We start from the raw sequence: 270,691 nt of genomic DNA, 5'->3' as shown, positions 1-270,691 counted from the left end.
AATATAGGAAATAAATCTCCTGTGGCAAGATAGAAGGCGTTCAAGCCAACACATTATGTGATTTAGAAAGCATATGGTCAGTACGAAAATAATGCTAGTAACTACATATCTAAGTGACAAATATAGAAGATCATAGAAGGGAAAATAACAGAGAGAGTAAAAAAGGTATACAGAAAAAGAGCGAGAGATAAACAAGAAAATAACAGTGTGGGCCCACAACTCAGGAAGAATATAGTGTTTTATATTCGTCAGAGTGAGAAAATTCCGTTTAAGGGTGCCATAAGAGCTTGGGTTTTTCTAATCCTGAATATCCCCTTTAATTTTATTGTGGCGATAACTCAATTAAATGGGTACGCCGGTGAAAAAAATTTTTTTTTTCAACTGGTGGCAGAAAGTTAAAAAGATTTGTAAGTTACTTCTATTTAAATATCTTAATCCTTCCAGTACTTATCAGCTACTAAATGCGCCACAAGAAGTTTTTTATTTTATTTATTTTCTGTCTGACCAGAGTGCTTTCTGCTGACACCTCTGTCTGTCTCAGGAACTATCAAGAGCAGGATAGGCTTGCTATGGGGATTTGTTCTGCTCTGGACAGTTCCTGACGGTGTCAGCAGAGAGACAGAAAAGAAATGTAAAAAGAAATTAACTTCTTGTGGTGCATTTAGCAGCTGATAAGTACTGGAAGGATTATGATTTTTAAATAGAAGTAATTTACAAATCTGACAATATATAAAATAGACGTACAGCTTACTTGGATTAGTAAACTAGAATATATAAATACCCAAGGTTACTGGTGTTGCCTTCACCCCAAAAAAGGCCAAATGAATAGAAAAAAAGAGATATAATTAATGTAAAATTAATTAAATAACAGTCCTCAAAGGTAATTATATAATAGAAAGGAGTGGAAAGAGTGGATCCAGATAAAATAATGAATGAAAATGTATTCACATATAGGATCAAATATAATATAAAATCATGAAAAACGTCCTAGCAGGGCCTCTGCATCGGGCAAAGGAGCTTATCAGAATGAGATATATGAAATATAAAATATACAATTGTGCCAACTCTAAAACACTAACAATAATTATGGAAGCAGCTGGAGTTCATTAATGTAGAAAGTACATTGGTGGCATAATGGAACTTCAAAGTTCATTAATGAAAATAATGAATTGGTAGCCCACTTCAAAGGTGCAATAGGATATTAGATTGTTCCGTAGGAATGTTAGATATGGTAGTACAGTCAGATATTGCAAATAGATGACACAGGATTGCTGGTCCACGGCGCCACTCACCAACCATGCCGGTAGTAAAGGTGCATGAAGACCGGCTGGCACGGAGGCGTCCGGCACAAGGGTGGTGCCCGTCTATAGGATGTGGTCTATGTACTTTGTGGTTGGGATGGTGTCCGGCCTGAAAGGGAGGTGAGTTGATTACCGTAGTAAGTAAGGTGGAGAGAGCAGTGGTGCGGAAGTTGGAGCCGGCATCCACGTGTCGGTGATGTGCTAGGTGTGCGTGAATATGAGTGGTCCCAAAATAAGGGTCATCCAGCTGTTGCAAGTGCAGATATCAGGTTGGCAATTGGTATACTATACTGCACCTAATGTTGGAAACTACATGGCACCTAATGTGGGGGAACTATACTGAACCTAATGTGGAGAGCTATACTGCACCTAATGTGAGGGACTATACTACACCTAATGTGGGGAGAACTATACTGCACCTAATGTGGGGGAACTATACTGCACCTAATGTGGGGGAACTATACTGCACCTAATGTGGGGGAGCTATACTGCACCTAATGTGGGGAACTATACTGCACCTAATGTGGGGAAGCTATACTGCACCTAATGTGGGGGAACTATACTGCACCTAATGTGGGGGAACTATACTGCACCTAATGTGAGGGACTATACTGCACCTAGTGTGGGGGAACTATACTGCACCTAATGTGGGGAACTATACTGCATCTAATGTGGGGAACTATACGGCACCTAATGTGGGGGAACTATACTGCACCTACTGTGAGGGAACTATACTGCACCTAATGTGGGAAACTATATGGCACCTAATGTGGGGTAACTATACTGCACCTAATGTGGGGGAACTATACTGCACCTAATGTGGGGGAACTATACTACACCTAATGTGGGGAACTATATGGCACCTAATGTGGGGGAACTATACTGCACCTAATGTGGGGAAACTATACTGCACCTAATGTGGGGATGGGCCATTTATATGGATACACCTTAATAAAATGGGAATGGCTGGTGACTTCCTGTTTGTGGCACATTAGTATATGTGAGGGGGGAAACTTTTCAAGATGGGTGGTGACCATGGCGGCCATTTTGAATCCAACTTTTGTTTTTTTCAATAGGAAGATGTCATGTAACACATCAAACTTATTGGGAATTTCACAAGAAAAACAATGATGTGCTTGGTTTTAACATAACTTTATTCTTTCATGAGTTATTTACAAGTTTCTGACCACTTATAAAATGTGTTCAATCTGCTGCCCATTGTGTTGGATTGTCAATGCAACCCTCTTCTCCCACTCTTCACACACTAATGGCAACACCACAGGAGAAATGCTAGCACAGGCTTCCAGTATCTGTAGTTTCAGGTGCTGCACATCTCGTATCTTCACAGTATAGACAATTGCCTTCAGGTGACCCCAAAGATAAAAGTCTAAGGGGGTCAGATCGGGAGACCTCGGGGGCCATTCAATTGGCCCACGATGACCAATCCACTTTCAAGGAAACTGTTCACCTAGGAATGCTCGGACTTGACACATATAATGTGGTGGTGCACCATCTTGCTGGAAAAACTCAGGGAATGTGCCAGGTCCGAGCATTCCTAGATGAACAGCTTCCTGGAAAGTGGATTGGTCATAGTGGGCCAGTTGAATGGCCCCCAAGTTCTCCCGATCTGACCCCTTAGACTTTTTTCTTTGGGGTCATCTGAAGGCCATTGTCTATGCTGTGAAGATACGAGATGTGTAGCACCTGAAACTATGGATACTGGAAGCCTGTGCTAGCATTTCTCCTGCAGTGTTGCTATCAGTGTGTGAAGAGTGGGAGAAGAGGGTTGCATTGACAATCCAACACAATGGGCAGCACATTGAATACATTTTATAAGTGGTTAGAAACTTTTAAATAACTCACTTTTAAAGTTATGTTAAAACCAAGCACATGCTTGTTTTTCTTGTGAAATTCCCAATAAGTTTGATGTGTCACATGACCCTCTTCCTATTGAAAAAACAAAAGTTGGATGGCTGACTTCAAAATGGCCACCATGGTCACCACCCATCTTGAAAAGTTTCCCCCTCACATATACTAATGGGCCACAAACAGGAAGTTAATATCACCAACCATTCCCATTTTATTAGAGTGAATCCATACAAATGGCCCACCCTGTAAATGGCACCTAATGTGGGGGAACTAAACTGCACCTAATGTGGGGAACTATACTGCACCTAATGTGGGGGAACTATATGGAACCTAATGTGGGAGAACTATACTGCACCTAATGTGGGGAACTATACTGCACCTAATGTGGGGGAACTACACTGCACCTAATGTGCGGGAACTATACTGCACCCAATGTGGGGAACTATATGGCACCTAATGTGGGGGAACTATACTGCACCTAATGTGGGGGAACTATACTGCACCTAATGTGGGGGAACTGTACTACTAACCTAATGTGGGGGAACTATACTGCACATAATGTGGGGAACTTATATGGCACCTAATGAGGGGGAACTATACTGCGCATAACGTGGGGAACTATATTGCACCTAATTTGGGGGCACTATACTGCACCTAATGTGGGGGAACTATACTGCACCTAATGTGGGAGAACTATAGTGCACCTAATGTGGGGGAACTATAGTGCACCTAATGTGGGGAATAATACTGCACCTAATGTGGGGGAACTATACTGCACCTAATGTGGGGAACTATACGGCACCTAATGTGGGGGAACTATACTGCACCTAATGTGGGGGAACTATACTGCACCTAATGTGAGGGACTATACTGCACCTAGTGTGGGGGAACTATACTGCACCTAATGTGGGGAACTATACTGCATCTAATGTGGGGAACTATACGGCACCTAATGTGGGGGAACTATACTGCACCTACTGTGAGGGAACTATACTGCACCTAATGTGGGAAACTATATGGCACCTAATGTGGGGTAACTATACTGCACCTAATGTGGGGGAACTATACTGCACCTAATGTGGGGGAACTATACTACACATAATGTGGGGAACTATATGGCACCTAATGTGGGGGAACTATACTGCACCTAATGTGGGGGAACTATACTGCACCTAATGTGGGGGAACTGTACTACTAACCTAATGTGGGGGAACTATACTGCACATAATGTGGGGAACTTATATGGCACCTAATGAGGGGGAACTATACTGCGCATAACGTGGGGAACTATACTGCACCTAATTTGGGGGCACTATACTGCACCTAATGTGGGGGAACTATACTGCACCTAATGTGGGAGAACTATAGTGCACCTAATGTGGGGGAACTATAGTGCACCTAATGTGGGGAATAATACTGCACCTAATGTGGGGGAACTATACTGCACCTAATGTGGGGGAACTATACAGCACCTAATGTGGGGAACTATACTGCACCTAATGTGGGGGAACTATACTGCACCTAATGTGGGGAACTATATGGCACCTAATGTGGGGGAACTATACTGCACCTAATGTGGGGAACTATACTGCACCTAATGTGGGGAACTATATGGCATCTAATGTGGGAGAACTATACTGCACCTAATGTGGGGGAACTGTACTACTAACCTAATGTGGGGGAACTATACTGCACATAATGTGGGGAACTTATATGGCACCTAATGAGGGGGAACTATACTGCGCATAATGTGGGGAACTATAGTGCACCTAATGTGGGGGAACTATAGTGCACCTAATGTGGGGAATAATACTGCACCTAATGTGGGGGAACTATACTGCACCTAATGTGGGGAACTATACTGCACCTAATGTGGGGAACTATATGGCATCTAATGTGGGAGAACTATACTGCACCTAATGTGTGGGGAACTATACTGCACCTAATGTGGGGGAACTGTACTACTAACCTAATGTGGGGGAACTATACTGCACATAATGTGGGGAACTTATATGGCACCTAATGAGGGGGAACTATACTGCGCATAATGTGGGGAACTATACTGCACCTAATTTGGGGGCACTATACTGCACCTAATGTGGGGGAACTATACTGCACCTAATGTGGGGAACTATATTGCACCTAATGTGGGAGAACTATAGTGCACCTAATGTGGGGGAACTATAGTGCACCTAATGTGGGGAACTAAATGGCACCTAATGTGGGGGAACTATACTGCACCTAATGTGGGGAATAATAATGCACCTAATGTGGGGGAACTATACTGCACCTAATGTGGGGGAACTATACAGCACCTAATGTGGGGAACTATACTGCACCTAATGTGGGGGAACTATACTGCACCTAATGTGGGGAACTATATGGCACCTAATGTGGGGGAACTATACTGCACCTAATGTGGGGAACTATACTGCACCTAATGTGGGGAACTATATGGCATCTAATGTGGGGGAACTATACTGCACCTAATGTGGGGAACTATTTGGCACCTAATGTGGGGAAACTATAATTCACCTAATGTGGGGAACTATACTGCACCTAATGTGGGGAACTATATGGCATCTAATGTGGGAGAACTATACTGCACCTAATGTGTGGGGAACTATACTGCACCTAATGTGGGGGAACTGTACTACTAACCTAATGTGGGGGAACTATACTGCACATAATGTGGGGAACTTATATGGCACCTAATGAGGGGGAACTATACTGCGCATAATGTGGGGAACTATACTGCACCTAATTTGGGGGCACTATACTGCACCTAATGTGGGGGAACTATACTGCACCTAATGTGGGGAACTATATTGCACCTAATGTGGGAGAACTATAGTGCACCTAATGTGGGGGAACTATAGTGCACCTAATGTGGGGAACTAAATGGCACCTAATGTGGGGGAACTATACTGCACCTAATGTGGGGAATAATAATGCACCTAATGTGGGGGAACTATACTGCACCTAATGTGGGGGAACTATACAGCACCTAATGTGGGGAACTATACTGCACCTAATGTGGGGGAACTATACTGCACCTAATGTGGGGAACTATATGGCACCTAATGTGGGGGAACTATACTGCACCTAATGTGGGGAACTATACTGCACCTAATGTGGGGAACTATATGGCATCTAATGTGGGGGAACTATACTGCACCTAATGTGGGGAACTATTTGGCACCTAATGTGGGGGAACTATATGGCACCTAATGTGGGGGAACTCTACTGCACCTAATGTGGGGGAACTATACTGCACCTAATGTGGGGAACTATACGGCACCTAATGGGGGGGACTATACTGCCCCTAATGTGGGGGAACTATACTGCACCTAATGTGGGGAACTATACTGCACCTAATGTGGGGGAACTATACTGCACCTAATGTGGGGAACTATATGGCACCTAATGTGGGGGAACTATACTGTACCTAATGTGGGGAACTATACTGCACCTAATGTGGGGGAACTATACTGCACCTAATGTGGGGGAACTACACCGCCCCTAATGTGGGGAACCATATGGCACCTAATGTGGGGGAACTGTACTGCACCTAATGTGGGGGAACTATACTGCCCCTAATGTGGGGAACTATATTGCACCTAATGTGGGAGAACTATAGTGCACCTAATGTGGGGGAACTATAGTGCACCTAATGTGGGGAACTAAATGGCACCTAATGTGGGGGAACTATACTGCACCTAATGTGGGGAATAATACTGCACCTAATGTGGGGGAACTATACTGCACTTAATGTGGGGGAACTATACAGCACCTAATGTGGGGAACTATACTGCACCTAATGTGGGGGAACTATACTGCACCTAATGTGGGGAACTATACTGTACCTAATGTGGGGAACTATACTGCACCTAATGTGGGGGAACTACACTGCCCCTAATGTGGGGAACTATATGGCACCTAATGTGGGGAACTATACTGCACCTAATGTGGGAAACTATACTGCACCTAATGTGGGGGAACTATACTGCACCTAATGTAGGGAACTATATGGCACCTAATGAGGGGGAACTATACTGCACCTAATGTGGGGAACTATACTGCGCCTAATGTGGGGAACTATACTGCACCTAATGTGGGGGAACTATACTGCCCCTAATGTGGGGTAACTATACTGCACCTAATGTGGGGGAACTATACTGCACCTAATGTGGAGAGCTATACTGCACCTAATGAGGAGAGCTATACTGCACCTAATGTGGGGGAACTATACTGCAGGGGGCTGGTGAAGACGGACATGGGACTGATTAAGGGAGCAGGGGACTGATTAAATATTTAAAAATGTATATTTGTTATGGGGTAATGGGGGGTAAGGGGTGCCACAAGATTAGCTAGCACAACTAATGCCGACCCTGGGGATAGTGGAGGATTTCCAGTGACTGGTCAGAGTAATTTTTGCAATTGTGCATGTTAGGCAGAGTAAACTCCTTTGTGGAGATGGTAGAGACTTTAGACCTAAAAACAATAAAGCTAGACGGTACGGCTAAAAATGCCAGAAAAAATGCCACAGCATTTTCCTGTGTTTGGCTTTTTTTTCTTGCGTTTTTTCTGGCATTTTTTGCCCTGGAGTGGAAATTGCATTTTTGTGCCGTTTGACGTTTTTCAAAATGTGTTGGGTACCAAAAAAAAAGAAAAAAAAAAAGAATGCAGTAGTGATGGAAAAAATATATTTAACAAAATTCTAATTTTTATAACAAAATTTATATTCCTTTTTAAACAGGGATCAATTTATGTGGGCGGGCATGGCAGTAAAAATTTAGCCAACAATAATAAAAATGTAGTGTGTGTGTGTTTTTCACTTTTTTTTTTTAATTATATTTTTTAGGTAGGACTACTACTCCCAGCATGGAACACACTGTTCCATGATGGGAGTAGTAGTTCCTGTACTAATAGACATATCACCCCGGGTGTCACTCCTAACGCCCAAATGGGATTGTCCATAATATAGCAGAGATGTGGAGCTGCTCTATACAGCACATATCTCTGCACTATACTCCGGGCCGGCCAGTGATGTAAATAGAAATTCACATCACTCATTCATATTTTCCATCCAGAGTGGGGATTGGCTGGATGGTGGCAGCCAATCCCCGCTCTCATCGGGAAATATGAATGAGTGAGTGGCCGGCCGGAGTACAGAGCAGAGATGCGAGAGCAGGAGAAAGCCGCTCCGCATCTCAGGGATGAAGGATGATCGCAGAGGGTGTCACTCCTGTCCTTAACTGCAGGTACTACTGCTCCCAACATGAAGCACATTCTGCTCCATGCTGGGAGCTGTAGTACCTGCATTAATAGACAGATCGCAACGAGTTTCACTCCTGGCAGCTGCTGTGATCCTCCTGTATAATGTATAGATGCAGTCGGCCACTCTTCTATGGTCCCCTGCACTCAGTTATATATATATACACCTATTTCCCACAGAGAGTTGTGATTGGCTGGAACTATCTGGCCAATCACAGCTCTCTGCGGGAAATATGCGTAGGTGTATATATACGTCAGTGCAGGGGACCATAGAAGAGCAGCTGGCAGAATCTATAAATTAAACAGAAGGATCGCAACGGGTGTCAAAAGTGCGGGTACTACTACTCCCATCATGGAACAGGTAGTACTACCTAAAAAATGTAAAAAAAAAAGAAAAAGTGAAAAACACACACACACTACATTTTTATTATTGTAAACTACATGTTAGGTCCCTACCTACCCACATAAATTGATCCCTGTTTAAAAAAAATGTTAAAATGTTGTTATAAAAAAAGATACATTTCGTTGAAAATTCCATCACTACTTTTTTATGACAAACTGCCAAACTGAAAAATGCAAAGTGGAAAAAATTTTTGGGATTTCTTATTGATTTACAATGAATATTTTCAATGAAATAACGCCATGGGGGCCGTTTTGGCGTTTTTTGGAGGAAAACGCACACAAAAAAAAACATGTAGAAACTTAGCCTTAGACCAATTAACCACTTAAGGAACAATGGCGTACCTGTACGCCCTGAGTCCGCTCCATTTCTATAACGTGGGGCCACGCCGCATCATAGCGGGTTGTGCTCGGCCTCTAACAACGGACGGGAACCGTGGCTAATAGCTATTAACCCTTTAGACACAGCGTCCAAAGTTGATTGCCGCATCTAAAGTGAAAGTAAACTACCCCCAGCTAGCTCAGTGGGCTGTTCGAGACCGCCGCCTTGAAATTGCCGTGTCCTGAACAGCTGCAGGACAGAAGGAGGGTCCCTACCTTCCTCCTTTGTGTCCGATCGCCGAATAACTGCTATGTTCCTGAGATCCAGGCATGAGTAGTCAAGCGGCAGAATCATTGATCAATGTTATCCTACGGATAACAATGATCAGTGTTAGACTAAGCTTCTACTTGTTTTTTATTTTTGTTGGGAAAAACGCCAAGAAAAACGCAAATTCTGCCGCATGGCGTTTTTTGGCCAAAAAACGCTGTGGCCAGATGTTACCTGTAAATCAATGAGAAATCACAAAATTCTTTTTCCACTTGGCGTTTTCCAGTTTGGCGTTTTTTTAAATCCTTTTGGCGTATTTTCACTCTTTTTTGGCGTTTTTCAGCTCCTTGGCGATTTTGCAAACTCGCAGCATGTTTTTTTGTAAATATTTTTTATTGAAGGTTTTTTGTTAATAATACAGCAAGGATAACAAAGCATCTTCCGATGCTTTAGCATTTTTATGCTTAGCTGGACATAAAGAATTGGTTTGAAGAAACAAAACAATAAACTAAATAACAAACATACATCTGTCCAATTACATCAATTGGGTGCCAGTTGTGATTATGGAGTTTGTTAATTTATGCCACTGTGTCAATTAGCCGTAAAAAAAAAAAAAAAAAAAAAAAACATATGAATTAATCCAATGCCCTGTGATCATTTTATCTGCAAAGCATGTTACATTGCTAAATACACTATCGCTAACTCTCAAGAACGGACTATACATGAGTTCAGTGGATATTCTAAAAAGTCTCCATTCCACCTCTTGAAACGCACAACAAAAGACCTTTCCTTGTCCTAAATGTCCACACAATGCGGGGAACTCCTCCACAACTGCCATCTTTTTTCAAAAGTAAAATATCTATTTGAACCCATTGCAATGATCTTTTCAAACGAATAAGTTGTATTAATTTTCGCAATAAGTATCTTCACAGAGGGGATCTCCGCAGACTTCCAGAGACTTACTAAGGCAGTTTTTGCTATTATGCAAATAATACAGTATAAGGCTCTGTGTTTACTGTTTACCCCTGTAAGCGATACAAACAATAATACTGATTGGGGGGACCAGGGTACCTCCTCTCCAAATATATCTCAGATCAATACTGCGCATTGGGACCAAAAGATTCTTGCCCGTGGGCATGACCATAATATATGATACAATGTCCCCTTTCCGCCACAACCTGTCCAGCAATCACCTGATGTGTTAGGGTAAATGAGAGCAAGTCTGTCTGGAGTATAATAGTTACATAGTTAGTACGGTCGAAAAAAGACATATGTCCATCAAGTTCAACCAGGGAATTAAGGGGTAGGGGTGTGGCGCGATATTGGGGAAGGGATGGGATTTTATATTTCTTCATAAGCATTAATGTTATTTTGTTCCATGAATGTATCTAATCCTGTTTTAAAGCTGTTAATTGTTCCTGCTGTGACCAGTTCCTGAGGTAGACCGTTCCATAAATTCACAGTCCTCATGGTAAAGAAGGCGTGTCGCCCCTTGAGACTAAACTTTTTCTTCTCCAGACGGAGGGAGTGCCCCCTCGTCCTTTGGGGGGGTTTAACCTGGAACAGTTTTTCTCCACATTTTTGGTATGGGCCATTAATATACTTATATACGTTTATCATATCCCCCCTTAAACGTCTCTTCTCAAGATGAAACAATTGTAACTCCTTTAATCGCTCCTCATAGCTAAGATGTTCCATGCCCCATATTAGTTTAGTCGCGCGTCTCTGCACCCTTTCCAACTCCGCAGTGTCCCTTTTATGGACAGGTGCCCAAAACTGAACAGCATATTCCAGGTGAGGCCGTACCAATGCTTTATAAAGGGGGAGTATTATGTCCCTGTCCCTTGAGTCCATGCCTCTTTTGATACATGACAATATCCTGCCGGCTTTGGAAGCATGCATGCTATTCTGTAGTCTGTGATCTACAAGTACACCAAGATCCTTCTCTACCAGAGACTCTGACAGTTTAATCCCCCCTAAGACATACGATGCATGCAGGTTATTAGTACCCAGATGCATAACTTTACATTTATCCACATTGAACCTCATTTGCCAAGTGGATGCCCAGACACTTAGTCTATCCAAGTCATCTTGTAACTTATGCACATCCTCTAAAGACTGTACCGTTCTACAAAGCTTGGTGTCATCTGCAAAGATAGAAACAGAGCTGTTAATACCATCCTCTATATCATTGATAAATAAATTAAACAACAGCGGGCCCAGTACTGAACCTTGGGGTACACCACTAATAACCGGGGACCAATCAGAGTACGAATCATTGACCACCACTCTCTGGGTACGATCCATGAGCCAGTGTTCAATCCAGTTACAAACTAAAATTTCCAAACCCAAAGACCTTAACTTACCTGTCAGACGTCTATGAGGGACAGAATCAAACGCTTTAGCAAAATCCAGAAACACTATATCCACAGCCATTCCTCTGTCAAGGCTTCTACTCACCTCTTCATAAAAGCAAATTAGATTGGTTTGACAACTTCTATCCTTAGTAAACCCATGCTGGCTATCACTTATAATACAATTATCCCCTATGTATTCCTGTGTGTAATCCCTTATAAGTCCTTCAAACAATTTACCCACAATGCACGTTAAACTTACCGGTCTATAGTTTCCTGGGGAAGACCTAGAGCCCTTTTTGAAGATTGGCACCACATTCGCCTTGCGCCAGTCCCTTGGCACAATACCAGACACCAGAGAATCTCAAAATATCATGAACAGGGGTACAGATATTACTGAACTTACCTCTCTAAGAACTCTTGGGTGTAGTCCATCCGGCCCTGGGGATTTGCTTACATTTATATCACTTAACTTACCTTGTACCATCTCTACATTAAGCCAGTTCAGTACATTACATGATGTGTTACCAGCACTGACCTGGCCAATGTCAGCTCCTTTTTCCATAGTGTATACAGAACTAAAGAACCCATTCAGTAGCTCCTCTTTCTCTTGATCGCCTGTGACAACCTCCCCATTATCATTATTAAGGGGTCCTACATGCTCTGTCCTTGTTTTTTTTGCATTTATATATCTAAAAAAATATTTATATATTTATATATATATAGTTTTGCTTTCTTTGGCCACCTGTCTCCCGTTTTGAATTTTTGCTGTTTTTATTACATTTTTACAGATTTTATTAAGCTCTTTGTACTGTTTAAATGTTATCGCTGACCCATCAGATTTGTATTTTTTGAAGGCTATTTTTTTGTTGTTTATTGCTCTTTTAACATCATGTGTCAGCCATGTAGGATTTCGTTTTAATCGTTTATATTTGTTCCCCTTTGGTATATATTTAGATGTATAGTTATTTAGAGTTGATTTAAAGATGTCCCATTTACCTTCTGTATCAGTATTTGACAACACCTCCCCCCAGTCTATGTCCTGTAGTGCAGCCCTCAGCCCAGGGAAGTTTGCCTTTTTAAAGTTATATGTTTTTGCCTTCCCCGCCTGTCTTTGTTTTCTACATTTTAAGTCAAAAGTAACTATATTGTGGTCGCTATTACCAAGGTTTTCCCGCACAGTTACATTACCAACCAGCTCTGCGTTGTTGGAAATGATCAGATCCAACAAGGCATCACTTCTTGTTGGGTCCTCCACAAACTGGCCCATAAAATTATCCTGCAATAAATTTAGGAATTGTCGCCCCTTTGTAGTTTTAGCCAACCCCGGACCCCAATCTATATCTGGATAGTTAAAATCTCCCATTATTACCACTGTACCTGCCCGGGCGGCCCTCTCTATTTGTTTATGAAGCCGAACTTCTATCTCTTCAGTGATATTAGGGGGTCTGTAGATTACCCCAAATATTATTTTTTCTGTATTTCCCTCCTTTTGTAATTCTACCCACAGTGATTCCACCTCCTCAAAATCCTCACACACTATGGCATCGTTCACACTGACTTTCATACCACTTCTTATATACAGACAGACTCCACCACCTTTTCTGTTCATTCTATCCTTGCGAAACAATGTAAACCCCTGCAGATTGACAGCCCAGTCATGCGAGGAGTCCAGCCATGTCTCAGTGACCCCAACTATATCAATATGTTCCTCCAGTATCAAGGCCTCAAGCTCCCCCATTTTATTTGCTAGGCTTCTGGCATTTGTGAACATACACTTTACATTTCCATCCTTTATGTTATTGGGGTTAATGGGATTTAAGGGTGTAAGTTTTATTTTCCTATGAAGCCTATTCCTATTAACTATTCTAACCCCTCCCTCTGCTCCACCCCCAGGTACATTTATAATTCCCACCTCTCTATCTACACTATCTTCCCCCTCTTTGCTGTAGGTTCCCTCCCCCCAAGTCCCTAGTTTAAACACTCCTCCACCCTTGTAGCCATCTTCTCCCCAAGCAAAGCTGCACCCTCCCCATTGAGGTGCAGCCCATCCCTACGGTAGAGCCGGTAACCGACAGCGAAGTCAGCCCAGTTCTCCATGAACCCAAACCCTTCCTTCCTACACCAGCTTCTGAGCCACTTGTTTACCTCCCTGATCTCCCGCTGCCTCTCTGGTGTGGCTCTTGGTACTGATAGTATTTCAGAAAATACTACCTTGGAGGTCCTTGCCTTAAGCTTGCGGCCTAAGTCCCTGAAGTCATTTTTAAGGACACTCCACCTACCTCTTACTTTGTCATTGGTGCCAATATGTACCATGACTGCTGGGTCCTCTCCAGCCCCGCCCAGCAACCTGTCAACCCGATCCGCGATGTGCCGAACTCGTGCGCCAGGCAGACAACACACTGTTCGGCGATCCCGGTCTTTGTGACAGATTGCCCTGTCTGTCCCCCTAATAATTGAGTCCCCCACCACTAGTACCTGTCTGGCCTGCCCTGTACTCCTCCCTCCCTCCTTACTGGAGCAGACACCCCCCTGGCGGTCAGATGCGGTATCCTGCTGCAGTTCTGCTAGCTCTGTAATGGCATTCCTCTCATCTGCCAAGCGGGCAAACTTGTTGGGGTGTGCCAGTTCAGGACTAGCCTCCCTGACACTTTTTCCCCTACCCCTCTTTCTAACTGTAACCCAGCTAACTGCTTGACTGTCCTGCAACTCCGTCCCACTGTCCTCCCCCACCTCTATTCCCGAGAGTGCCTGCTCAGTGAGCAGGAGACTCCTCTCCATGTTGTTAATGCTTCTCATTGTTGCCAGTCGCCCCTCTAGATGCAGGATCTGGGCTTCCAAATGGACAACTAGCACACATCTCGCACAACAATATGCACCCTCAAACTGTTGTTCAAGGATTGCATACATTGAACAGGATGTACATTGGACTGCATTTTCCAACATGGTGGCCATCTAGTTATGGGGATTTCACAAATGTATAGGAAAAAACAGACAGTCAAAATTACACTTAAAATTTTTTGTAGACCTTGTGGGTTCAGAAATTAACACTCACAGCGATCTCAACCTCCTGCTTTCAAACTCCTGTTTTTGTAACTCCTCTTTCACGCCCCCTCTTACACAGCAACAATCAGAAGAGCAAGCTCGCAATAAGAGTCCCAAGCTAAGATTAATACACCTGTGCCCAATCTACTCCTCCTCCCCCTAGAGTCCCCTTAAGGACCAAGGACGTACCGGTACGTCCTTGGTCCTGCTCTCCTGATATAATGCGGGGTTACACAGTAACCCCGCGTCATATCACGGCGGGCCCGGCGTCATAGTGAAGCCGGGACCCGCCTCTAATAGCGCGCAGCGCCGATCGCGGCGCCGCGTGCTATTAACCCTTTAGCCGCGCGCTCAGAGCTGAGCCGCGCGGCTAAAAGTGAAAGTGAAAGTTGCCAGCTAGCTCAGTCGGGCTGTTTGGGATAGCCGCGGCTAATCGTGGCATCCCGAACAGCTGACAGAACAGCGGGAGGGCTCCTACCTGCCTCCTCGCTGTCCGATCGCCGAATGACTGCTCAGTGCCTGAGATCCAGACATGAGCAGTCATGCGGCAGAATCGTTGATCACTGGTTTCTTATGAGAAACCAGTGATCAGCATAGGAGATCAGTGTGTGCAGTGTTATAGGTCCCTATGGGACCTATAACACTGCAAAAAAAAAGTGAAAAAAAAAAAGTGAATAAAGATCATTTAACTCCTCCCCTATTAAAAGTTTGAATCACCCCCCTTTTCCAATAAAAAAAAACACAGTGTAAATAAAAATAAACATATATGGTATCACCGCGTGCGGAAATGTCCAAATTATAAAAATATATCATTAATTAAACCGCTCGGTCAATGGCGTGTGTGCAAAAAAATTCCAAAGTCCAAAATAGTGAATTTTTGGTCACTTTTTATAAGTCCTATCAATGCAAAAATGGTACCGTTAAAAACTTCAGATAACGGCGCAAAAAATGAGCCCTCATACCGCCCCATACACGGAAAAATAAAAAAGTTATAGGGGTCAGAAGATGACAATTTTAAACGTATTAATTTTCCTGCATGTAGTTATGATTTTTTCCAGAAGTCCGACAAAATCAAACCTATATAAGTAGGGTATCATTTTAATCGTATGGACCTACAGAATAAAGATAAGGTGTCATTTTTACCGAAAAATGTACTACGTAGAAACGGAAGCCCCCAAAATTACAAAATTTTTTCAAATTTGTCGCACAATGATTTTGTTTTCCGTTTCACCGTAGATTTTTGGGCAAAATGACTGACGTCATTACAAAGTAGAATTGGTGGCACAAAAAAATAAGCCATCATATGGATTTTTAGGTGCAAAATTGAAAGAGTAATGATTTTTTAAAGGCAAGGAGCAAAAAACGAAAATGCAAAAACGGAAAAACCCCCGGTCCTTAAGAGGTTAAACTCTAACAGTTATCCTACTAAGTGCAAAAGAGAAAAACTTACCCAAAATATGAATGTGGGCTATAGGCAGTCGCACCCACTCCACAGATTCACTCCGCACAACAGATAATCACAGTTTTTGTAACTCCTCTTTCACGCCCCCTCTTACACAGCAACACTCAGAAGAGCAAGCATCTTAATATAGTTTTCAAAGCTGATTCCAGGTGTGCAGCACAATGAAAAGCTTCATGGATGTGTTTGAATGCTTTCTGCCATTCTATTGTTGTGAAAGTAATTGTTAGGTCCTTCTCCCAGGTACGTAGGGGGTATGATTTGCTCAGAGTACGTTTTCGTGATAAAGCAGTATAAAAAGGTTAAAGACCCTGTCGGGGATGTGAGAATAAGCCTAACGCGGTAACATCCACCTCTCTAGGTGACGGAGTTAAATTCTGAAGGAAATGTCTAATTTGTAGGAACTTGTAAAAGTCCTGGCACAATAGGTCGTGTTTAGACCACAAAACTGAAAATGAAGATAACATAGAACCCTCCATTAACTGTTTTACATGCGTTAATCCCCTGCTGAACAATGCGGCTAGATCTAAATTAGGAATAGAGGCTTGTATGAATGTAAGGGGTATGTCTTCCATCTTGGGGAATACCGGTGAGACCCCCTGCTGAACAAAGTACTCCCATGCCCTATAAGTCGCTTTAATTATGGGATTGGCAGTGGGAAGTGATGGAGAGTTCCAAAATGGAGCGTAAAGTACATCCCTTAATTTGAAAGGTGCTACATAAACCTGCTCTATATTCATCCAGGGGAGCGATTGTGAGCTACACCACCAATGTTTTGCCTGAGAGACCATCGTAGCAATGTAGTAATCATGGATATCTGGAGATCCCAGACCACCTGAACATTTTGGTCTGGTGAGAATGCCCGGGGACAACCTGGGTTTGCCTCCAGCCCAAATGAAAAAGGTGAGCAATTTTTGCGCCTGCTGAAAGAAGGTAGAAGGAAGAAAAATAGGTAAAGTGCGGAAGAGGTAAAGAAATTTAGGGAGCAGAAACATCTTAAACGTGGCAATCCTGCCAACCCACGAAATTTCTGATTTAGATAGTCTGTCGATATATCTGTTTTAATTGTTGTTAACAATTTATCATAATTATCTGCGTATAATCTCTTGGAGGGGTAAGAGAGCTGTATAGCCAGGTATTGTAGTCCAGCAGGACGCCAATCAAAAGAGTGTTCCCTCTTGATTAGAGAGAAGAGTTGGGGTGTAAGGCCTATTGGTAATGCCTATTTTTGTTCTATTTAATAAATAGTATGAGAAAGCGCTATATTGGGATATATCGTCCATTACTGCCGGTAATGATTTTATAGGGTCAGTTAAGGTCAAGATCACATCATCGGCATACGTGGAAATGGTGTGCTCCATATGGCCGATTGTCACCCCAGAGATTCTCTTGTCTAATCTTATTGATCTAGCCAATGGCACCATTGACAGTATATAGATCAGGGGTGAAAGAGGACACCCCTGGCGTGAGCCGTTGGTTATACCAAAAGAATCGGACATGACTCCATTTGCCAACACCTTAGCCGATGGAATCGTGTACAAAGATGTAAGGGTCGACATTATACCTCCCGAGAATCCCATCTGCGAGAGGACCGAGAAGGCGAATGACCAGCGAAGCCGGTCGAACGCCTTTTCTGCATCCAATGCAAGTACCACAGCAGGGCTCCCCGTACACTCTAAATGATTCAGGATATGCAATAGTCTTCTAGTATTGTCTGATGCTTGTCTGCCTGTTACAAAGCCAGATTGATCCGCATTCACCAAAGAGGGTAGGATAGGAGCGATGCGACAGGCTAACAGTTTTGCAAAGATCTTCAGATCCTGATTCAATAAAGAAATAGGTCTGAAGTTTTGAGGTCTGTCAGGCTCTTTACCTGGTTTGGGCAAAGTCGTGATAATTGCTTGTAAATTTTCGGAAGGAAAAACCCCAGTCTGCATCGCCCCCCTGCAAAACTCTGTAAAATGTGGGGCCAGAAGATCAATAAACACCTTGTAATAAGAAGCTGCAAACCCATCTGGGCCCGGAACTTTGCCTGCCGGAAGAGATTTTACAGTGTTAACTTCTTCCTGTGTGATTTCCCTGTTTAAATCATCCAGTTGTGTCGGTGTCAGAGAGGGAAGATTCAACCTGGTCAGGTAAGTTTGTATAGAGGTTGATAAATCAGGGGGACTGGGTATGGAATCACGTAGGTTGTATAATTGGGAGTAGAATGAGCTAAAGCCGTTCGCTATGTCTTTAGGAGTGTATAGCTTATTATTGGTTACAGGGTGCAGTATGTGTGGGATGCGTGCCTTTATTTGTCGTTGTTTTAATCTGTTGGCCTGCAATTTGCCTGCTTTGTTGTTCTGAGAATAATAGCGTGCCTGCAATTTTTTGTAGGATTTTTCATAGGAAGTTAGAAGTAGGCATCTCAAGTCTCTTCGTAGAGAAGCCACCAAGTTAGCACTATTAACATCAGGGGCAGATTGATTAACCTGTTCCGCTTGGCGTAACCTAGCCAATATGTCCGTTATTGCTTTTTCTCTCTGCTTTTTAATGATAGAACTATATTTAATACAGGAGCCCCTAATCACCGCCTTGTGGCAATTCCACACCACAATTGGGTCTACTTCCTGATCTACATTATGTGAGAAATAGTCCGTGATATCAAATTTCAATTTTTCTGCAAATATAGGATGAGACCACAAGATGGGATTGTTTTGCCATGTATAAGTTGTTGGCGATGAAGTGCTGTCCCTTATTTGTAGTGTAACCGCTGCATGGTCTGACCATTTTATGGATTCTATTGTTACTTTAAGGGAACAGTCTATTAGAGATCTATCTGTCAGCAGCATATCTATACGAGAGTATAAATTGTGCACTCCAGATAAAAAGGTGTACTCTCTATTTGTGGCATTATGTATGCGCCATATGTCGTATAAATCCTCAGAAGATAGAAAGGAAGAAAGCGAGGCAGGAGTGTAGCGAGACAGGGATGTAGAGTCTATAGAAGGGTCTGAAAAAGTATTAAAATCCCCACACAATATAAGGGAACCCCAGGTTGACCTCCGGACAATCCCCATCAGACGTTTTAAAAATCTGATCTGTCCCTTGTTAGGAGCATAAACAGAGACCAATGTCAGGCGTTGTGCATTGATGGTGCAGCGTAATATCACATACCTTCCCCGTTTGTCTGCTGTAACTTCTTCTAGAGCGAAGGCCACAGTGTTTTTAACCGCAATCAGTACTCCCCTGGATTTGGAACTGTGGTGAGATTGAAAGACATGTGAGTATGCAGGGTGATGAATTCTAAAAGCATCCTTAGTCAGGAGATGAGTCTCCTGAATACATAACACATCACATTTTAAAGATTGAGCTTCCTTCCACATATAGGAGCGCCTATGTGGGGCATTAAGCCAGTTCACATTTAAACTCGCAATAGTGATAGCCATAACTTTCTAACTTGTGTAGGAAGGAAGGGTTTGGGTTCATGGAGAACTGGGCTGACTTCGCTGTCGGTTACCGGCTCTACCGTAGGGACGGGCTGCACCTCAATGGGGAGGGTGCAGCTTTGCTTGGGGAGAAGATGGCTAGAAGGGTGGAGGAGTGTTTAAACTAGGGACTTGGGGGGAGGGAACCTACAGCAAAGAGGGGGAAGATAGTGTAGATAGAGAGGTGGGAATTATAAATGTACCTGGGGGTGGAGCGGAGGGAGGGGTTAGAATAGTTAATAGGAATAGGCTTCATAGGAAAATAAAACTTACACCCTTGAATCCCATTAACCCCAATAACATAAAGGATGGAAATGTAAAGTGTATGTTCACAAATGCCAGAAGCCTAGCAAATAAAATGGGGGAGCTTGAGGCCTTGATACTGGAGGAACATATTGATATAGTTGGGGTCACTGAGACATGGCTGGACTCCTCGCATGACTGGGCTGTCAATCTGCAGGGGTTTACATTGTTTCGCAAGGATAGAATGAACAGAAAAGGTGGTGGAGTCTGTCTGTATGTAAGAAGTGGTATGAAAGTCAGTGTGAACGATGCCATAGTGTGTGATGATTCTGAGGATGTGGAATCATTGTGGGTAGAATTACAAAAGGAGGGAAATACTGAAAAAATAATATTTGGGGTAATCTACAGACCCCCTAATATCACTGAAGAGATAGAAGTTCGGCTTCATAAACAAATAGAGAGGGCCGCCCGGGCAGGTACAGTGGTAATAATGGGAGATTTTAACTATCCAGATATAGATTGGGGTCCGGGGTTGGCTAAAACTACAAAGGGGCGACAATTCCTAAATTTATTGCAGGATAATTTTATGGGCCAGTTTGTGGAGGACCCAACAAGAAGTGATGCCTTGTTGGATCTGATCATTTCCAACAACGCAGAGCTGGTTGGTAATGTAACTGTGCGGGAAAACCTTGGTAATAGCGACCACAATATAGTTACTTTTGACTTAAAATGTAGAAAACAAAGACAGGCGGGGAAGGCAAAAACATATAACTTTAAAAAGGCAAATTTCCCTGGGCTGAGGGCTGCACTACAGGACATAGACTGGGGGGAGGTGTTCTCAAATACTGATACAGAAGGTAAATGGGACATCTTTAAATCAACTCTAAATAACTATACAGCTAAATATATACCAAAGGGGAACAAATATAAACGATTGAAACTAAATCCTACATGGCTGACACATGATGTTAAAAGAGCAATAAACAACAAAAAAATAGCCTTCAAAAAATACAAATCTGATGGGTCAGCGATAACATTTAAACAGTACAAAGAGCTTAATAAAATCTGTAAAAATGTAATAAAAACAGCAAAAATTCAAAATGAGAGACAGGTGGCCAAAGAAAGCAAAACTAATCCTAAATATTTTTTTAGATATATAAATGCAAAAAAACCAAGGACAGAGCATGTAGGACCCCTTAATAATGATAATGGGGAGGTTGTCACAGGCGATCAAGAGAAGGCTGAGCTACTGAATGGGTTCTTTAGTTCTGTATACACTATGGAAGAAGGAGCTGACATTGGCCAGGTCAGTGCTGGTAACACATCATATAATGTACTGAACTGGCTTAATGTAGAGATGGTACAAGGTAAGTTAAGTGATATAAATGTAAGCAAATCCCCAGGACCGGATGGACTACACCCAAGAGTTCTTAGAGAGGTAAGTTCAGTAATATCTGTACCCCTGTTCATGATATTTAGAGATTCTCTGGTGTCTAGTATTGTGCCAAGGGACTGGCGCAAGGCGAATGTGGTGCCAATCTTCAAAAAGGGCTCTAGGTCTTCCCCAGGAAACTATAGACCGGTAAGTTTAACGTGCATTGTGGGTAAATTGTTTGAAGGACTTATAAGGGATTACATACAGGAATACATAGGGGATAATTGTATTATAAGTGATAGCCAGCATGGGTTAACTAAGGATAGAAGTTGTCAAACCAATCTAATTTGCTTTTATGAAGAGGTGAGTAGAAGCCTTGACAGAGGAATGGCTGTGGATATAGTGTTTCTGGATTTTGCTAAAGCATTTGATACTGTCCCTCATAGATGTCTGACAGGTAAGTTAAGGTCTTTGGGTTTGGAAATTTTAGTTTGTAACTGGATTGAACACTGGCTCATGGATCGTACCCAGAGAGTGGTGGTCAATGATTCGTACTCTGATTGGTCCCCGGTTATTAGTGGTGTACCCCAAGGTTCAGTACTGGGACCGCTGTTGTTTAATTTATTTATCAATGATATAGAGGATGGTATTAACAGCTCTGTTTCTATCTTTGCAGATGACACCAAGCTTTGTAGCACAGTACAGTCTATAGAGGATGTGCATAAGTTACAAGATGACTTGGATAGACTAAGTGTCTGGGCATCCACTTGGCAAATGAGGTTCAATGTGGATAAATGTAAAGTTATGCATCTGGGTACTAATAACCTGCATGCATCGTATGTCTTAGGGGGGATTAAACTGGCAGAGTCACTGGTAGAGAAGGATCTGGGTGTACTTGTAGATCACAGACTACAGAATAGCATCCAATGTCAGGCTGCTGCTTCCAAAGCCGGCAGGATATTGTCATGTATCAAAAGAGGCATGGACTCAAGGGACAGGGACATAATACTCCCCCTTTATAAAGCATTGGTACGGCCTCACCTGGAATATGCTGTTCAGTTTTGGTCACCTGTCCATAAAAGGGACACTGCGGAGTTGGAAAGGGTGCAGAGACGCGCGACTAAACTAATATGGGGCATGGAACATCTTAGCTATGAGGAGCGATTAAAGGAGTTACAATTGTTTAGTCTTGAGAAGAGACGTTTAAGGGGGGATATGATAAACGTATATAAGTATATTAATGGCCCATACAAAAAATATGGTGAAAAACTGTTCCAGGTTAAACCCCCCCAAAGGACGAGGGGGCACTCCCTCCGTCTGGAGAAAAAAAAGTTTAGTCTCAAGGGGCGACACGCCTTCTTTACCGTGAGGACTGTGAATTTATGGAACGGTCTACCTCAGGAACTGGTCACAGCAGGAACAATTAACAGCTTTAAAACAGGATTAGATACATTCCTGGAACAAAATAAGATTAATGCTTATGAAGAAATATAAAATCTCATCCCTTCCCCAATATCGCGCCACACCCCTACCCCTTAATTCCCTGGTTGAACTTGATGGACATATGTATTTTTTCGACCGTACTAACTATGTAACTATGTAACTATGTAACTATGTAACTTTGTATGAATGATAATAGAACGTAAGTAAATGGATATATACGGGGCAGGACGCACCTCCCAGCCAGCGTGCGCCTGCGACATGGAAACAGAGCTTAGGTATTGAATTTACACAGTTGAAAGCACCAGATGTATAATCAGTAAGAAAATACGAAAAACAAAAACACAAACAAAACTACAAGGACGATATGTCCAAAAGACTGCCATCCAACCACAAGTGGGGGTTAGAGTCCACTCTGTAACCGGACACCAGGCCCCAGATCCGAGGCCCGCACCAAACTAGCAGAGGCACTCCTGTTTAATGTTCAAGCAGTGGACCATTCCTTGTCTAGTGGTTCTGGACGAGAAGGTTTAGAAGAGCCAGACGGATAAGTCAGTTTAATGTTCCAAGAGTTTAGAAGACGTTCGCCATCATGCAGGTTATGGATCACATGTAAGTTGCCCTCATGTCGAATCAGCAAGTGCGTCGGGAATCCCCAACGGTACATTATGTTTGAAGCTCTCAGGGATGTTGTTATCGGGATTAGCGCCCTCCGCGCCTGTAGGGTTGCTGCCGACAAGTCCGCATAAACCGCTATCCGGTGGTAAGGAGCAGGGAGTCCCTTGTTTCTACGTGCCAGTTCCATAAGTTTCTCCTTCACATGATAAAAGTGAACACGTGCCAGCACATCTCTTTGAACTGAGTCTTCTAAGTGTTTAGGTCTTGGGACCCTATGGGCTCTGTCAATAATCAGCTCGGCAGTTGGACAGTCCGGGAGCACCGCATGAATCATGTCATATACGTAACTTGGAATATCACTTGGAGCCACAGATTCAGGAATGCCGCGCAGTTTGATATTATTTCTGCGACTCCTGTCTTCAAGATCTGCAATTTTAAGTTTAAGAGCAGACACTTCTTCCTCCAGATCATCTCTTAGATCTATTAAAGTGTTATGGGAGACAGCAAATTCCCCGAATTTATTCTCTAAGTGATCAACCCTTGTCTCAATGACTTGGACTGTGGTTTGTATAGGGTTAACAAGTCTGTTCATGTCTTGCAGGAAGGTAGATCTTAGTAGTAGTAACATGTCTTTTAGGGTAGAATCTGTTATAGGTTGGTTAGTTACAGGTAGTAATGCTAGGGGGTTACCACCATCTTCATTCTCCCCCACTGTAGTGTTTATCCCCTGTCCTACCTCAATGTCTTTAGGGTAGGTTGTGAGCTGCAGGCCCCTGTGCTCCCCGACAGAGCTGTGAGAAGTGTCCCGTGGAAAAGCCTCTCCCCAGTCTCCTGTCGCTGGTTTAACAGAGCCCCTCCGCCTCTGTGATAGCGCTGCCACTCTCGGGTCGTATGGGGTGTAATCTGCTGACGAGACGTGGAGCTCCGGTTCAGATGTGGAGCGCCTGTGTATCCTGGAGGAAGCGCTCTCCCCGCGGTCCCGCCGTTCTGGTGATTGCGCAGCATCAGGTGAGGTCCCAGGCTCCTCGTCGCCATCTTTACTGTAGGCCGCACGGGGCACAAAGTGGAATTTAGCCAGCACGCTGGTCTTTGGCTTCACTTTTCTTCTCCCCGGCATGTCTGTAGGTCCTTCGGTAGTTGTGGGTGGTGCAGGAGTGCAGAATGTAGCTGTATTTTAGTCGCTATAGCAAGCCTCAGTGCGGAGCTAGCTCAGACTGCGACCATGCGCCACGGCTGCCAGGCCACGCCCCAAACTCGCAGCATGTTGAGCCACTGGCATTTTTTTCCCTGAAAATGTGGGAGTAAAAATACAAGAAAGACACCATGTGGGTTTTAACTTTTGCGTTTTTCAGGCAGTTTTTATTTTCTTTTGGACTTTAGCGAACAAAATAAGTGATGGAGGTACCTTTTTTAATAAAATTTCATAGGGTACCATTAAAAAATAAAAATAAAAAAGATACAGTAGTTATGGAAAAAAATTTATTTAATGAAATGTATCTTTTTTATAACAACATTTTTATACATTTTTACATGTGTGCGGGCGGGGCACTAAAATTTAGCCAACAATAATAAAAATGTAGTGTGTGTGTGTGTGTGTGTGTGTTTTTCACTTTTTATTCTTTAGTTTTTGTGGGGGTACTACTACTCCCAGCATGGAACACACACTGTTCCATGATGGGAGTAGTAGTACCTGTACTAACTGACAGATCGTCCTGGGTCTATTGTGATCCTTCTGTATAATGTTTAGATGGGGGTGGCCGCTCTTCAATGGTCCCCTGCACTGCCGTACATATACACCTATTCATATTTCCTGCAGAGAGTTGTGATTGGCCAGATGGTTTCAGCAAATCACAATTCTGTGGGAAATAGGAATAGGTATATATATATATATATATATATATATATATATATATATATATATATATACATATATACGGCAGTGCAGGAGACCATAGAAGAGCGGCCGCCCACATATATACATTACACAGGAGGATCACAGCGGTTGTCAGGAGTGACATCTGCTGTGATCTTCCTGTCTATTGCAGGGATGTGGAGTGGCTCTATACAGCGCTCACATCTCTGCACTATACTCCGGCCAGTGATGTGAATAGAACATCACTCATTCATATTTCCCTCTGAGAGCGGGGATTGGCTGCCACCATCTGGCCAACCCCCACTCTGGGCGGAAAATATGAATGAGTGATGTTCTAGAGAGATGTGAGTGCTATATAGAGCCGCTCCGCATCTCTGCTATATTATGGACGATCGCATTGGGCGATATCTCTATTAGTATAGGTACTACTACTTCCATCATGGAACAGTGTGTTCCATGCTAAGAGTAGTAGTACTACCTACAAAATGTCAAAAAAGAGAGGGAAAAAAAGTGAAACACACACTTTATAAAAAATGTATTCAAATATCGTTATAAAAAATATAAATTTCGTGAAATGCATTTTTTTTCCATCACTACTGCATCTTTTTTTTTTTTTTTTGTGGTAACCAACAAATTTTGGGTACCAAAAAAAAAAAAACCACCAAAGGGGCCAAAAAATTTATTTAATTAGCCCTCATACCTCCCCATACACAGAAAAATAAAAAAGTTATAGGGGTCAGAAGATTACACATTTAAACGTATAAATTTTACTTCATATAGTTATGATTTTTTCCAGAAGTATGACAAAATCAAACCTATATAAGTAAGGTATCATTTTAATCATATGGACCTACAGAATAAAGAGTAGGTATCATTTTTACCGAACAATGTACTGCGTAGAAACAGAAGCCCCTGTTTTTCCTTAGTCTCCTCAGCAGCACAATGTGGGGTGTATCCGCCCCTGTGAGCTAAATAGGACCAGGATTTTTTAATTAAATCAAAACAAAACATAGGGACCTCCCCTCAAAATGACTATAAAACACCCTGCTCACATCTAGACAGTGAGCAAATTATGAAGTAAAAAAATAGACTAATAAGGGAGGGAAGCTTGTGCTGCTGAGGAAACTAAGGGAAAACAAATTAATATGTTAAATTTTGTCTTCCATGGCGTCCCTCCGCAGCACAATGTGGGGACCTAGTAAGAATAACCCCTAGGGAGGGTTCTCCTGCTTTGCAGAAGTTAGAATAGTATTAGCTAAAATGGTTTCACTAGACAAGAAAGTGTCCACTCTATAATGTTTAAAGAAGGTCAAAGGTAAACTCCAGGTTGCAGATTGGCAAATGTGTTCCAGAGGGACAGAATTATGTTCTGCCAAAGAGGCAGAAATAGACCTCATGGAGTGTGCTCTAGTGAACTCTGGTGCAGTCAAACCTTTAGAAGTGTAGCATTCACAAATCCATCTGGAAATGGATGGTTTAGATGCTTTAGCACCTCTCTTTGACCCATGATGTAAAACAAGAAGGTTTTAAAATTTTCTGAAGGGTTTAGTTCTTTCTAAAAAAAATCCTTAAACATCTTACCAGGTCTAGGGTAGCAAAGTAATTTTGAGCAGATCCAGGCTCCGGAGAAAACTGTGGAAGATAAATTACATGATTAATGTTTGCAAAAGAGGCAACTTTAGGCAGAAAAGATGGGAGAAATCTCAAAAGGACTTTGTCAGGCAAAAAAAATTATATAAGGTTCGACAGAAGTTAAAGCTTGGAGTTCACTAACACTCTTGGCGGTAGTAACGGACAACAATAAAACCACTTTAAGAGTGAGGAAACTAAGTTCCACCTTCTCTAAAGGTTCAAAGGGTTGAGCACAAAGTTGTTGCAGGACTAACGCCAGGTCCCATGGAGCAACAGGATTTACAGATCTGGGACAAATCCTAGTGATGGCCTTGATAAAAGACTTTATCATCGGCTCCTGAGTGAGCCATCTATGGAGAGATGCTGATAGGGCTGCTAACTGTACCTTGATGGAGTTTGGAGATAGTCCTTTGTCAAATCCATCCTGCAAGAAATCCAGAATTGATGGAATAGAAGCAGAAGGGTCAACCTTCTTGGTAGCACACCATCTGAGGAAGATTCTTCTAATTCTGGCGTAAGTCCTGTTAGTCGCCTCACTCCTAGAGTGATATAGCGTCTCAAGTATACAGTCCGAAAACCCTCTGGCTTTCAATAAGGATCAACCTCCATGCAGTCAGACTGAGCATTCTGAGGTTGTGGCAGAGCTGAGAGCCCTGAGACACCATGTTCTGCTTGGGGGGAAGTCTCCAATAAATTCCTCTGCTCATCTGGATGAGCTGGGAGAACCAGGATCTCTTGGGCCAGAATGGAATGATCGCAATCACTGAGGCTAGATCCTGTTTGATCTTCATCAATACCCTGGGTATCATAGAAGTTGGCAGAAAGATGTAAGCCAGACTGAAATTCCAAGGAATTGTCATGGCATCTAACGAAAAGGGACTGTCTGCCAGATATAGGGGGCAGAACTTATCGAGTTTGCGATTGGCTCTTGTGGTCATCAGATCTACTTCTTGAAGACCCCAAAGGTCTAAAAGCTGAAGGAATACCTCTTGATTCAAAGCCCATTCTCCAGGTATCATCCAGTCTCTGCTCAATCGGTCTGCAAGGACATTATGAACCCTCTTTTATGTGGACAGCGGATAATCTGAGTATCCGTGTCTCTGCCCAATGGAAGATCTTTGCCACTTCTTGAAGTAGCAGAACAGATCTGGTTCCCCCCTGTTTGTTTATAAAATAAACAGCTGACATGTTGTCTGTTCTCACCTTGACAGCTTCTCCCAGAAGAAGGGGGGCGAAATGAAGAAGCGCATAGTATTATTAGTTCCTTGATATTGGATGAGAGAAGTTCTTCTGGTTTCCCTTTTTCAGCCACCTTTCTTCCCAGTAGATGGGCTCCCCAACAGGACCCTGAGGCATCTGTTGTCAAGAGAAACCAGGGAGGTTCTATAAGCGACATCTCGTCCTGGGGAACAGCCCACCAACTCAGGGATCTGTGAACAGCGGGAGAGAGTTTGAGAAGAGAGTCCAGGGAGGAAATCTTTTTGTCCCAGGTGTGAAGAATTTCTACCTGTAGTGGCCTCATGTGCCCACGGGACAGATTCTGCTGAGGAGGATAGGGGACATAAGAATCTCATGAGAGTCCTCAGAGATACTTTGCGAGAAACCCAAAGAAATTGATATCCCTTGGATATTCTGTCTTTCCTTGCTGGAGATAGATAGATCCTCATATTGTGGGAGTCTAGACAGAATCCTAAGAAAGTTATTACTCTGATCGGTGTTAGATGAGATTTCTGTAGATTTATTACCCATCCTAGCCTGTGGAGTAAATCCAAAGTCAGGCTGGTGTGAAGGTAGAGTTCTTCCTGTGTCCCGGATAATATAAGCCAGTTTTCCAGATAGGGGATTATAGTGATACCCTGAACTCTGAGGACTGCCATCATGAAAGAGACTACCTTTGTAAAGACAAACGTAGCTGTTGTGATCCCGAAGGGAAGAACACGAAATTGGAGATGGTGAAGAACTCCCCTGATGAACACTGCAATATGCAGGAATTTTCTGTGGTTCTGACAGATGGGTATATGGAAGTAAGCGTCTTTGAGGTCTAAAGACGCCATGTAATCGTCCCTCTGTAGGATCGCCTTGACAGATTTTATTGTTTCCATACAAAACTTTTTCTTTACAATGAATCTGTTTAGATATCTGAAATATATAATGAGTCTCCATTCTCCTCCTCGCTTGGGTGCAAGAAACACAGGAGAATACACACCCGTGCCCATTTCGCAGCATTTGTGATAAGTTCTAGATGACTCCTCCAAGAAATCCTGCTTTGGGGATTTTAAAATGGAGGCTGTTTGGAACCTCTCTGGAGGGTGAGATATGAGGGGAAGAAAATAACCACTCGCTACAATGTTTACAACCCAAACATCTTTTATTAAATCTTTCCAGGCCGGGAGAGAATAATGGAGACGGCCGCCTACTGGCATGCTGTCTGAGTCAGAATTCTGACCTTTTTGAACTTCTGGCTCTGGAAGAACCTCTTCTTGCTGACTCAGACCCCCAGCGACACAAGGATTTCTGTTCTGTCTGGATCTCTGTGGAGAACGGTCACGTCTTGAATGGCTGTAGCGTCCACGAAAGGAACTGTCAGATAGAGGAAGATTCTTCCCGTTTTTATTGGAGAGCTCCTCCATAATAGAGTCAAATTCAGGACCAAATAACTTGCCAGGATTGAATTCCAGATTGCACAAAATATATTTAGAGTGGTTATCTCCAGGCCAGGGTCTTAGCCAGAGGGCTCTTCTAGCAGCAGAGGACAGAGACATGTTACGGGCTGACAATTTCACCTGCTGTCAGTCATTCTCCTTGACAAAGCCACAAGAGTGGCGAAACATGTTGGGGTGTGACAGTTTATAGTTTTAATCAGCATCTCCATGTAATATCATAATATAGCCTCACTCATAGTGACTCCAGATCTGTTCTGGACCCGTATCCACAGTGCACAGTGGTGTGACTTGGTCTATATATTAACATTCTGTTGATGGATTATTATTAAGGAATATCTATTCGACAAGACCAAACTCCCATGAGAGAGGGTTATACCCTGGGAGAGCTCCAATAGATATTATCTTTAATGACCGTAATTTCCCTGTTCAGGATTCAAATATGACGGTCATTTATTATCCATACTCCCATGAGAAAGGGTTAAACCCTGGGAGGGATTCAAACTAATACCATCACTGAATGATTGTTATAGGCTTATTGGGGATGGTTCATCCCAGATAAACACATATAAACTTTTTCAAAAGGGTTGGACTGCCAATGCCTCAGTGAGGAGACCAACGTTGCTGTATAATAATGTTTTACTTTAGGGAGACCAAGTCCTCCCATGCGCCTATCTCTCGCGAGTGGTGCCAGGGCCACCTGAGGGCGTTTTCCCGCCCACAAATACGAAGAAAGGATTTGTTGTGCAGCTATAAAGAAAGAGGACGGGAGAGAAATGGGTAGGATTCGGAATAGATAGAGGAAGCGGGGTAAAAGAAACATTTTAAAGGACGCCACCCTTCCCAGCCAAGAGGTTTCAGTTTGTCCCAGTCGTCCCGTTTCTCCAGCGACAGCCACAAGGAGGGGGGTGTAGTTGCAACTATAAAGGGTCTTATGTGTATACGCTAAATGTATGCCTAGATATTGCAATGTTTTATCACGCCAGTCAAAAGAATATGAGGTTTGTAGGGAGGATAGGACAGCTGTAGGGATGCTTACGGGCAGAGCCTCCGTTTTTGTACCGTTAAGGAGATAATAGGAGAGTTGCCCAAACTCCAATATTGTGTCCATGACCGCTGGTAGCGAGTGCTGAGGGTTTGTCGAGGATAAGATGACATCGTCAGCATATAAAGAGATGACATGGTGTATGCCCCATACGTCATATAATTCTGCTTCATAAGAAGTGGAAGAGAGTGGCATCGAGGGAAAGCGGATGTAGAGGAGGAGTCTAGAGTGGGGTCTGCTATAGAGTTAAAATCTCCACATAATATTAAAGAGCCCCAGGGGACTCTGTGCATCACCCGCAAGAGATGCCTGAGAAAACTACCCGCTCCTGAGTTCGGAGCATAAAGGGACACAATAGTGAATTTCTGAGCATTGATGGTGCATCTAAGAATTACATACCTCCCGTTGGGATCTGAAATAACTTCTTGTAGGGTAAAAGCCACTGTGTTTCTAACAGCGATGACCACCCCACTGGACTTCAAGCTGTAGTGGGAGTGAAAGAAATGAGAGTAAGAGTGGTGTTTCAATCGATGAGCATCTGTTTTAAGTAAATGCGTTTCTTAAACACACAAAATGTCGCAATTCAGAGACCTTGCCTCCCTCCAGAGTTGCGACCTTTTGTGTGGGGCATTAAGCCCATTCACATTCAAGCTAGCAAGAGTTAACACTATCTTGGCAGTAGATTGAAAACAAACGCATTATCAACCTGGAAATAGATATTATAGGAGCACTACGCACCTCCCAGCCAGCGTGCGCCTGCTAATTGAAAATAGACACTGTGAGAAGGACCATGAGCAGTGGGGCCTAACAGGGCCATAACAAAAACAATGAAAAAACAGACTAACAAAAACAGGTAACACAGAGAAATAGGGAGGCTTGCAGGGAAGAGTGGGGGTTAGAGTCCACTCTGTGGCCAGGCATCAAGGAGACAACGCCAGGGCCCATGTGTCAGCAGGCTAAAGGAGCACATCACCGCATCTTCAGGTGGTGGACCAGTCCTGGACGATGAAAGAGGGATGAGCATTTCCAGGGCGGGTGGAAGCAGAAGGTCCACTGGGTAAAAGGAGAATGCTCCACTTTTGCAGGAGGGTTTCACCATCTGCTAAGGATTTGATTACATGGATTGAGTTGTCTCTCTTCACAAGAAGATGTGTCGGAAAGCCCCATCTGTAGATGATTTTCGAAGCCCGTAACGAAGAGGTGATGGGCAGCAGGGCTCTGTGGGCTTGCAAAGTTGCGGCCAAGAGGTCTGTGTAGACCGAGATCCTATGGTAAGGAGCAGGTAGTCCATTGTTGCGCCTAGAATGTTCCATAAGGCTTTCTTTGACATGGAAGAAATGTCTACGGGGAAGAATGTCTCTGGGCATGGAGTCATCTAGGTGTCTCAGTCGTGGGACACGGTTTGCTCTGTCTACAATTAAATCTTCCGTGGAGCAGTCGGGTAGAGTAGTTTTAATCAAGTTGCGGACATGTCGTCAGGTGCAACAGATTCGGGTACGCCGCATAATTTGACATTGTTGCGACGGCTGCGGTCTTCTAGATCCACCACTTTAGCTTTGAGGGTAGCAATATCGTCTTCTACAGCATAGTGCAGTTCAATGAGGTCATTGTGGGAGGTAGCAAAGTCACCAAATTTTCGCTCAAAATGGTCTACCCGCTCACCCAGATCTGTGATGGATAACTGTAAGGGCTTTACCATACGCCGGATATCTAGCAAGAAAGTAGTGTGCAGTAGCAGGAGCATGTCCTTCATTTTGGTATCTGTGAGGGATTGGTCTGCTACAGGCATCATGACCGGCAGGTTAGTTGCAGGGTCTGGAGAGCGTGATGGTAAGAGATCTTGCTGTCCTACCTCAGTGGCAGGCACCTCTACTGGAGAAGGTGAAGGCAGCGGTCCCGGAGTCAAGTTGCCATTATCAGGATGGAACCGACCATGCGGGAGAAGAGCCGGCGCTACAGGGTCTGGGTGGGGCGGGGCGTATGGATATGCCTGTGGGTATTACGGTCCCCACCGCTAGCCGGTTGGGGACCGAACCGGGATGACTGCTGATATATATCAGCAGGCATCCCATGCATATGTCAATTCAGACCGACGAATTTCGTTGGATCCGGGTCATACCGGTGTCTGGTGACCCGGAAAATCAGGGGCATAGGGGGTGTCCAGGACACCCCCGGTCCCCCTGAGGGGATAGGAGTTAGGTGGCAGGGGTGCCACCCCTCCTATCCCTGCTATTAGTTGTCAAGACGTGACGACCAAAAGCAGATCGGGGGGCGGGGGGGGGTTAAAGTTCGGTTCCCCCGTCCTGCCCACCGACGGTACTCCGGGCAGAACGGGGGAACTGTAGCATGACCGGCGGTGGCGGCAGTCCCTTACCTGATCGGCTGCGGCGGGCGGCGATGACGCGCGGGTCCTTCGTGGCTCCCTGATGAAGACTACGGAAGCCGGTGAGTAGTTGCCTAGCAACATCTGGGGGGGGGCTAAACTTAGTAGACCACGATACAATGCTCTCTAAACTGTAGACCCCCCAGATGTTGCAAAACTACAACTCCCAGCATGCCCAGACAGCCGTTTGGGCATGCTGGGATTTGTAGTTTTGCAAGATTTAGAGGGCTGCAGTTTGGAGATGACTTTGCAGTGATCTATAAACTGTAGTCCTCCAGATCTTGCAAAACTACAACTCCCAGCCGGCCCACACAGCAGTTTGCTGTCTGGCATGCTGTGATTTGTAGCTTTGCAACATCTGAAGGTCCACAGTTTGGAGATCACTCTGCAGTGGTCTCTGAACTGTTGCCCTGCAAAAGTTGCAAAAGTGCAAATCCCAGCATGCCCAAGTGGGAATCACTGGCGTAGAATACCCCTATGTCCACCCTTATGCAATCCCTATTAAAATAGGGATTGCATAAGGGTGGTCCTCAAATGCGCATGGCGCTCTCTCGCTTCGGAGCCCAGTCGTATTTCATGGAAACAGTTTAAGGCCACATCGATGGTATCTCCGTACTCAGGAGAAATTGCACTACAAATTTTGGGGGGCTTTTTCTCCTTTTATCCCTTATGAAAAGGAAAAGTTGGGGTCTACATCAGCCGCTTAGTGTAAAAAAAAAGATTTTTTTTACACTAACATGCTGGTGTTGCCCCATACTTTTTACTTTTACAAGAGGTAAAAGGAAAAAAAGACCCCCAAAATTTGTAACGCAAATTCTCCTGAGTACGGAAATACCCCAACAAGGCTCAGGAGTGAGAGTGCACTATGTACATTTGAGGCCTAAATTGCTGATTTGCACAGGGGTGGCTGATTTTACAGCAGTTCTGACAAACGCAAAAAAATAAATACCCACATGTGACCCCATTTTGGAAACTACACCCCTCACGGAAGTAATAAGGGGTGCAGTGAGCATTTACTCCCCCACAGGTGTCTGACAGATTTTTGGCACAGTGATCTGTGAAAATAAAAAATTTTATTTTTCATTTGCACAGCCCACTGTTCCAAAGATCTGTCAAATGCCAGTGGGGTGTAAATACACACTACACCCCTTATTAAATTCCGAGAGGGGTGTATTTTCCAAAATGGGGTCACATGTGGGGGGGGGGGGGGGGGGTCCACTGTACTGGCACCACAAGGGGCTTTGTAAATGCACAAGGCCCCCGACTTCTATTCCAACCAAATTCTATCTCTGTAATCTCAATGGCGCTCCTTCTCTTCTGAGCATTGTAGTTGACCAGCAGAACACTTGACGTCCACACATGTGGTGTTTCCAAACTCAGAAGAGATGGGGTTACAAATTTGGGGGGGCATTTTCTCCTATTACCCCTTGCAGAAATGTAAAATTTGGGGGAAAACCAGCATTTTAGTGAAGAAGAAAATTTTTTATTTACACATCCAACTTTAACTAAAAGTCGTCAAACACCTGTGGGGTGTTAAGGCTCACTGTACCCCTTGCTACGTTCCTTGAGGGGTGTAGTTTCCAAAATAGTATGCCATGTGTTTTTTTTTTTGCTGTTCTGGCACCATAGGGGCTTCCTAAATGTGACATGCCCCCAAAAACCATTTCAGCAAAATTTGCTTTCCAAAAGCCAAATGTGACTCCTTCTCTTCTGAGCATTGTAGTGCGCCCACAGTGCACTTGACGTCCACACATGGGGTATTTCCATACTCAGAAGGGATGGGGTTACACATTTTGGGGACATTTTCTCCTATTACTTCTTGTAAAAATGTAAAATTTGTGGGGGAAAAATGCATTTTACTGAAAAAATAATAATTTACACATCCAACTTTAAAGAAAAGTCGTCAAACACCTGTGGGGTGTTAAAGCTCATTGTACCTCTTGTTATGTTCCCTGAGGAGTGAAGTTTCCAAAATAGTATGCCATGTGGGGGTTTTCTTGCTGTTCTGGCACCATAGGGGCTTCCTAAATGTGACATGCCCCCCAAAAACCATTTCAGAAAAACTCCCTCTCCAAAATTCCATTGTCCTCTCCTTCCCTTCTGAGCCCTCTAGTGCACCCACAGAACACTTGACATACACATATAAGGTATTTCCTTACTAGTGAGAAATTGGGTTCCAAATTTTAGGAAGATTTTTCTCCTTTTACCCCTTGTAAAAATTCAAAAATTGGGTGTACAAGAACATGCGAGTGTAAAAAATGAAGATTCACTTTGCTGCTATTCCTGTGAAACACCTAAAGGGTTAACACACTTACTGAATGTCATTTTGAATACTTTGAGGGGTGCAGTTTTTATAATGGGGTCATTTGTGGGGTATTTCTAATATGAAAGCCCCTCAAATCCATTTCAAAACTGAACTGGTCCCTGAAAAATTCAGATTTTGAAAATGTTTTGAAAAATTGGAAAATTGCTGCTATAATTTGAAGCCCTCTGATGTCTTCCAAAAGTAAAAACATGTCAACTTTATGATGCAATCATAAAGTAGACGTATTGTACATGTGAATCAATATAACATTTATTTGGGATGTCCATTTTCCTTATAAGCAGAGAGTTTCAAAGTAACGAAAAATAACATAAAGTAGAAAATGTCACGGAAAAACAATCTCGGAATCAGAATGAAAAGTAAAAGTATCCCAGAGTTATTAATGCTTAAAGTGACAGTGGTCAGATTTGCAAAAAAGGCCTGCGTCCTTAAGGGGTTAAGAACTGGCGCCTTTTCCGGATTGACGCACCCGGACTTCATGAGCTCCAGGACTGTATCATCCACAGAAAACACCCTCGGTCCTTTAGATGTGGAAGGAGCCTTCCTATGTTCTGCAGGCAAACTTTCCATCTGAACAGCCTTGATGAATCTAGGGAATTTTTCAGCAGGAAAATATGTCTTTCCCTGCACCCTCCTCATTTTCGGAGGTGGATGATCTAGTCTCATCCATGATCCTGAATTCTTCATCAGAATGCATAATAGTGGGAGTCTCGCCCCATCTGGGCCTCTTGCTTGAAGGAGGGGCTACAGCTAGAGAGTCTTTTAACTACTTAATAGAACCAACGACAAATTCCTTAACCCAGACAAACATGTCCTGCATGGATGGTTCCGGGTTGGGTGGTAGCCTGGGGAAACAAGAAGAGCAGATAGGGTAATCTGATCCATCAGGTAATGGAACTTTACAGGTTGTGCATTCCAGATGTTTGAGTTTATGGGTAGACTTCCCATGAGGCTCTCTACGTCCAGACGCTCCAGATTCCATAGAGGACATCTAAGGGAAAAAAAATAAAAATAAATAAATAAAAAAAAAAAAAAAAAAAAAATATATATATATATATATATATATATATATATATATATATAAAAGAATCAATACCAAGTATGAAAGTAAGTGTAAATCCCTGAGAAAAAGGACCTACAATAATAGAGACTGAAGCAAATGACAGAATACCACTCAGCAGTATAGCCTCCAAGGCTCCAAGAGACTGAGCCAAAGCCAAGGGGGGTTTAAATAGACACAACTTCCAGGTCACAGACCTAATATATGAGTAATTAACCCCTTCAGGACCAAGCCCATTTTGGCCTTAAGGACCAGAGCGTTTTTTGCACATCTGACCACTGTCACTTTAAACATTAACCAGCCTAGCGGTATTCCCGAGCGTGACTCGGGGTTAATTTTCGCTGCTAGAATCGGTAACCCCGAGTCACGCTCGGGGTAGAATTGCAGAGTTGCTGTGCGGGCTGCACAGTATATCGCAAAAGCAATCAAATCGCGATTTTTGCTTTTTGCGATGTAGTGATGCAGCCCCCGGGAAAATATGTGATTATCTGCTCGGGTCGGCTCCCGTTGCGGGGGCCGGCCAGAGCAGGTAAAGACATATACTAAAAGTCAGTGTTTCTCAACCAGGGGGCCTCCAGATGTTGCAAAACTACAACTCTCAGCATGCCCGGACAGCCAAAGGCTGTCCGGGCATGCTGGGAGCAGTAGTTTCACAACAGCTGGAGGCCCCCTGGTAGAAAACCCTGAACTAAGTGTAAAAGTAAGAAGGAAGAAAATAAAAAAACCTTTTGCTCACCTAATCCCGGTCCCTGAAGATGTCGTTCCCCTCCGTGCGCTCTGTTCACTGCTCTGTTCATCTTACAGGACCTTTCACTTTTCAGCCAATCACAGGCCGCAGTGGTGTAAAGCCTGTGATTGGCTGAAGGGGAAAGGACTTGTTCTGCAGCAAATACACTAGGTTTGAAATCTGCCGGCAAACCCAGTGTATCCTGCTGCAGAACAAGAAGATGACAAGGTGACAAGGGGGGAATGTGACACAGGGGAGAATGAAACAAGAGGGGGGAATGTGACACAGGGGAGAATGTAACAAGGGGGGAATGTGACACAGGGGAGAATGTAACAAGGGGGGGGGGGAATGTGACAAGGGGGGGGAATGTGACATAGGGGGGAATGTAACAAGGGGGGGGGAATGTGACAAGGGGGGGAGGAGAATGTGACATAGGGGGGAATGTGACAGAGGGGAGAATGTGACAAGGGGGGGATGTGACAGGGGGGGAGTGGAATGTAACATGGAGAGGGGAGAAGGTAACAAGGGGGGGGGAGAATGTAACAAGGGGGGAATGTGACAGGGGGGATGAATGTGACGGGGGGAGAGTGTAACAAGGGGGGAGAATGTGACAGGGGGGATGAATGTGACGGGGGGAGAGTGTAACAAGGGGGGAGAATGTGACAGGGGGGATGAATGTGACAGGGGGGGGGGAGAATGCAACAAGTGGGGGGAATGTGACAGGGGGGGAATGTGATATGGGGGGGGGGGAATGTGACAAGGGAGGGGGAATGTGACGGGGGGAGATGTGGAATTTCAATGCAAAAAATTGTACCGCTTTTGGTACAAATTTCCAGACGGAATCGTACCGCTAGGGAGGTTAATAACTCTGGAATGCTTTTAGTTATCATTCTGATTCCGAGATTGTTTTTTCGTGACATATTCTACTTTAACGTAGTGGTAACATTTTTTGGTAACTTGCATCCTTTCCGTGTGAAAAATCCTAAAATTTGATGAAAAATTTGAAAATTTAGCATTTTTCTAACTTTGAAGCTCTCTGCTTGTAAGGAAAATGTATATTACAAATAAAAAAAAATTTTATTCACATATACAATATGTCTACTTTATGTTTGCATCATAAAAGTGACGAGTTTTTACTTTTGGAAGACACCAGAGGGCTTCAAAGTTCAGCAGCAATTTTCCAATTTTTCACAAAATTTTCAAACTCACTATTTTTCAGGGACCAGTTCAGGTTTGAAGTGGATTTGAAGGGTCTTCTTATTAGAAATACCCCACAAAAGACCCCATTATAAAAACTGCACCCCCGAAAGTATTCAAAATGACATTCAGTCATCATTTTAACCCTTTAGGTGTTTCACAGGAATAGAGGCAAAGTGAAGGAGAAAATTCACAATCTTCATTTTTTACACTCGCATGTTCTTGTAGACCCAATTTTTAAATTTTTACAAGGGGTAAAAGGAGAAAATGTATACTTCTATTTGTAGCCTGATTTCTCTCGAGTAAGCACATACCTCATATGTCTATGTTAAGTGTTCGGCGGGCGCAGTAGAGGGCTCAGAAGCGAAGGAGCGACAAGGGGATTTTGGAGAGTACGTTTTTCTGAAATGGTTTTTGGGGGGCATGTTGCATTTAGGAAGCCCCTATGGTGCCAGAACAGCAAAAAACCCTCACATGGCATACCATTTTGGAAACTAGACCCCTTGAGGAACATAACAAGGAATAAAGTGAGCCTTAATACCCCACAGGTGTTTCACGACTTTTGCATATGTAAAAAAAAATTATTTTTTTTCACTAAAATGTGTGTTTCCCCCCAAATTTCACATTTTTCCAAGGGTTAATAGCAGGAAATACCCCCCAATATTTGTAACCCCTTCTCTTCTGAGTATGGAGGTACCCCATAAGTTGACCTGAAGTGCACTATGGGCGAACTACAATGCTCAGAAGAGAAGGAGTCATATTTGGCTTTTTGAGAGCAAATTTTGCTCGGGGGGGCATGTCGCATTTAGGAAGCCCCTATGGTGCCAGAACAGCAAAAAATACCCACATGGCATACCATTTTGGAAACTAGACCCCTTGAGGAATGTAATAAGGAATAAAGTGAGCCTTATTACCCCACAGGTGTTTCACGACTTTTGCATATATAAAAAAAAAAAAATAATTTTACCATTTTGGAAACTAGACCCCTTGAGGAACGTAACAAGGGGTACAGTGAGCATTTGCCCCCCCACTGGTGTCTGACAGGTCTTTGGAACAGTGGGCTGTACAAGTTTTCATTTTCATGGACCACTGTTCCAAAGATCCGTCAGACACCTGTGGGGGGTAAATTCTCACTGCACCCCTCATTACATTCCGTGAGGGGTGTCGTTTCCGAAATGGGGTCACATGTGGGTTTTTTTTTTTTTGCGTTTGTCAAAACCGCTGTAACAATCAGCCACCCCTGTGCAAATCACCTCAAATGTACATGGTGCGATCTCCCTTCTGGGCCTTGTTGTGCGCCCCCAGAGCACTTTGCGCTCACATATGGGGTATCTCTGTAGTCGGGAGAAATTGCGTTACAAATTTTGGGGGGCTTTTTTCCCTTTTCCCTCTTGTGAAAATGTAAAGTATAGGGCAACATCAGCATGTTAGTGTAAAAAATAAAAAAAATTTACACTAACATTCTGGTGTAGACCCCAACATTTCCTTTTCATGAAGGGTTTAAGAAGAAAAAGCCCCCCAAACCTTGTAACGCAATTTCTCCCGAGTACAGCGATACCCCATATGTGACCCTAAACTGTTGCCCTGAAATACGACAGGGCTCCAAAGTGAGAGCGCCATGTGCATTTGAGGCCTAAATTAGGGATTTGCATAGGGGTGGACATAGGGGTATTCTACGCCAGTGATTCCCAAACAGGGTGCCTCCAGCTGTTGCAAAACTCCCAGCATGCCTGGACAGTCAACGGCTGTCTGACAATACTGGGAGTTGTTGTTTTTCAACAGCTGGAGGCTCTGCTTTGGAAACAGTGGTGTACCGGACGTTCTTATTGGGGGAGGGGGGCTGTGTAAGGGTATGTGTATATGTAGTGTTTTTAACTTTTTATTTTATTTTGTGTTAGTGTAGTGTAGTGTTTTTAGGGTACAGTCACATGGGCGGGGGGTTACAGCGAGTTTCCCAGCGCAAAATTTGCTGCATCTCAAGATGCGAGAAACCCACTGTAAAAGCCTCGCCCATGTGAATGTACCCTGTACATTCACGGGGGTGGCGGGGCGGGGGGGGCTTGCATCAGCTGTTGCAAAACCACAACTCCCAGCATGCATGGTCTGTTAGTGCATGCTGGGAGTCATAGTTTTGCAACAGCTGGAGGCACACAGGTTAGGAAACACTGAGTTAGAAACAGACAATGTTTCCCAACCAGTGTGTCTCCAGTTGTTGCAAAACTACAACTCCCAGCATGCCCAGACAGCTGAAGGGCATGCTGGGAGTTGTAGTTCGGCAACATCTGAAGGGCCAGATGTTGCTGAACTAAAACTCCCAGCATGCCTGGACAGTCAGTGCATACTGGGAGTTGTAGTTTTGCAACAGCTGGAAGAGCACAGATTGGAGACCATTATACAATGGTCTCCAAACTGGGGCCCTCCAGATGTTGCAAAACTACAACTCCCAGCATGCATGGTCTTTTAGTGCATGCTGGGAGTTATAGTTTTGCAACAGCTGGAGGCACACAGGTTAGGAAACACTGAGTTAGAAACAATGTTTCCCAACCAGTGTGTCTCCAGCTGTTGCAAAACTACAACTCCCAGCATGCCCGGACAGCTGAAGGGCATGCTGGGAGTTGTAGTTCGGCAACATCTGAAGGGCCAGATGTTGCTTAACTAAAACTCCCAGCATGCCTGGACAGTCAGTGCATGCTGGGAGTTGTAGTTTTGCAACAGCTGGAAGAGCACAGATTGGAGACCATTATACAATGGTCTCCAAACTGGGGCCCTCCAGATGTTGCAAAACTACAACTCCCAGCATGCCCGGACAGCCAAAGGCTGTCTAGGTATGCTGGGAGTTGTAGTTTTCAGACTCCTAGAAGCAGCAGTGAAGATCTTCACTGCTGCCTCTGAGGACCACATACTTACCCGTCGCTGCTCGTCCACGTGGCCGGTCCCGCGCTGCTCCTCGGTCCCGCCGCTGGATCAGGTAAGTCCGCCGGTCCCCACGTGTTCCCCCCGAATGCCGCAGGTGCCCGCGAGCCCCTGCAGCGCTTCGTCCCCCGTTCTGCCCGACTTCCAGGGGCGGGCAGTGCGGGGGATCTGAACTTTCACCCCAGATCACTGTGATTGGTCCACAGGGACCAATCACAGTGATCGCTGACCAGGACCATCAATTGATGGTCCTGGGGGTGAAGCAGAAGTTGTCCCCTGCTGGAAACAGCGGGACTTCTGCCAGTTAACCCGTGCGATGCTGCGCATCGCCGGGTTAACTGAATGTCATTTATAAACGCCGGGATGCGCGAACGCACTGCACAACCCGGCGTTTATATATGACATTCTGCGGGAAGGGGTTAATATATTAGCAAAAAAAAAACAAGGAAAGAAGCAGATTTAATATAAAATACTAAAAGATTAAACTCCTGCATGCAGGATAAAAGTATATTGTCCTGCAAAGCCCCGCAATGCACACCGCCATGACTGCAGAGAAGAAAAACTTCCAGTGACTCCACCGGAGGTAAAGCGGCCCAGGCTATCAGCGCTTGCGTCTGGGCTCCGGCAAGATGGCGCATCGCCAGGATAGATGTGCAAGCTTTGGAGCTCCGACCCGCAGCTTCCGAACTACAGGAAAATGGCGTCTCGCACTGGATGTCCAGGCAAAAAGCACCTAAGGAAAAGAAAGAGAAAAAAAGGTGAATACTGTGGAAAGGGGAGCTCAGGAGTGTCCATGCTCACATAAGGACAGAAAAAACTCACTGTCCTGATGTGAGCAGGGTATTTTATAGTCGGTCATTGTGACGGTAGGTCCCTATGTTTTGTTTTCATTAAAAAATCCCAGTCCTATTTAGCTCACAGGGGTGGAGACACCCCACATTGTGCTGCTGAGGGATGCCAGATAATGGTGTTTTTTCTTAAATTTTGTAGCAATTTTTCAGTTCTTGGGTAAAATGGGTAAAATGACTGATGTCATTTCAAAGTCGAATTGGTGGCGCAAAAAATAATTTTTAGGTGCAATTGAGTTATGATTTTTTTAAAGTAAGGAGGAAAAAATGAAAGTGCAAAAACGGAAAAAAACTTGGTCCTTAAAGGGTTAAGTTTACGGCTCAGAATCTCCTCCAACAGATGGCTACAGGAGTTCTAGTAAGTTGTTATTAAGGGGCAGTCCCATAACGTGTGTAAGAGAGAACCCTTTTGGCTACATTGGCACCAGCATAAACAGGAGGACCCCAGAAACATGATTGCTATTCTATCAGGAGTGTAGTACCAGTGTAGAGTAGTTTTGAGGCCTGAATCTAAGTGTGAGACACAGATAAGAGCTTTGGAGACATGAGTAAAGGCTTGTTTCCAATCCTTTTCAGGTACACATTCCCCTAGATCAGGGGTACTCAACTGGCAGACCACGGTCAAAATCCGGACCGTGGTCGCCAGTCACCCGGAATGCCCGCCGGCTAGCTCCTCATTTGTATAGGTGTTTAACACACAGATAAGCAACAGAAGTTTGCCAGTCTAAAGAATATATGTCTCTTTAACCCCTTAACGACGCAGGACGTATATTTACGTCCTGCGCCGGCTCCCGTGATATGAAGAGGGGTCGCGCTGCGATATATAAAATGAAAACGCAAAGCAATTTTATTACTCGGCCGCACAAAGATATCAGTGACTACAGCACTGATGGGACACAGCCAGGAGAATACACAGTGATTTAAGTGACTGACAGGCAGGGCTGGACTGGGACCAAAAATATGCCTGGGCATTTTAAAATAAGCAGCCCATTTTTATGGTGGGGGTCAGACTGCTGGGATCCCCACCAATTTCCTCGGTTCAAGTGGCTCTCCAGCTGTTGCTAAGCTGCAACTCCCATCATGTCTGAAGAGACTCAGGAATTAAGGAAGTTGCCGTTTTGAAAAAGCTGCAGAGCCACAGAATGGGGTAAATTGTCACCCATCATCACTACGGAACTTACAAGTGACTCCAGAGCTGATGGGACAGCCAGGAGAACACACAATTATATCAGTGACCTGAGTGATGTCTTCTCTGTTGTCTTTCCTTTCCTTCTTTATCTGGTCCAGACGCCAGGACTTCTTCCAGCTCCATCTTCTCTGCAGAGTCTGATGCCCGGACATCATAGGCTCCTCACATTGTCAGCAGATCCTCATCCTCTATATAAAGACAATATTCATAACACATTATAATTCTGCCAAATACTGTCCCACCTGAATATAATAATGCCACGCACTGTACCCTCTAAATATATTATTGCAACACACTGTACCCCCTGAATATAATACTACCTACCACTGCACCCTCTAAATATATTATTTCCACACACTGTACCCCTGAATATATTACTGCCACACACTGTACCCTCTAAATATATTATTGCCACACACTGTACCCCCTGAATATAATACTGCCACGCACTGTACCCTCTAAATATATTATTGCCACATACTGTACCCCCTTAATATAATACTGCCACACACTGTACCCCCGAATATAATACTGCCATACACTGCATATCCTTCATCCCATCCTCTGTCTTATCAACACCCCCACCCCATGCTTGGTTAGCTTATCACCCCAATGCCTCCTCCCCTCCGCCACATCCTCGCTATTCTCATCACTCCATACACCCCACCCATCCTTGGCTCTTCACTCCCGCACTCCATATTATTCCCCCCCCATCCTCAGTCTCATCATTGCAAACCCCCCCCCATCCTCAGTCTCATCATTGCAAACCCCCCCCCGCACCTCATCCTCAGACTCCTCATCATCATCATTGAACCCCCCCCACCCCATCCTCAGTCTCCTCATCATTCCATCATCATCATCATCATTGCACCCCCCCACACCCCATCCTCAGTCACCTCATCATTCCACCCTCATCATCATCATTGCCCCCCCACACCCCATCCTCAGTCTCCTCATCATTGCACGCCCCCAGCTTCCCCTCCTCATTATCATTCCATCCCCCCCAACACCCCATAATCAGTCTCCTCATCATTCCACCCTCCTCCTCCTCCTCATGATCATCATTGCACCCGCCCACACACACACCCCATCCTCAGTCTCCTCATCATTCCACTCTCCTGCTCCTCCTCATCATCATTGCACCCCCCCACACACCCCATCCTCAGTCTTCTCATCATTGCACGCCCCCCACCTTCCCCTCCTCCTCCTCATTATCATTCCATCCCCCCCAACACCCCATCCTCAGTCTCCTCATCATTCCATCCTCCTCCTCATGATCATCATTGCACCCCCCCACACACACACCCCATCCTCAGTCTCCTCATCATTCCACCCTCCTCCTCATCCTTGCACCCCACAGCATCCCCTCCTCCTCATCATCGCATTCCCCCCCACCCCATCCTCAGTCTCCTCATCATTGCAACCGCTCCCCAGCCCCATCCTCAGTCTCCTCATCATTGCAACCCCCCCCAGCCCCATCCTCAGTCTCCTCATCATTGCAACTGCCCCCCCCCAGCACACCCCTCCACCTCATCATTAATGCAATCCCCCCCGTTCCCTGTCCTCATTCTCCTGCTCATTAATATTACATCACCCCAGCACCCGATCCTCGATCTCCTTACCTTCCTGGAGATCGGCGGTGCTGCAGTGTGAGGATGCGGGGAAGGCTGCTGCTTGTGTCACTCTCGCGTTGCAGGGGTCAGAGGCTGTGACACGTCATACAGAGGCTTGGTGCAGACGTGCGTGCCTACGTGGTGCAAGTCTACTCCCATGAGCCCCTGGCCTGTCAATCCAACCCGGAAATTATTTTTAAAGGGCCCGCCGCTGCCAGCACTATTACCTTCAAACGGCATGGGCTCTTTAAAAATAATTTCCGGGTTTGATTGACAGGCCAGGGGCTCATGGGAGTAGATGTGCACCGCGTAGGCACGCACGTCTGCGCCAAGCCTCTGTATGACGTGTCACAGCCTCTGACCCCTGCAACGCGAGAGTGACAAGAGCAGCCTGTCAATCCAACCCGGAAATGATTTTTAAAGAGCTCGTGCCGTTTGCAGGTAACAGTGCTGGCAGCGGCTGGCCCGGGCCGCGCCCGAGGTCCCTGCCTGTTGCTACAGCATGTAGCATAGTGTAGTGGCAGGGAGGGGGCCGCTCCTCGGCTGCCTTTTTGGCGGCTGTCTGGGCCTATTTTACTGTAGGGGCCTGGAGCTGCAGCTCCATCAGCCCCTATGTTAATCCGGCCCTGCGTCAGGGCCAGGCATCTTTTGGAGGGAATTAATGATCTTGGTCAGCTCTGGTGCATTTAGGGAGAGCAACTGTTGTTCTGTAAGTTTAGGGAGGTGTAAACCAGACAGAAAAGAATAAATGGAGTAAGTAAGATCAGTGGGTGCAGGTACGCAATTCAGATTTTATAGAGAGGCATAAAATGCTTGAAAACCGATTGCTATAGATTCAGGAGTATACAGCTTCTGTCCATTGCTAAAGTGTTTGCAAGCAAGCTATGCCGTAATGAGCATGTGGGCTCAGAAACAACTAGCCAGCAGTTTGCCAGCTTTATTATTTTGAGAATAGTACAGAGCACCCACCTTTCTGAGACTCTTCTCATAGTCAAATAGCAATAAGCCTCTAAGCTCCTGACAACATGTCACTAACTGGGCCAAAGTCATGTCAGAGGGATTGGACTTGTTTAGAGCCTCAAGGGTTCGCAATTGTGAAAGCGTGTCATCCAATTTTTTGAGCTGCTGTTTTTTGCTAATAGCACTGTATTTAATAAAGGTGCCTCTAATGAAGGCTTTGTAGCAGTTCCACAAGACAACAGGATCGAAACCTGGAATATTATTTAATTTAAAGTATTCTGTAAGATCCGCACCAAACGACTGGATATGCTGCGGGTGTGAAAGCAAAAAAGGACTAGCTCTCCACATATTAGTGGTGGAAGGTTTGAAAACTTAGTGTAGAGACAAGGATATAGACACATGGTCCCACCATGAGATAGCCTCAATGGAAGACCCTGCTAGATTTGGGAGAAGGGTTCGTCCCACCAGAAACATATCCAGTCATGAGTATGTATTGTAGGTTAAAGAATGGTGGGTTTAGTCCCTCTCTGTATCATGCTGGATCCTCCAAACATCATATCATTCCTGTTGCCACAAAATAGGAGCAAGAGTAGGGGAGGCAGTGCGATGAGCAGTAGTGGAGTCTACAGCTGGATCGGTGACCAGACTGAAATCACCGCAAACTATTAAAGTGACCACATTGGAGTGTTGCTGTTTTATGAAGAACCTTACGTAGAAAAGGAGCCTGGGCTACACTGGGGGAATACACAGACAGTAGAGTATATGTAACATTATTAATACAACCCACCAGTATTATGTATAGTCATGGCCGTAAATGCTGACACCCCTGAATTTTTTCTAGAAAATTAAGTATCTCTCACAGAAAAGGATTGCAGTAACATATGCTTTGCTATACACATGTTTATTCCCTCTGTGTGTATTGTAACTAAACCAAAAAAGGGAGGAAAAAAAGCAAATTGAACATAATGTCACCAAACTCCAAAAATGGGCTGGACAAAATTATTGGCACCCATAACTTAATATTTGGTTGCACAACCTTTGGAAAAAATAACTGAAATTAGTCGCTTCCTATAACCATCAATAAGCTTCTTACACCTTTCAGCAGGAATGTTGGACCATTCTTCCTTTGCAAACTGCTCCAGGTCTCTCTTATTGGAAGGGCGCCTTTTCCCAACAGCAATTTTAAGATCTCTCCACAGGTGTTCAATGGGATTTAGATCTGGACTCACTGGTGGCCAGAACTCTCTAGTGCTTTGTTGCCATCCATTTCTGGGTGCTTTTTTATGTATGTTTGGGGTCACTGTCCTGCTGGAAGACCCAAGATCTCGGTTGCAATCCCAGCTTTCTGACACTGGGCTGTACAGTATGACTCAAAATCCGTTGGTAATCCTCAGATTTCATGATTCCTTGAACACATTCAAGGCACCCAGCAAAACAACCCCAAAACAACATTGAACCTCCACCATATTTCACTGTAGGTACTGTGTTCTTTTCTTTGTAGGCCTTATTCCATTTTCGGTAAACAGTAGAATGATGTGCTTTACCAAAAAGCTCTCTCTTGGTCTCATCTGTCCACAAGACGTTTTCCCAGAAGGATTTTGGATTACTCAAGTTCATTTTGGCAAAATGTAGTCTTGCTTTTTTATGTCTTTGTGTCAGCAGTGGGGTACGCATGGGTCTCCTGCCATAGCATTTCATTTCATTTAAATGTCGACGGATAGTTTGAGCCTGCAGGACAGTTTGATAATCTTTGGAATATGTTTGTGGCTGCTTATCCCCATCTGGATTATCCGGCATTGACACCTTTCATCAATTTTTCTCTTTTCTCCATGCCCAGGGAGATTAGCTACAGTGCCATGAGTTGCAAACTTCTTGATAATGTTGTGCACTGTGGACAAAGGCAAATCTAGATTTCTGGAGATGGACTTGTAACCTTGAGATTGTTGATATTTTTCCACAATTTTGGTTCTCAAATCCTCAAACAGTTCTCTTCTCCTCTTTCTGTTGTCCATGCTTAGTGTGGCACATACAGACACACAATGCAAAGACTAAGTTAACTTCTCTCCTTTTTATCTGCATTCATGTGTAATTTTTATATTGCCCACACCTGTTACTTGCCCCAGGGGAGTTTAAAGAATTATCACATGCTTGAAACAGACTAATTTCTCCACAATTTTGAAAGGGTGACAATAATTTTGTCCAGCCCCTTTTTGGAGTTTGGTGTGAAATTATATCCAATTAGCTTTATTTCCTCCCTTTTTTTGTTTAGTTCCAATACACACAAAGGGAATAAACATGTGCATAGCAAAACATGTGTTATTGCAATCCTTTTTGTGAGAAATACTTCATTCTTTAAAAAAAACTTCAGGGGTGCCAACATGACTGTATCTGCCTTGGGGAACACATTCCACTTTAGATAAAGAAAAAGCCACCGTATCCCGAATCGCAATTACCACTCCTTAGATCTGTGATGTAAAGGGAATATGTGAGGGAATGTGGGATGTTTAAGCCTATGAGCATCTCTAGCAGGCAAATGGGTTTCCTGGGCATATAAGATAGCACAGCCCAGGGACAAATCTTCCCTCCATAAATAGGTCAGTTTCTGGGGGCTGTTGAGACATACTAATTTAAATACCATTTATGCATAAGGTATAATCGGTTTAAGCAGTAATGCAAACATTGAAATATGTGACCCGTGTGCCTTCAAGCCAGCACACTTGGGACCAGGGGAAGTGGACAATGCAGCATGGACACATACATGACATTCCACCAGGACTGGACCAAAAACAGAACAGAACAAATCCAAGAATAAAAAGAAGCAAAAAGCAAAGGAATATTGGCATTTGCCAGCAATCAATGTAGGGGTGAAAGTCCAATCTGAAGCCGGACCAACATAACACCCCCCCCCAGCCCTAGACAAAGCAATGCCAGCACAGATACCTAAGTCACTTTACTGTTACCCAGTCTTCGCGGATCCTACGTGGAGGTGAAGAGGAGGATTTGAGGGACTCAATTCTTCTCCTTTTTGCAGTGATCTAATAACACAGACATTGTTACCTCTGCAAATCACGAGGCGAACAGGGAATCCCCAGCGGTAAAGTATTTTTGCTTGGTTTAGGGCAGAGGTGATGGATTGCAGCTCTCGGCATAGTTGAAGGATAACGGCAGACAGATCTGCGTAAACAGCCACTTGGTGGTATGGAGCAGGAAGGCTGCCATTGTTGCAAGCGAAGTCCATAAGACATTCTTTAATGGTGAAGAAGTGAATCCTCACCAACACATCCTGTGGGACTGTGTCATCCAGATGTTTGGGACGCGGAATACAGTGCGCTCGGTCCTCCTCCAACTCGTGGAGAGAGCAGAATGGGAGGACCGCTTTAAGTAGAGCTTGCACATAAGCTAGGATTTCAGCCGGTGGGACCGTCTCAGGTATGCCCCAGAGCTTAACATCATTGCGCCGGGTGCGGTCCTCCAAATCGGTGACTTTAGCTTTAAGAAAAGTGATATCATCCACTGAATCATAATGGGTGTCTATGAGAACATTATGGGAGACCACAAACTCTGCAAACTTGCGTTCAATGTGGTCCACTCTGGCCCCAATAAAGTCCACTGTAAATCTCAAAGGATTAAACATATTGTGCACATCCTTGAGGAAGGTCTTATGCGAGGGACATGTATGGAGAAGGTGCCCAGATAACCCCTTGCAGAATTTCGTTAGCGGGCTTGGAAGCTTTCCTCCTGCAGGTAGGCATTTTCCCGAGGGTATTTGCTGTCAGATGGTATCAAAATTAAGTAGGTACATGCATTGTAGTTGCTAATTAGGGCTGTTAAGAACCGGACCTCTAAAAAGGTGTGTGACCATACAGCCCGGCAGCCAGACCAGAGGGGACTTGTTTATTTTAGCACAAGGCCTCAACATAAAATGTGAAAGAAGTGAAATGGAATATGCAATACAGTATAGGGGAATTTACTTTTGTTTCGTCGAGTGTCAAACCTGCCAACTGCATTGTATGTACATTTCCTCTGCACATGTCTATTAATGATTTACTCAGTCTTTATACAAAGGGTAATTTATGCTTGGTCTTCCTCCAAATATTTAGCAAAAACTGCATTAGTTAATGTGTTGGAAGAAAAATACATGCCTCTAGCCCCTCCCCTATTTTGGGGACAGATACTATGAGCATGAACATATCTAAAAAGTGTCATCTGAGTAGTGTACAATAATAGTGACATGTACCTACCATGCCCCATAAGGGACAAAAATATGGCACCTGCAGAACAGCAAATTACCCCCAACTACTACAAGGATTTGTGTTTGGTAATCCATCACTTACAATTGAAAAAAAAATTACATTAAATAAAAAAAATGTATACAGAACAAAGGACAGGGGTCAGTCATGCTTTTAAAATATAATATAATTAAGATCTGTACATTTGCATAGAACACATATGGTCCTTAGGGTTACAGCAGAACTCTTTACAAATTCTACACACTTACATGGTAAGCACCAGCTCAGTGTGGCCTGAGAAGGGTTGTGGGTGACCCCAAAATACTTACTGTCTAAGAGATATGCAGCAGGTATAATTCCAGTTCACTACATGGTTATCAATACATCAAATAATATAAACACTCGCACACGGCTCATATATCTCATGCTTACATAATATACATAAAAGGCTCTGCACAACAAACATGCACTTCTCTATAGCACATAGACACTCAGTAGTTCTTTACAGTGCAAATACAATCAGTTATTGCTAATCCTGCTAGATCAAATATAATATAATTGATATAGCTTAAAATAATCTGGTGTGTGGAGTGAATGCTCAGAAATCTACAACTAGTAACAGACCATTTGGGATTAAATGAAAGCATTTATGTCTTGATGTTACCCATGAATAAAAGGCAATTGACTTCACATGGGAGGTGTATCAAACCCAGTGCAAAAAAGAAAAGTGGAGTTGCCCATAACGAAGGTAACCGCTTTCATTTCTGATAAGTCATCCCAAAATGTAAAGCCGACTCAGACTGCAGATACTGTTCCTTAATGTGTATTCTTACTAATTCCTTCCATGTTTATCTTCTCTCTTGGTATAACCACTAAGCATAACTTTTCATAGGAGCCAATGCTACTTGAGACTCGTTTTTATCTAATTTCATGTGCATCGTTAATCTGAGTGACAAAATTCCCTGGCTATTAAGTTTAACCTGGTCAAAATTTGAAGGGCATCTCTTATTGGATTAAACAATCTTTTATCAAAACAAAATCAGTGTATTTAGTAACAATTGTCCTATAAAAGGGGATGAGCACTGTTCAACCCCTTCTCAAAAAGTTTTTCCAGATGTACATGCTAGGTGAGAAGATAAGTGGGGAGATTTAAATATCAAAACCTGTGCAGAGGAAAAATTGACCAGTTGCCCATAGAAACCAATCATATTCTTCTTTCATTTTATAAAGGCCTTTTTAAAAATTAACCCCTTGAGAATGCAGGACTTTATTTTTTGCAATTTTGTTTTTTCCTCCTCAGCTTCAAATAATCATAACACTTAAAATTTTCCACCTACAGACCCATATGAGTGTTTTTTTTGCGCCACTAATTGTAATTTGTAATGACATCAATCATTTCACCACAAAATCTACGGTGAAGCAAAATAAAAATGATTTGAGGGCCAATATAGAAAAAAAAAAAAGCAGCCATTTTGTAATTTTTGGGGGCTTCTGTTTTTACACAGTGCACTTTTTGGTAAAAAAAAATTACACAATGGCCCTGGGTGGAGTGCAGTTTTCTTTGTGTTTTTTTTTCTTTCCCCCAACAGATATTTCTTCACGGCATGTACTAAGGTTTTCCAAAATTTTTCACTTTTCCCCAAAAAAATTATTTTTTAAAATTTATTTATGCTCTGATCTGTGGGGTTTTTAAGAGCTCAAATCTACCACATTTTCTGTTGAAACCTTAGTAAATATGATGGGATTTTTTGAAAAGGTCGGGGACACACCCCCTTTTCGGAGACCATGCCCCCTTTTCTGTGACCACGCCATTTTCCCAGCTGCCACGCTCCTTTTTCGGGTTCTCAGTAAAATGGAGAGTTGGTCTGTTTTTTTTTTTTTTTGGCCCAAATTCTGGCGCACATTCTGGAGTAGACACAAATTCTGGCGCACAACCCAACAATAGTAAATTAGGGCCATTATCTTTATTCTGTAGGTCCATACTATTACAACAAAACCCCTTTGAGGCTGGGTTCACACCACGTTTTTGCCATATTGTTTTCAATCAGTTTTTCTAAAGAAATCCGTATGCCAAAAAAACGGATGGAACCGTATGGGAAAAGGTAAACCGCATGCGTTTTTAAACTGATACTGTTTTTAAAAGTGCATATGGTTCTGTCTGTTTCTATATAAAACATTTTTTTTAAAGAAAACATGTGCTTTTGAAAATGTTGTCCATTTTTAATGGGAGGGGTTTTGGGTGGAGACTTTAGGATGCAAATGCGCATGTGCAAAGTAAAAACCGTATACAGGTTCCCGTATGGAACCGTACACATGTGCGTTTCACATTGACGTCCATGTTAAAGAAAACGTATGCGGTCACAGTACGGTTTTTAAACCGGAGTCAAAACCGCGGTTGATAAAAGTTTGAATCACCCCATTTTTCTATTTTTTAAAATAAAATAATGTAATAAAAAGAAAAAAAATCATATGTGGTAGCGCTGTGTGTGTAAATGTCCGAACTATTAATATATAAGGTTAGCCAAACCGCAGGGTCGATGGTGTACACTTAAAAAAATACCAAAGTCCAAAATTGTGAAGCTTTGATCACTTCATATACCATAACAATATTTTAAAAAGAGATCAAAAGGCCCCATGAAAACAAAAATGGTACAGAAAAAAAACTACAGACCAGTTAGAGGGGTCAGAAGATGACAATTTTAAAATACAAATTTTGGTGCATTTAGTTATAATTTTTTAAAAGTAGTAAAATAAATAAAATCTATATAAATTGGGTATCCCTGTAACCGTATGGACCTACAAAATAAAGATAGGGTGTGTTTTTTACTGAAAAGTACACTGCGTAGAAATGGAAGCCCTAAAAAGTTGCAAAATTGCATTTTTTTTCCTTTCACCCCACACATTTTTTTTTTGCTTCGCCGCATTTTTATGTTATAAAATAAGTAATGTCATTACAAAGTACAATTGGTGACGCAAAAAACATGCCCTTTTATGGGTCTGTAGGTGCAAAATTGAACGCGTCCTGATTTTTAGAAGGTGAAGAGGAAAACACAAAAGTGCAAACACAAAAATTGTCCTTAAAGGGGTACTCTGCCCCTAGATATCTGATCCCCTGTCCAAAGGATAGGGGATAAGATGTCTGATTGCAGGGGTCCCACTGCTGGGGACCCCCGCGATCTTTCCTGCAGCACCCCAGTTTCTCAGCTGCACAGAGCGTGGCTGATGACGGGCGATGAAGGGGACGGAGTATTGTGACATCTCGGCTACGCCCCCTCAATGCAAGTCTATGGGAGGGGGCGTGGTGGCTGTTACATCCCCTCCCATGGACTTTCACTGAGGGGCGTGGCCTGATGGTACAAGGGGGCATGGCCGACCCCTGCAGCGTGCACACAGCGTTTGGAGCTAAATGTTCCAAATGGTAGTTTGGTATCATAGGAATCGTACTGAACTATGGAATGAAGGTAGCATGTCAGATTTGCTACATTATGAACGCCCAAAAAAATTATTGCCCCACAAAATTGTGCAATTCCATATTTTTTTCTATTCTGCATAACATATATTTTTTCTTGTTCTGTAATACAGTATATGATAAAGTAAGCCAATGAAAAGTACAACTTGTCTCACAAAAAAAGCCCTAATACAACTTTGTTATTGGAAAAATAAAAAAACATGAAAAATGTTTTTGTTTTTTTTAATTGCTGGGGGTCATGAAGGGGTGACTAGTTTGGATATTTACGCACATAACCATATAATATATTTTACATTAAATTTTTTTTTACATAATTAAAAGAAAACTACTACTATTTTTTAAGTTCCCATAGGGGATTATTACATGCAGTCTTCAGATTGCATACACTGAACAATGCTGTTCTATAGCACAGCACTGATCAGTGTTATCAGCAAAACAACGCTCCAGGCTACCATGGCTTCCTGGAATGACGATAAGACGGCGACAAGGCAGTTAAAGGCCCTCTCGACATCCTCTCAGCTGATTGGGACCCCACAATTTTGCAGCCGGGATTCTTTTTTTTTTTAAACATTTAAGACGCTGTGATCAACACAGATCGTGGTTTCTACAGAGTTAATACCAGGCATCACACTGATTGGTGATGTTCGGCATTAGCCACGGGTCCCAGCCGATGATAGCCGTCGGGACCATTCAGATATGGATGAGAGCAAGTCATAGAAAGGGAGTGGACATGGGGTGTACATTTATGCCCTGCATTCTTAAGGTGTAAAATAAATCCAATTGGTTGCTAAGGGCAACTGGACATACTATTTCTCTGCACAGGTTTTGATAAATCTCCACTTCGGCAACTCTCAACTAACAGACATGTACACAAAAACATCTTGTTGACTAAAAGGAGGACAACTGACAACTTGGAACCTTGTAATCACAGATCATCTGTCCAGTAAATAAATGTTCACATCAGAAGCTCCAGTCCACTGCAACTTGTTTCAGAATAAATAGAATTGAACACATCACTGTGCTGTCAACAAATAAAAATATACAAAAAAATAAATAAATAAAAATCTGGTATTATCTTCAGTCAATCAATTAACACTGTTGTGCCACACAACTCTCAAGCTGTACATAAATAATTTTGTTCATATGGCACCCCGCAATTCCACCTCATGGGACTAAAATGCACTGTCCAGCATTCTGTTTGGAGTGAACCTATGAGCTGTCACTTTCTCCACTCTTCACACTGAATTAGAGAAAACTTATAAGTTCCATATGAATGAATACATCCTGAGCTGAGGATTTCAGTTGACATATTAAACACACCACTTCAAATCTACATTATTTACAATAATGACCATCTGGATAAATAGGACATTACTTATTGTAGTACAAAGAACAATGTGCTGGTTCTCAAGGACTGTGTTACTTATAGTAGTGGCCCCTTCTCCAGTGTGGCTTTGAAATACTTTCTTAATGAAGGAGCCCCCATTTAGTAAAGGAAAACTCTGTAGAGTCCCTAAAAAACCCAATGAGGGAGTTTCACATTAATGAGATGTTCGTCACATAAAGCTTTCCTGAGAATATAATTTAAATGAAGTACAATCAGAACTTGTAATCTGAAGAGTCCGCTCTTAAAACCAACCAAATAAAGCAGCAGCAAAAACATGGTGTCTGGTGCGGCATCACTGTGCAAACCCAGAAGAGGCAGAGCTACAATGGTTTAGATATGGTATCCAGCATGAACAAATATCACATATATAATTGAGAAGCCAATGCAACTTTATCTTGTCTGGATTCTTAAGTCTTTCTTTCTTTGTTATTTGTCCAGTAAGTATCCAGTTTAAGGCAACAATCCTATATTGTTTTGGCTGTGTAGGTAAGGCACCTGGTGAGTATAATGCTGGTGTTCCAAGAAACAGGTCTTGTTGCTCACTAAAGTATAAATTGTAGGTTTACGTGTGAGCCTCTTTGCAGGTTTCACAGGTGATTGAGTGTCTCTTTTCTTCAGTCATTACTGGTTGCCAAGTTACATTCTGGAGGATGGTCCCGATAGTTCATAAAATAGAACATAAGCATCACTGCTTCTAACCTGGCTGGAAGACATTGCAGAGACTCTGAGGAGGAAAAAAAGAATAAAAAAAGGAGGTTTGTGGTTCTGATGTCATGGCTATAGCAATATCAAAAAGCAGTGACAAAATCTGACCACTAGGGGAACCAGTGCCACCGTTTACTACTGAGATTTATTGTATATTGGCACAGTAAGTAATATATAGCATATAAATTCTATTTACGCAATATAAATTGAAATAAACAGATCTTCCCTTGACCTTCATAGACAAATAGATTAAAATGTACCTTGAGTCATTAAAAGTGTACCACTCGCCATTGTTCGGGTTTTTGCAGTAAGCTGTATAATGTCCTCCCATGGTTGTACCCGAGTGATTAGACACCGCATACAGATTATAGGTTGAGTGAGCTGCACAAATATAAAAAGAAAAAAAAATTGTATTGCCAAAATATAGCAGTAATTTCACAATATATGAAACTCTTAGAAAACGTATTCTGTGCCAAGTAATTTGGGATTTTCAGTGATGAAGATACAGGCCTAATGGTCTAAAAGAGAATCTGCCAGCTCTGTATCATGCTCAGAGCTGCAGACATAGGCAGATAGCTAAAATGGAGATAAAAAATAATAATAATAATAATAATGATAAAATATTTTATATGGAAAGCAGGACATCACACTACCTTCACAGGTAGCATTGCCTAAAATCAGCTTTAGCTCCAATTATGGAGTCTCAGAAACTGATTGGGATTTTATGTGAAGCCAGATTTGAAGCCAGGGAAAAGGACCCATCTGCAGACAGCTGTTTCGGGGGATAGATTATATATATATATATATATATATATATATATATACATATATATATATATATATACATATATATAAAACACACACCATACATGTCTGTTAGCTGAGGACTGTTTGTAAAGTATTAACATGCTGTTTTGTTTTGTAAGCTCCTCAAGAGTCGTAGATGCTGGGCTGAGCTGCAGCATGCATGCATGCCTTCTCCCGCCCCCACCACTTACTGCTATTTATGATTGATGTACAGCATTTGGCTTCTTCCAGCACTGAGCCTTGCTCAACAATCATGCACAGCAAGGAGGGCTTGGGGAGGGGAGAGGTGTGAAGGCTGCAGCTCAGGCTCGAGCCCAATAGAAAGCCTTCATTTGACAACTTTGCAAACAGCCATGAGCTAAGAGAGATAGGTATTGTTTTATCTCCCAATCCTCTATCTTCCCATGTATGCAGCCATGAAGATAATAAGCTGACAGATTGCCATTACCTTTATGTGCAGCTACCCCAATGTCTTGATGACATTGCTTTTATTTCCAAAACAGCTGTCATATCCATTCACTGTGGGGACCCAAAAGTCCACATACATCAATGTTCTTATCCTAACTGCCTTGATTAGAAGATAAAACATGAACATTCATGTGGATGTTTATTTGGAACTACACAATTTCTTTAAGACAAAACCAGAACAAAGAGCACAGAAATAGGAATGCTGTCATCAGAAGCTGTTGCTGCTGTAACTTTAGTAGCAGATACAGTGGGGGTGGCAACCAATTATTAAACAGTTTATATACTAAATTGCTTCTTACACTTTATAGAACTCTACGCTTTTAGAAGTATTTGCCATAATCTTTACACATATGAATGCAATAAATTTTTTATCACACAAGTGCCATATTTGTCACTTACAGCTAGTTTCTGAGAATTCACGCAAGTCTAAATCTTTTAGTGGGAAATTTACAAACGTAGAAAGCTTGCTGCTTCTGATGCGACCTTCAGAGAACCTTTTCAGATCTAAAATGGGCAAGGGTTAAGGTACAAAACTTGTGAAAAAAATAAAAACAGTGCAAGACAGTAACTTCAGGTAAATGGTATGTGTGTCATGTAAGATGTATAAGTCATATAATCTATAGAAAACAATAGCATGGCATAATGATGATGAAAAGAAAACTGACTTTATACAAATATTTTGCCTGGAGAGATGTCAAGGCATGTCAAGAAAAAAAGCTATACTAGAGCCCTGCATTGGGATCCCGCGGGACCCAACCCAAAACGTGCGGGCGGTCAGGTGGCTGCTGTTGGCGGAGTGGGTGGTCAAGCACTATGCCTGCAGGTCCTGCAAATCTCACAGCAACCTCAGTGACTCAGCCCCACCCTCCGCTTACAGTTACCAGCTAAGCCTTAGGTCCAAAGTCACCAGCAGCGCAGCAGGGTGGGGCTGCTGCTCCTCTCAACTTGTATTTGCTGCTCCTCCCATTCTATGTATTTGGATCCCCGCTCAGTCTGCCCTGGAGGATCAATCAATCCATCTATTTCTGCTGCCGCCGGGTGGCCCGGGCCCGGTACAGTAGGTCAGAAGGAGTCCAATGTTACAACAACCACTTACTGTGCGCTGTGCTGCAACCCCAGACAGTCAGTGATCCTCTCAGGGCCTCTGTCTGCAGTCTGCTCTGCAGCACTGCTATACACATACAGAGCATTGCACCCTAGTTTCTTCTACAGACCTTAGGGTGCAATGCTCTGCAGTTTGCACATAACCCCATGTGTATAGCAGTGTGTGTACATTCCTATACAGGTGGGGGATATGCAAAGCATTGCAGCATAGTCTATACTACAGACAAGGGTGCAATGCTCTGCACATACCCCCATGTGTATAGATGTGTGTGTATGTACATTCATATACAGGTGGAGGTATGTGCATAGCATTGCACCCTAGTCTGTAGTATAGACTATGCTGCAATGCTTTGCAAATCCCCCACCTGTATAGGATTGTACATACACACACAGCTATACACATGGGGGTTAACATTATTTTAGTTAAAAAATGGAAAACAAAATATGTGGTATTGCTGCCTGCATAAATGTTTAAACTATGAAAAAATTATGTTACCAGTAATTAAATTGCACGGTCGATGACGTACACGTATAAAATACTAAAGTCCAAAATTACGCAATTTTGGTCACTTAATATGCCATAAAAAAATAATAAAAGGCAATCAAAAATGGTACCAATAAAAACTACAGACGACAGCGCAAAAAATGAGCCCTCATACATCCCCGTATCCAGAAAAATAAAAAAAATGTTATAGGGGTCAGAAGAGGACCATTATAAGCATACTCATTTTGGTGCATGTAGTTATATTTTTTTTAAGTAGTAAAATAAAACCTATATAACATGTACTACACACTAGGGATCGACCGATATCGTTTTTTTAGGGCCGATACCGATAATCGGTGCAGGTTAGGGCCGATAGCCGATAACTTATACCGATATTCCGGTATAAGTTATCGGCTATTTAACCCCCTGCGACACCGCTGCAGATCATTGATTTAAAGCGGGCGCTTTAAATCAATGATCTGCAGTGGCTTTTGCGGGGCCATAGGCCGCCACCGCCACTCGCTTCTCTCCCCCTACCTGTCAGGGTGGTCCGGGCCATCCTTCATCCTTCCTGTAGTGTCCGGCGCCATTCCGGGTGGAGGGTGAACCGGTCCGGGATGTCCTTCTCCGGCGGTCATCTTCTCCACTCCGGGCAGGCTCCGGCCTAGTACGCTGCATAGACGCCGCTGCGCAGTGACGCCCGTGCGCAGCGACGCACCTGATGTCACGGCGTAGCGGCGTCTATGCAGTGTACTAGGCCGGAGCCTGCCCGGAGTGGAGAAGATGACCGCCGGAGAAGAAGGACAGCCCGGACCGGTTCACCCTCCACCCGTAATGGCGCCGGACACTACAGGAAGGAAGGATGGCCCGGACCACCCCCATTACGGGTAAGTTTAATTTTTTTATTGACTCGGAGGGTGGGGGAGGGGCCGAACGGTATAGCGGTATGGGCAAAAATCCATACCGGTATATCGCCCAGCATCAAGGTGGGGGGTGCGAGGATGTGCGGTGGGTCGGGAGTGCGGTGCGGCGGGTCGGGGGGTGGCGGTCGCGGTGCGGTGGGGGGCGGTGCGGGGGCCGGGCATTATCGGCTTATCGGCAAGGTAATTGCCGATACCGATAATGCCCAAAATCGTGATTATCGGCCGATAATATCGGCCATACCGATAATCGGTCGATCCCTACTACACACACTGCTATACATGGGGAGTATGTGCAGAGCATAGCTCCTTGGTGTTTGTACATTCCTATGTTAGCAGGAGCAGGCGGGATTGGACAAATATTTTAGCAGGAGCGGGCGGGATTGGACACAAATGTTGCGAGAGTGGGTGGGAATGGAGCAAACACCCTGTGGGAGTGAGCGGGATTGGTCAAAATAAATAAATGGGAGCGTGCGGCAGTGGGATTAAAAAAAACAATCCTGTGCAGGGCTCTAATCTGTACCTGAAAAGATTTAGGGCCCATGCACACCATGGAAATTCCGCTCAGAATTATTCTGAGCAGAATTCCGCTCACAGTAGCCCAGCATTGTTTTCTATGGGGTTCTGCTGCTTTGTGCACACTTCAAAAGTTTTGTAGCAGAACTACCAAGGTAGCTCCAGATTCCCCCCCCCCCCCAAAAAAATGAACATGATCATTATTTTGCCAGAATCCACCCGGAACTGCGTTGCAGTCATGTGGCCATTAGAGGCTGATTCCACCTGAGGCTATAAGCGAAGTGTGGATTGCCCCCTATTAGTAGGGCAAAGCAAAAAAAAATAACAGGAATCAGGACCAATAAGGTAACAAAACAAAAAAAAATTATAATATTTAAAATAAAACTGTTTTGCATTGGAAAGGATACGTAGTACAAGAATCTTGGGAAATTTCTGGATGGTGAACTTCTTAGTACATCTGCGTCGAGCTTTACATCTACAGCATGTCTGAAAAAGGAAATTGGACGAATTAGGACAGCTTGATATATTATGTCTACATTTATATATGTATACACATCTACATGAGTATCACTTTCCACAGTTCAGGGTCATTTACTTTCTATGACACATCATAAAGGCTGTTCTGTGTGTGGATAATAACTTTCAGATTGCACACAAAAAGTCTTAAAACAAGGCTGATGTTCACATAAATACATACATACGGCCTGTAAATTACAATAGATGTACTGTATATTACATTTATTTATTAAATAAATAAAGACTGACAGAATTAAAAAGTAGTCTGGGAGTATGCACAAGGACACATGGGATAAATGGGATATAGACCCCTGTTTATTCCAGTGGAGGTGTGCATCTAGTCAACTGGTTTTAATGCTTAAAATAATTTTTTTTATTTTTTTTAACAAATCATGCTTCATTTCATAAAAAAAATGGAATGTGTGCTCCAATTTAAACAATGTTCCATGTGAATATTGTGTAATATGTGGCACACAATTTTGAACCACCTGAACTGAAATATGGTGCTCTTTACGGCTCTGTAGTGCTGTCCATAATATGCACTGTTGCGTACAGTGGCCATAACTGTTCAGGCAGTAATATCTACTAACTAGTATACAGACCATGAACTTTTAGCACAGTCTGTCCTACATAAAAAAAAAAATTGTCTGGTTTACTCTGTTCTGTTAATTGACACCAAATCTCTTTTGTTCTTTGTTGTACGATGGCTTCTCTTGAGGTTCTCCAATGGCTAGCTGCTAGTTTTTCCCAATTTGTACTATGTCATAGCTACTTGCCATTCATATGTCCTCATTCCTGAGACTAAAGTCCACAAGCAGAATGGCCTGTCTCATTGTGATATCTGTGTCGTAACTGTATTGTTATGCCGTGGAAGAGATAGAAGTGCAGAAAGATGGTGCTGGCATACTGTACCACCCTAGTGCTGGACTCACAGTTGCTTACACTGCTAATTACTGCTCTATAAAAGGTCATGCTGCTGCGACTTCTGAGTGTTTGCTACAGAGAGGTATGGAAGTAAGATCTTCTGTTACCTATAGAAGAGATCTTTGCAGCTACTCTCCACCCACTATGAAGCTAAATCCAGGAAAGGCAAACAGTGATTTGAGTTTGGAGCAGTTAAAAGTATGAAACAGACCATATACAAGTTATCTAATGGACAAACAGAGCTACTGCATATTATATATATATATATATATATATATATATATATACACACACACACCAGCTTATCCTGAAAGGTGACCTGAAAAGAGAGGCAAACTGTAATGCAGACATTCACACTAACCAAATAAATGCTTCTTTGTATAAATAACTGGCTGCAGTTGACACTTTGGAACTACAGTACATCAAAGTGCAACTGTTTACATTTACGACCATTAAAAAGACACTTACTGGCTTCTCATCCCCATCTAAAACATCTTCCTTGGTGAATAGGCGAATACAGTCCATTAGGGAGACCTCAGGAACGCTTTTCTGTATGAGAAAGATGCATTTGAAAGACATTCTTCATAACTTGTGAAGCATGAGAGCTTTATTGGATCTTTTATCAGACTATGTTACCCATTACAGTATCAGGAAAAGGGGTAACTTTAACTATGCTACCCTCACATATAACAGTTAAAGTTAACTGTGTAAGGCTGCAGTCACATCTCCTTTTTACACAGTATACTACGGTTTTAGATCCGGTCACAAAACTGGATACGGGTCAAAAATGAACCAACCGGAGTCACCGTTTGACTCCGGTCGGCTCATTAAAGTGAATGGAGTTCAGCGCTGGTCCGGCTGGGGTACAGGAGAGCACGGTTTGCCCCTCCCCCAGCCGAATCCGGCACCCGTTGTGTAAAAACGAGATGTGAATGCAGCCTAAATGTTTAACTTATCTTATACTGAGTAAGTTACTACGTGTGTTCATGGTCCAAAGAAGCATTCAAAATGATCTAAAATTCTTCAGAACACAACTCTCCTTTTTTAACAGCTCAATTTCTGCACAGAGCTTGTGCAGTGTTTCTTGAACAATTGAAATAATACGGCCGTCTTGTTATTCTTAGCATGAACTCGATACAGCTAGTGAATTTACTCATCAACCAGTTATTATATAATGGGTATGATTAAGCTGATGCCACAATTAGGTGGTTTACATACTGCCTAGATCTACCAAACAAGTTAGTTGAATTTTCATATAAGAATTTGGTATTTTCAGTTAATTATACAGTTGTGATCATTGGAAGATTAGAGGAAAAACACAATTGAACTAGCATTTTACATACATACAGTAAGTAGCAATATACAGAACAGGTGTTTTGAGTCATTTCAGCCACAGACACAGGTTTAAAGTTAGGATGTGTAGCCCTTAAAGAGGTACTCCGGTGGAACACTTTTTTTTTTATTTTTTTTTAAATGAACCAGTGCCAGAAAGTTAAAACAGATTTGTAAATGACTTCTATTTAAAAATCTTAATCCTTTCAGTACTTATTAGCAGCTGTATGCTACAAAGGAAATTCTATTATTTTAGAATTTCTTTTTTGTCTTGTCCACAGTGCTCTCTGCTGACACCTCTGTCCATGTCAGGAACTGCCCAGAGCAGCATAGGTTTGCTATGGGGATTTTCTCCTGCTCTGGACACTTCCTGATACGGGCATAAGGTGTCAGCAGAGAATACTGTGGACAAGACAAAAAAGAAATAAAAAAAAAAAAAGAAAATAATTTCCTCTGTAGTATACAGCTGCTAATAAGTACTGGAAGGGTTAAGATTTTTTTAATGGAAGTAATGTACAAATCTGTAACTTTCTGCCACCAGTTGATTTGAAAAAAAAGTTTTCCACCGGAGTACCTTTTTAAGAAAGAGAATGGTGGAGTGTCCCCAACTGTTTTCTCGCAAGTAAAGCCAAGGTGTCCGAGCCATCTCAGTGAATGATGGCACAGATTGCTGTACATTGATGGCTGTTTACAAGGAACAATTATTGGCCAAAACTTGTAAGAGACCTTGTGATCAACTGATACAGCCATGGCCGTAAATGTTGGCACCCCTGAAATTTTTCTAGAAGATTAAGTATTTCTCACAGAAAAGAATTGCAGTAACTCATGTTTTGCTATACACATGTTTATTCCCTTTGTGTGTATTGGTGAACAGGGCGGGCTTCTGGTTCAGGAATTCATCGGCACTGACCGGGAGAAGGACACCAGACAGGTAGGATACCTTGACAGAGGATTTTATTGTGGATAATGCAATGAAGCCTGATTGAAGCCACGCATGCGTGGTGAAACGCGTTGCATTATCCACAATAAAATCCTCTGTCAAGGTATCCTACCTGTCTGATGTCCTTCTCCCGGTCAGCGTTGATGAATTTCTGAATCAGAAGCCCGCCCTGTTCACCATTGTCTCATATCAGGAAGGCTGCAGATCCGGATTATTATCTACACGATCACCATTGTTGTGTATGGGCTACACAACTATGTCAGGTGAGCAGTGATTCTTCCCCCTACCCTCCCCCTACATTGTAGTGATTTTACTCCACAAGGAGCGCCTCCGTCTTTTCTCTTTCCTCTTTGTGTGTATTGGAACTAAACCAAAAAAGGGAGTGAAAAAAAAGCAAATTGGACATAACGTCACACCAAACTCCAAAAATGGTCTGGACAAAATTATTGGCACCCTTAACTTAATATTTGGTTGCACACCCTTTGGAAAAAAAACTGAAATCAGTCGCTTCCTATAATCATCAATAAGCGTCTTACACCTCAGCTGGAATGTTTGGGGTCATTGTCCTGCTGGAAGACCCAAGATTTCGGACGCAAACCCAGCTTTCTGACACTGGGCTGTACAGTGCGACCCAAAATCCGTTGGTAATCCTCAGATTTCATGATGCGTTGCACACATTCAAGGCACCCAGTGCCAGAGGCAGCAAAACAACCTCAAATCATCATTGAACCTCCACCATATTTCACTGTAGGTACTGTGTTCTTTTCTTTTTAGGCCTCATTCCGTTTTTGGTAAACAGTAGAATGATGTGCTTTATCAAAAAGTCCTCTTGGTCTCATCTGTCCACAAGACGTTTTCCCAGACGGATTTTGGCTTAGTCAAGCTCATTTCGGCAAAATGTAGTCTTGCATTTTTATGTCTCTGTGTCAGCAGTGGGGTCCTCCTGGGTCTCCTGCCATAGCGTTTCATTTCATTTAAATGTCGACTGATGCTCCCTGAGACACGGATGCTCCCTGAGCCTGCAGGACAGCTTGAATATCTTTGGAACTTGTTTGGGGCTGCTTATCCACCATCCGGACTATCCTGCGTTGACACCTTTCATCAATTTTTCTCTTCTGTCCACGCTCAGGGAGATTAGCTACAGTGCCATGGGTTGCAAACTTCTTGATAATGTTGCACACTGTGGACAAAGGCAAATCTAGATCTCTGGAGATGGACTTGTAACCTTGAGATTGTTGATATTTTTCCACAATTTTGGATCTCAAGTCCTCAGACAGTTCTCTTCTCCTCTTTCTGTTGTCCATGCTTAGTGTGGCACACAATGCACAGACTAAGTGAACTTCTCTCATTTTTATCTGCTTTCAGGTGTGATTTTTATATTGCCCACATCTATTACTTGCCCAGGTGAGTTTTTAAACGGTAGCATCACATGCTTGAAACAATCTTATTTTTCCACAATTTTGAAAGGGTGCCAATAATTTTGTCCAGCCCATTTTTGGAGTTTGGAGTGACATTATGTCCAATTTGCTCTTTTTCGTTTAGTTCCAATACACACAAAGGGAATAAACTTGTGTATAGCCAAACATGTGTTACTGCAATAATTTTCTTTGAGAAATACTTCATTTTCTAGAAAAATTTCAGGGGGTGCCAACATTTACGGCCATGACTGTAAATGGGCAATCAATTGTTTGTCAAGTGATAACTGGGAATTGACTGCATTGTTAAGGGGTTAATGGACATGTTTGGAAAACAAATACCCATTAATAAACAAATTCAGGATTCATTACATTAATACCTTAGCAATGGGTAGCGACAAGTCCCAGAAGGGGTCAAATACAGTCGAACAATATCCACATTCAGTGCATGTAAGGGAACTCTTCAACTGTCCTACAAAGAGTTCTGCAAGAAGACAGAAAAATGCTATAATTGGTGTATAATGACGTAAGAGACAAATATGACAACCTTAAACAGCACAAAGGCAGAAAGAAACAGGTAAAACAGACAAACAACGATATTAGCAGTACTAATCTGCCCATATAAGTTACATGCTGCAGATTTCACCATCAGTACAGATTGCCGGATGTAAAGCATTTTCTAGTGCCTGCCTTCTCTATCATGCCCCCAAAACATCAGCGATTAATATAACCAGGTTGGAACATCATCAAGTATAGGATGGGTTTTACATGATGTATTTTTCTTCTGTGGAATTTGGCTACAGTGAAAAAACATTCAGTGCAATAGGTGAAATTTGCAGTAAGGCCATGTTCAGAGTGTTAGGACCACTTGGAAATCTGCCGTCTCATAAATTCCACCATGTGAACAGTGCAGCAGAATCCCATAGAACATGTAACATGTGGGTTTTAAAGCTGATCAGTACAGCTACATCCAAAGTGGAAAAGTAGTTTAAGGGGGTATTCCAGGAATATATACAGACCCATATGAGGGTTTGTTTTATCCGCTACCTATTTTACTTTGTAAAGACATCCGTCATTTTACCAAAACATCTATGGTAAAAAAAATAAATTTAATATATGATTGGTGGGACAAAATTGAAAAACAATAAAAAAATAAACCTTGCCTTTTTTTTTGGGGGGGGGCTGTCGTTTCTACGCAGTCCACTTTTCAGTAAAAATTACACCTTATATTTATTCTGTAGGTCCATATAATTAAAATGATACCCAACTTATAGGATTGAGTTTGTTTTACTACTGTTAAAAAAATTATAACTTTTTGCACAAAAATTTGTCAGTTTAAAAGTGTCCTCTTCTGACCCCTATAACTTTTAAATTTTTCCGCATAGCAGGTGATCGGGCGCAGGGCATACAGGTATGTCCTGCAAGGAAAATGGTCAGCCCGATCACCCACTCTTAATATAAAACACTAGTAGGTTATAGAGTGGGTGACCAGGAGTCCAACGAGGGGTCATTTACTTAATTTCGTAAAGCAGGTCATGAGTTAAGGGCTGCTAAAATCCTGCTGTTCAATTCACTGAATTGCGCACAGGAGACGGGGTCGGCTGGCTGCCCCTGCCTCAGTCAGTCAGCTCCTAATGCCGCCTGCGTAATTAGAATATACATTGGAAGCAGCAGCTCTGTAGAGCGCTTGCAGCAGTCACAGCTCTCACGTCATCAGGACATGAGAGCTGTATGTATTCTTACGGTACATGCGCTTTACTAGGACATGGAGTCGCCGAAAATGAATAGGCTAATTACATGGGCGGCATTAGGAGCTGACAGACGGAGGCAAGGGCAGCCAGCCCTGTGCGCAATTAAGTGAATCAAGCAGCAGGATTTCAGCAGCCCATAACTCATGACCTACTGGACAAAATTAAGTAAGTGACCCCTCGTTGGGCTCCTGGTCACCCACTCTATAACTCAGTGTTTTGGGTTTAGAGTGGGTGATCAGGCTGACAGTTTTCCTTTAACAGGTTAAACTGACCATGCACCTTAGATAACGACATACACATGTGTGCTCACCTAATCTTGTATGTGTTTACAATGGAAAGAGGGAGGTAAGATGAGGCCAGTCTCCTCTGGCTGCAGCTTATCTTCTCGAAAACATAAAGGATCAGGCAGTTGAAATCCATCAGCCATCAAGTGAGTCATGAGGCTCCATACACATAGGTGGATGGGCGGTTCTGCCAAGCGGGTTTGGCTGACATTTATGTGATACATAATGTGCAAACAGCTTTATAAAATGTCCTTAAGCCGCTCACAATGCTCTAGTAAAAGTGATTTCTGAGACTGAACAAAATTTTAAAAAAATCCATGCTTCTAAATGGATTTGTTCTGGCAGCAGGTTCATTGTTCTCTGCAAGCTTCATTTAGGTCAATGGGAAAAATGCAGATGTTTCTGCAACAAATATGCCCTGTGTAAATTCAACCTAACAAACACTGCTGCGAAGGCAGTGTTTTGTGACTTTGTTTGGCCTAATCATGTACATAAAGTAGGCCAATGCTATGTAATAAAAAAAAGGAAATACCGTATGTTTTAATTTCACTCCTATGCAATCATTGTGAATATGTTCTTGTGACCTTCAATATCAAGTGCTGTATGTATTTATTACAGGTATTTGCTTCAGTGTGTATGAAAAAGATTCCACACTAGATGTTTAACTGTTGACTAAACTTGTGTATAAGGTATAGGCAATCTGCTTTGCTCATTTTATTTTCTTGTTGATCTGAACACCAAACTTAGACATCTTATTCATCTTTTTCATCAGGCATGATGAAAGGGCTTTGTCCATGAATGCATTATGTCTTTTATATTAATAAGTCCATAAAGCAACAAATTAGACCACAGGTGTGCACATATGGGTGGCTTCCCTATGTCTCATTCAGGGCTCCTTCTCCTGAACAAAAGTCCAATGTAGAAAAAAAGAGACCTACTCTGGGAATTGCAACAATGTTCACTTTTATCTCACTTATTCATCAACAGAGAAATTAACATATTGCCCAGGTGCTAATAACAATGCAGAGATCCTCTCAGCGCGGTGTCTTAAGGAGGTTGAGAAAGGGAGGAGACTCCTGAAACGTTCCTCCAGCTGCTCGCACGCCAGCGAGCTTCTTCCACACCCTCGGGATCAGCGTCTCCATGCGGCCAGGAGTGAACCGTCCTGCAACAGCAAGCTCAGGATGAACCGCTCTTAAGACACCGCGCTGAGAGGATCTCGCCATTGTTATTAGCACCGGGTGAATATGTTCATTTCTCTGTTGTAATGACTTGATGAATAAATGAGATAAAAGTGAACATTGTTGCAATTCCCAGAGTATGTCTCTTTTTTCTACATTTTATATTAATAAAACAGGTTTGTTTGTTTGTAGGGTATACTCCTCCCTTGAAGTTTGTACAATTCGTCAGCGTGAAAAGAAGCTCCCTTTGGTCAGTCTTCTTCGCTTTGCTCTATATGTTTAGATTTTTTAACACAAAATGGAATGTCACAATAAATGTCATACACTGTTGACATGAAGATTTAAACCTTACCAACAATTCTGCTGTCTTCCCTCTCCAGGTACCTTTTCCACATGTGTTTGCCTTTCTCTGCATCACTTTAATAAAAAATAAAAAAAAAGTATATATAAATATGTAAAAAAAATTATTTATATCTATATATATACACCTCTATCATCTCAAAGTTATGTCGTATTGCTAGGATATTACAACACTTTATGATAACATTTTATGCAGCCCTGCAGTGGCTAGTCTCTAAATAAAAATGCATATATATATATATATATATATATATATATATATATATATATATACACTGTATATATACACATATCAAAATCCAAAAAGGCTACACTTATATATAACAACCTACAAACAGAATGTGTGCCAATAAACAATTCCTAAATAAAAAATTTTAATAAGTTGCAAGAAAACCTCAATAAGATAGATGATTGTTTATGTACATATGCAAGCATATACATAGATTATAATCACCATGACATCACAAGGCATCCCAGCTGATTTGTTTCAAAACCTGACCCACCATAAACAGCCTCTGAAAATCCAGGTGCGTTCTGGTTTGTGCAGGGAACCAAGAGCTGCAGAAAACTACACAGACCATTAGCCCCTGCGCATGGTTTCCTGTGTGGGAGGCCTGGAGGAGCTGCCTTCAGAGAGCTGAGCAGGTCACATGGTTAGGGAAGCAGTGAATCTAGATGATGGAGGTGTGAGCTCTGGCTCTCTTAGGGAGCGTTCACACTGCAGAATTTCTGGGCAGAATTTCAGCCGTAGATCAAGCCGGCGGTGCTAGGACCGAGCAGACTGAATTGCTGCCCCCATAGACTGCAATGCATTTCTGGGTGGATATTTTGGGAGATCTGCTCAGAAATGCATTGGGATCTATGGGGACGGCAATATAGTCCACCCGGTCCTAGTGCCGCCGGATCGATCTCCGGAAGAAATTCTGCCCAGAAATTCCACAGTGTGAACCTAGCCTTAAGGAGAAGGGAGTGTGACAATGCAAAGTGACCTGTCCTGTACATCCAATAAGGTGAAGACAGTCATCATGTGCAAGAAGAACCACTAGATTTCCTGCCTAAAGGAAAAGCCGAGAGAACAAAGCTATATAAAACTTTAACATGTGCAGCTATTTAAAAAAAAGTAATTTCATTTGGCAGGAGTTCTTTTTTGAGGCTTTACGCATACAGAACAGATTTGAGAAAACACAAAAAACAACCAGCCTATATTGCAAGAAAAGGTGGGTGGCTGCACACTAAGCACTAAGATAATAAATGTCCCAACTGTACCGAGGTTCTGAATGCACTGCACCTGTAGTGCCAACAATATGTAAACAGAATAAAAATGGGTATTCAGACCTCAAGGAACAGTTAGTGAGATGGTGGTATGATTTAGGGGAATTTTGCAATAAAATGGGATATGATATATATTATAAGACTGGAGATGTTGCTGGTTATACAATATAATTTACCGTATATATACTCAGGTATAAGCAGAGATTTTCAGCACCATTTTTCGTGCCCGAAAACGTTCCCCTCGGCTTATACTCGAGTGATGGGGGAAAAAAAAAAAAAAGATTGCAGGCATACCGGTGGGGGTGGAGAGGGGATGGGCAGGGCCGTCCATCGTCACCCATCTATGCTGCAGGGACTGCATCTATGTCTGCGCCCTCCATCTTGACCAGGAGGCCCTCTTCTCCGCTCCGGGCCGGCCCTGGACTAGTGACGCTGCATTGACACGGCCGTGCAGGGACCATCCGACTTCCAGTGGGGAGGGTGAGCCGGTCCGGGCCTTCCATCTTGACCGAGAGGCCCTCTTCTCCGCTCTGGACTGGCCCTGGACTAGTGACGCTGCATTGACGCCGCTGTGCAGGGACGTCCATGACATCAGGGGCGTCACTAGTCCGGGGCCAGCCCGCAGCGGAGAAGAGGGCCTCTTGGTCAAGATGGACGGCCCGGACCGGCTCACCCTCCCCACTGGAAGTCGGACGGTCCTTGCACGGCGGCATCACTGCAGTGTCACTAGTCCAGGGCCGGTCCGGAGTGGAGAAGAGGGCCTCTCGTTCAAGATGGATGGCCCAAACCGGCTTACCCTCCCCACTAGAAGTTTGGTCTATGGCTGCTAGGGAAGGACCGACAGAGCTGCAACTGGGGAGGTGTGTAGAGAACAAAAGAGGGGGGTCCGGATGATGACAGGGGGGTATGAGGGGGACCAACAATTCTTTAACTTTACAATAACTTTACCGACAATTCAGCTGTCCTAAATCCTTAGACCTAGTAATGAGAAAAAATATCAGAGATGATTGACAGAGCGACAAACTTGGCATTCAGGTGTTTGCACTCCTGCAACATATTGCTGTGCATCGGCTGGCGTGTCAGCAGTGTATGCAGAGCGTGGCTGGAAGGAGACAAAAAGTTGCTAAATGCTGACAGGCAGGGAGGAGCTGGCCACAAGTCTCAAAAAAAAAAAAAAAAAGTCAATTAAAGAGTACCTGTCACCAAACTAAACTTTTAATATATTGTTCCTTATGTATTTATAAAACACTTTGCTGTTTAAATTCTCAACCTTTTTATGTTTTTAATATGATTGAAAAAACAGCCACTAGGTGGCTCTGTTCTGTTCCCTGTCAAACAGTTAGTTTGGTCTCCTCCCGGCCTGGCCGGAGACCAAACTCAGGAAGTGTGTGCGGGGCATGGCGAGGCACAGCTCTTGCAGGCTTCTGTGACATTGTGCCTGCTGGGGAACGCCCAATTTCTCTTGCCGGGAGCTCACACAATGTGAGCAAGGGGAAAGGTATGATACAGAGCTTTTTAATCCCTTAAGGACGCAGCCCATTTTGACCATAAGGACGCAGCCGTTTTTTGCACATCTGACCACTGTCACTTTAAGCATTAATAACTCTGGGATGCTTTAACTTATGAATTTGATTCTGACACTGTTTTTTTTTTTGTGACATATTCTACTTTATGTTAGTGGTAAATTTTCGTCGATACTTGCATCATTTTGTCAATACTTGCAAAAATCCCAAATTTCATGAAAAATTTTAACATTTAGCATTTTTCGAACTGTGAAGCTCTCTGCTTGTAAGGTAAGTGGACATTACAAATAAATGATATGTTGATTCACATATACAACACGTCTAGTTTGAGTTTGCATCATAAAGTTGACATGTTTTAACTTTTTGAAGACATTAGAGGGCTTTTTATTTTAGCAGCAATTTAAAAATTTTAAAATCAGAATTTTTAAAGGGACCAGTTCAGCTTCAAAGTGAATTTGAGGGTCTTTATGTTAGAAATACCCTATAATGGACCCAATTATGAAAAGTGCACCCCTTAAAGTATTCAAAATGCCATTCATAAAGTTTGTTAACCCTTTAGGTGTTTCACAGGAAAAGCAGCAAAGTGGAGGAGAAAATTCTAAATCTTTATTTTTTTACACTAACAATGTTCTTGTAGACCCATTTTTATTTCTTTATTTTTACAAGGGGTAAAAGGTAAATGTCCCCCCCAAAATTTGTAACCCTATTTCTCTCGAGTAAGGAAATATCTCATATCTGGCTCAGAAGGGAATGGGACTTTGGAGAGTGAATTTTGATGAAATGGTTTTTGGGGGGGCATGTCCAATTTACAAACCCACATGGTGTCATAACAGCAGAAAAAATAAAATAAAACACATGGCATACTATTTGGGAAACTACCCCCCTCAAGAAGGTAACAAGGGGTACAGTGAGCCTTAACACCCCACAGGTGTTTGACAAATTTTCGCTAAAGTTGGATGGGAAAATGAAAATGTTTATTTTTTTCACTAAAATGCTGGTGCAACCCCAAATTTTTCATTTTCACAAGGGGTAATAGGTAAAAATGTCCCCCGAAATTTGTAACCCCATTTCTCTCAAGTAAAGAAATACCTGTTATGTGGATGTAAAGTGGTCTGTGGGTGCACTAGAAGGGTAGGAGCAACAATGGGATTTTGGAGAGCTAATTTTGCTAAAATGGTTGTTGGGGGTCATGTCCAATTTAGGAAGCCCCATGGTGTCATAACAGCAAAAAAAAAAAAACAAAAAAAAAAAACACACACACACACACACACACACATGACACACTACTGTAGCTTCCAAAATGGAGTGACATGTGCGGGGTCCACTGTTCTGGCACCATGGGGGCTTTGTAAACACACATGGCCTTTAATTCCAGCCAAATTCTCTCTCCAAAAACCCAATGGTGTTCCTTCTGTTCTGAACCCTGTAGTTCGCCCGCAGATCACTTTATATCCTTATATCGGGTATTTCCATACTTCCAAATTTTAAGGGTCTTTTTCTCCTATTACCCCTTGTGAAAATAAAAAAATTGGGGTAACACCAGCATTTTAGTGAAAAAATAAATAAAAATAAAATCACATTTTTCATTTCCACGTCCAACTTTAGCTAAAATTCGTCAAACACTTGTGGGGTGCTAAGGCTCACTATACCCCTTGTTACGTTCCATGAGGGATGTAGTTTCCAAAATGGAGTCACATGTGTTTTCTTTTTTTTTTTTGCGTTTATGTCAGAACTGCTGTAACGATCAGCCACCCCTGAGCAAATCACCTCAAATGCTCATAGTGCACTCTCACTCCTGAGCCCTGTTGTGCGCCCGCAGAGTATTTTACGTCCACATATGGGGTATTTCCGTACTAAGGAGAAATTGCTTTACAGATTTTGGGGGTCTTTTTTCCCCCCCTTTTACTTCTTGTGAAAATGAAAAGTATGGGACAACACCAGCATGTTAGTGTACATTTATTTTTTTATACTAACATGCTGGTTTAGACCCCAACTTTTCCATTTCATAAGGGGTAAAAGCCCCCCAAAATTTGTTTCTCCATACGGAAATACCCCATATGTGACCCTAAACTGTTTCCTTGAAATAAGACAGGGCTCCGAAGTGCTGTTGCAAAACTGCAACTCCCAGCATGCTCTTTGGCTGTACGTTCAGCAGGCGTTGTCACAGGATTAGGGATCGACCGATTATCGGTTTGGCCTATATTATCGGCCGATATTCATGATTTTGGACGTTATCGGCAATTACCTTGCCAATAATCCAATAATGCCCCCCCCCCACGCACCGCACCGCCCCCTCACCGCCCCGAGACAGCCGCTGCCCCATTACCTCCCCCATCCCCGCTTTTATAATTACCTGTTCCTGGGGTCCGCGCTACTTCTGGCTCCTGCGACGTCCTGTGTGCTGCGCAATGACGAGTGATGTCCTCAACGCAACGTCACCGTCAGTGCGCACAGTGACAGCTCAGGAAGCCGCCGGAGCCAGAAGTAGCGCGGACCCTGGGAACAGGTAATTATAAAACCGGAGATGGGGGAGGCAATGGGGCAGCGGCGGTGGTTGGACTAAGGACCGGCAGGGGGAGAGAAGCGGGCGTCGGCGGTCTCTGGCCAGAGGATAGGGGGGAGGACCCCAGGACAGGCAGGAGAGAGAAGCGGGTGGCGGCAGAGGTCATTGGCCCCGCAAAAGCCACTGCAGTTCATTGATTTAAAGCGCCCGCTTTAAATCAATGATCTGCTGCCGCTTCTTCGGGGCCGGGGTGGAGAAATAGCCAATAACTTATACCGGAATATCGGTATAAGTTATCGGCCTGAAAGGCCACAAATTATCGGTATCGGCCCTAAAAAAAAAAAATCTATATCGGTCGATCCCTACACGGGTTTCTTAAGTCCCAGGGTGCTAGGGCGTACCTGTATGCCCTGTGTCCTAGACGGGTTAATAAGTTCCATTAACATCAATAAACAGCAGAGCCTGGCCTAATCCTTGGTTGCTAAAGTTATAGCTCCAAAGTGCAAACTAATAAAATGATAAAGCCTAGATTCTTTAATCGATGAGTAAAAACTAAAAAAAAAATTAAAATAAATAAAAAGAAGAGGATCATAGCTTCAATGTCTAGCTTTGGGAACTGCCCAGTGATCTATAGGTAATGCAGTGAGCATACCAAACACTATATGAAGGCTTTTTTCCTTTAGGGTATGTTTACATACCGGTAACTAGCAGCGGGTTTCCCGCTATGAGATACTCTACCATTCATTTAAAACAGGTTCGTGTACAGTCTGCAATAGTCAGCAGACCTATTCAAATGAATGGTAGCATAACTCACAGTTAATTTCCCTGAGCGGGAAACCCACTGCTAGTTACCAGTATGTGAACATTCCCTTAAAAAGCGTGAGAAAGAGATTGTAATATCTCTGCCCTATGAAATAAAAGACTTGTTGTATATTTGCTCAGTAGAATGAAGCAACAAAGGAAAGCTGCCATTACCAAAAAGAAAAATAAGAATTAAAATTACATAATGAGAAATAAATCAACGGGCGATCTTAGGAGGCAGGAAAATTACAAGCCTGGCAGGACTCCAGGTATTTGTAGTGTAAGGAAGCGGACTTTCTGGTTACACAACACAATTTCTTCTAGGTCAACTCGACCTTGGTATGGGTATCAAGCAAAAGAAAAAAAAAAAAAAAAACAGGAGTAGAAAACCACAAATTTTACAAACAGGATAAAAGGTTCCTGTCTGTATAAAAGGTAAATAAAAATCTTTCAGTTATTTATTTCCATATAGTATATTTTATACAAATTCAACAGCAGTGTCATTGAAATTGTAGGACTGTTCAGAAATCATTGCCATCACATGAAGAACACAATACTCAATTCTAATTTTTTCCATTTTTTTTCAGGTGGGAAGGGAATTTGTGTCAGCCCAGTAAAGGTGTATTCACACGTCAGTTTTGTCAGAAGTGCAGGAGTTTTGTAAAACAGCTGAGGAATTTGTAATACATGAGCTAACGCACATGGCCATATTACTTACAAAGCCTAAAGCAGCTCGTACATCAGTGCTTACTAAGGTGTAGCTCCTGCATTGTGCATTGGCATATACAGGGTGGGCCATTTATATGGATACACCTTGGTAAAATGGGATAGGTACCTGGTAGCTACAGAAAAATTCCGGTTTTCAGTGGAGGCGCTGCTATTTGTGTGCGAAAAGACGGAGAGGACTCAAGCCAGCACAGGTAAAACTTGTTTATTTTGCAAAAAAGGGTGGACAATGCGTTTCGGCACACTTAAGGTGCCTTCATCAGGTCCAAAGAGTACAATACTGCTCGTGATCCTGTGTATCGCGGTGCTGGCGTGATCCTGAGAATGGCCCCCAAGGTCTCCGATCTGACCCCCTTAGATTTTTATCTTTGGGGTCATCTGAAGGCAATTGTCTATGCTGTGAAGATACGAGATGTGTAGCACCTGAAACTACGGATACTGGAAACCTGTGCTAGCATTTCTCCTGCGGTGTTGCTATCAGTGTGTGAAGAATGGGAGATGAGGGTTGCATTGACAATCCAACACAATGGGCAGCACATTGAACACATTTTATAAGTGGTCAGAAACTTGTAAATAACTCATGAAAGAATAAAGTTACGTTAAAACCAAGCATATCATTGTTTTTCTTGTGAAATTCCCAATAAGTTTGATGTGTCACATGACCCTCTTCCTATTGAAAAAACAAATGTTGGATTCCAAATGGCCAACTTCAAAATGGCCGCCATGGTCACCACCCATCTTGAAAAGTTCCCCCTCCCCCTCACATATACTAATGTGCCACAAACAGGAAGTTAATATCACCAACCATTCCCATTTTATTAAGGTGTATCCATATAAATTGCCCACCCTGTATATTATGAGCCCTAAGGAGGAGTTTTTTAAAGAAAACAACCAGAGAATAGGTTTTTGAATTAGATGACTACGTATAAAACAACTGAAAGTGTTTGAGATACATAGAGACTTAAGTACTTAAGTACTCTTTTTTGCACATCTGACCACTGTCACTTTAAGCACTAATAACACTGGGATGCTTTACATTTTCATTCTGATTCAGAGAGTGTTTTTTCTTGACATATTCTACTTTAAATTAGTGGTAAATTTGCATCGATACTTGCATCATTTCTTGGTAAAAAATTCCAAAATGTTATGAAAATTTTGAAAATGTTGCATTTTTATAACTTTGAAACTCTCTGCTTATAAAAGGAAAATGGATATCCCAAATAAATTATATATTGATTCACACATACAATATGTCTACCTGATGTTTGCATCATAAAGTTGACATGTTTTATTTTTGGACGACAGAGGGCTTCAAAGTTCAGCAGCAATTTTCTAATTTTTCACAAAATTTTCAAAATCTGAATTTTTCAGGGACCAGTTCAGGTTTGAAGTGGATTTCGTATTAGAAATACCCCACAAATGACCCCATTATAAAAACTGCACCCTCAAAGTATTCAAAATGACATTCAGTAAGTGAGTGAACCCTTTAAGTGTTTCACATGAATAGCAGCAAAGTGAAGGAGAAAATTAAAAATCTTTATTTTTTACACTCGCATGTTCTTGTAGACCCAGTTTTTGGAATTTTTACAAGGGGTAAAAGGAGAGAACCCTAAAATTTGTAACCCAATTTCTCTCAAGTAAGAAAATATCTCATATGTGTATGTCAAGTGCTCTGTGGGTGCACTAGAGCAGTGTTCCCCCAACCCCCGGGCCCGCGGACCGGTACGTGGATCAAACGGTACTGGGCCGCCCGAGGAACTTTAAATAATTTTACTGTGGCGGCCGAGGCGCAGAGCATTGCGCGCTCCTGAGACCGCCCATTGTGTGACAATAGCGAATGAAAATTCGCTATTGTTACACTGATCCTCCTCCTGGCCAATCAAGGAGCGGGTCCACCCGCTTCCTGATTGTCCAAAAGGCAAACCTAAGTGCCTGAAGAATTCACACAGGTCCCCTCACACTGTTCCTGTACTTACATCTCCCTGCAGCAGTCTATAACGAGACTTCCTTGCGGGGATGCGCACGATTCGTGACATCATCTCATACGCAGCTCAGGACGGCGGGACGCTGACGTCCCGTGCGGCACCTGTGATGACGTCACCTATCGCACGCATCCCCGCAAGGAAGTCTCGTTATAGACTGTTGCAGGTAGATGTAAGTACAGTAACAGTGTGAGCGGACATGTGTGAATTCTGAGTTAAACATGCCTAATATGAGGACCTGCCCGATCACCAGGGGTAAAACTATATTCTTAGGTGGCATAATTGTTTAAATACCGGGGATAATATCTGAGAGCCTGTATAAACCCATTGGGAAACCCTACCTGATCATCAGGTAGGGCTCCCCAGTGGGTAGACATGCCCCCAGATAGATATGACCCCCCATCAGTGATGGGAGATCATATTTATCTGGGGGCATGTCTACCTACTAGGGAGCCCTACCTGATGGAGGTCATATCTATCTGGGGGCCTGTATTCATATGGGGGAGCCCTACCTGATGGGGCTCATATCTATCTGGGGCTTTGTCCACCTACTGGGGGAGCCACCCTTTCTAACAACTGGGGGCACATATTTATCTGGGACATTATTTGCTAGGGGAACCCTACTTGATAAAGGGGCATACCTTCGTTAAGTGGGGGGCTACCAATGTTTAACTAAGTAAAGAGACCTACTTAACAAGCGGGCCACGGAAAAATTATCAAACATTTACCGGTCCATGTGACCCCATTTTGGAAACTAGACCCATCAGAATTTAGTAAGGGGTGCAGTGAGCATTTACACTCCACTGGCGTTTGACAGATCTTTGGAGCAGTGGGCTGTGCAAAAGAAAAATTACATTTTTCATTTTCACGGACCACTGTTTCAAAAATCTGTCAGACACCTGGTGGGCGTAAATGCTCACTGTACCCCTTATTAAGTGATGGTGTAGTTTCCAAAATGGGGCCACATGTGTGTGTGTGTGTGTGGGGGGGGGGGGGGGGTGGTTCCATTGTTCTGGCACTATGGGGGCTTTGTAAACGCACATGGCCATCAATTCCTGACAAATTTTCTCTCCAAAAGCCCAATGGCGCTTCTTCTCTTCTGAGCATTGTAGTGCGCCAGCAGAGCACTTTACATCCACATATGGGGTATGTTCTTACTTACTTTTTTTCCCGATTTTTCCTTGTGAAAATTAAAAACGTTGGGTAACACCAGCACTTTAGTTCAAAATGTTTTTCTCATTTTCCCATCCAACTTTAACCAAAATTTGTCAAACACCTGTGGGGTGTTAAGGCTCACGATACCCCTTCTTACGTTCCGTGAGGAGTGTAGTTTCCAAAATGGGGTCACACGTGGGTATTTATTTTACAGAACCACTGTAAAATCAGCCACCCCTGTGCAAATCACCAATTTAGGCCTCAAATGTACAGAGTGTGCTCTTACTCCTGTGCCTGAATGATTTCAGCAGGCAACCCGGTCCGGTCCCCGCTCTCACTCCTGAGCCTTGTTGTGCGTCCGCAGAGAATTTAACGCCCACCTATGGGGTAGTTCCTAGGTCCCGCTAGGAGTTTGCGCTGCAGAAAATTTGCTGCAGCTCGAACTTAAAGCAGGGGGGCAAGCCTCCAGCTGTTGCCAAACTACAACTCCCAGCACGCACTGACAGACCGTGCATGCTGGGAGTTGTACTTTTGCAACAGTTGGAGGAACACTGGTTGGAAAACCTTCAGTTAGGTTCTGTTTCCTAACTCAGTATTTTCCAACCAGTGTGCCTCCAGCTGTTGCAAAACTACAACTCCCAGCATGTACTGATCGCCAAAGGGCATGCTGGGAGATGTAGTTTTACAACAGCAGAGGTACGCAACTACAACTCCCGGCATGGCGAGACAGCCGTTTGCTGTTCGTGCATGCTGGGAGTTGTAGTTTTGTAAGATTTAGAGGGCCACAGTTTAGAAACCACTGCACAGTGATCTCCAAACTGTAGCCCTCCAGCTGTTGCAAAACTACAAATCCAAGCATGCCCAAACAGCAAACAGATGTCTGGGCATGCTGGGAGTTGTAATTTTGCAACATCTGGAGGGCTACAGTTAAGAGACCACAGTATAGTGGTCTCCAAACTGTAGCCCTCTAGATGTTGCTAGGCAACTACTCAGCGACTTCCGTAGGATCGCCACACGTCATCGCCGCTGGCAAGTGACCTCCGGCGTCAGTCACCGCCGGTTCCCCAATTCTGCCTGGACTACAGTGGGTGGGCAGAGCAGGGGAACCGAACTTTAACCCCCCCTGCCCCCAATCTGCTATTGGTCGGTCGCTTCTGACCGACCAATAGAAGGGATAGTAGGGGTTGCACCCCTGACACCCAACTCCTATCCCTTCAGGGGTTCGTGGGTGTCTTGGACAACCCCGATCCCCCATATTTTCCTGGTCACAGGAGACCCGGAATCGCCGCAGATCACCGGTCTGAATTGACCGGCGATGTGCCGGGATGCCTGCTGAATGATTTCAGCAGGCATCCAGGTCCGGTCCCCACCCGGCGAGGACCAGAGAAACGCAGGGGGTACCTTCTGCTCTGCATCCTTAAGTAGTTAAAGATAGCCCATGTGATTGCTATATGACCTATGGAAAGAGGAGGACCAATTCTGATTTATCCCAAACCATTTAACCCCTTAAAGACAGGGTGAGTTTTCTTTTCTGCGCTTTTGGTTTTTCCCTCCTTGCCTTTTAATAGCCATAACTTATTTTTTCACCTACACACCAGGACGTATATTAAAGTCCTGTGTCGTAATAATTAAATAAATGGCTCAGTAAAAGTGATCAGCGACAGACCACTGTTAAGCTGGGCTCACAACACGTTTTTGCAATACAGTTCCCGTATAAGTTTTCAATTTGAAAGCCGCACGGAACCGTATTGGAAACCGTATTGACTCTCCATTGAAAACCGTATGCCAAAAGATGCATCCGGTTGTGTCCATTATGCATCCTGTATCAGTTTTTGCCGTACTCAAAACTGTAGCCTACCCCGGTTTTTAGTCCAGGTGAAAAACCGTACTGAAACATATACGTTTTTCTTTTAACATGGGAGTCAATGGGAACCGTACGTGCGTACAGTGCCATCCTGTTTTCACCATACGGTTTTTGACTTCGCACAGTTTTTTTCTTGGAATTTCAATCTAACAAGTGAAACTTTATTCATAATGGAGTGAAAAGTTAAAAACTTATACTTTTTTTCTGAAAAAACGGATGCAACCGGACACAATTTTTCAAACTGAATATGGATTAAAATTTGTACACGTATTGATACAGTTTAGGCTGCATTCAATCCTCGTTTTCAGCCTACGGTTGCCAGATCTGGCAGGGGGAGGGGGAAAACCAGGCACTCCTGTACCCCAGCCGGACCGGCGCTGAAATCCATTTACTTTAATGAGCAAACTGGAGTCAAATGGTGACTCTGATCGGCTCATTTTTGACCCATATGCAGTTTCCTGACCGGACCTAAAACCGGAGTCACCGTTTGACTCATAAAAGTAAATGGATTTCAGCACCGTTCTGGCTGGGGTACGGGAGCGCCCGGTTCTCCTCTCCCCAGCCAGATCTGGCAACTGTAAGCTGAAAACGAGTGTGAATGCAGCCACAGGATGAAGACCGCTTCATCAGGCAACTGATGAAGCGAAATGCGTTGCATTGTGGGTAAAATAAACTTACTGCTCTTTACAAGCTCTTGGCGCCTGATTGATCCTGTGGTTTACCTTGGAGGAAAAGTGGAGTATGAATGGAGGGGGGCGTGGCGTGATGTCACGACCGCAGCTGCCTGAACCCAGCGTTCTGAACGCCGGGTGCTTGTACATTGATCGCGGGAGGTCACAGCAGCTGAATCTAGGGAGCATCCTTCAGTGTCTACAAAGTTAACTTTACTGATTCTCATGACCAAAGTTAGAAGTTTGCATACATTCTTGAAAAGTTTTTTAAGTTTATCTTGCAACTTACGGCAAATGGTCCAGATCCTGAGTACAGGGTCTTGGTCTGACTGTTATTCTGTTGACTTCATTGTGCAGCCCATCCAGGAGAAATCTCAAGAACTCTTGTGCATCTTGTTGGCTGTGGAATAAAAAGGCTTTAATAATGAGACTTCTATCTTTTGAAGGTATTACATTTCAAACTTAAATTTACCATTACTATAATGTATTGTATAGTATTTACCTAGAATAAATCGTGCGACCATTTAAAAACAAAAAGCACACTTCTCAATAATGGAAATATCTTAAAAAATTAAGGAGGTAAAAACCAGTTCAAAATGTATCACATAGGACAATACATGCTTTTTTCTGTTCTGGAAGACTTGAGTGGTCTGTGTAATATGTGGAAGGTCATTATATAGTTACTTGAACTTAGCATTAGAAAATAGCATTGGAGCACTCGCGAGGAGCGCGATACGGACCGTCGCCTACCGGCTGTACCCACCCATCCCTGTTCCACCTTTCAACCTCCCTGCTGTATGCTTACATGCAAGCTCAATAAAGACGCTTTACTACTTTAAGAATTGTGTACGTGGTGAGTGCTCCAATGCTACTTTCTAATGCTAAGTTTATGTTAACACTGTGATCCATTTGTGAGCACCAGATGACAGACACTGAGGGAACAGACTGCGCATGCGGATGTGCAGATCCTGCAAGTAGAGGAGTATCCCTAGTGACGTATAAAGTAGGGACTGTGCCGGGTTATGCTAACTTGGGAGAAGCACTTCATTACATAGTTACATAGTTTTAAGGTTATAAAGACCAGCGTCCATACAGTTCAACCTTTAACCTTATTTTGTCCCTACTGTGTTGATCAAGTAGAAGGCAAAAACCTTATATGAGGCTGATGCCAACTGCCCCATACTAGGGGGGAAAAAAATGGCTTCCCAATTCCAAATACGGTGACCAGAATAAATCCCTGGATCAACAATCTATCCCTAGAAGTCTATTATCCACAACATGTAATGTTATTTCTCTCCAGAAACACATCCAGGCCTCTTTTGAATTCTTTTGTGTTCAGCATGAGCACTTCTTCTGGCTGAGATTTCCACAGTCTCACTGCTCTTACAGTAAAGAACACCCCCCCCCCCCCCATCTGAGCTGGTGTAGAAACCTTCTTTCCTCCAGAGCAAGAGGATGCCCCCTTTCTTATAGATATAGTCCTGGGTATAAAAAGATCATGGGAGAGATCTCTTTACTGCCCGATATACTTAAAAAGAAGGTTTAGGGGCGACCTAATAACTATGTATTCTTACTAAATAACCCTATTTCTGCTAATCTTTCTGGGTACTGTAGTCCTCCCATTCCCCAAATTACTCTGGTTTCCTGTCTTTGAACCTTCTCCAGCTCCACTATATCTTTATGGTACAATGGTGCCCATTCATCTGAGAATCTAAATCTGCTGCAGAGGAAATTTAACAGCTGTTAGCTGGAGGTGTTAGGAAAAGAACAGAACTCATGATGATCGTCGGATTACCCCACATTGAAAGTTGTTGAATGTTGAAAGTCTATCTAATGAGACAATCACTTTCAGCGCTCTGCACACTCTAAGAAATTTCTCAATTCCATCTGTATGCCAATGTAAACAGCAACTTATTGTACCCTATATGCAATGCTGTTTAGGAGAGAATACCTCTGTACTATGGAATGAACATGCTTTTAATTTTCGAACAAAATTGGTGACACACTGAGATATAGCATAGGCCTATAGCAGTCTATGGATGCTTTAATGCTTTGTATTGTATGGATCAATATTAACCCGCGCCGCCATGATCGGGAGCACCGGAGCAGTGCTCGCGTCATGCCCAGCAGGTCCCAGCAGCTATCAGCAGCCAGGGACCCGCCGGTAATGGCGGACATCCGTGATCGTGCGGATGTCCGCCATTAACCCCTCAGATGCCGTGATCAATACAGATCACGGCATCTGCAGCAGTGCAGTACTTTGCATGGATGATCGGGTCGCCCGCAGCACTGCCGCGGTGATCCGATCTTCCAGCATGGCGGCTGGAGGTCCCCTCACCTTGCTCCGGCCGTCTCCCGGGATCTTCTGCTCTGGTCTGAGATCGAGCAGACCAGAGCAGAAGATCACCGATAATACTGAGCAGTGCTATGACCTATACATAGCACTGCACAGTATTAGCAATCAACTGATTGAATTGAATAGTACCCTATGGGGACATAAAAAGTGTAAAAAAAAAAAAAAAAATTGGAAAAATCCCCTCCCCCAATAAAAAGTAAAACTTCATTTTTTCCCATTTTAGCACCCAAAAAGCATAATAAAAATAATTAATACACATATTTGGTATCGCCGTGTGCGTAAAAGTCTGAACTACTAAAATATATTGTTAATCATCCCGTACGGTGAACAGCGTAAACTTAAAAAAAAAATTGTCCAAAATTGCTGCTTTTTTGTTACATTTTATTTAAAAAAATATATATGTTTTTAAAAATTTATAAAAAGTAAAACCTAAGCAGAAGTGGTCCTGATAAAAACTACAGATCATGGCGCACAAAATTAGCCATTTTACCGCCCCATATACAGAAAAATGAGAAAGTTATAGGTGGTCAAAATAGGGCAATTTCAAACATACAAATTTTGTTAAAATGGTTTGAGATTTTTTTTTAAAGCGGTACAATTATAGAAAAGCATAAAACATGGGTATCATTTTAATCGTATTGACCCACAGAATAAAGAAAACATGTCATTTTTACCGGAAAATGTACAGCGTGAAAACAAAACCTTCCAAAATTTGCTAAATTGCGGTTTTCTTTTCAATTTTCCCACATAAATAATATTTGTTTGATTGCGCCATACATTTTATGGTAAAATAAGTGATGTTATTACAAAGTAAAATTGGTGATGCAAAAAAAAACAAGCCCTCATATGGGTCTGTGAATGGAAATATAAGAGATTTATGATTTTTAGAAGGCGAGGAGGAAAAAACGAAAATGCTAAAATAAAATTGGTCTGGTCCTTAAGGCCAAAATGGGCCTTGTCCTTAAGGGGTTAAAGAAGATCTGTGCGCACTTCTGAAATATCAATGTATACTAGATTTATAGGGTTAGAACAATGATCCAAGGATTTATTCTGATGCCATATTTGGAGTCAGGAAGTTATTTTTACCTCTAGTATGAGTTTTTTTTTCCTTACTCTGGATAAACTCAGTAGGGACTCATTAGGGATATAGGTTGAACTTGATGGACTCTGGTCTTTTTTTTAAACCTTATGAACTATGCAACTATGATGTTAGTTGGTGCTTGCATTCTCAATTAAAGGACAATTCTAGCAATGTAACATCTAAGTGTTACAATTCCATAGTCAACAAGGCAGTATCCTTATCCGATTGTGAAGGGACTTCCCCTGTTTACAAGGGTAAAGTCAGTTGTTATTTAATGCTTACATTTCAAGGAGGCATAACAAAGGAATGACATGCTTTAAAAAGATTCTGTGAGGAACACAAAGCAAACACTAGCATAGAAAATATGTATGTTGGGAAAACACAGCCACATAATTCCCATGTTAGTATATGTTTGCAAGCAGTCAGTTTCGCTGCCAAACTGTGCTTATAGTCACGGTGGTGATCGTTCCAATGAGTCATATAATGCACTGCATCTCTATAATACATTACATGAATGTAAATACATTTATGTAAGTGAAGCCTACTTACATACATAGATATTCAACTTGGGCCACATTTACAAAGACTGGGGCCTTTTATGCCAGCAAGAAGAGGTTAGCGTGCAAAATTTACACCAAACCTACAACTTTTCACCCTTTCAGACAGGCAAAAAATAAACAGATTGCTGGCATAAACATGGCTGATAATTGAGGAGAAAAATTGCAAAGAAATTGCAGTAATCTATTTTAGTTAAGTTTTTTTCCCTTTATTTTTATATATAAATATGGGTTTTTACAATGCTGTTTAATACAAGCCTGCTAGCACACTTTCTTTATGTTCATACAGTAACGCAGTCTGAAGTCCAGGCTGGGTTGCTGAAAAAGCATTGCCTAGGCTTCATTCAATAGGATCTACAGTTGTGAGCAGGAATCGGCCCACATGTTTTTAACTACTAGATGCAAATAAGGATATTCTGACAAATCAGAGGGCTTGACAGTGGTGAGAAGTGGAAACAAAATGTATTAAAAATGAAAAGCCCTGAAAGTCAGTACAGGCATTGATACTGCAACTGACACAATAGTCTTCTCAACATTGAAAATACATAAAGGATTTGATAACTCCCATCTACAATATAAAATATAAGATAACCTAGAAGACAATAATTCCTTTACATGACTGTGAAATGCAGTGTTTCATTATTGACTATGCAGTGGATAAAAAAGGCACAAAAAAATAATGCACAAACATTATGACACAGGACTCAAGTGTACATCCTGGTGCCCTGGTACTTAACGCATCAGGACGTACATTTACGTCCTGTACATGACCCCGAGCATTGTAGTGGTGCTCGTGTCATGTGCGGCAGGTCCCGGCTGCTATCAGCAGCCAGGGACTCGCCGGTCCTGGAGGACATCTGTGATCGCGCTGATGTGTGCCATTAACCCCTCAGATGCTGTGATCAATAAAGATCACGGCATCTGCGGCAGTGCGGTCGGTAGAACATATTTGGTATCGCCGCGTACGTAAATGTCCAAACTACCAAAATATTATATTATTGATCCCATACGCTGAACAGCGTAACTGTAAAAAAAAAAAAAAAAAAAATAGATGCTTTTTTGTCACACAATATTCCCAAAATTTTTATAAATAAATAATTAAAAAGTGTCATATTTGAAAATGTGGTATCAATAAAAAGTACAGATCAAAATGTGCAAAAAATTAGCCCTCATACCGCCACTTATACGGAAAAATGAAAAAGTTATTGGTTGTCAAAATAGAGGGTAAATGTACTAATTTGGTTAAAAAGTTTGAACACATGAATAAAGAACACATGTCATTTTTACCGTAAATTGTGCAGCGTGAAAATGAAACCTAACATTTGCAAATTTGCGGTCTTCCTTTTCATTTATTTTTAATTTCGCCATACATTTCATGGTAAAATGAGTAATGTCATTACAAAAGGACAACTGGTCGTGCAAAAAACAAGTCCTCATACTTGTCTGTGGATGAAAATATAAGAGTTATGATTTTTAGAAGGTGAGGAGGAAAAAACTAAAATGCAAAAATAAAATTGGCTGCATCCTTAAAAGGGGTATTCCAGAGATAAAAAAAAAAATTTTTTTTATATCAACTGGTTCCAGAAACAGATTTGTAAATTACTTAATCTTAATCCTTCCAATAATTATCAGCTGCGGAAGTTGAGTTGTTCTTTTCTGTCAGGCAACAGTGCTCTCTGCTGACATCTCTGCTTGTCTTGGGAACTGAACAGAGTAGAAGAGGTTTTCAATGGGGATTCGCTTCTACTCTGGACAGTTCCCGAGACAGGTGTCACCAGAAAGCACTTAGACAAAAAAAAGAACAACTCAACTTCAAAAAGTACTGAAAGGATTAAGATTTTTTTAATAGAAGTAATTTACAAATCTGTCTGGAGCCAGTTTCTGGAGCCAGTTGAGATAGATTATATAGATTAGGGATCGACAGATTATCGGTATGGCCGATACTATCGTCCGATAATCACGATTTAGGGCATTATCGGTATCGGCAATTACCTTGCCGATAATGCCCCACCCCCCCGCACCGCCCCCACCACACCGCGACCGCCCCCCCCCCCCCCGACCCGCCGCACCGCCCCCCCGACCCACCGCACCGCGTCGCACCCCCCACCGTAGTGCCAGGCGGTATTCCAGTATGAACCGGATACCGTTTTTTTTTTTCTCCCACGGTATGAATTTTTGCCCATACCGCTATACCGGTCAGGCCCCTCCCCCACCCTCCGAGTCAATAAAAAAAATTAAACTTACCCGTAATGGGGGTGGTCTGGGCCATCCATCCTTCCTGTAGTGTCCCGCGGCATTCCGGGTGGAGGGTGAACCGGTCCGGGCAGTCCTTCTCCGGGGTCCTCTTCTCCACTCCGGGCAGGCTCCGGCCTAGTACGCTGCATAGACGCCTCTACGCCGTGACGTCAGGTGCGTCGCTGCGCACGGGCGTCACTGCGCAGCGGCGTCTATGCTGCGTTACTTGGCCGGCGCCTGCCCGGAGTGGAGAAGATGACCCCGGAGAAGAAGTACACTACACGAAGGATGGATGGCCCGGACACCCCTAACAGGTAGAGGGAGAGAAGCGGGTGGTGGCGGCAGCGGCCTATAGCACCGCAAAAGCCACTGCAGTGCATTGATTTAAAACGCCCGCTTTAAATCAATGATCTGCAGCGGTGTCGCGGGGGGATAAATAGCCAATAACTTATACCGATATTCCAGTATAAGTTATCGGCTATCGGCCCTAACCTCCACCGATTATCGGTATCGGCCCTAAAAAAACAATATCGGTCGATCCCTAATATAGATATCGAAACAGATTGATATCTCTCTCTCTATATTATGAAGATCACCGATAATACTGAGCAGTGCTGTGTCCTATGCATAGCACTGCACAGTATTAGCAATCAAAGGATTTCTATAGATAGTCCGCTATGGGGACATAAAAAGTGTAGAAAAAAAGTTGAAAAAAGTAAAAAAATAAATAAAAAAAGTGAAAAATCCCCTCCCCCAATAAAAATGAAAATTGTCCGTTTTTCCCATTTTACCCCCAAAAAGCGTAAACATTATTCTTAATGAACATTTTTGGTATCGCTGCCTGCGTAAATGTCCGAACTATCAAAATATTATGTTAATGATCCTGTACAGTAAATGGCGTGAACGTAAAAAAAAAAGTCCAAAAATGCAGCTTTTTTGTAACATTTTATTTCAAAATGTTTTAATAAAAAATGATCTAAAAGTTTTATATATGCAAATGCGGTATCTAAAAAAAAAATAACAGATGTCGGCGCAAAAAATGAGCCCTCATACCGCCCTATATACGGAAAAATTAGAAAGTTATAGGTGGTCAAAATAGGGCGATTTTAGGTTACTGATTTTGTATAAAAAGTTTTAGATTTTTTAAGCAGTACAAAAATATAAAAAGTATCTAGACATGGGTATCATTTTAATCGTATTGATCCACAGAATAAAGAACACATGTCATTTTTACCGTAAAGTGTATAGTGTGAAAACAAAACCCTCCAAAATGTGCAAAATTTTGGTTCTCATTAAAATTTCCTCCCTAAAAAAATGTATTTTTGGGTTCGCCATACATTTTATGGTAAAATGAGAGGTTTCATTACAAAGTACAATTGGTCACGCAAAAAAACAAGCCCTTATATGGGTCTGTAGATGGAAATATAAAAGAGATATGGATTTTAGAAGGCGAGGAGGAAAAAACGAAAACGCAAAAATAAAATTGGCCTGGTCCTTAAGGTGAAAATGGGCTTGGTCATTAAGGGGTTAAGGCTAAAACATGCTGTGTCCTTAACCCCTTTAGCACCCAGTACATTAATTACTCTGGTATGCATTTACATTTCCTTCTGATTCAGAGATAGTTTTTTCGTGACATATTCTACTTTCTGTTGGTGGTAAATTTTTGTCGATACTTGCATCATCATTTCTTAAATGAAAAATGTGAAAATTTTGGGCTGTGCTAATTAAAAAAATTAAATTTTTCCCTTTCACGGACCACTGTTCCAAAAATCTGTCAGACACCTGTGGGGCATAAATGCTCACTGTACCCCTTATTACATTATGTGAAAGGGGTGTAGTTTTAAAAATGGGGTCACATGTGGGGGGGGGGGGGTCCATTGTTCTGGCACCATGGGTGCTTTGTAAATGCACATGGCCTTCAATTCCAGCCAAATTCTCTCTCCGAAAGCCAAATGGCACTCCTTCTCTTCTGAGCATTGTAGTTCGCCCGCAGAGCACTTTACATCTACATATGTGGTATGTTCTTACTCAGAAGAAATGGGGTCACACATTTTGGGGGGGCTTTTTCCTATTTTCCCTTGTGATAATGAAAAATTTAGGGTAACACCAGCAATTTAGTTCAATTTTTTTTTTTTTCATTTTCCCATCCAACTTTAACGAAAATTCGTCAAACACCTGTGGGGCGTTAAGGCTCACTATACCCCCAACCCTTGTTGTGTAGTTTTCAAAATGGGGTCACACGTGGGTATTCATTTTTTTTTTTAGCATTTATGTCAGATATGCCCTGGGTTCCTCAAGTGGTAAAAAAAAAATTCACAAATTCACACCGCTTCTGCCTTGCCTTAGAAAAGTGACATCCTACAGAAAGTTCTGATGTGATATTTCATTTGAGCAAAATTTATCAAAGTCTGTGCACAGGCAAAGCTAAAGCAGTTATTCTGGAAAGTCCCTAAAGTGTACCTGTCATTAGCATTACCAATATGTGTTTATTTGTAATATACATTGGTTAAATAAGGTATATATTTTTGGGTTAAAAAATACAAGCGCCTGTGTCTCTATGACCAAATACAGGAAGTGAGGCAGGGCTCTGTGCAGGCTCCTGGCTTGTCAATCAGCCTGCTGTGTGAGCTGGGGATGTGTCACAGTGCCTCACTGCAAAGAGCCCTGCTTGTCCATCCACACTTCCTGTATTTGGTCTCCTCACAGAGACACACAGGCAATAAAGCAATAGCTGAAGGGACAAATATATACACATTTTAACCAATGTATATTACTTTCTACATTATATAAAAAGTTTTTGCTAATGAAAGGTATACTTTAAGTTATAATGAGCAAGGAAGCAAACCATGCTTACCATGTAACCACAATACAATGGTAGCCAATTACTATCGTTCTCTAAAAGCATTTACTATAGCCATTGTACTTTTGGTTTTAGAGCTGATGAAACGGACAGGCAGAAGCCTGTACTTTCAGCAAGTTTGTCACTAAAAGGCAACCCTTGGTAGCTTTTCCCAGCATACATGCTTAACAGAAAATTGATACAAAAAGAAAGCAGGATGGGAATGAAGGGGGCTGTACCATATATTGATTGTTTATTAACCATAGTGGTTCCTGCTGATACAAGAGCTTTCCTGGTATACAGGCTAGATGTAGAACATTACATTTTAACCCCTAAAGGACATGCGACATACGTGTATGTCACTGTGCCCTGGTGGTTTCGCTATCACCGTGTCTTCTCCTAACATGGTAATCAGGCTATGCTGGCTGCTGTCATCAGCAGCCGGGACCTCAACGATGATGGTGGACATCAGGGATCATGATTATGTATGCCATTGACCCTTTAAATACCGTGCTCAAAACTGATCACAGCAACTAAAGCATTGGGGGGGGTTGGAGCTTTTCTTGCCTGCTCTGTGCCGCTCTGCTGCCATCTGCTGGTATGGTCTACAGTCTCACAGACTATACAAGCAGTTTGCAAATATCACTGATCAGAGTTATGCCTGAACAGAACAGTAACGGCAATTGATAAAGTATGACCTTTTTTAAAAGCAGAAAAATAATAGAAAAACAATGTAAACATAGTTAGTACGGTCGAAAAAAGACATATGTCCATCAAGTTCAACCAGGGAATTAAGGGGTAGGGGTATCATTTTAATTGTATTGACCCACAAAATAAAGATAACAAGTAACTTTTGCCATAAAGTGCACTGCATAAAAACAAAACCCACAAAAATTTGCAAAAAAATAAAAACTTTCCCACCACAAATAATATATTTTTTGTTGCGCCGCACATAGACTTGCATAGCGGGGGGTGACATCATACGGGGGCCGAGTCGTGACGTCACGATACTCCGGTCCCGTGGTCTCCACCCAGCTGTTTGAGCTGGCACCGAATACAAGATTGAGGGGTCCCCAGCGGTGGGACCCCCGCGGTGAGACATCTTATCCCCTATCCTTTGGATAGGGGATAAGATGTCTCAGGGCCGGAGTACCTCTTTAAGTTTCTTAAAAGGCAATGAGGAAAAGAGATAACAAAAATGAAAATTGGCTAGCACCAAGCTTCAGTGTTCAGAACACCATGATGATGCCGGCCCTAAGATTACAAGGGGTCCGGCTGCTATCCTTTGAATGGGGGATAAGATGTCTTGGGGCATGGTACCCCATTTAAGGAGTTAACAGGATCTAGGTTCTATCCTCGTCAGTTTCTCAAATGTTCCCTCTTGCTCCTGAAAATGTTCTGTGGGCATTGTTAGTCTACAGTGTCCTCTACGTGAAAGGGAGACACAGGCACATACACCATGGTGGTGTTGTTGCACTGACATGTTCCCAGAACAACAAGACATTGCTGTAGACAACCGGGGAGCCTATGAATGGAAGCACAGGCTGAAGCTAAGTGAAAGGGAAAATTAGTAAAATCTACATTTTCTATTTATTCATCACAGTAATACAATCCCCTTGACCCTTTTTATCAGAATTTCAAATCTTTCTTCTTGTAGTGACAGAAATTATTTTCTCTTCCAATATTTATTTTTCATTTGTCTTGCATGACTCTTCATTTGGCAGACAATGATAAAGCATTGGTGTGTGCACATGACATCCACATGGAAACATTATTAACATTTGCTTCTTACCTATATCCCATGAAACGTGGAGCATATCTCTGTATCTGGGTTTTGAATTCAGAAGGACTGACAACTTCATTGACAGAACTGGTCCATATCGCCTGAAGCAATCGTGCAAGTTCTAGAGGAAAGAACATATAAAATTTAGCTGGCACACAACGTGAATGTCTGGATGAGCTCTATGAATGTACATGGATATTTATGTTTGGATTTATATCTCAGTAAATCGCTAGCTTGGGACTGTATCCATGTCCCATCAGTGTTTGGTGCCTATTGCTAGGTGTGCCTGTGACTCACTGTACGGCTCGTCCTAATTACAGTTCTTTAGATTCAGCTTTTAGCAGGTCTGTGTCTATTTCTGTTCATGAGTCACATTAAAAACACAAGCAACACTGCTTGTTGAGTTCAGCAGCCAGAAATGCAGCATATAAAACTTGTACACAGATTTATGTATTCCCTCACATATCTACGTCATTACGGAAAATGACTACACTTCTGATAAACAAAAATAACATGTCTGCTTTATGAATACATGTACCTACTACATATGAACAACATGGGGGAGAATTATTAAAACCTGTCCAGAGGAAAAGTTTCTGAGTTGCCCATAGCAACCAATCAGATCGCTTCTTTCATTTTTCAGAGGCCTTTTCATAAATGAAAGAAGCGATCTAATGGGTTGCTATGGGCAACTCAGCAACTTTTCCTCTGGACAGGTTTGGATAAATCTCCCCTATAGTGTTCCATCTCTTTAGTTATTATCCCTTGAGCTGGGATGGCAGTAATCAGCTGAAGATTGCAGGGCATCTGTGGTGAGAAGATCCCTATAGGGTACGTTCACACATACAAGATCCTGCGCAGATTTAATGCGCAGGATTTGTAACTGTCAATTAGAAGCTGTGCTCAGTCATTTAGTTTACATTGAAATCTGCAGCAGAAAATCCTGTGCATTCATTCCTGCAGACTTTAATGTAAGCTAAATGACTCAGCACCACTGAGATATTTAGGATAGCATTACATTCTGATAATTCGGCACCTGTGGAATTTTATAAATAAGTAGATGTCGATCAGCGGATCTCCCTCTTGTTGATGGCCATCACATACCATCACACACACAAAAGATGGCGGTCGACTGAAAGGCTTTCAGTCGACCGCCATCTGTACAGCTAAACATGAATGTTTGGCTGAGCATGCATGTGTTCTCAATAGAGAAAGCAAAACAGATGCTACCAGACTCCTCTGGTAATGGCTTATCTTTCAAGAGAAATAGGATAGGGCAGTTTAAATCAAACATGCCTGATCCTTCTATCCCTCAAAATTGCTTTGAGGCATAGGTGGTCGTTTTGCCATTTCTTCTCTTATTCATTTTAATGAGGAAGACAGCAAGTCTTAATCAAATGTTGCACCAGTGGTACAATTTCTACTATGTGTTGTGAATTAGTTCAACCTGCTCCATCTACGGAGCTCCATCTTGCTTCAGAATACTGCTAATAGAGCATATGAAAACTTGTGCATTAAAGGCATTAGAAAAAAAGGAATTCACAGACCTTAAGTTGGTTCTCTCTTTCGTTTAGTTTAGTTTATTCTTAATTACAGCATGACAATGGCGTTTCCTATCCTAGCATTCTTAGGAATAGTTAGAGCCTGGAGTGGATTCCTACATAGCCAATAATGAAGAAGACAGCAGCACAGGGAATTAAAGCTGAAAATGAGGGGCCAGCACGAACTTTAGATACAATTCTAACAATATTTTCCAAGAACTGTTTTTTTTTTTACTGCACTATTATCACATGTGACTTTTTTCTTTCTGCATAGGATAAGTGGCTTATGTGAAACAAGCCATTATCATGTCATGCTGAATGGGCCATGTGTTCTCTAAAATTCAAATTTTTTGCATTGAAGCTCTATGTGCCTTATCACCCACCTTCCATTATTGCTGTACTGCATGTCTTAGAATTTAGGTCCCGTTTATATGAGTTCCGAAGACAATAGTCACGAAGATCTTTAGTATTACTTAGGCATTGGAGAATAGAGTTCATAAAGCACTGTAAACAAAGGATACATGTTACATTTCCTCAAGACTAGGCCAATAACAAGTTACAAGTAATACAAGCTAAATAATGGAAATTTACTCTTGTTAAGATCTCTATGATGACCTTGAAGAGTTCAATTACTGGGTGGTACAGAATGTGTAGAGTGAAACAAGATTCTTAGCATTACTCTGCTACCCACATCAGCCAGACTGATGTCTGTTAGCCAATACTTGACAAATTTGTTATGAACCAGCAAAAAAAATAATAATAAATAAATAAAAAATAAAAAAAAGTTAGAAGCCAGGATGCCAACGTGATGTTATATGATCAGTCATTAGTATTCACACATCAACATTTTTAGTGTGTACTAGTAAATATAAAGAGAGAAATAAAATAGCTCATATCATGGGGTTTCAATATGATATTATGAATTATTAGTATACTGCAGAAATAGATTTTTCTGGTGGGAGGTTGAAGGTAGAGGGGGGGGGGGGGGGTTGTAGTCCCCGTAGAAAAGCTTTTTACTTCTCCACGCTTGGGCCTGGGGTGCCCTGGAAGAGCCCCACGAAGGAGGGCACAGAGTGGACCGCCGAGAGGTACAGAAGCCGGCCTTTCCTCCGGCTGAGAAGAGTCCCGGGACGATTCGGGGGGCAGTTAGTGAGTAGAAGCAGCAGGAATGGGATGAGTGGTGTCTGATGCCTGGGTTGGCTCCAGCCCTTTCTGGTACAGAACAGGCTTACAGCTTGGCAGTGGAGCAGGACAAAAGGGCTGACTATCCAGGGTGATGTTATTGAGCGCTTCCCTGCTTACTTCTTCTGAGTACACAGCGTGACCGCTGATTGGCTGCGGTGGTGACCTACTCATGTTACTCCGAAGTGCACACCACAGGCAGAACAGGGATTAGCACAGGGGCGGAGGTAAATTTGATAAAAGTCAACTGTAACCAGCACTATGCATTTTATTTCCAAAGCCGGCAGGATATTGTCATGCATCAAAAGAGGCATGGACTCAAGGGACAGGGACATAATACTCCCCCTTTATAAAGCATTGGTACGGCCTCACCTGGAATATGCTGTTCAGTTTTGGTCACCTGTCCATAAAAGGGACACTGCGGAGTTGGAAAGGGTGCAGAGACGCGCGACTAAACTAATATGGGGCATGGAACATCTTAGCTATGAGGAGCGATTAAAGGAGTTACAATTGTTTAGTCTTGAGAAGAGACGTTTAAGGGGGGATATGATAAACGTATATAAGTATATTAATGGCCCATACAAAAAATATGGAGAAAAACTGTTCCAGGTTAAACCCCCCCAAAGGACGAGGGGGCACTCCCTCCGTCTGGAGAAAAAAAAGTTTAGTCTCAAGGGGCGACACGCCTTCTTTACCGTGAGGACTGTGAATTTATGGAACGGTCTACCTCAGGAACTGGTCACAGCAGGAACAATTAACAGCTTTAAAACAGGATTAGATACATTCCTGGAACAAAATAAGATTAATGCTTATGAAGAAATATAAAATCTCATCCCTTCCCCAATATCGCGCCACACCCCTACCCCTTAATTCCCTGGTTGAACTTGATGGACATATGTCTTTTTTCGACCGTACTAACTATGTAACTATGTAATTATTATTACTTTTGAAATTTTAGATTTGATGCATTATAAATTTGGTATATACATGTATTATGGTATTATTCTGATTAATGTAAGGACATATATATGCGCAAGAAAACACTGCAAAAGCCCAGGCAAAGGTTTCCAGAAAAAACAACACTGTTAAGGTACCGTATTTATCGGGGTATACCACGCACCGGCCTATAACACGCACCCTCATTTTACCAAGGATATTTGGGTAAAAAAAGTTTTTTACCCAAATATCCATGGTAAAATGAGGGTGCGTGTGTGCGCGCGTGTATACACTGATACACCCCCAGGAAAGGCAGGGGGAGAGAGGCCGTCGCTGCCCGCTTCTCTCCCCCTGCCTTTCCTGGGGTCTAGAGCCCTGCTGCCGGCCCTTCTCTCCCCCTGGCTATCAGCGCCGACAGCCAGGGGGAGAGAAGGGGCAGCAGCACCCATTGCCGGCGCCGCTGCTCCGTTGCCTCCCCCCATCCCCGGTGGCATAATTACCTGTTGCCGGGGTCGGGTCCGCGCTGCTGCAGGCCTCCGGTGTGCGTCCCCTGCGTCGTTGCTATGCACGGCGCAGCGCACTGACGTCATGCGCCGCGTCGTGCAGCGTCGTCATAGCAACGACGCAGGGGACGCACACCGGAGGCCTGCAGCAGCGCGGACCCGACCCCGGCAACAGGTAATTATGCCACCGGGGATGGGGGGAGGCAACGGGGCAGCGGCGCCGGCAATGGGTGCCGCTGCCCCTTCTCTCCCCCTGGCTGTCGGCGCCGCTTCTCTCCCCTTGGCTATCGGCGCCAGCAATGGGGCGCCGGCACTGATAGTCAGGGGGACAGAACGGGCAGCGGCGCCGATAGCCAGGGGGAGAGAAGGGCCGGCAGCAGGGCTCTAGACCCCAGGAAAGGCAGGGGGAGAGAAGCGGGCAGCGACGACCTCTCTCCCCCTGCCTTTCCTGGGGGTGTATCGGCGTATAACACGCACATAGACTTTAGGCTAAAAATTTTTGCCTAAAAAGTGCGTGTTATACGCCGATAAATACGGTATATATTTATTCTGGATGAGCCGGTGGGCAGCGCGGTGGATCAGGAGTTAGCACTGTTCTCTTGCAGTGCTGGGGTCAAATCCCACCAAGGACAACATCTGCAACAAGTTTTTGCGTGGGTTTCCTCCCACACTCCAAAACATACTGAATAAACTGTGTACAGAGCTGTGGCTTCTGTGTGTGCTATATAAATAAAGAATTATTATAAACTGTAGGGATCGACCGATATTGATTGTTTAGGGCAGATACCGATAATCTACGACCTTTCAGGCCGATAGCCGATAACTTATACCGGAATATCCAAACTGGCAGAAAAAAAACAAGTGGAAACAGCCTTATAATACAAAAAAATATTTTATCCTTTAAAAGTAAAATAATTTTACTTAATAGAATAAGGTGGTGATTTATCATTGTCTTTAGAGCTTTTTTTTGCCTACACTAGTGCAAAAAGTCACACAAAAAAGTGCTGATTTTAAGCACCCAAAGCAAAAACCTGCAAACGAACTTTTAAAAGTAAATTTTAGTTTTCACTTTGCAGTGGTAACAAATCTGTCAAGTGCACATACCCCTTCAAAACAAAATCTACACCAGCCCAGACCTGGCTTCCAAAACGGCCTTTGGAAAGCACTTTCAAAACAAATTGCAGGGAAGAAGCAGAATCGTACAAAATGGTGTTATTAAGTGAGTTATTGTGTTTTGCTTACAAATAGTTTTTTGCGTTAAATTTATCAACCCCCCTGTGATAGTATGATAAATATGTTGCATGTTAGAAAAAACAAAGCAAAAAAAAATTATTTTAAAACACACTTTCAAAAGACAATCATAAATCCCCCTTACATCTAAGAATTAACAAGTTTCTAATACAGAGTTTCTTTGTACTGTCCCACGTAACTTTTGCGGTAAATGGGGTAATATACTTATATCACTAACACTAAACCCACGTCGTGACCTATGATAGCCATCACTCACACACACACAGCCATGTTGCTGTAATATTTATGCTATATTGTTTCAGAGTTCTCTGTGACTTGGAAGTAATTACATTTAAATGTACATTATAATTATCACTCAAATTCTGTTACATTACCGTATATTACTTAAAGGGGTACTCCACTGGAAAACAACTTCTTTTAAATCAGCTGGTGCCAGAAAGTTAAACAGATTTGTAAATTATTTCTATAAAAAAAATCCCAATCCTTCCAGTACTTGTACAGCTGCTGTATAATCCACAGGAGGTTCTTTTCTTTTTGAATTTCCTTTCTGTCTGACCACATGTGCTCTCTGACACCTCTGTACATTTCAGGAACTGTCCAGAGCAACAGAGATTTGCTATAGGGATTTGCTCCTACTCTGGACAGTTACTGACATAACAGAGGTGTCAGCAGAGAGCACCGTGGTCAGACAGAAATGGAATTCAAAAAGAAAAGAACTTACTCTGTAGTATACAGCAGCTGATAAGTACTGGAAGGGTTGGTATGTTTTAATAGAAGTAATTTACAAATCTGTTTTACTTTCTGGCACCAGTTGATAAAAAATAAATAAATAAATGAATAATAATAAAAAAAATTCCAGTGGAGTACCCCTTTAAATGAGCATTGTCAGAATCAAATACTTTTTATATGTTGTACATCTTGGCAAATATTAACCTTTCTAATATATTTCATGAAAAAAAAAATCTCTCCTCTTTATAGAAATCATGGCTTATTTAAAAAAACAAAACAAAAACACTAGGGTCGAGGCTAGGACAGGCTAGGGAGATCCAACAGTGCACAGCAGAAGTGAATGCATGGCAAGTGAGGACAAGCTCAGTGCTTGCCTTTGATGCACACCCTTTCCTGAGCAGTGGATGTCAGAATGAGTGAGCAGAAGAGGGATTTGTGAGCCAAATATAGAAGTTAGCCACATAAAGATATTTAAAGTATCCGAATAACCTAGTGAGTAACATTTATAAGAATTTTTTTCTTTCATATGATGGTACACTTTAAAATGGGTTATAACTATGCCCATTATGAGTTATATAAAAACAAATCTGTACTCACCTCCAGCGTCCTGCTCCAGCACCCGATTCGATCCTCTTTCTTAGCTGCAGCATGATGCCTGGGCCAAATGTGTCATACTGCTGCGCAGTGAATCACTGGCGGCAGTGATATATCCCGCCTCGGACAGCGATTTGTTGAGCGGCAGTATGACACATTGGGCCCGGGCGTCACACTGCAGCTCTGAAGAGGATCACACTATGGGACTGGAGCAAGACACCGGAGGCACCGCAGGAGAGCTGGAGGTAAGTATAGGTTTATTTTTTTATATAACACATGATTAACATTATTCTAAGCTTGTGTTGGTTGCTAACGCTATTTTTCCACAGACAGATTAGTAAAAATTTGTTCATAAAAAGGTTCCTGTCTGACATATCAGTGTAATTGTAGTTTACATTTGAATACAGATGTAGATTGTGGAATATTTAAATAATAAAAAAGGGAAAAACTCACCGTGTTACCAAGATTTCTCAAGCCAACCAAACCTTGGACTACTTTGGTAGGCTGCAAGACATAAAATGTATGCTTTGATTAGTTTACGTTTAAGTAATGAACATTAGGGCATTCATCTGGCAATTAGAATTACCCGGGAAAAGAACTATACATTGTCTCATGTGAGAACATAAGGATCAGGTGTTCAACATGCCTATTGCTTCTCTCCCCCAACATCATCTAGTCTAGGAGACCTCCATACACAATAAATCAACATTTGCCAGGTTCAGGCAACTTTTCTAATATGCATGGGAAGTCTCTAGTTTTCTCGATTGTTTCCCTTTATGTTTAAGGAAGGGAACCTGTCACGCTGAGCATGCAGTATATAGTAGTATCTTAAGGCAGCAGTTTATAGAGAAAGAGTAGATCGACAGAATAGATAGAAAGACACAAACATCTCCTTATCAGCCATAATGCTAAAATCACCTGCCAAATATTATGTAGGTTCCCTCATGCCACCAAAATGCTGACCCTTCATGGCATGGGCTTCACAAGAACTCTGAAGTCATCCTGTAGTATCTGGCACCAAGATGTCAGCAGCAGATCCTTTAAATAGCCATGGACATTATGCAAAACTTTTCACATGTCCTATGACATGTCAGAAGTTTTGATCAGCGAGGGTCTGAGTGTTCAGACCTCAGCCGATCAGGAGAACAAGCCGGGAGAAATCCGCACTTCGCCTGTTCTCTCCCGGCTCTGTGTCACGTGATCATGACAAACTCTCCATGAGTCTATGAGAGTGTCCACATCATGCACGACAGAGGCAAGGAGAGGGGAGCGAGGCAGCACAGACTTCTCTCAGCACGTTCTACTGATCGGTGGAGGTCTGAACATTCAGATTCATGCCTTTTGGCATGACGCTAGAACATGTCAAAGGTTTTGCATAATGACAGGCACTCTTTAAGTCCTGTAGTTGGCAAGGTGTGACAAAAATGTATTATACTTGTTTTTTCAGCACATCCCGCGACGCTCGATCAGAGTGAGTTCTGGGAAATGTAAAGGCCAAATCAACACCTTGAACTCTGTCATGCCCCATCTCATTTGAAAATATACAAATTATTCATACTATTAAATATAAAGGCTATGTGCTCATATAGTATTTTGGATATTAAGAGCTCAAAGATGGCCATATTATCCCAATAGATTTCTACTGAATCCAATGGAAAAAAAAAAGGTCTCTTTTTTGCAAACAAACTTTATTTTACAGTAGTAATTGTTAGGCCGTAAAATTAAAGGGGTACTCAGGTGGAAAACAAATGTTTTCAAATCAACTGGTGCCAGATAGTTAAGAGATTTGTAAATTCTTCTATATAAAAAAAAAAAAAAGGTAAATCCTTCCAGTACTTATCAGCTGTTCTATGCTCCAAAAGAAGTTGTGTCGCTCATTTCTGTCTGACCACAGTGCTCTCTGCTGCCACCCCTGTCCATGTCAGGAACTGTCCGGATTACAAGCAAATCGCCATAGCAAACCTCTCCTGTTCCGGACAGTCTCTCACACTGACAGGGGTGACAGCAGAGAGCACTGTGGTCATACTGGAATGAACTACACAACTTCCTCTGTAGCATACAGCAGCTGATAAGTACTGGAAGGCTTAAGATTTTTAAATAGAAATAATTTACAAATCTGTATAAACTTTCAGTCACCAGTTGATTTGAAAACAAGTGCAACATGAAGCCACTAATGTATACATTTACTAGATATATAAGAATATACCAGAGTAAACTATGCTGCTTACTCTATTTTGTATGTTTGCTGTTTATAGTGCCATGAACCTTGGGACACTGAATCCCTATTGTATTCAATACAGTGTAACCTTATTTACCTAGTCAACAGTACACAATCCCAACACACTTCTAAACTTTACAGCTGTATTGTCCTGATTCTGAAAAGTTCAGCTTAATTATTGTCATGAGCCCCCAAAAGGTTAGTAATTAACTTTAGATATTTGTTAAAGGATATTATCAATTTTAAAGAGGTAAGCCAATGACCTATGGCTGCCTTTAGATCAGCCTCGCCACAAACCGCTGCCTTTAGTCATAAAATTCTAAAGACTAACCCTTCACCCTGGTCCCTACAATAACAGGTGCATTAAGCTCAGCCACAGTTAATATATATTATAAAAGAGTGGCTACCTCTTTGTATGACAATGTCTGTTTATTAGTGTAGGCTCGTTGATACTGTGATAAACTTGGCAATAACTTTCATGAAATATACTTTTCACTTTATAAATGCATATTTGACTGAACGGTCAACATCTGTGACTAGGCGGTCAACATACAGGGTTATAGTCTATTCAGGAAGGATCGGACAAAACAGAAAGGGGGAGGAGTCTGTCTTTATGTAAAGTCCAGTCTGAAGGCCGCACTGCGGGAGGGAAACGATAATGTGGAGTCATTATGAGTAGAAATATATGGAGATAAAAATAAAAAATAAATTCTGATAGGGGTTTGTTATAAGCCACCAAACATAATGGAGGCAGAAGATCAATTACTGAGGCAAATAAACAAGGCAGCAAATCAGAATGATGTGATAATAATGAAGGACTTTATCCTGATATAAACTGGGAGACTGGGACCTGTGAATCTCAAAGGAAACATATTGCTGACTATAGCTAAAGACAATTATCTGTCCCAAATGGTACAGGGCCCGACCATAGGGGGCGTCCTACTAGACTTAATATTAACCCCTTAAGGACCGGGGTTTTTTCCGTTTTTGCATTTTCATTTTTTGCTCCTTGCCTTTAAAAAAATCATAACTCTTTCAATTTTGCACCTAAAAATCCATATGATGGCTTCCATTTCTACGTAGTACATTTTTCGGTAAAAATTACACCTTATCTTTATTCTGTAGGTCCATACAATTAAAATGATACCCTACTTATATAAGTTTGATTTTGTATTACTTCTGGAAAAAATCATAACTTCATGCAGGAAAATTAATACGTTTAAAATTGTCATCTTCTGACCCCTATAACTTTTTATTTTTCCGCGTATGGGGCGGTATGAGGGCTAATTTTTTGCGCCGTGATCTGAAGTTTTTAACGGTACCATTTTTGCATTGATAGGACTTATTGATCATTTTTTCATGATATAAAAAGTGACCAAAAATGTACTATTTTGGACTTTGGAATTTATTTGTGCGTACGCAATTGACTGTGCGGTTTAATTAAGGATATATTTTTATAATTCGGACATTTCCGCACACGGCGATACCATATATGTTTATTTTTATTTACACTGTGTTTTTATTTTTATGGGAAAAGGGGGGTGATTCAAACTTTTAATAGGGGAGGAGTTAAATGATCTTTATTCACTTTTTTTTGCAGTGTTATAGCTCCCATAGGGACCTATAACACTGCACACACTGATCTATTACATTGATCACTGGTTTCTCATAGGAAACAAGTGATCGATGATTCTGCCGCTTGACTGCTCATGCCTGGATCTCAGGCACTGAGCAGTCAATCGGCGATCGGACAGCGAGGAGGCAGGTAGGGACCCTCCTGCTGTCCTGTAAGCTGTTCGGGATGCCGCGATTTCGCCGCGGCTATCCCGAACAGCCCACTGAGCTAACCGGAATACTTTCACTTTCGACACGGCGTTCAACTTTGAACGCTGCATCTAAAGGGTTAATAGTGCTCGGCACCGTGATCAATGCCGCGCGCTATTAGCCACGGGTCCTGCGTTATAGATCGGGAGCGGACACATGACGTTCCAGTACGTCATGTGTCCTTAAGGGGTTAAAAAAACAGACCAGAAAGAGAAACTAATGTGCAAGTAGAAGGACACCCAGGAAAAAGTGGTCATTATATAAAACACTATAACTTGTTCTTCAATAAGGGAATCTTGCGAGGGGGCACAAAAACAATGAACTCACAGAATCCCTTAACAGTATAAAATGGGATAATGTCCTCAACAACAAGAATACTGACACTAAATGGGAGACTTTTAAAAATATCTTAAATTCTCACTGTAAGATGTATATACCTTATGGGAATAAAAGGGTCAGAAATAAAAATAAAAAAATAAAAAACAATATGGATGAATAAAAATGTTAAGGGGGCAATAAATGACAAATATAAGGCATTTAAACTACTAAAACAGGACGGCAGTGAAGAAGCATTAAAAAGCTATAGAGAAAAAAAATAAAATATGTAAAAAACAGATAAAAGCCGCAAAAATAGAGACAGTAGGACTCATTGCCCAAGAGAGTAAAACTAACCCCAAAATGTTCTTTAACTATAAAAATAGCAAAAAGGTCAAAAATGAAAGTGTAGGCCCTTTAGAAAATGATGGGGAAGAAATTATAAATGGGGATCAGGAAAAAGCAAATATATTATCAAATTCTTCTCCACTGTATACCCCGAGGAAAATGAAATGCCAGGTGAAATACAGCGAGATAAGGTAAACTCCGCAGTACAGGTCACCTGTCTAACCCAGGAAGAAGTACAGTGCCGCCTACAAAAAATCAAAATAGACAAATACCCAGGTCCAGATGGCATTCACCCCCGTGTTCTAAAGGAATTAAATAATGTAATAGACAGACCCATATTTTTAATATTCAGTGACAGGGACTGTTCCCCAGGACTGGCGCATGGCAAATGTGATGCCAATATTTAAAAAGGGGTCAAAAAAGTGACCCCGGGAATTATAGACCTGTTAGTTTAACCGTTGTATGTAAATTGTTTGAGGGTTTTCTAAGAGATGCTATTTTGGAATATCTTGATAAAAATAAAATGTATGACTCCATCAGCATGGCTTTATGAGGGATCGGTCCTGTCAAACTAACCTGATCAGCTTTTACGAGGGGGGGGGGAGCTCCAGACTGGACCAGGGGTAATTGCTGGATGTCGTATATCTGGATTTTTCCAAAGCGTTTGATATGGTGCCACAAAAGATTGGTACATAAAATGAGAAGAATTGGGCTGGGGGAGAATGTGTGTAAGTAACTGGTTCAGTGATAGGAAACAGAGGGTGGTTATTAATGGTACTTATTCTGATTGGGTGACTGTTACTAGTGGGGTACCACAGGGGTCAGTCATCTTTGCAGATGATACTAAACTCTGTAAAGCGGTAAATACTATAGAGGACAGTGCACGGTTACAAATGGATCTGGATAGGTTGGAATGCTTGGAATGAGAAGTGGCAGATGAGGCAAATAAAAGCATGGGGTGCATCAATAGGGACATGGATGCCCACGACAAGGAAATAATTCTACCGCTGTACAAATCACTAGTCAGACCACACAAAGAATACTGTACAGTACTGGGCACCAGGGTACAAGAAAGATATAGTGGAGCTGGAGAGGGTTCAAAGACGGGCAACCAGGGTAATACGGGGAATGGGAGGACTACAGTACCCAGAAAGATTATCAGAATTGGGGTTATTTAGTTTAGAAAAAAGAAGGCTTAGGGGTGACCTAATAACTATGTATCAATATATCAGGGGACAATACAGAGATCTCTCTGATCTATTTATACCCAGGACTGTATCTATAACAAGGGGGCATCCTCTATGTTTAGAGGAAAGAAGGTTTCTACATCAGCACAGATGGGGATTCATTACTGTAAAAGCAGTGAGACTGTGGAAGTCTCTGTCTGAGAAGGTGGTCATGGTGAACTCTGTAAAAGAATTCAAAAAGGGGTCTGGATGAATTTTTTAGAGAACAACAACATCACCGGTTATGTATACTAGATTTATAGGGACAGAACATTGATCCAGGGATTTATTCTGACTGCCATATTTGGAGTCGGGAAGGAATTTTTACCTTCCTCTGGATCAACTCAGTAGGGACTCATTAGGGTTATAGGTTGAACTTGATGGACGCTGGTCTTTTTTCAACCTTATGAACTATGTTACTATGTTTATTGCGTGAACACAATGAAACACAATTTACTAATAGGATCCGGACAGTTTTTTTCCTCGGGTTTTGTGCCCAAATTGAGGGTGATTTACTAATAGTGGAGTGTTGTTTTCGTAGATGGTTTTGATTCCCAACAGGTATTTTCCCCACGGTATTTACTAAGGTTTCCCTACATTTTGCTCTTTTAACACATGCTTTGAACTGTCAGGTTTTTCAGAGCTCAAATCCACAACATATTATATTATGTGGGAACATTAATATAATATCTTGGGATTTTTCAAAACTGTCGGGATCACGTCCCCTTTCATCCGCGGCCATGCCCCTTTTTCAGGTTTTCCTTGTAAAATGGAGAGTTTTGTTTTTTTGGTTGCAAATTCTGGTGCACAAAACGAGAAAAAAAACAGACCAACTCTCCATTTTACTCAGCAAACCTGAAAAGGGGGGGGGGGGGGGGATAGCCACTAGAGAAAAGGGAATGGCTGCCGAAAAAAGGGGCATGATCCTGAAGGTTTAGAAAAATCTCAACATATTTTCTAATGTTCCATCATAATATTTGCGCTATGAAAAACTCGACAGCTCAGAGCAGCTGTAAAAAAAAGTAGGAAAAAAAATATCCTGGAAAAATACCTAGTGGGGAAAAAGCAAACCCACAATGAAAACAACACTCCACTCAAGGCCAATATCTAGTAGCTAAGGAGAGGATGAACGTGTGTCTACTACAATGAATATAAGCTTTGGGCACCAGCTAGCTGTTATTTTGCAGGTGCCCTGAAACATAATATAATGTGCCTATAGACAAAAAAAAGGGGGGGGGGGGGAGATTTATCAAAACCTCTGCAGACGAAAAGTTGCCCAGTTGCACATGGCAACCAGTCCAAATGCTTATTTTATTTTTCATGGTATTTTTAAAAAGAGAGGAGCAATCGAATTGGTTGCTATAGGCAACTGCTTCTTTTTTCCTTTGAACAGGTTTTCATAAATCTCCCCCTTAAAAATGATTTGAGCAGAACCTTTAGATTCAGTCCTAATCTTAGCTATATTGGTACTGATTGTAGACCAAAGAATTTCTGGAATTTTCATTGTAAATGTACTAAAATAGAGTTTGAAGAATTCCTCGAAGTTACAAAGTGCAGCATGTGTACTAGATGAAGTCAGCACAATTGAGGTAACGTGAAAAGCATGTAGTGTAAAGCAAACAAGTGAAGAATTTACCATCTTCTGGTTCATGCAATGTGTTTAAAGACCAGACCCTACAATTCCATCAGTGAGAGAAACAAGGTATCCATTAGCAATATAATAGATTAAAATCACAGATCAGTGACACTCAGAGGTCCAAGTTCAGGTAGAGGTCTCGGAGAACTCAGATTTTTTTCTGTCTCTAATTGTCCTTAGGATAAATCGCTTGCTGGATGAGCTCTGTAGTGGCACGTTCCAAAATACAGCACACTGTGACTGTCACAGCTTTTATGAGAATATGCTTCAGAACGTACTGTACTTTATCTGCTTGTAAAGTAAACACTGGCACTGTGGCTGATGTTTCATGCAAACTGAATGTACATTCTAGTGATATGGGGGCTTTATTTTACCATTGTCTTTCAACTACATTTGTTTGTGACTTTTAATCCTGGTTGAACAAAACTCGAGCAGATGTATTAAACTAAACTTTGGCAGATAGGGAGTACATTTTTTTTTTGTGGGACACCCTATAATGGTTAAAAAGGTTGTTGGGGCTGTAATATTAAAAAAAAAAAAACTATACTTACTTACCCCTAATGATCCTGTTTGCTTAACTGCTCCTGCCTGTTTCCAAGACCCTGGAGCATGCCCTGCCTGTGTGGTCTTGGTCAGTGATTGGCTAAGCAAGTAGGTCTTGCGCTTAGGTCTTGTTTCAGAAGCAGAACGAAGAGGACAAGAAGTGGAGGAAACAAGAGCTGCACTGGGACCTGCGGGGGACCAGGAGTAGGCAAGTATACCTTTTTCTTTTTTGTATGGCCCCAACAACATATAACGCATTACCACTTTAAAAAGAACAAAGACATTAGATAGTTGTGTGTGAAAAAGCTTCTTCTAACCAAACAATGACAGCATAAAAAATAAAAAAAAAATTATCAAACTCCACATCCTATAGAGCTAGATATGTCTGCCTATTGATTTTGTAATAGGACACTGGTTCTATGTGATGGGTAATGATGTAAATTTTACATTTGTGACAGGGAAATCCAGGGTTAATAAAACTTGTAATCAAACTTATTTGCATCATAGAAATGTATAGGAATATTACATAATATGTTTATAGAATTCTGATTTGATATGTCTGACTTAAAGTGTACCAGTCAGATCCAACCAAAAAAACATTTTTTTTTTTAAATATATCACTCAGTACCTAATCCTGACCACGTACATCTAATTTTTATGTGTCTAGCACCTTTATTTTTTTTATTACACTTTTAATTAAAGGACAACTGTAGTGCAAGGCATTTATTCCTGTGCCCGGGCCTCAAAAATAAACAAAATAAAAACTTTAACATACCTTCCTACGTGCCCCCGTTGGTCCGGCACAAGCCTCACGGTCCAACGGTGCTAACCTCATTCAACTTCCTGGGGACGGGGACGCCGCAGAGCCGTCGGAGTATCACCGGACGCAGCGATGTCACGCCTTGACCGGTGATAGGCAGAAGCTCTGTGTGACGTGCCGGGCAAACAGCCCGGCAACCGAACACCTGTACCGAAGCTCCGGGGGCACGTAGGCAGGCAAGAGAAAGTTTATTTTTTATTTTTTGCAGCCTGGACTGGATAAAATAAGAAAAGTGCATGCCGGACTACTCCTTTAAGCTCACTATTCAGAATACCTCTCAAAGGGAGGGGGCGTGGCCTCACTGTGCATGTCTCCGCCCCCTTCCTCAGTATGCCATCTGCTCACATCTCCCCTAGCATTAGCAAAACTACAACTCCCAGCTTGTCCTCACTGACAGTAGTGGGACACAAGCTGACAGTGGGAGGATTTTTCCTCCAGCTGTGAGCCCTGCGCTAACAGCTGTCAATCAAGGAAATGTGTCCATGACATAGGTGATGATGCATGGACACAGCAGGACTAGTATGTGTCCAAGCAGGCAGTGGGGCAGTTGTTTGACTGGCTTTTTCAGTATGAATTACTGAAAATTTTCTAATGAAAGCAATTGCAAAACCTATTTGCTTTGCTTGCTTTACAACATATCAAAAGTTTTTGTATCTGACAGTGCCCATTTAAGTAACTAATATGATTGGAACAGAACCCAAATTAAATTTCTAAGAAGCTTGAGGATTAATTATGGTAGCAGATTGAAAGAGTTGTTCTCCTTCACTTCCTAGTTATCACAGCAAAGCTAGAATATACTAGTCCTGGCAAGAACCAGAAAGTTCACTCACTCAAAGAGGTCAAGAAGGTGATAGAAGTTCACTGGAGCTAATAAAACTGCATTCTTTTGTGACTGCCCCATTTATCTGTCAGTTCCAGCGTACCAATGGACACAAGTCTTAAAGCCAAAATTTTGGGGGTGGGGGGGGGAGGTGTCACTGGATCAATACCAGAAAATAATCAAGGTATGCAATAGTTGGCAGTCACTAATGCTTCTGAAACATGTATTATATAATAGCTCTATTATACATGAGTCACTACTACTCCAGTCTCAATGCATCTGCACATGAGTAGTAGCAATGTTGTAATATTGAGCAATAACCATAGAAGACTAAATGCCATAATCAAAATGATCCATCTAGGTCTTCCCTTATATTATAAAGCCTAAAGACAGCCATACATATAGGACTGTGATCGGCCAATCCTCTGCATGAATGATCCCACCAGCAGCAGTTCAGACTAAACTAGATGATCAAGGATTTTAAATAAAATCACAGTTAGCTTATGAAAAGTGCCAAATGATCAGCCATACAGATGTACTTGTAAAACAGTGATTTACGTAGAATTTTTAAATGATGGTAAGCAAAAATTGGCCATTTCAGCCAAGCTTTCTCTCATCTATCCTATGGCAGGGTTTGACATATTTGTTAAGAATTTAGTAGTCACCAAAACACGTTAGGAGCCAGTATGCCGCACGTCATGTTATGTAACGTCATATGATCAGTCATTACTTGTCCCCTCATCCCCCTTTGTGTCACAGCCATTATTGTTTCCTCGTCTGCCCCCCTATGTGTCACAGTCATTACTGTCCCCTTGCCTCCCCCATGTGTCACAGTCATTACTGTCCCCCCCATGTCTCATTTATTATTGTCCCCTTGTCTCCCCCATGTGTCTCATTCATTACTGTCCCCTTGCCTCCCCCCATGTGTCACAGTCATTACTGTCCCCTTGCCTCCCCCATGTGTCACAGTCATTACTGTCCCCCGTGTCTCATTCATTACTGTCCCCTTGCCTCCCCCATGTGTCACAGTCATTACTGTCCCCTTGTCTCCCCCCATGTGTCACAGTCATTACTGTCCCCTTGTCTCCCCCCCATGTGTCACAGTCATTACTGTCCCCTTGTCTCCCCCCCCATGTGTCACAGTCATTACTGTCCCCTTGTCTCCCCCCCATGTGTCACAGTCATTACTGTCCCCTTGTCTCCCCCCATGTGTCACAGTCATTACTGTCCCCTTGTCTCCCCCCCATGTGTCACAGTCATTACTGTCCCCTTGTCTCCCCCCCATGTGTCACAGTCATTACTGTCCCCTTGTCTCCCCCATGTGTCATAGACACTGTCTAGCCCATAAGTGATGAATCCGTGTGGCCACAATGGCACCAAGCTAAAGGTGGTTGACCCAAGTGTACTAATATGGAATACACACTAAACATAGGAGACCAATGTTATCATGAGAGTGTGGATTCTACAGAAGAATATATCTTTGTATCCCCCCCCCCCCCCCCCCAAAAAAAAAAGAGACATCATTATTACTAGAGACAAGCAGATATTTTGGTTGTTCATGGTACTATGGGAGAACTAGACAAATGCTTCTAACAAGCAGAATTATGCTAGAAAATAGGCCCAGCGTTTATCCAATCCATCATTTTTCATCAGCTGATCAAGTCTTTTTTTTTTAACTGGTTAAAATAAAACAGTTTTTTTTTGGGCTGCACATTGCCCTGTGAAATTGGGGATAAGAGCAGACAATGGACGTACAAGGCCACATAAATGATAAGTGTGGTTCTAGTAGCTGGATACTTGTATCGTGAACCATTCTAAGAAAAACATCTGCCCCATGCATCCTAAAGACCAACAAATGTATTCCCAAATCAGTCAAAATGGAATCTGGCACAAATGTTGTATATCTCTAACAGTGTCGCGCAACCTTAACGTTCTACAGCTGTTGGAAAACTACAACCCCCTTTAGGATGGGCACTGTAGTTCAGCTACAGCAGGACAGCCTCAGGTTTAGGACCATGTCTCAGCATAGTCACAGGCAATATATTATTAGTATACTGCCCAAATATCCAATCTGCAGGGATCTGCTCACATTACAGCAGAAACAGGTAAAACAGCATGATTATACCAGGCAACGACTGTTTGCTGCAGCTTCCTAATAAAGTGAATGGAACTGTCAGGGTAGATCTACCTGCAGAATAAACACTGATAGGAGGCACTAGGGATGCGGGTGCCTGTCTGGTGTAAAGAAATGTCCCTGTAGAGCAGTGTTTCCCAACCAAGGTGCCTCCAGCTGTTGCAAAAGTACAACTCCCAGCATGCATGGTCTGTCAGTGAATGATATGGAGTTGTAGTTTTGCAACAGCTGGAGGTTTGTACAGGGTACATTCACACGGGTGGGTTTACAGTGAGTTTCCTGCTTCAAGTATGAGCTGCAGCTGTGCAAACTCCTAGCGGGAAACTCACTGTAAACCCCCACCCGTGTGAACGTACCCTAAAAAAAACTACACTACTCTAACACAAAATAAAGGGTAAAACACTACATATAAACGCCACCCCTCCCCCAATAAAAATGAAAAATGTATCGTACAGCAGTGTTTCCAAAACGTAGAATATTACAGTTTTACGTCCGGTCACAAAACCGGATACGGGTCAAAAATGAGCTGACTGGAGTCACCATTTGGAGTAAAACAGCATGATTATACCAGGCAATGACTGTTTGCTGCATCTTCCTAATAAAGTGAATGGAACTGTCAGGGTAGATCTACCTGCAGAATAAACACTGAGAGGAGGCACTAAGGATGCGGTGCCTGTCCGGTGTAATGAAATGTCCCTGTAGAGCAGTGTTTCCCAACCAAGGTGCCTCCAGCTGTTGCAAAACTACAACTCCCAGCATGCTGGGAGTTGTAGTTTTGCAACAGCTGGAGGCACCCCGGTTGGGAAACGCTGCTGTAGAGGAATGCTCTTTAGCTGTATGCAGTGCATGCTGGGAGCTGTAGTGTGACAGCTGAACAGCCACAGGTAGCAGTACAGTGCAATGTCCCACAGACAGGTATAATGCATAAGTGCCCTCCGTTCTCTGTTGAACACTCACCTTGGTCCTGTGCAGCATGAAGCCCAGCAGGTTGGAGATGACCACTGCGCCAGGAAGCGGCGGCGGATGCTGCCGGCTACGGGAACCAAGACCAGGCATTGTCAGAGTGTACGAGGACGGCATATAACAGTCCAGCGTAGAGATGTCCCTGGTGCTGAACCAGGAGATGAGGAGACTCCGGTGACCTCCAAAATAAAAACGCGGCCGTTCTGCTGGTGCGGTGTTTCGTGCAGAGAGGGTGCAGGCAGCAGTACTTGTGTCTCCGGGCAGCCCGCTCAGCGCCCCGCCCCCGCCGGCGTCACTCCATTAGCACCCGCCGGTGCCGCTGGAATGTGACAAGCCGTGACGTCAGAGGGCGGGAAATCTTTTAGCACTGAGAGGACAATTGTCGCCTCCTCCGGGACATGTGCGCTCCGGGGGAAAGCGCCGGTAACATGACGTACAGACACACACATGTAGTGCCGGTATCTGTGCACATACGTGTTACATCACATAAGTATCTATAAGCGATCAGTATATGAAGCGTCCATATGAGAACTGGACGTACAGTTTACCTGACACACGGCGCCAAATTCATCACCGGATTTTTTGTCACAGCCAATTTTCATTTTTTATTTTGTTTTCCTTTTTGATTTTTCACATTCTAGTCTTCCAAGCATCATAACTTTTTTTATTTTTCCACTGACATTTTACTATGTCCAATGGTTTTCCCTTTACATTCGTACCTGGCATCACCAACCTGTCAAAAAGGTGGGTGATTTTATATGTACTTTATAGTGTAAGTGTATACAGTTACAGCCATACCACATTTATATAGCTTTTGGGTTTACTACTTTTAACCCATTCCTGTTTCAGCCACTTTTACCTTCTTGACACAGCATAATTATTCACTTTTAACATAAGTTCTTATATGTGGGAATAGGTTTTTAACCCCTTAAGGACTCAGGGTTTTTCAGTTTTTGCACTTTCGTTTTTTCCTCCTTACCTTTTAAAAATCATAACCCTTTCAATTTTCCACCTAAAAATCCATATTATGGCTTATTTTTTGCGTCGCCAATTCTACTTTGCAGTGACATTAGTCATTTTACCCAAAAATGCATGGCGAAATGGAAAAAAAAATCATTGTGCGACAAAATCGAAGAAAAAACGCCATTTTGTAAACTTTGGGGGCTTCCGTTTCTACGCAGTGCATATTTCGGTAAAAATTACACCTTATTATTATTCTGTAGGTCCATACGGTTAAAATGATACCCTACTTATTTAGGTTTGATTTTGTCGGACTTCTGGAAAAAATCATAACTACATGCAGGAAAATTTATACGTTTACAAATTTCATCTTCTAACCCCTATAACTTTTTTATTTTTCCACGTACAGGGCGGTATGTTGACTGATTTTTTTCGCCGTGATCTGAAGTTTTTATCGGTATGATTTTTGTTTTGATCAGACTTTTTGATAACTTTTTATTCATTTTTTAATGGTATAAAAAGTGACCAAAAATGCGCATTTTTTGACTGTGGAATTTTTTTGCGCGTACGCCATTGACCGTGCGGTTTAATTAATGATATATTTTTATAGTTCGGACATTTACGCATGCGGCGATACAACATATGTTTATTTATTTATTTTTTTTTAAACTGTTTTATTTTTTTTATGGGAAAAGGGGGGTGATTCAAACTTTTATTAGGGAAGGGGTTAAATGACCTTTATTAACACTTTTTTTTTACTTTTTTTTTGCAGTGTTATAGGTCCCATAAGGACCTATAACACTGCACACACTGATCTCTCATCCTGATCACAGGCGTGTATTAACACGCCTGTGATCAGTGTTATCGGCGCTTGACTGCTCCTGCCTGGATCTCAGGCACGGAGCAGTCATTCGCCGATCGGACACCGAGGAAGCAGGTAAGGGCCCTCCCGGTGTCCTGCAAGCTGTTCGGGACGCCGCGATTTCATCGCGGCGGTCCCGAACAGCCCGACTGAGCAGCCGGGTCACTTTCACTTTCACTTTAGAAGCGGCGGTCTGCTTTGACCGCCGCTTCTAAAGGGTTAATACCGCACATCGCCGCGATCGGCGATGTGTGGTATTAGCCGCGGGTCCCGGGACCAACGCGATATGATGCGCGATATCGCGGCGCGATCCCGCTTCATATCGCGGGAGCCGGCGCAGGATGTAAATATACGTCCTGCGTCGTTAAGGGGTTAATAGTGATCGACCAATATCGGTTGTTTAGGGCCGATATCGATAATCGGTGGAGGTTAGGGCCGATAGCCGATAACTTATACCGATATTCCGGTATAAGTTATCGGCTATTTATCCCCCCGCGACACCGCTGCAGATCATTGATTTAAAGCGGGCGCTTTAAATCAATGCTCTGCAGTGGCTTTTGCAGTGCCATAGGCCGCCGCCGCCACCACCCGCTTCTCTCCCCCTACCTGTCAGGGTGGTCCGGGCCATCCATCCTTCCTGTAGTGTCCGGCGGCATTCCGGGTGGAGGGTGAAACAGTCCGGGCTGTCCTTCTTCTCCGGGGGTCCTCTTCTCCACTCCGGGCAGGCTCCGGCCTAGTAACGCAGCATAGACGCCGCAGCGCAGTGACGCCTATGCGCAGCGACGCACCTGACGTCACGGCGTAGCTACGTCTATGCAGCGTACCAGGCCGGAGCCTGCCCGGAGTGGAGAAGATGACCCCCGGAGAAGGACAGCCCGGACCGGTTCACCCTCCACCCGGAATGCCGCCGGACACTACAGGAAGGATGGATGGCCCGGACCACCCCCATTACGGGTAAGTTACATTTTTTTTTATTGACTCGGAGGGTGGGGGAGGGGCACGACCGGTATAGCGGTATGGGCAAAAATCCATACCGTGGGAGAAAAGAAAAACGTATCCGGTTCATACCGGGATACCGCCCAGCACTACGGTGGGGGGTGTGACGCGGTGCGGTGGGTCGGGTGGCGGTCGCGGTGCGGCGGGTCGGGGGGGGCATTATCGGCAAGGTAATTGCCAATACCGATAATGCCCAAAATCGTGATTATCGGCCGATAATATCAGCCATACCGATAATCAGTCGATCCCTAGTTTTTAACCCCTTAAAGGATAACTCCAGGATGTACCAACTTATCTCCTATCCTAAAAATAGAGGCTGCATTCACACCTCGTTTTCACTCCACGGGTGCCGGACCAGCGCTGAAATCCATTTACTTTAATGAGGCAACCGGAGTCAAACGGTGACTCCGGACGGCTCATTTTTTACCCGTATCCGGTTTTGTGACTGGACCTAAAACCATAGTATACTACGTTTTGGTAACACTGCCGTACGATACGTTTTTCATTTTTATCGGGGGGGACGGACGGACAGTGTAATGTAGTGTTTTACCCTTTATTTTGTGTAGTGTAGTGTTTTTAGATTACATTCACATGGGCGGGGGTTTACGGTGAGTTTCCCGCTAGGAGTTTGCGCTGCTGCAGCTCATACTTGAAGCAGGAAACTCACTGTAAACCCGCCCGTGTGAATGTACCCTGTACATGGGGGAGGGGGGGCAAACCTCCAGCTGTTGCAAAACTACAACTCCCAGCATGCACTGACAGACCATGCATGCTGGGAGTTGTACTTTTGCAACAGCTGGAGGCAAACTGGTTGAAAAACCTTCAGTTAGGTTCTGTTACCTGTCTCAGTATTTTCCAACCAGTGTGCCTCCAGCTGTTGCAAATCTACGACTTCCAGCATGTACTGATCGCCAAAGGGCACGCTGGGAGATGTAGTTATACAACAGCTGGAGGTACGCAACTATAATTTCCAGCATGGTGAGACAGCCTTTTGCTGTTCGTGCATGCGGGGAGTTGTAGTTTTGCAAGATTTAGAGGGCTACCGCACAGTGATCTCAAAACTGTGGCCCTCCAGATGTTGCAAAACTACAAATCCCAGCATGTCCAGGCAGCAAACTGCTGTGTGGGCATGCTGGGAGTTGTAGTTTTGCAAGATCTAGAGGGCCACAGTTTAGAGACCACTGCACAGTGATCTCCAAACTGTACCCTTCTAAATCTTGCAAAACTACAAAACCCAGCATGCCCATATGGTGAGACAGCCTTTTGCTGTTCGTGCATGCGGGGAGTTGTAGTTTTGCAAGATTTAGAGGGCTACCGCACAGTGATCTCAAAACTGTGGCCCTCCAGATGTTGCAAAACTACAAATCCCAGCATGTCCAGGCAGCAAACTGCTGTCTGGGCATGCTGGGAGTTGTAGTTTTCCAACATCTGGAGGGCTACAGTTTAGAGACCACTGTATAGATGTTGCTAGGCAACTACTCACCAGTTTTCGTAGTCTGTACCAGGGAGCCGCACGTCATTGCCGGTAAGGGACCTCCACCATTGCTGCCCCTGTCAAAGGACAGTTCCCCCGGATTACAGTGGGTGGGCAGAACGGGGGAACCGAACTTTAACCCCTCCACCCCCGATCTGCTATTAGTCATTCACTTCTGACCGACCAATAGCAGGGATAGGAGGAGTGGCACCCCTGCCACCTCACCCCTTATTTTCAGAGTCGGAATCGCCGCAGATCGCCAGTCTGAATTGGAGACAGAATTTGGTTGGAATGGAAGTCAAGGGCCTTGTGAGTTCACAAAGCCCCCATGCCATGGTGCCAAAACAGTGGACCCCCACCCCCCCACACACACACACGTGACCCATGTGATTTTGGAAACTACACCCCTCACAGAATTTAATAAGGGGTGCAGTGAGCATCTACACCCCACTGGCGTTTGACGTATCTTTGGAACAGTGCGCTGTGCAAATGAAAAATTAAATTCTTCATTTTTACGGACGACTGTTCAAAAAATCTGTCAGACACCTGTGGGGTGTAAATGCTCACTGCACCCCTTGTTACATTCTGTGAGGGGTGTAGTTTCCAAAATGGGGTCACATGTGGGGGGTCCACTGTTCTGGCACCATTGGAGCTTTGTAAACGCACATGGCCTTCAATTCTAGGCAAATTCTCTCTCCAAAAGCTCAATGGCGCTCCTTCTCTTCTGAGCCAGCAGAGCACATTACATCCAGATATGGGCTATTTATATACTCAGAAGATATGGGGCTACATATTTTGGGAGGCTTTTTTCCTATTACCCCTTGTGAAAATGAAAAATTTGGGGTAACACCAGCATTTCAGGGGAAAAAAATATGTAAATTTTCAAGTTCAAATTTAACGAAAGTTTGTCAAAGACCTGTGGGGTGTTAAGGCTCACTATACCCCATGTTACCTTCCTTGAGGGGTGTTGTTTCTAAAATGGGGTCACATGTGGGTATTTTTTTTCATTCTTTTGGGTATATGTCAGAACCGCTGTGCAAATCACCAATTTAGGCCTCAAATGTACATGGCGCACTCTCATTTCTGAGCCCTGTTGTGCGTCAGCAGAGCATTTTACGTTCACATATGGGGTATTTGCGTACTCGGAATAAATTGTGTTACAAATTTGGGTTTTTTTTTCTACTTTTTTTTCTTGTGAAAATGAAAAGTATGGGGCAACACCAGCATGTTAGTGTTAAAATGTTTATTTGTGGTAGCGTGGGGGTGTAGGGTATATAGGGTGTAGCTGTGCGGTACTTCGATGGGGTCCGTTTAACCCTTTCTACGCCAGGGTGAGGGCTTCTCTACAATGCTTGTCCTTCTGCCACCCTTCCCAAAAACGATAGGGAGGTATGAAATAATTGAATGTCCACAACCGGAGAGTTTGCTGAAAACAGTTGGAACTTTTACTGAAGATTTTATGCAAGCTTTATAACCGGAACAGTCTCTATTCAAGCACAGTCTCTGAGAGATTGACAGTGGTTGGGACCTTAAGCGTTTTAGAGTCCGTAGCGCTGTTCCGCTGGATTTAGGGGATTTAGTTGAGGTCCAGAAGTCACACTTGCTTTATCGGGGATTCAGTTTAAGACTCACGTTTTGAGTTCACGCTGAAGCCAGCAGGCTTCAGGCCTAAGGTTGTCTTTGCAAGTTGCACGGATCTGTCCTCTCTGATAGTCCGGAACCCAAGAGAGCGCTCATTGGCTGCAGCTCCCTTATATGGGCAGGGGCTGGCTTTAAGCTGATTGGTCCTATACCTCTGTCAATTGTCTGTACAAAGGGATATGGGTAATCATGTGATCCAAGGACCTCCAAAGGTCCTCCAACATACTATAGAGGAATTAACATAGTCACATGACCGAAGGTCCTGCGACGCTACCAAGGTAAGCATACTAATATACATTATATTAAATATATACATTTAAACACTACAAAATTAGAAAATAAAAAAGGTGACTAGGGGCTGTCCCACCTGGGGGAACCTACCTGAAAGTAGTAACTCTGACTTTGGGGACCATCATACAAGGTACGGTATGCAATACGGTACCGGGACATCACATATGTTTTTTTCACTAATATGCTGGTGAAGCCCCTAACTTTTCCTTTTCATAAGGGGTAAAAGGAGAAAAATTTCCCCAAAATTTGTAATGCAAAAATTTGTAATGCAAAAATTTGAAATACCCCATATGTGGCCCTAAACTGTTGCCTTGAAATACGACAGGGCTCTGAAGTGAAAGAGCGCTATGCGCATTTGAAACCTAAACTAGGAATTTGCAGTAGGGGCGGACCCGGATAGAAGAATGGGGCATGTTTCCACCAATACCCTACAGCAATGTTTCCCCAACAGGCTGCCTCCAGCTGTTGCAAAACTCCCAGCATGCCTGGACAGTCAATGGCTGTCTGGCAATACTGGGAGTTGTTGTTTTGCAACAGCTGGAGGCTCTGTTTAGGAAACACTGCCATATGAGATGTTTTTCAGCTGTTGCAAAACTACAACTCCCAGAATGCACTGACAGATCCTACATGCTGGGAGTTGTAGTTTTGCAACAGCTGTAGGCACACAGGTTGGGAACCACTGAGTTAGGAAACAGACTCTAGCTCAGTGATTTCAACCCGAGTGCCTCCAGCTGTTGCAAAACTACAACTCCCAGCATGTAGGATCTGTCAGTGCATTCTGGGAGTTGTAGTTTTGAAACAGCTGGAGGCACACGGGTTGGAATCACTGAGTTAGGAAACAGACTCTAGCTCAGTGTTTCCCAAGCAGTGTGCCTACAGCTGTTTCAAAACTACAATTCCCAGTATGCACTGTCAGCCGAAAGGTGTGCTAGGAGTTGTAGTTATGCAACAACTGGGGAAGAACAGTTTGAAGTAGTGGTCTCCAATCTGTATGCCTCCAGATGTTGCAAAACTACAACTCAGACTGTCCAGGCATGCTGGGAGTTGTAATTCTTCAACATCTGAAGGGCCATATATTGCAGAACTACACCACCCAGCATCCCTGACTGTCTGGGCATGCTGGGAATGATAGTTTTGCACGTCTGGAGGGCTACAGTTTGGAGACCACCTTATAGTGGTCTCAAAACTGTGCCACTTCAGATGTTGCAAAACTACCACTCCCACCATGCCCAGAGAGTCAGTTCATGCAGAAAGTTGTAGTTTTGAAACATCTGAAGGACCACAGTTTGGAGACACCTACACAGTGGTCTCCAAACTGCGGCCCTCCAGACGTTGCAAAACTACAACTCCCAGCAAGTTTTGCAATTTTTAGAAGGTCACAGTGAAGATCACTTACCAGCGATTTTCACTGCAGCCTCCTCCACCGCCGCATCTTCAATGACTCCCGGTAAGGGTGCTTTCACACCACGATTTTGCCCTTCTGTTTCTGAATACGGTTTTATTTACAAAACCGTATTAACCGAAAACGTATCTAACCGTATGCTTAAAAAGTCAACACCGCATATGTTTTGAAACCGTGTACGGTTTGATTTATTAAGTCCGGTTACATACGGTTGCGTACATTTTTATACTATAAAACTTTTTTTTTTTTTTTTATAAAGTGTTATTGTTCAGTGGAAATTTACAGAAGTAGGAGGGGTTTTCCATGTGGATTTGCCTTGCTAGGTTGGAGAGAGACAGGAGAGCAAGTGTTTTATTGTGCTAGAGAATTCTCTCATGTTTTTTTCGATATTTACCATGTTTGTAGTGCCCATTTTGCGCCTTCAGCTTTCATAGCTGCGAGAGCGTGAGAGCGAGCATAGGTTGAGGCTTTTGGTGCACCCAGTTAACGCCATTCGCCCATGGCTAGGTGCCTTTGACTCGCTGTACATACAATTACGGATGCACCCAGAGAAGTTCCATAATTACTGCTGTATCCTGCTGTTCCATAATTACTGCTGTATCCCCTGAACAGTGTCTGGTGGTTACTCTCAGGTAAATAATTTGTATTTAATTATATGTATTCCCCATTGTGAAAGTTTTGCATTTGACTATACCAAACAAGCATATTTTTATTTTCTGTGCAAAGCAAGGTGTTTGATTGCTATAGGCCACTGTTCCATTGATTGATCCACACAAATTGTAGTAGAAGAATCCAAACCTGTGCAGATGTGAATTTACCCATAGCAACCAAGCAGTATGCATTTATTGTTGTTTATATAAAAAGATGAAAAATGCCAATTCATTGCTAGCTATAGGCAAATTAGTTATTTTACATTAAAGTTATTGATAAATAAGACCCTCACAGGATGATGTCCCGGATATTAATTTGGAATGTAAGTGTAGTCTCTGTGGTGCAATTGGGTAGCACATTCAGAAATCTGAAAGGTTGGTGGTTCAAATCCACCCAGAGACCAAACTATCTCTTCAAATTGATATCTATTGATGCTATCCTTCCTACAAATATGTTTGTGTTTAACCCCTTAAGGACGCAGGACGTAAATGTACGTCCTGGTGAGGTGGTGCTTAACGCACCAGGACGTACATTTACGTCCTAAGCATAACCGCGGGCATCGGAGCGATGCCCGTGTCATGCGCGGCTGATCCCGGCTGCTGATCGCAGCCAGGGACCCGCCGGCAATGGCCGACGCCCGCGATCTCGCGGGCGTCCGCCATTAACCCCTCAGGTGCCGGGATCAATACAGATCCCGGCATCTGCGGCAGTTCGCGATTAAAATGAACGATCGGATCGCCCGCAGCGCTGCTGCGGGGATCCGATCATTCATAACGCCGCACGGAGGTCCCCTCTCCTTCCTCCGTGCGGCTCCCGGCGTCTCCTGCTCTGGTCTGTGATCGAGCAGACCAGAGCAGGAGATGACCGATAATACTGATCTGTTCTATGTCCTATACATAGAACAGATCAGTATTAGCAATCATGGTATTGCTATGAATAGTCCCCTATGGGGACTATTCAAGTGTAAAAAAAAATGTAAAAAAATGTAAAAGTAAAAAAAAAGTGAAAAATCCCCTCCCCCAATAAAAAAGTAAAACATCCGTTTTTTCCTATTTTACCCCCAAAAAGCGTAAAAAACATTTTTTATAGACATATTTGGTATCGCCGCGTGCGTAAATGTCCGAACTATTAAAATAAAATGTTAATGATCCCGTACGGTGAACGGCATGAACGAAAAAAAATTTAAAAAGTCCAAAATTCCTACTTTTTTAATAAATTTTATTAAAAAAAAAATTATAAAAAATGTATTAAAAGTTTTTTATATGCAAATGTGGTATCAAAAAAAAGTACAGATCATGGCGCAAAAAATGAGCCCCCATACCGCCGCTTATACGGAAAAATAAAAAAGTTATAGGTCATCAAAATAAAGGGATTCTAAACGTACTAATTTGGTTAAAAAGTTTGTGATTTTTTTTAAGCGCAACAATAATATAAAAGTATATAATAATGGGTATCATTTTAATCGTATTGACCCTCAGAATAAAGAACACACATCATTTTTACCAGAAATTGTACGGCGTTAAAACAAAACCTTCCAAAATTAGCAAAATTGCGTTTTTCGTTTTAATTTCCCCACAAAAATAGTGTTTTTTGGTTGCGCCATACATTTTATGATATAATGAGTGATGTCATTACAAAGGACAACTGGTCGCGCAAAAAACAAGCCCTCATACTAGTCTGTGGATGAAAATATAAAAGAGTTATGATTTTTAGAAGGCGAGGAGGAAAAAATGAAAACGTAAAAATTAAATTGTCTGAGTCCTTAAGGCCAAAATGGGCTGAGTCCTTAAGGGGTTAATTAATTGGATTATTATTTTTTTTTTTATCGGGCTATGTTTTAAAAATGTGTTTCTTTTTATTTTAACAGATTTCTGGCAAGTGGAGACTCTTTCCAGTCACTCCATTACCAGTACAGAATGGGAACGTCCACCATATGTGTCGTAGTTGGGGAAACCTGTGATGCCATATGGAAGAAATTGCAGCCTCTGCACCTTCCACAGCCAACTGAAAATATTTGGCTTTCCGCAGCTGAGGGTTTTAGGGTTAATGCCAACTTCCCTAATTGTGTTGGTGCCCTGGATGGGAAGCATGTTCGCATCAGAAAACCTTCTGGTAGTGGGTCTATGTACTATAATTATAAAAAATTATTTTCTATTATATTAATGGCTATATGTGACTCATCCTATACATTTTTGGCTGTGGATATCGGAGCCTATGGACATAACAACGACTCTAGAGTCTTTAACCCCTTAAGGACCAAGGACGTACCGGTACGTCCTTGGTCCTGCTCTTCTGATATAACGCGGGGTTACACAGTAACCCCGCGTCATATCATGGCGGGCCCGGCGTCATAGTGAAGCCGTGACCCGCCTCTAATAGCGCGCAGCGCCGATCGCGGCGCCGCGCGCTATTAACCCTTTAGCCGCGCGCTCAGAGCTGAGCCACGCGGCTAAAAGTGAAAGTGAAAGTTCCCGACTAGCTCAGTCGGGCTGTTCGGGATAGCAGCGGCTAATCGCGGCATCCCGAACAGCTGACAGGACAGCGGGAGGGCCCCTTCCTGCCTCCTCGCTGTCCGATCGCCGAATGACTGCTCAGTGCCTGAGATCCAGGCATGAGCAGTCATGCGGCAGAATCGTTGATCACTGGTTTCTTATGAGAAACCAGTGATCAATGATGGAGATCAGTGTGTGCAGTGTTATAGGTCCCTATGGGGGCTATAACACTGCAAAAAAAAAGTGAAAAAAAAAAGTGAATAAATATCATTTAACTCCTCCCCTATGAAAAGTTTGAATCACCCCCCTTTTCCAATAAAAAAAAAAAACACAGTGTAAATAAAAATAAAAATAAACATATGTGGTATCACCGCGTGCGGAAATGTCCGAATTATAAAAATATATCATTAATTAAACCGCTCGGTCAATGGCGTGCGCGCAAAAAAATTCCAAAGTCCAAAATAGTGCATTTTTGGTCACTTTTTCTATCATTTAAAAATGAATAAAAAGTGATCAATAAGTCCTATCAATGCAAAAATGGTACCGGTAAAAACTTCAGATCACGGCGCAAAAAATGAGCCCTCATACCGCCCCATACACGGAAAAATAAAAAAGTTATAGGGGTCAGAAGATGACAATTTTAAACGTATTAATTTTCCTGCATGTAGTTATGATTTTTTCCAGAAGTCCGACAAAATCAAACCTATATAAGTAGGGTATCATTTTAATCGTATGGACCTACAGAATACATATCAGGTGTAATTTTTACTGAAAAATTTACTACGTAGAAACGGAAGCCCCCAAAAGTTACAAAACAGCGTTTTTTTTTCAATTTTGTCGCACAATGATTTTTTTTCCCGCTTCACCATAGATTTTTGGGCAAAATGACTGACGTCATTACAAAGTAGAATTGGTGGCGCAAAAAATAAGCCATCATATGGATTTTTAGGTGTAAATTTGAAAGAGTTGTGATTTTTTAAAGGCAAGGAGCAAAAAACGAAAATGCAAAAACGGAAAAACCTCCGGTCCTTAAGGGGTTAAGGAGTCTAATTTTGGAAAAGCCATATACAGTGGAGCATTTGGAATACCTGAGGCCAAACCACTGCCCGGTACCGATGGACCTGCTATACCACATGTTATAGTCGCAGATGAGGCTTTCCAGATGTGCAAAAATCTTTTAAAGCCATATTCTGGAAGAAGGTTAACACCTCAACGCCGGATCTTTAACTATCGCCTCACACGTGCCCGTAGATATATAGAGTGCACATTTGGAATTTTAACAAACAAGTGGAGGGTTCTGACCACATGGATACAACTAAAGCCTGAGAAAGGGGACTGTGTAATTCTTGCATGTGTAGTACTACACAATTTCATTCTCAACACTGAGGCCGGAGCTGTTCCAAATATTGAAGAAGTAGAAGAGTCCCCATTGGTTGGCCTGGATTATAACCCTCTTCGGTCATCAGTGTCAGTGATGCAAATAAGCGACCAATTTTCTACCTCCTTCAAGTCTCCACTTAGTGCTGTCCCATGGCAAGATGCTGTATAGGTAATAAGACTTCCTTTTGGAGGTTGTATGTGTGGTGTACCGTTATTTAAATCTTATACTTAATCAAAGTTTCTATTTCATTTTCAGATGAATTCTACATCACTAGACATCTATCAACATTTTTTTTTTACCTTTGAAAAAGAATACGATGACAGTTTTGTGCTTGAGTAAACAAATTTACTACAAAAGTAAAACTTTTATAAAACAACAACTCGTGTGTTTTTCATAAACATTAGAAAAACATGGTAGAAAACACAGTATATAACTTATTATAAATTATTAAACATTCACATCACATCCTCCTATATACTTGACCCTCTTCTACTTCGAAACTCTCCTCATAACGCATTTGCGAGGAGAAAGGTGTAGGGAACTGTCTGGGTCTTTGGTGTTGATGTACTGAGGGTGAGGATGAAGGATATACAGGACCTTGAGGGGGGTTAAGAAAATCATGGGTCATTTTTATCAATCTGGCTTTATAATTAGAGAGCTGTTCTTCAGACATTCTATCCAAAGATGGAAGAAGTGTCATTAGAAAGTCCCGATTTGGACTAGGGCCAGGGCCAGTGACTAATCCCTCCAGACGTAGTAGACGCACATCAATATGGAGGAATTTGGAGGCGCATAGATCGTCCAATTTTTGAATGGCCTCTATAATTAAATTTTCCCTCTGTGAGTCACGATTTTTACGTGAAATATGGCGTTGGGATAATTTAAAACGCAGCCCACTTGTGACATTTGCTTCGGTCTGTGAAGCACTCTCTTCCCCCTGTTGCCTTTCAATCTGCACTTCTTCAACATCGGTTGTTGCTTTTTGTACACCAGTATTTGAAGTAGTTCTAAAATGCAAAGAAATCGAAAATATATTATAGCATAAAATTTAGATATTTTTAAGGAGATCCTGAAGAGGACCTTTCTGGAGCGGCAGGACAGGTGAGCGATCGTCAGCGCACTACACGGGACACCATATACGGCTATCCAGCGGCAGCTGAACCAGTCTGCACTGCTGGATAGCCGTTTATGCGATGGCCTCGACATACAAAAGCATCGGATGTTGATGCTACCTTCAACATGCGATGGCCTCTGAGAGGGCATTGTATGTTGAAATGATCGTATGTTGGGGCCATCGTAGGTGGGGGTCACTGTACATATATTTGCTCAATAAAGTTTATGTAAAGTTTAAGGCGAACTTACGTCCTCAATTCTTGAATTTTGTGCAGAAATGACAATCTATCTGCATGTTTGTATGCTGATTTCTTAGCCCCAGAGCCACTAGGAAGGTTGGTGTCCCGAAGATGCTTGAAATAGCTGTCGCGTACGGAACGCCAACGCTTTTGTACCAACTCCACTAAAAATAAAAAAGTCAATAATCAAATGTTTGCCTATACACTATACTTTACAGGAAAAAAAGAAAAATAAATACTAACTGATCGCCTCCTGTAGCTTGCTTCCATACTTCAAAAAATCTGGGAAAAGGCCAATATATACCTGGTCCCATATTTTCCTATTATACACATTATCAGAATGTTTCGGGTGCTCTTTATCCCATAGCGATGGGCGCTCTTGAACTAGTTGAATAACATCTTCACTACTGAAGTCAGTTGGGTCAATACTATAACCTGAATACCTTAGTTTTTTTGAAGACTGCAAAAAAAAAAAAAATTATTTAAAACAAAAAAAAAAAAAAGGTGACAAAGTCAAGCATTTTCTCGATACCATTTTGCTCAAGTGTAATGGTTTATAGATTTCTAAAGGTGAGGTGCAGTGGGACAATATATTGGGAACCAATTACCTTTTTGGAAGGTTTTGAGGGTGCATCATTTTTCCTTGACCTTTTTCTTGGCTGCATGGTTTGGGACGGTCCATGACTTGTAGTGGCCTATTAAATACAATAAATACACAATCATATACTAAAAGACATGGATATAATAAATAAAACAATAATGGATATTGGATAGCCATACTGTTCAATCATAATTTTGTGATTATCCCAGAAAAAAATTATTTTCATATATGAACTGCCTCCAGAAAGAAAAAGATTTGTAAACTAATTCTATTAAAAGAATGAGTTGTTCTTTTCTGGCTAGTGCTCTCTGTGGACACGTGTCTCGGGAACTGTCCAAGGTTGAAGCAAATCCCCATAGCAAACCTATTCTACTCTGTGCAGTTCCTGAGACAAGTAGAGATGTCAGCAGTGAAAAATGTTTCCGGACAGAAAAGAACAACTAAACTTTTGCAGCTGAAAAATATTGGATGGATTAAGATTTTTTAATAGCAGTATGTACAAATCTGTTGAATTTTCTGGAGCCAAATTATATATAAAAATCTATTTTTTCAAGTAAAATACTCATTTAAAAAATGCCTTTCAATATATACCTGACTAGTAGATGGCTCCAGTGAAGGCTCTTCTTGCTCTTCCAGCATAGGTGACATAGGCAATGTAGGCTTGTTAAAAAAGACAAATTAAAAAATAAATTTGAATAGAAATGGAGTTAAAAAAGAAGTTGAAATGCAATTTAAATGAAAAACTTACTGATTGTGGTGAGCTATCCTGCACTTGTTCTGGGCTTGGCGTCTAAATAGTTTTTGGGAAAAATAGAAAAAAGAATTATAAATGGTAGGCCATGTAAAATATTCAACAATCAACTTCAATGTCAAATTAGCAAAATACATACCCCAGAAAGACTTTCCAAGAAAATGCTATGTGGAGATGACATATTAGCAATCTATGTGGGGGAAAAAAAATATTTTAAAAATCATTTTCACACACACAAATACACAAACTACATTGAAAGGTCAGGTTCCAAAAATTTTTATGGAAGGTCTACATTTTTAATTATGATATTTCCATACATGAGTTTGCACTTCAAAACAAGAGATTTAAAAAAAAATAGCCCTTAAAAACGATTTTCTTTTTGTGATTTCACAAAATAATATTTTATTAAAAAATTATATAATCAATACATGTAGACACACTGATTAATGAACTAGCTAAAAACACCTAGGTACATAGGAGTAGATTCATGAAAGCATGTTCTGCTTAATAATTTGCAACACAAACTATATATATATAGATCTATGCATTACATGTTTTATAAACATAAAGAAGAAATAAATATATAGTGCATTTATGCAAATAAAAAAAACAATGCAACATTAAAGGGGTAGTCCAGTGGTGAAAAACTTATCCCCTATCCTAAGGATAGGGGATAAGTTTGAGATCGCGGGGGGTCCGACCGCTGGGGCCCCCCACGATCTCTCTGTACGGGGCCCCCTCTCTCTTCCGAGATAGCGGGTGTCGACCCCCGCACGAGGCGGCGGCCGACACACCCCCTCAATACATCTCAATGGCAGAGCCGGAGATTGCCGAAGGCAGCGCTTCGGCTCTGCCATAGAGTTGTATTGAGGGGGCGTGTCGGCCGCCGCTTCGTGCGGAGGTCGACACGCCCCCTTCCCGCGGGCTGTCGGGGCTCCGTACAGGAGATCGCGGGGGGCCCCAGGGGTCGGACCCCCCCGATCTGCAACTTATCCCCTATCCTTAAGATAGGGGATAAGTTGTAAACCACTGAGTCACCACTGGACTACTCCTTTAATCAATTCACTCACAGTAGAAACACATGTAAAGGGGTTAACTGTATGATAAACAAAGGGTTAAGCACTTGCAGACAGAAAATGCTCCATATAAACTTACTTTCAGGCCTGGAATTTAAGAAGGTGGCTGCAGTGGTGTACCAAGATGGCTCCTCTTCATGAGTCTGCAGAAAATGAGCTCTCCGTCCTTGAGGAAGAAGGGAGGGGCGTTTCTGAGCAAGTTCCAGAAGGTAGATGTGACTTTCTGCTCCATCTGCGCATGTGCAATACTCAAACGTGTTTAAAAAACAGCACTGAACCGTAGACATGTACGGTTCTCATAGACTGCTATGTTAAAAAAAACTGTGTACAGTTACTATACGGTTTGAGAACTGGACAAAAAACCGCAGTCGACCACGGTTTGGAGTCAGAAAAAAAACGGATAACAGGCGAATCGTATGTAACCGTATACACAATTGGGTATACGGTTTATAATGTTAACTTAATGGACACGGTTTGCTGTACGGTTGAATACGGTTTTGAAAACGAAACAGTATTCCGAAACCGTAGAGCAAAATCGTGGTGTGAAAGCACCCTAAGCCGGCCATGCTCCCCCTCTCGCCGTACTTGTTCCCCCCGCTCTGCCTAGACTTCAATCGGTGGGCAGAGCGGGGGGAATGAACTTTAACCCCCGTCCCCCCCCCCCGTCCCCAACTGTCATTGGTCGGTCAGTCCTAATCGACCAATGGCAGGGAATAGGAGGAGGTGGCCTGATTAGTCCAGTGACCTGATTGGCCCGGAATCGCTGCAAATTGCCGGTCTGAATTTACCGCCAACATGCGGTCATCCCGGTCCGATCACCACCCGGCGAGCGGTGGTGATCGGAAATACGAAGTACGCCCTCCGTCCCCAACAGGTTAAGGTCAAAATGGGATTGGTCCTTAAATGGGTACTCTCATTAAAACGAAATTTTCCTATTGCACTCCTTATGGTGATGGTGTCTCCCTACTTGTCCAGAGCACATTTCCCCCTATCTGGCCCCCTCCCGTAGGCTTGCATTGAGGGGCGGAGCGTGACATCACACGGGGGCGGAGGCGTGACGTCACACGCCGCCCGCCCTGCGGTATACCATAATCAGACCCGGAGCGAACACGCGAAACGGGGTGCCGCGTGCATGATCCCGGGGGTCCCCAGCTGCGGGACTCCCGCGATCAGGCATCTTATCCCCTATCCCCTATAAGATGTTTAAGCGCCGGAGTACCCCTTTAAGGTGAAAATGGGCTTGGTCATTAAGGGGCCAACATTTTCAGTTTTAAGTTTCTTATTGTTTATGTAGGTGAATTCAATTTTTGGGTTCATTTTACTTTGTTCTCTCTGTTTTATTGTTCTCTCTGTTTCAATTTTTGCTAGTTTTATTTATTTTACAGACTTTATTCCTTTATAGTTTTTTTTTTTAACATTTTATAGTTTTTTAACATTTCCCCACTTCCTTCTTGTTTTAGTAGTCCTGGAAGATATCCAAATGTATTACTCAGATTGGTCTTCATATGCGAAACATGTGAATTGGAAAAGTCCTTTTGGTATACAAGTACAGTTCTTGGGTTTATGTCTTGTCTCCTAAGGCATTCAAAATTAAAACTGCCAAGGTGCCTATCCTCCATAACCCCTTCTCATCCCATGACATACATGTACGTCATGGGTCGGGTGGGCGGACATGACGGGGGCCCACGGGTCGGGTCTGCGTCATGACCGGGAGATGTCCGCTGCTATCAGCAGCTGACATCTGTCGGTCATGACGGACTTCGGCGATCGCGCCGAGGTCCATCATTTAACTGATTAAATACTGTGATCTATACAGATCACGGCATTTAAACACTAAATGCAACTTTTCCCTGGTGTCTAGTAGTCCCATAGCCCCCCCGCAATGTAATCTCGCAGCCCTTGGCAATCAAGCACAGATTTCATAGATCAATGTAATGCAATAGCAATACATTGATCTATGTAAGCCATCTGATGATGGCTTATGATAGGCCCCTAGGGGGACCAAAAAAAGTGTATAACAAAAGTAAAAAAATGTTTTTAAAAATGTAAAAAAAATCCATCCCCTAATAAAAATTCAAATCACCCCCCTTTTCCCATTTAAAAAAAAAATACTGTACAAAAAAATACACATATTTGGTATTGCCGCATGCGTAATTGTCCGAACTATTAAATTATTATGTTTATGATCCTGCACGGTGAACGGCGTAAACAAAAGAAAATTCCAAAAGTCAAAATTGCTCATTTTTGGTTACATTACATCCCCAAAAAAATTTTCTAAAAAATTATCAAAAAGCCAGAACTACTTAGTGGTACCGTTAAAAACTACAGCTCATGGCACAAAAGGAAAACCCTAAAACAGCTCTGTTGGTGGAAAAATAAAAAAAGTTATAGGGGTGAGAACATGATAATGAACAACGTTTTTTTATATATATATTTCAAAGTTTAAATAATAAATTTTTTAACAATAAAACAAAACAAAAAATATTCAAGTTTGATATCATTGAAATCGGACCCACAGAATAAACATGGAATGTCAGATTTACGGTATTTTGAACTCAGAAAAAATGATTGCCCTACAAAATTGTGCAATTCCATATTTTTTAAAAATTTTCCCTGCATATAATTTTTTTCTGGCTTTGTAATACATTGTATGATAAAAAAAAAAGTGAATCATAGGAAAGTCCAACACATCACATAGAAAATAAGCCCTAATACAACTTTGACAGTCAAAAAAAGTGATTTTTTTTAAATCAACTTGTGTCAGAAAGTTAAACATATTTGTAAATGACTTCTATTAAAAAATCCCAATCCTTCCAGTACTTATTAGCTGCTGTAGGCTCCACAAGAAGTTGTATTTATTTCTGAAATTCTTTTCAGTCTGACCACAGTGCTCTCTGCTGACACCTCTGTCAGTGTCAGGAACTATCCAGGGTACAAGCAAATCCTCACAGCAAACCTTTCCTGCTCTGGACAGTTCCTGATACAGATAGAGGTATCAGCAGAGAGCTCTGTGGTCAGACTGAAAAGAACTGGCCTGTGGGGCATACAGCAGCTTCTTTTTTAATAGAAGTCATTTACAAATCTGTTTAACTTTGTTGCACCAGTTGATAAAAAAAAAAAATGTTTGCCACTGGAGTACCCCTTTAATGTTTGAGTTTGGCTTGTGAATTCACAAAGGAAACACCTAGAGCGTCCATGGAGATTTGGTATATAATATTACTGTAGGCGAAAGCTTGGTCTTCTAGTGATCACCAATCTGTGTGGTTTAATATAAGAACAAAACTACACAAAAACAAAAGTTTTAGATTTTAGAAAAAATTTTATTAGTCATAAATGAGTCCATATCAGACTGGAACAGATTACACCATGAGAAATTGGACTACTTAAAAAATGCATTATTGAAGGCAACAGATAATTGCATTAGACTTATCAGTAAAAGCAGAAAAAGGAGGAGACCAATGTGGTACTCAGCAGAAGTGGCCAAACAAAACAAAAATAAATAAAAGCTAGCATTTAGTACCCAGAGCAATGAAGAGAGGGAAATCTATAAGATTAGACAGAAAGAGGCAAAGGAAGTTATAAGAACTTCTAAAGCACAGGCAGAAGAAAAACTAGCTCATTCTGTGAAAAAAAAGTGATAAGACATTATTCAGCTATATAAATGAAAAAGAAAATTAAAACAAGGAATAACTAGATTAAAAACAAAGGAAGGAAGGTATGTAGAAAAGAATAAAGGACTAGTGGACTGCCTACTTCTGTTTAGTTTTTACAAAAGAAAACGAAGGAAAAGGACCTCAATTTGGGAGGAAGACTAGTAAATCGTTTGATGCATGTGTCTTTACAGAGGAAGAAGTTCTACATTTGCTGTCTAAAGTAAAGACAAATAAGTCACAGGGGCCTGATGGGATACACCCAAAATTATTAAAAGAGCTTAGTGGTGAGCTAGCAAAACCGTTAACAGATTTATTTAACCATCACTGGTAACAGGAGTCGGAAGATTGGAAATTAGCAAATGTCGTGCCCATTCAAAAGAAAGGTAGTAGGGAGGAATCAAGCAACTATAGGCCAGTAAGCCTGACATCAATAGTGGGGAAACCCTACTAAAGGATAGGATTGTGGAATATCTAAAATCCTATGGATTGCAAGATGAAAAACAACAGAGGGTTGTAGTAAATGGAGAATATTCAGATCAAGGTCTTGTTACTAGTGGGGTACCTTGGTGATCTGTACTGGGACCATTTTTGTTTAGTATCTTCATTAGTGATATTGCAAAAGGTCTCGATGGAAAGGTGTGTCTTTTTGCTGATGACACAAAGATATGTAACAGGGTTCATGTTCCTGGAGGGATACGCCAAATGGAAAAGGATTTAGGCAAACTAGAAGAATGGTCAGAACTCTGGAAGTACTTGATGGTCGTATGTCTTTTTTAACCGTACTAACTATGTAACTAAATACTATTAAATGTGGATAAGTGCAAGATAATGCACCAGGGGCGTACAAACCCAAGGGCAGGATATACAGGGTGGGCCATTTATATGCATACACCTTAAGAAAATGGGAATGGTTGGTGATATTAACTTCCTGTTTGTGACACATGAGTATATGTGAGGGGGGAAACTTTTCGAGATGGGTAGTGACCATGGCGGCCATTTTGAAATCGGACATTTTGAATCCAAAAAATGTGACACATCAAACTTATTGGGAATTTCACAAGAAAAACAATGATGTGCTTGGTTTTAACTTAACTTTATTCTTTCATGAGTTATTTACAAGTTTCTGACCACTTGTGTTTCTGAGCAAAATGTGTTCAATGTGCTGGCCATTGTGTTGGATTGTCAATGCAACCCTCTTATCCCACTCTTCACACACTGATAGCAACACCGCAGGAGAAATGCTAGCACAGGCTTCCAGTATCCGTAGTTTCAGGTGCTGCACATCTCGTATCTTCACAGCATAGACAATTGCCTTCAGATGACCCCAAAGATAAAAGTCTTAGGGGGTTAGATCGGAAGAGATTGGGGGCCATTCAACTGGCCCACGATGACCAATCCACTTTCCAGGAAACTGTTCATCTAGGAATGCTCGGACCTGACACCCATAATGTGGTGGTGCACCATCTTGCTGGAAAAATTCAGGGAACGTGCCAGCTTCAGTGCGTAAAGAGGGAAACACATCATCATGTAGCACTTTCGTATATCCAGTGGTTTTGAGGTTTCCATTTATGAAGAATGGTCCCACTATCTTTGTACCCCATATACCACACCATACCATCAGTTTTTGTGTTCCAACAGTCTTGGAGGGATCTATCCAATGTGGGTTAGTGTCAGACCAATAGTGGTGGTTTTGTTTGATAACTTCACCATTCACACAAAAGTTTGCCTCATCACTGAACAAAATCTTCTGCCTAAAATGAGTGTTCTGTTCCAATTTTTTGTTTTGCCCATTCTCCAGCACCTGAAACTGCGGATACTGGAAGCCTGTGCTAGCATTTCTCCTGCGGTGCTGCTATCAGTGTGTGAAGAGTGGGAGAAGAGGGTTGCATTGACAATCCAACACAATGGGCAGCACATTGAACGCATTTTATAAGTGGTCAGAAACTTGTAAATAACTCATGAAAGAATAAAGTTACGTTAAAACCAAGCACATCATTGCTTTTCTTGTGAAATTCCCAATCAATAAGTTGATGTATCACATGACCCTCTTCCTATTGAAAAAACAAAAGTTGGATTCAAAATGGCCCGAAGTTAATATCACCAACCATTCCCATTTTATTAAGGTGTATCCATATAAATGGCCCACCCTGTAGAATATTTGGCACAGAGAGGTACCAGTAACCCCCCGACCTACGATGGCCCCGACATACGATAATTTCAACATGCGATGGCCTCTCAGAGGCCATCGCATGCTGAAGGCAACATCAACATACAATGCTTTTGTATGTCGGGGCCATCGCATAAACGGCAAACCGGCAGCGCTGACTGCTTCAGCTGCCACCGTATAGCCGTTATACGTGAAAAAGTGTGGCTCCAGCTGTTGCATAACTACAACCCCCAGCATGCACGGACAGCCAAAGGGCATGCTAGGAGTTGCAGTAGTGCATCTCCAGCTGTTGCATAACTAGAAATCCCAGCATGCCCTTCGGCTGTATGCATGCTGAGAGTTGTAGTTTTGCAACAGCTGAAGGCCCACTGGTTGCAAAACTCAGAGTTTATTACCTAACTCAGTGTTTAGCAACCAGTGTGCCTCCAGCTGTTGCAAACTACAACTCCCAGCATGCACTGACAGACCATACATGCTGGGAGTTGTAGTTTTGCAACAGGTGGAGGCACCCTGTTTGTGAAACACAACGTTAAGTAACAAACTCCCAGTGTTTTGCAACCAGTGTGCCTCCAGCTCTTGCATAGCTACAACCCCCAGCATGCACGGGCAGCCAAAGGCATGTTGGCAGTTTTAGTAGTATGCCTCCAGCTGTTGCATAACCGCAAGTCCCAGCATGCCCTTCGGCTGTCACTGCATGCTGAGAGTTGTAGCTTTTGCAGCAGCTGAAGGCACACTGGTTGCAAAACACTGACTTTGTTACCTAACTCAGTGTTTCGCAACCAGTGGGCCTCCAGTTTTTTCAAACTACAACTCCCAGCATGCACTGATAGACCGTACATGCTGGGAGTTGTAGTTTAGCAACAGCTGGAGGCACACTGGTTGCGAAACACTGAGTTAAGTAACAAACTCTGTGTTTTGCAACCAATGTTCCTCCAGCTGTTGCATAACTACAACCCCCAGCATGCACGGACAACTGAAGGGCATGCTGGGAATGTAGTTTTGCTACAGCTGGAGGTTTGCCTCCCGCCAGGGTACATTCACATGGGCGGGGATTTACAGTGAGTTTCTCGCTGCAAGTTTGAGATGTAGCAAATTTTCCGCTGCAGTTCAAACTCCCAGCGGGAAACTCGCTGTAAACCCCCACCCGTGTGAATGTACCCTGAAAAACACTACACTACACAAAATAAAAAGTAAAACACTATATATATATACATTTACCCCTACACAGTTACCCCCCTCCGTCCCTATGCAGATCCCTAATTTAGGCCTCGAATGCGCATGGCGCTCTTTCACTTTGGAGCACTGTCGTATTTCAAGGCAACAGTTTAGTGCCACATATGGGGTATTTCCGTTCTCGGAAGAAATTGCCTAACACATTTTGGTGGGCTTTTTCTCTTTTTACCCCATATGAAAACGTAAAGTTGAGGACTATATTAGGGATCGACCGATATCGATTGTTTTTAGGGCCGATACCTATAACCTGTGGAGGTTAGGGCTGATAGCCGATAACTTATACCGACATTCCGGTATAAGTTATCGGCTATTTATCCCCCCCCCCAGCGACACCTCTGCAGTTCATTGATTTAAGTCGGGCGCTTTAAATCAATGAACTGCAGCAGCTTTTGCGGTGCCATAGGCCGCCGCCGCCACCACCCGCTTCTCTCCCCCTGCCTGTCCGGGGGTCCTCCTGAGTCCTATCACTGCCACCGCGACCGCCCCCCCCCCACCGCCGCACCACGCCGCACCCCCCACTGCAGCGGCCCCATTGCCTCCCCCATCCCTGGTTTTATAATTACCTGGGCCCGGGGTCCACTCTACATCTGGCTCAGGTTGCGTCCTCCTGAGCTGTCACTGTGCGCACTGTCGGTGACGTCACTCGTCATTGCGCACAGCGTAACGCAGGATGCAGTAGGAGCCAGAAGTAGCGTGGACCCCGGCCCCCGGGAACAAGTAATTATAAAACCGGGGATGGGGGAGGCAATGGGGCCGGGGCGATGCGGTGGGGGGTGCGACGCGGTGCGGTGGGTCATGGGGGGGGGGCGGCCGCGGTGTGGGGGGCAGGGCATTATCGGATTATCGGCAAGGTAATTGCTGATACCGACAACGCCCAAAATCGTGAATATCGGCCGATAATATCGGCCAAACCGATAATCGGTCGATCCCTAGTCCACACCAGCATTTTATTGTAAAAAGAATTAATTTTTTACACTAACATGCTAGTGTTGCCTCATAATTTTCATTTTCACAAGAGGTAAAAGGAAAGAAAGAACCCCAAAATTTGTAAAGCAATTTCACCTGTGTACGAAAATACCCCATATGTGGGCATAAAATGCTCTGCGGGCAGGGCAGAACAGGGCTCAGGAGTGAGAGCGCACTATGTACATTTGAGGCCTAAACTGGTGATTTGCACAAGGGTGGCTGAGTTTACAGCGGTTCTGACATAAACGTAAAAAAATAAATACCCACATGTGACCCCATTTTGGAACTGAGCCTTAACACCCCACAGGTGTTTGACGAATTTTCGTTAAAATTGGATGGGAAAAATAGGAAAAAAGCCCCCCAAACTTAGCAACCCCATTATAGAAATATCCCATATGTGGATGTAAAGTGCTCTGAGAGCGCACTACAATTCTCAGAAAAGAATGAGCGCCATTGGGCTTTTGGAGAGAGAATGTGTCCGGAATTGAAGGCAATGTGTGTTTTCAAGCCCCCATAGTGCCAGAACAGTGGACCCCCCACATGTGACCCCATTTTGGAAACAACACCCCTCATGGAATGTAATAAGGGGTGCAGTGAGCATTTACACCCCACAGGTGTCTGACAGATTTTTGGAACAGCGGTCCGTGAAATCTAAAAATGTTATTTTTCATTTGCACAGCGCACTGTTCCAAAGATCTGTCAAACGCCAGTGAGGTGTAAATGCTCACTGCTCCCCTTATTAAATTATGTGATGGGTGTAGTTTCCAAAATGGGGTCACATGTGGGGGGTCCACTGTTCTGGCACCATGGGGGCATTGTAAACGCACATGGCCCCCGACTTTCACTCCAAACAAATTCGCTCTCCAAATGCCCAGTGGCATTCCTTCTATTCTGAGCATTGTAGTTTGCCCGCAAAGCACTTTACATTCACATAGGAGGTATCTCCATACTCAGAAGAAATGGTATTACATAATTTGGAAGACTTTTTCTCCTATTACCCCTTGTGAAAATGAAAAATTTGGGGTAACACCAGTATTTTAGTGAAAAAAAAAAAAAATTCATTTTCACATCCAATTTTTGCGGAAATTTGTCAAACACCTGTGGGATGTAAAGGCTCACTGTACCCCTTTTTTGCTGTTCTGGCACCAAAAGGGCTTCCTAAATGCGACATGCCGCCCCCCCCCAAAAAAAAAAAAAACATTTCGGCAAAATTTGCTATCAAAAAGCTCAAAAGCGCTCCTTCTCTTCTGAGCATTGTAGTGCACCTGCAGAGCACTTTATGTCCACACATGGGGTATTTCCATACTCAGAAGAAATGGAGTTACAAATTTTGGGGGGCATTTTCTCCTATTACCTCTTGTAAAAATGGTACATTTTGGAGAGAAAAAAACTGCATTTTAGTGAAAAAAATTTTTTTTTACACATCCGACTTTAACGAAAAGTCCAACAACCAAGAAAAAGAATACTGTACAGAGTGCACACCACAAAAATAATTATATACTCATATAATATAAAATTTATATCTTTATTGGTAACAAAATAGGATGAAAAGCACAAAACACAGGGGCTAAAATCAATTAAAAAGAGCTCAACAGAGCATAACGCAACATGGGAGAGGGGCCATGAACCCCCTCTCACCAATGCCCCATCCCTATATGTAACACACTAACTGTGGCGCTTGATGTATTATGATGGAAACAAATAAACCTACTACCATTACACTAAATACATCCTGAACAAATGTCAATATATGTTAAAATAACATCACCATATATAAGGCAATAAATAAAGTGCAAAGCATATAGCAAACAATGTCACCAATTAGCAGCAACCACAGACGGAGGATCCATTAGATTCAGTATAGGGACGGGACAACAGAACCCCACGCGTTCCGTCACTGGCTGTGACTTCCTCAGGGGTGTTGTGGTCTCAGTGCCCCCTTAGCCTATTTATATGCTTAACTTATAATTCTAATACCTGTCAGGTGCATCAGTGGGGCATCGCGCCGCATATCCCGGAGGCTGGCATGGACTTCCGTCCCATATGCCAGCTTTCGGTAACAGGTCAGAGAACTCGCATCCATTCTCGCGAGAATCATAAGTCACGTGATCTCAACATGTCACATGACTCCATCGATTCCATTCAAAAGGCTTTTACTGAGCGCGAATCCTCCGCGCTCAGAGGTATAGGGAACCCACGTGACTCGTCTGGTCACGTGAGCTCCACATGTGATCACATGGTTTTTTAGTTGTTTCAATAAACTTTATGAACAATGTACATCTGTGCCATGTTCACGCATGCTCAATTTATTTAGCTAAATCCCGGGACCCAGATTGATACAACAGCGATGCATGGTGTCAACCCATATATGGTAAGTATAAAGAATGGTAATATATTATATATATGTCCATTGAGGGACCATTCATGGTATTTGGACAAGACCAATAATTAAATATCTAATAAATTAATAATCTAGTAAACTGAATATATATAAAAAAAGTAATAACTCATGAAAAATTACTAATAAACATTATATATACATATAGGTACCCCAATAAATGAATAATATTATATTAATCTTAAATTAGGACCATCCACGTATATATGTGATAGGTGTAAACATTTTTATTTATTTTTTTCTCATACATGATTAAGCAAAATTTATTAAAGTATATGTGTTTATATTTTTATCCTTAATAAGTGAACCATATTTTGTTAATCCAATTAAGGACCATCAAAGTATGTAAGTGCTACATGATAAAAATAAATGTGTAAACCCGTACATAAAAAAAAAACTATAAAAATATGTGCATACTACATAATCAGTATAAAGGAAAAGTTATATATAATTAAGAATTAACAAAAATTTTAAAAATATAAAGTAAAAAATTATAAATAAATAATACATAATTCATAAAGACTCCGTATATCCAATTTATTAAATAACCCATATGTATATATAAAAATGTAAAATGTAAATTTATAAAGATAGGTCCTAAGAAATTAATAAATACTAAACCATACAATGGCCCACTCTATGATGGTATGAAAATCCCACATCTAACTCCATGACCGACACCAATGCATACCCATTGCACCCATCCTAGGCCCCAGAGCCAATATCCTTAACCTACCCTGAGCCCTTTGTTCAAGAGTTCCCCCCTTGGTATGCAGCACGTGACCCACCCGACGTCACCTAGACAATAACAATAAACTACACATATAATCCAATTAATAAATCATAAGAAGTATCCTTGGCTCCGTAGTGTGAAAAAGTGGTCCAGTGTCTCATCCTACTTGGGATGTATCATAATGGAGTCCATGTGTCTGATCACAAATATTTGTGATCAGACACATGGACTCCATTATGATATCCAATATTTTGTTACCAATAAAGATATAAATTTTATATTATATGAGTATATAATTATTTTTTTTGGTGTGCACTCTGTACAGTATTCTTTTTCTTGGTTGTTGGAGGTTTTTCCATACTGAGTAGTAGCACCCGCTTTATTATATAAATATAAGGTGAGCCCCCCCATTTCTTTATTACAGTTTTTTTAACGAAAAGTCGTTAAACACCTGTAGGGTGTTAAGGCTCACTGTACACCTTGTTACGTGCCTTGAGGGGTGTAGTTTCCAAAATAGTGTGCCATTTAAGTTTATTTATTTATTTTTATTTTTTGCTGTTCTGGCACCATAGGGGATTCCTAAATGCAACATGTCTCCCCAAAAATATTTCAGCAAAATTTGCTTTCCAAAAGCCAAATGTAACTCCTCCTCTTCTGAGCATTGTAGTGTGCCAGCAGAGCAGTCCACACAAGGGGTATTTCCATACCCAGAAGAAATGGGGTTACAAATTTTTGGGGGGCATTTCCTCCTATTATCCCTTGTAAAAACTTGAAATATAGGGAAAAAAACAGCATTTTGTGAAAAAAAAAAAACATTTTCATTTACACATCCGACTTTACCGAAAAGTCGTCAAACACCTGTGAGTTTTAAAGGGGTTCTCCGGTGCTTACACATCTTTTCCCCTATCCAAAGGGGACGTCGCGCTCCGCCCCTCAATACAAGCCTACGGGAGGGGGCGTGATAGCTGTCACGCCCCCTCCCGTAGGCTTGCATTGAGGGGCGGAGCGTAACGTCACACGGGGGGCGGAGGCGTGACATCACACGCCGCCGGCCCGGTGGTCGCCTGTAATCAGGCCCGGAACGAACACTTTCTGGGGACTGAGAACAAATGGGGTGCCGTGTGCATGATCCCGGGGGTCCCCAGAAGCGGGACTCCCGCGATCAGGCATCTTATCCCCTATCCTTTGGATAGGGGAAAAGATGTGTAAGCACCGGAGAACCCCTTTAAGGCTCACTGTACCCCTTGTTATGTTCCTTGAGGGGTGTAGTTTCCCAATTACTGTGCCATGAGTTTTTTTTTTTTTTTTTTACTGTTCTGGCGCCATAGGGGCTTCCTAAATGCGACATGCCCCCCAAAAACCATTTCAGCTAAATTTACTGTCCAAAATCTCATTGTCGCTCCTTCCCTTCTGAGCTCTGTTGTGCACCCACAGAGTAATTTACATCCACATATGAGCTATTTCCTTACTTGAGAGAAATTGTTGCAAATTTTGGAGGCTCTTTCTCCTTTTACCCCTTGTAAAAACTCAAAAACTGGGTCTACAAGAGCATGCGAGTGTAAAAAAAATGAAGATTTTCAATTTTCTCCTTCACTTTGCGGCTATTCCTGTGAAACACCTAAAGGGTTAACGAACTTTGTGAATGTCATTTTGAATACTTTGAGCGGTGCAGTTTTTATAATGCGGGTTATTTATGGGGTATTTATAATATGAAGGCCCCTCAACTCCACTTCAAATCTGAACTGGTCCCTGAAAAATTCAGATTTTGAAAATTTCGTGAAAAATTTGAAAATTGCTGCTGAACTTTGAAGCCCTCTGATGTCTTCCAACAGAAAAAACTAGAGATGAGCGAACTTACAGTAAATTCGATTCGTCACGAACTTCTCGGCTCAGCAGTTGATGACTTTCCCTGCATAAATTAGTTCAGCTTTCTGGTGCTCCGGTGGGCTGGAAAAGGTGGATACAGTCCTAGGAGACTCTTTCCTAGGAATGTATCCACCTTTTCCAGCCCACCGGAGCACCTGAAGGCTGAACTAATTTACGCAGGAAAAGCCATCAACTGCCGAGCCGAGAAGTTTGTGACGAATCGAATTTACTGTAAGTTCGCTCATCTCTAGTAAAAACATGTCAACTTTATGATGCAAACATAAAGTAGACATAATGTATATGTGAATCAATATATAATGTATTTGGTATGTCTATTTTTTTACTGTTCTGGGTAAGTAACTGGCTCAGTGATAGGAAACAGAAAGTGGTTATTAACCCCTTAAGGACCCAGCCATTTTACACCGTAGGACCCGGCCATTTTTTGCACATCTGACCACTGTCACATCACATCACACTGTCACATCTGACCACTGTCACATTAATAACTCTGGAATGCTTTTAGTTATCATTCTGATTCCGAGATTGTTTTTTCATGACATATTCTACTTTAACATAGTGGTAAAATTTTGTGGTATCTTGCATCCTTTCTTGGTGAAAAATCCAAAAATTTGATGAAAAATTTGAAAATTTTGCATTTTTCTAACTTTGAAGCTCTCTGCTTGTAAGGAAAGTGGATATTCCAAATAATTTTTATTTTTATTCACATATACAATATGTCTACTTTATGTTTGCCTCATAAAATTTACGTGTTTTTACTTTTGTAAGACACCAGAGGGCTTAAAAGTTCAGCAGCAATTTTTCACAAAATTTCCAAACTCACAATTTTTCAGGGACCAGTTCAGGTTTGAAGTGGATTTGAAGGGTCTTCATATTAGAAATACCCCACAAATGACCCCATTATAAAAACTTGTAGCCCAATTTCTCTCGAATAAGCACATACCTCATATGTCTATGTAAAGTGTTCGGCGGGCGCAGTAGAGGGCTCAGAAGCGAAGAAGCGACAAGGGGATTTTGGAGAGTAGTTTTTTTTTAAATGGTTTATGGGGGGCATGTTGCATTTAGGAAGCCCCTATGGTGCCAGAACAGCAAAAATCCCCCACATGGCATACCATTTTGGAAACTAGACCCCTTGAGGTACGTAACAAGGAATAAAGTGAGCCTTAATACCCCACAGGGGTTTCACGACTTTTGCATATGTAAAAAAATAAAAATAACATTTCACTAAAATATGTGTTTCCCCCCAAATTTCAAATTTTTGCAAGGGTTAATAGCAGAAAATACCCCCCAAACATTGTAACCCCATCTCTTCTGAGTATGAAGGTACCCCATAAGTTGACCTGAGGTGTACTATGGGTGAACTACAATGCTCAGAAGAGAAGGAGTCATATTTGCCTTTTTGAGAGCAAATTTTGTTCGGGGGCATGTCGCATTTAGGAAGCCCCTATGGTGCCAGGACAGCAAAAAAAAAAACACATGGCATACCATTTTGGAAACTAGACCCCTTCTGGAACGTAACAAGAAATAAAGTGAGCCTTAATACCCCACAGGGGTTTCACGACTTTTGCATACGTAACAAAAAAAAAAAAAAAAAAAAAAAAAAAAAAGGAAACTAGACCCCTTGAGGAATGTAACAAGGCGCAAAGTGAGCATTTACCCCCCACTGGTGTCTGTCATATCTTTGGAACAGTGGGCTGTACAAAATTTTTAATTTGCACAGACCACTGTTCCAAAGATCTGTCAGACACCTGTGGGGTGTAAATTCTCACTGCACCCCTCATTACATTCCGTGAGGGGTGTAGTTTCTGAAATGGGGTCACATGTGGGGTTTTGTTTTTTTTGCGTTTGTCAAAACCGCTGTAACAATCAGCCACCCCTGTGCAAATCACCTCAAATGTACATGGCACACTCTCCCTTCTGGGTCTTGTTGTGCGCTCCCAGAGCACTTTGCGCCCACATATGGGGTATCTCCGTACTCGGGAGAAATTGCGTTACAAATTTTGGGGGGCTTTTTTCCCCTTTACCTCTTGTCAAAATGAAAAGTATAGGGCAACACCAGCATGTTAGTGTAAAAAATTTATTTTTTTACACTAACAGGCTGGTGTAGACCCCAAGGGGTGAAAGGAGAAAAAGACCCCCAAGATTTGTTAGGCAATTTCTCCCGAGTACGGCGATACCCCATAAGTGACCCTATACTGTTGCCTTGAAATACGACAGGGCTCCAAAGTGAGAGCGCCATGTGCATTTGAGGCCTGAATTAGGGATTTGCATAGGGGTGGACATAGGGGTATTCTACGCCAGTGATTCCCAAACAGGGTGCCTCCAGCTGTTGCAAAACTCCCAGCATGCCTGGACAGTCAACGGCTGTCCGGCAATACTGGGAGTTGTTGTTTTGTAACAGCTGGAGGCTCCATTTTGGAAAGAGTGGCGTACCAGACGTTTTTCATTTTTATTGGGGAGGGAGGGGGGCTGTGTAGGGGTATGTGTATATGTAGTGTTTTTTACTTTTTATTTTATTTTGTGTTAGTGTAGTGTAGTGTTTTTAGGGTACAGTCACACAGGCGGGGGATTACAGCGAGTTTCCCGCTGCGAGTTTGAGCTAGCGCGCAAAATTTGCTGCATTGCAAACTTGCAGCCCGATACTCACTGTAAGCCCCCTGCCCATGTGAATGTACCCTGTACATTCACAGGGGGGAACCTCCTGCTGTTGCAAAACTACAACTCCCAGCATGCACAGTCTCAGTGCATGCTGGTAGTTATAGTTTTGCAACAGCTGGAGGCACACGGGTTGGGAAACACTGAGTTAGGAAACAATGTTTCCCAACCAGTGTGCCTCCAGCTGTTGCAAAACCACAACTCCCAAACATTCTCAGGCATGCTTTGGAGTTGTAGTTTTGCAACATCTGGAGGACTACAGTTTGCAGGCCACTAATACAGTGATTCCCAATCTGTGCCCTTCCAGATATTACAAAACTACAACTCCCAGTATGCCAAAACTGTACAAGCATGCTGGGAGTTGTAGTTCTGCAACATCTGACGGGCCAGATGTTACAGAACTACAACTCCCAGCATGCCTGGACAGTAAGGGCATGCTGAGGATGTGTAGTTTTGCAAGGGCACAGTGGTCCAAAAACTGTGGACCTCCAGAAGTTACAAAACTGCAACTCCCAGCATGCCCAGACACCAAGGGCTGTCTGGGCATGCTGGGAATTGTAGTATACAGGGTCCCAATACAGCAATGCATGTCGCTTTACGGCGACGTGCATTGCTGTAAAGGGCCCGACAGTGGCTGAAGATCTACTCACCTGTCGCCGCCGCCGCCGTCTTCATCGTCTGGATCCGGGTCTTCAGGGACGAGGTAAGTACCGGGGCCGGTCCCCAGCACTCCCCCCTCCCCCGCCGCGTCCTCCGGTCTTCCTCCCGTCCTCTCCGGACTTCCAGGGGCCGGGCAAGACGGGAGGAAGTAACCGCCCCCCCTCCCTGCGATTGGTCGGTTAACTAACCGACGGATCGCAGGGAATAGGAGGAGGTGGAAGGCTTGCCACCTCGCTCCTATTCTTTAGCATGGTCCTGGCTGTCTGTGACAGCCGGGATCATGCGAAATTACCAGGCGGTCGGGTCCCAGAGACCCGATCAGCCCGGTATCGCCGCAGATCGCAAAAGCGATTTCCCTTGCGATTTGCGGCGATCGCCGACATGGGGGGCCTACATGGCCCCCCTCGGCGTTTGCCCTGGATGCCTGCTGAAGCATTTCAGCAGGCATCCGGTTCCGATCTCTGCCCGGCGCGCGGCAGAGACCGGAAAACGCCAGGATGTACGGGGACGTCCTGGGTCCTTAAAGCCCAGGGTGCGGGGACGTCCCCGTACGTCCTGGGTCCTTAAGAGGTTAATGGTACTTATTCTGATTGGGTGACTTTTACTAGTTGGGTATCACAGGGGTCAGTCTTGGGTCTTGTTCTATTTAATATATTTATTAATGACCTTGTAGAGGGGTTGAATAGTAAAGTAGCAATCTTTGCAGATAATACTAAACTCTGTAAAGCGGTAAACACAATAGAGGACAGGGCACTGTTACAAATGGATCTGGATAGGTTAGAGGCTTGGACTGGGAAGTGGCAGATGAGGTTCAACACTGATCAATGTAAGGTAATGCACATGGGGAGAAAAATCCGGGCCGGGATTATGTATTAAGTGGGAGAACACTTGGGATGACTGACGTGGAAAAGGACTTGGGAGTTTTAGTTAACAGTAAATTTAGCTGTAGTGACCAGTGTTGGGCAGCTGCTGCCAAGGCAAATAAAATCATGGGGTGTATCAATAGGGGCATAGATGCCCACGACAAGGAAATAATTCTACCGCTGTACAAATCACTAGTCAGACCACACATAGAAAACTGTGTACAGTACTGGGCACCAGTGTACACGAAAGATACAGTGGAGCTGGAGAGGGTTCACAGACGGGAAACCAGGGTAATACAGGGAATGGGAGGACTACAGTACCAAGAAAGATTATCAGAATTGGGGTTATTTAGTTTAGAAAAAAGAAGGCTTAGGGGAGACCTAATAACTATGTATAAATATATCAGGGGACAGTACAGAGATCTCTCCCATGATCTATTTATACCCAGGACTGTATCTATAACAAGGGGGCATCATCTACGTGTAGAAGAAAGAAGGTTTCTACACCAGCACAGACGGGGGTTCTTTACTGTAAGAGCAGTGAGATTCTGGAATTCTCTCCTGGAGGAGGTGGTCATGGTGAACTCTGTAAAAGAATTTAAAAGGGGTCTGGATGCATTTTTGGAGAGTAAGAACATTGCTGGTTATGTATATTAGATTTATAGGGACGTTGATCCAGGGATTTATTCTGACTGCCATATTTGGAGTCTGGAAGGAATTTTTACCTCTAGTATGAGTTTTTTTTTGCCTTCCTCTGGATTAACTCAGTGGGGACTCATTAAGAATATAGGTTGAACTTGATGGACTCTGGTCTTTTTTCAACCTTATGAACTATGTTACTATTTTCCTTACAAACAGAGAGCTTCAAAGTTAGAAAAATAAAGAATGTTCAAATTTGTCATGCAATTTCAGAATTTTTCACCAAGAAATTAGTATCAACGAAAATCTACTACTATGTTAAAGTAGAATATGTCATGAAAAAACTATCTCGGAATCAGAAAGATTAGGAAAAGCATCCCAAAGTTATTAGTGCTTAAAGTGACAGTGGTCAGATTTGCAAAAAATGTTCAGGTCCTTAAGGTGAAAATGGGATTGGTCCTTAACCCCTAAGTGCATATGGACGTTTATGAATGTCCATATGCGCGTCAACAGTTATAATGCGCGCTCACGAGGTGAGCATCATACTCAATGCGCGCATCATACCCGGTGGGTCCCGGTTGCTTATAGCTATAAGCAACCGGGACCCACGCTAGTGCCGGACATCACCGATCTGGCTAATGTCCGGCATTAACTCTTTTGACGCGGCGATCAAAGTTGATTGCCGTGTCTAAAAGTGAAAGCATCCTGGCTCAGTCGGGCTGATGGGGACCATTGCGATAAAATCGTGATGTCCCGATTAGCTAGGACGCAGCAGGAGGGTGGCTTACCTGCCTCCTGTGTGTCCGATCGTCGATTGATTGCTCCAAGCTTGAAATCCACAGTAAAAGATCAGTGTGTGCAGTGTTATAGCCCCCTATGGGAGTTATAACACTGCAAAAAAATGTAAAAAGAAAAAGTTAATAAAGATCGTTTAACCCTTTCCCTAATAAAAGTTTGAATCAACCCCCTTTTCCCATAAAAAAAAAACTGTGTAAATAAAAATAAACCTATGTGGTAACGCCGCATGCGTAAATGTCCGAACCATAAAAATATATCGTTAATTAAACCGCACGGTCAATGGCGTAAGCGCAAAAAAAATTCCAAAGTCAAAAATAGCGTATTTTTGGTCACTTTTTATAAAATAAATTTTTTTTATAAAAAGCGATAAAAAAGTCAGATCAAAATAAAATGGTACCTCTAAAAACTTCAGATCACGGTGCAAAAAAATTAGCCCTCATACCGCCCCGTATGTGGAAAAATAAAAAAGTTATAGGGGTCAGAAGATGACAATTTTAAATGTATAAATTTTCCTGCATGTAGTTATGATTTTTTTCAGAAGTACGACAAAATCAAACCTATATAAGTAGGGTATCATTTTAACCATATGGACCTGCAGAATAAAGATAAGGTGTAATTTTTACGAAAAATGTACTGCGTAGAAACGGAAGCCCCCAAAAGTTACAAAATGGCGTTTTTTCTTCCATTTTGTCGCACAATTTTTTTTTTCGTTTTGCTGTAGATTTTTGGGTAAAATGACTGATGTCATTACAAAGTAGAATTGGTGGTGCAAAAATGTTAAGGAAGAAAAACGAAAGTGCAAAAACAGAAAAACGCTCCGTCCTTAAGGGGTTAAAGGGGTACTCCGGTGGAAAACTCTTTTTTTATGAACTGGTGCCAGAAAGTTAAACGGATTTTTAAATTACTTCTATTAAAAAATCTTTACCCTTCCAGTACAGTGGTCCCTCAACATACTATTGTAATCTGTTCCAAATGAACCATCGTTTGTTGAAACTATCCTATGTTGAGGGATCTGTGCAATGTAAAGTATAGCAGGTAATACTCACGTGTCCCAGCCGCTCCATCGCTGTCGCCGCGTCCCCGGGGTGTCCCCATCGCTCCGGAACGTCTCTGCTGCCCCGGATCCTAGCTCTCTGTCGCCACCATCACGTCGCTACGCACGCCGCTCCTATTGGATGACGGGACGGCGTGCGCGACGACGTGATGACGTTGAAGGAGAGCGCCGGTGTAGCAAAGGACCCCGAAGAGGACGCGCCGGAGCCTCGATGACATGTAAGTGATCGTCGGGGCACACGACGCACTGTAAACGGCTATCCGGCAGCAGCTGAAGCAGTCTGTGCTGCCAGATAGCCGTTTATGCGATGGCCCGACATACAAAAGCATCGTATGTTGATAAGTACTGGAAGGATTAAGATTTTTAAATAGAAGTAATTTACAAATCTGTTTAACCTTCTGGCACCAGTTGATTTAAAAAAAAATGTTTTCCAGGGTAGTACCCCTTTAAGCATGCATTGGATAAGCATAAGGCTATCCTTCATATAAGATAGAGATAGGTATAAGGCTATCCTTCATATAAGATAGGGCCAGGAACTATTAATAGTATTCAGATTATTGGGAAGAATAGACTAGATGTGCCAAATGATTTTTATCTGCCAACACGTTCTATGTTTCTATGAACACTCTCTATGTATGTTTACCCAGTTCTTCTGTTACTGTGTCTATTGGGCACACTATTTACAAACAGGCTATATGAAACAAAACTGCATATGGTGTTATTTCTTTTGGCTATGAATTTACAGCCATTTTACAAGATTTTTTTCAGAATAATGTTTTGTCACAAAATAGTTAGGAACCTCTTGATGATGTCCTTAATCTCCATATGCTTTTTGCCAATTTTACAATATAGAAGACTTGTGGACATCAGGTCTGAGTTTTCTGCCCGATATAAAAATTCTGATCTAGGTTTATCTATATAGCGATTAGAGTGAATTAATGATTAGATGTCATGTGACTAGACCCACCCCACTTTGGTTTTCGCTAGTGTAATGATTTCTGATGGGTAGCCTCTACTTTGTAATCTTTTCTCTATTTTTTCACATTCCTGTCTGAAGGAAATGTCAATAGGGCAGAGCTTGGTGGTCTTATAAACTTTCCCACGGGCTAATTAACAATAGTTTGTTTATGTGCACTTTTCGCATTGGAGGATGGAATTGTCTGAAATGTCTTTTCTATGCAATTTTATTTCAGTAATTCGCTTTTTACCCTCTAAACACACATCAAGATATGCCAAATCCATGGCACTTTATTATACTAGCGCTCCTCTTGTTTGTGATTGAAATAAAAAAGTGCCTTAAACTGCAGCCTAGTATAGTATGGGACCCTGTTATCCATACAAGGGATGATAGATAACCAAAATAAATTAATAAATACCGGCACTGTATAGGGCTATAAAAGAATGAATTTTATTGTCTTACTTTACATAAAACAAGGGTAGTAGCTGTCGATAAGGAAAATGCAATAGTTAACAGTCAATCAGGAGATATTGGAGTAGTGATCTATATAAAATAATTGAATAGTAGTGTATGAGTACAAAAAATTATAATTAAATATACAGTATATAATAAAAGGTAAAAAATAATGCTTATATACCCTGCAGGCACGTTAAAGGGGTACTCCGCCCCTAGACATCTTATCCCCTATCCAAAGGATAGGGGATAAGATGTCTGATTGTGGGGGTCCTGCCACTGGGGACCCCCGTGATCTTGCATGGAGCACCCCCAGTCATCTTGTGCACGGAGCGAGCTTCGCTGCATGCCTAATGACTGGTGATGCAGGGGTCGGAGGATCGAGACATCCCGGCCCTGCCACCTCATGACGTCATGCCCCGCAATGCAAGTCTATGGGAGGGGGCGTGGCGGCTGTCTAGGTGCAAAGTACCACTTTAAGCTGTGCAAGGGCCTTATATTAGTATAGGCCTAAATAGATAAATGAGAGCAAGTATGACACATCAGTCTCATTAAATGGTAATCTACTGGCTGTACCTTGTAATAGAGCATAAAAGTCCTACCAATCAATAAAATAGCATGTGGTCATTCGTGGGGTTAGTTTCCTATATATAGTTTTAATAGAATCCTTGTCTGTAGTATATATTTGCAGGATATCTTCTTTTGCTAAATGTAGGCGTATTTGGTTGTCCATATCCGTAGCTGTAAGGAAGAAATCCAATACTAGTGTTTCCGAGATATAAAATCTCAGTTTTTACAGATTAAGTGAAAACACCATTAAATACCTTGAATCCCAGTGCTTGATAGTATGTCCATGTAGTTTCAAATTATAATACTGGATTCTGGGACAGGTTTGGGAGACTGCCATCTCTACCAACACTGATTCCCGCAGGAGTACAAGCAAATGGTCGGCTGATAGCAAATACGGGCATCACTATGGTAAAACTGGTAGACCAAAAATTCTCCGATGTGTTTCAAAGACCCACTGTGTCCCTTGTCTTGGATTCTATTAAAACCATATATGGGAAACAACCCAACGATTGACCACATGCTATTTTATTGATTGGTAGGACTTTTATGCTCTATTACAAGTTACAGCCAGTAGATTACCATTTAAAGGAACTCTGTTAACAGCGTCACCTGCACTAACCTGTCGGTACAGACAGGTAGTGCAGGTGACACTGATGACAACAGTACTTACCTTGTCCTGTTCCGTGCTGTCGTTCTCTGGCAATCTTCTTCGGTATCTTCAGCTCCAAGCCCGACTTGGAGCATCGGTGGAGCTTAGTGACGTCACCACTGCTGTTCTCTGCTCGGTCCCTCTGCTAGCAAATAACAGCTGGGACGTCACTAAACTCCGCCGATGCTCCAAGTCGGGCACGGAGCTGAAGATACCGGAGAAGATTGCCAGAGAACGACAGCACGGAACAGGACAAGGTAAGTACTGTTGTCATCAGTGTCACCTGCACTACCTGTATGTACCGACAGATTAGTGCATGTGACAATGATGACAGATTTCCTTTAATGAAACTGATGTGTGATACTTGCGCTCATTTATTTAGGCCTATACTAATATAAGCACCTTCTCATTCACTCAAGACATAACCGTGCACAGCTTAACACGCCTTCAGGGTATGTAAGCATTATTTTATACCTTTTATTAAATATATTTAATTATATTTTTTTATACTTATTCACTACTATTCAATTATTTTATATAGATCACTACTCTGATATATCTCCCGATTGACTGTTAACTATTGCATTTTCGTTATGGACAGCTACTACCCTTGTTTTATGTAAAGTAAGACTATAAAATGTAATTATTTTATGGTCCTATACAGCGCTGGTATTTATTAATTTAATCTCAGAATGTCTTTGTTAGAATTGAGATATGACAAAAATTTCAGCTGAATGTCTGGGCTCCAAGTTCCTGTCACACCACAAAAGTTTGAAAATTGCACAGGGTTTTTCAATTTTACTCCAAAAATATATTATTTTTTTTGTTTCAGAATACATTTATTATGATAAAATAAGAGATTCATTACAAAGTACAATTCGTTCTGCACAAAACAAGCCCTCATGGTCCTGAAGATGGAAAAGTAGAAAAGCTATGGCTATTAAAGAGTCAAAACTGAAAATTTCCCGTGTCATCAAGGGATTACTTACACCACAATTTGTAGTTTTTTTAATCATTGGTAAATAAAGTGAAAAATTACGGTTACATTGTCTATAGACAATTCATCAATTATATTTAGGTATTAGTGATTTGCTAGATTATTTACACACATACTGGCAATAATGAAATAACACCTACCAGCACCTCTTTACCACTGGATTCCCCGTTCTTGTCATATGAGTATGTGAATCGTGATGTGGGCTTTGCAAGTGAACTGACAGGTTCTGGTACTGCTGAGCAAGGTAGTCCATATCCATTGGTAGAGCTTTTTTTCTTTCCATAGACATTATAAATATCAGTCTGGTTGGAAGCATGGGAAATCCGAGAAGTACCATCAAAATCGTGACGTGATCGTGTCAATCCTGGGCTACGAGGATAATAAGTATCTGAGGTACGCAGTTCAGAGAAGCCAAGGGACAGGTCTGAATGACTGGATGACTTTTTACGAGACAGTGAGGTGATGGGGGATGTTTGGAAGGTAGAATAACTGCTGTTGTAGCCATAGTATGAATTTGATGTATATTTAATTGGAGAACGTGTAATATCAGTCCTTTTTGTGGATGAATCCAGGGGTGGAAGGCTTCGGTCAAGGTCTCCATAAGAACGATGAGGGGAGGTGTAAAAAGAGCTGTTCACATTGCTTTTATAAGACAGTTTATTTTGATCACTGTATAAAGAACTATGGGTGGAAGCATATGAACGGTATCCATTGTAACTTTTTGAGTAGTCTGTGTCTGTGTACCTCTTGAGGGGAGAAGATAAATTTGACATACTGGTAGTAAATGGCTGCAATTGAAAATCCCAGCTTGGCCTATTGGAAGAGAAGTTGAAAGATTATATAAAATATATAGTATGATCTTGCTCTAATACAAATCAGCTTTTATTGCTCTGACTCCCTAAACCTGTGTTTTATACTCCTGAGGAGGCAGGGCTGCAGGGGACAAATAGGGCAGCAGAATGAACCATAGAGGTGTCTACCTCATACTCCCTGTAGGTACTATAGCTGAACAATAGTCACAGATCACAACTCTGCTTTAAGGCTAGGTTCGTATTAAGGAATTGCCGGCCAGAAATATTCTGCCCAAAGATTCCAAGAGCGTCTGGCATAGACTAAGTCAGTCGATGCTAGGACCGCAAGGACATTGCTGCTCTCATAGACACTAATGTATTAGTGTTCAGATTCTGATAAAAGAATTAGCAAGCTCATACTTTTGACAAAGGAATTTAAATGGTGAAAGCTCTGCCTCTTAAATTCAATAGCTTGCTTTGTGAAGCGGAATCCCATTGACATCAGTGGGATACTGCTGCACTAGAAATTCCATAGTGTTAACCCAGCCAGAACCCCAGGAGCCAAGATCTTAGGAAAATAAAGTTACTCATCTGATGTAGGTATTGACCTACAAATCATTTTGAGAACCTGATTGCACAGCTGCTATAACTTATTGACGTATCATCTATTTTATTTGCATTCCTTTCACAATAAAAGATTTTTACAGTGTCTTTTCTGAGAACAAACCTGTTCAGTGTTTCCCAACAAGTGTTCCTCCAGCTGTTGCAAATCTACAACTTCCAGCATGCTGGGAGTTGTAGTTTTGCAACAGCTGAAGGTTTGTGCGGGGGCTTTACTGTGAGTTTCCCAATGCAAGTTTAAGCTGCGGCAAATTTTCCACCGGAGCTCAAACTCCCAGTGGGAAACTCACTGTAAACCCCCACCCATATGAATGTACCCTAAAAACACTACACTTACACTAAATAAAGAGTAAAACACTTCATATACACACACACTAACACAGTTAACCTGTTGGGGACAAAGTGCGTATGCATACGCCCTTGCGTCCTGGTACTTAAGGACAAAGGGCGTATCCATACGCCCGTGGGAATTTCAGTCCCAGCCGCACGCCGGGCGGGGACCAGACCGCGGTGACTGCTGATGTCCATCAGCAGGCACCCCGTGCAAATGCCCAGGGGGGTCATTAGACCCCCCATGTCGGTGATCGGCGGCGGCATGTCATGTAGCAGAAGACGACGGCTCCCTGGATCCTACGGAAGCTGGCAAGTTGCCTACCAACATCTGGAGGGCTACAGTCTGAGACCATTATACAGTGGTCTCTAACCTGTAGCCCTGCGGTTGTTGCAAAACTACAACTCCCAGCATGCCCAGACAGCTGTTTGGGCATGCTGGCATATGTAGTTTTGCAACAGCTGGAGGGCTAGAGTTTGAGATCATTATACAGTGGTCTCTAAACTGTATCCCTCCAGATCTTGCAAAACTACAACTCCTAGCATGCCTAAACAACTGTTTGCTGTCTGGGCATGCTGGGATTTGTAGTTTTGCAACATCTGGAGGGTCACAGTTTGGAGCAGTGGTCTATAAACTGTAGCCCTCCAGATGTTGCAAAACTGCCCAAACAGCAAACAGCAGTCTCAGCATGCTGGGAGTTGTAGTTAAGTACCTCCAGCTGTTGCATAACTACATCTCCCAGCATGCCCTTCGGCGATCAGTACATGCTGGGAGTTGCAGTTTTGCAACAGCTGGAGGCACACTGGTTGGAAACTACTGAGTTAGGTAACAGAACCTAACTGAAGGTTTTCCAACCAGTGTGCCTCCAGCTGTTGCAAAAAGTACAACTTCCAGCATGCACGGTCTGTCAGTACATGCTGGGAGTTGTTGTTTTACAACAGCTGGAGGCACGCTGGTTGGAAAATACTGAGTTAGGTAACAGAACCTAACTAAAGGTTTTCCAACCAGTGTGCCTCCAACTGTTGCAAAAGTACAACTCCCAGCATGCACGGTCTGTCAGTACATGCTGGGAGTTGTAGTTTAGCAACAGTTGGAGGCACAATGGTTGGAAAATGCTGAGTTAGGTAACAGAACGTAACTGAAGGTTTTCCAACCAGTGTGCCTCCAGCTGTTGCAAAAGTACAACTCCCAGCAGGCACGGTCTGTCAGTAGATACTGGGAGTTGTAGTTTTGAAACAGCTGGAGGCACACTGGTTGGAAAACCTTCAGTTTGGTTCTGCCCCCCCATTTGAACGTACAGGGTACATTCACACGGGCAGGTTTACAGTAAGTTTCCTGCTTCAAGTTTGGGCTGCGGCTAATTTTTCGCCGCAGCGCAAACTCCTAGCGGGAAACTCACCATAACAGGCCAGCGCGAATGTACCCTAAAAACACTACACTACACTAACACATAATAAAGGGTAAAACACTACATATACACCCCCTTACACTGTCCCCTCCAATAAAAATTAAAAACGTGTTGTACTGCAGTGTTTCCAAAACGGAGCCTCCAGCTGTTGCAAAACAACAACTCCCAGCATTTCTGGACAGCCACTGACTGTCCAGGCCTGCTGGGAGTTTAGCAACAGCTGGAGGCACCCTGTTTGGGAATCACTGGCGTAGAATACCCCTATGTCCACCTCTGTGCAATCCCTAATTTAGTCCTCAAATGTGCATGGCGCTCTCTCATTTTGGAGCCCTGTCGTATTTCAAGGAAACAGTTTAGGGCCACATATGGGATATTTCCATACTCGGGAGAAATTGCACTACAAATTTTGGGGGTCTTTTTCTCCTTTTACCCCTTATGAAAAGGAAAAGTTGGGGGTTACACTAGCCTGTTAGTGTAAAAAAAATAAAAATGTTTACACTAACATGCTGGTGTTGCCCCATACTTTTTATTTCCAAAATTTATAACGCAATTTCTCCTGAGTACGAAAATACCCCATATGTGGGCGTAAAATGCTCTGCGGACGCACAACAAGGTTTAGGATTGAGAGCGCACCATGTACATTTAAGGCCTAAATTAGTGATTTGCACATGGGTGGCTGATTTTTCAGTGATTCTGACATAAACGCAAAAAAATAAATACCCACATGTGACCCCATTTTGGAAACTACACCCCTCACGGAACATGACAAGGGGTATAGTGAGCCTTAACACCCCACAGGTGTTTGACAAATTTTCATTAAAATTGGATGGGAAAATGAAAAAGATAATTTTTTTCACTAAAATGCTGGTGTTACCCTAAATTTTTCATGTTCACAAGGGAAAATAGGAAAAAAGCCCCCCAAAATTTGTAACCCCATTTCTTATGATTAAGAAAATACCCCATATGTGGATGTAAAGTGCTCTGCGGGCAAACTACAATGCTCAGAAGAGAAGGAGCGCCGTTGGGATTTTGAAGAGAAAATTTGTCCGGAATTGAAGGCCACGTGTGTTTACAAAGCCCCCATAGTGCCAGAACAATGGACCCCCCACATAACGTAATGTATTAAGGAGTGCAGTGAGCATTTACACCCCACAGGTGTCTGACAGATTTTTGGAACAGTGGTCCGTGAAAATGAAAAATTTAATTTTTCATTTGCACAGCCCACTGTTCCAAAGATCTGTCAAACGCCAGTGGAGTGTAAATACTCACTGCACCTCTTATTCAATTCTGTGAGGGGTGTAGTTTCCAAAATGGGGTCACATGTGGGGGGTCCACTGTTCTGGCAACACGGGGGGCTTTGTAAATGCACATGGTCCCTGACTACCATTCCAAACGAATTCTCTTTCCAAAAGCTCAATGGCGCTCCTTCTCTTCTGAGCAATGTAGTTCGCCCGCAGAGCATTTTACATCCTAACATGGGGTATTTCCAAACTCAGAAGAGATGGGGTTACAAATTTTGGGGGACATTTTCTCCCATTACCCTTTGTAAAAATGGTAAATTTGGGGAAAAAACTGCACTTTAGTGAAAACATTTTTTTTTTTATTTACACATCTGATTTTAACGAAAAGTCGTCAAACACCTGTGGGGTGTTAAGGCTATCTTGACCCCTTGTTATGTGCCTTGAGGGGTGCAGTTTCCAAAATGGTATGCCATGTGGGGTTTTCTGCTGTTCTGGCACCATAGAGGCTTTCTAAATGTGACATGCCCCCCAAAAACCATTTCAGCAATATTCACATTCACAATTCACAAATCCCATTGTCGCTCCTTCCCTTCTGAGCCCTCTAATGCGCCCGCCGAACACTTTACATACACATATGAGGTATTTCCTTACTCGAGAGAAATTGGGTTACAAATTTGGGGGGGCTTTTTCTCCTATTACCCCTTGTAAAAATTCAAAAGTCTACAAGAACATGCGAGTGTAAAAAATTAAGATTTAGAATTTTCTCCTTCACTTTGCTGCGATTCCTGCACCTAAAGGGTTAACACATTTAATGAATGTCATTTTGGATACTTTGAGGGGTGCAGTTTTTATAATTGGGTCATTTATGGGGTATTTCTAATATTAAGGCCCTTCAAATCCACTTCAAAACTGAACTGGTCCCTGAAAAATTCAGTTTTAGAAAATTTTGTGAAAAATTGGGAAATTGCTGCTGAACTTTGAAGCCCTCTGATGTCTTCCAAGAGTAAAAACATGTCAACTTTATGATGCAGATATAAAGTAGACATATTGGGGGAGATTTATTAAAACCTGTGCAAAGGAAAAGTTGCCCAGTTGCCCATAGCAACCAATCAGATCACTTCTTTCATTTTTAACAAGGCCTGTGCAAAATGAAAGAAGCGATCTGATTGGTTGCTATAGGCAACTGGGCAACTTTTCCTTTGCACAGGTTTTGATAGATCTCCCCCTTTGTATATGTGAATCAATATATAATTTATTTGGAATGTCTATTTTCCTTACAAGCAGAGAGCTTCAAAGTTAGAAAAATGCAAAAAAAATGTATTTTTCATCAAATTTTTTTATTTTTCACCAAGAAATGAAAGTATTGACGAAAATTTTCCACAACCATAAAGTAGAATAATATGTCACGAAAATACAATCTCGGAATCAAATTTATAAGTAAAAGCATCCCAGAGTTATTAATGCTTAAAGTGACAGTGGTCAGATTTGCAAAAAATGCTCCCGTTCTTAGGGTCATAATGGGCTCCGTCCCCAAGGGGTTAAGGCCCGAATGGGCTGAGTCCTTAAGGGGTTAAAGGGGTACTCCACTGGAAAACTTATTTTTTTTTCAAATCAACTTTTTCCAGAAAGATAAACAGATTTGTAAATTACTTCTATTAAAAAATCTTAATCCTTCTAGTACTTATCATCTCCTGTATGCTCCATAGAATGTTGAGTTGTTCTTTTCAGTTTGAGTTCTCACTGCTGACACTTCTGTCCATTTCAGGAACTGTCCAGAGTAGGAGCAAATCCCCGTAGCAAACCTCTCCTGCTCCAGACAGTTCCTGACATGAACAGAGGTGTCAGCAGAGAGCACTGTGGTCACACAGAAAAGAACAATTCAACTTCCTGTGGAGCATACAGCAGCTGCTAAGTACTGGATTAAGATTTGTTAATAGAAGTAATTTACAAATCTATTTAACTTTCTGGCACTAGTTGATTTAAAAAAAAAATCCCACTGGAGTACCCCTTTAAGGACACAGCTCCTTTTGTGTTCTAAGCATAACTTTTTTTCCCCATCTACAGACCCATATGAGGACTTGTACCAATTGTACTTTGCGACCAATTGTACTTTGTAATCACAACTTTCATTTTACCATAAAATGTACAGTGCAACGAAAAAAATATTATTTGTGTGGGAAAATTTTAATGAAAACCGCAAAACTTTGCAACTTTTAGGGGATTTTTTTTCACGCTGTACACTTTACGATAAAGTACCATTTTTTATTTTTTCTGTCGGTCAATATGATTAAAATGATTTACAGTTACATGCTTTTCTGTTATTGTACTGTATGTTGAAAATTGCCCTATTCTGACCTGCTATAATGTTGTAATGTTTTTGTATACAGGGCTGTATGAGGTATCATTTTTTGCGTAGTGGTTTTTATCTGCACCATTCCATTGTTATAATGGAACTTTTTAATCACATTTTATTATTATTTTTCTGATATGTGGTGTGACTTAAAATTAGTAATTCTGGTGACTGGTATATTTTTTAGATTTATGCTGCTCACTGTGCTGGACAATAAACATGATATTTTAACCTCTTAAGGACTTAGGTTTTTTTATTTTTCACTTTTTTCCTCCTCAACTTCTAAAAATCATTACACTTAAAATTTTCCACTAACAGACCTATATAAAGGCTTCATTTTTGCGCCACCAATTTTACTCTGTAATGATATCAATCATTTCACCACAAAATCTACGGCGAAACCAAAAAACACCCCAACATTTTGTAACTTTTGGAGGCTTCCGTTTCCATGCAGTGCACTTTTCGGTAGAAATTACACACAATCTTTATTCTATAGGTCTATAAGTGATAATCAACTTATATAGGTTTGTATTATGTTTTAATTCTTTTAAAAACGTATAACTTTTTGTACAAAAATTTGTACGTTTAACCCCTTAAGGATGCAGGGTTTTTCCGTTTTTGCGTTTTCATTTTTTTCCTCATCACTTTCTAAAAATCATAACGCTTTCAATTTTACACCTAAAATACCATATTATGGCTTATTTTTTGCGCCACCAATTCTACTTTGCAGTGACATTAGTCATTTTACCAAAATATCCACGGCGAAGCGGGAAAAAAATTAATTGTGCAACAAAATTGAAGAAAAAATGCAATTCTGTAACTTAAGGGGGCTTCCGTTTCTACACAGTGCATTTTTTAAGGTTAAAATGATACGGTTAAAATGATACCCTACTTATATAGGTTTGATTTTGTATTACTGCAAAAAAAAAAAAATCATAACTACATGCAGGAAAATGTATACGTTTAAAATTGTCATCTTCTGACCCCTATAACTTTTTTATTTTTCTGCATATGGGCCGGTATGAGGGCTCATTTTTTGTGCCGTGATCTGTAGTTTTTATCGGTACCATTTTTATATTGATCGGACTTTTTGATCGCTTTTTATTAATTTTTAATGATATAAAAAGTGACCAAAAAATATGCTATTTTGGAATTTGTAATTCTTTTGTGCATACGCCATTAATCATGCGGTTTAATTAAGGATATATTTTTATAGTTCGGACATTTCCGCACATGGCGATACCACATTGTTTAATTTATTTATCAATGATATAGAGGATGGCATTAATAGCTCTGTTTCTATCTTTGCAGATGACACCAAGCTTTGTAGCACGGTACAGTCTATAGAGGATGTGAATAGGTTACAAGAGGACTTGGATAGACTAAGTGTTTGGGCATCCACTTGGCAAATGAGGTTCAATGTGGATAAATGTAAAGTTATGCATCTGGGTACTAATAACATGCATGCGTCGTATGTCTTAGGGGGGATTAAACTGGCAGAGTCACTGGTAGAGATTGATGGACGTATGTCTTTTTTCAACCGTACTAACTATATAACTATGTAACATATGTGTATTTTTATTTTTATTTACAGTTTTTTTTTTTTTTTATGGGAAAAGGGGGGTGATTCTTACTTTTATTAGGGAAGAGGTTAAATGATCTTTATTAACTTTTTTTCACACTTTTATTTTGCAGTGTTATAGCCCCCCCCCCTAGTGGCTATTACACTGCACACACTGATCTGCTACACAGATCATTGCCGTGCATTGACATGGCAAAGATCAGTGTTATCGGCGGGCGATTGCTCAAGCCTGGATTTCAGACGGAGGCAGGTAAGGGACCTCCGCTTGTGTTCTAGCTGATCGGGACATCGCAATTTCACCGCGATGGTCCCGATCAGCCTGACTGAGCTCCCGGGATGCTTTCACTTTCATTTTAGATGCAATTTACGTCCACATATGGGGTACGTCCACATATGGGTTACAAATTTTGTGGGGCTTTTTCTACTTTTATCCCTTTAGGCTGAAGAATATGTTAGTGTAAAAAATTTTGATTTTTACTTTTCTTTGCTGCTATTCATGTGAAACACCTAAACTTTCTAAATTTCAATTTGAATACTTTGAGTGGTTTAGTTTTTAACATAGGGTCATATATGGGGATTTCTTACAGAAAGGCGCTCAAATCCACTTCAAACTAACAAATCCAGATTTAGAAATTTTCGCGCAAAATTTGGAAAATTGCGGGGCTCACGAGGCAGGATGCAAGTGATGTGAGCTCTTCACCGGTCTTGCTCTAATTAACTTCTCTTAGCACCTATTTGTCGCGTACAGCTGTGGGTTTTGCCCTACTGATCCTTGATGATGTCCCAGTCTCCCAGGAAGAGAAACAAGAAGCTTTACCTGGGTCTCTAGCAGTCGATCCCAGACTTTTTCAGGGCCTCCCCTTGGCCCAATATGGCGACGGCTTCACCATAGCGCTCAGAGATGGCATCTGTTGAAGATGACGGGGCGGACCTGGCCCGAATGTCTCCTGAGGACATGTTTCGCAATATCCAACAACTTTTCCTGGCTTAATTGCAAAAAACCGTCATAGATTTTACTGCCCAGATCCATGAGCTGGGTAAGCCGGTCTCTGACAACGAATCAAAGCTAGACGAGCTGGCGGATGCTGCCGAGACTGACCGTAAACATAGATTCTCATGCTGCTAAACTGGATGCCCCGGAACTTAAATTGGAGGACCTGGAAAATCGCTCACACAGGGCAAACATTAGGATCTTCCTGAAGGCGAGACTAACCTCCGGGAGGTAGTTGACACCATGTTTCAGGCCCTCATGCCACAACTTGAGCCTGAACTGCTTCATATGGACCAGGTGCACCGGGCCTTGGCCCGACCCTGCTCTCCAAATATACCACGGGATGTGGTCCTCAAGCTTCATTACTCCGATGTGAGAGATCAGCTGTTATCTGCTGCCCGCAATCTACCTGTTCTGCCGGGCATGCCGCCCGAGGTGAGACTTTATTCAGATCTGTCTCCTTCTACCCTTGAATGGCGACGCAACTTTCGCCCTATTACCTTGGCCGTTTCCCGGGAGAATGTTAAATATCGATGGGGAGTCCCATTTTCCCTGGCCGACCCATACCTGACTGTGCCTTTCCATGTACCTGGTGGACATTTCTTGCTTGCTGCCCACTCCGTTAGTAGGGGGCTGAGTGTGACCATATTATTGTACCCTCTACCCAGATTGTGGGCCTGGAAGTATGCTAGTCCGTGCTAATATTTGTTCTGGCTTTCCAGTTCTTTGTTTGTTGTTTTGTTCCTCTTTTTCTTTCTGTTTTTGTGGGCTTTTCTTCTCTTTCCCTTTTTATGTTGTGTCTGTAAGTTCCTTGCCTCTTTTTGTTTACTATTGCATAAATGTTTAAGATACTGTCACATAATGTCAGGGGGTTCAATTCCCCTTCAAAACGCTGGAAGGCATTCATAGACTATATGAAACACCGTCCGGACATTCTCTGCATTCAAGAGTCTCATTTCACACCCTTTTCTTGCCCTAGGTTTTTACATTCACAATACTCTAGAGCAGTGGTCTTCAACCTGCGGACCTCCAGATGTTGTAAAACTACAACTCCCAGCATGCTGGGAGTTGTAGTTGTGCAACATCTGGAGGTCCGCAGGTTGAAGAAAAACTGCTCTAGAGTGTAAATGTCTTCTTTCAGTCTAAATGCAGAGATGTCTTTATTTATATTCACAATAATTTACCTTGTGAGAGGGAACACTCTTATATTGATTCGCTATGCTACGTTATTTTGGTGGGTTCCCTCTATGGGTGCCGCTTGTGTCTTGTTAAAGGGGTGCTTCGGTGGATTTTTTTTTTTTAAATCACCTGGTGCCAGAAAGTTAAACAGATTTGTAAATTACTTCTATTAAAAAATCTTAATCCATCCAGTAATTATCAGCTGCTGTATGCTACAGAGGAAGTTCTTTTCTATTTGAATTTATTTTCTGTCTGACCACAGTGCTCTCTGCTGACACCTCTGTCCATATCAGGAACTATCCTGCTCTGGACAGTTCCTGACATGGACAGAGGTGTCCGCAGAGAGCACTGTGGTCAGACAGAAAATAAATTCAAAAAGAAATGAACTTCCTGTGGAGCATACAGCAGCTGATAAGTAATGGAAGGGTTAAGATTTTTAAATATTTTTAAGTAATTTACAAATCTGTTTAACTTTCTGACACTAGTTGAATTAAAAAAAATTCTACCAGAGTACCCCTTTAATTCACATGCTCCTAATGTCAATCCTATGCCCTTTTTTCATTCTATGTGCACTCGCTTATCCTCATTTACTTATGATGTTTTGCTGTGGGCGGGGTATTTAAATTTTGTGTTGAATGGGAAATTGAACAGGTCCTCCCCTGCACCCCTCGTGAGGTCTAAATCCCAGCAGAAGTTGTTGTATTCTTCCTTTTGCTCCTTAAAATTGGCTGATGCATGGCGTGAGCATAATGGTTTGGCTCGGGGGTATTCATATTTCTCCCCCTCGCAGAAACATTACTCTCGCATTGATTGTTTGCTTGTGAATATGTTATTGTATGCTCGCCATGCCCTCTCTCATCGGATCATAATATGGTTATTGCTGAGCTGGACCTTGTGGGCGGACCGACTACTCCTTTCAAGTGGAGACTCAATGAGCCACTTCTTACAAATCCATCTGTTAAGACTGCTCTTACAGAGGATCTTACGTCGTATATTGCTTCATATGCTACCTGAGTCTGATCCTATATGGGTTTGGTGTGCCCACAAAGCCTACATAAGGCCAACTTATCTCAATTGCTTCCAGTTTAAAACAGGAGCGCGATCGTCACCAAGTTGGCTTGGAGGATAAATTGGATTGGCTTTCTCTGGCTCAGCAGCGAAACCCTTCCCTTTATCTTCTGAGAGCACTGCGGGAGGTCAGGGTTCATCTGGACTCTGTCTTGTCTATTGGAGTAGAGAAGGCTCTGCGCTGTTTGAGAGCCACGTACTATTGCTTTGCTAACAAACCTCACAAGTTGCTAGTTTGGATGATCAAGCAAAGGCAGCGTCTAAATTATGTACATAGTGTCCAGATGCGCCCTGGCTCCTGCTCCTCTCATCCCTGTCGTATCTTTTAAGCCTTTCATTCTTTTTTCTCTAATTTATATTCTGCCCCAGACCAACCGCCTCACTTTGACTCTTGCATATCCTAATTTCTGCACTCTATTGCTCTGCCTTCTCTCTCCTCAGATGACAGGGACTTTCTCAATGCTCCCATTTCTTTCGAGGACGTTTCTTCTATAATTTTATTCTTTGAAGCTTGGTAAGGCTCCAGCCTTAGACGAGCTCTCAGCCCAATACTACAAGAAATTCTCTTCTATACTCTCTCCCCACTTGGTTTCTCTCTGTAATTGTCTTTTTCAAGCTCGCTGCCTCCCCTCTGAATATATCGATGCTCTTATCACTGTAATTTCCAAGCCCCATAAAGGACCCCTCTCTAGTATCTAAATATCTTCCTATTTCTCTCATCAATCTAGATACCAAAATTCTCACTTCTTAATGTCCTGCTTCCCAAACTAGTGCATGCTGATCAAGTCAGCTTTACCCCTGCAGCCAAGACTCTGATAATATTAGAAAAGTCTTGGATGTGATGCAATGGGCCTCATCCCCTTCTACCCCCCCATTATGCTGCCTGCTTTAAATATAGCAAAGGTATTTGACAGTGTCTTCTAGGCCTATCTCCACGGTGTCCTTGGTAGCATGGGTTTCACGGGTCCTTTTGTCCATCTTATTAGTTTACTATACTCTCACCTCTCTGCTTTTCTCAAACTGCCTACTACCACCCCCTTCCTATCTTCATCTCTTGTGGGACCCGCCAGGGGTGCCCCTCTCACCTGCTCTCTTTGCTTTGGTAATGGAGCCCCTGGCAGCCCTCATTAGAGATTCTCCTGACATTTCTGGGGTCATGATCAGTCATTCGTGCTATAAACTTAGGCTGTTTGCGAATGACCTTCTTTTGTCCCTTACCCGCCCTGTTACCTCTCTCCCTAATCTCTCTCCCCTTCTCTCTGACTTTTATCTGTTTTCTAGCCTGCGAGTGAATGTCTCGAAGTCTGAGTCCCTTTTCTGTGGTGTTCCTCGGCATACTCAGAAGCTGATCTGTCTCATTTTTACCTTTCCTGACCCTGCTTCTAGCCTGTCATATCTTGGTGTATCCCTGACCCCCTCTATTTCCCCTCTCTTCTCTGCTAACTATCTGCCTCTTTATTGCTCTATCAGAGCTGACCTTCGCTCCTGGGATGTGCCTTACTTGTCCTGGATCGGTAGGGGTTCATACGGTTAAGATGGTGGTATTGCCCCGGCTTCATTACCTGTTCGGAACCCTGCCAGTCCTGATACCTAGTTGGATGTCTCCAGCTTTATTTGGCATAATAACCCCCCCCGCCTGCATTCCCCGTTCTATCATGCACTATCATAAGTGTTTGAGCGGGCTTTCTGTCTCCAATTTTCTGAAATACTATTGTGCTGCACATTTGAGCCAACTTGCATGTTTTATGGTTCCCGAAGGAGCACCCCTCTTGGTTCGTTTGGAATCCTTGTTACATCTGCCTTATTCCTTTTCTGCTCTTATGTGGTCTGTCCCTCCAATATCTCGTTATGTCCCTTCTTCTGCTCTACTTACCTTGTACTCGCTTTCCCTGTGGTGGTTGGTCCGTTTCCGCTTTTGCCTTCAATCCCTCACTTCTCCGCTGTCCACTCTCTTGGGTAACCCATGCTTCTCTCCTGGCTTTAGCTCCTCTGATTTTCTTTGGTGGTCCTCACTGAATCTGCACCACCTCCATGACTTTCTGGTTTGGGGACGCCTTCTGATGTTGGAAGAATTTAAGGATCACTACTACAGAATGCCTACGAGTTAATCAGGTTTTTTCATTTCTTCGCTCTCTTTCTACTTCTCTCGCTGATACCTACCTATCTAGATTTGAGTGTTTAATGCTATATTCTCCTACCTGCAAAGGTTTACTTTCTGTGATCTATGGCCAGTTGAATGGGAGGCAGAAATGGGAGGCAGATTTTCACTGTTGTTTTGAATCTCTTAGTAGAGGGAGCTGGCAGGCCTCTTGTACAGCCTCAAAATACTTCACAGGGCTTACTATGTCCCTACTCGATTACACAGGATTTTTCCATCCTCCTCGCCACTGTGTTTCCGTGGTTGCGACCACCTTGGCTTCATGCACCATATCTGGTGGTCCGGCACATTGGCTAGGACCTTTTGGTCTTCTGTGGTCTCCCTTTTGTGGGAGGTTACTGGATTCTCTTGCCCCCTTCAGCCAATGTTTTGTCTACTTAGTAGGAGACCATCTTGTATGCCGAATAGGATATTTCGCTAAGCCCTGCTTATCCTTATGGCAGCCAGGATTCATGAGGCAGGGAACTGGAAGTCTCCGGTTCTTTCTTTAGATAGGGCTATTGACCTTGTTAACTCTATTATGCTCTCCGAAAAAATAAATGCCATGGGGGATGATGTGGTGGACTGGTTTGACCGTGTTTGGTGCCCCTGGATGTCTTTTTCCTATTGTCCTAACATTCGCTATACTATTTCACTGTATTAACTAGGGATGCCCCGATACCATTTTTTTTAAGGCCGAGTACAAGTATTGATACTTTAATTCTAGTACTCGCCGATACCAAATACGAGTACTTTTATTTTAAAGGGAATCCGACAGCATGGTGACGCGGTTTCTGGCGCTGCTTACCGTGCTGATATGTGGGTCCTTGTTTTGTACAATGGATGCGGCTGCTGTAGTATGAGCCAAGATTTCTCCCTTCTCCATTGGGCAGAACATGGAATTTGCATTGGCGGCAAAACCGATGTCTCCGGAGAGATTGCGCTGATGTTCACGTGGTGAGCAGCGGTAGAAACCGGGTCAGCTGCACTATCTACATATAAATTCAAGTTATTGCAGGTGACTCTGCTGTAAGATTGCCTATAATAGTAGGATAATAGTAGGGAGTATCCCCCTTTAGACATTAGCAGGACCCCCCCTTTAGACATTAGCAGGACCCCCCTTTAGACATTAGCAGGGCCCCCTTTAGACATTAGCAGGGCCCCCTTTAGACATTAGCATGACCCCCTTTAGACATTAGCAGGACCCCCTTTAGACATTAGCAGGACCCCCTTTAGACATTAGCAGGGCCCCCTTTAGACATAAGCAGGGCCCACCATTTAGACATTAGCAGGGCCCCCCTTTAGACATTAGCAGGGTCCCCTTTAGACAATAGCAGGACCCCCTTTAGACATTAGTAGGACCCCCCTCCCTTTAGACAGCAGGGCCCCCCCTTTAGACATTAGCAGGGCCACCCCCTTTAGACATTAGCAGGACCCCCTTTAGACATTAGCAGGGCCCCCCTTTAGACATTAGCAGGGCCCCCTTTAGACATTAGCAGGACCCCCCTTTAGACGGCAGGGCCCCCCTTTAGACATTAGCAGGACCCCCCTTTAGACAGCAGGGCCCCCTTTAGACATTAGCAGGACCCTTCTTTAAACAGCAGGGCCCCCTTTAGACATTAGCAGGGCCCCCTTTAGACATTAGCAGGGCCCCCTTTAGACATTAGCAGGGCCCCTGTAGACCGCAGCCCTCACCCTTGTGGACAGCTCACCTGCGGCTGTCCTCTGTCGGGTGCTGCCGCTCCACTGCTCCGTCCTCCCGTCCGCATCATTGCGTTCTATGGAGGAGCATGTGACATACACGTCACTCTGCTTCCTCCGTAGTGTTACGCTGGGCACAGGGGAGGAGGAGTGACGTTTATGTCACATGCTCCTCCATAGAACGCCATGATGCAGACGAGAGAACGGGGCAGCGGAGCGGCAGCAGGTATCGGACATGGTATAGGGGACATTGAACGAGTCCCTAATACCATGGAAATGGCCAGTATTGGCCTCGATACCCATACTACTATCGGTATCGGGACATCCCTAGTATTAACCTCTATGTGTTCTGACAGTCCCAATTTTATCCTTATGCTGATATTTGCTTTTACATCCTTGTACCCACTATGCCCACTGTTTTGGTTCTACTGTTATAATTACTGATTTTGTCCTGATTTGGGTTGCATCCTGTAATGTGTGCATTTTGTGCATTTTTGTTCTAAAAATGTATACGTTTGTTACAAAAATTTGAAAAATTGCTGCTAAAATTTGAAGCCCTCTAATGTTTTCAAAAAGTAAAAAGATGTCTACTTTATGATGCCTACATAACGTAGACATATGCCTTATGTAGACATTTTCCTTACAAGCAGAGCATTTAAAATTCAAAACATTTTCTTATTTTTTTTATTACATTTGGAATTGTTCACAAAGAAATGATGCAAGTAGTGACACAAATTTACCACTATCTTAACCCTTTAGGGACCCATTTTCACCTTAAGGACTCAGCCCTTTTTTGCAATTCTGACCACTGTCAATTTATGCATTAATAACTCTGAGATGCTTTTACCTTTAATTCTGATTCCGAGACAGTTTTTACGTGACATATTCAACTTTAACATAGTGGTAAATTTTCGTCATTACTTGCATCCTTTCTTGGAGAAAGATCCCCAAATTTCATGAAAATTTAGAAAATTTTGCATTTTTCTAACTTTGAAACTCTCTGCTTGTAAGGAAAATGGACATACCAAATAAATTATATATTGATTCACAAATACAATATGTCTACTTCATGTTTGCATCATAAAGTTGACATGTTTTTACTTTTGGAAGACATAAGAGGGCTTCAAAGTATAGCAGCAATTTTCAAAATTTTCACGAAAATTTCAAAATCTGAATTTTTCAGGGACCAGTTAAGTTTGAAGTGGATTTGAGGGGCCTTACTGAGAGAAATACCACATAAATGACCCCATTATAGAAACTACACCCCTCAAAGTATTCGAAATGACATTCAGAAAGTTTCTTAACCCTTTAGGTGTTTCACAAGAATAGCAGCAAAGTGGAGGAGAAAAATCTAAATCTGCATTTTTTACACTAACGTGTTCTTGTAGTCCCATTTTGTTCATTTTTAGAAGTGGTATAAGGAGAAAAAACGCCGCAAAATTTGTAGCCCAAATTCTCTTGAGTACGGAAACACCTCATATGTTGACATAAAGTGCTCTGCGGGATCACAACATGGCTGAAGAGGGAAAGAGCAACTATGGGATTTTTTAAAACAAATTTTGCTGTCATGGTTTTTGGGGGCCATGTTGCATTTAGGAAGCCCCCTATGGTGCCAGAACAGCAATATAACCCCCACATGGCATGCTATTTTGGAAACAACACCCCTCAAGGAATATAACAAGGGGTACAGTGAACCTTAACACCTCACAGGTGTTTGACGACTTTGTGTTGAAGTTGGACGTGAAAATGGAAAATTCGATTTTTAACACTAAAATGATGGTTTTACCCCAAATTTTCCTTTTTACAAGGGGTAATAGGAGAAAATGGACCGCAAAATTTGAAGCCCAATTTCTCCCGGTTAAGAAAACGCCCCATATGTGGACGTTAAGTGCTCTACTGGCGCACTACAATGCTCAGAAGAGAAGGAGACAAATTTGGCTTTTTAAAATTGAATTTTGCTAAAATGGTTTTTAGGAGGCCTGTTGCATTTTGAAAGTTCCCAGGGTGCCAGAACAGCAAAAAAAAAAAAAAAAAATGGCATACTATTTTGGAAACCACCCCTCAAGGAACGTGACAAGGGGTACAGTGAGCCTTAACACCTCACAGGTGTTTGACAACTTTGCGTTGAAGTTTGACATGAAAATGGAAAATTAGATTTTTAACACTAAAATGAAGGTGTTACTCCAAATTTTTCATTTTCACATGGTGTAATAGGGGAAAATGGACCCCAAAATTTGAAGCCCAATTTCTCCCGGTTAAGAAAACGCCCCATATGTGGACGGTAAGTGCTCTGCTGGCGCACTACAGGTCTTAGAGCAGGAGCGCCATTGGAATTTTGGAGAGAGAATTTTGCTGGAATTGAAGTCGGGGCCATGTACATTTAGAAACCTTCCATGATGCCAGAACAGCAGAAACCCCCCACATGTGACTCCATTTTGGAAACTACACCCCTCACAGAATTTAATAAGGTGTGCAGTGAGCATTTACACACCACTGTAGTTTGACAGATCTTTGGAACAGTGGGCTGTGCAAATGAAAAATTACATTTTTCGTTTTCACAGACCACTGTTCAAAAAATCTGTCAGACACCTGTGGGGTGAAAATGCTAACTGTACCCCTTATTACATTCCTTTAGGGGTGTAGTTTCCAAAATGGGGTCACATGTGGGGGGGTCCACTGTTCTGGCACCACGGGGGGGGGGGGGCTTTGTAAGCACACAAAACAATGTGTATAGGGGTATACATTGTTTTGTGTGTTTACAAAGCCCCCCCCAGTGGTACCAGAACAGTGGACCCCCCCACAGTGGACCCCCACCCCATTTTGGAAACTACACCCCTAAAGGAATGTAATAAGGGGTACAGTTAGCATTTTCACCCCACAGGTGTCTGACAGATTTTTTGAACAGTGGTCTGTGAAAATGAAAAATGTAATTTTTTACTGTCCCTTCAGATGTTACAGAACTAAAACTCCCAGCATGTCTCAGCATGCTGGGAGTTGTAGTTTTGCAACATCTGGAGCGCTACTGTTTGGACACCACTGTATAGTGGTCTCCAAACTGTGCTCTTCCAGATGTTGCAAAACTACAACTCCCAGCATGCTGAGACTTTCCAGGCATGCTGAAAGTTGTAGTTCTGCAACATCTGAAGGGACAGATGTCACAGAACTACAACTCCCAGCATGTTTGGACTGTCTGGGCATGCCGAGAGTTGTAGTTTTGCAACATCTGGAGGGCTACAGCTTGTGCACCACTGTATAGTGGTCTCCAAACTATGGCCCTACAGATGTTGCAAAACTACAACTCCCAGCATGCCCAGGCAGCCTTTGGCTGTCTGGGAATGCTGGGAGTTGTAGTTTGGCAACCCTTAGAAGGCAGCAGGAAAGATCTCTTTACAGCTATATTTACTGCTACCTTCACCTCCATAGCCTCCTTACCGCCGCCACTGATCCCCCACTGATCCCGCCAATGGTCGCCGGCCCCCGCCGCAAGTCCCTCAGGTACCGCCGCCATCTTCTGCACCCTGCTCTGCCCGACATCCAGGGGCAGGCAGAGAGGGGATTTCATCTTCAACCCCCCCGCCCCCCAACTGCCATTGGTCAGTCAGTCCTGACAACCATTGGCAGGGTGGCACCAATGCTACCTCGCTCCTATCCCTTAGGATGATCGGGGCTGTCACTGACAGCTCTAATGATCCCTATTTTCCGGGCGATCGGGTCATCAGAGACCCGATCAGCCCGGAATCGCCCCAAATCGTCGATCTGAATTGATCGGTAATTTGCGGCAATAGCCGACATGGGGGTTGCTTAATGGGTTAAATAGACGGGGCTATGAGCACATGTAAAAAAAAAACTGAAAGACATATAAACTCTACATAAAAACATGTTTTAAGAACATTTCACTGGACTGCTTATCCCCTTAACAACCACAGACATAAATGTACGTCCTGGTATGGCGGTACTTAGCGCACCAGGACGTACATTTACGTCCTGTGTATGACCGTGAGTATCGGAGCGGTGCTCGCGTCATACATGGCAGGTTCCAGCTGCTATCAGAATGTACAGCCAGTAATGGCCGACATCCGCGATTGCGCGGATGTCCACCATTAACCCCTCAGATGCTGTGATCAGTACAGATCACAGCATCTGCGGCAGTGCACATGTTAAAATAGATGAGCGGATTGCCCACAGCGCTGCCGCGGGGATCCGATCATCTGTAATGGCAGACGGAGGTCCCCTCATCTGCCTCCGTCCGTCTCCCAGCGTCTCCTGCTCTGGTCTGAGATCGAGCAGACCAGAAAAGAAGATTGCTGATAACACTGATCAGTTATGCCCTATGCATAGCACTGAACAGTATTAGCAATTAATTGCTATAGATAGTCCCCTATTGGGACATAAAAAGTGTAAAAAAAAAAGTTGGAAAATGTAAAACTAAAAGGTAAAAAGTGAAAAATCCCCTCCCCCAATAAAAATGAAAATTGGAATTTTTCCAATTTTACCCCCAAAAAGCGTTTTTTTTAATAAACATATTTGGTATCGCCGCATGCGTAAATGTCCGAACTATCAAAATATAATGTTAATGACCCCGTACAGTGAATGGCGTAAACATAAAAAATAAAAAAAAAGTAAAAAAATGCTGCCTTTTAGTCACATTTTATAAAAAAAAATGTAATAAAAAATTGTCTAAAAGATTTATATATGCACATGTGGTATCGATAAAAAGTACAGATGATGTCACGCCCCCTCCCATAGGCTTGCATTGAGGGGGCACAGGGTGATGTCCCATAGGGGCAGAGCCGTGATGTCACAATACTCTGGCCCCATGATCGGCAGTCATCAGACCCGGAGTGAACATGCTCCGGGGGCTGATGGTAACGGGGTGCTGCGTGAAAGATCACGGGGGTCCCCAGCGGTGGGACCCCCACGATCAGGCACCTTATCCCCTATCCTTTATATATATATATATATATAGGGGATAAGATGTCTTAGCGTTGGAGTACCCCTTTAAACCCTTAACGACCAAGGACGTATATTTACGTGCTTGGCCGTCTCCTGCGATATAACGCGGGGTCATCTAAAATGAAAGTGAAAGCTGCCCGGCTGCTCAGCGGGGCTGATCGGGACTACCGCAGTGAAAATGCGGTGTCCCGTTCAGCTGGGACACGAGCGGAGGTCCTCTTACCTGCCTCCGGCGTGTCCCCTCGGCAATTGATTGCTCCAAGCCTGAGATGCAGGCTTGAGCAATCGACCGCCAATAACGCTGATCATTGCAAAGCTATGGCCTTGCAGTCAACAGTGCTGGCAATCAGTGTGTGCAGTGTTATAGGTCCCTATGGGACCTATAACACTGCAAGAAAAAAGTGTAAAAAAAAGTTAATAAATGTGATTTAACCCTTCCTTAATAAAAGTTCAAATCACCCCCTTTTCCCATAAAAAAAAAACATTATGTAAATAAAAATAAATATGAACATATGTGGTATCGCCACGTTCGTAAATGTCCCAACTATAAAAATATATCATTAATTAAACCGCACGGTCAATGGCTTACGCAAAAAAAAATTCCAAAGTCCAAAATAACATATTTTTGGTCGCTTTTTATATCATGAAAAAATGAATAAAAAGCGATCAAAAAGTGCGTTCAATACAAAAATGGTACCGATAAAAACTTCAGAGCATGGCGCAAAAAATGAGCCCTCATACCGCCCCATATGCGGAAAAATAAAAAAGTTATAGGGGTCAGAAGATGACAATTTTAAACGTATAAATTTTTCTGCATGTAGTTATGATTTTTTACAGAAGTACAACAAAGTCAAACCTATATATTTTAATCGTATGGACCTACAGAATAAAGATAAGGTGTCATTTTTACCAAAAAAGGGACTGCGTAGAAACGGAAGCCCCCAAAAGTTACAAAATGGCGTTTTTTCTTCAATTTCGTCGCACAATTATTTTTTTTTCCGTTTCGCCGTAGATTTTTGGGTAAAATGACTGATGTCACTGCAAAGTAGAATTGGTGGCGCAAAAAATAAGCCATCATTTGGACATTTAGGTGCGAAATTGAAAGGGTTATGATTTTTAAAAGGTGAGGAGGAAAAAATGAAAGTGCAATAACGGAAAAACCCGTGGTCCTTAAGGGGTTAAGTAGGTCATAGAGGAGCAGAGCAGAAGACCCTTTGGGAACCTCAGGAGACTGAAAGATGCTTGGGAGCCGCTGCATATATTTCAACTGGAATAGCAGACGAACTGCAGTATTAGCAATGTCTTAGACAATTACAAAAATCCTTGTTTAAAAAATAAATAGATCAAGACTGAAAAGTTGTGAGTGTTTATATATTTAACATATATGCTATAAAACCCCTAAACAAATACTAGTTTGACCAATTCAATCGAGAAAGCACAAAGTCAGTTGCACACAGTCCTCCTGAGTGTAGTCAAAGTCTAACACGATCTGTAACATGAGAGAAGATCTATCATAATCTGATTGGTTGCTATGGGCAACTGGTCAACTTTTCTCTGCACAAGTTTTGTTGAACCTCCCCAATGGTGTTAGTATAAATATAACTGTCCTGATAGGTCTCTGTGTCTGCAACGCCACTATGCAGACCTGGGTGCGGGGGGTGCGGCCCGCACCGGGTGACACCAACCTAATGGGGTGACACCAAGATGCTCCGCAGCACCCCCCCCTGCTACACCGACACCCCCGTCTGTACCCGACCGGCAGCAACCCCCATCCCCCCGCCCCCCTCTTCACCTGCGCTGTGCGCCCGTCCGCAAGCACCCCCCCCCCCCCGGCATTCACATGCGCTGTGCGCCCGTCAGCACCCCCTCGCCCTTCATCGCCGGTGTGCGCCCGTTCGTCAGCTGCCACCCCCCCGGCCTTCATCGCCGCTGTGCGCCCGTCCGTCAGCACCACCGCATGGTCGCAGGGTGCCAGGAGAGAAGGAGCGCTGCGCTGGATGGGTCAGTGTGTGTGTCTGTCTGTCGCTATCTCTGTGTGTGACTGTCTGTGTGTGTGTGTGTGTGTGTATGTATGTGACTGTGTGTGACTGTGTGTGTGTATGTGACTGTCTGTGTGTGTGTGTATGTATGTGACTGTGTGTGACTCTGTGTGTGTGTGTGACTGTGTGTGTGTTGCAGGGGGACCCAGGAGCGCTACACCCCTGCCCACAATCATTTCTTGTATTTGAATTATGTAGGAGGCCTTCTGGTGTGCCAAGTATGCCTTATTTTCTGTGTGTGTGTGTGTGTGTGTGACTCTGTGTGTGTGACTGTGTTACTCTGTGTGTGTGACTGTGACTTTGTGTGTCTGTCTGTCTGTGAGTGTGTGTCTCTCTGACTGTGTGTGTATTTGTGTCTCTCTGTGTTGTATGTGTTTTTTTTTTTGTGGGGGTGGGGGGGGGGGGGGGGGAGACCTGCAAGGGAACCTGCGGCCTAATGTGGGGTAACTACTACCAAATGTGCGGAGTCTATGCTACCTAATGTGGGGATTCTATGCTACCTAATGTGGGGAGTCTATGCTACCTAATGTGGGGAAACTGCTACCTAATGTGGGGAATCTGTGCTACCAAATGTGGGGAACTGCTGCCTACCTAATGCTCCCCCCCTGGCAGTAGCACCCTTATCATCCACCAGCAACACCCCCCACCCACAGCAGTAGCACCTCCATCAGCAGATCCTGATGGTGGATGATGGCGGTGCTCCTGCCAGGTGGATGATCCTGCGGATGGATGATGGGGGTGATACTGCCAGGGGAGGATGGCCAGTTGCACCCTCATCATCCTCCAGCCACACCCCCCCAGTAGTAGCACCCCCATCATCCACTAGCAACACCACCAAAACCCCCCCCCTCCCGTGGTAATAGCATCAGCTAACGGATGTTGAGGGGTGTTACTGCGGTTGTGGTATTATATTCAGAGGTTGCACTGTATGGCAACGTTAAATTCAGAGGGTTTGTTTGTGGTAGTATTATATTCAGAGGGTACAGTGGGTGGTAGTATTATATTCAGGTGTACAGTGTGTTGTGGTATTATATTCAGGGGTACAGTATGTGTTAGATTTATATTCAGAGGGTACAGTATGTGATGGTATTATATTCAGAATGTACAGTGTGTGGTAGTATTATATTCAGAGGGTACAGTGTGTGGCGGCATTATATTCAGGGTACAGTATGTGGCAGATTTATATTCAGAGTGTACAGTATGTGTTGGTATTATATTCAGAATGTACAGTGTGTAATAGTATTATATTCAGTGGGTACAGTGTGTGGCGGTATTATATTCAGGGGTACAGTATGTGGTAGATTTATATTCAGAGGGTACAGTATGTGATGGTATTATATTTAGAATGTACAGTGTGTGGTAGTATTATATTCAGAGGGTACAGTGTGTGGCGGTATTATATTCAGGGGTACAGTATGTGGTAGATTTATATTCAGAGGGTATAGTATGTGATGGTATTATATTCAGAATGTACAGTGTGTGGTAGTATTATATTCAGAGGGTACAGTGTGTGGCGGTATTATATTCAGGTGTACAGTATGTGGCAGATTTATATTCAGAGTGTACAGTATGTGTTGGTATTATATTCAGAATGTACAGTGTGTGGTAGTATTATATTCAGTGGGTATGGTGTATGGAAGGTTTATAATCTAAGAGTGTAGTGTATGGTTATATTATATTTAGAGGATACAGTGTCTGGCAGGTTTATGATAATACTTGTTTTCATATAGAGAATGAGAATGCCCTGACATAGTGAGGAGACGTCTGGGCGTCACATTTTACAGACAGAAGTTTTAGCTGGACCAGGCGGTATGTACCATCTGAATTAGATAAGGGAAGACTATATAGAAGACATCACCTGTAGTCACTGATATCATTGTGTATTCTCCTCACTATAGAGAAGACGTCACCTGTAGTCACTGATATCATTGTGTATTCTCCTCACTATAGAGAAGACGTCACCTGTAGTCACTGATATCATTGTGTATTCTCCTCACTATAGAGAAGACGTCACCTGTATTCTCCTCACTATAAAGAAGACGTCACCTGTAGTCACTGATATTATTGTACATTCTCCTCTCTATGTCCTATCAGAGCTGTAGTCGCTTGTCAGTTCTACAGTTAGGTCAGTGAAACTACAACTCCCAGCATAACCTCACCACTGCTCAAAGGGGTACTCTACTGGAAAACATTTTTTTTTATCAATTGGTGCTACAAAGTTAAACAGATTTATAAATGACTTCTATTTAAAAATCTTAATCCTTCCAGTACTTATTAGCTGATGTATAAGTGATTCACAGGAAGTTCTTTTCTTTTTGTCCATGTCAAGAACTGTCTATAGTAGGAGCAAATCCCCATAGCAAACCTATCCTGCTCTGGACAGTTCCTGACATGGACAGAGGTGTCAGCAAATAGCACTGTGGTCAGACTGGAAAGAACTAAACAACTTCCTGTGGAGCATACAGCAGCTGATAAGTACTGTAAGGATTAAGATTTTAAATAGAAGTAATTTAAAAATCTGTTTAACTTTCTGGCACCAGTTGATATAAAAGTAAATGTTTTCCAGTGGAGTACCCCTTTAAGTAATTCTGGGAGCTGTATATTTAAATGGTGAAAACTTCTTTAACACTTTCCTATTCTGTGGCAACTGTTATATCTGATTATTATACTGGAATTTCTCACAATGCGCTACAACAGTGGTGTCTGTCACAACAGGCTAAAAACTTACTGAGGGGGGGAGGTATGGGGTGACACCATTTTCTGCCGCACCGGGTGACACCAACCCTAGCAACGCCACTGCCACTATGCAAGTAAAATGAAAACCAAGGAGGACATTTAGCAAAACCTGTCCAGAGGAAAAGTTGACCAGTAGCCTATAGCAACCAATCAGATTGCTTCTTTCATTTTTCAGAGGTCTTTTCAGAAATGAAAGAAGCAATCTGATTGGTTACTATGGGAAACTCAGCAACTTTTCCTCTAGACCGGTTTTGATAAACCCCAAGGGTTTAAGAGAGTCAACAAAGGCACCAATAATAACACTAAAGGAGCTCAGAAGATCTACATTAGAGAGGAAAGTATAGGACCACTATAAACTGTACACTCCATAGAGAGGGACTTTATGGAAGAGTTTCCAGAAAAAACATTGTTGAAATAAAAACAGATGAAACACATTTGGAATTAATAGCCAGCATGACCATAGCTTGTGGGTCTCTTTCAAACAGCTCATAACTACCAAATTAAAATGTAATTTAGTAAAATTTGAATATTGTAATTAGCACATACATATTGGATGATCTATTAACAGAACAGTAGTTTATATGCACAGAGAAAAGATTGGTAAGAGAATAGTAGGGTAAGGTCACATGTGCCGCATTTTGCTGCATATTTGCTTCTGCGTAATTTTTCCTACCCATTGAAGTCAATGGGTAGCAAAATCAGCTGCATGTTTTACTACCCATTGACTTCAATGAATAGGAAAATACGCAGCAAAATACGGCACGTGTGACCCTACCCTAAAAGTCATTTCAATAGTGCTTTCATCATGCATGGCAGGTCCCGGCTGCTATAAGCAGCCAGGGACTCGCTGGTAATGGCGGACATCAGCCATCGTGCTGATGTCCGCCATTGACCCCTCAGATGCCGTGATCAATACAGATCACGGCATCTATGCAGTACGGCACTTAAAATGGATGAGGGATCTGACCATCTATAATGGTGGACGGAGGTCCCATCACCTGCCTCCGTCTGTCTCCTGGGGTCTTCTGCTCTGGTCTGAAATCGAGCAGACCAGAGCAGAAGATATCCGATAACACTGCATAGCACTGAACAGTATTAACAATCAAGTGATTGCTATAGATAAAAAGTGTAAAAAAAAATATAAAAAAAAAGGTAAAAATTTTTTAAAAATCCCTCCCCCAATAAAAATATAAATTGTCCCTTTTTCCATTTTACCCCCAAAAATCTTAAAAAAATAATAAACATATTTGGTATCGCCAGACTATCTGTCCAAACTATCAAAATATGTTAATGATTCTGTATGGTGAATGGTGTAAACGTAGAAAACAAAAGTCCAAAAATGCAGCTTTTTTGTCTCATTTTATTCCCCAAAAAAATTATTAAAAGTAATTTAAAAGTCTTATATATACAAGTGTGGTATGCATAAAAATTACAGATCACGGCGCAAGAAATGAGCCCTCGTACCACCGCATATACAAAAAATTAGAAATAGAGGGATTTCAAACATACTAATTTGGTTAAAAAGTTTGAGATTTTTTTTTTGGGATACAATAATAGAAAAGTGTGTAGTCATGGGTATCATTTTAATCATATTGACCCACAGAATAAAGAAAACATGTCATTTTTGCCATAAAGTGTACAGCGTGAAAACGTAGCCTTCCAAAATTAGCTAAATTGCAGGGTTTTTTTCAATTTCTCCACACAAATAATATTTTTTGGTTGTACAATATATTTTATGGTAAAATGAGTGATGTCATTACAAAGGACAACTGGTAGCACAAAAAACAACCCCTCATATGGATCTGAGGATGAAAATAATAAAGAGTTATGATTTTTAGAAGGCGAGGAGGAAAAAACGAAAATGTTAAAATAAAATTGGCTGTGTTCTTAGAGGGGTACCCCACCCCTAGATATCTTATCCCCTATCCAGAGGATAGGGGATAAGATGTCTGATCACGGGGGTCCCGCCGCTGCGATCCCTGCAATCTCTCCTGCAGCACAAGCTGCATGGAGCGAAGAACGCTCTGTTGCTGATGACTGGCGATAGAGGGGCAAGAGTACAGTGATGTCACGGCCCCGCCCCCTCAGGACACTAGGCCCCGCCCCTTAATGCAAGCCTTTGGGAGTGGGCGTGGCAGTAAGATAAGATGTCTAGGGGCGGAATACCCCTTTAAGGCTAAAATGTCCTTAAGGGGTTAAAATGTCCATGTATAGTTAAAACAATCAGGAACTTTGAGGATATGAATTGTGTTATTTAAATGGCAAATTCTTGTGTTAATTATATTCTTACAGTTTTCCTGTGCATTTGCCATAAGTCAGAGATGGGAATATCCCTTTAAACACAGCCTGACTTTCCTTGTTTTCCTTTTTTATTCATAAAATTACACCTTTTTTATCCAGTTGGATAATTTTTATATTATCATAAAGTAACCTTACCCACAACTTAATAATGGATATGCTGATATACTGCATGCTTGCAAGTTACCCTCCCTGTCCTCGTCAACCTAATGCTTGTATAACCCCACATACAGAACAAATAAGGTCACAAAGCCAAAAATAGCATAAAGCACTAGAACTCATAAACTGAGAGCGGGCGCTCATATTATTACCCACAAAAGCTAAGGCCATGTGAGATGAAAGTCTAAGCCGTTGTGAACAATTTTAACTCCTCAAAAGACCAGCCTGTAGAGAACAGGGGATACTTGCTAAAGGTAACTTGAAAGTAAAACAATTTGAGGTATTATATTATTAGAAGAATAAGCCAGTGTACTGCTGATGCCTGTGTTTTTGCCTGAGAATACAGAATAAGAATTCAGCCACAGTACAAGCACACTCACCACCCCTTACTTCATGCTGTTGTAGGCCTTCTTTTCAGTGTCATAGCTTAGTTCTTTGTTCTATACATGACTGTCTTTGACTTTACTCTGTTTTCCTATTTTTGGTCTAGTGTATGATGAATCTGAATTTTTCTAGTCTTTTCTTATGTAACTGTTTGGACCCCCAAAACACGTATTCTGCATCCTCAACTACAATTGTATTATACTTCTGCCCTGTAAAAGTTTTGTAAAAGCCACCCCAAACAATTATGCTTGCCTTTCATGCTATCTACTGAATCCTACTCTATGGGATTAGTTGCTAGTAGTCATATAGATTCTTTATTATCTTTACCTTTAATGAATATAGATGTTCACGTTTCCCTCCGGATCTTAATCTTCTACCAATCTCCAGATCTCAGTTATATACTTTTCAGATTATTTTTGTTGTATCCTCTAGTCTTAAAATGTCCTGTATAATGTGTGCGTTAGTATCTCAGTCTGTAGTTATCCACTGCCTGTTTTCTTTCTCACTCCTGTAAGAGGAGCCGCAGTGTCTCACATGGCTGCTGAGTCCTTGTTACCTTGGGAATGACCCTGATTACAAACACTTTTCATGCTGCTCATTGAAAGAGCTGAAAGCACACAGTGACAAAATTTTACCTAGTGTTTACCGAGCCAAACAAGTACAGACCTGTCCTACAAATAAACAGGGGATCCAGTATACAGAAGGGATCCATAGTGAATTGGTTTTTTTATAAGTCCACTTAATATCTGTTTATTGTTACACTAGACATTGATGGTAGAACATCTTTCTCTTTAGAAAAATACCATCAGCGCAGACTTTCTGATGCTCCACATTGCTTCATTTACAGATCCTTTTAAAGTGTGACAGCAATTCCACAAACTACTAGCTGACCTGCAGTATCGTACGTTGCGTGTTGTCTTGTGACACTGATATACTTACACACGTCCTTGTATTTGGTAGTAAAAATAGCACTAGATGCCTAATGCTGCTACTCTAATGTTTGCCCAGTTGGCAATGAGGGGGATGCCGTTTCAGAGCTAGCAGTACTTCAGCATGACTCTGACCGCCAGGGGGTGTCTGCTTCAGTAAGTAGGGAGGGAGGAATGCAGGGCAGGCCAGACAGGTACTGGTAGTGGGGGACTCAATTATTAGGGGGACAGACAGGGCAATCTGTCACAAAGACCGGGATCGCCAAACAGTGTGTTGTCTTCCTGGCGCTCGAGTTCGGCACATCGCGGATCTGGTTAACAGGTTGCTGGGTGGGGCCGGAGAGGACCCAGCAGTCATGGTACATATTGGCACCAATGACAAAGTAAGAGGTAGGTGGAGTGTCCTTAAAAATTATTTCAGGGACTTAGGCCGCAAGCTTAAGGCAATGACCTCCAAGGTAAAATTTTCTGAAATATTACCTGCACCACGAGCCACACCAGAGAGGCAGCGGGAGATTAGGGAGGTAAACAAGTGGCTCAGAAGCTGTTGTAGGAAGGAGGGGTTTGGGTTCATGGAGAACTGGGTCGACTTCACTGCCAGATATCGGCTTTACCATAAGGACGGGCTGCACCTCAATGGGGAGGGTGCAGCTGTGCTTGGGGAGAAGGTGGCTAGAAGGGTGGAGGAGTGTTGAAACTAGAGACTGGGGGGGAGGGAACCTACAATGTAGAGGAGGAAGATAGTGTAAATAGAGGGGGGGGACTTATTAATGTACCTGGGGGTGGAGCGGAGGGAGGGGTTAGAATAGTTAATAGGGATAGGCTTCATAGGAAGAAAAAACATACACCTTTGAATTGCATGTTGACTAATGTCAGATGTCTGTCCAATAAAACAGAGTAACTGGAGTGGTTGATGTCTAAAGAAAAGTATGACATAGTGTGTATAACAGAGACTTGGTTGGATGATAGCTATGACTGGGCGGTCAACATACAGGGTTATAGTCTATTCAGGAAGGATCGGACAAAACGGAAAGGGGGAGGAGTTTGTCTTTATGTGAAATCGAGTCTGAAGGCCGTACTGCGGGAGGATATACGGGAGGGAAATGATAATGTGGAATCATTATGGGTACAAATATATGGATATGAAAATAAAAAAATTCTGATAGGGGTTTGCTATAAGCCACCAAACATAATGGAAGAGCCAGAAGATCAATTACTAAGGCAAATAAACAAGGCAACAAATCAGAATAATGTGATAATAATGAAGGACTTTAACTATCCTGATATAAACTGGGAGACTGAGACCTGTGAATCTCATAAAGGAAAGAGGTTTTTGACTATAGCTAAAGACAATTATCTGTCCCAAATGGTGCAGGGCCCGACCAGACGGGGGCGCCCTACTAGAATTAATATTAACCAACAGACCTGACAGAGTAACTAATGTGCAAGTAGAAGGACACCTAGGAAATAGTGATCATAATATAATACATTATAGCTTGCTCTTCAATAAGGGAATATCTCGAGGGTCCACAAAAACAATGAACTTTAGGAAGGCAAAGTTTGATCAACTCAAAAAAGCCCTTAACAATATAAATTGGGAAAATGTCCTCAAAAAAAGAATACTGACACTGAATGGGAGACTTTTAAAAATATTTTAAATTCTCACTGTAAGATGTATATACCTTATGGGAACAAAAGGGTCAGGAATAAAAGAAAACCAATATGGAGGAATAAAAATGTTAAGGGGGCAATAAATGACAAAAAAAAGCATTAAAACTACTAAAAAAACAGGACGGCAGTGAAGAAGCATTAAAAAGCTATAGAGAAAAATGTAAATTATGTAAAAAACAGATAAAAGCCACAAAAATAGAGACAGAAAGACTTATTGCCAAAGAGAGTAAAGTTAACCCCAAAAAGTTTTTTTTAACTATATAAATAGCAAAAAGGTTAAAAATGAAAGTGTTGGCCTTTTAAAAAAAAATGATGAGGAGGAAGTTATAAACGGGGATCAGGAAAAAGCAAATATATTAAACAAATTCTTCTCCACTGTATTCATCGAGGAAAATGAAATGCCAGGTGAAATACAGCGAGATAAACTCCCCAGTACAGGTCACCTGTCTAACCCAGGAAGAAGTACAGTGCCGCCTACAAAAAATCAAAATAGACAAATTGCAAAAAAATGAAATGGCGCAGATTATAAATTGAGGTGTAAACGAGAAAGTGCTCTATGGTAAACCAGCACATAGAAATCCTGAAGATATGGGGGCGGAGCCTGGCCGCGGACTGAGATGGACGTGTGAGCTGTAGCTCTCCGGCTACACACAGGCGCAGCGCTTCTAAATCTATCTCACACAAGCTGAAAATGGTGAAAGGGGGTCGCTACAACCAGGAGGACCCGGTGGAGTCGCCCAAACCGGCTAAAAGTCAAGCTGGAGTCGCCACTTACTTCAAAAAGAAAGGCGCTGCCTCCCCGGCGAGGTCCCTCAAGATGGCGCCTGAGGCGAAACCGCAACATGACTCAGAGGACGAAGAGGACCAAGGCTGCGAGGATGGCTCTGCTCAATCCCCGGCTGTCACGCAGAAGTTCCTAAAGACCTTCATGAAGAAAGCTTTGTGCCAGGCCATCAAACCGGTTCTGCAGGAACTTGCGGATATAAAATCGGAGGTACTTTCTATAGGCACTAGAACCGAGGCCCTGGAGACCAACATGGCCGACCTGGCCTCCCACTCGGCTGTGCATGCCATGCAGACGGAATTATTGGGAGAGCAACTCAACACAGCCTTCCTCCTCATAGAGGACCAAGAAAACCGCAGTAGGCGCAAAAATATAAGGATCAAGGGCCTACCGGAGACATGGGCACCAGACACTCTGCCGGGCATAGCGGGAGAAATCTTTGTAGGTCTCCTGGGCGCTGACAGAGCAAAACGCTTGGTGATTGAACGCATTCATAGAGCCCTGCGACCGAAGCCTAAGCCGTCGGAACCACCGAGGGATGTGATCTGCGGCCTTCTCTCCTTTGTGGACACTGCGGCGATCCTCCTGGCTGCTAGAGATAAGAGGCCGATTCACTATGGAGAAGCGGAGGTCTACTTGTACCAGGATATTGCCCCATCCACCCTGGCGAAAAGACGTATGTTAAAACCGCTGCTGGAAAAGCTACGGGACAAGGGCTTACAATATTCCTGGCTCTACCCGTTCAGGAACTCGATCAATAAAAACGGGAGGCGCATCATAATCCGCTCACCTGAGGACCTCGCTGGAGCTTGAAAGACTCTGGATATCCCTCCGGTTGAGGTTCCATCCTGGATGCCCCTGGCAGTGCTGCAGTTGCCTCCGGTGCCACAGCCCCCGGTATGGTCGCAGGTCACCCACGGCAGACAGTTTAAACCGAAGGAAACACAGACCAAAGACTCCCTACCACAGCGCTGAGGTCTGCAGAGGATTCCGTGATGGTCTTGACTTCGCACCGTGAGTTTTAGCGAGCCCCTGCAGGCCGTTTTGTATCACCCCCTAAGTTACAAATCCCCTAAATGGAACCTTCAGTGTCCTTGCCAAGCAGCACCCCGCCCCCCATCCCCCCTCTCCTGCCATGTTAATTGCTCTTTCATCACGCTATCTGACTAGGTTCTGTCAGGAAGGAGAGCTGCACCCCCCCTGGGGGCCCCACACCACCGAGACTGAGTATTGGACACTCTCTGTTAATGGTTCTTTTTCATGGACTACCCAGTGGACATGGATTCATCGTTCCCCCCCCCCTTCCTCTCGTCTATTACGTGCCCCTGCCCAAGAACTTCCACCAGACCCGGGACTGATGCCCGTTTCGCAAGAGTACTTCCCCTCTATCCCTGCTTACAGTGCTTCATCACCCCTCCACACCCCTCTCCCTCTCTCCCCGCACCTTATTTCAGGCACTGGACTTCACCGGATCCTTCATCTTTGGATGAACTTCATATGCATGAAGGATTGCATAGCTTGTCTATCGCCATCCCCTGGACCCAGCGTCACTCTTCACGGAGGGTGGTGAGGCTTTGCAGACCTAATGGGATGTTAACCTGTTATTTTATTCTGTGTCTGTATTATCTCGCACCATTAGACAGTATCTACTCTCCAACTTTTTATGTTGAGGTATGCACCCCTCAATCATCCCCCCTGCCTCCCCACATGACCCTCCCCACCCCCTCGACTCTACCCCACTCCTCCTATTCTCCTTACCCCTCCACTCCTCATTTATTTCCTACCAGCTCCCCCCCTCACCCCCCCCTTCTCCCAATCCTGACCGCCCTCACCCTCTGCTCACCCCTTCCCCTCCCCTACTTTCCCATCCCTATCCCCTTCCTTTCCCCTTACCTGACAGACCTTCCTATTAATGGTTTTGCTGCGCTACTGGGTACGTTACTGCTTTATGTTATAGAATACCTTTTGCGATGGATTATGATTATTGAATTATTGACCCCCCCAACTGAGTCATAGGATTGAGGCACCCCTCTCTTGCCACTTTCTCCGATCTACCCTGTTCATGACTTAATTCTTCTTCCATTCTATGCGCTGCGCCCGTGTGTTCACAGGCTAGGATTCTATCTCCCCCCCCCTCTCCACTTTTCTAGTTCCAACTATTGGATCTCCCTTGCCATACCCCTCCTTTTTCATCCATAACCCTCATTTCCACCTCCTTCTCTATACTTCTACACTTTTTCCACTCTTACCCCCCTTACTTCCAGCTCACTCCCCCCCTACTTCCTTCCATTTTCTGCCCTCCTCTACTCCTTAACCCCCCCCCTCCCTCCCCCACTTCTACCTCACTCAGGGCCTTTCTCACCTCCCTGATCACCCATGGCTTTTGTTTCTACATCACACTCGCCTCTTATTTCTGCCTTGTCTTCTCCTTTCCCTTGTCAGACTTTTCCTCTGATCTCTTCTCTTCACCTCTCCCTCTTTCCAGTTTCTCTCTACCTTTGCCTCTTACCTTTCCACCTCTTTTCTCCCTGGCCATTCACCCCCAGCTCAGCTCTTTTGTCCTTTCTTGTCCTCCTCCCTTCTTCCTCTCCTCCTTCTCCACATCTCTATCTTTACTTCAGAAGCCAATTGCAGGAGTACAATAGTGTATGTCCCCTTCAAAAATGATGTCAAGCATCATTGTTACGCCGAGCGCTCCGGGTCCCCGCTCCTCCCCGGAGCGCTCGCTTCACTCTCCCCGCGGCAGCGCTCCGGTCACGTCCTCTGACCCGGGGCGCTGCGATTCCGCTGCCAGCCGGGATGCGATTCGCGATGCGGGTAGCGCCCGCTCGCGATGCGCACCCCGGCTCCCCTACCTGACTCGCTCTCCGTCTGTTCTGTCCCGGCGCGCGCGGCCCCGCTCCCTAGGGCGCGCGCGCGCCGGGTCTCTGCGATTTAAAGGGCCACTGCGCCGCTGATTGGCGCAGTGGTTCCAATCAGTGTGTTCACCTGTGCACTTCCCTATATCACCTCACTTCCCCTGCACTCCCTTGCCGGATCTTGTTGCCTTAGTGCCAGTGAAAGCGTTCCTTGTGTGTTCCTTGCCTGTGTTTCCAGACCTTCTGCCGTTGCCCCTGACTACGATCCTTGCTGCCTGCCCCGACCTTCTGCTACGTCCGACCTTGCTTCTGTCTACTCCCTTGTACCGCGCCTATCTTCAGCAGCCAGAGAGGTGAGCCGTTGCTAGTGGATACGACCTGGTCACTACCGCCGCAGCAAGACCATCCCGCTTTGCGGCGGGCTCTGGTGAAAACCAGTAGTGGCTTAGAACCGGTCCACTAGCACGGTCCACGCCAATCCCTCTCTGGCACAGAGGATCCACTACCTGCCAGCCGGCATCGTGACAGTAGATCCGGCCATGGATCCCGCTGAAGTTCCTCTGCCAGTTGTCGCTGACCTCACCACGGTGGTCGCCCAGCAGTCACAACAGATAGCGCAACAAGGCCAACAGCTGTCTCAACTGACCGTTATGCTACAACAGTTACTACCACAGCTTCAGCAGTCATCTCCTCCGCCAGCTCCTGCACCTCCTCCGCAGCGAGTGGCCGCTCCTGGGATACGCTTATCCTTGCCGGATAAATTTGATGGGGACTCTAAGTTTTGCCGTGGCTTTCTTTCCCAATGTTCCCTGCATCTGGAGATGATGTCGGACCTGTTTCCCACTGAAAGGTCTAAGGTGGCTTTCGTAGTCAGCCTTCTGTCCGGAAAAGCCCTGTCATGGGCCACACCGCTCTGGGACCGCAATGACCCCGTCACTGCCTCTGTACACTCCTTCTTCTCGGAAATCCGAAGTGTCTTTGAGGAACCTGCCCGAGCCTCTTCTGCTGAGACTGCCCTGTTGAACCTGGTCCAGGGTAATTCTTCCGTTGGCGAGTATGCCGTACAATTCCGTACTCTTGCTTCAGAATTGTCCTGGAATAATGAGGCCCTCTGCGCGACCTTCAAAAAAGGCCTATCCAGCAACATTAAAGATGTTCTGGCCGCACGAGAAATTCCTGCTAATCTACATGAACTTATTCACCTAGCCACTCGCATTGACATGCGTTTTTCCGAAAGGCGTCAGGAACTCCGCCAAGATATGGACTCTGTTCGCACGAGGCGTTTCTTCTCCTCGGCTCCTCGCTCCTCTGGTCCCCTGCAATCTGTTCCTGTGCCTCCCGCCGTGGAGGCTATGCAGGTCGACCGGTCTCGCCTGACACCTCAAGAGAGGACACGACGCCGTATGGAGAACCTCTGCCTGTACTGTGCTAGTACCGAACACTTCCTGAGAGATTGTCCTATCCGTCCTCCCCGCCTGGAAAGACGTACGCTGACTCCGCACAAAGGTGAGACAGTCCTTGATGTCTACTCTGCTTCTCCACGTCTTACTGTGCCTGTGCGGATGTCTGCCTCTGCCTTCTCCTTCTCTACAGTGGCCTTCTTGGACTCTGGATCTGCAGGAAATTTTATTTTGGCCTCTCTCGTCAACAAGTTCAACATCCCGGTGACCAGTCTCGCCAGACCCCTCTACATCAATTGTGTAAATAATGAAAGATTGGACTGTACCATACGTTTCCGCACGGAGCCCCTTCTTATGAGCATCGGATCTCATCATGAGAGGATTGAACTTTTGGTCCTCCCCAATTGCACCTCGGAAATTCTCCTTGGACTTCCCTGGCTTCAACTTCATTCCCCTACCCTGGATTGGTCCACTGGGGAGATCAAGTGTTGGGGGTCCTCTTGTTCCAAGAACTGTCTAAAACCGGTTCCCAGTAACCCTTGCCGTAACTCTGTGATTCCTCCAGTAACCGGTCTCCCTTAGGCCTATATGGACTTCGCGGATGTTTTCTGCAAAAAACAAGCTGAGACTCTACCTCCTCACAGGCCTTATGATTGCCCTATCGACCTCCTCCCGGGTACTACTCCACCCCGGGGCAGAATTTATCCTCTCTCTGCCCCAGAGACTCTTGCCATGTCCGAATACGTCCAGGAGAATCTAAAAAAGGGCTTTATCCGTAAATCCTCCTCTCCTGCCGGAGCCGGATTTTTCTTTGTGTCCAAAAAAGATGGCTCCCTACGTCCGTGCATTGACTACCGCGGTCTTAATAAAATCACGGTTAAGAACCGCTACCCCTTACCCCTCATCTCTGAACTCTTTGATCGCCTCCAAGGTGCCCACATCTTCACTAAATTGGACTTAAGAGGCGCCTATAACCTCATCCGCATCAGAGAGGGGGACGAGTGGAAAACGGCATTTAACACCAGAGATGGACACTTTGAGTATCTGGTCATGCCCTTTGGACTGTGCAACGCCCCTGCCGTCTTCCAAGACTTTGTCAATGAAATTTTTCGTGATCTGTTATACTCCTGTGTTGTTGTATATCTGGACGATATCCTAATTTTTTCTGCCAATCTAGAAGAACACCGCCAGCATGTCCGTATGGTTCTTCAGAGACTTCGTGACAACCAACTCTATGCCAAAATTGAGAAATGTCTGTTTGAATGCCAATCTCTTCCTTTTCTAGGATATTTGGTCTCTGGCCAGGGACTACAGATGGATCCAGACAAACTCTCTGCCGTCTTAGATTGGCCACGCCCCTCCGGACTCCGTGCTATCCAACGCTTTTTGGGGTTCGCCAATTATTACAGGCAATTTATTCCACATTTTTCTACCATTGTGGCTCCTATCGTGGCTTTAACCAAAAAAAATGCTGATCCCAAGTCCTGGCCTCCTCAAGCAGAAGACGCCTTTAAACGACTCAAGTCTGCCTTTTCTTCGGCTCCCGTCCTCTCCAGACCTGACCCTTCCAAACCCTTCCTATTGGAGGTTGATGCCTCCTCAGTGGGAGCTGGAGCTGTTCTTCTACAAAAAAATTCTTCCGGGCATGCTGTCACTTGTGGTTTTTTCTCTAGGACCTTCTCTCCAGCGGAGAGGAACTACTCCATCGGGGATCGAGAGCTTCTAGCCATTAAATTAGCACTTGAGGAATGGAGGCATCTGCTGGAGGGATCAAGTTCTCCTGTTATTATCTACACCGACCACAAGAACCTCTCCTACCTCCAGTCTGCCCAACGGCTGAATCCTCGCCAGGCCCGGTGGTCTCTGTTCTTTGCCCGATTTAATTTTGAGATTCACTTTCGTCCTGCCGATAAGAACATTAGGGCCGATGCTCTCTCTCGTTCCTCGGATGCCTCAGAAGTTGAACTCTCTCCGCAACACATCATTCCACCTGACTGCCTGATCTCCACTTCTCCTGCCTCCATCAGGCAGACTCCTCCAGGAAAGACCTTTGTTTCTCCTCGCCAACGCCTCGGAATCCTCAAATGGGGTCACTCCTCCCATCTCGCAGGTCATGCGGGTATCAAGAAATCTGTGCAACTCATCTCCCGCTTCTATTGGTGGCCGACTCTGGAGACGGATGTTGTGGACTTTGTGCGAGCCTGCACTATCTGTGCCCGGGATAAGACTCCTCGCCAGAAGCCCGCTGGTTTTCTTCATCCTCTGCCTGTCCCCGAACAGCCTTGGTCTCTGATTGGTATGGATTTTATTACTGATTTACCCCCTTCCCGTGGCAACACTGTTATTTGGGTGGTCGTTGATCGATTCTCCAAAATGGCACATTTCATCCCTCTTCCTGGTCTTCCTTCTGCGCCTCAGTTGGCTAAACAATTTTTTGTACACATTTTTCGTCTTCACGGGTTGCCTACGCAGATTGTCTCGGATAGAGGCGTCCAATTCGTGTCTAAATTCTGGAGGGCTCTCTGTAAACAACTCAAGATTAAATTAAATTTTTCTTCTGCATATCATCCCCAGTCCAATGGACAAGTAGAAAGGATTAACCAGATCTTGGGTGATTATTTGCGACATTTTGTTTCCTCCCGCCAGGATGACTGGGCAGATCTCCTCCCATGGGCCGAATTCTCGTATAACTTCAGGGTCTCTGAGTCTTCCTCCAAATCCCCATTTTTCGTGGTGTACGGCCGTCACCCTCTTCCCCCCCTCCCTACTCCCTTGCCCTCTGGTCTGCCCGCTGTGGATGAAATTTCTCGTGACCTTTCCATCATATGGAGAGAGACCCAAAATTCTCTCTTACAGGCTTCATCACGCATGAAGAAGTTCGCGGATAAGAAAAGAAGAGCTCCCCCCGTTTTTTCCCCTGGAGACAAGGTATGGCTCTCCGCTAAATATGTCCGCTTCCGTGTCCCTAGCTACAAGTTGGGACCACGCTATCTTGGTCCTTTCAAAATTTTGTGTCAAATTAATCCTGTCTCTTATAAACTTCTTCTTCCTCCCTCTCTTCGTATCCCTAATGCCTTTCACGTCTCTCTTCTCAAACCACTCATCCTCAACCGTTTTTCTCCCAAATCTGTTCCTCCCACTCCTGTTTCCGGCTCCTCGGACATCTTCTCGGTCAAAGAAATTTTAGCTGCCAAAAAGGTCAGAGGGAAAAAATTTTTTTTAGTGGACTGGGAGGGTTGTGGTCCTGAAGAGAGATCCTGGGAACCTGAGGACAACATCCTAGACAAAAGTCTGCTCCTCAGGTTCTCAGGCTCTAAGAAGAGGGGGAGACCCAAGGGGGGGGTACTGTTACGCCGAGCGCTCCGGGTCCCCGCTCCTCCCCGGAGCGCTCGCTTCACTCTCCCCGCGGCAGCGCTCCGGTCACGTCCTCTGACCCGGGGCGCTGCGATTCCGCTGCCAGCCGGGATGCGATTCGCGATGCGGGTAGCGCCCGCTCGCGATGCGCACCCCGGCTCCCCTACCTGACTCGCTCTCCGTCTGTTCTGTCCCGGCGCGCGCGGCCCCGCTCCCTAGGGCGCGCGCGCGCCGGGTCTCTGCGATTTAAAGGGCCACTGCGCCGCTGATTGGCGCAGTGGTTCCAATCAGTGTGTTCACCTGTGCACTTCCCTATATCACCTCACTTCCCCTGCACTCCCTTGCCGGATCTTGTTGCCTTAGTGCCAGTGAAAGCGTTCCTTGTGTGTTCCTTGCCTGTGTTTCCAGACCTTCTGCCGTTGCCCCTGACTACGATCCTTGCTGCCTGCCCCGACCTTCTGCTACGTCCGACCTTGCTTCTGTCTACTCCCTTGTACCGCGCCTATCTTCAGCAGCCAGAGAGGTGAGCCATTGCTAGTGGATACGACCTGGTCACTACCGCCGCAGCAAGACCATCCCGCTTTGCGGCGGGCTCTGGTGAAAACCAGTAGTGGCTTAGAACCGGTCCACTAGCACGGTCCACGCCAATCCCTCTCTGGCACAGAGGATCCACTACCTGCCAGCCGGCATCGTGACAATCATTATTGTTTCTTTCAATGTCAGAGGGTTGAATACGCCTAATAAGCGTTACCATGTTCTAGATGTTATTTGGCACCATAAACCGCCAATCATTTTCTTTCAGGAAACTCATTTTAAAGCTGATAGGATTCCAAAACTGTACACTGTACTCTGTGGTTTCACTCATGCAATGACACTTCTGCGACTAAAGGCGTTTCCATTGCCATTAGTAAAACTCTCCCTATTAAGAACATACAGACCTATATGGATTTGGAGGGGAGGGCACTATTTCTTAAAGCTCGAGTTTTTAGCCAAAAAATCACATTTGCTAATTTGTATGCGCCCAATCACGCACAGGTGTCATGGCTCTTGTCCACTCTAGACGATCTGAGAAGTTTCGCTGATGGTCCCATTGTCCTGGGGGGAGACCTCAATGTCCCGCTTGATGTGCAACTGGATACCTCATCAGGTAAATCTTCCATCCCGCAGAGGGCAATAGCTAAGCTCCACTCTAAATTGTCTGATCTATCTTTAACAGATGCATGGAGGCTGAGGCACCCGTCCGTCCGGGACTACACCCATTTCTCATCGGTTCACAGATCATACCATCGACTGGACTACTTCTTAGTACATGCGTCGCTGCTGGAGCACCTCATGTCCACAGGTATAGACTCTATTACCCTTTCTGACCACGCTCCTATCTCAATCTCTCTTTCTCTAAACCCCTTTCCTAACTCTACCAGGCGATGGCGACTTAACAAAAGCTTACTGACTGATCTGAGAGTAGTGGCTGATGTCCAATCCCAACTTCAATCCTACTTTGATTTGAATGCGACCTCTGGCCCCCCGCCACCTGTGGTATGGGAAGCCCATAAGGCTTTCGTCAGAGGACTCCTCATGTCATGGGGGTCTAGGATTAAGAAGGAGAAGCAAGCCAAGTTGGACTCTCTCTTGACGGAGATTTCCCAGCTGAAACGTACACATAAGCGTACCAAGGCGATCCAACTGCAAGACACCTTGAAGCTCAAAAGAGAGCAATTGTGGCCCTTCGTGCAGGAAAAATCAGACAAGTTCTATTTGCATCACAGACATAAAATTTACAAACATGGCAACAAGGGAGGCAGACTAATGTCTACTCTGATCAAGAAGGCCAGAGCTAAACAGATGATCTCTGAGGTTCTTGATGACAGTGGCACGTTACATACAACTACCCCTGACATTGCCCTAACCTTCCAACGTTTTTATTCCAAGCTCTATAACATTGAGGCATCCTCTCCTGACTGCTCTGAAGCTCATAAATTGGCTGCGGCCCATGAGTTCTTAAAGGGGTAGTCCAGTGGTGAAAAACTTATCCCCTATCCTAAGGATAGGGGATAAGTTTGAGATCGCGGGGGGTCCGACCGCTGGGGCCCCCTGCGATCTCTCTGTACGGGGCCCCGGCTCTCCGCCGAGATAGCGGGTGTCGACCCCCGCACGAGGCGGCGGCCGACACGCCCCCTCAATACATCTCTATGGCAGAGCCGGAGATTGCCGAAGGCAGCGCTTCGGCTCTGCCATAGAGTTGTATTGAGGGGGCGTGTCGGCCGCCGCCTCGTGCGGAGGTCGACACGCCCCCTTCCAGCGGGCTGTCGGGGCTCCGTACAGGAGATCGCGGGGGGCCCCAGGGGTCGGACCCCCCGCGATCTGCAACTTATCCCCTATCCTTAGGATAGGGGATAAGTTGCTCACCACTGAATCACCACTGGACTACTCCTTTAAGTGACTAACATCTCCCCCAGCTTGATGGTGCTATGCAACAAACCTTATTATATCCTATTACCCCGGAGGAGATTAATAAAGTAGTACATTAATTTCCCAACTATAAAAGTCCTGGCCCAGACGGCTTCCCCTTAACCTACTATAAGAAGTTCTACCCCACTTTGCAACCGCACTTGTTAAGTTTCTACTCCTCTCTTCTAAATGGAGACCCTATGACCACTCAGACGCAGGAAGCCCATATTACGTTAATTGGTAAGGAGGGAAAGAATTTGAAGGAATGTGGAAGCTATAGACCGATATCACTTCTCAATCTTGATCTCAAGATATGGGCGAAACTTATTTCCCTTCGCATGAAAAAATGGCTGCCCCATCTCATCGGACTGGAGCAGTCTGGATTCCTGCCGGGAAGGGAGGGGAAAACCAACACCCACAGATTACTGACAGCTATTCAACATGTCCCACTTGTCCTTCTCGGTATTGATGCCGAGAAGGCATCTGACAGGGTTTCGTGGCTTTTCATGAAAGAGACCCTTTTACGTTTTGGCTTTCCTCCTAAGTTCGTGAAAGCAATATTCTCTCTGTATGCACATCCACACGTGTCCCTGCTTATTAATGACACTATATCTCCCCCCTTTAACATCACAAATGGCACCAGACAGGGTTGCCCCCTGTCCCCGACCCTTTTTGTTCTGACTATGGAGACATTGCGTCAGAAGGTGAGACAGGAAATTAGAGGTGTTGCACTCCACAAAGGCGAATTGAAGGTACTAGCATTCGCAGATGACCTCTTGTTCTTGCTCACTGAGCCAGACAGAGGGATCCCTAATTTGACCCGACTGTTTTCAGAATATGATGCTTCAAGGTTAATGTCTCAAAGTCGAAACTCTTGAACGTAACAGTCCCGAAGTCCAAACTTGCATCACTTAGACAGTTGTCTCCGTTCCCCTGGTCACAGACGACCTTGAAGTACTTTGGTGTCTACATACCAGCCACTATAAACAAGCTGCACGACTACAACTTCAAACCCCTTATATCTGACTTTAAAAAACTGCTTTCCGATTATGACATCCCACTCATATCCTGGGTAGGACGGAGGAACCTACTCAGCTGCTATATAGTACCAAAATTGCTCTATTGTCTGTGTATGGTCCCGATATCGCTGCCCAAACACTTCTTTGCTACCATAAGAACTATGTGGTCAACCTATATCTGGAAACATAAGCGACCCCGTTTGGCCCATTCTATCTTAGTTAGGCGCGGAGAGGAAGGTGGATTGGCCCTCCCGAATGCGGAGACTCTCTATCAGAGACCCCAACTTCAGAGGTGGATGGACTTGGCCCGCCCACTTGCTGCCTCTGCGCTGACCTTCGAGGATTCCGCTGAGGAATATGATGGAGATCTGGCAAGAGACATCTGGCTTCTGCGGAGGTTGAGGGGTGTGAGGGGAGCCCGTAACCCATTGTTCACTGTTGCTCTGTCTGTGTGGTCCTCTCTTTCTCCCACTCTATCTCCTCCTATTTCTCCTCTTCTACCTTCTAACTTGCTGCCTGTGGTCGTGGGATGTGACACAGCTACGTACTGCCCGATGTGGGAGCGCCTGAAATCGATGTCCTTATCCCAACTACTCCCGGACGGACGGTTGCTCAAAGATGACGAGGTAAGAGCGTTATTCCCCACTTACCCACTTACGTTCTTACATCTCCGCCACTTCAATGAATGTTGTTCTAAATTCCTGAACAAATTTCCAAACATGAGGCCATTTCGAGCTTTGAGGTCTCCCTCCAGTCCTCCTCACCTAGTGCTAGGAGGCTATCCGCACTTATGAAGATTCGGACCTCCCCTGGCGCGGTGACTCCTCCGGGCTTCATCGCGTCATGGGAGAAAGAATTGGGACGCTCTTTCACGAGTGATGAGATATCTTCTATATTGAAACACAGCCATGGGGCCTCGAGGTGTGTGAGACTCCAAGAACTACAGTATAAGCTGCTGTCACGCTGGTATAGAACCCCAGACTTTCTCCACACGCATAAACTCTCAGACTCCAACCTATGTTGGCGATGCAGATCGGCTGTTGGTTCTCATTTACATATTTGGTGGCAATGCCCGTCGATTGAGCAGTACTGGCGAGACGTCTGCTGATCCACAGTGCGGATTCTGGGGGTTACCTTGCCCCTTTTACCAGAGATGTTTCTACTGAACTGCCCCTTCCCTTTATTAAAGAAGTCCCAGAGTATGTTGGTTGCCCACCTCCTAGCCGCTGCCAAGTCTCTAATTCCTTTAAATTGGCTGAAACCTACCCCTCCTACGCTGAGCGAGTGGATCAGTAAGGTTAAGCAAATAAACAGATTCGAGGAGCTCTCAAGTAAAGCTTCCAGGACGTATAAGTCATTCTCAGAGATATGGTCCCCTTGGACACAATCCGCACTGTCTTTGGCTTAAGCGTACCTCCAGGGCTGCAATTTACTGCTGACTGGCTCCATATTAGTATTGGTTTCTGTAATACTGCATGAGTTTTCTGGGTGAGCCCTGACTCACTGTGATCTGCTAGAAAGTATGAATCTCCTTGATGTTCATGGTCTTAATGGTGTCATACTCCTGCATCCCATTCCTTTTTAACTTCCTCTTCCCTGCCCTTTCCCCCTTTTCTTCCTCTTTCTTTCCCACCTCCCTCCCCCTCCCCCTACACCCCTCCCACCATTAACCTCCCATTCCCACCCTCTCCTATCTCTCAGTTTCACCCTCCTTGAAAACCCTGATGGTTCTCCGGATGCATAGTTCTCGTGTTCGGAATTGTTACATCGCTTGTAATGTTTGCCTGCTGCGACAGGCTTTTGATTTGTTATCATAGTTATTCATCTGCTACCAGCATTTCTGGCACTACTTGTTCCCTGTGTATTTTGTTGAAAATTAATAACATTTTGAAATAAAAAAAAAAGAAATTGGGAAGAAATGTTCCACCAAATCCGACGCACAAAAAAAACACACTGCGCAAAAAAAAAGCGCAAAAAAATACACATAAAAACTCCCTACCGACAATGATTAATTCCCCCCATAGGGCATACAGGTACGCCTTGACATCCTGGTAGTTAAGGACACATAGCGTACCTGCACACCTGTGGGAATTCCAGGGCCCGCTGTGTGCCAGGTGGGGTCCGGACCAGGATGCCTGCTGAAATCATTCAGCAGGCACCCCGTGTAAACCCAATTCAATTCAGATCAGCGATTAGTGGCCATTTCGGGTCAATCGGATCCCCGGTCACCTGGAAAAAGAAGGGTGATAGGTGCTGTCTGAGACTGCACCTATCTCTCTTTAGCAGCAGGAGTGAGGTGGCGCTGGTGCCACCTCACAATCGTCCTGGTTTGTCAGCCATTACCGGCCGATGAATCAGGACTCCTGCTGTGGGGGTGTCCTTAACAGCACCTGCTCCACCCCTGTTTCAGAGTGCCAGAAGTCCTCACCTGATCGGCGGTGGTATCTGGACCCCCAGAGTGGAGACGGCGGCGGCAGGCGGATCTGCAGAGTGCAGCACCAAAGGGCATGCTGGGAGTTGCAGTAGTGTGCCTCCAGCTGTTGCATAACTACAAGTCCCAGCATGCCCTTCGGCTGTAAGTGCATGCTGAACGTTGTGGTTGTGCCTTCTGCTGTTGCATAACAGCTCCCAGCATGCCCTTTTGAGCATGCAACAGCAGGAGACCAGCCTTACCTCCTGCTGTTGCATGCACAAAAGGGCATGCTGGGAGCTGTTATGCAACAGCAGAAGGCACAACTACAACGCTCAGCATGCACTTACAGCCGAAGGGCATGCTGGGACTTGTAGTTATGCAACAGCTGGATGCACACTACTGCAACTCCCAGCATGCCCTTTGGTAGTTTGTGCATGCTGGGGGTTGTAGTTATACAACAGCTAGAGGAACATTTTTTCTATGAAAAAGTGTGCCTCCAACAGCTAGAGGCACACTGGTTGTGAAACACAGAGTTTGTTACCTAACTCTGTGTTTCGCAACCAGTGTGCCTCCAGCTGTTGCAAACTACAACTCCCAGCATGCATTGATAGACCCTACATGCTGGGTGTTGTAGTTTTGCAACAGCTGGAAGCACACTGGTTGCAAAACACTGAGTTAAGTAACAAACTCCCAGTGTTTTGCAACCAGTGTGCCTCCAGCTGTTGTATAATTACAACCTCCAGAATGCATGCGCAGTCAAAGGGCATGCTGGTAGTATAAGTAGTATGCTTCCAGCTGTTGCATAACTACTAGTCCCAGCATGCCCTTCGGCTGTAAGTGCATGCTGAGAGTTGTAGTTTTGCAACAGCTGAAGGCACACTGGTGGCGAAACACAGAGTTTGTTACCTAACTCAGTGTTTTGCAACCAGTGTGTCTCCAGCTCTTGCATAGCTACAACTCTCAAAGGGCTGTACCCTGTACATCCCCCCCCCCCCATGTGAATGCACAGGGTACATTCACACGGACGGGGGTTTACAGTGAGTTTCTTGCTGCAAGTTTGAGATGCAGCAAATTTTCCGCTGCAGCTCAAACTCCCAGCGGGAAACTCGCTGTAAACCCGCTCATGTGAATGTACCCTAAAAACACTAAACTACACTACAATACACAAAATAAAAAGTAAAACACTACATATACATATACCCCTACACAGGACCGCAACAGCTAGAGTCACCCTTTTTGGGAAACACTGCCGTAGGGTGATTTGGGTATCGAAGGCAAATGTAATTCTTTCATTCGTCCCTATGAAAATCCCTAATTTAGTCCTCAAATGTGCATGCCGCTCTCTCACTTCGGAGCCCTCTGTTATTAAAAGGCAACAGTGTAGTGCCACATATGGGGTATTTTCGAACTCGGAAGAAATTGCCTAATACATTTTTGGGGGCTTTTTCTCCTGTTACCCCTTATGAAAAGGTAAAGTGTGGGTCTACTCCAACATGTTATTGTAAAAAATTAAATTTTTTACAATAGAATGCTGATGTTGCCCCATATTTCTCATTTTCACAAGAGGTAAAAGGAAAAAAAGATCCCTAAAATTTGTATAACGCAATTTCTCCTGAGTACGGAAATACCCCATATGTGAATGTAAAATGCTCTGCGGGTGCACAACAAGGCTCAGGAGTGAGCGTGCCATGTACATTTGAGGTGATTTGCACAGGGGTGGCTGATCATACAGCGGTTCTGACATAAACGCAAAAACAAAAACACCCATATGTGACCCCATTTTGGAAACTTCACCCCTCACGGAACGTAACAAGGGGTATAGTGAGCCTATAACACGCCACAGGTGTTTGAAGAATTTTCGTTAAAGTTGGAAGTGAAATTGAAAAATTATTATTTTTTCACTAAAATGCTGGTGTCATCCCAAATTTTTCATTTTCACAAGGGGTAATAGGAAAAAGGCCTCCCAAAATTTGTACCACCATTTCTTCAGAGTATGTAAATAGCCCATGAGTGCATGTAAAGTGCTCTGCTGGTGCACTACAGGGCTCAGAAGAGAAAGAGTGCCATTGGGCTTTTGGTGAGAGAATTTGGCTGGAATTGAAGGCCATGTGCATTTACAAAGCCACCATGGTGCCAGAACAGTGGACCCCCCACATGTGACCCCATTTTGGAAAATACACCCCTCATGAAATTTAATAAGGAGTGCAGTGAGCATTTACAACCCACTAGTGTCTGACAGATTTTTTGAACAATGGTCCATGAAAATTAAATATAACATTTTTTATTTGCATAGCCCACTGTTCCAAAAGTATGTCAAACACCAGTGGGGTGTAAATGCTCACTCCATCCCTTATTACATTCCGTAAGGTGTGTAGTTTCCGAAATAGGGTCACATGTGGGGGGTCCATTGTTCTGGTTGCATGGGGCTTTGTAAATGCACATGGCCCCCGACTTCCATTCCAAACAAATTCTTTCTCCAGAAGCCTAATGGCGCTCCTTCTTTTCTGAGCATTGTAGTTCACCCGCAGAGCACTTTACATCCACACATGGGATATTTCCATACTCTTGCAAAAATAGTAAATTTGGAAAAATGAATTTTACACATCCAACTTTAACAAAAAGTCGTCAAACACCTGTGGGGTGTTAAGGCCCACTGTACCCCTTGTTACGTGCCTTGAGGGGTGTAGTTTCTAAATTTTTTTTTTGTTTTGTTATGGCACCATAGGGCTCCCTAATGCCACATGCCCTCCAAAAACCATTTCGAAATTTGCTTTCAAAAAGCCAAATGTGACTGCTTCTCTTTAGAGCATTGTAGTGCATCCGCAGAGCACTTTACATCCACTTTACATTTCCCTTCTCAGAAGAAATGGGGTTACAAACTTTGAGGGGCATTTTCTCCTATTAGCTCTTGAAAAAATGGTAAATTTGGGGGAAAAAATGCATTTTAGTGAAAATAAAAATTTCATTTACACATCCAACTTTACCAGTTGGGGTGTTAAGGCTTACTCTACCCCTTGTTATGTGCCATGAGGGGTGTAGTTTCCAAAATAGTATTCCATATGTTTTTTTTTGCTGTTATGGCACCATAGGGGCTTCCTAAATGCGACATGCCCCCCAAAAACCATTTCTCTATCGGCTCCATTGGGGGACACAGACAGTGGGTGTATCTTGCTGTCTCTAGGAAGTGTGACACTATGGTGATAAAAAAAAGTAAGCTCCTCCCAGCAGGATACACCCGCCTTCAGGCTCTGAGCTAGTCAGTTTAAGCTTAGTGTCTGAAGGAGGTGGACGTGGTCTGGGTTGCTCCAGACCAGGTCTTCTAATTTTTTTGTTTTCCTAGTTAGGGACGTGTTAGTTTTTTATTCCTTTTCTTTTCTGTTTTCAGGTGGGGACTCAGGGACTGCGGTTTCCCGTTTCCCCATTGCGAGTAAGGGGGCACAGACATTGCGTATATGCGCTGGTAACCCCCCCTCACCAACGGTCAGCGCTTGGGTGGTACCTCACGGGTCTGGGTCCCCCTATTTCCCTGCTCGCCTCGCTCGTGCATAGCAGCCAGGCGTGATGCAGGTAACTAATGCTGACTGAAGACTTCACTGAAGACTCCAGTAGGTGAGTTCTTCTGACTAAGGTAAGTACTTCCCCCTTTTTTGTCCATAGGTACGGACTCGCAGCAGCTGAAGACCCCCTGTTTTGGCCCACCTTCAGTTTTTGGGGCTAGCTTACAGAGGCTGCACTTTATTTTGGGGGGAGCAGTGGCACCTGAAGGGACATCATATATGGGGCACTTCACGTTTGTGTGTGTCTGTGCTTGGGTGACTACGTCCACAGCGCCTTATTCCGGCACTTCACTTTGTGTGTGTGATTGATGTTACTTTGTACACAGCGCCTTATACGCGGCCCGAGCTGTCCCGGGCCCGAGCGCTCTCAGCGCCGGCTTACTTTCACTTTGTCGGCAGCGCCTTATACGCGGCTGACAGCCGCGGCGCTGCTATGAGCCGGGCACTTCAGCGCCGGCTTACTTCTTTTCTCCGGCAGTCTCTGCCGGCGTTGGCCGCCCGCTCTATTCACCAGAGCGCTCAAACGGCCGACAGGTGTGCTCGGGACAAGGAGCGGGCGCCATGACAGTTCTCTTCGGCCGGTCTGTAGCTCCGCCCACAGGGCTGGGAGCGCTCAGAGGCGCGAAGCAGCCTCCAATCAGCGCCGTGGGCTCGATTTTCAGTAGGAAGGGGTCAGTTACTTTGTGCCTTGTTTCAGGCATGCCCCTCTCTTCCTAGCGGCTGGCCTGTTTCTCTCTCTAGCTGCACAAAGAGAGTCTCCTCACTGCAGCTGACAGGGGACACAGACTAGGGTGAGAAAGTTCTCCCTTCTTTTCACACATTATGTCCGTACCTAGAGCTGTTCCTCCCTCTAAACAGAGACCTGGAACTTCAGTGAATTACTATCTCTGTAAGCACTGTAATACCAAGATGTCTGGCTTTGCCGAGCCCACTTGTCTTGCCTTCTCCACTGCTCCCCCAGTCCCCCTGGTACCCCCTGATGCCCCTTCGGTCCCGGTGGATCCAGCCGCTCCCCCAGCCTGGGTTTCTTCCCTGACCCAGTATATGGCTGACTTGACCCAAGTCTCCCGCTCGGTGGCTGAGGCCTCCCGGGAAGTGGTGTCCGCCTTGAAGGGGTCTTCCCGGCGCAGGACCTCTGGAAGGGCTCGCTCCTGGTCTCCACATACTTCACGCTCTCACAAGCATCCTAGGGGTGCCTCGTCTGACTCTTCCAATGAGTCTTCAGGTAGACGTGAGCATTCCCCTCCTGGGTCCCGCCCCCCTGTCATCTGGGCACAAACGTCGCTCCTCCAGAGGACGTTCTCAGAGTCGCCGCTCTGCCATGCCAGAACCGCGTACTCGGTCAGAGTCGCCCCCCTCAAGGACTGCCTCTACTCATTCTCATTCCCCTGGTGAACTGGTGGACGAGGCTTCCGAGCTGGCATCTGACTCAGAGGACCGCCCGGACTCAGTTGCAATGGTGAACTCATTGGTGACAGCCATAAGAGGCACCTTTCACTTAGAGGACCCAGGATCTTCGGATGTCAATCCAGGAGTATCCTTTCATTGTACTAAGCCAGCACCTCAGAAGTTCAGCTCTCACGCTGACTTTGACGACATTCTGGAAACCGCATGGAAACATCCAGACAAGAGGTTCCCGGGAATCAAGACAATTCAAGATCGTTATCCATTTGACAAGGTCTTTGTCACTAAGGGGGTTTCTCCTCCCTCAGTGGACCCACCAGTTTCCTGGATCAATAAGGCGACTACACTGCCTCCAGATGCCGCTGCCTTCAAGGATCCCACGGACAAGAAGGTAGAATCCTTAGGGAAGTTTGCCACTGAAGCTGCTGGCTCTTCTCTTCTTCCCATCTTCGCCTCCACATGGGTGTCCAAGGGCCTGTCGGAGTGGGGCCCGTTGTTCTGCCTATGCTGTGGGTCATCTAGCGGCTCTCCGCCGCTCTATGTGGCTTAAGGCTTGGAATGCGGATGCCGCTTCCAAAAGATCTCTCACTGAGCTTCCCTTTACTAGTGGCCGTCTTTTTGGCAAACGTCTTGATGAGATTATCTCCGAGGCAACGGAAGGTAAGAGTTCCTTGTTACCTCAAAATAAGGCTCACCCTACTTCCCAAAGGAAGTCCTTTTCCTTTCGGTCCTTTCGGACTTCCAGCTCCAACAAGTGGTCCGGGCAGGGACCTCGTGGGACAAGAAGGCTCCCTCATTCCGGGCTCGCCCATCTTAGAAATTCGGACTCCAACCGGTCCGGACGTTTTGCGCCCAAATCAGGCAACCGCAAGCCCTCTTCTGCATGAAGTGAGGCCCCCACCCGCGGTTTCTTCTCGGGTGGGAGGTCGTCTCTTAATTTTTCGAGACATTTGGGCCTCTCACATTCAAGACTCTTGGGTCAGGGACGTGGTGTCCAGCGGTTACCGGATCGAATTTGCATCCCTTCCGAGGGATTGCTTTTTTCGCTCCCGGGCCCCCCGGTCTCGTCCTCTGGCGAAGCAGTTTCGAGCGGCTCTCCAGTCTCTGCTTCTCCAGGGGATTATTGTTCCTGTTCCTCCTGGGGAACGGTTTCGGGGTTTCTATTCAAATCTTTGGAATGGAATCTCTCCGTTCGGTAGTGGTGTCCCTGGAACAAGGGGAGTTCCTTTCATCGGTGGACATCAAGGATGCCTACCTCCATGTGCCAATATTTCGGGCCATCATCGGTTCCTCCGCTTTGCGGTCCCAGAGGGGCACTTTCAATTTTTAGCCCTCCCCTTCAGTATAGCCACGGCTCCTCGGGTCTTTACAAAGGTCCTTGCGCCGGTGATGGGCCTGTTACGGTTGAGGGGAATCTCGGTGATACACTATCTGGACGACCTTCTCATCAAGGCTCCAACCAGGGCCCAGACTCTGGAGAATCTGAACGTCGCTCTCCACACTGACTCGCTTCGGGTGGATGGTCAACCAGGACAAGTCTGTCCTCCGTCCTACCCAGTCTCTAACCTTTCTGGGACTTCACTTTGACACGGCCTCTGCCCGAATTGGTCTTCCGCCGGACAAATGTCTGGCGCTTCGGTCGGGGGTCCGCTCCCTTCGGACCCAAGTATCAGTCTCCATCCGCACTTGTATGGAAGTCCTGGGTCGGATGGTGGCAACTATGGAGGCCGTACCTTTTGCCCAGTTTCATTACCGCCCTCTTCAACTGGCGATTCTCTCTCGGTGGAACAGGTCTCCTCTGTCCCTCGATCGTCAGATTGTTCTCCCTCTCAGAGTCCGTCAGTCTCTGCTCTGGTTGCTCCGCTCCCCCCTTCTTCTCCAAGGGCGGTCGTTTCTTCCCCTTCACTGGCAGGTTGTTACAACGGATGCCAGCCTGTCGGGCTGGGGCGGCGTGTTCAGGGATTGGACGGCTTAGGGACTCTGGTCTCGCCAGGAGACCCTTCTTCCGATAAACATATTGGAATTACGGGCGATTCTTCTTTGTCTTCTTCATTGGGAGTCCCTTCTTCAGTCCACGTTGAGTCGGACAATGCCACGGCCGTGGCGTACATAAATCGTCAGGGCGGCACTCGCAGCTTGGCAGCCATGGCCGAGGTGACCAAGATTCTCTCCTGGGCGGAGAGCAAGGTTCCGGCCATTTCAGCGATTCACATCCCGGGAGTGCTCAACTGGGAAGCGGACTTCCTCAGTCGGTCCTCACCCGACCCCGGCGAGTGGTCTCTACATCCAGAGGTCTTCGCCCAACTCTACGACCTCTGGGGCATCCCGGACGTGGACCTCTTCGCATCCCGGCACAATCGGAAGGTCCTTCCTTTTGTGTCCAAGTCCCGGGACCTTCAGACTCTGGCCGTGGACACCCTAGTGATTCTTTGGGCGGGGTTTGCCCTACCCTATCTGTTCCCTCCTCTTCTGCTTCTTCCCAGGGTACTGAGGAAGCTCAAGGCAGAGGGCATCCCGCCATTCTGGTAGCCCCAGATTGTCCCCGAAGGTCGTGGTACGCCGACGTAGTCAGGCTCCTGGACGACGCTCCACTGCGCCTTCCGCTCCTTCCGGACCTGCTCTCTCAGGGTCCTGTTTGCCACCCCAATTAACAGTCACTGCATTTGATGGCATGGCGGTTAAGACCCACGGATTCTCTTCCCAAGTCATTCGCACCATGCTCAAGGCTCGTAAGCCCTCCTCTGCAAGGATTTACCACCATATTTGGAGGTCTTATTTTCACCGGTGACCTTCTCTGTTCCCCGTCTTCTCTCCTTTTTGCAGTCGGGGTTGGAACTAGGGTTGTCTCTCAGTTACCTTAAGGGTCAGGTTTCAGCCCTTACCGTTCTTTTCCAGCGGCCCCTGACTTCTAATTCTCATGTCCGGACCTTCCTGCAAGGAGTGGCACACTGTTCCTCCTTATCGGTCTCTCTCTCCTCCTTGGGACTTGAATTTAGTTCTGAGTGCCCTCCAGGGGGCACCCCTTGAGCCCCTTAGAGAGGTGTCTCTCCGCCTCCTTTCTTGGAACGTGGCGTTTCTGGTGGCTATCACCTCCATCCGGAATTGGCAGTGTCTGAATTGGCAGCTCTTTCCTGCCGTTCTCCGTTTCTGGTGATCCACCAGGACAAGGTTGTTTTCCGGCCAGACCCTTCCTTTTTACCTAAGGTGGTCTCGGCCTTTCATCTCAATGAGGATATTGTCCTCCCGTAATTTTGCCCGGCTCCTTCTCATCCTAGGGAGCGCTTACTGCACAAGCTGGATGTGGTTTGGGCTGTTCGGTCTTATCTCTCCATCACTTCTTCGTTTTGTCAGTGCGATTCCTTTTTCATCCTTAAGGAAGGTCGTCGCAAGGAACAACCTGCTTCCAAGGCCACCATTTCTAGGTGGATTCGGTCTGTGATTTCGGAAGCCTATCGCTGTAATGGGAAGATTCCTCCTTTCAGGGTTGTGGCTCATTCCACGCGTTCTGTTGGGGCATCCTGGGCTCTCCAGAATAGAGCCTCGGCCTCGCAGATTTGCAAGGCGGCTACCTGGTCTTCTTTGCACACTTTCTCGAGGTTTTACCGGGTTCATACTTTCGCATCGGCTGATGCTACCCTGGGGCGTAAGGTGTTGCAGGCGGCAGTGGATCATCCGTCTGCCTGATTACTTATCTGCCCACCCAAGGGACGGCTTTGGTACATCCCACTGTCTGTGTCCCCCAATGGAGCCGATAGAGAAAAGGAGATTTAACACTTACCGTAAAATCTCTTTCTCGAAGGATCCATTGGGGGACACAGCTCCCGCCCTTTTTGGTTTTTATTCCCTTGGTTCTCTGTCCGAGGGTGTGTTCAGTTATGTTCTTTCTTCTGGTGCTCGGACAGTTTTGGGTTTTTCCTTGACCTATTGGTCTCCTCCTACTGCTTTGGAACTTAAACTGACTGCCTCAGAGCCTGAAGGCGGGTGTATCCTGCTGGGAGGAGCTTACTTTTTTTATCACCATAGTGTCACACCTCCTAGAGACAGCAAGATACACCAACTGTCTGTGTCCCCCAATGGATCCTTCGAGAAAGAGATTTTACGGTAAGTGTTAAAGAAATCTCCTTTTTAGCCAAATCCACTATCCAAAATCCCATTGTTGCTCCTTCACTTCTGATCCCTCTAGTGCACCCACAGAGCACTATACGTTCACATATGAGGTATTTCCTTACTCAAGAGAAATTGGGTTATACATTTTGGGGGGCTTTTTCTCCTTTTACCCCTTGTAAAATGCAAAAACTGGGTCTACAAGAACATGTTAATGTAAAAAATTTAGATTTTAAATTTTCTCCTTCACTTTGCTGCTATTCCTGTGAAACACCTAAAGGGTAAACATACTTTCTGAATGTCATTTTGAATACTTTGAGGGGTTCAGTTTTTATAATGGGGTCATTTATGGGCTCTTTCTAATATGAAGGCCCAAAACTTCAAAACTGAACTGGTCCCTGAAAAATTCCGATTTTGAAAATTTTATAAAATAATTTCAAAATTGCTGCTGAACTCTGAAGCCCTCTGATGTCTTCCAAAAGTAAAAACATGTCAATCTTATGATGAAAACATAAAGTAAACATATTGTATATGGGAATTAGAGATGAGCGAACTTTTGAAAAATTTCACCCAATTTTATTAAAACAGCTATTTCTGGCCTACAGAGAGCCTCAATAGGGGTGTAGAACACTTTGCTGTGTTTTAACACGCATATGGAGTGTGCTGGGGTAGTAAAATAATACTGTTATTCAGAATAACACGCAGATGACCAACATCACTTTTAGAATCATTGCCGCAGAGCGACAAAATGACAAAGCCTGGAGGTGGCATCAGTATGAGGAGACCATATAGTGGCTGAATGACACAGTGTGGAGGTGTTGGCAGCATGAGGAGACTATATAGTGGCTGAATGACACAGTGTGGAGGTGTTGGCAGCATGAGGAGACCAAATAGTGGCTGAATGACACAGCGTGGAGGTGTTGGCAGCATGAGGACACCATATAGTGGCTGAATGACACAGCTTGGATGAGGCTAAAGCATGAGGAGACCATATAGTGGTTGAATGACACAGCGTGGAGGTGGCGGCAGCATGAAGAGACCATATAGTGGCTGAATGACACAGTGTGGAGGTGTTGGAAGCATGAGGATACCATATAGTGGCTGAATGACACAGCGTGGAGGTGGCGGCAGCATGAGCAAACCATATAGTCTGTCTGTCTGTATGTAAGAAGTGGTATGAAAGTCAGTGTGAATGATGCCATAGTGTGTGATGATTCTGAGGAGGTGGAATCACTGTGGGTAGAATTACAAAAGGAGGGAAATACTGAAAAAATAATACTTGGTGTAATCTACAGACCCCCTAATATCACTGAAGAGATAGAAGTTCGGCTTCATAAACAAATAGAGAGGGCCGCCCGGGCAGGTACAGTGGTAATAATGGGAGATTTTAACTATCCAGATATAGATTGGGGTCCGGGGTTGGCTAAAACTACAAAGGGGCGACAATTCCTAAATTTATTGCAGGATAATTTTATGGGCCAGTTTGTGGAGGACCCAACAAGAAGTGATGCCTTGTTGGATCTGATCATTTCCAACAATGCAGAGCTGGTTGGTAATGTAACTGTGCGGGAAAACCTTGGTCATAGCGACCACAATATAGTTACTTTTGACTTAAAATGTAGAAAACAAAGACAGGCGGGTTCTCAAATACTGATACAGAAGGTAAATGGGACATCTTTAAATCAACTCTAAATAACTATACAGCTAAATATATACCAAAGGGGAACAAATATAAACGATTAAAACTAAATCCTACATGGCTGACAAATGATGTTAAAAGAGCAATAAACAACAAAAAAATAGCCTTCAAAAAATTCAAATCTGAAGGGTCAGCTATAACATTTAAACAGTACAAAGAGCTTAATAAAATCTGTAAAAATGTAATAAAAACAGCAAAAATTCTAAACGAGAGACAGGTGGCCAAAGAAAGCAAAACTAATCCTAAATATTTTTTTAGATATATAAATGCAAAAAAAAACAAGGACAGAGCATGTAGGACCCCTTAATAATGATAATGGGGAGGTTGTCACGGGCGATCAAGAGAAGGCGGAGCTACTGAATGGGTTCTTTAGTTCTGTATACACTATGGAAAAAGGAGCTGACTTTGGCCAGGTCAGTGCTGGTAACACATCATGTAATGTACTGAACTGGCTTAATGTAGAGATGGTACAAGGTAAGTTAAGTAATATAAATGTAAGCAAATCTCCAGGGCCAGATGGATTGCACCCAAGAGTTCTTAGAGAGGTAAGTTCAGTAATATCTGTACCCCTGTTCATGATATTTAGAGATTCTCTAGTGTCTGGTATTGTGCCAAGGGACTGGCGCAAGGCGAATGTGGTGCCAATCTTCAAAAAGGGCTCTAGGTCTTCCCCAGGAAACTATAGACCGGTAAGTTTAACGTGCATTGTGGGTAAATTGTTTGAAGGACTTATAAGGGATTACATACAGGAATACATAGGGGATAAATGATAGCCAGCATGGGTTTACTAAGGATAGAAGTTGTCAAACCAATCTAATTTGCTTTTATGAAGAGGTGAGTAGAAGCCTTGACAGAGGAATGACTGTGGATATAGCGTTTCTGGATTTTGCTAAAGCATTTGATACTGTCCCTCATAGACGTCTGACAGATAAGTTAAGGTCTTTGGGTTTGGAAATTTTAGTTTGTAACTGGATTGAACACTGGCTCATGGATCATACCCAGAGAGTGGTGGTCAATAATTCGTACTCTGATTGGTCCCCGGTAATTAGTGGTGTACCCCAAGGATCGGTACTGGGCCCGCTGTTGTTTAAATTATTTATCAATGATATAGAGGATGGTATTAACAGCTCTGTTTCTATCTTTGCAGATGACACCAAGCTTTGTAGCACGGTACAGTCTATAGAGGATGTGCACAAGTTACAAGATGACTTGGATAGACTAAGTGTCTGGGCATTCACTTGGCAAATGAGGTTCAATGTGGATAAATATAAAGTTATGCATCTGGGTACTAATAACCTGCATGCGTCGTATGTCTTAGGGGGGATTAAACTGGCAGAGTCACTGGTAGAGAAGGATCTGGGTGTACTTGTAGATCACAGATTACAGAATAGCATGCAATGTCAGGCTGCTGCTTCCAAAGCCAGCAGGATATTGTCATGTATCAAAAGAGGCATGGACTCAAGGGACAGGGACATAATACTCCCCCTTTATAAAGCATTGGTACGGCCTCACCTGGAATATGCTGTTCAGTTTTGGTCGCCTGTACATAAAAGGGACGCTGTGGAGCTGGAAAGGGTGCAGAGACGCGCGACTAAACTAATATGGGGCATGGAACATCTTAGCTATGAGGAGCGATTAAAGGAGTTACAATTGTTTAGTCTTGAGAAGAGACGTTTAAGGGGGGGGATATGATAAACGTATATAAGTATATTAAGGGCCCATACAAAAAATATGGAGAAAAACTGTTCCAGGTTAAACCCCCCCAAAGGACGAGGGGGCACTCCCTCCGTCTGGAGAAGAAAAAATTTAGTCTCAAGGGGCGACACGCCTTCTTTACCCTGAGAACTGTGAACTTATGGAACAGTCTACCTCAGGAACTGGTCACAGTAGGAAAAATTAACAGCTTTAAAACAGGATTAGATACATTCCTGGAACAAAATAACATTAATGCTTATGAAGAAATATGAAATCCCATCACTTCCCCAATATCGCGCCACACCCCTACCCCTTAATTCCCTGGTTGAACTTGATGGACATATGTCTTTTTTCGACCGTACTAACTATGTAACTATGTAACTATATAGAGGCTAGATGACACAGCTTGGATGAGGCTGAAGCATGATGAGACCATATAGTGGCTGAATGACACAGCGTGGAGGTGTTCACAGCATAAGGAGACCATATAGTTGTTCAATGACACAACGTGGAGGTGTTGGCAGCATGAGGAGACCATATAGTGGCTGAATGACACAGCGTGGAGGTGTTGGCAGCATGAGAAGACCATATAGTGGCTGAATGAGACAGCATGAAGGTGTTGGCAGCATGAGGAGACCATGTAGTGGCTGAATGACACAGCGTGGAGGTGTTGGCAGCATGAGGAGACCATATAGTGGCTGAATGAAACAGCGTAGGTGTTGGCAGCATGAGGAGACCATATAGTGTTTGAATGGCACAGCCAGGAGTTGGCAGCAGCATGAGTAGACACTAGGCCTTCAAAATCTCTAAGATTATAAAATGAATTCTGAAATTTAAACCAAAGATTTTGGGTAGCTAGTGCTACCGTAGCAAAATTTTTATTCCCATACCCAGTCCCAGCAGCATCAGTTAACCATATATTGCCTGAATGGCACTGCCTACAGTTGGCTGAAGCATGAGGAGACCATTGAAATATAAGAATTTTAAATAGAAATCTAAGATATTGAAATTGAGGATTTTGAAATGGAACTTTTAACTTCCAATTTTTAGTGTCCCAGGCCCCGGCGTGTGGGAACAAAGGACCTAATCTAACAAAGAGTCACATGTCACATGGCAGCACAATGACAGAGCCTGGAGGTGGCATCAGTAGCAGGAGACCATATAGTATCTGAATGGCACAGCCTGGAGTTGACTGAAGCATGAGGAGACCCCAGGCCTTCACAATCCCTAATAAAAAATTTACAAAAATGTGAAATTTAAAGTGAAGATTTTGGATAGCTAGTACTACCATAAGAAAAGTTTTTATTCCCAGGCCCAGTGGCATCAGTAAACCATATATTGCCTGAATGGCACAGACTGGAGTTGACAGCTGCATGAGTAGACACCAGAGCTTCACAATCCCCTAAAAAAAAAGACGAAGTTTGAATTTTAAACCAAAGATTTTGGGTAGCTAGTGCTATCATAAAATTTTTATTCCCAGAACCACTCCCAGCAGCTCATCGGAGGAACAGGAAAACATGATACAACTTAATTCTGCAACTGAAGAAACACAACAAAGAGTGAACGACTTAAAGCCTACTGGAACTGAGGAACTTCAAAATGGTAAATCTACCACCTGGGATAGTCAGTCAATTCCAACAGCCGGTGGTCAGTATCCACAGTTCCCTGTTTCTGCTAGTCCTTGGCAATATTCCTTTTATTACTGGTCTGGTATCAACATGGCAATAATACTGGGAGAGTAACTCAAGGATAGCCACATGTTTCCTACAATACACAGTCAATATATGGAGACTAGATAGTGGCTGAATGACACAGCCTGGAGGTGGCAGAAACATGAGGAGACCATATAGTGTCTGCAAGGCACAGCCGGGAGTTGGCGGCAGATGAGGAGACAATAGGACCTCACAATCTCTAATAATAAAAGATGAATTCTGAAATTTCAATTGAAGATGTATGGTACCTAGTGCTACCATAAACATACATATATAGGTAATGTCCTAGGCTCAGCAGCATTACTAAACCATGTAGTTGCTATATGACACATACAGGAGCAGGCAGCAGCATGAGTACACTGAAGGGGTTCACAAGCCCTAACATTAAAAGGTGAATGTTGAACTCTCTATTGAAGATGCATGTTAGCTTGTGCTACCATCCAAAAATGGAAGGCCCAAGCCCAGCAGCATCACTAAACCATGTAGTTGCTGAATGACACAGACAGCAGCAATCAGCAGCAGGAGTAGACAAGAGGGTTCCATAACCCCTAAGATTGAAAGATAAACATTGAAATCTCAATGAAGCATGTATGTAAGCTAGTGCTAACATCCACAAATTTAAGGCCAAAGCCCAGCAGCATCAATAAGCCAAGTAGTTCCTGAAACACAGTCAGGAACAGGCATCAGCAGTAGTGTTGCTCGCGAATATTCGCAATACGAATTTTATTCGCGAATATCGCATATTCGCGAATTTGCGAATATTCGCGAATATAGCACTATATATTCGTAATTACGAATATTCGTTTTTTTTTTTTTTTTTATTTAATTTTTTTTTCACAGTATACATCACAGTGATCATCCCTCTCTGCTTCCAGCTTGTGTAGTGTAAAGAAGGCTCTAATACTACTGTGTGAGACTGGCGTGTGAATTTTCGCATATGTGAATATTTGTATTTGCTAATTTTCGTATATGCGAATTTTTGTATATGCAAATTTTCGCATATGTTAATTTTTCGCATACGCGAATATTTGCATACGCGAAAATAAAACGCGAATATTCGCGAATATATGACGAATATTCGTCCATATATTCGCGAATATTCGCGAATTCGAATATGCCCTATGCCGCTCAACACTAATCAGCAGTACAAAAGAGGGTTTCATAACCCCTTACATTGAAAGAACAATGTTGAAATATCAAATAAGCATGTATGTAAGCTAGTGCTAGCATCCATAAATTTAAGGCCCAAGCCCAGCAGCATCAGTAAGCCAATAAGTCCCCTGAAAATCACAGTTAGGAGCAGACATCAGCAGTACACAAGTGGGTTTCATAACCCCTAAGATTGAAAGATCAATGTTGAAATGTCTTTTGAAGAGGTATGTTACCTCGTGCTATCAAAGAATTTAAGGACCAAGGCTAGCAGGATCACTGAGTACAGTAGTTCCTGAAACACACAGCCTGGAGCAGGCATCAGCAGGAGTTTACAAGAGGGCTTTACAACCCCTAACATTAAAATGTTAATGTTGAAATCTGTATAGAAGATGTATGTTAGCTGGTGCTAACATCAAAAATGTTTAGGCACAGGCCCAGCAGCATCACTAAACCATATACTTGCTGAAACACACAGCCAGGATCAGGCAGCAGCAGAAGCACACAAGGGGCCTAATAACCCCTAACATGAAAAGGAGAATATTGAAATCTGTATAGAAGATGTATGTTAGCTAGTGCTAACATCAAAAAAATGTAGGCACAGGCCCAGCAGCATCAGTAAGCCAAGTAGTTCCTGAAACACACAGCCTGGATCAGGCGTCAGATTGCGTACATAAGAGGGCTTCACAACCCCTAACATTAAAAGATCAATGTTGAAATCTTTTTTGAGCATGTATGTTTGCTAGTGCTACCATAAAAAAATTGTAGTTAATATCCAAGACAGTCCCAGCAGCATCAGAAAACAATATATTGGCACAGCCTGGAGGTGGGGAAAGCATTAGAAGCCCACATAGTGTCTGAATGGTACAGCCTGGAGGTGACCGAAGCATGAGGAGACCGTATGGTGGCTGAATGGCACAGCCTGGAGTTGGCAGCATAAGGAGTCCTGAAAGTGACCCGGTGACAGAGTGGTGCGATTAGTGACAATACCAGTACCCGGTGATGAAGGTGGCTTGAATGTTTGTAACTGGGGAGCAGTGCCTTAAATCTGTTTGGCACTATCCATATTTGTGAAGTGTTGATGTAGCATCATGGTCAATATACTCTGATGCATCTGGCATTGGTGGGTGGAAATCCTGGCTAATCCATGCCGGATTCATCTTCACAAAGGTCAGTCTCCTGACAAACAAGTTCTCCTTGGGGTGACTATGGCCCCCGCGGCACTAAACACCTCTGATGGCAAACTTCTGGCCGGGCAGGACAGCTTTTCCAGGGCAAACTCTGCTATTTGCGGCCATAAATCAAGTTTGGCTGCCCAAAAGTCCAGCAGTTCTTCAAGGTTTGTTGGCATGGCCATGTCAAGGTGTGCCACCACCTGCTCCATGTCTACCTGCTGCTGATGAGTTGCTTCACTATGCATGTGAAGAAAGGTACTCACTATCGGCTGCAGACTTAGGCTGCTGCTTATGGAGCTGGCACTGCTCCTGCAACCCCTCCCCTCCCCAGCAGCCATGGCAGTGGAAGATGAGCGCAGAGGGCCCCCCGAGTCAGACCTGTGAGTGAAAGGACTATGGCACAGATGGGCATCGGCCAACTGAATACGTAGGATCTCTCTGTAGTAGGTCAGTTTGTCCTCCCTCTCAGTGGGTGTAAAAAAGGCCCCCATTTTGTACTGGTAGCGAGGGTCCAATAAGTGGAGATCCAAAAGTCATCACGGTGCCAAATGTTGACAATTCGGCGGTCACTACGCAAACATCTGAGCATGCATCGTGCCATTTTTGCAAATGACTCGGAGGGACTCCCTGTCTCCATCTCCACTGCATACTGCCACAGTGTGTCTGGGTCCTCTGTCTCACCTTCCTCAAAACCCTCTAGCTCCTCTAGTTGATCATGCTCCTCCTCTCCTGTCAGATGACTAGAAACACTGCCCATCTCATGAAACCTAAACTGTGTTCCACTGTGCCCGTCATCCTCCTCCTTCAGTTCAGCCCCCACAGGGCTCATGTGGCTGTGAGATGTAGGTGCAACGTCTCCATTGCCTTGACCAGGCATAGTTTCCAACACTTGTTGTAGGAAATGAAGCAGTGGAATAATGTTGTTCATCCTGTAATCCTGGCGACTTACTAATAATGTGGCTTCCTCAAAGGGCCTGAGCAAACGGCAGGTGTCACGTATAAGCTGTCACTGGTTCACATTGAAGTTACACAGGGGAGTACCCGTATCCGCTTGGATCATAAAGAAGTCGGTGATGACTTTTTTCTGTTCGTACAGTCGGTCCAACATATGGAGGGTGGAATTCCAACGTGTGGCAACATCATAAATCAGATTATATTGTGAGATACCATTCTGACGCTGCAGCTGAAGGAGGGTGTGCTTTGCGGTGTACGAGTGGCTGAAGTGCATGCAAAGTTTCCTTCCCATTTTTAGTATGTCTTTCAACTGGGGGGGGGGGGACACTTCAGGAACTGCTTGACAACCAGATATAACACGTGTCCCATGCAGAGCGCATGGCTCACCCTTCCTTGTCGCAGCGCGGCCAAGATGTTCTTCCCGTTGTCGGTCACCATGGTTCCCATTTCCAGTTTTCGTGGAGTAAGCCATGCTCCGATTTATTTATGAATGACTTTTAGTAGTGCCTCCCCTGTGTCACTCTTTTCGCCAAGGCTAACCATGTGAAGAGCAGCGTGACACTGCCGTGCCCTGCACACATGGTATGCTGAAGGGCCACTGAGACTTGTCCGGGCAGTGGAGGCTAAGGATACGGTGGAGGATGAGGAGACTGAGTCGCACACTGTCACAGGACCTACGGGCTGAGAGCGTGGAGGAGGAAGCGGTGTGACCTGTCCAAGTTGGGGTTGTAGCTGTGCAGGAACCACATTCACCCAGTGAGCCCTAAAGGACATGTATTGTCTCTGACCATAGTTACAGCTCCAGACGTCGGCGCTGCCGTGCACTTTAGTACACACCGACAGGCTCAAGGACTGGCCCATCTTCTCTTGCACAAAATTGTGCAGGGCTAGTACTGCCTTCTTTGCCTTCTCGGCTCGGCACAAGTCATCAGTTCTCTGAAAGGTGCAGAGTCCACCACTTGAAAAGGGAGGGACTGCAGCACCAGCAAATTAGACAGGAGCACAATCAGCTTCTGCGCCGTTGGATGAGTGGGCGCATACTGTTGTATCTTGGACATGGCTTCGCGGATGGATTGTTGGCAGAATGGCTGACTAAAAGTGGGAGAAGCAGGAGCATCTGGAGCGACAGAAGGAGGGTATGACACACAGCTCCCTTCGGCTGAGGTGGTGGAGCCTTCGCTGACTGAAAGAGGGAGCGGCGTGCCACTGGGAGATGCAGCAGGCTGGATCAGTACATCGGAGCCACGGTTCTCCCAAGCCACTTTATGGTGGTGAAGCTTATGTTGACGCAGGGCCGTGGTGCCAACATTGGGACCCTGGCCATGCTTCACCTTCTGTCGACATATCTTGCATGTGGCTATGTGAACCTCCTCCGGATGCTTGATGAAAAACTGCCACACCGCCGAGTAGCTGATTTTCCCACCAACAGTCTGCACTAATTGACTGCCACTGCCGCCGTCTCCAGGAACCCCTGTTCCACTACCTCCCGGGAAGGTAGGCTGCCGTGAAGCAGGTGGTCTCCCCGGGCACATTTGGCTCCAGATTTTCCACTTCTGACACCACGCTGACTGCCAACCATGCTACTGTCTTGCTGGCTCAGCTGCTGCCTCATGGGCAACCTGCAACTCTCTTCTCCTTCTCGGCTTCATCATCATCATCAACAAGTGTCTGCACGTCACTGATGTCCTCCTCAGATTCCTCAACAGTGTCTTGCTTCAGGACCCTGAACCCTGGCAACACCGCCTCCAACGTCACTCTCCTCATCACTACTTGTCCGCCTAGCGGAGGAAGCGGCAGATGTCTCCACCACTTCTTGGCTGGGTAGTAGCTGCTGACTGTTCTCTTTTAGATAATCCTCAGTGAATAGTGGAGCTGAACCCACAGCATAAGATACTTCTGTAGGAGAGGGAACAGCATAGGACAGAGGCAATGGGAGGACAGGGACTGCTCTTCGGCCATGCCAACTGAGGGTTTTGTCTGAGGAACCCACCGACTGTTGACTGGGGGTATCAGATGTCACTTGTGATGAAGTGGATGACTGTGTTAACCTATCAATGACGGCAGATGGGTTGTTGGTCGAGACACGACCGCTAGCTGATAATAGGAGCTCAGGCCTCTCTCTGAGACTCCTGCTGCCACTCGCCCCTAGTCTGCTGCGACCTCTGCCAGAAGGATTTAGGTCTCTGCCACTCCTCTGTGCACATACTGGCAATTCTCTGCCTGACATACTCAGTGTGCATATGAGGGGAGAAAAATACGCTTCACTACGCTTAAAACAGTATTTGTCTAAAACAGCAGAAGATGTGTACTTTTGTCTGGACTTTCACAGTATCTAGGCCCTTGACAGATTAACAGGAACAAAATAGTTCACTACTTCGATTTAGGTGTGTGGTATGCACTTATGAGGGCAGAAAAATGCGCTACAATGAGCCTAAAAACTCTCTATTTTTTTAAAACACCAACCGGTGATTAATTTTGTCTGTCTTTTCACAGTATGTAGGCCCTTGACAGATTAACAGGTACAAAATAGAACACTACTTAGATGTAGGTGAAACGGAAAAATCTACGGTGAAACGGAAAAAAAAATCATTGTGCGACAAAATTTAAAAAAAAAACGCTGTTTTGTAACTTTTGGGGGCTTCCTTTTCTACGTAGTACATTTTTCGGTAAAAATTACACCTTATCTTTATTCTGTAGGTCCATGCGATTAAAATGATACCCTACTTATATAGGTTTGATTTTGTCGTACTTCTGGAAAAAATCATAACTACATGCAGGAAAATTAATATATTTAAAATTGTCATCTTCTGACTCCTATAACTTTTTTATTTTTCCGTGTATGGGGCAGTATGAGGGCTCATTTTTTGCGCCGTGATCTGAAGTTTTTAACGGTACCATTTTGGCATTTTTATATCACTTTGTTTTGCAGTGTTATAGCTCCCATAGGGACCTATAACACTGCACACACTGATCTTTATCATTGATCACTGGTTTCTCATAGGAAACCAGTGATCGATGATTCTGCCACTTGACTGCTCATGCCTGGATCTCAGGCAATGAGCAGTCATTCGGCGATCGGACAGCGAGGAGGCAGGTAGGGGCCCTCCCGCTGTCCTGTAAGCTGTTCGGGATGCGGCTATCCCGAACAGCCCACTGAGTTAACCGGCACTTTTTACTTTCGCTTTTAGCCGCGTGGCTCTGAGCGCGCGGCTAAAGGGTTAATAGTGTGCAGCGCCGCGATCGGCGCTGCGCACTATTAGCGGCGGGTTCCGGCTTCACTATGATGCCGGGCCCGCCGTGATATGATGCGGGGTTACCGTGTAACCCCGCATTATATCACGGGAGCAGGACCAAAGACGTACCGGTACGTCCTTGGTCCTTAAGGGGTTAAAGTGATAGTGGTCAGATTTGCAAAAAATGCTCTGGTCCTTAAGGTGAAAATTGGATTGGTCCTTAACCCCTTAACGAAGCAGGACGTATATTTACGTCCTGCGCCGGCTCCCGCGATATGAAGCGTCACATCTCGTCGGTCCTGGCACTCATCAACGGCCGGGACCCGCGGCTAATACCACACATCGCCGATCGCGTCAATGTGCGGTATTAACCCTTTAGAAGCGGCGGTCAAAGCTGACCGCTGCTTCTAAAGTGAAAGTGAAACTATCCCGGCTGGTCAGTCGGGCTGTTCGGGACCGCCGCAGTGAAATCCGCCCGAACAGCTTACAGGACACCGGGAGGGCCCTTACCTGCCTCCTCGGTGTCCGATCGACGAATGACTGATCCGTGCCTGAGATCCAGGCAGGAGCAGTCAAGCACCGATAACACTGATCACAGGCGTGTTAATACACGCCAGTGATCAGCATGAGAGATCAGTGTGTGCAGTGTTATAGGTCCCTATGGGACCTATAACACTGCAAAAAAAAAAGTGTTAATAACCCCTTCCCTCATAAAAGTTCCTATAAAAAAAAAAAAAAAAGTGTAAATGAAAAAAAACTAAACATATGTGGTATCGCCGCGTGCGTAAATGTCCGAACTATAAAAATATATCATTAATTAAACCGCACGGTCAATGGCGTACGCGCAAAAAAATTCTAAAGTCCAAAAAAGCGTCTTTTTGGTCACTTTTTATACCATTAAAAAATGAATAAAAAGTGATCAAAAAGTCCGATCAAAACAAAAATCATACCGATAAAAACTTCAGATCACGGAGCAAAAAATTAGTCCTCATATCACCCTGTACAGGGAAAAATTTAAAAGTTATAGGGGTCAGAAGATGACATTTTTAAACGTATACATTTTCCTGCATGTAGTTATGATTTTTTCCAGAAGGATGACAAAATCAAACCTATATAAGTAGGGTATCATTTTAACCGTTTGGACCTACAGAATAATGATCAGGTGTCATTTTACCGAAATATGCACTGCGTAGAAACGGAAGCCCCCAAAAGTTACTAACTGGCGTTTTTTCTTCCATTTTGTCGCACAATGATTTTCTTTTCCGTTTCACCGTGAATTTTTGGGTAAAATGACTAATGTCACTGCAAATTAGAATTGGTGACGCAAAAAATAAGCCATAATATGGATTTTTAGGTTAAAAATTGAAAGGGTTATGATTTTTAAAAGGTAAGGAGGAAAAAATGAAAGTGCAAAAACGGAAAAACCCTAAGTCCTTAAGGGGTTAAGGGGACTAAATTTATGCTCTGGTCCTTAAAGAGAAAATGGGCTTGGTTCTTAAGGGGACTAAGTTTATGTCTAGCATGGTACTTAATTCCTGCAAAACTCTATGATTGATGCCATCTGGGCCCGGTGACTTGTACGTTTTAATGTTCATAAAGCAGTGCTGCAGTTCTTGTTAGGCTACACAGGTTAGATTTGCTGCAGAATTTAGATTATCCCTTCTTATGTAATCTGGCATTGGATTTTTTTGTGTAGAACAGTAGAGAAGAAGGCATTTAGTAGATTGGCCTTTTTCTCTTCCATTACACCCAAATTATTTCTTAGGCGGCCAATATTTCCAGTAGTGACAAATATTTTAGTTATTTTTTTATACTTCCTATGACAATTGTTCGCTTATTTGCAATTTTTGCTAATTTTATTTATTATTTTTTTTTACAGAATGTATTCTTTTACTTATAATTTCTAATGCCTCTCCACTAGCTTCTTGTTTCAGTAGTCTGAACACTTTTCTTTAATTACAGTGTATTTATGGCATGCTTTTTTGTTTTGGTTAACCACATTGGCTTTCCCCTATTTCTATGTTTATACCTGTAGGGTTTGTGTCATTCACAAGATCCATTAAGGATGCTTTTTTAAAATTTCCCATTTAGTTTGTGTACTGGAGAGAAAGTCCCAATTTATGTTTCTAGAGTCCTCTCTTAGTTGTTGAAATTTGGCCTTCTTAAAGTTTCATGTTTTTGTAGTCCCCCTAAAAGACACCTTCATATAGGATAAATGGAAACTTATTATGCTGTGGTCACTCCTGCCAGATGACCCCCTAACTCTACTTTGGATACGATATCTGGCCTATTGGTTCGTATAAGGTCCAGAATTATCCCACCTCTTTTTGGGCACTACATTAGTTGGAAAAGATCATTTTAATTTCTAATTGCCCAAAAAAAAAAAAAAAAATGTTTCCTTTGCTAGACTTGCAGGTTTTAGCTTCCCAGTCTATATCAGGGTAGGTAAAGCCCCCACAATAATGACTTCACTCTTCATTACTGCCCCTTCTATTTGTCTTATCTGTGTGTGTTGTTTATTTGGGTAGTTTTCTTTTGACCAGCTTTTGTTTTAAGTTAGGTGGTTATCTAAAGGGCAACATGGGAGGTCAAGGGAAGATTTCTTTAAACACCTGTTTATTTGTTTATTTCTATAAGGCTTATATATATTCTTATGTGGCTACCAGTGGTGTGCATGTTGATGTTTGTTTCTCTCTGTTTGTAGTAAGTTTTTATACGGTGTATTAAGAGCGTATTTTCTGATTGTCAGTCCTTGGTTTCTATCCTTTTCTGTCTGATTTTCTCAGATAGTTTTTAGATGCATGTCTCACTATTGGAGCAAATGCCTATAGTGTTAAGAATGGAAACTGGATTTGTGTAGATTGCTGGATCTGAGTTTTCTTTATACAGTTGCCTGTAGTGTTTCCTTGTTTATTGTTATAGTATTGTCCAGGAAGTTCATACTTTCTGTAGAGAAGTCCATTTTAAGTTTTATAGATAAATTAAATGTGTTAAAGACCTTATGAAACTTTATGAGTGACATTTATCATTGTGTGTCTTTTGAAAGTGTGTGTTGTGAAGCATTTTCACTTTAGTTTTGCTTTCCTATCACCTATTTATCATAATGGAGCACAGAGGTTGATAAATTCGGTGCACATAGGTAACATTTTAGAAATCACTCCTCTGCAACTTTTTCCTGTGCGTCTTTTAAAATATGTTTTCCAAAAGCAGTTTTCTAAGCCAAGTTGTGTGATTTTCTTTATGCCACTGCAAAGTGAATTTCTAAATCACTCCATGTAGAGCATTCACGCAAAATTGCTTAACCTCCTAACCTCATCAATTGTCGCACAGATTTGTGCTTAGGCGCACCTGCAAAAATGTGCCCAAGCTAAGCAAAAAAAAAGGTCTACCTTCCTATAAAAATGTCCGTCTATGAGTTTTTCTTTTCCTTCTGTGCAAATAATGAAAATATCAGTGATGTAGTGAAAGTATGTATAGGGTTTGTGAAGTTGTGTATCTAAAAATCATTGTTCTAGGTCAGCCATGAATAAATTAGCATATTGTGGTGCCATCCCGGTCCCTATTGCAGTGCTCATCATTTGTAGATATATGTCACTGTTTAAAGCTGAAGTAGTTGTGTGAGAGAAGGAATTCTGGGATTTTGGTAATGATTTGAGGGTTTTATTTCTACTTGTGGGTTTGGGATGAGAGGTACAAGGAGCAGGCGTCAATTTCATCTTTTAAGGAATGTTATTACATCCATTTTTAACAGTATGGAGTTCACAGGCAAGTTTGTAATCTGGCTAAGTTTGTTCAGAAAGTGGGCGTTGTCCTGTCTGTGTTATTGTTTTTGCTAAAAGGTTTTAATATGTTTTCTACTTAGCCAGAGGTCTGTACAGTTAATGTATCAATACCACTTATTATTGGCCCTCCTGGGTTCCCAGAATTGTGGATTTTAGGAAACATGTAGAATTCCCTCTTTATGGCATTGGTAGGTATTAGTGCTTCTAATCCTTTGAAAGGAGTTGATCAATTTTATAGTGTATTCTTTGTTTATCTCTTGTAGTATTTGTTGTCTCACAATTGACATTTTCACACTTTCATGTAATCTTGGGTGTCTTTAGTACATTATTTCAACTTCTTATAACATATGCTGGATTATGTTCTCTCCTCTGTATCTCACCATGGCCTGCTGTACCATTTCCACTATGTTCTCTACCCCCCCTCTTTTTCTCAACCCTTTGTAGTCTATGGTTCAATAGCTAGACAATTCATGACCCAACCTAGTGTGAATCCTTCACGGTTGTTGTTTTAACCCCTGCATATTTGTAAGATGTAACTTGTGTGTTTTCTGCTTATGTGCCCAGAAATGCTTTAGACTTGAGAATGACAGCTGTTAAAAAAAAAAATTAATGCTCAATACCTTTAAATCACTATTAACTCCTTTGCACCTGAATTGAATTGGAAAAAGGGGTAACTTTTTAGTGTCATACCTGGCCCATCTCCCAACATTAAACAATGCACAGCCAGAAGTCTGTTTTGGGAAGGCCGATTGTGTCAAAGGAAACTGCCACTCTGTAATGCCTTCCTCACTGGCCTTATGCTAGTCTCTGACAGGCTCCCCATCAGTGGGCAGCTTTGTATGTTGTGGGCGTTATGTCTAGCTGAGCATGTCCCCCCCCCTCATCCGAGCAGTAACACATTTGGCACTTACCGTATTTATCGGGGTATACCACGCACCGGCCTATAACACGCACCCTCATTTTACCAAGGATATTTGGGTAAAAAAAGTTTTTTACCCAAATATCCATGGTAAAATGAGGGTGCGTGTGTGCGCGTGTATACCCCGATATACCCCCAGGAAAGGCAGGGGGAGAGAGGCCGTCGCTGCCCGCTTCTCTCCCCCTGCCTTTCCTGGGGTTTAGAGCGCTGCTGTCGGCCCTTCTCACCCCCTGGTTATCGGCGCCGCTGCCCGTTCTGTCCCCATGACTATCGGTGCCGGCGCCGATAGCCAGGGGGAGAGAAGGGGCAGCGGCACCCATTGCCGGCGCCGCTGCCCCGTTGCCTCCCCCATCCCCGGTGGCATAATTACCTGAGTCTGGTCCGCGCTGCTGCAGGCCTCCGTCGTGCGTCCCCAGCGTCGTTGCTATGCACGGCGCGGCGCACTGACGTCATGCGCCGCTCCGTTCAGCGCATAGCAACGACGCCGGGGATGCACGCCGGAGGCCTGCAGCAGCGCGGACCCGACTCAGGTAATTATGCCACCGGGGATGGGGGGAGGCAACGGGGCAGCGGCGCCGGCAATGGGTGCCGCTGCCCCTTCTCTCCCCCTGGCTGTCGGCGCCGCTTCTCTCCCCCTGGCTATCGGCGCCGGCACCGATAGTCAGGGGGACAGAACGGGCAGCGGCGCCGATAACCAGGGGGTGAGAAGGGCCGACAGCAGCGCTCTAGACCCCAGGAAAGGCAGGGGGAGAGAAGCGGGCAGCGACGGCCTCTCTCCCCCTGCCTTTCCTGGGGGTGTATCGGCGTATAACACGCACACAGACTTTAGGCTAAAAATTTTAGCCTAAAAAGTGCGTGTTATACGCCGATAAATACGGTATATCTTATCCCCCCAGTTGTAATTTCTTTCAGGGCTTACATGTCAGCTGCTCCCCATTAGGAATCAAATTAAAGCGTTACTCCGCTCCCCAGCATCCGGAACATTGAGTTCCGGACGCTGTATGCAGGCTTCCGTGTTCACGCCCGCCCCCTCGTGATGTCACAGCCTGCCCCCTCAATGAAAGTCTATGGGAAGGGGGTGCGACATAAAAATTTCACATCTCATCCCCCACCCCAGTAGTAATCACATTTAGGGCTCAAATCTCATTTGTCCCCCAGCAGTAATCACTTTCAGTCACACCTCATATCCTCCACCCCAGCAGTATATACTTTAAGAAATCTAATGAGACCCCTCTTCCCAAATAATCTTTTCATGTACATGTACATGTATCAGATCTGCACAAGCTGCAATAAACACAGTTATGAACACAACAGTCGCTGAACCTTTCCCCAAGCAGTAACCTTGTCATGCACATGTATCTACTTAAAGGGGTACTCCGGCGCTTAGACATATTATCCCCTATCCAAAGGATAGGGGATAAGATGCCTGACCGCTGGGGTCCCGCCGCTGGGGACCCCCGTTATCTTGTACGCCGCACCCCGTTAAAATCAGTCTCCTGGTCTGATTACTGTCGATCACGGGGCCGGAGCGTTGTGACGTCACAGCTCCGCCACCTGTGACGTCACGCACCCTACCATAGACTTGCATTGAGGGGTGGGGCATGACATCACATGGGGGCGGAGTCGTGACGTCACGCTCTTTCGCTCGCGTGGTCAGGATCCGAAGCCTCCAGCGTTGCCGGAAGCCGTTGAGGTGGGTGCTGAAGCTGAGATCCCGGGGGTCCCCAGTGGCGGGACCCCCGCGATCAGGCATCTTATCCCCTATCCTTTTGATAGGGGATAAGATGTCTAAGCACCGGAGTACCCCTTTAAGCAGCAATAAACACAGGTATAAATAAAATACTCTCGGACATTCCTTCCTAAGCAATATCCTTCCCATGTACATGTATCCTCTCAAGCAGTAGTAAAACACTTTCTGTGAAGGCTAATTTATTCAGGAAGATCACAGGCTCACCTGCAGTAGGAAGTGCCCTGCGTAGTGGGAGGTACTTCTAGCAGGCATGCTTAGCATGTAGCACTTCTGATAAAAATGCAGGTACAATTTTTTGGGTCGTGACTAGAGATGAACAAGCCGAGCCTGGAAAACCTGGTCTCGCTTACAACTTTGGGGGGAAAGCTGCTAGTGGAATATCAGAACTTTGCTAGGCTCAGCTTGCTAGGTTATAAATGGAGGATAGATGAAGAACACATGGCATTTTGGTGCCATAACAGCTTTGGATGAGGAAGTAGGAACACTGGGAGAGGTTTATCAAAACATGTGTAGAGGAAAAGTTGACCTGTTGCCCATAGTAACCAATAAGATCGTTTCTTTCAATTTTAAAAGAAGCAAACTGATTGGTTGCTATGGGCAACTCAGCAACTTTTCTTCTCAACATGTTTTAATAAATCTCCCCCACTGAGTTGACGGTAAAGTAGCCCAGCATACTTTGCAGCTAATAGTAAGATCACATAATCTAGCAAATTAGCAAATGAATGCTTGCATACAACTCCCAGGACAATCAGGAGACATCATTAGGAGTAGGTTTAAGAGACTGATAAAACGCTGCACTGCATTACAGCCACCAACTTGGATAAAAAGCTGAACAATCAGCAGTGCACAGATGATTTTACTTTGGAACTACTGATCCCAAAAAGCCTTTACAAAAGCAATTTGAGCAAAGCATTGTACAACGGGCTGACCTCGTTGACCCACATTACTGTGTCTGGCTGCTGCACTACAAATCCCAGAAGGGTGACTGCACAACGAGCCCATAGAAAGCTATCATACTAAAATACAAAGCAAGTTGAGCAAAGCATTGTGAAATAGGTTGACCTATACCAAGCCCAGGTTGGTAAGTGACAAATAATCTCCGAGCCCAGGTAATGTTTAAAATTAACCAAACATCATACTCTGGTTTCTGTACTATGGGCTTACAGCAATGACAGAACATATCTATATGTAACCTCTACAGTCTTATGAATTGACACATCATTTCTAGGGGCAAAGACCAGGGAAGCATTGCAATAGAAACTGGGTAGGTGAGTATATTGCATATTTCGACCATCAAATGCATGCAGAGAATGGTGTCAGAAGAGGAGCAAATAAGGTGAGTATGTTTTTCTTCTATTTTCCCCATCAAGCCCGTCATTTTCCCCATCACTCCTCCTCCCATAGACTTGCATTGCGGGGGCGGGGCATGACATCACGCGGGGCAGAGTCGTGACATTACGATACTCCGGCCCCGTAGTCGTGAGCCGGCAGACTCCGAGGCTGCAGCGCTGCGTGCAGTTCCTAGAGGTGGGTCCTGCATGTGAGAGAGTGGGGGTCCCCAGCGGCAGGACCCCCACGATCAGACATCTTATCCCTTATCCTTTGGATAGGGGATAAGATATCTTAGGGCCGGAGTACCCATTTCATTTGTGATGACAAATTTCATTTTACCATAAGGGTATGTTCACATCAGTGTTTTGCAAATCAGTTATGAAATGTCTGTTATTGTCACATGAATGACGTCATTATTAAGAGATCTGAAACTGATGTTAATGAACCATTATATTAAAGGATTTTGTTAAAATTAAATATAAAATAAAGGACCATTAACAACTGTTATTATCCGTTAAAACATCCATTTATCTCTGTTAATGTCAGTTATTCTTTAACCAGTTTTTTTTCTGAGCATGCTCAGTAGCAATAAAGGAAATTAAGGGAGATCACTTCTGTCACTAGAAACTTTAATATTAAACGATATACCTAACAATGTCCGTTATTTATGATGGGAAAAAAAATTGTGCATGGCGGTATTAATTTTTTTTTTTCCGTCAAAATAATGGAAATTAAGTGGAACTCAAGCGGAGACTCAAAAAAGCCCATAAACATGAAGGGATCCGTTTCCTTCATTTTCATATCTTAGATTCCCTAACGGAACTGAATAACAGAAAAAATATATGCTGATTTGATCCCACCCTAAAATTTATGGCAAAACAAAGAAATATTATTTGTAGGGGAAAATACGAAGGGAAAATGCAATTTAACAAATTTTGGGGAGTTTAGTTTTTACACAGTGCACTTTATGGTTAAACTAAACATCTTAAGAATACAACCCATTTTGGTTTAAGGTCATAACCAGCTTCCTCACCTTTTAAGAGACATAACTTTTTTTGTGTGGCCAATTTTTGTATGCCTTTCATCTAATCTAAAATGTATGGCACAGCCAAAAAATATTATTTTATGGGGAAATTAGTGCACTTTACAGTAAAACTGACATATTCTCTTTATTATGCGGGTCAATACAATGAACCCCTTAAGGACTCAGCCCATTTGGGCCTTAAGGACTCAGACAATTTTATTTTTACGTTTTCGTTTTTTCCTCCTCGCCTTCATAAAATCATGACTCTTTTATATTTTCATCCACAGACTAGTAAGAGGCCTTGTTTTTTGTGCAACCAGTTGTCCGTTGTAATGCCCTCATTCACTTTACCATAAAATGTATGGCGCAACCAAAAAAATGCTATTTGTGTGTGGAGAATAAAAAGAAAACCGCAATTTTGCAAATTTTGGAAGGTTTCATTTTCATGCCGTACAATTTATGGTAAAAATTACGTGTTCTTATTCTTTGGGTCAATATAATTAAAATGATACCATGATAACATACTTTTCTTTTACTGTTGCGCTTAAAAAAAACAAAAAACTGTTTAACCATATTAGTACGTTTAAAATCCCCCTATTTTGAAGACCTATAACTTTTTCATTTCTCCGTATAAACAGCAATATGAGGGCTCATTTTTTGCGCCGTGATCTGTACTTTTTATTGATACCATATTTGCTTATAAAAAATTTTTAATACATACTTTATAAATTTTGGGGGGAATAAAATGTTATAAAAAAGCACGTTCATGCGGTTCACCGTACGGTATCATTAACATTTTATTTTAATAGTTTGGATATTTATTCATGCGGTGATACCAAATATGTATATAAAATATATTTTTTTTTACACTTTTTGGGGTGAAATAGGGAAAATGGGACAATTTACGTTTTTATTGGGGGAGGGTCGGCAGAAGACCCATTCACACAGCGTAATTCCCAAGTGTAATACCATTATTGTACTACTTTAAAAAGAATAAAAGTAAAACAATAAATAAATAAATAAGTATGCTTTAAATTGCCCTATTCTGACTTCTTTAACTTTTTTATTTTTCTGTATATGTGTATGAGGGCTCATTTTTATGTAGTTTTTATTGGTACCATTGTAGTTTTTATTTTGATGAGTTTTTGATCATTTTTTATTTCATTTTTCTGGGATGTGATGTTACAAAAAATTTGTATTTTTGGACTTTTGTATTGTCTTGGGTTTACTTAATAAACCGTGTAATGTTGTAGTTTAATAGTTTGGACTATTCCACACACAGTAATACCAAATATCTTCATTACTTTTTAATTATTATTATTTTTTTTATGGAAAAGGGGGTGATTTGAAGTTTTATTAGGGGAGAGGCTTATGTATATATATATATATATATATATATATATATATATATATTACACACACACACATATATATATATATTTATATAAATGTTTATTTATAAACTTTTTTTATTTTATTTACACTTTTTAGGGGACTATTTTATGCAATCATAAGATCTAATTTACTAAGCAATGCCCTGCTATGACATAGGATTGCTTGCTGTGATTGGTCATTCACTGTGAGTGGCGGCTGCTGATAGCAGCTGTAACTCACTGTCTATGAAGTGATTCCAGCGGGGGCGCTTGCTTCATAGACTTCACTGTACAATAGGACGTACATGTAGATCACTGTGCAACAAGGACTAGGCAGCAGAAACGTACATCGTGATGCAAATCCTGTAGGGGTTAAGATTTGCATTAGCTAAAGAAAATGTTAAAGAAAAAGTATTACCCTAGATGTATGCAGTCATAAGAAAATAGATTATTTAATGTAATAAACATGGAATATACTGGGTAATACACACATTTGACTTTAGAGTATTGCAGTGAAAGTGTATAGTAGCAGTAAGGTGACTGGAGTTGTGCGTTTTTAAAATGTTTTAGAGTGGGCGTCTAAAGGAAGAATTTAGTGCGGTGAAAACCAGCTGTCTATTTTGCATGAGACTTTTAGCATGAGGCAGCAATAGTACACTTTGTTCTGTTGTCGTGTTCTGTAGAGTAAACACTCTGGGCAGAAGGTTTATCTGGATAACATAAGAGCTAGGACTGAGGATAAAGAAATGCTAAACATAGAAAAATGCACTAAAAATAAAATTAAATATTACAGCACGTTCCCTCTTAATCCTTTCCTATTTTGCCACATATTACAATTAAAATTGTATCAGAGGAATGCAAGTACCGTACCTCCTTCTTCTACCTTGCATGCCGTAGGGCAAAAATATTGTTAAGCTTCATCTCCTGGTTTAACACCAGTCTATCCGTCTTTCCCCAGCAGAAAATAAAACTGATAAGTATGATATTAAAGGGACTCTGTCAGCTGCAATTCACGTTCCAAACTGCTGACACTTAAGTATCTGGTAGGACAAGGAAACAAATGGTACTTGTCTATTTTCTTGTATCTGTTGGTGCTTCCATTATGTCGAAAAATCCTTTTATTCTTTGGCAAAAAGTGGCAAAGAGACTTTCCAATCCCCTGAAGTGCTGAAGGCTAAAAACGCTTTCTTGCTCCCCCCTCTCTTTCAAGTCCCTGTTTGATTGACAGTTTTTGCACCACAGGTTCCACACAGCCCACTTTGGCTGTAACAGATGTTTCTGTTGTCATTTCTCTTGTCAGTGGTGTCACCTGCTCCTTATTTTTCATTGCCATATTGTAATAATCTTAGATATTGTGGTTTAAATGCATTCTTTAAAGGGGATGTCCAGTGATTAAGAGGTTTTTGTAAAAAGACCAGACTAGCTTAAAAAAAAGGATTCTTGTCTGTCCAATTTCCCACCACTGTCATTCCAATGGTGCCAGTTCCCTGCTTATCAGTGCTTCTTGCTTGGGTCTTGACATGCATGAAATGCAAGCTCAGTCATTACCTACTAAAGTGTGTCACACCAGATCAGTAATTGGTTGTGCAGGCTTTCGAGCCGGACCAGGAGACACAGCACAATTGGAACAGCAGTGGTGCAAAATTGGATAGCTGCCAGGGTATAAAAGCAAACTGTATCTTTCCTGGAGCGGAATTTTTTTTGGGGTGAATTATCTGACACTAATAAGAAGCTATGTCTTGTTATGTCTGCCCCATGTGGCCATGTAGTTTGTCTGTTTAATATGTTATATCTTGATTTTTTTTTTACTTTGCTGCCCCTCACTTCTTATCTGAATCATGAAGGTTTCTTTTACATCATATATATCAAGTCTGCTATATGCTGTGTATGATTTTTTTTGGCTAAACATAGAGGTCAGCGTGAGCCTGCGAGTCCAGCTTGCTTTGCCATGCCACTGCTTTCCTTGCATTAATACAGTTGGTGCAGAGTCATTGAGGGGTTTTAGTTAAGTCTGCGCCCTGCACAAACTGCAAATTTCAAGCACCTACTTTGCGTAAAAACGTTGCTTTTTTTTTTTTTAAATGTTTGCGCCATGCTCACTTTTTGAGTCTTGTGGTGCAGGATTGTGGTCTTTTCATGGAGGGATTGTGCACTTCACTTGCCACAATTTTTGTGAAAATCTCTACCAGCCCAGAGCTGGCATGGATTTCTGACAATGTCTACCATGCCCCTGGATTTATTAAGAGGCTTGGGCATCTTAATAAATCCAGTGAATTCCTACACTTGTGGGGATTTAATTGAGACCAGTGTGTGAAAAGCAGTTTTTGGGTAATTCCACCTCCCTTGAGTCTGATCAAATATTTAAAGTACATTTACACTACCATAAACCATTACATTATATTAAACTTTATAAGCCTAAGCTCAGTTTCTTACCCCCTCTATGTTATTGAGCCCTCAGAATAGGAGACATGACATGTGCTCTTGAAATTTGTGTTTGTTTTAAACATATTACTGTTATTAATGGTATTGATAGATTTTTATTAGCATTTATTATTATTATTTTTATTATTATTAATATTACTATCATTAGTAATAGTAGTAGTAGTAGTAGAAGCAGTAGTAGTATGTTCATGTAGAGTTCTCATGTAATTAGATTTCTATTATTAGGCTAAGTTTCTACACCCAAATTGTCCCACTGCGTTTTTCTGCGGGAAAAATGCAGCAGCCAGATGTTAACAGGGAGTCAATAGGGAAACTCAAAATGTCAAACCCACATTGCGTTAGTTTTTTTCCCCTGACCCTGGTGCTTTGCTGTGATTTGCCAGATTTGCCAGTGGATGGTGTGGCATCCACTGTGTCGTTGCTATGCGCTGCACGGCACTGTGCAATGACGAGTGACATCACTCGTCATTGCGTCTCTCAGCGCATAGCAGCAACGCAGGGGACGCCACACCGGAGGCCAGAAGCAGCGCGGACCCGACCCCGGCAACAGGTAATTATACAACCGGGGATGGGGGAGGCAACGGGGCAGCGGCGCCGGCAATGGGTGCCGCTGCCCCTTCTTTCCCCCTGTCTATCGGCACCGCTGCCCCATTGCCGGCTCCACTTCTCTCCCCCTGGCTATCGGCACTGGCAATGGGACAGCGGCACCGATATCCGAGGGAGAGAAAGGGCAGCCGCGCCGATAGCAGGGGGAGAGAAGCGGCAGCAGGGCTCTAGACCACAGGACAGGCAGGGGCAGAGTAGCCGGCAGTGACGGCAGGTCTCTGCACGTGCAAAAGCCGCTGCAGTTCATTGATTTAAAGCGCCCGCTTTAAATAATTGAATTGCAGCGGCTTATCGGCGTATAACACGCAGATAGATTTTAGGCTAAAAATTTTAGCCTACAAAATGCGTGTTATACACCGATAGATACGGTAATACAAAATCAAACCTATATAAGTAGGGTATCATTTTAAACATATGGACCTACAGAATAAAGATAATATGTCATTTTTACCGGAAGCCCCCATAATTACAAAATGGCATTTTTTTCTTCAATTTTTTTCCTCTTCTCTGTGTATATTTTTGATGACTAATGTCAATGTAAAGTAGAAATTGTGGTGCAAAAAATAAGCCATAATATGGAATTTTATCTGCAAAATTTAAAGCGTTATGATTTTTAGAAGGTGATGAGGAAAAAATGAAAATGCAAAAAAGGAAAAACCCTGCATCCTTAAAGGGTAGCTTCCACCATCCTATATTTTTTTTCTGTCCCTGCCTATTGCACATCTATCCCTAACCCCCTCCCTGCTTTTAATTTTTCTTTTTTACTATATTAAAAATAGCTTTTTGTCTGCCTGGTAGTGTGTTCACTACCAGGCAGACTTCCCCAGCAGGCACCACGTCACTGATGCCTGCTGGGGCCGACACTTCCGCCCTTAGTTCATCTACACAGGGTGCCTCCAGCTGTTTCCCCACTACAACTCCCAGCTTGCCCTGACATCTATTAGCTGTCAGGGCATTCTGGGAGTTTTAGTAGTGAAACAGCTGGAGGCATCCTGTGTAGATAAACTATAAGTTAGTGCCATGCGGCGCTATGGCGCTACCCCGTTCCCTCCGTCACCCCCCCCCCCCCCAGCATACCCCGTTCCCTCCATCACCCCCCCCAGCATAACCTGTTCCCTCCATCACAAATCCCAGCATACCCCATTCCCTTCGTCACAAATACCCCTTCCCCACATACCCCGTTCCCTCCATTCTGCTACTTACTGATACGGCAGAGTCCGGCAGAGGGCGTGCAGGGGCAGCAGTGGCAACAACATGTGCGGGAGGAGTGGCCTCCAAGCCAGTGGCCGGGGAGCCAATGCGCTCGCTCTCGGCTGTCTGATTGCCCGGCCGCAATCAGTCCAAATTCAGGCCGGTTTTCAAACGTAAAATTCACCCAGAAAATATATTACAGATATATTGTAGTACATAAGTACTACAACATATCAAAAAATAAAGTTGGTGACAGTGCCCATTTAAGGGGTTAAACACGATATTTATTTGAAATAAAATTATTAAAATACAGTAAATACATCAGTAATAAAATATTTCATAAAATGAAAATAAAAAATATATTATTTTTAAAAGACATGGACAACTTATCCACTTTTAACATTTCCGGGTACATTTTCAGGTTCCTACCCGCACACATAAATTGTTCCCTGCTTAAAAAATAAATAAAAAAATTGTTCTAAAAAATAGAAAATTTTTCCCCACAATTTTTCCCATCCCTACTGCTTTTTTTCTTTTTTAATGGTAACCTATGAAATTTAATTAAAAAAGCGAACTCCATCCCTTTTTTAAATTGCTAAAGTCAAAGAAAGAATAAAAAAACGCCTGCAAAAATGCCAATCTTAAAACCCATATTTAAAAAAAAAACTTCCAAGGAGCAGGAAAGTGCCAAAAAAGGAGTGAAAAAATGCCAAACAGGAGTGAAAAAATGCCAAGAAGAAAAACGCCAAGAGGAAATGGCATTTTGCGATTTCCTATTGATTTACAGCTAACATCTATCAGAGAAAAAGCGCAGTGTGGCATATTAAGCACTTTTATTGGCATTTAAAAAAAAAAGACAAGTGTAAACCTAGCTTTACAGCAAATTTAGCACTAAGTTGTGGTTTCGGTTATAAATGTGGCTTCTGTTATTGAGTGGCACGTGAGCGAACACTGACCTGGGGACAGTCCGGGGACATTGTCACTTTAAAACAGCCTTGTATGCTAAAAGATCCAGGGCCAGGGATGTCCCCTCCCTCTCACTGCCCTGTTAACTATTGCAGTGTAGTGCCGGGAACATCTGTAGGGTATGTTCACACTGTGAAATTCCTATGTTCACACTGCCGAATTTCAGCAGTGGACAATTCCGCCGATTAAATTGTTCCGCACGAACAAGGAACATTGCGCGGAAGTCCGCGAGCACTGGATAGCCGTCAGTGGTGACGGCGCAGTGCCCCACGGTCCTACCCGCGGAGTTTTTCCGCAGCGGCCGCCAGACGGAATCTCTGCTCGCTGAAGTAAGCGAGCGGAGATTCTGCAATGTGAACATACCCTTAGAGAGAGTTTTCTCACTCTTTTCCTTCCCTGTAACCCTTATTCAGCTGCCGTGCTCAGCTCTCTGTCAGCGGCATGGAGAGAGAGGGAAGGGGGGGGGGATCACTATGTACTGGCCGGCAGTGTCTGGAGGAGGGCTGGTCAGAGGTCACTGCTACAAATCAGTAAGTCTCCTATATATTTCTGTGTAATATACTCAACTCAGCTCCTGGCTCTGACAGCAGCTTTCCTGCCTCAGAGATGGGCACTGATCTCTGTCAGTCTATAGATCTCCAGGGATTTATTCTGACTGCCATATTTGGAGTTGGGAAGGGAATTTTTACTGCTAGTATGAGTGTTTTTTTTGCCTTCCTCTGGATCAACTAATTAGGGTTAAAAGTTGAACTTGATGGACTCTGGTCTTTTTTACACCTTATGAACTATGCTACTATGTTACTATGTGTTATCTACAGACTCCACCATAACTGTGTTATCTACAGACTCCCCCGTAACAGTGTTCATTCATAAATCCCTGATAAATGTGTCATCTAAGTGCTACGTTATGCGCTCCGGCCACACATGATGGACATGAGCGCACGGTCCCCTTACCTGCTGCTGCCGACGGGGCTGGGACTCGCATTGTGGGACACACAGCATGCGAGCCCCAGTCCATCACTCTCCGGGTGTTTCTCCTGCCTCCGCCTCTCTGCTCTGGCACGCGTGTCCCCGTCCCCTTCCGTGCCTTGTGCCTTAGAGAAAGCATTCCTCAGTATTGCCTTGCCATGTATCTGAGCCCTTGCTCTGTGACTTTGACCTTGCTTCTTCCGCCTGCCTACTGAACTCCTGCTATGTCTTGAGTACGCTACGGTGCCGCCTGCCCTGGCCTTCTGCTATCCAGACTATGAGCTGCCTTATCCCTCCTGTGCCTCGCATCTCCTTAGCCCCTTGTGTGGTCTAGCCGTGCCAGGGGTAGTGACCTGGGTGCTTCCTGCCAAAGCAAGTCCATTCCGCTTTGCGGTGGGCTCTGGTGAAAACCTGCGACATTCTGAGGTCTGTATTATGGTGGGGTCTGATTGAGGGGTATGTATTATGGTGGGGACTGATTCTGGGCTCTGTATTATGGTGGGGTCTGATTCTGGGGTCTGTGTTATGGTGGGGTCTGATTTTGGGGTCTGTGTTATTGTGGGGTCTGTATTATGGTGAGGTCAGATTCTGGGGTCTGTATTATGGTGAGGTCTGATTCCGGGATCTGTATTATGGTGGGTGGTGATTCTGGGGTGTGTCTTATGGTGGGGTCTGTATTATGGTGGGGTCTGATTCTGGGGTCCGTATTATGGCGTGGGGGTGTTACAGGGGTCGGTATTATGCAGGTCTGAATTAAAAGGGTTATCTGGGGTGAAAGGGTTATTTGGCTGTTGTGAGCATTTCCATCTCTCTGTATTGTCCTCACTGTAAGACACTTATAACGGGACAATATATTGGAAACATTCTCAAAAAAAATCAACCTACCCTGTGACAAGCCACACACCCATAAACCCCACCCACAGTAAACCACACCCATAATAAAGCCACACCCATTTTCCTGGCACACAAAGCGACTATGAAAAACAATTTGGCACAGCACTACCAGAAGGTTGCCTACCCCTGATGTAGAAGATTTATTTTGCACAGATTACAAAGTTGAAAAAGTTAATCACGTTTAACCTACCACCCTATTGTATTGAGCCAGAATGGTTCATTAAACCCCTTATGGAGGCAGATGCCTATTTCCCCATACTAATTAAAAATTAATTCCCAACTTCAAATATTTCAGTTGAAATAAATCCCTGGATTAACATCCCACATACAAAATTCTATTTATTGTAATTTCCCTATAAGTTCTTTTTATACCTAGGCCTCTAACTATGTCCACTTATGTTATAGTGTATACCAAAGAAAATAGAAAATAGTAGCAAATCTTTTTTTTTTGGTATCTACTGTATGCTTTTTTGCTGTTAGTAGCACCCCTATTTTTGTACTGAATAGGTTGAGCCCTTCTCTTCTCGTTGTCTATCACTTATGTATTTATACATTATGATCAGATTGACTCTAAGGGTGTGTTTAAAGATCATGGGAGAAGGTTCGCTGGTCTTTTATTTTTAATTAGTTGCTTTTACTTATAGCATTGTCACTTAAAGGAGTAGTCCAGTGGTGATTCAGTGGTGAGCAACTTATCCCCTATCCTAAGGATAGGGGATAAGTTGCAGATCGCGGAGGGTCCGACCGTTGGGGCCCCCCGAGATCTCCTGTATGGAGCCCCGACAGCCGGCTGGAAGGGGGCGTGTCGACCTCCGCACGAGGCGGCGGCCGACACGCCCCCTCAATACAACTCTATGGCAGAGCCAAAGCGCTGCCTTCGGCAATCTCCGGCTCTGCCATAGAGATGTATTGAGGGGGCGTGTCGGCCGCCGCTTCGTGCGGGGGTCGACACCCGCTATCTCGGCGGAGAGCCGGGGCCCGTACAGAGAGATCGCAGGGGGCCCCAGCGGTCGGACCCCCCGCGATCTCAAACTTATCCCCTATCCTTAGGATAGGGGATAAGTTTTTCACCACTGGACTACCCCTTTAAGACAACAACTTTTGCAGACCATAAACAAAAAAACATTCAGTATTGGACACCTCAGATCTATAATGTATGTCCAGCTAGTGTCTGTAAAAAGAAAGCACATTATTTGTATGACTTATTTGACAACACATGGCAGAACAAGGAATGATCCTGGTACATAACAGCAATAGTGAGAAATTACACACCGTTGTTGATATGAAGTCTGTACACACAGACAATAGGAACACATCCTGAGAATTATAGCTAGCCAGGCAAAAGGCCAAGGTGCGATATGCCGGTAACATCCATCATAATAATCAGGGCAGCTCTGCCTATAGGTGAAGTAGGCAACTGCCTAGAGCGGCCCCTGGAGGGGGGCACCTCTCTGCCTGTTGCAGTAAACGCAATCAATTCACTTTTTAACCACCCAGCGCAGCCCTGATAGCACCAGCCCCGCCCCATGTCAGAGGAGCGCTGTACAGTACTCCACTGACAATACACCCTCCCCGGGCCTCATTATGCTGGAGGAGCGCTGCAAGCGAAAGCAGCGATAGTCTGTGGCAGTGCCTCCATCCCACAACACCCCCACCCTGCCACTCATGTTGCTGGAGGAGCGCTGTGAGCTCCACTGTACACCCGCCTCAAAGCCCCAACCCCCAAACCACATTACCGTTGCTTTTCTGCTTATTTTATCCCCCGACGTCTCTGCCTCAGCCACTGCTCTCCACGTGTCTTTAATGAAACTAGGGTGAAAAGATCTGTCTGCAATGCTGTGTATCTAATCCTCTCACGTGTGATACTGTTTGCTGAGCCTCTGTACTTAATCCCCTCCATGTGTGATATGTGTGATGAGCTGTGTATCCAATCTCCCATGTGTGATCTGTATGCTGAGCTGTGTATCTAATCCTCCCATGTGTGATCGGTCTGCTGAACTGTGTATCTAATCTCCCATGTGTGATCTGTATGCTGAGCTGTGTATCTAATCCTCTCATGTGTGATACTGTTTGCTGAGCCTCTGTACCTAATACCCCCATGTGTGATATGTCTGATGAGCTGTGTATCTAATCCCCTAAGTGTAATCTGTCTGCATAACTGTGTATCTAATTTATCTAATTCCTCCATGTGTGATACTGTTTGCTGAGCCTCTGTATCCAATCCCCCATGTGTGATCTGTCTGCTGAGCTGTGTATCTAATCCCTCTTTGAGTGATACTGTTTGCTGAGCTGTGTATCTAATCCCTCTATGTGTTATATTGTCTGCTGAGCTGTGTATCTAATCCCCCTATGTCTGATACTGGTTGTTGAGCCCCTGTATCTAATCCTATAATGTGTGATACTGTCTGCCATAACTCTCTATCTAATACTGCTAAATGTGATACTGTCTGCAAAACTAGTTTTTGTTACAGTGTGTCATGCCAGTAGTATAGAGATTACATGAGGAGAAAGTTTGTTACAGTACCCCAGTAGTAAGGAGATTACATGATGAGGAGGTTTGTTACAGTGTGTCACCCCAGTAGTAAGGTGATTACATGAGTTACGTGTCACCCCAGTAGTAAGGTGATTACATAAGGAGGAGGTTTGTTACAGTGTGCCAACCCTGTAGTAAGGTGGGGTGTGTCAAAGGGCGGTGCCAATGGGCGGGGTCAATTGGGCGACAAAATTAGATTTTGCCTAGGGTGGCAAAAATCCTTGCACCAGCCCTGATAATAATTATAGTGATAAATAAATGAGACTGAGACTGCTCTGGGTGTAGCAGACAATGCATCATACTCCTGTTTGCAAAAATTGTATTGTAGCCTTTTGGCTGGGATTCCACTTTTTTTTTTTGGGGGGGGGAGGGGAAATGCCAAGAAAAACGCCAATTCTGCCGCATTGCGTTTTTTCGGCCAAAAACGCTGCGGCCAGATGTTAGCTGTAAATCAATGAGAAATCGCTAAATTCTTATTCCACTTGGCGTTTTTCACTTTGGCGTTTTTTTTAATCCTTTTGGCGTTTTTTCACTCTTTTTTTTGTGTTTTTGAAATCGTTGGTAATCGCAGCATGTTGAGCCACTGGCGTTTTTTTTTTTGTCTAATTTGTGGCGTTTTTCTCCCATTAAAGTCTATGGGAGTGAAAAAACGCGAAGAAAAACGATATGTGGGTTTTAACTTTGGCGTTTTTGCAGGCGTTTTTTATTCATTTTTTTACTTTAGCGATCCAAAAAAGTGATGGATACACCCTTTTTTAATAAAATTTCGTAGGGTACCATGAAATAAAAAAAAAGATACAGTAGTGAAGGAAAACATTTTATCTAATGAAATGTATCTTTTTTTATTACATTTTTATTATTTTTTAAACAGGGATCAATTTATGTGGGCGAGCGGGGACCTAAAAATGTAGCCGACAATAATAAAAATGTAGTGTGTGTGTGCTTTTCACTTTATTTTCTTTCTTTTTTTTTTTTTAGGTAGTACTACTACTCCCAGCATGGAACACACTGTTTCATGATGGGAGTAGTAGTACCTCTACTAATTGACAGATCACCCGTTGCGAGCCTCCTGTATAATGTATAGATGCGGCTGCCGCTCTTCTATGGTCCCCTGCACTGCCGTATATATATATATATATATATATATATATATATATATATACAGTGGTCCCTCAACATACAATGGTAATTCGTTCCAAACGAGCCATCGTTTGTCGAATCCATCGTATGTTGAGGGATTCCTGCAATGTAAAGTATAGGAAGCTGTACTCACCTGTCCCCGCCGCTCGAGATGGTGTCCCCGCCGCTCCCGATGGTGATCCCGGGCCTTCGCTGGGCTCTCCGCTGTCTTCTCCGGTCCTCCGCTGTCTTCTCCGGTCCTCTTCTGTCTTCTCCGGTCCTCTTCTGTCTTCTCCGGTCCTCTTCTGTGTTTCACAAGGCCTTACTGGGCCTGCGTAGCGACGTCATTATGCCGCTGCGTACGCCATTCCTATTGGATGGCGTGCACAGCAGCGTATTGACGTCATCGGAGAGGGCTGAGAAGACACCGGAAGACCAACGCTGGACCCGGAGGGCACCCCGGAGCATCGTGGAGGGGTAAGTAATACTTACCGCACCACACGGGGAACATTAAGCTGCTATCCGGCAGCAGCTTAAGTATTTGGCGCTGCCGGATAGCACTTAATGCGATGGCCCCGACATAAAAAAGCATCGTATGTCGATGCTGACATTGACATGCGATGGCCTCTGAGAGGCCATCGTATGTCGATTTCAACATATGTCGGGGCCATCGCAGATCGGGGGGTCACTGTATATACACACAAACCTTTTTATATTTCCCGCAGAGAGCTGTGATTGGCCAGATGGTTCCAGCCAATCACAGCTCTCTGTTGGAAATAGGAATGTGTATATATACAGCAGTGCAGGGGACCATAGAAGAGCGGACGCATCTATACATTATACAGGAGGATCACAGCGGGTGTCAGGAGTGATACCCACTGTGATCTTTCCTTAACAGCAGGTACTACTACTCCCAACATGGAGCACACTCTGCTCAATGCTTGGAGATGTAGTACCTGCATTAATAGACAGATCGCAACAGGTGTCAGAAGTTACACTCGCTGCAATCTGTCTATTAATGCAGATACTACAGCTCCCAGCATGGAGCAGAGTGTGCTTCATTTTGGGAGTAGTAGTACTTGCAGTTAAGGACACATCACAGTGGATGTCACTACTGACACCCACTGTGATCGTCCTGTCTATAGCAGAGATGGATCGACTATATACATTGCTTGCATCTTTGCTAGAAATATACAATTCGGTTCAGCACGAATGTCTAATTGACCAAATTTTACCGTTTTCAAGCACTTGGACCGATCCGAATGCACGAAAACATATTTTGAACATTCGCGAATAACCACGATATTACGAATAGTAAAATAACGAATGCATTCGTTATTTACCGAATGTATGCTGTAAATAACGAATGCATTCGTTATCCGTAAACGAACATACAGAATTCATTCTAATAACAAAGAAAGAAAAAAAAAGATACAGTAGTGATGGAAAAAATTGTATTTAAGGAAATGTATCTTTTTTTATTATGAAATGTTTATTCATTTTTAAACAGGGATCAATTTATGTGAGCGGGTAAAGCACTAAAAATGTAGCTGACAATAATAAAAATGTAGTGTGTGCGTGTTTTTCACTTAAAAAAAAAAACATTTTTTAGGTAGTACTACTACTCCCAGCATGAAACACACTGTTTCATCATGGGAGTAGTAGTTACCTGTACTAATTCACAGATCGCCGAGGTTCCCTTGCGATCCTCTTGTATAATATATAGATGCGGCAGCCGCTCTTCTATGGTCCCCTGCACTCACGTATATATACACATATTCATATTTCCTGCAGAGCTGTGATTGGCCAGATGGTTCCAGCCAATCACAGCTCTCTGTGAGAAATAGGAATATGTGTATATATACGGCCGTGCAGGGGACAATAGGAAAGCGGCCGCCGCATCCATAAATTATACAGGAGCATCACAGCGGGTGTCAGGAGTGATACCCGCAGTGATCTTTCCTTTACTACAAGTACTACTACTCCCAACATGGAATACTCTCTGCTCCATGCTGGGAGCTGTAGTACCTGCATTAATAGATCGCAGTGGGTGTCAAAAGTTACACTCGCTGCGATATGTCTATTAATGCAGGTACTACAGCTCCCAGCATTGAGCAGAGTGTGCTCCATATTGGGAGTATTAGTACCTGCAGTAAGGGACAGATCCCAGTGGATGTCACTTCTCCTGACACCCTCTGCGATGTCCTGATGTGAATGTCGGGATCAGCTGTTCTCAGGGCTACAGAGCCGGGAGAACAGCTGACACTGAGCCGTAGGTATACATCGTATATCTACTGCCCAGCAAGAACTTACAGTGAGCCTGCAATGTGTATACAGTATACACATTGCTGGCTCATTTACTCCCTTGCTGAGCTGTGCACTATGCGCAAGCCCAGCAAGGAAAGAGTTAACTTACTCTGCTGGACAGTGTAGGTTAACCCTTTGGGCGGTATACACTATTTACAGCTATCTATAGATAGCTGTATATAGTGTATACAGAAGACGAAGTCCACTTACTTCCCTCGAGTACCGGGCAGGTCCGTGTAGCGCCACCCCCTAGTGATGACGTCATTCGGGGGCGGAGCTACAGAAGGGAACTAGGCTAGTTAATATGAAGCTCTGTTCATATTGTCCGTTTTGTATAATATGAACAGACCCTTCTGGAAGTGTCTACCCAGACAGGGAGACTCCAGCTGTTGCTAAACTACAACTCCCAGCATGCCCAGACAGCCAAAGGCTGTCTGGGCATGCTGGGAGTTGTAGTTTTTCACCAATTGGTGGCTCCCTGTTTCGGTAGACATTGCATCATGGGTGCTCTCCCCAGCGGACAGCGCCAAAAATGTCATAACCAATTTTTTGAGTTTTTTTCTTCTCGTTTCAGATCTGTGTATGCAGAGGATTACTGCGGATTTGATGGATTACGGCGTATTATTATTTTTTCTTTTAATAAAATGCTTAACGAGGACTGTGGAGGAGTGTTTTTTTTAATAAAATAATTTTTCCAATGTGTTGTGTTTTTTTTTTATTGAATTTTCAGGCTTAGTAGTGGAAGCTGGTCTTATTGACTGAATCCATTACTAAGCCAGGGCTTAGTGCTAGCCCCAAAAACAGCTAGCGCTAACCCCCAATTATTACCCCGGTACCCAGCGCCACAGGGGTGCCGGGAAGAGCCGGTACCAACAGGCCCGGAGCATCAAAAATGACGCTCCTGAGCCTAGGCGGTAACAGGCTGGCGTTATTTAGGCAGGGGAGGGCCAGTAACAATGGTCCTCACCTACCCACGTAACGTCAGGCTGTGTCTGTTTGTTTGGTATTGTGCTGAGAATGAAAATACGGGGAACCCTATGCGTTTTTTTTAAATGTATTTATTTAAATTAAAAAAATAAAAAAAACATATAGGGTTCCCCGTATTTTCATTCTCAGCACAATACCAACCAAACAGCAACAGCCTGACGTTACCAGGGTGGGCGAGGACCATTGTTACTGGCCCTCCCCAGCCTAAATAACGCCAGCCTGTTACCGCCTAGGCCCAGGAGCGCCATTTTTGACGCTCCGGCCCTGTTGGTACCGGCTCTTCCCGCTACCCCTGTGGCGGTGGGTACTGTGGGAAATATGAATATGTGTATATATACGTGAGTGCAGGGGACCATAGAAGAGCTGCCGCCCTATACATTATACAAGAGGATCGCAAGGAACCCCGGCGATCTGTAAATTAGTACAGGCAACTACTATTACCATCATGGAACAGTGTGTTCCATGCTGGGAGTAGTAGTACTACCTAAAAAATGTTTTTAAAAAAAGTGAAAAACATGCACACAATACATTTTTATTATTGTCGGCTGCATTTTTAGTGCTTTACCCGCTCACATAAATTGATCAATGTTTAAAAATTAATAAACATTTCATAATAAAAAAGATACATTTCGTTAGATACAATTTTTTCCATCACTACTGTATCTTTTTTATTATAATTTTTTATGGTACCCTACGAAATTTTAATATAAACGGTATCTCCATAATTTCTTAGGATCGCTAAAGTCCAAAAAATAATAAAAAGATTTACCGAATGTACCCGAATACCGAACCGAATGTATCCAAAAAATCAACCCGAACACTCGAATACCGAATGTATCCGAAAAATCAAAAACGAAAATATTGCTGAACCGAAAAATTTTTCCAAAACGAAAAAACGAAGCAAAGCAAAATGAAATTTTTTCTAGTGCACAAGTCTAATCTCTGCTCTGTACTCCGGCCACTCACTCATTGATATTTGCCGCAGAGCTGTAATTGGTTGCAACCATCCGGCCAATCACCACTCTGGGCAGAAAATATGTTCTATTTACATCACTGGCCAGAGTACAGAGCAGAGATGCGAGTGCTTTATAGAGCCGCATCTATGCTATATAATGGACGATCGCCTCGGGTGTCAGGACTGAGACCTGGGGCCATATGTCTATTACTACAGGTACTACTACTCCCATCATGGAACAGTCTGTTCCATGCTGGGAGTAGTAGTACTACCTAAAAAAAATTAAAAAATTGAGAAAAAGAGTGAAACACACACACTTTATTAAACATGAATTAAAATTTAGTTATGAAAAATTTAGATTTAGTTAAATACATTTTTCCATCACTACTTCATCCTTTTTTTTTTTTTTTTTGTACCCAACAAATTTTGGGTACCAAAAAAAAAAAATAAAAAAACGCCAAAAGGTGCCAAAAATGCTATTTCCACACAAATGAAAGAACGCCAGTAAAAACGCCAGACGCAGGGCATTGCACTGGCGTTTTTTCAGGCGTTTTTTTTAGGCGTTTTTTTTGTATCCAAAAACGCAGGACAAAAAACCAAGTGGAAACTTAGCCTTACTGTCTGTGACTTCACATATCCCGCAAATTATATATGCCATGATATTTATTATATACTAGCTGAATACCCGGCGTTGCCCGGTTTTTCCTTCCTAATCCTTGTTGGGGAGGAAAATAAACAAGGCTTTTGACTTCATATCCCGTCCTCATATATTGTTGTCATATCCCAACCCCACATCCAGACCTCCTATCCCGTCCTCCTATCTCGACCACCTGTCCCGACCTCCTATACCGTCCTCCTATCCTGTCTTCATATCCCGACCTCCTATCTCGATCTCCTATCCCGTCCTCCTATCCCGTCCTCCTATCCTGTCCTCCTATCTCGACCTCCTATCCCGTCCTCCTATCCCCACCTCCTATCCCGTCCTCCTTTCTCGACCTCCTATCTCAACCTCCTATCTCGACCTCCTATCCCATCCTCCTTTCCCGTCCTCCTTTCCCGTCCTCCTACCTGACCTCCTATTTCGACCTCCTATCCCGACCTCCCATTCCATCCTCATATCCCGACCCGTACCTCCTATCCCGTTCTCCTATCTCGACCTCCTATACCGTCCTCCTATCCCGTCTTTCTATCCCGACCTCCTAACCCGACCTCCTGTCCCGACCTCCTGTCCCATCCTCCTATCCCATCCTCCTATCCCATCCTCCTATCCCATCCTCCTATCTCAACCTCCTATTCCGTCCTCCTATACCGTCCTCCTATACCGTCCTCTTATCCCCACCTCCTATCCTGTCCTCCAATCTCGAGCTCCTATCCCGACCTCCAATCCCGTCCTCTTTTCTCGACCTCCTATCCCGACCTCCTATCCTGTCCTCCTATCCCGTCCTCCTATCCCGTCATCCTTTCCCATCCTCCTTTCTCGTCCTCATATCTCGACCTCCTATCCAGACCTCCTATCCCGTCCTCATATCCTGTCCTCATATCCCGTCCTCCTACCTGACCTCCTATCCCGACCTCCTATCCCGACCTCCCATCCTGTCCTCATATCCTGACTCGTAATATGTGTACCAGGTATTGAAATATCTCCAGCCGTACGGAAGTTATGTGGGAACATACATTTCCCATTGATTTGCATGGGACTTTAAACAAAAACCCCGACCCTCACAAATGGGGTTAGTTAAGGGTTAAATTAACTATCCTATATTTTAAGTGGACATATAAATATCATGTGACCAAGTATTATCGAAATACCTCCAGCCGTTTGGAAGTTATGCAGTAACATATATTTCCCATTGACTTGTATGGGACTTTAAACATAAGCCCCGCCCCTGGCAAATGGGGGTGAGTAAGGGTTAAATCCCCTATCCTATGTTTGTTGTTGACATATAAGTAACATGTGTGCCAAGTTTCATGTTAATATCTTCAGCCGTTTGGAAGTTTTTGTGGAACATACACACACGTTGAATTTTATATATATATATATATATAGCGTAAAATTATATACATTCTTTTGTATGCTATTTAGATCTATTGAGATTTATTGTGTATTTGTGTATTTAGCATAGTATGTTTTATAATCTCTGTCCTATGGCTAGGGCATAATAACTTACTTACCACAGCTCCCCCTTAGGGTATGTTTACACGTGTGTATTTTTTCTGCAGATTTGCTGCTGCAGATTCTATTGTCCATTGACTTTAATGGGTAGCAACATCTGCTACAGCTAATCTGGAGCAGATAATACACACGAGTGAACGCACACTTTAAAGGGAACCTGTCACACTGAAAATGCAGTCCAGTATACAGGTAGATGTTCACACAAAAGAAAGAAAGTAGAGGTTGGCACTACTGGCTTCTACACAATTAGACTTCCCTGAGGTGCAGGTGCGATTCCCAGCAAATTCCACTCTCAGCGGTGCTCTGATCCTAGTAGAAAATAGCAGTACACAATAGTCCCAATAAGAAAGAAGGTGGATGGCACTCGCAAGTGGGATGCAAAAACTTGAATTTATTCACTCACATAAGTCAGGCGGGTACAGTAGTATGGGAAGGAGCAGACAGAATGGAACAACGTCCGTTTCTCGGCCACCTGCCGATTCTACTGGAGGAACCAGTAAAAGCGGCAGGTGGCCACAAAACGGACATTGTTCCATTCTCTCTGCTCCTTCCCATACTACTGTACCCGCCTGACTTATGGGAGTGAATAAATTCAAGTTTTTGCATCCCACTTGCAAGTGCCATCCACCTTCTTTCTTATTGGGACTACAGTATACAGGTAGCCTGTTTAGAAGCAGGGGGAGCTGATCAGATTGATAAATAGTTTTGTGGGAAAATATTCAGGATCATTTTTAATGCATTCATGTAAGCCTCTACTAATTCTGGGCTATGTCGTCATTTCATTGACTACTGTCTCTATATGCACACATACACAGAAAACTGTCAATCACTTAGTATTACCTCCCACCTGACTACTGTGCATAGAATGAGCAGAGATTTACATGAATAAATTGCTAGTTATCTTTGAATTATTCCCGCAAATCTATATATATATTAATCTGCTCAGGGGTATAAACAAAGCACAAAGTTTATTTTTAGTAATCCCTGTGGACTGTCAGTGATGCTGAAAATTAGTCAACTACGGAAGGTTTGATCACTTTAGAGGCTTGCATTGAGATTTTTTCTTGATGGAAACCTTTTGCATAAAGTCATACAGGTGCATAGATCAGCCATAGGCTGCTATTTAAAAAAAAAAAAAACTCTTCCATACAGCAAAAAAGAAAACAGTATTCCTGTTGGTAAATGGGAACCAAGGAGGTACATTTGACATGTACTGAGTCTTCCTGGTGCATACAGCGGATAATACTAAACGCAGTATGAGGGTGCATTCACACGCTATTACTAGCAGCGGTTTCACGCTGTGGGAAACCTGTTGCGAGTTATGCTACCATTGATTTGAATGGGTCCACAGACAGCGCGCAATAGTGTCAGATTTGCGGACTGTCTGCGGACCCATTTAAATCAATGGTAGAGTAACTCGCAGCGGGTTTTCCGCAGCGGAAAACTCGTTGCTAGCTACTAGCATGTGAACGCACCCTTAAAGTAGCCCACACTACTTGAAACACAGTAAAACAGATGAGCAATAAGCCCAGGAAAGTGATATCCTCTCACCTTCTTTATGGGAGCAGCAGTTTGTTGTTAGATATCAAACTCTTTTTAACGCCATTCAACTCTTCTTTCCTATTGCTGGAAATTTCTGCTAGAGATCTCCGACAGATATGTAACCCCTGATCTGTCCATCCAGGGTCTGTCTTGGAAACTCAGATCTGCTCTTCCCCTGGAATCTTTGACTCAGGTTACAGTGAGGATATATATAGCTGCTGACTCTCTGCACACTATCTCAAATTCCAGCCTTTCACGGTAATTAACCACTCATCTACCGGAGATCTGCAAATAATTCATCTTCAAATAATTACCCTTCTGACGATAAGAACATGTTAAATAATTTGGTTTAGTTAGTCTTTCCCTGCTTTACAGAACATATAATTGCCTTTTAGGTTATACCTATTGTGAATTGTTGGGGTTCCTAGTCATTTTTTTTCTCTTAATCTAACCATGTTTCCAATATTTTTGGAACAAACAATTAAATCTTGTCATCAAATGCATAAATAGGCATTCAACTTTATATATAAAAGTATATCACAAAAGCACTTTACTATACATCTCCATTAGGGGTCCATTGTTAGATGGAGTATCCTTTTGGCCTCTGTCTGGATGGTATACATTGGTATACTGCAAATAAGAGAGGAATTGGTGTACACTATGCTATTCCAACCAGTGTGATCCTGAAAAAAACTATTTAACAAATACCATATGGGCCTATGTTTGAAAAGATGTTTCAGTATGGCATGCATCATTGGTATCCATTTAACTTATCAATTTTCAATAGATTTTATTAAACAGTTGACATTATAGCCTACGGAAGAGAGATTTGTTAACAGATGCCTAAAGCTGTCCATATACGAGTTCAGATTTATAAGGTATATGGCAACCTCCTGATTCTCCACCAGCAGAGGCAGCACAAATCCAGCAAAAATCTAGCAAGACTTTTTGTTCAGGGAGGGATAAGCCAGCACTAGAGCAGTCTGGCTGTGACTTACATCCACATAGAGAACACATGGGCATTCAACCTTTCCGAACTTCATGTGTATAGGGAGGACAGGAGAGATAAATGTTGGCCGACAATTACTGAAACTTTATGGGCACCTTAACATTAAAGCCTTTAGACTTTAATTGCATCCATTTAATGGATATGTCTTGAAAGAGCTCACAAGACATCCGTTAAATGAATGCGATATTAGGCAATGTGTGACGGATGCCACTGTTAGGAATATAATGTATGTGCCAGGATTTTTTCTTGATGTGTACATTAAATGGAGGGGAAAAATGTGGTGTACACAGTCTAATATACTAAAAGTAAATTCCACAGATTTGCCATGATGATAAAACACTTTTTTGAAAGGGTAATATGGGCAGACACAAAGCATCATTTAAGGAGTCTATTATAAGTCTTAATTATTGTGTGGGCAGGGCTGCAAGAATAATCGCTGGATCGTGGGGCTCTTTACTTTCAACATTGTTGGCTGCACATCCCCTTTTAGGCTTAAAGGGAAACTGGCAGCCTGTTCACCTGCACTTAACCCAATACACTATATATAGTTATACGAGGAGGTTACTTACAGAAATTCATCCAGTAGTTTAAAAGATATTGGGGGGAACATTCAAAGAGTTGTGTAATTAGTGAAATTTTTTTAAAGTTTTTTGCGCCTCAAAGAGTGTTATCTGCACCTCATTTTTAGAAGAGTGTTTGGGGCACATTTGTCCCGTGGCCAAACCCCTCCAAAATAGCACATCATTGAATACCAGGTTTACTTGGTATTAACTGCAATACTTGTGCGGCAAAAAGTTGTGCTAAACCTTTGAAAATAGGGTGTTAATAGCACAAAAAGCCACACCTAGCCACACCCCTTAAAAAATTGGCTAACATGGTGCTAAATCAGGTGCTAAATATCTGAACATGTGTTAATAGCCTCACTAGGGGAGAAGTGCAGACAATGAACTTATTTAAAGGGGTTATCCAGGAATTTTTATATATATATATATATATATATATATATATATATATATATATATATATATCTCAACTGGCTCCAGAAGGTTAAACAGATTTGTAAATTACTTCTGTTAAAAAATCTTATCCTTTCAGTACTTATGAGCTGCTGAAGTTGAGTTCTTTTCTGTCTAAGTGCTCTCTGATCACACGTGTCTCGGGAACCACCCAGTTTAGAAGCAAATTCCCAAAGCAAACCTCTTCTACTCTTCTACTCTGTGCAGTTCCCGAGACAAGCAGAGATGTCAGCAGAGAGCACTGTTGCCAGACAGAAAACAACAACAACTCAACTTCAGCAGCTGATAATTATTGAAAGGATTAATATTTTCAAGAGAAGTAATTTACAAATCTGTTTAACTTTCTGGAGACAGTTGATATAAAAAAAAATTTCCCCTGGAATAACCCTTTAACCCTTTAACGACCAAGAACGTATATTAACCCCGCGTCATATCAGGTTGGTCCCGGCATGTATCTGATGCCGGGACCTGGGGCTAATAGCGTGTGGCAGCGATCGCGGTGCCGCGCGCTATTAACCCTTTATATGTGCCGTTCAAAGTTGAACACCGCGTCTAAAACGAAAGTGAAAGCTGCCCGGCTGCTCAGCGGGGCTGATCGGGACTACCGCAGTGAAAATGCGGTGTCCCAATCAGCTGGGACACGATCGGAGTTCCTCTTACCTGCCTCCGGCGTGTCCCCTCGGTGATTGATTGCTCCAATCCTGAGATGCAGGCTTGAGCAATTGACCGCTGATAACGCTGATCATTGCAAAGCTATGGCTTTGCAGTGAACAGTGCTGGCAATCAGCATGTGCAGTGTTATAGGTCCCTATGGGAGCTATAACACTGCAAAAAAAAAAAAGTGTAAAAAAAAAAAAAGTTAATAAATGTGATTTAACCCTTCCTTAATAAGAGTTCAAAGTTCACCCCCCTTTTCCCCCCCCCAAAAAAACACCATGTAAATAAAAATAAATATAAACATATGTGGTATCGCCGCGTGCCTAAATGTCCGAACTATAAAAATATATCATAAATTAAACCGAACGGTCAATGGCGTACGTGCAAAAAAATTCCAAAGTCCAAGATAACGTATTTTTGGTCGCTTTTTATATCATGAAAAAATGAATAAAATGCGATCAAAAAGTCAGATCAATACAAAAATCGTACCGATAAAAACTTCAGATCACGGCACAAAAAAGGAGCCCTCATACCGCCCCATGTGCGGAAAAATAAAAAAGTTATAGGGGTCAGAAGATGAAAATTTTAAACATAAATTATTCTGTAGTTTTCATGTAGTTTTGATTTTTTACAGAAGTACAACAAAATCAAACCTATATAAGTGGGGTATCATTTTAACCGTATGGACCTACAGAATAAAGATAAGGTGTAATTTTTACTGAAAAATTTACTACGTAGAAACGGAAGCCCCCAAATTTACAAAATGGCGTTTTTTCTTCAATTTCGTCGCGCAATGATTTTTTTTCCCATTTCGCCGTAGATTTTTGGGTTAAATGACTGATGTCACTGCAAAGGAGAATTGGTGGCGCAAAAAATAAGCCATCATATGGATTTTTAGGTGCAAAATTGAAAGGGTTATGATTTTTAAAAGGTGAGCAGGAAAAAACGAAAGTGCAAAAATGGAAAAACCCGTGGTCCTTAAGGGGTTAAACATGTGATCGACCAACAAATGAGTGTTTGCTCAATTGTTGATTGATTCCTGGGCCTATTATTCAGGGAAATATCAGCCTGTTCGACCAGTTTGTTAGCAAAGGAGTAGCGGTGTTATGGCGATGTGTCACACTTTGTCACATCATTAGCATAAAAGATGTATAAAAGAGAATGTTTGGTAGATCTGATGTGTTAGATGTGATAGATGTTTTTATTGATATTTACAATAAATAAGGTCAAAAACTGGCACTACACCATGCACTTGTTTTTATGGCCATGGAAGCTTATTACACTTATATTGTAGTCGGATAGTCCTCCTTGGCGCTCTCTCCTGTACTATCAGACAGAAGAGATCGAAGAGGAATACTTTCAGTCAGGAGAGAGCACAGATGAGTACTATCAGACAAAAGAGAGCACAGAGGAGTAATATCAGACAGGAGAGAGCAACGAAGAGTGCTAGCCCACCCTTACTTACTGGACTTTGTCCATGCCTGTGCTTCAGCTTGGACAAAGCTTTGATTTTAGAAGCCATGATTTCTATAAAAAGGTAATCAAAATCTCTTATGAAGTATATTAGAAAGGTTAAAGTTTTGCCAAGATGTACTACATATAAAATGTTTTTGAATCTGACAGTGTCCATTGAAATATAAGAAAAAGGGTTATGGTCATCACATTACTTAGCTCCCTTAGAATACTGGGGTGAGTGTCATCTGAACTTGGTGATTAGCGGCGCCTGCTGCCCATGGAGTCTCCACCTAAAATGTATTTTGCTGGAGATTCCGTAATGTCAATGGACCATAACTGTCACACAATAAATGAAAAAAGGACAGACCTGCCTTTGACAAAACAGTAATATATGTGTTGCATGGATTTATGCCATTCTATATTACTTATGAAATGTGCCCTTCAAATGTGAGGGCATTACAACCGTAGACCAGGACTCTGCTGAAACTGCTCCAACTATTTATTTCCCCAGATGTTTACTCCAGCTCTTCATATTAATCTGCGCGTTTTATATCACTTGTCTTATTCAACTCACTAATCCTATGTAGTTCTGTGTGTAAATATTTGACATGTCAGATACTGTGTATAGGACCAAGCCCATTTTAACCTTAAGGACCAGGCCAATTTTATTTTTGCGCTTAAATTTTTTCCTCCTCGCCTTCTAAAATCCAAAACACTTTTATATTTCCATCTACAGACCCATATAAGGGCTTGTTTTTTGCGTGACCAATTGTACTTTGGATTGAAACCTCTCATTTTACCATAAAATGTACGGCGAACCCTTACATTTTTTTTTAGGGAGAAAAATTTAATGAAAACCACAATTTTACATATTTTGGAGGGTTTTGTTATCACGATGTACACTTTACGGTAAAAATTACATGTGTTCTTTATTCTGTGGGTCAATACGATTAAAATGATACCCATGGCTAGATATTTTATATTTTTGGACCGCTTAAAAAAATCTACAACTTTTTGTACAAAATCAGTAATCTAAAATCGCCCCCATTTTGACCACCTATAACTTTTTCATTTTTCCGTATATAGGGCAGTATGAGGGCTAATTTTTTTGCGCCTTCATCTGTTCTTTTTATCGATACCACATTTGCATATATAAAACTTTTAGATAATTTTATATATTTTTTGGAATAAAATGTGACTAAAAAGCTGCATTTTTGGGCTTTTTTAATTTTTTACATTTACGCCATTAATAACATTATATTTTGATAGTTCGGACATTTACGCATGCGGCGATACCAAATATGTTTATAAAATAAAAATGTTAACGCTTTTTGGAGGTAAAAATGGGAAAAACTGACAATTTTCATTTTTATTGGGGAGGGGATTTTGACTTTTTATTTTTACACTTTTCAACTTTTTTTTTACACTTTTTATGTAGCAATTATTTGATTGCTAATACTGTTCAGTGCTATGCATAGGGCATAGCACTGATGAGTATTACTGGTGATCTTCTGCTCTGGTCTGCTTGATCTCAGACCAGAGAATGAGACACCGGAAGATGGACGGAGGCAGGTGAGGGGACCTCTGTCCGCTATTACAGATGACCGGATCCCCGTGGCAGCGCTGTGGGCGATCCGAACCTCTATTTTAATATGTGCACTTCCGCAGATGCCGTGATCTGTGCTGATCATGGCATCTAAGCGGTTAATGGTGGACATCCGCACGATCGTGGATGTCGGCCATTACCGGCCGGTCCTTGCCGTGTATGCCGCGAGCACCGCTCCAACGCTCATGGTCATACACAGGATGTAAATGTATGTCCAGGTGCGTTAAGTACCGTCGCACTAGGACATACATTTACGCCCATGGTCGTTAAGAGGTTAAACCAGGCCCAATAATGAGACCAAGGTAATCTGAACAGCTTGCTATCTGTTGTAATAATTTATTATCTACTATCTATTGAAAGGTATTGACTACTAAGGACTCTCAGTTTTTATTGTTTCCAAAGGACCTGCTAATCCCATTGTATACTCTACAGTGCAAAGTAATATTTCCTCTGAATGTTAGCTTCAAACTTCAAACATCATGATGTATTCGGACTTCTCTACTTTACATGAGTGATTCATCCTTTTTTTTTTAGTACATCATTCCAGTCTATTAACTTGCCCCATTTGCATATTACTAATGAGGAATTACAGTATATACAGCCAGGAGCAGTTTTTTTATCATTAAAAAATTACAAAACAATATTAACCCCTTCCCAATGCAACATTTTTTTTCGACAGCATTTTTTTTTTTTGTCCCTGAGTTATATTTTTAAATGAAGGACCTGAGAAAGAGGGGAGCAGGTCCCCTCAAAACACCTTATCCCTTATACTGGCAAATAAAGCCTTTATTTGTTTGTTTTTTGTCCGGTTCCCGTTTATTGCTAAGCTTTATTTACTTAACACACAGAGAGTGCTGAATAGACACTGTTGATGCAGGGGCTGCTTCTGTAATCCCAAGCGCCCTCACTCTAAGGCGATTTTCGCGCAACACACACAGGTGAGCAGTTTACTGTTACCTTAACTGTCACACTATCTGTCTGCTAGATAATTTGGGCACAGGGTGCGCCGATCTGTCCAGTTTTTCCCCTCTATGTATCCTATTATATTTTTAAATAGTAACAAAAATGGCAACATTCTGGCTAGGGCTACATAGCAACAAATGTCACACTACATCAACTTGCATCCAAGCTGCTCTACCAAAATACCTCGTACAACTTTTATTTCCTTTTTATAGAAATCATAGCTTATAAAATAAAGGCTATGTCCAAGCTGAAGCACCAGCATGGACAAAGTCCAGTAAGTAAGAGTGGGCTAGGACTCCTCTGTGCTCTCTCCTGTCTGATAGCACTCCTCTGTGCTCTCTCCTGTCTGATAGGACTCCTTTGTGCTCTTTCCTGTCCTATCTGACAGAAGAGAGCACAGATGAGTGCTTGCCCACCCTCACTTACTGGACTTTGTCCATGCCCGTGCTTCAGCTTGGACAAAGCTATAATTTTATAAGCCATGATTTTTATAAAAAGGAAATAATATTCCCTCATGAAGTATATTAGAAAGGTTTATGTTTTGCCAAGATGTACAACATATAAAAAGTTTTTGAATCTAACAAAGTTGAGGGATCACTGTACTTACTTGATTGTAGTGTATTCAAAGAAAAACTGAGTCTTGCAGTGGCAGGGGACCCGTCCTGTGGCGGAGATGCGCGCTACATGTGCGCACCGGCATCTAATTTATAGACCCAGTGATTATAGACCCAGTGCTTGCCTTTGAGGATTCCACATATCTCAGGGAACCATTGACAGAAAAGCAGAACGCCTCCTAAAAAGACCTAGGAGACTGCAGCTACACTCCCCTTCTGTTAGAGTCCTCTGCTGTCTTTCGGCTTCCTCCTTTCTCTGCTTCTCAGCGCGCAGAACACATACTGTGAGTCCCTCCTGCGCTCCTTCTATGCTGACAAAACACACATAAATTACCCTATAACTACCCTGAGATAAAACATAACTTTTACTCAAAAAGATTGAAAGGATGATAAATTAAATAAAACATACTAATGTTGTTGGGTGTAATATCCAAATTCAACAAACAGTGTGTTATTATTGGGAGTCTATTTGGACTCCACAACCAACCATGTGGTCACACTGCTATTTGTTTAAAACCACACGCTGCAGTCCTGCAGGTTATAACTAGATCACTCGGCAACACAGAGCTATAAAAGCAGACAGTCACAGCCCCCCTGCCATGTTTTGCTCAAAAGAGCTTCTTCAAAGCTCTGGGCTGATGGCTTCTGGGCTAATGACTTCTCTGCTGATGTATATGCCTGGTTTGTTGAACCGGTTTTACTTGTGCCTTGAATAAAGTTGGATTAATTTACTTTGCTGGATTATCTCTTCTTTCTTCCATGTGTCTGGACTGCAGCTCCAGTGTCCCATGGTGCCCTATGACTCCTGCCTGCTCTGTGCTGCTTCCCTACTAATATGTGCACCTGCAGCCTGAGCACCCCGCTCTCTCCTCTGGGTCCCACTTCTCTGGATTACTAGACTGCAGCATTTCCCTGGGGGTGAGTGGGCTGCTCCTCCCTGAAGAGCTGGCTGGGACTTGTGGTGCACATTCCACCTGTAGTGCCCCTTTCCGTGATGCTGAGGTACAGTACCCCTGATGGTTCCCAATACCCTGTCTTTTACACCTCTACTACAATGTGCCTCTCCCCAGTGCCTGCTCTTCTGTATACACATCCTGCAGTGCAGCACCAGTGTCTGTTGCTTTGTATTATCCTGCAGGATACTACTGCATGTATATATATATATATATATATATATATATATATATATACACTCCTCCTGCAGTAAGTCCCTTTCACTGACTGTTGCTCTGCATGCTGCTCCTACAGTGTCTGCTGTTCTGTCTATGCTCTCTGCAGTGTACTGCTACTAGGAACGGTTGCTTTGTCTACTTCTCCTGCAGTGTGCTACCACGTGTGGTTGTAGTTCTGTATACTTCTATAGTGGTGTGCAGTCCATCCATATAGCTTAGTGTCCCTCTGCCTGCAACATCTTCTACAAGTTTCTGTTGCTCTATGTACTCCCCCTGCAGTGAACTGGTATGTGTGCTAGTGTCTCCATACACTCCTTCTACTTCTGCTCTTAGACTCCTTCTTCTCTATCTTACATCCCCTACTGTCCCTCTCTGAGGCTGGCTGGTTGTCACAATTGTTCCTTCTTCACAGAGTGTATAGAACCCTAGTACTACTGCATAGGCTTGGCTTGTGCTCCATCTCCTTGTGTTCTCAGTGTGGGCGGGTTAGTACTACTTTATTGCATATGGTCTAGAATGCCCTCTGTTTTTTCCCTTTTGAAGAGAGGTATTAGACATTTTTACACCTAAATGTTGACTCTTAGGACCTATTGGATGTAGCAAGAAGGCCACTGGACCTGAGGTGAGACATATAAGGCTTCTCTGTTTGACAAGGAAACTTATTGCCCAGTTCTGGCTCCACTCCACTCCCCTTGCCAACAATAAGTTAGTCACCCATGTATCCCTTATTGTTTTCCAGGAAAGGGGAATTAACAAAAAAGTGTAACACCTAAGTCTTGTCAAATACATTTGTAAAACACTGGTCAGGCGACATAGCCTCTAAAAGTAAATTGTGTTCCCTCGCTTTCCATGGACAATTAAAGATAAACATATGTGGTATCACCGTTTGCCTAAATGTGCGATCCATTAAAATATACTGTTAAGTAAATGGCATGGTCTATGGTGTAAAGATGAAAAAAATACTAAAATTGTATTTTGGTCACTTCATAAACAAGAAAAAAAATTATAAAAAATGCTCAGAAAGTCCCATCAAAACAAAATACAGTTCATGGCACAAAAAATTTTCGTTCAAAAAGTAGCAAAATTAAACAAAACCTATATAACTTGGGTATCATTTTAATATTATAGACATACTGTCGGGCTATATTGGTACAGATAAAATCATGTTATAATATGAAAGATATATGAAAGATACAACATGTCAAAGTGTCCGCTATGTTGTATGGATTCTCAGAAGGCCCCAAATGAGAAGGCCACAGTATAGAATTAAAAATGTCATTTTTACCAAAAAGTGCACTGCGCAGAAACCGAAGCCTCAAAAATATGCAAAATGATGTTGCTGTTTTATAAATTTTTATATTTTAGTTCATTTAACCCCTTAACGACGCAGGACGTATATTTACGTCCTGCACCGGCTCCCGCGATATGAAGCGGGATATGTTTAAATTTTGCCCCATAAATAACTTTTTTGGTTTAACCATAAATGTGGTGGTAAAATTAGTGATGACATTGCAAATTACAATTGGTGGCACAAAAAACAAGCCCACACATGGGTCTGCAAGTGGAAAATAAAGTGTCATAGATCTTAGAAGGCGAGGAGGAAAAAGTTCAATAATGGAAAATCGCTGAGTGCTCAAGGGGTTAATTTCTGGCAATAAAAATTGTTTTTCTGGTAGCTATACCTTCTGCCCACAGAGTTAGCATAATACAAGCACTATCCATCTATAAACCATACAAAAGAATCCTTGACGACAAGCTTCTTTTCAAATTAGACCCTAATTTCCTGTCTAAATTATTCTCCTCCTTTTACAGGTCCCAATATATAATATTATTTCACCCTAAGAATGACCAGGAACAACATTTCCATAATATAGGTGCAAAATCATAGCAGCATCTTGTAATACCTTTTTTTTTATTGAACTAACAATATTTTGTAGAGACAATCTTTTGGGAGTCCTCCCTTTTTCAAGTAAAAGGCATTTTTAAAGGGGTGTTCCGGTGGAAAACAATTTATTTGAAATCAACTGGTGCCAGAAAGTTAACCCCTTTACGCAAAATCAGGTACATGTACGTGATGATTAGGGATGACTTCCTGCATCATCACGAACATGTACCTGATAACTTTAAACTGTCACAGCGCCGCCGAGCTGTGTTCTGATCCTGAGTTAAAGGGGTACTCTGGCATTAAGACATCTTATCCCCTATCCAAAGGATGCCACTGCTGGGTACCCCCGCAATCTTTCATGCAGCACCCCCCTATCATCAGCCTCTGGTGCGAACATCCTGATGAATCACGATCACAGGGCTGGAGTATTGTGACGTCACGGCTCCACCCCGTGTGACGTCCCGGCTCCACCCCCATGTGATGTCACACTCCGCCCCCTCAATGCAAGCCTATGGGAGGGGGCGATACTCTGGCCCCGTGATCATGATTCATCAGACCCAGTTCGATGTTCCGTCCAGAGGCTGATGATAGAGGGGTGCCGCATGAAAGATTGTGGGGGGTCCCCCGCGATTAGGCATTTTATTCCCTATCCTTTGGATGGGGGATAAGATATCTTAGGGCCGAAGTACCCCTTTTAACCCTGTAGACGCTGCGGTCACTGCGATCACCGATCAACGCTCTGCAAAGTGAAAGCAGAACGCTGATGTTTGCCATGGACTGATCTATAGGGACTGATCTATCCTATGCCTGTCAGTACAAATGTGTACTCCATTGAATCATGTGTATAATAGTAAAAGAAAAAAAAGTGAAAAAAAAAAAAATTTGAAAAAGTAAATGAAAAAGTGAAAAAAATTATAAAATAAATTATATCTATGTATATAAAACTCAATGTGTGTGTGTATGTGTGTATGTATATGTGTATGTTCCAGCATCACGTCCAAACGGCTAAAGATATTAACATGAAACTTGGCGCACATGTTATTTATATGTCAACAACAAACATAGGATAGATAATTTACCCTTTACCCACCCCTATTTGCCAGGGTCGGGCTTTTTGTTTAAAGTTCCATACAAGTCTATGGGAAATATATGTTACTGCATAACTTCCAAACGGCTGGAGATATTTCAATACCTGGTACACATATTACGGGTCGGGATATGAGGACGGGATAGGAGGTCGGGAAAGGAGGTCAAGATTGGAGGTCGAGATATGAGGACTGGAAACGAGGTCGGGCTAGGAGGTCGGGATAGGAGGTCAGGATAGGAGGTCGGGATGGGAGGTCAGGATAGGAGATCGGGATGGGAGGTCGGGAAAGGAGGACGGGATAGGAGGTCGGGATAGGAGGTCGGGATAGGAGGACGAGATAGGAGGACGGGATAGGAGGTCGGGATAAGGGGTTGGGATATGACAACAATACATGAGGATGGGATATGAAGTCAAAAGCTTCCTCTGTTGATTTTCCTCCACAACAAGGATTAGGAAGGAAAAACCAGGTAACGCCGGGTACTCAGCTAGTATGTATATAAAACACCCAAAAAAATAGTCCCCCCCAAATATATTAACATGCTCTGCAAAAAAAGAGTCCTCACACAATAGCATCAGTGAAAAAATAAAAAAGTTACAGCTTACAGAATACGGCGACTTACAAACATGATTTAATTTTTCTTTTTTAAATAAGGTTTTTATACCTTAACCCCTTAAGGACTCACGGTTTTTCAGTTTTTGCACTTTCGTTTTTTCCTCCTTACCTTTTAAAAATCATAACCCTTTCAATTTTCCCCCTAAAAATCCATATTATGGCTTATTTTTTGAATCACCAATTCTACTTTCCAGTGACATTAGTCATTTTACCAAAAAAATTCACGGCGAAACGGAGAAATAAATCATTGTGCGACAAAATCGAAGAAAAAATGCCATTTTGTAACTTTTGGGGGCTTCCGTTTCTACGCAGTGCATATGACACCTTATCATTATTTTGTAGGTCCATACAGTTAAAATGATACCCTACTTGTATAGGTTTGATTTTGTCGTACTTCTGGAAAAAATCATAACTACATGCAGGAAAATTTATACGTTTAAAAATGTCATCTTCTGACCCCTATAACTTTTTTATTTTTCCATTTACAGGGTGGAATGAGGACTCATTTTTTGCGCTGTGATCTGAAGTTTTTATCGGTACAATTCTTATTTTGATCGGACTTTTTGATCACTTTTTATCCATTTTTTAATGGTATAAAAAGTGGCCAAAATACGCTTTTTAGGACTTTGGAATTTTTTTTATGTGTACACCATTGACCGTGCGGTTTAAATAACAATATATTTTTATAGTTTGGACATTTACGCACGCGGCGATACCACATATGTTTATATTTATTTTTATTTACACTGTTTTATTTTTTTTATGGGAAAAGGGGGGTGATTCAAACTTTTATTAGGGAAGGGGTTAAATGACCTTTATTATCACTTTTTTTTTAACTTTTTTTTTGCAGTGTTATAGGTCCCATAGGGACCTATAACACTGCACACACTGATCTCTTACACAGATCACTGGCGTGTATTAACACGCCTGTGATCAGTATTATCGGCGCTTGACTGCTCCTGCCTGGATCTCAGGCACGGAGCAGTCATTCGTCGATCCCACACCGAGGAGGCAGGTGAGGGCCCTCCCAGTGTCCTGTAAGCTGTTTGGGATGCCGCGATTTCACCGCGGAGTTACCGAACAGCCCGACTGACTAGCCAGGATAGTTTCACTTTCACTTTAGAAGCGGCGGTCAGCTTTGACCGCCGCTCCTAAAGTGTTAATACCGCACATTGCCGCGATCGGCGATGTTTGGTATTAGCCGCGGGTCGCGGCCGTTGATTAGCGCGGGGAGCGACGCGATGTGATGCGGGGTCGCAGCGTGACCCCGCTTCATATTGCGGGAGCCGGCGCAGGATGTAAATATACGTCCTGCGTCGTTAGGGGGTTAAATGAACTAAAATATTAAAAAAAAAAGTATATGAAATTGGTATCGCCATAATCATATCAATCTGAAGTATAATATTAACATGCCATTTATACCGCATGACGAACGACCTAAAAAAAAAAAAATAATAAACAACTAAAGAATAGATTTTTTTATGTATACCACCTCTTAAAAAATAAAATAAAAAGTGTGATATGTCATATGCACCGCAGAATGGTAAAAATGAAAGTTGAAAATCTGGAAAATTGCTGCTAAACTTATAAACCTTCTAACATTCAAAAAATTTTAAGAATGTTTACCAAATGATGGAAACATAAAGTAGACATACTGTAGATGTGAATTCATCATTAATTTGATGCGGCATGACTATTTGTCGTAAGGGCAGATAATCTAAAATGTAGAAAAAAAAAATTTGCAAATTTTTAATTTTTTTTTACAAAAAATGCTAAATATATCAATCAAAATTTACCACTAATGTAAAGTAAAATATGTCACGAAAAACAATCTCAGAATCACTTTCAAAAGTAAGATAGTAACATAGTTCATAAGGTTGAAAAAAGACCAGAATCCATCTAGTTCAACCTATAACCCTAATAAGGTCCTACTGAGTTGATCTAGGGGAAGGCAAAAAACCCTCATATTAGAGGTCAAAATTCCTTCCCGACTCCAAATATGGCAGTCAGAATAAATCTCTGGATCAACATGCTGTCCCTAAATATCTAGTATACATATCCATCAATGTTACTATTCTCCAAAAAATGCATCCAGACCCCTTTTGAACTCTTTTACAGAGTTCCCCATGACCACCTCCTCCGGGAGAGAATTCCACAGTCTCACTGCTCTTACAGGAAAGAACCCCCATCTGTGGTGGTGTAGAAATCTTCTTTCCTCTAAATGTAGAGGATGCCCCCTTGTTATAGATACAGTCCTGGGTATAAATAGATCATGGGAGAGATCTCTGTACTGTCGCCTGATATATTTATACATAGTTATTAGGTCGCCCCTAAGCCTTCTTTTTTCTAAACTAAATAACCCCAATTCTGATAATCTTTCTTGGTACTGTAGTCCTCCCATTCCCCGTATTACTCTGGTTGCCCATCTTTGAACCCTCTCCTGCTCCACTATATCTTTCTTGTACACTGGTGCCCAGTACTGTACACAGTATTCTATGTGTGGTCTGACTAGTGATTTGTACAGCGGTAGAATTATTTCCTTGTCGTGGGCATCTATGCACCTATTGATGCACCCCATCATTTTATTAGCCTTGGCAGCAGCTGCCCGTCACTACAGGTAAGTTTAGTATTAACTTAATTAAGTCCTTTTCCACGTCAGTCGTCTCAAGTGTTTTCCCATTTAATATATAACCCTGTCCTGGATTTTTCCTCCCCATGTGCATTACCTTACATTTATCAGTGTTAAACCTCATCTGCCACTTCCCAGCCCAAACACCCAAACTATCCAGATCCATTTGTAACAGTGCACTGTCCTCTATAGTGTTTACTGCTTTACAGAGTTTAGTATCATCTGCAAAGATTCCTACTTCACTATTGAACCCCTCTACAAGGTCATTAATAAATATATTAAATAGAACAGGATCCAAGACTGACCCCTGTGGTACCCCGCTAGTAACAGTCACCCAATCAGAATAAGTACCATTAATAACCACCCTCTGTTTCCCATCAATGAGCCAGTTACTTACCCACTTAAACACATTCTCCCATAGCCCAATCCTTCTAATTTTATGCACCAACATTTTATGTGGATCCGTATCAAATGCTTTGAAAAATCCAGATATACGACAACCAGCGATTGCCCCTGGTCCAGTCTGGAGCTCACCACCTCATAAAAGCTGATCAGGTTAGTTTGACAGGACCGATCCCTCATAAAGCCATGCTTATATGGTGTCATATATTTATTTTACTCCAATATACTCCAAAGAAGCATCTCTTAGAAAACCCTCAAACTATTTACATACAACAAAGGTTAAACTTAACAGGTCTATAATTCCCGGGGTCACCTTTTGTCCCCTTTTTAAATATTGGCACCACATTTGCCATGTGCCAGTCCTGGGGAACAATCCCTGTTACTATAGAGTCCCTGAATATTAAAAATAGAGGTCTTTCAATTACAATACTTAATTCCCAATGGTGAATGCCATCTGGATCTGGTGATTTGTCTATTTAGATTTTTTGTAGACGGCACCGTACTTCTTCCTGGGTTAGACAGATGACCTGTACTGGGGAGTTTACCTTATCACACTGTATTTCACCTGGAATTTCATTTTCCTCAGTGAATACAATGGAGAAGAATTTGTTTTGTATATTTGCTTTTTCCTGATCCCCCTCTATAATTTCTTCCTCATCATTTTTTAAAGGGCCTACACTTTCATTTTTGACCGTTTTGCTATTTATATAGTTAAAGAACATTTTGGGGTTAGTTTTACTCTCTTTGGCAATGAGTCTTTTATGTCTCTATTTTTGCAACTTTTATTTATGTTTTACATATTTTAACTTTTTCTCTATAGCTTTTTAATACTTCTTCACTGTCATCCTGTTTTAGTAGTTTACATGTGACCTGGTGCACATATGACGGGGCAACCAGTCTTGCCCCGTCACTAAACCTTCCTGGTGGATGTGCGTGCGGTGAGTGACATCATCGCAAGCTCCGACGCCATGCGCAGCGCTTGCGATGATGTCATTTATAGCGTGCACCTCCACTAGGAAGTCCCCGCAGGCAGATGTAAGTAGCGCTGTCCAGGTGGGGAATCTGTGCTACGGCTACCTAATGTAGGGAATCTGCGCTACCTAATGTGGGGAAACTGTGATGCGCTACCTAATGTGGGTAAACTTTGCTGCGCTACCTAATGTGGGGAAACTGTGCTACTGCTACCTAATGTGGGGAATCTGTGCTACGGCTACCTAATGTGGGGAAACTGTGCTACGGCTACCTAATGAGGGAAAATTGTGCTATGGCTACCTAATGTGGGGAAACTGCTACCTTCCTAATGTGGGGAACCTGCTGCCTACCTAATGCTTCCCCCCCCCAGCAGTAGCACCCCCATCATCCGTCAGCTCATGCTATTACCACAGGGGGGGTAGGGTGAGGGGGGGGGGGGTTTGCAGGTGAATGATGGGTGTGCTACTGCTGGTGGATGATGAGGAGCACATGATGGGGGCATTATATGTGAGGCGCGCATGATGGGGGCATTATATGTGAGGGGCGCATGCAGCCCAGCCTCACCCAGCCGCTACCTCCAGTGGCACCCAGAAAATTTGAGTTTGAGACCCCTGCCATAGGGTATATACATCTTACAGTGAGAATTTAAGATATTCTTAAAAGTCTCCCATTTAGTGTCAGTATTCATATTTTTGAGGACATTATCCCATTTTATATTTTTAAGGGCTTCTGTGAGTTGATCGAACTTTGCTTCCCTAAAGTTCATTGTTTTTGTGGCCCCTCGAGAGATTCCCTTATTGAAGAACAAGTTATAATGGATCATATTATGATCACTATTTCCTAGGTGTCCTTCTACTTGCACATCAGTTACTCTATAGGTCTGTTGGTTAATATTAAGTCTAGTAGGGCACCCCCTCTGGTCAGGTCCTGTACCATTTGGGACAGATAATTTTCTTTAGCTTTAGTGAGAAACCTGTTTCCTTTATGAGATTCACAGGTCTCAGTCTCCCAGTTTATATCAGGATAGTTAAAGTCCCCCATTATTATCACCTCATTTTGATTTGCTGCCTTGTTTTTTTGCCTCAGTAATTGATCTTCTGCCTCCTCCATTATGTTTGGTGGCTTATAGCAAACCCGTATCAGGATTTTTTTTTTATCTCCATATATTTCTACCCATAATGACTCTACATTATTGTTTCCCTCCCCTATATCCTCCCGTAGTTTGGCCTTCAGACTCGATTTCACATACAGACAAACTCCTCCCCCTTTCCGTTTTGTCCGATCCTTCCTGAATAGACTATAACCCTGTATGTTGACCACCCAGTCACAGCTATCATCCAACCAAGTCTCTGTTATACCCACTTTGTCATAATTCTCCTCAGACATCAACCACTCCAGTTTGTCAGTTTTATTGGACAGACTTCTGGCATTAGTCATCATGCAATTCAAAGGAGTATGTTTTTTCTTCCTATGAAGCCTATCCCTATTAATTATGCTAACCCCTCCCACCGCTCCACCCCCAGGTATATTACTTAGTTCCCCCTCTCTATCTACACTATCTTCCCCCTCTATGTAGTAGGTTCCCTCCCCCTAGTCCCTAGTTTAAACACTCCTCCACCCTTCTAGCCATCTTCTCCCCAAGCACAGCTGCACCCTCCCCATTGAGGTGCAGCCCATCCCTACGGTAGAACCGGTAACCGACAGCGAAGTCAGCCCAGTTCTCCATGAACCCAAACCCCTCCTTCCTACACCAGCTTCTGAGCCACTTGTTTACCTCCCTTATCTCTCGCTGCCTCTCTGGTGTGGCTCGTGGTACAGGTAATATTTCAGAAAATACTACCTTGGAGGTCCTTGCCTTAAGCTTGCGGCCTAAGTCCCTGAAATCATTTTTAAGGACACTCCACCTACCTCTTACTTTGTCATTGGCGCCAATATGTACCATGACTGCTGGATCCTCTCCACTGTCCCCCTAATAATAGAGTCCCCCACTACCAGTACCTGTCTGGCCTGCCCTGAACTTATCCCTCCCTCCTTATTTGAGCAGACACCCCCTCGCGGTCCGAGGCAGGGTCCTTCTGCAGTACTGCTAGCTCTGAAACGGCATCCCTCTCATCTGCCAACCGGGCAAACTTGTTGGGGTGTGCTAGATCAGGACTAGCCTCCCTGACACTTTTCTCTCTACCCCGTTTTCTCACTGTAACCCAGCTAACTGCCTAACTGTCCTGCATCTCCTTCCCACTAACCTCCTCCACCTCTACACCAGGGAGTACCTGCTCAGTGAGCAGGAGACTCTTCTCCAAGTTTTCAATGGTTCTCAGTGTTGCCAATCACTCCTCTATATCCAGGATCTGGGCTTCCAAATGAGCAACTCGCACACATTTCGCACAACAATATGCACCCTCAAACTTCTGTTCAAGGATTGCATACATTGTGTAAGATGTACACTGGTCTGCATTTTCCAACATGGAGGCCATACTAGATTTGGGGATTGCAAGTATTAACAGTAAAAAATAAAAACATAGAAGCTCTCAATGCTCAGTCATAGTACTTCTTACAGTATTCCCTTAAATTTTAACCCCTTAAGGACCAAGGACATACACGTAAGTCCTTGGTCCTGCTCCCGTGATATAACGCGGGGTTACACGGTAACCCCGCATCATATCACGGCGGGCCCGGCGTCATAGTGAAGCCGGGACCCGCTGCTAATAGCGCGCAGCGCCGATCACGGCTCCGCATGCTATTAACCCTTTAGCCGCGCGCTCAGAGCTGAGCCACGCGGCTAAAAGTGAAAGTAAAAACTGCCGGTTAACTCAGTGGGCTGTTCGGGATAGCCGCGGCGAAATCCCGGCATCCCGAAAAGCTTACAGGACAGCGGGAGGGTCCCTACCTGCCTCCTCGCTGTCCGATCGCCGAATGACTTTTCAGTGCCTGAGATCCAGGCATGAGCAGTCAAGCGGCAGAATCATCGATCACTGGTTTCCTATGAGAAACCAGTGATAAATGATAAAGATCAGTGTGTGCAGTGTTATAGGTCCCTATGGGACAGATAGCAGACCCTGGAGCGCCTTGGATATGGTCAACCCAGTTAGGCGTCTAGCGATAGTCTCCATGTGCATACCTACTTGGTTGCGGAGAGCCGTACAGTCCTGTCGGCTTCTACAGAGGTATCAGCAGAGAGCACTGTGGACAGACAGAAAATAAATTCAAAAAGAAAAGAACTTTCTCTGTAGTATACAGCAGCTGATAAATTCTGGAAGGATTAAGATTTTTTAATAGAAGTAATTTACAAATCTGTTTATCTTTCTGACACCAGTTGATTTAAAATAAATTGTTTTCCACCGGAGTACCCCTTTAACTCCTAAGCAGAAAACACACAGGTACCTGTATGGTTTTATCTCTTTGTGTAATAAATAACAACATATATAACATTTTTTAGATATTATTATGTCTTTGACACAGCTGTAAGAGTTATTTTTAAATTCAAATAAAAAACAAAAAAAAAACTGTCATGCTAAATAATTTAGCTTTTTGCTGATATTGTTTTCAAAACTTACATGCTAAATTACCATAAAAAATAGCATGCGTCGAGGTAAGTCTTATTGTCTCACTGATCCTACCTGTGTTCCCGTGTCCCTCATTTCTATCCCTGTCCGCTTTCCTTTTCTTCTTTCGACAGGGCCCCCCCTTTTTCATGCCTATCCCCCCCTACATACCCTACTACTGCTCCAGTTCCATTTTTCCGGGTTGAGCTGAGCAGATGTCTCTACACCACAATATTTGGATGTGATTAGGTTAAAAACGTATGACCATATGCTGTTGGCTATGCATTCTCCAATGTTCGCCATGTCACGATACCGGGACAGTTATGGTTCCTATGTCAAGATACGTTCCCAGAACACCATCCCCCATATTTCCAGTAAGTACGTGGTGATGATCCCGCAAGGTTGTCATAAGCACTTTACTATGTGGTGTATTGTTTAGACAGCTTGTCTTTGCCATATTCTGGATTTCTGCTCGACTCATTTTATTGCGATTTTTCTTTTGTTTGTTTAGACAATAAAAATTGAACTTGGAAAAAATAAAAAATAAATAACATGCGTACACAGTCTAGGAGTTGTTAGCAAAGATCCAGGTGCTGGTGATTTGCTGCTATTGCGCCTCCAGACATTGAGATTCTCAGAATATAATTTTATTACTTTGAACAGCAGTTACCTCATTCATTCCAATGCAACTAAATAAAACTCATGAAGTATTTTCGTGACACTGAGGAATAACATGTATTAGACAAAATGTTCATATATGAGCATTAAGCACCCAAAAATGTTTTTACAGTAACTGCTATATAACAGCTATGTAAAAGAAAACATTACGTAAGATTAACTTAAGTTCTGAGTCAGACAGTGAATTATTAAAATTCTTAGCATGGAGGACAAGTAGTACAGTACAGCTGTGTAATGCAGGAGCACTGCTTACCTTCTTTTATAGGATAAGGCAAAGTGATTTCCACTCTACCAACAGCTATATCAGCTAATTTTGAGTTTTTTTCTTAAATTATTTATTAATACAAAAGAAAACAATATTTACAATGTACTGTTTAAGCTCCACCTACTGACAGGGGGTTTCCTGTTATTTTCAAAAGAAAATTTAAGGTGGCAGGGAATGGCAGGACAAAAAAAAAAAATAAAAAAATAAAAAAACACTCACTTCTCCGGTTTCTCCCTATTTAACTGTGCCGCAGCTGCAGATTGACCCACTGCTTCTACCGTTCAATTTTTTTATTTTATTACAAAAGCTGACACTAAACTGTTGGAATGGGAATATTAACCCCTTAACCCCTTGGGGACGGAGCCCATTATGACCCTAAGGACGGGAGCATTTTTTGCAAATCTGACCACTGTCACTTTAAGCATTAATAACTCTGGGATGCTTTTACTTATAAATTTGATTCCGAGATTGTTTTTTCGTGACATATTCTACTTTATGTTAGTGGTAAATTTTCGTCAATACTTGCATCCTTTCTTGGTGAAAAATTCTAAAATTTCATGAAAAACGTGAAAATTTAGCATTTTTCTAACTTTGAAGCTCTCTGCTTATAAGTAATATGGATATTCCAAATAAATTATATATTGATACACATATACAATATGTCTACTTTATGTTTGCATCATAAAATTGATGAGTTTTTACTTTTGGAAAACATCAGCAGCAGTTCAGCAGCAATTTTCCAATTTTTCGCAAAATTTTCAAAATCTGAATTTTTCAGGGACCAGTTCAGGTTTGAAGTGGATTTGAAGGGCCTTCCTATTAGAAATACCCCAGAAATGACCCCATTATAAAAACTGCACCCCTCAAAGTATTCAAAATGACATTCAGTAAGTGTGTTAACCCTTTAGATGTTTCACAGGAATAGCAGCAAAGTGAAGGAGAAAATTCTAAATCTTCATTTTTTACACTGGCATGTTCTTGTAGACCCAGTTTTTGAATTTTTACAAGGGGTAAAAGGAAAATAATCCTCTAAAAATGTTTAACCCAGTTTCTCTCGAGTAAGAAAATACCTCATATGTGTATGTCAAGTGTTCGGCGGGTGCACTAGAGGGCTCAGAAGCGAAGGACCAACAATGGGATTTAGGAGAGTGAGTTTTTTTGAAATGGTTTTTGGGGGGTATGTCCCATTTAGGAAGCCCCTATGGTGCCAGGACAGCAAAAAAAAACACATCGCACACTATTATGGAAATGACACCCCTCAAGGAACGTAACAAGGGGTACGGTGAGCCTTAACACCCCACAGGTGTTTGACAACTTTTTGTTAAAGTCGGATGTGTAAATGAAAAAAAAAATTCCCCACTAAAATGCAGTTTTTTCCCCAAATTTTACTTTTTTGCAAAGGGTAATAGGAGAAAATGCCCGCCAAAATTTGTAACCCCATTTCTTCTGAGTATGGAAATACCCCATGTTTGGACGTCAAGTGCACTGCGAGCGAACTACAATGCTCAGAAGAGAAGGAGCGCCATTGAGCTTTTAGAGAGAAAATTTGTTTGGAATGGAAGTCGGGGGCCATGTGCATTTACAAAGCCCCCGTGGTGCCAGAACAGTGGACCCCCCCACATGTGACCCCATTTTGGAAACTACACCCCTCACGGAATGTAATAAGGGGTACAGTGAGCATTTACACCCTACTGGCGTTTGACAGATATTTGGAACAGTGGGCTGTGCAAACAAAAAAATAGCATTTTTCATTTTCATGGACCACTGTTCCAAAAATCTATGTGGGGCACTTGTGGGGCGTAAATGCTCACTGTACCCCTTGTTACATTCCATGAGGGGTGTAGTTTCCAAAATGGGGTCACATGTGGGTATTTATTTTTTTGGGTTAATGTCAGAACCGCTGTAAAATCAGCCACCCCTGTGCAAATCACCAATTGCGGCCTCAAATGTACATAGTGCGCTCTCACTCCTGAGCCTTGTTGTACGCCCGCAGAGCATTTTTCGCCTACATATGGGGTATTTCCGTACTCAGGAGAAATTGCGTTACAAATTTTGGGGGTCTTTTTTTCCTTTTACCTCTTGTGAAAATAAAAAGTAAAGGGCAACACCAGCATGTTAGTGTAAAAAAATTTTTTTTTACACTAACAGGCTGGTGTAGACCCCAACTTTTCCTTTTCATAAGGGGTAAAAGGAGAAAAAGCCCCCCAAAATTTGTAGTGTAATTTCTCCCAAGTAGGGAGATACCCCATAAGTGTCCCTAAACTGTTTCCTTGAAATACGACAGGGCTCCGAAGTGAGAGAGCGCCATGCGCATTTGAGGACTAAATTAGGGATTGCATAGGGGTGGACATAGGGATATTCTATGCCAGTGATTACCAAACAGGGTGCCTCCAGCAGTTGCTAAATTCCCAGCATGCCTGGACAGTCAGTGGCTGTCCGGAAATGCTGGGAGTTGTTGTTTTGCAACAGCTGGAGGCTCCGTTTTGGAAACACTGCCGTACAATACGTTTTTCATTTTTATTGGGGGGGGGGGGACAGTGTAAGGGGGTGTATATGTAGTGTTTTACTCTTTATTAGGTGTTAGTGTAGTGTAGTGTTTTTAGGGTACAGTCACACTGGCGGGTTACGCTGAGTTTCCCGCTAGGAATTTGCGCTGCGGCGAAAAATTTGCCGCAGTTCATACTTGAAGCAGGAAACTTGCTGTAAACCCGCCCGTGTGAATGTACCCTGTACGTTCACATGGGGGGGGGGGGGGGGGCAAACCTCCAGCTGTTTCAAAACTACAACTCCCAGCATGTACTGACAGACCGTGCATGCTGGGAGTTGTAGTTTTGCAACAGCTGGAGGCACACTGGTTGGAAAACCTTCAGTTAGGTTCTGTTACTTAACTCAGTATTTTTCAACCAGTGAGCCTCCAGCTGTTGCAAAACTACAACTTCCAGCATGCACGGTCTGTCAGTACATGCTGGGAGTTGTAGTTTTGCAACTGCTGGAGACACTGTGGTTGGAAAACCTTCAGTTAGGTTCTGTTACCTAACTCAGTATTTTCCAACCAGTGTGCCTCCAGCTGTTGCAAAACTACAATTCCCAGCATGTACTGATCACAGAAGGGCATGCTGGGAGATGTAGTTATGCAACAGCTGGAGGTACGCAACTACAACTCCCAGCATGCCGAGACAGCTGTTTTCTGTGTGGGCATGCTGGAATTCATAGTTTTGCAACATCTGGAGTGCTACAATTTAGAGACCACTGAACAGTGATCTCCAAACTGTGGACCTCCAGATGTTGCAAAACTACAACTCCCAGCATGTCCAGACAGCAAACAGCTGTGTGGGTATGCTAGGAGTTGTAGTTTTGCAAGATCTAGAGGGCAGTATAGAGATCACTGTGCAGTGTCTTAGACACCCGCGATCCCCCTTCTATTACGGGTCATAGACCCAGAATCGGCGCAAATCGCAAGTGTGAATTCACTTGCGATTTGCGCCGATCGCCGACATGGGGGGTCTAATGACTGCTGATAGATATGGATACGCCCTTCGTCCTTAAGTACCAGGACGCAAGGGCATATGCATACGCCCTTCGTCCCCCACAGGTTAAGGACAAAAGGGATTTTTCATTTTTGTCTTTTGTTTTTACCACTTTGGCTTCTTATAGCCATAGCGCTTAACATTTTTCACCTACAGGTCCATATTTTTTATTTTTTTTTGCCATCAATTGTACTTACATGCCTCATTTACTACCAAATCTACAGTGAAACGAAAAAAAAATTATTTGTGGAACAAAATTTAAAAATAAAAGCCATTTTGTAACTTTGGGGGGCGGGGGGGGGGGGTTCTTTTTCTACGTAGCACACTTGTTGGTACAAATTATACATTGTCTTTCTCTGTAGGTCCATACCTATTAAAGTGATATCCATTTTATTTAGGTTTTGTTTTATTTTGCTACTTTTAAAAACATAACTTTTGCACTAAAATGAGTATGCTTAAAATTGTCCTCTTCTGACCCCTATAACGTTTTTATTTTTCCATATACAGAGATGTATATGGGCTCATTTTTTGCTCCATGATTTGTATTTTTTTTTATTGGTATTTTTATTTCGTTTGATGGGACTTTTTTTTTTTTTATTCATATTGGTCTGGTATATGAAGTGACCAACAATATGCAATTCTGTACTTTGGTATTTTTTTATTTTTACATCATTTACTTACAGAAAAAATTATGTTATGTTTTATGAGTTCAGACAAATATGCAGGGGCATTGCTAGGTCTCCAAACATGTCCCTAACCACACCCAGCTTCCTTCTTTAAAGGGGTACTCCACTGGCCAGCATTTGGAACATTTAGTGAACTCTGGCCAGTGGAGTACCCCTTTAATATTCTCCCACTACTGTACAAGACACACTGCACATACACGACAACGCCTCCCCCCCCCCCCCATCACCTAGTTATCCCATATCCTGTGAATAGGGGATCATTTTACATTTTAGGAATACCTCTAAGAGCAATAATGTTGTCAGCCTGTCACCTGAGTTTAGGAGAACCTCCTATACTGGCAGACTGACAACAACCACCATAATTACCACCAGTTGTTGTAAAGCTACAACTCCCATCATGTCTGGAGAGCCTCAGGCATTATGATAGTTGTAGTTTTGTAACCAGCTGGAGAGCCACCGGTTGGGGTACAGTGTCACCCCTCATAACTGCAGAACATACAAGTGGTTACAGCAATGACTGGACAGTCAGACAGAATACACAATGATATCAGTGACCTGAGTGATGTCTTCTCTGTTGTCTTTCCTTTTCTTCTTCATTTTGTCCATGCACAAGGACTTCTTCCAGCTCCATCTTCTCTGCAGAGTCTTAAGCTTAAAAAAGTTACGGCTGTTGGAAA

The 270,691-nt window shown here is 43.2% G+C and overlaps 1 protein-coding gene and 2 long non-coding RNA genes across 5 annotated transcripts; 2 read left to right on the top strand and 1 right to left on the bottom strand.

Annotated features, from left to right (window-relative positions):
* Nucleotides 1-50,266: 50,266 nt before the first annotated feature.
* USP2 (ubiquitin specific peptidase 2) lies at nt 50,267-179,293 on the bottom strand. 2 transcript variants are annotated; one of them, XM_056542004.1, is made up of 13 exons: nt 179,142-179,293; nt 150,986-151,658; nt 99,192-99,242; nt 93,927-94,047; nt 92,012-92,123; nt 81,441-81,551; nt 68,647-68,711; nt 65,459-65,562; nt 61,860-61,940; nt 60,359-60,437; nt 57,327-57,431; nt 55,913-56,033; nt 50,267-55,671 (listed from the first exon to the last, which is right to left on the bottom strand). In XM_056542004.1, the coding sequence occupies exons 2-13, from the start codon at nt 151,616-151,618 to the stop codon at nt 55,584-55,586; spliced, it is 1,671 nt and encodes a 556-aa protein (XP_056397979.1). In that variant the 5' UTR covers nt 151,619-151,658; nt 179,142-179,293; the 3' UTR covers nt 50,267-55,583. The 2 variants fall into 2 exon arrangements, with proteins under 2 accessions (XP_056397979.1, XP_056397980.1); XM_056542005.1 differs by lacking the exons at nt 150,986-151,658; nt 179,142-179,293 and adding an exon at nt 111,580-111,898.
* Nucleotides 111,953-124,127, top strand: LOC130293384 (uncharacterized). Of its 2 annotated transcripts, XR_008848196.1 has the most exons (4): nt 111,955-112,329; nt 121,730-121,974; nt 123,337-123,903; nt 123,991-124,124. It is a non-coding gene; the product is annotated as an uncharacterized LOC130293384 (long non-coding RNA). The 2 variants fall into 2 exon arrangements; XR_008848195.1 differs by having other exon boundaries at nt 111,953-112,329; nt 121,730-123,903; nt 123,991-124,127.
* LOC130293385 (uncharacterized) lies at nt 137,857-240,236 on the top strand. Its single transcript, XR_008848197.1, has 3 exons — nt 137,857-137,905; nt 151,131-151,238; nt 240,154-240,236. It is a non-coding gene; the product is annotated as an uncharacterized LOC130293385 (long non-coding RNA).
* Nucleotides 240,237-270,691: the final 30,455 nt, after the last annotated feature.

The sequence above is a fragment of the Hyla sarda genome, chromosome 10, assembly GCF_029499605.1.
Source record: "Hyla sarda isolate aHylSar1 chromosome 10, aHylSar1.hap1, whole genome shotgun sequence".
Lineage (NCBI taxonomy): Eukaryota > Metazoa > Chordata > Amphibia > Anura > Hylidae > Hyla > Hyla sarda.
The sequence above is the reverse complement of the archived record's forward strand: the minus strand, read 5'-3'. Positions and strand labels throughout refer to the sequence as shown.

What these genes read in the sequence shown, in the direction of transcription:
- USP2 (XM_056542004.1), bottom strand. Translation starts at nt 151,618, where the DNA reads ATGTCAAATTTATCTTCTCCCCTCAAGAGGTACACAGACACAGACTAC. An exon ending in TGAGAAATCTTGGTAACACG is followed by an intron (nt 94,048 to 99,191) that starts GTGAGTTTTTCC and finishes CTTTGTTTACAG; the next exon opens with TGCTTTATGAACTCTATTCT. An exon ending in TCCCAAGATTCTTGTACTAC is followed by an intron (nt 57,432 to 60,358) that starts GTATCCTTTCCA and finishes TGCCCATTTTAG; the next exon opens with ATCTGAAAAGGTTCTCTGAA.